Consider the following 288,358-nt stretch of genomic DNA (forward strand, 5'->3'; position numbering starts at 1 on the left):
TTGGTGTGTGTATTAAAGTTAATTTAAGTCTATTTAATGGTTATTTTGGCCTTTTTTTAGAGACAAAATTCCCAGTTTAAGCAGTTATTTTAACAATAAAATGACACTTGAATGATTTTTGTTCCTCCGTGAGTCTGAATGCATGCATACTATTTACAGCTCTCGTGCTGTCATGCATGAGCAGGGAGTGTGTGTGTACTGTGTGTAATGACATCCCGGATTTAATGGTTGGTGATTGTGTTTGAAGTGTGACATGTTTCCTCCTCGCCACTCCCTCGCTCGTGGGTTTATGTGACCGTGAAGCGCAATGATTGACGGTATCGCATCGCACTTCTTTGAAGACGACTTGACCCACATCTCCAAACACGGCAGAAGCAGCAGATGTGGGTCACACGAGGTTACACGTCACATTTGACGGTTGACGACAAAACTACATTGTGCTACAGTTAGCAGACGCCGCTCTCCCGCCGTCTGAACGCTGCTTCAGCTGCAGCCATGGCAACGTGCCATAAAAACATGGTCGTCACAAATGTGCTGGCTCTGTTTTGCTAATAAATTCGCAAGCCCTGCAGCACTCACACGCTCACACTCTTATTATGTGTAACTATAGTGTTTTGCAGCTATTGTTAGCAGTGTGTGAGATCCGTTAAGGCCACATCATCTGTGTATTAATCTCTTAACTCACACTATGCAGGTTGGGCTTGCTCTTCATTTGCAAAACGTGAGAAAAACAACAAGATAAAGCAATTTTAATTTTCTATATGTAGTAAATAGGGCTTCAAAATGTACCTTAAAGGGCGATTTGTCAAGTATTTAATACTCTTTTCAACATGGGAGTGAGTAAATATGCTGCTTTATGCAAATGTATGTATATATTTATTATTGGAAATCAATTAACAACACAAAACAATGACAAATATTGTCCAGAAACCCTCACAGGTACTGCATTTAGCATAAAAATATGCTAAAATCATAACTGCAGTCCAACAGGCCTGAGTGCAGCAGGTCGACCTCTCCGCAACGCTGCATGGGATCCAATAAAGCCGAGAATTTCCTATAAAAAAATCTGACGTTGTGTGTAAATCCAGGCCACGGTGTTGTGAGTTGTGAGCCTTTTAAAGTGATGTAGGATTACAAGGTCAAGTCGAGTTTTACGAGGACGTTTACAACTCTAATATGGACGCCTCTGAGCGCGCTTTGTTTTCAGATTCCTTGATCTTAAAAAGCGGGAGTTTATTCATATTCTGAAACAGCTCCTGTAAAATGAACTTGTTAGTTGTTGCTCAGTTTGCTTTAAAACATGAACTCAAACGTGTCTAAAAAGGCAGATTAGGGAGCGACCAAAGTCTGCAGCAAACGACAGTCGCAGCGTCTTCAGACTACTTCAAACGCAGACATGTCGAAGCCACTCTGACTTGCCTTATCCCTTTTTGCTTTAATGTTCCCTCGTGGAGCGTAAGCTCAGATCCCTGCAGCCGCGGAATTACAGCTATGATGTCAATACACATTGTTGGTGATTAGTGTGTGTGTCTGGAGTGCTCATCATCACTATTTTGTGCATATTTTAAGGGCTGTGATAGTACAAATGTCGACACTTGAGTCCACGGGGGTTGACTCAGTATGTTGGGGGTCTAAATGATGGGCCTGTGTTAGTCATAGTCTACCAATGAGAGTTATTTGTCAGGGATACACGCACTAATGTAATATATTCAATACGCAGCTCCAAAAGTCTCTATAAATGATATCATTTTGGAGGGCAGTACATCTAATAATTTGGTTACAAGACCTCTTTAGTGGTCCTCGGAGGCCTCAGATAGTTCCCTTCCTTTCCCTCTCGAGTTTTACTTCCCATCTGGAGGCTGAGGTAATTCGTAGCAGTTGCTGCAGCCTGGTCTGTCAGAGATATTAGCTGGCATCACGCCACAGAGCGAGAGAGAGAGAGAGGGAGGGAGGGAGACAATGTGGAGTCATACCTACAGTACCAGTTATTTGTGTACACTTGGATGTGTTTGTATTATGTGGACGTGTGCCTGGTGAAGAGCTGGAGCGGTGCCACGCTGGACACACAGCACCATACAAGGACAAGTCACGCCGTCCGCAGGGTGGTACCACCGCAGCAGCAGCAGCTGTGTGACGGGTCAACCCAGGTGGAGTATAGAAGGACGAATAAGACACTTTACTGTTGGTTACCGCCACCAGCTTGTGTGCCGCTTCTTAGAGACAATCATTAGCCGTGTTTCTATTCAATTGTCAAGAGAGTTTTATAAGCAAAAATGACGCATAAACAGTTTTAAACACGTGGTTAACGTTGTAATTTGAAACAAACAGCAAATAACGCAACATTACTTAGTTAGGTTTAGGCAACAAAACATCATGGTTTGGCTTTAAATGACTAACGTTACGTTTCACGCGGGACACGAACAGCGGTCTCCGTGAAGACGCCGATATCAGAAACAGCAGATCAGTCATGCGAGTTAAATGTTCGACAAGAGGCTGCATGTATCAAAGACTAACAAACAAAGAAGATGCTCCTGAAAAACTATTTTTCTAATCTGGAAAATACACATAAAAATGTTTCTTCTTGTGTGAAATCTGAAAGTTTGTCATTAGAATGAAACAAAGTTGAGGTGCTTTTCTGCAAACAACCAGAGCGGCAGCGATCCATTCGATCAATTCAGCTGCATCACATGCATCATTTCATAGGCGGACAACATCGACTGGGCCACATCTGATTTGTAATAAAAGCACAATCCCGACCCTTTTTCTTTTCCCCGCTATCCGACTGTGTCACTCTCTTAATGTGTCTTGTGTTTGAATGTTTTATAAATCAACTGAGAGAAAGTCTACGGAAGATGAAAGAGACTCTGAAAATGATCTAACTGCTCTGAAGTCCGTATCTCTGAGTGTGTGTGAGAGAGAGCGAAAGCACAAGAGAGAGATTTATTGAGAAGTGAGGTCAAATATCTTCTACCTAATAATAAATCACACACCCTCCCATCTCATATACTCACTCTCTCTCTCCATCCATCCCCCACCCATGTGTTGACATAGTTTCCATGGTGAGGGGAAGGTGTTGACGCGCCATCGCTGCATTCCTGTGACCACACACACATTAACATTTACTCTGAGGGGGGGGGTCAGTTAACAATCTCTCCAAGTCCAATATTTGACTGCTGCTGCCTCAATTAAAAAAAAAAATCCCAGAGGTTTGCAGTGTCCTGTAGATAAAATATGCTCTCAGGAAGAAGTACTCAGATCAGAAATAGCAATACCACGGTGTGCTCTGGTACAAGTAAAAGTCCTACATTCAAAGTTTTACTTAAGTACACGTTTTAGCATGAAAATAGACTCCCTAGGTAGCTGTACATTATCCCGCTACTTACTTAAGAAATCAATAATTTGACACAAAAACGGTCCGCCAGAATCCGACATCAGAGCTGCGCCCATAGCAACGGTCTGTTATACATAGCAACGGTCTGTTATAAAGAAATAACAGACTGCAGAACGCTGTGATTGACCAATCAGAATTTAGTATTCAACACAGGCGTGTAATAAATCACGATATAGCATGTTTTCTGGCAGTTCAATATATAAATACTCTATGCCCAGCACTATAGCCTTTTTTCCAGCTACTGTATACACTGACTTTGTTTACATGTATGCACACAGATACAGAGTAATCAGATTAAGACAGTAGTGTGATTTAACTAAATTTGATCAGATTTTCTGGTTACTATCAATTTAGTGTTGTTTAATCACGATATTTAGATTTATGATTTCATCATCATTCCACTGAAAGACGACAAATTATCATATTGAATTATCGCCCAGCCCTATTTCAGAATAATGCATATTCTATTATTGGATTATAATTATTAATGCATTAATGTGTGCATCACTTTGGTTGATTAATTTATGTGCTGCTGAGTAGCTTGTGAATTTCCCATATAATGGAAATACTCTAATAAATACAGTATTTGAGTAGGGTGTAAAGTAAGTGGACTGAGCAGTATTTGCTTTCTGGCCCCATGAAGGATTACTCTATGCTTTTCTTTCTAGAGCAATAACTGATGAAGTGTTGATGCAGCGAACTCAGGCCTGAAACATGATATACTGTATGTCTATCTACTGCACCTTCATTATTTGTGTTATTCTGGAAATTGCTTGATAAAAACCAGACTAGAGACACACCTCACACATTCACACACATATCCGGTTTACATTCTTTAACTAATCCGATGCAAAGCTAAAGGGCTGAGGGGGATTTAACTTGCATAAATACTTCAGTATATTAACACTTCACAGTAGCTCCACATGCCTCGGAGCCGCCGCGGAGCATTGTGGGTAAACTGTGGCTACCGAAGGTGCAGTAGCACCTGTGGGGGAATAGAAGAAATGAGCGTTGGTGTGAGAAAGCACAGCGCCTGTTTCACCTTTCCGTGCTGCAACGCTGGATGTTAATTGAAGTGAACCTCCCGCTGCTGGTGATGAGTGACTCGGCCACATGGACGACGCCGTCAGTGCGATCTCAAACCCTGGGCCGGCCGCCATGCTCCGTCAGCCTCATCACAGGGTGTTGAAAAGACACGCTTTGGGCGATTCGGGGTCTGGGTTTGAAGACGTCCGTCATCACACACCCAGGCGAGTCTGACCGCAGCAGCTCCGGCAGGGAAACAGCTGTTGAGCTTCATGTCAGAGCTGACCTGTGCGCTGGGAAATGGTGGGAAAAAGGGTCATGCTGTGAATTTATAACCAACCTGCTCCGTAGTGGTACTAAAGGTCACAAACACAGCATACTTTTAAACATTTCTTTTACCCTTAAAAGTTTGCCGTCTTTGAAAACGCTACCGATTATACAACATATTTAGATCATCTCAACATCATCAGTTTCAATACGTCCAACTGGTTTCCTAGAATTCCCGGGAAATACTGGGATTACAAGTCCTGGTCCATGATGATTATGTATTATTCAAACTAGCTAAACGAAAAGAAAAAGGAACATTTATCAGAAGGTTTTTGACTTCAATCTCACAGGACGCTAATCTTGATGCTCACTGGTGGGAAGCCGGTGAGGGATCATGTACTACTTGCTGCAATAGTAATCTGATATCTGCAGAATCTGTAGGCAACCGGACAAGATTTTGATATTGGAAGTGTTCTGGTTTCCGTTTGTAGTCCGAGTAGTATTGACCAATCGCGTTTGAGCAGGATTTAGTTGCATGCAGGTAAACAGTCCGTGCGGAGAGCAAAAGAGGCGGAACCAGTGGGCTACTCCGGGGTATGAGAAGTGAAGCAAATGCTGCAGTGACTTCTGGTTGCAAAAGACCAAGATGGTGACGGACAAAATGCCGATCTCGAGGCTTCAAAACGGCAGTCCACATACCAATGAATGACATCACGGTGACTACGTCCACTTCTTATACAGTCTATGTCTAATCTCACAACCCACCAACGTTTTATTAGCTAAACAAATAAACTGTTAACTGACTGTAAACTGGCAACTTGTGACACAATCTAGTTGTAAATGTCGTCTCTCAAACCCATCGGCTATTGGATACCAAAAGCCGATGGGTTTCGAGATCGCTGCAATAGTGACTCTCTCCTCCAGCTTTACGGAAGTGCAATACAACAGTATATCTCTGGAGTACCATTTATATTAAAACTGGGGGAAAATTGGATATAAAACATCTCTAGTGAATTTTTTGGCTGAAAATCTGATTTGCATTTTCTCTTCAATTTCTGATATGAGAAGATTTTTTGGAACATTGGCACATCAGGAAACAAACATAAACTGCTTCTATCCAATCCAAGTATTTTTTTTGAGAGAGAAAAACAGCAAAGAGACAAAATACACCAATGTTTAAACAGGCAAGAAACAGACAGCAGACTGGTGTGACGGAGCCGAGGCTGCTGGCTGTTTGGAGCTGCTGTAAACATCGGCGTTGATTACAATGAATACGAGAAAACGTGTCGCCTCTGGTAGACTCTGGGGAGAACAGGCTGCTTACTTCCCCTCCTTGCGCTGCTAAATTTTTCAGTCTGAAATTTTTGTTATGTGGAGCAACCCTCAAGCTGTGACAAGTCGGAGCCGGTGGGTAACACCACGAAATGCGCCACCTCCGAGTGTACGGTGGCGGCAAACAAGAAATATCCTGTGCTGTTTTTCGAGTCAATTAAGGAAGACAATGGTTAGACGAGGCCACATTACCAAATGATCCATGACAGGCATGAACACACACACACACACAGAGACGAGGAAACTGGGTCAAACGGACCCTGAGAGAGAAGGAGTGCAAGTTAGAAAAGCCACAGACCGAGCCAATCGACACTGGATCTTTCTCTTTCTCTCATCTCCATCTCATGTGGAGATGAGAGAAAGAGAAAGAGGGATGCTGGAAGAGAGAGAGAGTTGGATGGAGAAACTGTTGTTAAAGAGGTGTAAAAAAAAAAAAAATCAAAACCCAGGAGAGCGACTGAGGTTTCAACTCATCTGCATTTCTAATGAAGAGTGAAGCGAGATCGGTGTGGTGAGGAGAGAAATACAGAGGAGAAGTGGAGCAGAGAGATGTGGAGTGAAAGAGAGATTGGTGACAAACAGACAGAGAGAGAGAAAGACTATAAACAGGCAGAAAATAAATCCCATAAGACTAACAAGGGGATGGGTGACACGGTATTAAAGACATGGAAGGAAGAGGAAGAGATATAGCCGCGGTCCAACGTTGAATTATAAAACATTTATTCTGCTAGAAGTTTTTTGAAATTGTGTTTTTTTTTTCAGATGTTTGCAAGCATAGAAAAAGCTGATTGATGGCTTGCCCGGAGACGGAAAAGAAAAACCAAATTGGCCCATATTTGTCACAAGTCTCACAGTAGGAACTCTGATCACGACCGCATCACATCCTGTGGAAAAAAAAGAATTAGCAGCCACATTTCAACAGAAAGGGTAAATGTGGGCCAGGCAGGGCTGCCTCCACAATTAAATATCTATTGGTGTTATTCAGACAATAAATCAACTTTACCAGCAGAAACGTGTAAAACAAAACACATAAATGTTGCTCTGGGTGAAGCAGAGTGAACCCTCCTCATAGCCTAATATTTTAGTCTTTAATTGATGAATTAATAACTGACAAAGCAGCAGCAGGAGCTCTGATTAGCTCGGACCACTCCCATTAACAAATAGCAGCTGGCCAATCAGAGCTCCTGTTGCTGCTCTGTGGGTTGGACTTCATTTAAAGGGCCAGTGTGTAGGATTTTGGGGGATTGATTAGCAGAAATGGAATATAATATTCCTAAGTATGTTTTCATTAGTGTATAATCACCTGAAACTAAGAATCATTGTGTTTTTGTTAGCTTAGAATGAGCCCTTCATAGCTACATAGGGAGCAGGTCCTTGTCACGGAGTCCGCCATGTTGGTTGCAATCTGCAACCACACCACTAGATGCCACCTACACACTGTACCTTTAACTTTTTGGTGCTTACATGCCTGTAAAAGCTAAGAGATCACAAAATAAAAGCGCAACATTAAAGGAACAATTTAAAGTAGATCAGTAGTATATCCTTGGTGTTAGTTTTGACTTGTGTGCTTTAAGTTTTATTTATTTGTCTGCAGTGATAGCGCCCCCGACATTCAATTAGCATCTAATATGTGCTAAAGTTGGCAAGCTAGCTTGGGTCCTCCCAAATGTTGAATGTAAAAGGGAGAGACGGTTTAAATGGTTAATGTTTGGTAGCTAACGTTATGTGGGTTTATTGAAAACAATGAAGAAATGCTTCAGGCTGATGACATGCTCCAGTGACAAGTGAGAGTGCGTCTCTTAGCAACGGCAGCCCTCAAATGTCAATAAACTGCTGTCGTGGGAAACGCCCACTCATAGATATGTCCGTCTATGATTATAATTTATATTTCCTTATACAAAAAGTGAAGATAATTACATTTTCACTTTGACTTTAAACAATTTGGGAACAGCACTTATTTGCTTTCTCTACGAGAGAAAAAGCTCACTAATTACCAGTTATATCTCCTCTTTTTTCGCCGTACACAAACAGAAATGCAAAAAAAGAACAAGTTGTGGTTTTTAGTTAAAACTAAAACTCTTTCTTTGTCTATTCTTTTGTCAAACAAACTGTGATGACAGCACCTGAGCTGTTTGTCTACAGTCTCTAATCATTGCTGCAACTCTTGACAAGCACTTTCAACATTCAGCAGCACATACCGACATCAGTGGTTTTCACTGGTCGGTATGACATCAACAACTCGTCATCATCGGCATAAAAACACATTAAAAACAGAACATATAAAATAATGTACAAAATGAATACATCTTACAAATCTATTTATTAAAAAAAAGTCATCATGATTCATCATACTCGTTGCAATAAAATGACAAAATAAAAAGGACACTGGGGAAACCTTGCAGTGGCGTGTTCAGTGGCGTGCATCAATGCTACGTGTGTGTGTGTTTACTGTTAAGAGCATTTGGCACAGAGCCCTATTATTCACCTGTGTGCTCAAGTACTGTGAATGTGTGTTAATGACAGTGGGAAAACCCATTTTGCTCTATCACGCACACCTGTGGAGTGGGTTCATGGACACGTATTGGAAGTTTATGAAGTAACTGTCACCATCAATCAAACACATGTCGTACAGGTTTGTCTTGGTGTCTTCTGTAGCTGATGGTGTTGCGCATTTGTGCAACTATGAAATAAACTCTTTGAGTATCATCAGTCAGAGATATTTATGGATTTGGGCTTTGATTGGATAATATTTCTGGCTTGGCTGGCTTGCCAGGCCGCATTTGAGGCGGTTTTGTGCAGAGCTGAGTGGGCGACGGCTGCATTGTTTGGATATGTAATAACCAATCAGAAAACACCCGTTTTATGTCCAGAGTGCAGCTTCACACAAGCTGTGACCTGACTACAGCCTCATATTGCTCGTTAAGTTCGGATAGTTGCTTAAAATACCTTTTTAAAACCCTCAAACAAAGCCCTATCCAAGCCCAGTCAGTGAAGGAGGAAACACAGCCTGGCACAAGTTAATACAAACCTAACAGGTCTGTTTGGATCCCGCTGGGTTTGGACAGAAACGTCCTCACTTTGTGTTGTTGTTGTTGCTGGGACTGTGAGTGTGCGTTCACACAGCAGTCAACGTGACACAACTATTCATTCATTTGCTATAAAAAAAACACCACAAAGACTCAGATGGCACATGTTGGGAACAGCTTACTTCCATAATCAGCTGGTAAAGTTGATGATTTTCACTTTTTTTGGAAGTGCAAGGTTCAACTTTAGTGCTGGAGTTTACTGATTATCTTTCTAGCTAGCGACATTAAAGGAACACTCTGACATTATTTGAGTACAGCTTGTTTGCTAGTGATAGCCTAGCTAAACCAAAAATGACAACAAGAGGATATACCGTAATGTTTACTGCCCCTTAAACTCATTGAAGTCATGTGATGTTTAAAAGAATAGCTCAACATTTTGGGAATTATTTGCTTCCTTTTTTTGAGAGTTAGATAAGATGATTGCTTATTGTCAGGATGTGTGTTAGCATAGCTTAGCATAAAGACTTGAAGCAGAGAGAAACAGCTATCTAAAATTCATAAATTTTACTACTCTACTTAACACATTGTATCTTGTGTGATTAATCCGTACACAAAACGCATTGAAATATAGACAAATTGTGGTTTTAGGAGGCGTTACATGCTAGAACTATTTCTTAATGAACAGTTTATCCATCCGCATAGCCAAGAAATAGTTACAGCATGTAGCTTCCCATCAAACAAACATGTCTACGGATTAAACAAACAACCTACGACGTGTTAATGATGAGCTTTAGCGGTGCTAGTGGGCGTTTTTAGTCACTTTTTATAGAGCCAGGCTAGCAGTTTCCACCCGCTTCCAGTCATTATGCTAAGCTAGGCTAACCGCACCCTGACTCTAGCTCCGCACTCAATGCACAAATAAACATATTTCCCAAAATGTTCAACTGGTCCTTTAAAGAGCAAAAGTGAAACTGAGAATCATGCGTGATTTTTCCTGTTCAAAACATGACACAGTCATTTAGCTAGACTAGTGACCGCAAGGTTTAAAAAATCTGGATGTAGGAGGCTTTGACGTCATCAAAATGTGACCCAGGAAAAGGCTTGTGTTGACATCAGTCTGTCATTATAAAACAGTACATGCAACTCTTTGTCTCACATACTGTAGCACGGCACTCACACCAACACACACGAGACTCTGGTAAAATAACAGCAGGATACATTTCTGAATATCTAGAAAAGCAGAGTGCTTGCTGTCGCCACTTTTTTTAGCGGCTGTTTCAAGTGTTGACGTCTGGCGATATGAACCTCCGTCAGTTCAAAATATTGGCACCACGTACGGTATATCTCACACACAAACACACTGACTGCATATCTCCGTTGTAAAGCTTAAAAATGTCTTAAAATCTCGTAATTTTCAAAAAACTAGAGTTGAGAATAAAAGATATTGTCCTTTTTGTTAAGGTAGGAATACTCTGGGGTGGTAGTGCAATACCTCTCGTGTGGAAAGCACGTTGTTTTCTTGGACTTCTGCTGCCCGCATGAACATGACGTTTACTCCAAGTGAGGCTCAGGCTGCCTAACCGTAAGTCTCTGCAAATACAAAATAACATGTGACTTAACAGGTTGAGGCTCAGGTATGTGTCTCTCCAACACCAACCACCCCTTGAATTTTCTGTGCTTCCTCAAAAAAAGAAAATTCAAGGGGGTACGCTGGTGTGCCGTTACTCTGAGAGACAGGAACACAGCCTGGTTGTACTTTGCAGGGAGCCTTGGCATTGTAAGAAAAAAGAAAACACAGTAGTCCAGCCTGAGCGCTTCACGTGTTATCCCTAGTGGTTACAGAGGCAGCAGATCTGTTAAGTGGTCCTTTATTCCCAAGTGGCAGTGATGTCTCAGAAGCCTCCTGTTCTTGTAGTGCTATGGTCATAACGGGGAGCAAGGATACCGGTGTAAAAATCACTGGAAGCTCACAGATTTCAATGGATCTCCACAGAAACTGAAGTGTCATTGTAAAAAGTTCCCCCGCTCCTCCACTGCAGAGCTGAAGAAACCCCCGAGCACCTCAGAAAAGCCCTGCGATTTTGACAAGCCAGGCTTCCGAAGCGACGTGTCATTTTTTTTTTACTCCCAATGTCCGTCGCACGGAAACAACTGGGTGTCCCAGAAATCGTCTATGGGCGTGTGTCTGCTGTGTGTGTGGTGTTTCCGGTGGGCGCTGCAGTGTGTGGGTGCCGGGGAAAGTGTTTGTCAGTCCATCTCCAGGTCCATCAGTTTGTTGCGCGAGCGTGGGATGTGCGTGGTGTTGCGGCAGCAGCACTGGGCGCAGACCAGACCCAGAACCAGAGAGAAGAGGCCCACACCTGGAGACGCACGACATGGTTAAATACCAACCCTACCTACACCACTACTCCCTCTACTAACGCTACTACTAATCTGTTCTAATCTAAGAGCTTTCACTATGTTTACAACAGCCTCTCAATTGTGTTTTTACTACTTCTACTGGTATTACTATAAGCTTGTTCAACATTTAGGGATTTTTTAGGAGCACAGGAACCAAGTTGTTTCATGTGAAGACGGAACTTTATTTTGAAAAGACTGTATGCATGTAACGAGTGGAAATTCACACGTGCTGCTGGACATTCGTAGGAAAATGCACGAAAAATGAGGAATAATTTTTCAAAGATATCATATTAACCGTTCTATGAGGATACGTTGAACTATTGGAGTGAAGTTTGCAGGGCTGAACGTTGGTGATTGGACAAAAACAAAACCTTGCAGCCGCCATAATGTCTTTCACACAGTTATAAATCGATATTACAGGCTATTATAGCAACCAGTACTACTACTACATCAACTGCTGACACTACAGATGCCTCTAAGACTGTCCCTATGAATAGCAACTACGGATGTCCCCAGCCCTTTCACATGATCAGTGTCAGTGCCAGTTCAGGCATATTTTATTGATTGTTATTGGCTATATTAAGCCTAAACTAATTCAGATTCTTGTCTTGTTTAAATCCACTGTGCCCTGGCAATGCCAGCTGTCAGACATGTGTCCTAAATAAGCACGAGCACAGCACTGTCAGCTAGTCGAGCACAAAAAGAGCAACTCTTGTCTGTCAGTCAGCAGTTTCAGTTGAGATGTCCACACTGACAGCGAGCCAAGTGAACAAAAAATACCTCACTTTTGCACATTTTCTGTGACATTTTGCTGCTGATCTTGGCAGGAAACTGCATTAAAACTTTAATATTTTGGTCGTCTAACTCAACATTTCAGGAAGCTGAACAGCAACATACAACATTGAACAGTCCTTATTTAAGTTTTTCTAACCTTAAAGGGGACATATCGTGCTCATTTTTAGGTTCATACTTGTATTCTGGGTTTCAACTAGAACATGTTTACATGCTTTAGTGTTCAAAAAACACATTATTTTTCTTATACTGTCTGTCTGAATAAACCTGTAATCACCCTCTGTCTGAAACGCTCCGTTTTAGCGCCTGTCTCTTTAAGAACCCCTCCAGAAAAAGCCCAGTCTGCTCTGATCGGTCCGTGTTTCCGGTCTTCCGCATCTGTGCTGTCGCCGTCTTCACAGCGTCCGGGGACTCACCGTGTGAGTCAACTACATGGAGTTTAGCGCCACTTGTACACGTGACTGCGTAGTTGTGACATCACAACCTTACGGAAAGTTTTAAGGCACAGTTTCTGAATACGGGCTGTGTGCATGTGTCTCCATGGATTGAGCGTTTCGATAATTTCACAGTATTTACATAGCACCTAGACCTGTTTTATGACTTCTTATTAATAATAATCTTACTTTCTACAATATGGGACCTTTAAATTCCTAAATACCAATATCTAAATAATTAATGATTAAACAGAGGCTTCATCCAACACCCGAAACTACAACATAAACATGCATGATGGTTACGTTACCTATCGAGGCTGCTACTCCATATAAGAGAGGTAACTTTAGGGACTCCCACACTGCAGAAGGAGAAAAAGAGAGAAAGATTTGGTGTTTAATAGGAGAAAATAATTGTAAAAACTGATACTAGTTTTGTTGTAAATCTGTTATCTCACCAGCAAATTTGACTGTGAGGAAGATTCGAGACGACGTCAGCTCTCCGGCTTGAGTCCAGGATCCTGTTGAGGCCGACAGGTACCAGGGAGTGGCCACACAGTGGTACTCACCACTATCGCTGGGAACCACAGAGCACACACAAACACATGATGATTTAAATATACATTAGTTCACATTACAGAACAAAGCATGTCTGCTGATGCCCCACTATTGTGTACCCCATAACAACACTCACCTGTCCTGAGTGCCATGGATGTTCAGCATGTAGGTGTGTGTGTCCCTGCGCTCTATTGAAACGTCGCTGGACGAGTTACGAGCGTCTTTCCTCACGACGCCGAAGCGGTCGACGCTGGCCACCTGGGTCGTCGTCTCTCCGCCGCGCAGCCGGGTGAAAAGCCAACGCACCTCGTACGCCAGGTCATCTGAGAGAGACAGACAGAGAGATCATTTAAGTAAAGCTGTGACATGTTTTTAAAAAAAACTGCAGTGTTCGCTTGGTCGTTATTTGCCAAGAAAAAGCTCCTTTCAAACCACAGTCTTTTTACACTTCTATAGAAATACCTCGACTGTCTGTAAAGACTCTATAAGACTATTAAGATGTTTCAAACTACTTCCAGTTGGAAGATGCAGTGCAGAGTTGTCAATGTGCTCAGATGGAACCAATCCTAAGCACCGCCTCTTTCCCTCAGTGCATCACAGCTGGACGACCTTTGACATCTTTCCATATTTTCAGCTGCCTCGTGCCTACATTTACACCATATGTTACAAACTACGAAGGCAGCTTAAAGGTGGTTAAATGATGTGCGTGTGGGGATGTGCAACAGTGTTGTTTTCAATCATTTTCCAAAGCTTAAAGTGAAAATACACTTTTAGTTTTTTGCTTTAACTTATCATTATGAAGTAAATGTTGATTGCACATTGTAAAGGCACCATCTGCGTGTAAATTGGTTCCCCATAAGCCTCGTTTTCACTATGCAATTCTGTCTGTCACCGGGTACGATTTACCGGGAAAACAAAGGCTTGATTTACGGCCATGGAAAACAAAATGCAGTGTTTCCAGTGCAGTGTTGCTAACTCATTTCCAATTGAACCCTTTCTTTTCCAGACCATGTTAAATGGGCTTGCACTAGCTCCAGATGACGTCATATCATATTGGTGGTGTCATTGCGCATTCATTTGCATAAAACTTAGTGGTTGCGTTGGTTGCAGCGAGAGAAAGACCCCGCGCTGTTGACTGGGATTGCTCTGAGCAGCATTGGGAATAAATTACAATATAATATATTTAAATATAGTTCTTGCTTTTCCCCTGATGGTCTTCTTAAAGACCTTTGCACACCGGGGGGTGTGACGAGGAAAAACGCCACGCAAATGCTCGCCTGCGAATATTATATGTCTAGGGCTTTTATTGTGAAAGGTAACAATGGAAGGAGTGGATCTGGTCTGCGCTGCCTTTGTCGAGGTTGAAAGGAGTGATACAATTTGCCTTTCTGGTTCGGACTACCGCAAAAAAGTTTTACACCAGGGGGGAAAACTTTGTCTAACTAAGTTGTAAGTCGTCTATTGACAATTAAAACTACTCTAGTTCAAAGTTAGGAGAGGATTAAGACACTACAATCAGCTCAACATCAGTATCATCACTAAGGACACCCGCGTTAGTTAAAAAGGGACATTAAAAGACAACTTTGAAAGTCGCATGACATCACTTCATAAAAACACTGGGCTGATAGTTATACTTTTATTTGACAGAGCAGGTAGAAAGCCATGACTGCTGAAAGATTTGAGATATCAGTTGGACTTTTCAGTAGCTCCCACCAGTGCAGGATGACATCACCACTGTTTTCCCAGAAAGCTCAAGTGCCCATTTCAAGTCACTAGCTTAAGTTAACATTTACTTTAGCTAATAGCCTGCCTGCAATCAGTGATGTTAAACTGCAGTAAACAGTCGTAGCGCAAACAGAACACGTAATATTACATTATGACGTCTCCACCTGTGATGTGACTCTACCTCGAGTGCTTACAGAGAAGTGTTCCTGTGCTTATTATGTGGAAATTGAAGGAGAGAGAGCGTTATTTTTGGAGCCACAATTTCTCTATGATGACTACAGAGAGAACAGAAGATAACAACTCCATTATCGCCGCATTTAAAACACACACACACACACACACACACCGGCTGCTGTTCCTTCTCTTCCGTCAACGAGAAAAGATAAAGAAGACAGAGAGATGGACACGTGACAAGAGAAAGGAGGATAGTGATGACAAAAGAAAGAAAACAGGGACAAGAGAGAATTTGTGAAAATAGATGTAATCTTTGGAAAAGAGGGCGAGCGAGCTAATTATTTCCAAGACGTAGAGAGAGAGAGAGAGAGACAGGGAGCGGGAAAGACAGACAGAGAAGCACAAACTAGTCATTAGCCTGTCAGGGAGAGAGCGACTATTAGCACTGTACCTCCTACACACACACACACAATAAAAACCCCATGCAGCCTGACTCATCCTCTGACATTTAGGAGACAAATAGAGGATACAGATGAAAAAATAAAGAGAACATTTGCGTACGACAACATGAAAAAAAAGAAAAAAGACAAATGATGATGAAAAACAATTATGGCAAAAAAAAAAAGGAAAGAATGAGAGACGGAGAAATGAGGAGGAAGAAAGAGGAGAATATAATGAAGAGAGGAGAGGAGTGAACTCACCCACAGCAGAGTAATGAATCACATCTCAATTTCTCTCTCCCTCTCTTCCCTAATGGTTTTAATATTCAAGTGCTACATCATTAAAAATCAGTAGTAGTACGAGCAGCAGCAGTAATAACGCCGGCCTTGGTTTTAGTTTAGCGTCCCGTGGTCTTCGTATTGATCATCATCTGAAAACTTTGTCAAGTCCGTGTGACACTAAAGTAAGACATCTTCCTGCCTGCTCGCCAAGTTTGCAATAAGTTTCGCTGCAGATGATTTTTGGTGACCTCTGGCTCTTCCTCGAACAAAAACCTCCCCGCATATCTCAAACAATAATCTTTGGTTTTTAATGAAATCTGCTCTCCACACAACAAATCCAGATGTTTTTGGTAACCTTTTCTCTAGTGCAAACATTTACACTTGTACATGAAATGCACAAAATTGAATTGAAAAGTTAGTGAAGACATTCAAGCTCCCTAAAGGAAGTTTTAACCCCACGACTTTATGTGAAAATGTTCATTTTTAGTACATAATTTCATCGTTATAGCGCACTATTTCACTGGAACTGCTAAATATATCCATGTAGTAAATCAAATATTTATTTTTATTAATAAGTAATATTAGCTGCTGCATTGTTGCATAGATATGTACTTACATTTTGGATTGTATCATAGACTTTATATAAGAAGTGGACGTAGCCCATTAGTTTTTGGACTGCTGTTTTGAAGCCATTTAGGTCGACGCCATCTTGTTTTTTTGCAACCAGAAGTTACACAAATGCAACCGAACGCTGAATAAGACATTTTTAAGCGACCAAAATATTATAATTAACTTTCATGAAGTGAAAACACACTGTGAAAGGGTTAAAGTTGTAAGACGAAAACACGGACAATTCCCAGACTGGACAACGCCGTGGTAGCGACCTGTCAATCACAAGGTAGCCCCGCCCTAAAGCATCCCCTGCTTTATGGTCTATTTGACTCTAAATGGGACCATAATTTACTAAATGAACATCATGCTGCATTGAAGATGATTATTATGACTTAAGTAGACCTAATCGTGCATTATTTGTCAAACAGACTTCAAAATTGATTTTAGAAATAACCAGAAGTTATCAGATCTTTAAGCTAAAGGAAATAATTGAGTTCCCGCCACATGTCAGAAGACAAAAAAAAAGAGAACACGTTTAAGTACATCAGCTCCTCGTCTCCACTAGAAGTCATAAAAAGCCCTCCGCACTGTTAAATCTGACGGTGATGATGATGATGGTGGTGATGAAGATGCATTAGGACAGCGTAGAGAGAGGGCACCGGGGCTTTTTTTTTTTTTGCACAAAGAAAAGTGGCCCGAGCGGTCCATCCAACCAAAGAGGAGGAAACAGGATGTGACATCGAGTGGGGGGGGTGAATGGGTCGACTGACCACACACTAACACACACACACAATCACACACACACACACCCCTCCAGACTCGCTGACCAGAATCAACTGATGAGTGAAGTTCTGACACGGAGAGAGGGCTGATTTGATTCATTAACATCCTGAAGAAAAGCCCGCATGGTTCCTCACAGCAACGTGAACACTGTTACTGTGACACAACTAGCACTCTGCAGCACTACAGGGAACCCAGTTTGTCACGTACTAAAGTCTAGAGATGCAAACGTTTGATGGTTCTAGCTTGTCAAATAAAAGAAACAGCAACTTTTCCTTCTCTTATATTACAGTAAATGGACTATTGGCCAGACAAAAAGCAAACTGTGATGAACATTTTTCCTAAATTTTAAACTATTAATGGAGTAAATTATCTGCATTGACATAATTGTCCCACTATTTTGCCCTACCTATTAAAAAAGCAAGTATAGATGTCATTTCATTGTGTCTTTGTGGCAAATTAGAGTTCCCTGGTGCCATCCTCACTGCTAACGCTTGATTTTCACTCATCATTTTTAGCTTCGACACCACACCGAGGGTGATAAAAGAAGTATTTCAAGCTGTTTTCTTGAGGCTTGCCTCAACGTAAGCCTATACTCCATTGAGACGCTCCGCGTGGGCGGGGTGCAGGCTTTTCTGACAGTACGGACCGGTCCACCAAACCGGACCCGTCTATCAGTGAGGGCTCCCATCGGTGCACGCTTCAGTAAAAGAAAAACAAGATGATGGATGGGTGTGATGAGAATGATGATCTCTTGGGGTGTGGACTCAATGTGACCTGATGTGAGGACCGCATCCTGACCTCTCACCTGGTTCAAGTGACGGACGGGATGGATTACAACAGTACTGGGAACATAACTCTGAATTAACTGGAGTCAAGAATCATTCAAATCTACAGTTTCTACTTATAATACTTTGATAACAAACCAAGGCAATATGAAATATAATGGCAGAAACTAACAATTCTTTAATTAATTGTTCAACTTAACGTTCAAAACACAGCGATATTAAATCCACCATGAGTTATGCCAAAGAAAAGAAGCAATTCTTCCAATTTGAGAAGCTGCGACCAGCATATGTTTGGCATTTTATTGCTGGAAAAAATGACGAATGAAACAATTAATATTTTCATTTCATTTTTGTTGTGGATCAACTAACCCATTTGTGCCAGCAACTAATTTTTTTTAATTTCCTTTGGTGGAAAGTGTTCTCTGGGCTCGCTTTAAACACAAATGTGAAGAAATTTTCAAAATTAATCAAAAAGTTTGACTGAAAAGTGAGTTTTTGTAATCATACTGTTTTTGCAATAGACTCTATTATATTTCAGGAAAAAGCAGTAATCCCATGTGCCCAAGTACTGGATATAGTATGATATTAAAATGTCTGTATATCAGAAACTACAAGGAACACAATCAAGTATTTGGTATCTATGAACTCATAAAAAGTTGAATATCAAAGATATGCAAAAAAAAAAAAAAATTCATATTGAAAAAATGAAATAAACACAATGTTAGCATTTTTCCTAATTTTTAAGAAATCCTGACTTTGACTATTAATAACAGTGTGATTTTTCACATGATCTAAAAAATGTCAAAGTTCTACTGTTAAATACTTGCTCAAAGTATGTCCTTACCAAATTTCAAGACTTTCAACCAATCAGAACAAATGTTGTGGCATTTTTCCTCATCATACTAAATATAATCTTTGGGCACAAATGGGCCAATCAATTAGTTGACTTTTTTAGCATAATTCAAATGATCTTAATTCAAAACCCAAGTGTGGACCACAACAATGTGATTCCATGTTAATATAATTTGGGTCTTGATTGTTGTAGTTTTAGCAATAATTCCTATTATTAATAATCACATTTTTCACATGTATCAATGTATTCTGCAGGTTTTTTTCAGTGTGTTTCCAGTCAGAGACAGTTCCCTCTGATGTTACAGAGAGATGACACTTGACCTCTTCATTTACATGCAGCTATAAATAAAGGAGAGGAGGCCTGCAAGTGCATCCTGGGAAGGAAGCGAGGCGATGCTTCACTGATGGAGGATGAAAACTCAGTTTCATTTGCTCATTTGATCGGATTTTTTTAACGTCTTAAGTACTGCAAGCAACTAAAATCAGGCAAATTAACAAATTAAATTAAATTTAAATATACATATTCAACTAAGAATTATGTGATCCTGTGCGATGAGGATTATTAGCAACATATCAGGTACACTCACTTTCAGTTCCACCTCCAAATAAAGTGGATAAACTGCAGGCTTGTTAACAACCTGTTATCGTATCAGTGTCATGTTCCCAGATCTCACTAATTACTTTGGTGAGTATGATGTTATGATAACTGATGGAGCAAAAATAACAGTAATAAACTGTATAAAAGTAATATTTCCATTTGAATAATTGTCTACGAGCAGGTAAAAATAACTTGCATTAAAGTGACGGCAACCCATTTAAATATATTTACCTCTGATGACTCTATGACTATATTCTTATATAATCACATCATTTAAAAAGCTGCCTAGCTGACAGTCAAGAGATGTGTGTGTGTGTTTCTCTGATAACACCAGGTTAGTGTCTGACATCGCCACTAATGATCAAAGACGCGTTTTGCATAATTCTGCAGGACTGACGCATGAACTCCGGCTGCTTGTTTCAGAGAGACGACACCCATACTCCAGGAACGGTGCTATAATTAGACAGCCTCTGCTTTCTCACAGTTAGCCTCCTTCCTTTACTTTCTTTGTTCTTGACGGCGGCGAGGACGGAGAGAAGAGGGGGAAGGAGGATTTGAAAATACTTAGTGGCTGAGGAGATTATTTTGTTTATCACGTAGCCATAAATCAACAGCGAGAGGCCCCTCAGCAATGTGAACGCATCTCGAGCTGCGTCTTTGGAGAGCACGTCGTATCACCAGAGACACCCCCGCCCCCCTCCTCATGGGAGGTGCTGCTATAGGAGTATCTGATCCTCTCGCCCACAGCTGTTCCTCGGCTGAATGCAGACTCTCATCGTCCCCCCCACATACGGACCTTTCTATATGAACTCATGAACTCTCTGACTCCCCTCCGAACAGCCACTTGATAAGCTACAGCGTACGCTGCCTTACTGCACAGCTACCCTGTAAACACAGAGTGAGCAGAAACGTGTGTCTACATAAGCACATGCAAACAGAATATCAAAGATGCACTTAAGGTAGGGCTATTGGCAAAGAATCTGACGATACCATACATATGATACAGAGGTCACGATTCAATATATTGAGATACATGTGTGATTTCTAAAAACGAATTTTACCGCTAAATAACAAAAAACGCTAGTGATGGGAATAGAGAATCGGTTCCTAGCTGTTCGATTCCTTGGCATCTCATGCTTCAGTGACTACCGATTCCTCTTCGATGCTTTCTGACAGTTACGCATGCACAATGACGCATACGCACGCTGTATCATGTTTCAGTTCGTTAGGGATCGTAGCCATGGCGGAAAGAGAAAAAAAGCGCTCAAAAGCATTGCACTACTGCTAATAAACCTGAGGGGTGCACCCTATTTTTCCCTGATAATGCAACACTGAACAACAAATCCATGTTGAAATCAACAGAAGGAGAGGTAGTAACGTTACCTGTGGGCAGCACAGTCCTCCTTGGCGAAATAACGGAGCTACTAACGTTAACAGAGGTGCCATTGAGTTATTATTATGAGGCGTTCATGTTCTGCTCAGTAAAAGGACTATTGGGCGAAGGTAAATTACAACGTTATCATGATGTGTTTAAATGTAATCTCGTAAAATGAAACTTTTGCCGAGAAACTTGAATAAATCCAGTTGTTTGAAGGAGTTGTTTTTTTCGCAACCAGAAATAACATGAGAGGGTTGAGCTAAGTACAACTGAACACTGAAAAGGACATTATTAGGCGATCAAAATGTTACTTTCATGAACTGAAAGCACACTGTGAAAGGGTTAAAGTTCAAAAGACCAAAACAGGGACAACTCCCAGACCGGACAACGCCGTGGTAGCGACCTGTCAATCACAAGGTAGCCCCGCCCTAAAGCATCCCCTGCTTTATGGTCTATTTGAGTCTAAATTGGGACCATAATTTACTAAATGAACATCATGCTGTATTGAAGAAGACTTGAAACTAGCTGATTGAGACCATAAACTCATATTTACAATGTTTACTGAGGTAATAAATCAAGTGAGAAGTAGGCTCATTTTCTCATAGACTTCTTTTTTGCAACCAGAGGAGTCGCCCCCTGCTGGCTGTTAGAAAGAACGCAAGTTTAAGGCACTTCAGCATTGGCTTCACTTTTCAGACTCGGAGGTTGCCGCCTGGATTCAACAAACTATAATGGAGCTTTATGGCACAGAAGCTACATCAGGCTCCCAGGCAAGACCTTTCCTGGTGTTTTCATTGGATTTGTTGACAAGAAGTTTTTAACAATTTGGTCAAACCGCAGAGTTATAGTGAAAGTCTGTCAAAATTTTGGCGGGTGTAATAATGAGCCGAGCAGTCAGCTGACAGACTAGTTGAGGACAAACATGTTAGCTTCATTACTAGTCGCCCTGTTTTTGGGTGGTGAAGCAGCTCCAATAAGCAGGAGGAGATCCTGGTGATTGGACGGCTGAGGAGGAACTACAGTGCATCTCTAATAGAATATCTGGCTCCTGTCTGGGCTAATAAAACTAAAATGGCTGTCTGTGGAAATGAAGACAGTCTGATTGGATTTCTCTGGATTAATCCCTTGAGGAGAGTCCTCGGCGTACAACTGCCTGAAACACACACACACACACAAGACTGACAATTACCAGCAGTGCTTCTAATGAAACTGTGTGTGTTCTCTGCTCCATAAAGCAGGACAGCACTGGTAGAGTGGAATACTAAACACTATAAAAACACTATTTAGCCTCACAGAAACAAAGCCACTGGGAAGCAAAGTTCCCCTCTTACTCGCTGCATGCTTAATAAGACCTCCAGTAAACGAATGCTAATTTTATTTGATATTCGCCGTGTTTTACTTGCAGATGCCTTTCTGAATACATGACATGAATACACGAGTTACACTGACGCCGCTTTCATTAGACCAACACCTTTTTATGTCAGCGGCTAAAAATACTGGATTTGATATCTTTCAAAAAATGAATGTAATCATTAACAGAAGGGGGTAGAAACTAGCAGAGATTGCATTAGAGAGTTCAAATGTTGTCTTTTCCAGTGTGGAATTAATGCGCTTATCTTCTAAAAATCAAATACTACAATGTTTAAACTGTAAGCCCTATAAATGAACATTTACTTTCCCATTGTGGTTTTAGTTCTCGGTAGTATGAAACACTTCATTGACACTTCTTAATGTAATTATAATAAAGATGAATTATGTTTTTGGCTCACAAAACAGTCAAATACATTTCTAATCCAAGACGTTTCAAACTGCAGGTGAAATATACAGTTAGTATAGCAGGAATAATGTAAATTCCATCTCTTTTTGGGTTACGAAACCAGTTTCAGTCTCATCATAAACAGACTGTGTTATTAATTTAACATTTCTCATATATTTCTTTAATAACTGTTAATATATAGATCTTGTCCGATGTGTATTTGTGTGTACTGAAGGCCCACAGGAAGACTAGCAGCTGCATCAGTGGAAGCTAATAACAGATTGTGTCATATTGGTATTAGTATTGTACTAAAATAATATAAATGTTGACTTTTTTTAAAGTCTAATAAGCCTTAAACTCTATGGATGCATTACTTAAACCAGCCTTCCTGGATTGTTTTTCAATGCTGCAAAACCAAAGCAGTGTTTTTAGTGTTAACATCCGGTTCCCGGACCCGCTCCCTATGTAGATATTCCTTTAAACCTGAATTCTGTTTTGACTCAGCTTAAATACACAAAGACAAAACACGAGCATGTGACAAGAAATGCTAATTCAAACCAAGAAGTTTCAAACTGCAGGTGAAATATACATATTAGTTAACATGGAGTAATGTAAACATCTAACTTCCATCTCTCTTTGGGTTACGGACAAGTCTATTAATAGACATTTCTACCCACTGCAGCTTTAAGGTATTTATATAAAAAAAAGATAATACAGATGTTTTGGACAATACTGGGAGAATATGATAAATGAGACTGCCTTGTGGATTTCTATAAGCGATAACAGGTTATTCTACCTTGATATGAGTAGAAGTGTGAACAGAAGATGCTGAATTTTTGGAGAAAGATGGCATTGAATGGGTAAATTTGTAGGAAGTGAAAAGATACAAGTAATATCAGGCATCAGGCAGTTAAGGCTGGCAAGATATCAAATTTTCACTACACTATTATTGAGGCCCAAATAATTCACGATAACTTTATTATAGTGATATCTAGGCCTAGGGAAATTTTAAAAATAATAATATCAGTCAAATTATCTTTGTTTATTGTGCGTTTTGTCTCTGAATTACACTCAAATTACGAGTGTAGGAAAGATGAAAGAGAGTCTCTAACCATAACTGTATAAAAAAATCATTTAAGAGGCTCTGGATTATTTACACACTATTATATGTGTATTATTAACATGAAATCAATATTTAATTTTAATGTTATCATGGTTATTGTCAATACCGGTCTAAAGAGACACCCCATTGGGCAGTTTAAGTCAAATAAACACTGCTGTCTATATCTTAAAACATTTTGACACCTAAATCAATCAAAGCCTTGGGACACTCATCTGGTTTCTCCTGTTGAATGTCATTGACTTCCACTGTCAACCTAAACCGAAGAGACTGTTTAAAAACTTTAAAATCTGCAGTGTTCCCGGTCGGATCACACTGAAATCTGCCATTTCTAAAGCATTCCTTTAAAGCTGCGTTTCCGCTCCCATTCCTGTTTAACTGGGAGACCTAATGGAGTGAAAATGATGGCGCCGCTCTGCTGTTTAGGACTATCTGCTCAACAGTTTCAATTTGTGTTTTACTGTCCTCTCCTCTCTTCCGCTCCTGCTTTTATACTCTCTCTTTATGTTTGGTTAGCCACCATTTGCTCTAGTTTTTTTTTTTTTTACTACAGTATAAACGTCCAGAGTGAGACAGCGTTTGATGTTTCAGTCGAGACGCTGCTTTCGCTTCTGCTGAACACCTGAAGTGGATTTTTTTTTTTGCAGTCATCGAGAGGCCACCGAAAACAAGAAAGGACTTTTTTGACAACAGATGAATAGATAGTGAAAGAATGGAGCTGGAACATAAATAGCATGAAGGCTAATAGGAAGTTTGCACCAGCTCTGCATTCCTAACTGTTCATATAACGCTGTCACTAGCTTTATTAAAGCTGTGGTGGCTCCGACTGGAACCATTTAAAATGAACATCAATATTATCAGCTGTTGAAACAGTTAATGGAGTGAGAATCATTCATTCCCTCACCACTTCATATTAACTGTCCGTCCACTCTTCCCATTCTTTCTCTCCTCCTCAGGAAACTTTGCATGCTGTTCTCGAGCCACTCTTCCTCCATTTACTGCCTCCTCTATTCACTCCCTTCCACTCTTGCTCACTCTAACAATCTGCTTAGCTCCCTCCACTTCTCCCCTATTCACTCCCACCTTCTCTGCCTCTCTCTCCATCTCGCCGTCTATTCTTCCTCTACCTCGTTCTGTCTCCCCGGCCGGCTAACGGAGCGTGAGATTGGCTAATTAACGGCTGCCTGTCGGCCCTGCAAAGACAGCTGGGTAATTTGGTGAGAGTGGAGAGGGAGGGAGGGAGGAAATGAGGAGTAGAGGAGCCAAAAGGAGGAGAGAAGGATGTATCATTAAACTTACCACACAGAGTTATTTTAAAATATAGTTCACGTCGCCAGGTGTTTGGCAAATGTGCAAAGATCCAGCGTACATGTTGTACTCCTCATTAAAACGCATGGATGTTATTTGCAGTCATTAGTGAATGACATACTAAAGGTGGGAGAGCATGCAGGGATGTGTGATGCAGGCAAAACTGAACAAGGTCCATATAGAAATGTCAGCTGACAGACTTTTTAACATTAGCTTCATCCTGTTAAAGCTGCTGTAATTCATTTTTAGGCCAGCTGGGGGCAGCGAAACAAGCTGTAAACACAAGACTGACACATTACCACCTTACAGAGTTATAGCAATTATAGAAAATGTGTTAGCAAACAGCTTCCCATCCAGCAACGTTGACTCCTGAAGGAAATATCTGACTCTTTAGCTGCTTTATGCTCCACTATGTTCACCAGCTAGTCGCTATCTTTATCCTTCTGCTGTTTAATGCTGGGCAGGTAGCGAACAGTCGGTTTATAAGAGCCTTTTTGATGAAAACAGCTGGCTGCTGCAGCTGGAAACAATGTTCAAACTGAACCAAAAAAGTAAATGTTATGGGGACATTATTGTAGCAGAAGTATTTGCAAATGTGCATGAAGCGATGTGTAACTGTATCGCAATATGTGTGTGTGTAATTAGATTTTTAAATGTGTAAAATAATCTCTAAATGCGTGCTACGATTTGTGAATGTGTACAGGAATCTGCAAATGTGTGTTCAGAATCTGTGGAATCAGATTTGTAAATGTGAACATATAACTGACTGAAAAGTCAAAGTATTTTACTCCTAGAGTTGGAAATACAGACAGATCATCAGTTAGAACTCAGCAGGCCTCTCAATTGGGTGTCTTTTTACGCCTGGCATCTGCCGTGCCAGAGATCGTCAAATTCTGCTACAATAATGGCTCCGTAAAATGTGCCGTTACACCAAAACAATGAGCCACAAGAAGCTAAAGCTCTCCTCAGAGCTGAGGGGGACTGCAGAGTTTGATGGAGTGAGCCTTTTTAAATTACACAAAGCCATTTGATCCATGGCTAATATGAAACTATTGGTAAAACTGGTGCAGCTTTAAAGCGATACTTGTTTTGTTACTAAATTCAAAAGGCAGTAAGTTAAAGTACGGAGACCATGGGAGCCGTTCTTGTTGTGTTCTGCTCCACAAGAAATGTCAGTTACAAGTGAAGCCGATTGACTTGAGGAGAAGTCGCCAACTGAACTGCCAGTCGTTGGTTGAAAGTACAAGTACAAAAGTAATACTTGTATTGAGCTCATTTTTTTATAACATGTAATGGTTGTTTCTTCAAATTGCAAACCGATCAGGTTTTAATAATCAGCTTCCACTTCAAAATCTCCTTTTAGAAGCAAATTTAACATACATGAAATGGTAATTTATTGGGTTTTCATTAAATGCCTGATAACATTTGTTATAGTGAACTAAACATACAGTTTTAAAAAAGGACTAAATGAAATGACCACAATGTGATAATCTAAAATACTAGCACTACTGTACTCAGATCCAAAAACTGTTTTTCCAGCCGTCGCTCTCTGAAAAATGGAGAAACCAAAGAGATGTTTGGCAGACACATGGAGGGGTAATTGCTCCACTAACGACTAGCGTTTAAAAGAATGGTAATAAAAATGAGCGCCAAAACTGACTCCCCTTTTTCTGGGAGAAACACCTGCAGGTTTTTTAGCAGGTGCGTACTTGTCTGCATGTACTAAAGATTATACCCACCCACCTTTCAGTAAGTTATGCTTTCCAAGTTAATATGAAACAAAAAAAAGGCGAATTCCTAGATTACATCACAGTATTCAAGAGCATACTGATGCGAGCTATTTAAGAACAGGGTGTTAAAACAAAAAATATGTAAAATTTATACAAGTAATAGTATCATTTTCATTATTATTTTTTTTATTATAATTATTGTTTTTATAATTATTAATTTGTAATTTAACATGTTTGTTTATATGCATGTTTTGCTTGTAAAAATAATGCCTCATAATAATTAATATTGGGCGATACAAATAAAATTGACTTGACGAATAAAAACACTTGAAACAAGAATACAAAACGTCATTTTTGAACACATAATTTGCATTATTGTGATCTCTGGTTGAAAGTTTAGTTACTTGATTAGTCCCTTTAACACCATTTTTTTTACACTGAATCCAAATGAAATCATCTTGATCGACACTTATTTTCCTATTATTATTTTCCGAGCCTAAAAGCAGCGACTGGGTGTGAACAAACGAAGTACAAAGCTTTATTTTCTCCCAGGAGGATCAGAGGCAATATGCTGTTATTTTAACAACAGAACCTCAGAGCAGAAAAAAAAAAAAAAAAAAAAGCGATATGTAGAAACTGTCACCGTTTCAGAGCTTCAAAAAGGAAAGGAAAATATCTCTAACGGTGATGTCATCTCACTACCGCTGATTGCAAGTGCGCAGAGTCTCACAAACACACACTGCAACGACATGCCAGTCATTCCAGTGGTAATGGATGCTGTGTGTCCGCAAGCAGCAGCACGCGGAGATAACGAAGCAAAACAACACGGGGTCAAAAAGTTAGACACTTAAACACAAACATGCTGAAAACACAACTTAGACAGGATCCACGATTGCAAAAACTGATCAAGAAATCAGCCCAAACTTTAATTCTAATGACCGCAGTGACGTCCAGTCCTCTAAATCTAAATATTTGACTTATTTATACACATTCAATTCAATGTCGTCACTGGTGGGAACTCTCCAGACAGGAAGTGATGAAAGAAGCGACCACGACTGAAACCTGAAAGTGAATTAAAATCCACTGATCAAGTCTCTCTCAGGCACCCCACCGGATTACCTAGCAGCTGCTGTCTGTGGGTATCAACGAGTGAAACTGCAATTTAAACATTAACAAGATTAAAAATCTGAAGCCTAACAAGACGTCTCTCGAAGCTACGACGTTCGTTACAGCCAATAAGTGATGCAACAAACACTATACTGATGATTTAACTGTTTTCTAAGAGGCACAGCCCACCAGCGGGTTTCAAATGTTTTCTTTTTTTTTTTTAAATCACCAAAATTACACCATTTATCATAGCCACAAACTGAAATTACCGTCAGATTTTAAAATTTCCGACAGTCCTTAAACGAATCATGTGTGCGTCAGGAAACGTAACCAAACTGAAGCTTAAAAAAATCAAATCAAAGATCAAAATCAATTTATTCTACATGTCTCATTTAAAAATTAGCTAAAAATAAACCGTTTGCATTAATTAGATCCTGTCAAAAATATTAAATTCTGCGTTCCACAGCGCAACTTGTACTCCTTGATTGACTTGGCTGAGACCAACAGTTGTGTGACAAATAAATCTGTGAACTTCAACTGAACTGCAGGCTGTTTACACAGAGCACAGAGGAGAGTAAGTTGTAAAAATGTAAATAGTTCAACATGTATAGCATGTGGAGCCCAATTTCTTTCCCCCCAATATTGTTAACAATATATTATATAGTGTTCCAAAAATGGAAAATGTACATATACAACATTTTTTCCAGGTGCCAACACACAAAAATGTTGTATATGTAGATTCCAATTTTTGTAAAATAATCAAAGAAAGAAATCAAATCAAACAAATTCAACCTCTCTTTTTAATGATTTATGGCATTAGAACTGTGTTATACTGCACAAAAGACAGTTTTCAGTTCTCTCTACTTCTAGCCATGACTGTGCTGTTTCCATAGAGGTACAGGACGTACATATTTGGAGTGAAAAACAAGGCCACAGTGAGTCAAATGTGACCGGAGCAAAAAAAACGCCAGTATTCTGAGGGTTAACAAGACTACAGCCACGCTACTGCAGCAGCTCTGTGAGATTTAACCCAATGACCCCAAAGTCCAACCACTCTTTACCCATAAGCCTCGCTGCTAGTCAGGCCAAACCTGGTAAAACTGTAATTAGTGACACAATGAGAAACCTAGTGCGGCTCTGAAAGAGATAAATGATCATTTCATTCTAACAGACTTCCCCACAGCGTTACACAGGTTCCATATAGTCTCTCTAATCTGTAATCTCTGCAGAGGGTTCATGTAAGGTCACACACACACATACACAGAGTTAAGTATTTTCCTGGGGGTAGTCAATAGCTTCAATAATAAATGGACTGCATTTATATAGCGTCTTTCTAATTTACCGGACAAAGCGCTTTACAATTTCCCTCTCATTCACACACACATTCATGGCTGGCAGGCCCATCGGGAGCAACTTGGGGTTCGGTGTCTCGCTCAAGGACACTTCGATATGCGTAGAGGAGCAGCCGGGGATCAAATCGCCCCACCTTGTGATTAAAGGACGACCCGCTCTACCTCCTGAGCCACAGCCGCCCCGATAACAAACAGTAAATATGACGAGCATCTGACGGAGCAGTGAGAAATAATGAGGGATATTTTGTGTGTGAGTGTGTTTCACCGTGCCCATCATAAAAACAAGCTCTAACAGGAGAGCTGTTTCCAGCCATCCCTGAGGAATGTGTAACACACACACACACACACACACACACACACACACATGCTGTTGCTCAACCTTTTCAGTAATATCCTTCCCTTCTTATTGTGTCAGAACAATGAGCTGCGACGGTGAGCCGTTAACTAATCAGCAAATGATTTGCAAAACACACACGTCAATACATGTTTGAACTCCGTGTATGACACAGCAGATATGACTCAACTGTATTGACCTCCAGTCGGAACACCAGCGTGCCGTCACACCCTAGGAAATGTCCCTTTTAGTGTGTGTGTGCGTGCCGTTGTCCAAACTGAGCAAGCGCCACACCTTTGTTGATGCACTCGATACCAGTTTGCTAATTAGTCACATTTACCTAACGTTCTGCATGTGTGTCATTCACACTCGTGACACTCGTCAGTCACTTTCTGTTACCCGGGCCTGTGTGAGAAACTGAATCAGTCACTAAAGGGTTTAATAATTCAGTCTGTACTGGCAGCAAAAGTAACATTTTTAGTGTCAATTTAAAACCAGCACTGAGTTTATTCCACTCACACGTAGCCAAAGCTTGATATATCTCTATTCCTCTGTGCCATAGAGCTCCATTATTCACCAAAAACTATTAAAAACATTATTCCTTCAGTACCATTAACCCTATTTTGAGTCGGCCCCACACACACCATTCAGCTGCTGGAAAAACTCACTAGAGCACCACATGTGTATTAATCCACAACTGAAAATAGTACCCAACAAATGCACTTCCTTTTGGTCAGTTCCTGAACACCACTTCAGTTTATCTTGAAACCTGATAACACACACCATAAAACTATATGAGTCACAGTGACTGTAGAGGAAACGGCCTCAAATAATGGAACCACATACTGGACATTTCACCTAACCTGACCAGGCTAGATGGTTTGTTACACAGAACCTGTTTGAAAAAGGGCAGGCACTTTCGAAAAATACTTGGCAGGTGATTGGATGAACCATCCGTCAATCAAACGAAAGTGAAACTAACTGATGGCGGAAACATCAGCGCCGTTCTTTGTTCTTCTTTCAATGAAGAAAGGCTAACCTCTCCAGGAGCCGCTCTGTGTCGTCTCACCCTCTGATCTCACACACCTAAGCCACACCCGTAGCTCCTCACAGGATGCTGATTGGTCCGTGATCTGGCTTGCCGGACACAAAAGCGTTACTTGAAGCCCGACGAGATGGATTTTTCACGTGACATTTGATCCCGAGAATCCAGCTGCCATACAAGGTCACATTTCACCAAAACCACACAAAATCAACTTCCTGCATAGGTGTTTTTTATCCCTCTCAAACTTGTGCCGCCACCCCAAAAAAAAAAAACAATAGTTACATTTGAAAAAGTCAACAGGAGCGCGTCTTTCAGAACACAATGTGCCTGTTACTCTGGATAATCCACAGACCTCACTGGGGACACTTTAAAAGAGACTCTCTTCAAAGGTAGTCCCGATGACAACTGTTCACAGTGAGATCTACGCAGGAGGAACCAGGACACTGTTGTCTGTAAAGACGCATTTTTAATGATTTCTTTACCCGTGTCGACCGGAGCCGGAGACTAAATTTAGCAGGAGAATGGGTGACTAGGACGAGGGGTGATGTTTACTGTATTAAGTTATGTTGTTGGCCTCCAGACAGTTACACACTCAAAACACTGCACTGCCAATACTAATAATAATACAGTATATTTATGCGTACAGCATCAGTCCTTCCCATAGCGAACACGTCCATGCGTAACTTCCCTATCAGCTGTGATGCTGAGGGGGAATTTCTTCCCATGGTGCAGCTGTCTGCGAGATCACGCTCCACAACCGCCGACCCGCCAATCCCTGCAGCGCTCCACTGCTGCGAATAAACATTTATGTTGATGTATGGGCATACATTACACGCACACATACATCCCTGTGAGGACACACAGGTTGCAAAGGAACGTGTGTTCACATATGTTTCAAAACACTACAGGAAAATAATATTCCGCTCTGCTTGTGTTTGCAAAATTTCCAAACAACCAAACACACACATGAGGTCCGTCTTATCTGCTCGTCATAGAGGATGCGATATAGAAAACACATGTCGGAGCGTAAAGAACGAGGCACGGAGAGAGGAGGAGACGTGGGGGAGATGGTGACAGATGGGCAGAGGGAGGTGGCGAGCGATGGTGTGACGTCATGCGATAAGTTATAGAGTAGGGAGTGATGAGGAAGAGGAGGGAGGGCGGAAGATGGATGGATGTTTAGAGTGAGAGAGGAGAGGAGGGGGTGGGACAGAAGAAGGAATAGTGGAGGGTTACACTGCAGATGCCTAGTTTCAACCGCACAACCCACCCGAAGAAAGTGAAATAATTTAGAGGGCTGTGTTTGTGTGTGTGTTAACAAGAGCGAGCGAGCCTATTTCATCTTTACAACCATTTGAAATGCAGCAGCCACATCATTCTTATTAGCAGTGCTGTTGGCAGGTTTGGCAGGTGAGGAGCGCAGCACGAGTACAAAGTGTGCGTTTTCTTGATGCACGTGTGTGTGTAAAGACAATAGCAGAATACTCAAGAGGAAAAAACAGCAACAGTCGCTGATGGTGATTTATGAGTGTGGTACGTGTGGTCTACCTGTGTCTGCGCCGGTCTTTGGGGAGGATCCAGAGACGCTGAGCGAGCACTCCATCTTGGCCGTTTCCCACGGATAAACGCTGGTGGTGTCGGACTTGATGGAGACGGAGTAGGACGGGCCTGCAACACAGAAAACATCAGCTTAAATATGCTTTATTCAAATATAAAAAAACATTGGACGCAGATGGCAAACATCAGAGGAACTCAACGGAGATCAAAAGGATTCATTTAAACCTACACATACTATCAATTCTGCATTCAGGTCCCTGAGGAACAACACTAGATGTGTAGATGATTAAAATAGTGTTCAGATGGTAAACACGGCTTTAAAGATTCTCTGATATGCTGAAATCAACGAGGAGGAAACAGCAATTTGAGTTGTAAACATTTAAATACTGCTGCTGCAATATTGACCCCGTCCCATTTGATGATGTCATACCCAAAGAAATGCAGCGGAGAGAGGCCGAGGCTGCTGCTGCATTAGCCGTGCAAGAGGATACGGCCGACGGGGACCCTCCTGGCGCCAGAAGCTAGCATGCAATGCATCCTGGTACATGTAGGCAAGGCTTCGCTAGCAGGAGAGCTCAGCTTCCTCGGTCAATATAGCACGCACTAAGGAATTTATTGCTTCAATCGACTACATTTACCATCAACTCTGATTGGGCATCCCCATAAAAAGGTTGCGATTTTCTCCCTTTAAGAAATCATTTCTATCTTTGCATGTTAAGTGGAAACTCAATCCCAGTGGGAAGAGTGAAATACAGTGCTGCCAATCTGTTGCATTAGTCTGGCGAGCTAATGGTCAATAGTTGATGAAATACAGTGAATTTCAGGACGACTGCCTGTTAGATTATTATTTATTGTGCAAAGCTGACTTCATCACAACAGACATTTTGTCTTGTTACAGCAGGAAAAGCACAGGTGTTGCTAATGACATTAACAAAGTGTCCCCGTGAGTCATGACAGTGTGACAGTGAGCCAGCGCGCACACTACCAGGACCCATTAATTTCATCATTTACACCTGTTATCTTCCTGCTGGGACATGTCAACACACCCTCATTGAAAAAAAAAAAAACTCTACTCAGTGCATTACATTTTGTTATTTCTTGTCAAAATTTGATTGATGGTGCTTCTAGAAAAGATCTCACACAGGTCACCAAAAGAGAAACTCTGACTTGGGGGTCACCAAACATCCTGATCCAACCGATACATGCGTTATCTGGTTATTTGGTCTCTGTGAGGACACAACCGCTGGCTGAATGTTTGTGTTTAGCGGTCTGCAAAACATCAACTCTGACGTACAAATTCATTCAAGTGTGAAAGCTGCAGTCATGTTGTGGTTTTTCCAGCGTGTGGATACTTTCAAGTCGACTCCGATAACATTCAATATGTTCTGACAGTTTTCCCCGAGAATGCTGCAGTACTCATGCTGTCATGTGTAAACAATCTAGTGTATAATACATGCACTCTAGCTGCACAAACACCATGTGGATGGATATAAAACATCCTCCCTGGGTCTGGGCACTGGTGAGCTGCAAGTGAGTAAATCAGTCTTTTAAGTCCAAGAGGAGCATTAAAGAGACAGAAGGCCCCGTCCCAAAATGCTCTACATAACTGGTGTTTACATTAGAAAGCATGGCAATGAGACATCACAATTAATCCTTCTTTATCAGCAGCATATTTAGGAACTTATGTCTCGATTTGTTCATGTTCTGTTGCAGCACCACCTGCAAAAACAACAATCCCTTTTCTACCCTTCTTCAGCACAAAATACCGCCCTAAATGTTGATGTATTGTCTTCAATTTCACTGCTGTCACGACGGAAAGGCCTTTGAAACAGCTTTCAAACCACTCAACAACAATAACAGCCGTTTCATCAGCTTCCAAGACGAGCAATGCAGAATTCATTACTTTCACAATAACCGCATCGTGTCCAACCAACCTCATGATTTCAGAGGCTTTTTCCACTCTGAGGATACATGAAGAAGTTTCTTTTTACAACATGGGTTTGGTTGAAGCATATATGTATATAAGAAGTGGACGTAGTCACCGTGACGTCACGGTGAGACGCCTCGAGTTCGACATTTTGGCCGTCGCAAACAATGTTTACTGAGGTAATACTTACTCTAGTCACAAGATGACATGTTTTTCCTTCTGGCCACTCCATATTTATGTTGCTATCCATCTACAAAAATCACTTAAACACTGAATTATTGAACAGTAAATGTGCTGGTGAGACTTTAGATTTCCATATACGGCTTCTTAGGAGAAGATCCCCGTACAGGCAGGAACACCACAACACGTCTGAAACATTCAACATACAGCTGGAACCTTGGGAGGCTTGCCAGTTTGTGGATGAGCTCGTAACACATACACATATACACACACACACAAACACACGACTGAGTGCACACAACTTCCGTCCCCTAAGGCGAGTATAAGGGGTTCTTGAAAACTGCTCAGCTTGAAGCCTGAACGCCGTCAGTGTGTGTGTGTGTGTGCGTGTTGCTCTGTGTGGGGTCAACTCAAAATGTTCGACTTGGATACACACACTTGAACAATTGAAAGATCACACACACACGCATTCACACGCACTCACACGCACACGCAGGCAGGGAAAGAAAAGGAAAAAGCAGCGGTGCAGCTGGCTGATTGGCCAAAGGGCTTCACTTTGAAGATGTCCCAGAGAGAGAGGGAGGGAGGGGCGAGAGAGGTAGAGGGAGACAGTGGAAGGATGGCGGAGAGAACGGGGGAGGATACACGGCAAATGATAAGAGAGAGATAGAGGAAGTAATGCTCAAGGGCTGCTGCCCTCCCCAGAGAGAGATGGAAGAAAGAGAGAGAGATGGACTGAAGACTTTCTGCACCGTCTCTGCGTCTTTTTTTTCCCTCCTACAAACCTCATTCAGATGCTTCAAAATGTGTCTTCTATCAAAGACGTGTTACAAAGTAATGTGTGGGGAGGTTACAGCTCGACATATACTGGACATAAGTATGCAAATATAATTCAAAGCGGTAAGCACCCACCGCATACAGCCAGGTGTCCTTCCTGCGTTTGTCAGTTTAAACTGTGTTGCTTTTAGCCTGGATTATGACTTAAACTAATTCATATGTGTGTAATATTACCATACGATAACCACACAGAGCTCTGATTGGTCAGTAGGAGGTGCTTTCATACGAGCTGATCTCTTATCTGGAACATAACCTGCTCCGGAGCAGGTTAGCTGTTCAGCATAAGTTACCATGGCGATCTAACCCTGGGTTTACCCTGAAGTTAGTTATGACTTTCATTGTGAAGCACTCTAACCTTCCTCCCTCTCCTCTTTTTTTCCCTTCCTCACTTCTTCCCCTTTCCCTCTCTCCCCACATTGTTACCACTTCTCCCCTTTCCGCCTCACTCTCCGTCACCTTTCCCTTTCCTCCTCCTCGGCCCCACTTCACCACCTCCCTCTCTCTCTTTGTCTTCCTCGTTGTCGCCCAATCCCTCCTCTTCCTCCTCTCCTTTTCTGACGCTCCCGTTCCTCCTCCCGTCTCCCACTTCCCAGTCAGATCAAAGAAAGTTAAGTAGGCCAGTGGCTGTGGTGGGCGTCAAAGGGCTTAAGGTGTGTGTGTGTGTGTGTGTGTGTCTTTATTTTTGCACATTATTAGATAATTTATGTTGGTTATCATTAAGGCGGAGGGGAGGATGTGTGTGTCTAGAAATGTACGGAACAGAACTGCTAACACATTTCTATGTATATTTCTTCAGATTGTTATGAAAGTTCAATTAATGATGAATCTTACTACAGTGTTAGAAAGTATCCCAACGTTTAGTCTTCTATTATGCTCTTTGTACACAGCACAACATATTAATAATCTTAATATTTGGAAACAAGTAAGAGAAAACAAGAGGGTTACGTATGGGACACAATTAGAAACAGGAAGGAGTGGGACAGTGATGGCACGGTGGGAGTAAATAAGCCTCAACAGAGAAGCAAAGTGGGTCGGTTTAAGTGTTTTTTCCACTCTAAATTCCCCTCCTGGTGTCCCCCATGGGACCTTATTTCGGAAGAAATATCAACAGTAGTCAACGGAGAGAGACAAATAATTTTTTTTGGTCCTGTTTGAATTGCGCCATGAATCCCACATATGATGTTCGTCAATTTAAAACATCATTTTTCAAGTCAAGGCATGAGATCAGAGACCGACTACAAGCGCAGAAAACTAAATCCAAAGCACGCTGATACAGTGTTGCACCTGCAATGTTTTTCCCCCCACAAACAACAATTCTGTGGGAAATGTCAATTCCTGTTTTAAGCTTTGGCGAAGTTCTAAAATACTTTTTGAAACTCAATGAAAGTTGGACAAGTGAACACAAAACACATTGACGCACCATTTTCTTGAAAGTCGATCTTGACTTTGTTGGACTCTGCGCTGGCGGCTTTGGTCCACGCTTGCCCCGGCTGTTGTTTGGTCCACGCGGTGATGTCGCACCAGTAGTAGCCTCTGTCGGACAGCTGGACGCCGGCCAGGCGAAACTGAAACTCTGCCGGACCGGACTTCGTCAGAACCAGACTGTCTCTGAGTGGACACACAGAGAGAGAGAGATGAATGCATTTCAAAATAAAACGCCTGAATAAGACTCCCATGCATCACTGTGTGGGTGTACATACCTCCTGTTGGGGTCTGTGGCTCCTCCGTGCTGCAGGACGTGGTCAGGGCTGAGTGAAATGATTGTTTTCACCGGGTCCTCCAGGCTTTCCTGTGATTGGATGAGCACAGAGTAGCCCGCCTCGCCGAGGTTCTCAGTGGCCACGGTGCAGCTCATCTCAAAGGTAGCCCCGCCCACTGAGGCCTCACGGGTGCGTTGGGCCACGACGTTCAGAGTGGGACCTGAAATTAGTACAATCAACTTTAAGAGGGACATCATTCAGAGGGAGGGGGGAATCCCCAACAGTGGCCGACAGGAAGTGATTACACCATTCTTCGGATTCAAAGCGGGCAGTTACATCATGGCTCAATTAGCTAAATTGAGGTCACCGAGTGGGACTGTGTGTTGTGACTAAGAGCGGCTGAGACAAGAGGTCTGTTGTTATGTTGAAGGATTTCACTCTGAAGTCTGGAAATGATATGTAGACACGAGAGCGTATTCATAAAACTCAACAGCAGGGTTACTGTGACCGGCTGGCAGCGTATTGGAGTTTTCTTAATCATGAATGTGAGCTAATGGTGCAGCTTTTTCTGAATTTCTCCCAAAAGTACCTCATTAAAAATCTGAGAATACGACCTGGAGTACTTTTTGATTTCCCCAAGGCCAGATTCATTTTGCTGATCAAAAATTTGGTTAAAAAAAAATTACTAAATCATTTCAATAATATCATCCACCAAAAACAACAGATAATGGCAGATAAAGATCCTTACGTTTGGTGTCCCATCGTACAGCCAGCGGCGAGCTCTGGTACTCTGCATCCTTCATGTCACCCTGGCTGTTAACACTCCAAGCAGACACACTGCACACATACTGGCCCATGTCGACCTCCTACAGACAGTGAAGATGAGTCAGTGCTCAACATTACTACAGTCATTAAACACATCAGTCATTATATTCACCTGCGTGCGGAGGAATCGCAGTTTGAACGTGTCGGGCTGGACTCTGCTCAGAGACATCACGCCGCTCTTCAGACGGTCAGAATACATCGACCCCGGCAACAGGTTGCCGTCGCCGTCCAGGGAGCCGATGGGATGTGAGGTCTGAGGGTCGCCTCCGACACCTGCAGGTGATGGGACAGAAAACAATGAAATGGTAATTTCTAGTCTTTAAAAAAAGAAAGAAGAGATTTTGACAGGCTGAGGTGAAAGTACCAGGCAGTGTGGTGTGCTCCCAGGTGACACCCAGTCGGCCTCCCAGGGGTAGATGGGTAACGTTGGTCACGTGACACGCCAGCTCTGTGGGTTCAGCCGTCATCTGGGGGTTCAGGACGGCCGCAAGGGTCACCGTGAAGCTCGGTTCTGGGAGGGAAAACAGAAAATGAAACTCAATTTGTTATGTAGTTCAAACATCAGACACTTTCGACGACATAAGCAGTAACTCTTTTTTCATATAACTGTGTCCTCGGCTCTCTCTTTTTCAGCACAACATGGGCTATGAGAGTCAACACGTCTGCCGGAAATCTCATTCACCAAAACAGCAACGTTAAAGTCTTGTTTGTATAGTCGGCATTAGATAAATAAGTACGTAGAACATCTGATTATCGCTTTTATCCTTTTACAAAAGTGTCAAAAAACAACACAGTGTCTCCTTGATGGATCACCAAGCCTCTGCAAGCTGCAGCCACCATGTGACACCCTGAGACACTTCACGTCAGTAACAGCAAACACACCTAAAAACATACACAAAGCCTAAAGAAAGGCCTAAAGAATGGGACAAAAGCCAAACTCTAAAACCTTTGTGAGACCCAACAACTGCTGCTGAAAAGCAGGGTATTGTACTCGACAATAGCATGCAGCCAGTTCATTTAAGGTATGGTCAGTCTTACCATACTTACTAAACCCTCACGATTTCCCGGGAGACTCACGTTTTCATCGCCCTCTCGGGGTCACAGTTCTCCCGTATTTCTCCCGATTTATGGCAAATTTTCACACTTTTCCTTTTCGTTATCTCAACCTGTTTCTGGAACTGAACTGTGTATACAGTATAATCTTTACTGTTTCCACCCAGGCGACAGTAGAGCTACACCAACTGTCGTTTCCCGGCGGGACGGAGCAGATTACGCTCGCGACACGGCGCAGTTTGAGCTCATGTTTAATCTGCGCTCGCCACAGCGCGCAGCGCCCAGAGTTGGGCTTTGCTCGATGCAGCGAAAATCAGTCATGGCGCGGCGTGGTTTTGAAATCCTCTTTCCTTTTAAGGTCTTAAGGTTGACAAGTATGAGTCTCACAATCATTGGCACACCTTACAAATAAGACCCCGTCAGACATGCGTCAGTATCTAGACGTGCTGGAAATGTTACACGTGGATTCGAGGTTTCAAGTGATGAATCAGCCGGTGACAACTCAAACCTAATAATACCATATATGGAGTTACAGTACTGTGATGATCGCCACCCCAGCGGGGCGTTTTCTTTCATCAGTCATCGCCAGGTTTTGTCATTTAACAAAAGAATCTCCACACAAATGCCTGTTTTTTTTTTCTGTGGTTTGGTCCTAAGCTAAGTGACGGAGCCAGACAACAGAAATAGTCCTGAAATAACACTGTTTCCTGTGTGAGATGAGGTGTGTGTCACAGTGTTAATAGTGTGTGTGTGTGTGTGTGTGTGTGAGGGGCACGTCCTCTCAGTCAGACATCCAGATTGCACCTTTACGCCTCAATGAGCAGGAAACACACAGAAAGATTTCCACCTGCCTGACTGTGAGTTATCCAACACACACACACACACACACTGACACACTGTGTATGCATATACAAGCTGTTAGTGACACAAACCACACACACACACACACACACACAGACAGCGGAAACAATAAGCCCATACGTAAAAGTATGCCTGAGAGTGTGTTTGGCAAAGGAGGGGTTTTGCGTGACGTCAGACACACACACACTGACTCATGCACTGTCACCATCTGCTGTGAAACGCACACACACGCACACACACACACACACGCACTTTGATCGATGAGAGTGTGTGAAGCTTCTCTGCCAACTAGCCACGCGCCTCCTCTCTCTCTCTCTCTCTCACTGAAATGTTGCCTTATTTAGAAGGGGGAAACTTGTCACCAGTTCAGCAGCTCTGGTACTGTACAGCACCAGTATAGCACAGTATACTGGATCTGACCAATATAGGGTTTGAAAGTCAATACTTACACATGAATATATTTTAATAAATCCAACAATCACACTTATATATTTGTACAAATACCTCAATACAAAAAAAAGACAATTTAGCTTCTTTTTTTTACAGGATAACAATAAAAATGAGCCTGCAAGTTTCATCAAATTGGACTTTAACTCAATAAGAATAGACAATAAGTTAGGAAAATATGATGATATATTGTCAAAACAATATAAAAATGTCTATTTTATATATATTTTTTTATATCATTTCTATCGTGATATAGGTTAGGTCTTTATTTATTTATTTTTCCTCTATAATTTTCACTTAAAAATGTTAATTTTGTTCTTAAAATGAGAAAATACTTTTCATTTTGTGAAGTATTTATTTCACACAGGCGTATACAAAAATAGGCTTTACCATGTGGTTATTCCTTATAGGCTATTTATTTCTTGAACTACCAGAAAACATGCTATATCGTGATATATATCGTTATTACAGTACTCAACAGAAGTTATCCAAATCAGCAGCTCCTTCTGATCTAGCAGTTTTTTTATAATCATTTATAGAGTTAGTATGTTTTTTATTTAGGGCTCAAAATAACCAACAACACATCCCACTGGTTTCAGGCTTATTTTAAAAGGTTAATCCTTTATAGCTGTTGGCAGCTGGTATTTATTTACATGCAGTGTACTGTCCATGTAGAGCAGATGAAGCAGGCGCTAAATTTGAATACAAATCAGCTGTTTGATTGGTTATTCATATGTTAATGCATTATTTATGTCATACATGAAGTATAAATACCAAACACTTTCTCAATAAATCTTCTCAAATTGATAATCTGCACCTTTTCTCTAATTTAATACATTTGTGGTGCAACTTTATAGGTACGGTATAATGGATGAAATACTGGTTGCACAATGTTTTACTAGGATTATGATGGTTTTAATTAGATTTTTTAAAGGGAGTTTGGTGACTTTCTCCCTGTGTGATAAACAAGTATATTGGAATTGCTGTTAGATAAGATCTTCACAAACATAGCTGACATACTTCTGGTTGAACTGTCGGTATAAAAAGCAAACTTTCTCTCCCCTCCGACTCTCACTGTGATTAGTTATTTTGCTTTTTTCCGAATACGATGACACAACACGGAAGGTTCTCCTACAGACAGATCCATATCACGACATAAAGTGACACTACACAGACTGTGCAATAACAATCCAGCAGATATGGGAGTGCACTACAAGCCCTGTAGAACCAAAACAACCATCCAACTCCCTGCAGTGTCTGTAACTATGAAATATTAGAGTCAGCGACGCCGCCGACCTCGGGTCACGAGTCGGACTCTTCCGGCCGTTCCGCACAGAGTTTAGCAGAGCAGCAAATTGTGTAAAAACAAGCGTTAAAAAGAAGAAAAGGCTCGATTAGTGTAGTGTCTGGCTCGGGGAGGCAGAGGGAGGAAAAATAGGTCAATGTCAATAACACAACAAACCGCTTTCATCTGCATCGCACTGCATGTGTTCGTTTTTAAGAAGCTAGAGGCTCTCGGTTCATTTGCAGCGAATGTAATATGGTGACATTCATTCGACTGCTCTCTTATGAGATTTCATTTTTATATTAGCAAAACACGCTGACTGTTCAAGTTCAGAGAGGGAAAACTGTTTTATTTTCACTGGTGATTTAATCTACCAATTATTTTCTCAATTAATAAACGATTAAAATTTCAGCAAATTGTGTCCTCGGAAGCTCCCGGTGTCGTTTTCACTGTCTACCCAAAGAGATTATTGTCCTAAAGATGGGGGGTCAACAGGGTGCCACATGGCCGGGCTTTCACCGGAGCGTGTTTTCTGCTCCGGCTCATTTACAGGTGGGCCGCACGCCATCATGGTAATGTGTTCGCTAACAAGCAGAAGAGAGGGAAAGCGAAAGCGCCAACCTTGGCAGCGACGGTGCCGCTGAGCTCGGAGTTGAACTCCCAACCACGGCACCGTTTCCAGGAACAGAAGAAAACGCTGTATTCTGCCAAAACAGCCAAAGGCATGCGAGACTCTGGTTTCGCTGGAGTGTGCAGGCGTGTGTGTGTGTGATAGGAACACCAGATATGAATAAGCCACTCGAGCCGTTCCCCCCCCTTTCTGTCAACACTCGGCGCGTCTCTCAGGACGGAGGGGAAGAACTGGCTGACACACACACCGAACAGCTGTATGCTTTACATCACAGATTACAGCTCAAACATGTAATCAGATTACTGTGTGTGCAGGCAGATTACAGTCGTCTGTTATTACACGTCAGATAAATATCACTGCTAAATATTTCAATGAATTTTTAATCGCTATTTTTGTTTTACAAGCAAACACACATGCTATGCACGTGTTCAAAAATGTAGGCCAACTTGTCAAGCCATACTGTATGATATATACATGTCTGAAGCTAAATAATAAATACTCCTCAAATAATATATAAGGAACATGCTGCCAACATTTACTCCACACAGACAAACTGGTGAATGAAGGTGGAAGCTCTCCAGCAGGAACAGTATAGATGCCGAACATCATGAAAGCACAGCTTGTGCGCAGCCCGTGGCGACGCGCAGCCTCCTTAATTTAGCCGCTTTATATTTTTCCACCGAAGGACAGATTTCCACTGAGTTTAGGAAAACTGCCGGAGAGCCGCGGGAAGCGTCTTAAACTGTGTCCTAAGGGAAGGGAAAATGCTAAGTGGGTTTCATCAGTCAGTCCTGTGTGTGAATCAAAGTTAGCGTGACGGAAGACGTTACACGTTCGACGGATGCTTTTGTCGAAAAAAAAAAAAACTTACAGTTTTCTCTCATTCACTTCAATGAGAATTCAAATACGTGCAAGCGCAGATTTCCTTGTAGAATAACGTGAATTCTACCTTGCAATCATGATAACGTTTAAAGACTCGTGGATCTATTACTCAAACTGGAATTCCTGGATTGTATTTCATCGTCTCGCCTCCACAGCGACGGTCTGAACATCTGGTGAGGGTCCCATGTACTCCATAAACACACCGTAATCCCTGCACTCACTGCAGAATGAATGGAAAGCGGAGCTGCTTTAGGAAAAGCTTTGAATTGTGGCAGAGGACTGCAGCGTTTTGTAATATTTCGCTGTTGGTTCGTCACTACGATCAACCAGCAAACGACCAAATACATTTTTAGTCAACTGACACTGACAAAAAGCATGAAACATGACTAATCCAAGAAAGAAATCTGTCCAGAAAGACAGATTAGTTGACTAATCGACTAAAAACAGTGTCATCTGTTTAGAGAAAAATATCATTGAGAGCAGCTTTAACATGAAGCAGTGTTGGTTATACTCCTTCATATCCACCTGGCCCTCGCAGGTCAGCTGTGAGACACAGTCCCTACGGGGCGTCTGCTCCGAGGTCTCGGGGTCTCCCATCAGTCACGCTGGAGCACTACCAAAACGAGTGGGGGTGTGACCTCGCTCAGTGTGGGGGAGCAGCTGAACACAGAGAGACACTCATATTGCCGAATTCCTCATCGTGTCGTAGCGTGAGGCCAACCAGGCTGCTGCTGAGAAACCAGATTTTTTATTTTCTACTCGCTGTTCAGAGCAAGCGATCGCAGAAATATCGACTGGTTTAAGTGGCTCAGAAATGGAAAAGTTGATCCTCATCTGGATTTCTAGTATATATATATCTGAGATCACAGTGTGAAAGCTAAATATGGACGAAAAGAAGAAGAAGCTGAAGTTAAATTCAGGCTCAGAGGAGTGTTGGGACACACTGAGCCAGGTGGGACTGGGATCTATCGCCTCATATACCTGGTGGCTGAAGGCTGGTGACTAATTGAAAGCAAGACTCCACTAGAAACAGGCAGCCACCTGTCTCTGTTTGTATCCTTTATCCAGGAAAAAAAAACAGGTGTTTGCCACCATCTAAATGAGTCAACATTTGTTATCCATTTCCTGGTTCAATCCATTCAAAAAGAGTCAAACTGTATAAAAGGTGAACATTAATAACTATAGGAATCACTAAAGACGATCACAACCCTACAGCTACAGATGTGTTTACCAGAGATGTGCTCATAAGTTTCTTAGAAATAAGACATTCGGCATGAAAAAAGCATAAAAAAAGGACAAATCTTAGTCAACTAAGACCAAAACTAAGGTGATTCTCCTGGTTCAACTTTCACCTACTGTGCTTGCTGTTGTTACGAGGGAGCAACGAGGGATTGTGAGCAACAGGTGTGCTCACTTCTGGGTTAACTCCTATTCGGAAAGAATAAAGTAGTTTGGATAATGTCATCCGATCCGACAGCTCCTGATTCTTTTCTTTTCAGATTTCGTTGTCGTATTTCTAGATCTCTAGGAGCTACTCTTGGGAGTTACCATAACCGATTAGGGCTGTGCAAGAATCTGGCGATACGATATCATGATACAGGTGTTACGATTCAATAAGTTGTGAAATCATCCTTTAAATTCTGCTGTTGTAAATCATTTGATTGCATTCCCCATGGTTTAAATTACTTTTAAAACGGACCACACTGTTCAGGAAATATACAGTTTTTATATATTAGGTCTAACGGTTTAGCAGTTATGTGTATGAAAGTACAAAAAATGTACAAACGCAGCGTCACAGAAGGACAGAAGGGTGACCGGGACAAACACACAAAGGTAAACATGCGTTTCTGTGTGAATAGTGGTAGTAGTTTTCTTCTAGTTTAACATAAACACGGCAAAATTCATAGAGACGTAGTACTTGTAGAAAACAGAGTACAAAACTTGAACAGCTTGAGTACAAAATATACATTTATCTCTATTCAAGATCCCACATTGATAGTTGGTGTGAAAGAATCCGCTAGAAGAGAGAGTAAATATGAGCCATATCTATACAAACATACTCCTATATTCATAAATATTCTGATAGGCTATGAAAAATAAGAAATATGAGCTTTGTTTGAGTGAAGTGGCTCCATTGACAACAACTGCAGCTGACACAACAACACACACACACACACACCGCCAAGTGTAGCCGAGGGTGAGAGGAATTCCACCCTCTTCAACTCTCTGTGTGTGTGTGTGTGTGTGTGTGTGTGTGTGTGTGAGTGTTCCTGCCAGTGGGGAGCTCCCAAACAAGTTCTCCAACTCTTTCTGTGCTTCCTGCTAGGCTGCGCTCGCAGCAAAGCATCGTGGGAAGAGTGGGCAACCTCAAGGCCACACATCAATAGAATAGGAACCGACTGGTTGACGACAGACACACACACACACACACACACACACACACACACACGCAGACACTCAAAGACACACAAAGTTTAAGCTCGTACTCAAGAGGGATGAGGATGAAGTATATGAGCTGTAGTCAATTAGAAACTCTCCTGGTGTGTGTGTGTGTGTGTGTGTGTGTGTGTCGGCAGACGCAGTATGAAGGAATGTATACCCGCAGGCTAAAGTGTATGAGTTCCACCAGCCTCGTACCCTCAGTATGTGGGACACACACACACACACACACACACACACACACACACACACACACACACACACACACACACACACACACACACACACACACAGAGATAAAGCCGGTGTTTGAAGCGCGCATGTGTGTGCAGCTTTGACTCTCCGGAGAAAGCCTTCAACAATCCTAGTTTCACTCTCACACACACACACATGTGCAAAATGCCCGACAGACACACACATAAGTAAGCAGATAACATGTAAACACACACACACACACACACTGACAAAATGTTCTGGATCACGCTCATTGATATTTCCGTCGTGCCCTCACGCTAACTAACTAACTGCCTGGTTGATATTTCTAAATGTAACAGGGATCCTCGAGGCTTCAGGAATCTGCTGTTATTTTAACTAAAGGCTCCGGTTGACATAAAGTAGAGGATGGAAGATTCTTTACAGCCAGAAAACACACTCCGTACTGTCCTCTGAGAAGGACTGATTTTGGTTAAAAACTATAAATGTTGAGTACTTTAAATTATCGAAAACTCTCCATATGACGTCTCCCATGTTTCTCATTTCTCTATTCTTAATTTAAATGCATCAGTTCTGCTTTACTGTGGGTGCTGTAACACAAGAACGACACCTCACAAGAGTCCTACCTATGCTATAGTTGCTGAATATGAACAGTTTGTGATCGTAAATGTCAATGTTTTCTAATTATACTGTTAACTTTAAAGCCGCAGCAGCATGTTTTGAGTTTTTCATAAAGCTTGAGAGAGTAATGCATGGCTTGTTGAACAGGGCTGTCGCGGTGAAGGAATTTCCCCCGCGGTGATAATGATACGGTATTAACGGTATTTGTTTTTGCAAATGACTTAATTTATCCTGATTTTATTGCTATATAAATAAGCTTTATCGTGAGGCTATGATTAGGTATATTGTTGCTTTTTAAAATGACAAAAATGGCAGCTTTAAAACTAATTAGATGCTTGTTTATTGTTAAATGCAGAACACAGACGATTAGACTGTTGTCAGGCTATTAAACAGGCGTTATCAGTCGGTATAAGCCCCATAGATGTGGGTCAATAGGGGCCTACTACACCCACTAGTAGGTTTTATCATCTATTCACATGGTAGATCACCGAAAGAAGGAATAAAAGACGACGACAGCGACCTCGTATCGAGTAATTATGACAGGAGCAGAAGTGGAAGTCAGGCGCTGTAGTATAGACAACATGTTAAACTTGTTGCCTAAACCTAAAGAAGCCTTTTTGTTTGTCTTCAAAACGTAACGTTTCATTCAGTTTTACAACGTGTTAAATCGTGTTGCTTTGAAGTTTCACTTATACAACGTATAAGGCATAGTAGGCCCCCTAATGATCCACATCTATGGTGCTTTTAGCGACTGATAACGCCTATTTAATGGCCTGATAACAGTCAAATCATGTGTTTTTCGTTCTTGTCAGCAAGGTACGGTACTTCTCTGGATGAAGGGCTGAAGCCCGTAGAGAGAGAGAAAGGACGGACCCACCAATTCTATGTGAAATAACCCATTTGTGCCCGCAACTGAAATGTTTAGATTGTCCTATATGAACACTGCACATGCTCCTGCTGCACTGCACTGATGCTCTTAACATTCATATACATAAGGAACTTTCTATTTTGCACATTACCATACCACCACCCTCATAATACACTGACATGATTGCACAAACTGTACATACTTTGTGTGTGTATATGTACTGTATATATTGGAGTATTGTATGTGTATATATGTTTCTATGTGTGTGTAGCTGCCACTTGCGTTTCATTGTGCAGCCCTGTGTTGTAAAATAACAAATAGAGTTAACCTTGACTCTAAAGACAGATTCATGCTATTTCTGTGAGGAAGTTGTTGGCCACAGAACAGGGAAGTGAGAGAGGAAACATGAGAGAGAGGAAGTGACAGTGAAGCCACAAAAACACCTTAAAGAGATGTATGGAAGTGATAACAGTCAAGTGGTCCTGAGCGGATTTAAGTGGAATACAAGTACTTCCTAAATAGTTTCAGATCTAATTATTGCATTTATGGGTAAATGACATGTTAATAAATATTTAAATTAGTCAGATTCCCGTTGGACGTCAGTATCATGTGGCACCCGTCCATCCCAAACTCTTTAGAGGGAATAAACTGACAATATTAATGCCAAAAAAGCACCAAAGCAAACTGGACACTGGACTGGATTAAAAGTCTTTTATATTCTCTACTGTATAAACCACGGCTGGTTTACCCAAAAAAGAGTAATGTCTTCTTCCTTAAAATCAAATGACACACTGGTACTTGAGCCCACATTAAACTTTTAGCAAGTCATCTGCCAAAAACACTTGCTGGGAATTCCCAAAAGCATTAAACATAGTGCTGTAGCTGAGCTGAGAGTGATTATGTAACAAGTGTTTACTTATTCATTAAGGTCCATTTCATTCATCTCATTGAGAATTTGTGAGAAGTGCTTTGACATAACTGTGGCAGTCAGAGCTCCTTCAATCTGCCCGTCCCTCAGTGCTCCTCTCAGTCACAGCTTACATGGGCCTTTAATATTAATATTAGGTTGTTCCTCAAAACCATACCTTCAAGACCAAGTTCAACCATTCGAGTCAATGGCAAAGTTTCAGCTTTTCACATTCAGTTCAAATCTTTATGCCTATTAAGTCAAGTTCAACACAGTCAAGTAGCTCTCTGTAGCCCCGCAGCAGAGGCAGTTTGCACTATAGTACGGATGCACATTACAGTGCAGCTCAGGCCATGTAATAGAAGCATTTAGGTGATGCTGTCTACTCAAATGTTTCCGGAGACACGGCCACAGTTTCTGTCCAATCAACCACTCTTTGACCACTGTAACTTAAACCCATATCGCTATAGATCTTAATGACATTGGATGCTCCTCCGGCCTCAGGTTCTCATTCGTTATATGATCTATACATCCAGGGGATAAACTTGGGGTGGCCAAACTACGGCCAAAGCGAAAGTAACAGACACAATGCAAACGTATCAGATCAGCTGGTTATAAATCAAATTAGTTACTGATATTGTTCCTACAGGCCTGATTGGAACGTCCTTCTTAAGAAAAGAGAATATGAAGAACGAAGGTGTGAATGAGCATCCGAAATTAACAATATATTCATTTAGGAGGAAAGAAACTAATTCCGTATCGAACACACATCACCTCACAAGCCAACTTTATTCCCCAACATGATGTAAAACTTCAAGCAGGCAGTGAAAGAGGGAAGGGAACAGACACAGACCACCCACCACGCCAGTAATGGATTGCCGTGTAGACTGCGTTTGACACCGCTGCTCTTTAGAAGCAGGATCGGAGCATCACACACACACATATATATATATACACACACTAACAGCATAGCCAGAGGTAGCAGAGAGCAGGACAGGCATGACTAATCAATCGTCCTCGCAGCAGGAGTCGACAGCTGACTAGAGGATTAAAGAGTTTCCCCTTGAGACTCCAGATTCATACACAGCCACGAATCATGAAATCACAACATGCACTCGGTCCTTTACATCTACTTCTTTTCCCAATTCTCCACTGTGTCGGACATCAGAACTGGCCACAAAGAAGTAACCACGACAAGTGCTCATTGTCTGTCCAGAACTAGTGCCAATCAATGTGCTTCTTTATGCAACAGATGTGATTTCAGCAACTCACAAAGAGAAACAAAAAAGAAGATTTTGGACTCACTGATCTGCGCCACCGTCACCGTCACAGGGCTGGATGATTTCTCGGTCGCCATGTGCCACCTCCCTCCTCCTCCCGAGCTCCTCCCTCCCTTCTCGATGAAGGCCCGGATGCGGCAGGCGTACGTCCCTCCGTCGTCCCCGCTCACTCCCCTCACCCTCAGCCTGTACTCTCCAGCTCCCGTCCGCTCCAGACTCGCCTCCCCTCGCTTCCCCTGCGCGCCGCCCGAGGACGTGTTGGAGATCACCACCCCGCTGCGCTCCATGGTGATGATGTCGCGGCCGTCGGCCAGCCAGGCCACTTCCAGGGCGAGGCCGGGCAGGTTGTCGGCGGCGACGGAGCAGAGGAGGGTCAGCGTGTCGCCGGGGGAGAGGAGCAGAGGCGAGGAGGAGGATGAAGAAGCCGTCACTCTGAGGGATTGACCTTGAGAGGACGGAGACAGCGTCAGTCACTTACAGGCAAAATACTGCATAAACAAGATAAAGGTCCAACAAATAGTGTTTTAATAAGTCTTATAACAATCCTTCACAAATACTGAGGATAAAAGGTCATCCTATTCATCACAAGCAAAGTTTGAAATCAGTCAAGATGAGAGAATAGGATCTTAAAAGCCTAATCTATAGAAGGTGAACTTTAGTTCTCCCTCTCAGCAGTGATGTTAAAGAAGAACTTTCTATTAAAAAAAGACAGTAAATTGCATCTTCAACAGTCGGATCAGGGGTCGCCAGTAACAACCTAGACACCAGTATGTGGGGAAGAGTCTCTGTACGGTGTCTGGAGAAGGACAAAAGACACAAAGCCAACTCTGTTTGACTTTTCTCATCCTCTTTACTCAAGTCAGTAAGTCAATATGAACTGACTGGCACACAATGGACCTGAGAACTGTGTGTGTGCGATCCGCTCATCTCTGGTTTCATTACAAACCGCTGGGTGTTTTCCAGCACTTAAAGAGGATATGGCAGCCCAGAAAAGATATAAGATACGGTGACCACAGCAACCGCAGTGAATGAGCGAGAGAGAGTGTGAGTGCAGGGGGGGGCCTCTCTGAGGACAGAGTGAGACGAGAAGACAGACAGTGAGGGTCGCGAGCCTCCTGGGACCGAGCGAGGCCGAGAGGAGAGGATGCCATTAAAATAAAGACAGCCACACAACAGAGAGGGAACTCTCCCACGTCCCCCCCCCTTCTCTCCTCATCCTTCATTTGCTTCCAGTATCACACAGGAAGCTGTGAAACACACACACACTGCACGAACCTTTTTATTTATCAAGACTGAGATTTGAGGATTATCTATCGCTCCCTTTAGAGTAATTCCATCTTATTACCACAGCACTTCTACTACTTCAGGCGTAATTACTGTTGAGGATGTGCAGGGAACCCCTTAATGCCAAGTTTATGTTACACAGGATCACTTGGACGTAGCATCTGCGGCCCTAGAAAATTGGCACCAGTAGAAGTATGCGGGATTAGCTCATGTCTGTGTTCGCATTTGAGTTATGACTCCGATGATTTTGACACTAATTACGCCCCATGTCTCTCCCTCCACGCCCCTCACAATTTGAAACCCTCTGATGTAGACAACCCTGGGGTTTAAAGGGACGCTTCTGAAGCCTGGATTTACCACCTGCTACCATCTTTTTCAGTCACCGAATTTAATATTTTGTCACAGATAAGGACCAACCCTCCCGATTTTCCAGAGAGACTTCGGTTTCCTCCCGAGGTAATTTCTCCCGTCTGACACTGAGTGAGTGATGAAGTTACACGATTGGTCGGCCGAGTGTTTTAGTTCCTTCATTGGTCGTTGCTCTTACAAAATGAAAAGGCGGGGAACAGCCCGTCCAGCGCGACGCATCCAGCTCACGAAACCTGGACCAAGCTGTCAAACTAGGCGATCTAGTTCTAAAATGAAACCAGATTCAGCGGTGGCATCGCCTATTTCTTGCTTAAAATGTTTTCAGAAGTAGATTTTGGTGGATTGTTTAGACGGAATAACAGAAAGTTTACGAGCAGGCCACTATGTTGTTTTTCTGTTTGAAACGGCAAGCAGAAAACCAGGGACCAATCAGATGCATTCAACGATCGGGTACGTCACCGCTTGACCGGCCAGTTGAGTGGAGCAGCGCCTCTCGTAGAGTTCTTGACGGACCTGGTAGACATGTACCGCTGGATTTAACATTATAGGCATCTTGTTACAACTGCTGTAAAGAAGCTGCCTCCAGCAGCCACAATTACTTTTTTTTAAGGATGCCAAATGATGAAAAGCAATCCAATACGAGTACAGCACTTCGCCTCCATGTTAAATCTCCAGTGTAAACACTGCAGCGACCGGCTTTAATGAACTGCACGTCCACAGCTACAGCTACACTGATAGATAGTGATGCTTCTGTTCCTACTATAACACTGTAGCTACTACCGTTTGTTTTCTTACCTGTCGAAGTAACAGCAACAGTTCCCATCTCTCTTGTGCTCTCCACGATTTTTATCCATTTCCCTCCACTTTCATGCGTCCACTCGGTCCCGTTGCATTCATAAATCCCTCCATCGGACGTCGTCACTTTGGTGATCACCAACTCAAACAGTCCGTTCTTTCCGGGGACCAATCGGATGCCTCCGTCGGCGTAGCGCCGGGCGAACTTCGCCCCCGTCACCACGTCTCCCTGAGGGCCAAACGTCAGAATTTCCTCCGACGTCGCTCCCCTCTTCACGAACCAGGTGACGGACAGGTAGGTGGGGAGGGTGAGCACGCGGGTGACGTTGCAGGAGAGCGTGAGGTCACTTCCTTCTGTGATGTCTGCGGGCGGGGTCACCGGGGAGACCCTGAGGGTGTTGGGGATGACTGGTGGGGAAAGAGACAGAACAAACAAAATTAGGAATACATTAAAGACAATGCAACAGGGTTAATAAGAAACTGCAAACAGCAGTTGTGGCGAGGAGTTTAGCACAGGTTAATTTGATTTTTTCTGAGGTTACAAGTTGGTTTAATCTGCTTTTGGGATATTTTGGTCAAGCCTTTTGGAGTTTAGTGTATTCTTACCTCTTTCTCATTAAAAATGTGTGTTTATGTTTCTCTTTTTCATTACTTTTTTATTCTTCTTTGGTGTTACTCATTCAGAGCTTGGTGGATAATCAGCGGCGTATTTGCATTTTCTCCCCATTTCTCTTCATCGTCTATTACCGGAGGCATATTCTGAAATCTGAGCTGTGCGCAAGAAGATCTTGTTTACTGCAATAATCTGTTTAAACCAATTTAAAAAAGAACAGTTTATATTTTTTTTTGGGGGGGGTGAAAATCAGCCAAAAAACAAAAAGCAACGACATGACGACATAATCAAGGTAAGCGATGCCTTTCTCTGTGTTGCTCTCTTCACGGCCCATCCCCCCGGCGCTATGATGTTGAGCAGGGTAAACTGTGTATACATACAGGAAATGAGCCTAAGTGGGACGTCTGATTAAAAACAGACATGTTCAAATGGAAGTGCATGTATGTAAAAACTAAAATAACTTCACAGGGAGCTCAAATGTAGTGACATACATGACACCTGCCTTGGCGGAGGCCTGCGCTCTCCGAGTGCACTTCTAGTTTTAAATGGAGTCCGGTGGCTTTGAAGAGAGCATCGATAACGGCTTCAGTTCCCTGTCGGAAACAAAGTGTATAGCTGTCTGACAGCAAGGTAAACCGGTGAAAATATTCTAAATATAGCGTACACTTAAACTGATTTAGATTTTTTTAGGTGCGCCCCGTCCACAGCAGCACATTGCTTTGCTCCCGTGCTGCTACTCCTACCTTTTTCTCCAAACTGGGGGCGTGCCGACCGTCATTAACTGTGAGTAATACACCGACTATGGATAAGTACCTCATACAACCCCACTTCAAAACACCAGAACTACCCCTTTACAGTTGGGATATGGTTAAGGCTAGGGTAAACTCTTGTCAAGGTCACTGGCTGAATGACAGTTAATCAAACAAACAGCTCCTGATAAGGCAGTAAATTTGTGAGTGTGTGTGTGTATATGAACACACCCAGAGGAGTGTTCATAAAGGTTAATGACTAGCCTGCTCAGGTAACACAGTAACACTCTCTTTCACTCTGTTCTGGTAATGAAAAGTTCCTGGTTGCTTCTGAGCAGGTCTTAACAGAGCAGATTTCATACCATTGCTTTGTGTTTTTTCTTGTTGTGACACATAAAAGAAGGCTGATGAGTCACTGTGTGTGTGAGAGGAAATTAAAAAACAGGGGAACTCGTCGCTGCTGGATATCCTGCTGGGAGCACGACTCTGCTTTCAAATGCATCCGCAAAATGAGTTTTACCTCTGCTTTTCACAACAGGGGAAGTGAAGGAACACATGCATTAGATGCTTTGATGAATGGCATGTCTGCAGCGAAGACATGGGGGGTTAATAATAAAACTGAGTGGCAGGCTGGATGACTGCTAAACACAATTACAGGCTGTGTTTTATCATCACCATGACTTGTTCTGTTCATTTGCAAAGACAAAAAAGGGAAATTAAGAGCGAGAGTGTGTCCACCTATGTTAAAACTGACTTCAGGTGTGATGTTTAATTATTAATTTACTTATAAAACACAAAATCACAACATTTTAAACTCTTTCCAGCATGAAGTTTCATCCCCCAAATACTTTACATAACGTGAATAATGCTTTTTTGGAAGCTAATTTTAGTCACGTTACAAATGGATCCAAGAGGTGGCAGATGGCTGGGAGTGAGGAGCGCGAAGCAGTGCATTGTGGGAATTACATTCATGCCACATTCACGTCCTGTGGGAAAGATTTTTAAAGCGTTCAGAAAGACAAAAACTGTTCATCTCAACTATACAGTAAATGGTGAATAAAACTTAATACTGGATGAATTGAACTTTCTCTATAATATGCACAAGAATCTTTATTTATTAAGATGCCATTTCCCCACAAATTAGATTTTTGCTGTAAGTCAAAAAGAGAATAAGCAACTGTTGCAGCAGGTTTGACTGTCTGTCATGAGTATTTGCATGGTCAAGATGGGAGATACCACCAAACATGAGAACTTGTACTTTGTGTGATTAACGTTGACTGATGTGGTCTTATGGTACGTGTCCACAGGGACGTTTTTGGACGCGAGTGATCGCCTCGCTTCCCAGCATTGGACGCTTGATGGGCTGCCACAAGATACAAGGCACCTGATTGGACGAACACTTTCCCTCGTGGGCTGCTGCTCCCAGGTTTCAAACTGGAACTTGGAAACTTTTTTTCTCTTATATTATGAACGTTACGCCGCCACGTTACCAGAATGCATTGCACGGCTGCTTACATGGACAATGAATTGGGAAGCGAGGAAAGGACGAATCCTGTGGACACGTACCATTATATTAGGACTGGAATGTGTGAGCCATTAGGGTAAGGTTTGACAGGAAATCGTCGACCCTTCACTTCACTTCATCCATGTTCAGAAGCAGTTTGTCATTTAACCTTTTGAACTCGCAGTTTTCACTCTCTTCATTTATCAACTCAGGGTTGACCTAAAACAGCTGCTTTATCTCCCTTTGGGGTCAGAGGCCTAAAGCTGAAGAAGGCCTTGAGAGAGCTGACTGAGGAGGTGGAATAAAGGGAGGGACGACAAAAGAAAGGATCCAGATGTAAGGGGTGGTAGTAGTCACGTTTCCGTTCAGTTGTCAAGCGAATTTTAAGCAAACTTTTGGAATGTCGCAAAAAAAAGAAATGCATATTAGGCATGGTTCCATCAACTGGTTTGGAGCGAACAAACTCGGCTGCATAGTTTGGTCACAAGTTGGTGCTATAGGCTACGCTTTACGCATGGCTGTAATCCGCCAGTAGACAGAGTAGAAGAAGAAGTAGAGGTTGCGAACTGAAAACAAAACAAGTTGCGGTTGTGTCTAGAAGGTAAAGCACAAACTGCAAAACTCTTGCGAGATGGTTGAAGTGAGGCGTTGACCTTGAATAGTTAAGAGATCGAGAGAGGTCTCAATTGGGCAAGTTTTAATAGTACGTCAGCGAGTACTGGTCATGTTTCATGCTGTCCAGAAACGAGGACAATATAAATACATATCCAGGAAGACACCCGACAGCGGACGCAGCTGATCAGTCATGTGATTTAAATGTTTGTTATGTCAGAACTTAAGACCTTTGCACACCGGGGGCGTGACGAATACACAACACGGAAATGCAAAATACTCACCTGTGAATATTATATGTCTAGGGCATTTATTTATTTTATTATTTAATGCCCCGGTGTGTAAAGGCCTTTATTCGGCAACGGCGTTTCCATATCCCATTTAGCGCATCAACTCTTTTTCAACAAAGTCAAAAAAACACCTCAAGCGAGCGTTTTATTGAATTTCGTTGTTTCCACAGAGCTTTTCTAATGCGATACTTCAAAATGCACGTTGATAGAAACACTGCTACTGACACGTAACTGTCCCTGTGATGGATTTCTGCCAGTTTCAGAAACAGTTGACCGATCGGATATTTGTAGGCGGGATAAAGAAGAACAGGGACATCGTCTTCCTACACAGCTAAAGCCTTAAAGTGTGGACATAACAGGACAGGACTGGACACCACTATAGTGGAAGTCATAGAGCACTGCTGTGTGCTGCAGTGATGTGAGTGTCTATGGCAGATAACGAAGGCAGTACGAATAATCTGCGTTTTGCTCTATCAATTAAAATTAGCCTGAGAGGAGTTTTCAAACCCTCAGCGACCTGTACTGCACTTGTTTCTTACATAACCAAACAGCCTCAGCGGGGCAACGGGAGCAGTGTGTGTCTGCGCGTTGATGAACGTGGTGCACAAGTCTCGACTGGTAAAGACCCTCCGGCAACAAATCTGACTCGTCATCTCTGTTAACAAACACTCTACCCTTCATACACCACAAAACACACTAATACATATGCTCTACATACACACGACACGATCTCTGTCGCACACAAACAGCGCTGCTGCCTAGTTAATTCAGGTCTAAATTTAACAAGGTGTCTGGGGAGCCGTGCTGGGAAGCAGCTGAACATGATGGTGCATTATGGAGCTAACTAACCTGCTGTCTTGTGACTTCATCTCTCAAATTTGTGGGTGCACAGCAGAAAATGTCCTTTCATGTTTCATTTCTAAAAAAAAAAAAAAAAAAAAAAAAAGGGAATAGTCATTTTTTAAACACGGTGTGTGTTTGGGCTCGAGTTTAGCAGTCGGGTTTGAACCACAAAAATATGTGTGTAATTACTGGCTGGATAACTGTGAGCAGAGAACTCAATTAAAATCAAAGGGAAATGCTGAATATGGGGTTTTCTCTCCCCCCCGTTTCTGTGTCAGAAAATAGTCCAAATTAGAAAACTGTACACAGCGAGGTCTGTAGATGATGCTAAAGCAACTAGAACATTGTTTATATAGATAAAAAAACTCATTGGGATCTCATTGAGATGGCCATTTAGCAGCCGTATACAGGGTACAGTGGTGAATCAGATTTCCACAGCCATTAATGAAACGTAAAGCACAATGGTAACCAGTATCCAGCTTCTTTAGGCACTGGTCAGGTGCATTCATATAGAGCAGATCACCTTAATCCAATAAAGATAAAAAAAGTTGCTGAAATCAAATGTTTCCTCGCCTGGAGGAGGAAACAGGATTTGTTTTCTAAAAAAATAACCCCAATTTAATTTTCAGTTTGGATTTGAAAAACAATTTCTGATTGTTAATGATACCTAAATACTTATATGTTGGGACCATTTCAATATCAAAGCCTTGAGTAGATGAGACCTTAGGAATATTAGATGGTAATTTTTTGCCATTAGAAAAAAGCATGATTTTGGATTTGTCTGCATTGAACACCAACTTAAGTTGAGTTGAATGTGACTGAACCACATCGAAGGCCGACTGCAGAAATTCAAGGGTCTGTACTACTGAACGGGATGAGCAATAGATAACTGTATCGTCTGCATAAAGATTGTTTACATACAGTATATGAAGAACAGCAGTGGTCCTAGTATGGCAGTATGATATAGCATCAAATCAAGCAGTGTTTTGGCATCAAGTTCCGAGAAGTAAACAGGTTACGTGGTCCAAACGGACGGAGCGATCCTCCAGAATCGCCGAGAATGTAAGCCACTCTTGACTTCACACAAGTTAAAACCAGTGCTAAGTGGTGGTATTATCCGAACAACTCACGAAATGTATCGGTATTGATAGAAAAACAACGGATGTCACTCAGATAACACTAGAGCAGCCATGCAGACAAACAGACAGGTAGAGACGTGCTGCTGCCATCTTGGACGTGAAAACCGAGTTTCCACTGTACAGTATGTCTGAGAAGCACTTCTTATGTCAAACTGACCTTTTAACAGAGCTACTGCAGTGACTAATGAGTCCGAGGTCAAATACCTGGAGGAGTGAGATCCAACTATTACAGTGGAGCTCTGAGATTAACTCTAAAAATATAGGAAATTCAGTTTATATGTGATTTGAATACAAATAGCCCAAAGCTTTTATGACCTTATTCACTATGGGCGCTTTCACAAGCCAACATTTAGTTCATTTTAAAGGAACAGTGTGTAGCGTTAAGGGGGATCTATTGGCAGAAATGGAATAAAATATGAATACATAAGTTTTTATTAGTGCATAATCACCTGAGAATAAGAGTCTTTAGAATGAGCCGTTTATATCTACATACGGAGTCGACCACCTTGTTTCTACAGTAGCCCAGAACGGACAAACCAAACACTGGCTCTAGATAGGACCATTCACGTTTTTGCGTCGACCACCGTAGTTCTCCTACACGATTGGCGCACTGGAGTAGTTTCAGTTGGTTGCGATCTTGCCAGATCTTACACACCTTGCACCTTTAATTCAACTCTGGTGCGGACCAAAAGAAACCAGTTTGAGACCGCTTGCGAGAGGTGGTCTCGGAGCGTTTCCAAGCAAACCTGAGTGCGGTTCGACCAACCCAATTGCAGGAAGTGAACCAAAACGCAGGGCATAGTGGGCTGCCTGCATTTGTTGAGATGTCTGATCGCGGCACGTCTTCTTTGGATCAACATATTGTTGACAACCCGGAGCCTTAACTGGAGGCGTTTGTTCTGAACACTTTCCAAATGCGTTTGGTGGGAACATCAAAGAAGGAGTACTGCCAGTATCAACAAACATATCTGTTCTGCTCCATGTTGCTCGGTTAGTGTCTACATTTACCACCGCCAAATTTCTGACCGATGAGAAAGACTTCTGAGAGTACAGTTTCGTGCTCCTACACGCAATTTCACTCCGATTCGGACTGACCAAACAGACTATAGCTTGTGAAAGTGCCCTTTATAGCAGTTATTTCAGACAATAATTCTTTGTTTTCAAGACATTTTAAATTGTTCTGCAGTGATAATGACCGTAGTCAGTAGATTGTTGTTTCCTTTCCAACAGCAGTGTGGTTAGGCCGGGTGCTCTGTTACATTATCTCCTACTTCTCGTTTCACTCGAAAACGGATGTCTTGTCCACACAGTTAAATTATCGTAAAGCAGGATGTGTTTTTTTGATGTAATCTTATTATAGTTCATGTTTGGTAAGTAGAAGAATTAGTTATACTTCCTCCCTGCTGTGCTGCTCATCAGCAGCTGCTCCCGTTATGGTGCTGAATCAGTTTTCTACTCAAGCGAAGGTGTTCATAAGGTGTAATATATTGGTTATCATTTCACAGGTGATTTGATGGATGGTGGTGAAATTCTATGTATGTAAATGTCACGTTTGGTTGATGTCAACTACAGAATTTCCACTCACTGTTTAACACTAGAAACCGTGTAATTTAACATTTGTCCCCGTGGAGAGCTTCCATTAGATGCTTTATGATATTTATATTCTTCTTCTCTCCCTGGCCCTGATCTGACACAAGCCAAGTACTCCCACCTGACATCTGCTCCCCACCACGAGTGAGTAGAGGTGTGCACGGAAGCCAAATTATAAGCTAGTAATTGTCTCAAACCAGTGGGAGTGTGTGAGGGAGGATATATACATGGTCAGTAGAGCATTAGTAAGTCATGGGGATGGCTGTTAAATGAACCAGCATTGCCAGATAGCTTCACACATACACACACACACACATCTCTCCCATACCAGTGAGTTGGACCTCAGCCTCGTAGTTGCCGTCGATGACGGAGTCGGTGCTCGGCGTCATACACAAGTAGAAGCCGGCGTCCGACGCCTTCACCTCCGCTATCTTCAGCTCCACCTGGTCATCCTTGAGCCGCACCATCGAGATGTCGCCGGACGCGACGCGCTTGCTGAGCGAAACGTCGGAGTAGGTGGAGTCGAAGGTGGAGATGATCTTTATACTCGCCGCTTTCACCTCCCTGTACATCATCCACTCGAAATCCTGCAGGACAGAGTGGGATAATAATGATTGACATTAGAGGAGGGAGAGGATAGCGAATGATTTTGGTGACCTCGGTGGATGAATCTATATGTTTTATGGTGATCTCATCTGGTCAAAATATTTATAATATAAGTAGGTGTTGGGAATCTGGTGTGTGAATTCATTTTATTAATGAATTTATTTGTATTTCTTTTATTATTTTTACCATTATTTCATTTTTAATTTATATTTCAATCATTTTATTTTTTATATTGCTTATTTATTATATAGATTTCCATGACTAACCAACATCCCAATCCTTTTGATGCATGTTTAACACAACAGGTTTGAGTGTAGTCAATATAACTATTTCATGATCCAGTTGGGTTTATTTATTTATACATTTTATAATTTTTTTTAAATTTAATTTTCTGTATTAATTATTTTTCTTTTTATTTCCTTATTTTTTTCTTTTATTTATTTAGATTTATACAATTTAATTTTCTTTTCTTTTTTATTTTGTCTTTCGTTGTTATTGTATACTTTCTACTATTAAGTCTTTACAGTCAGTTGGGTTTATTTATCCATTTTGTATATATTTTTCATAATTTTTTTGTATTTATTTATTTTTCTTTTAAGTGACTTATTTTAAAGTATTTATTTATTATTTTATTTTATTTATTTATTTTTCTTTTTATTTACTTATTTGTATTTATTTATTTTAATGTATTTATTTACAATTTTATTTTATTTATTTTTCTTTTTATTTACTTATTTAAATTGATTTATTTTAAGGTATATATCTATAATTTCGTTTGATTTATTTAGATTTATATGTTTTAATTTGATCTTTTTTTCTTCTTTTATTGTTATTGTACACCTTTCCACTATTGATTGTTGTGCCCTCTTTGCACGCATCAATAAAAATGTTGAAACTGAAAGACGGGCTAATATATTGTTGGTTTTGTTTTTTTCGTGTACAAAATATAGCATAAAAAAATCATCAAGCTCATCCTTTAAACCTACGATCCGTCTGTCAGAGAGATCACATGCACCCAGGTGTGCTACGGAGGTGTAAAAGCGACTCACCTGCTCACGAGGTCCGCCGTATTCAGTGACATCACATCTGATGGAGACCGGCTGACCCTCCACCCGGATTAACGGACCAGGAGACACCTTCACAACCCGGGCTAGGCACCCACCTTCAGGAACGGAGAGAAATAATTAAAGTAGCTAAACAGAAACACAGACACTGAAATGGATCGCTAAAAGAATCCAGCCTAACTTCAGTGAGCAAAACCTCTCTGATCGTTATTCTGAAGGCTGAGACCAATCAATGCTCGACGCAGTGATTACAGGAGCATATCTTATGTGTATGCTCTATTAGAAGTGAGCCTGACAACTAGAAGGACTGTCTGTATTAAAGCAGTAACATAGCAGTGAGCTAAATGCTTCACTGGCCAAGTGTAATGTATTGGTTGAGAGGTAGCGTTGACAAATCTGACCACAACTCACATAGATTACCAATCTCAATCTACACTCTGTCTCAACACACACACACGGGGCTTGTTGCAGCTTGTGCAGAGTTGAACGGTATTGACGATGCTGAATTCTCCATGCACATGTATTTCTGCACTCTCATGCCCACATTGTTTTGTTTGGCAAGAACACCAACCGCTGGTTATGTCAGCACTCCAGCAGTTTTCCCGAAAGCATAAAAAAACAACAGCGAGAGATTGAAGTTTGTGTAGAATAAAAGTGTTTATCATATAATTAGTGCTTGTTTAGTTATATTGTGAGGTTCGGTTGGGTCAAACCACCTGGTTTACATTCCTCCTCCGTCAAAGTGCACAACTCTGACATTCCAGCTGAGTGAAGCGTGTAGCAACACAGCAGTGTCTGGTTGGTGGAATCTGGCTGCAGGCCTCCACACACACCCACCTACGACCCGGACGTCTGCAGTCAGATCAGCTAAAAGGTGAAGTGGAGATGTTACATGCTGCTGGGTTCGTTAATGAACTACAGCTGAACACACATTTGTTTTATGGCAGGTTGTCCAATACAGTGATCACTGAGCAGGGCCAGGTGTTGACTACGCGCACTTTTTTGATACCAAGAGAAAAGTTTGACATCTATCTATATGATTTTTCATGCAGAAATGGAAGTAAATGCTGTTTTCAGCCTCTCAGATTTCCTGCTTTTCTTTGTTTTATATCGTATTACTTTGAGTGTATGTGACTGATAGAGGAAACACTGACTTTTTATAAAGACATTGACCAAGAAACTGGACCGGTCACGTCATAAACCAGTATCAGATCACCTTAATAACGTCAGTATCAGCACTGATACCAAAGTAATTGCTGAGCACACCGCAGCATCTCTAAAAAATAGGTCCAACAGGCTAAAAAACACGAGCAGTCAGACGATCAGACAGGTTGTTAACAAACCCAAGAGTACTTTTCCTTTAAATGAAACTAAAAAGTTTATATTGTTTAGATTTAGGAATCAAAGAAAGCTTTATTTTGGTTTCATAATGGCACAAATATTGAACATTTTAATACGATCAAATCATGATACAGGAGTTACGATTCAATATATTGCGATATTGTAGAAGCAAGGCGATATATTGCGACTTTTTTAAATCTAATTTCAGGAAAACTGTCATAGTAGAAAGAAAGAAACACAAAATAAGCTACTGTCTGCCACAAATCTTTGCATGTAAACTAATTAGAAAATGATATTTTTGAGAATCGATACAGAATCACAAAACATAATATCGCGATACTCAAGTGTCTCTAAAGGCGTCTCTAAAAACTGTCTGCAACTGTCTGTTTTGGTAGAAAAACAAATGTCATCTTCCTTCTTCTTTTCCACAGAATCCTGGATAGAGCTTTGGTTTTCAAAAAAAGTGCTTCATAAACAAGTCCTGTGGTTGTATGGTCCATCAATACTTGAGTTTTTGGCAGTTGGCCTGGTGTTATGCGCGCGAGAGCCTGCTGACTGGGAGCTTTTCCTGTAACAAGTCACAGTGAAATACGCACCACATAAAACCTTCTGTATGCTGTGTACTATCTATGTCAATCTTTACCTTCATATCAGATAAACCACAAACTGATGGCTTCCTCGCACGCTGGTCTCTGAGGAGTCTGACAGCCACAATGTTACCGTCAAACAAGTGCGACACTTCAAATTCTAGCACAGGAGGAGGTTGTTGTTGTCGTCGTACCTCAAGCTAATATGACAAAGTGATTCAATCAACTCAAGAAGATCCAGCACGAAGAGCCGGTGAGGTGCAGCATCCCAAACGCACTCTCTGGATTTAGTCCTTTCAAAAAAAAAGGTGCAATAAGATTCCTGCCGTGCCATATCACAAAATGACCATCACATACAGCGAACCTGTATGAGAGGTGAGAGGGCCATTCATCACTAAGAATGAGAGTCTCACATTTTCTGCGGGTGCTGGGATTTATGGTTTTTAAACTCGATTTCCAGCCTCTCCCGGAAGGAATACTGCACCGCCAGTGGAGCCTGAAGACACCCCAGAAAGTTGAATAATCAAGTCAAGAATCAAAAGGAAAGAAAAATTGCACAGTGTGACATTTTTATGTCACACTGTGTGGCATGGGTGGGCATGTGTGGAGCGCAAGTTTTTCTTGGTGAGAAGTTTGACACCACTCTCGTGTCTATGCCGGTAATATGAACCAAGGGGAAACAGCTAGCCTGGCTCTGTCTAAAGCGAAACAAATCTGCCTTTCAGCATCTCTAAAGCTCACTAACTATGTCTTTCTTGTTTAATCTATACAAAAAAACGACTTGCCAGTGTGCAACGACAGCTAACGTTTGGTTAGAAATGGAGTCTGTCAACGCCAACAAACGACCAGCCTCACTGTTTTGACCGATGCTCGCTCGCGTCTACGTAGTGCGAGCACAAGCGCGATCAGCAGGATGCTGCCTGTCGTCGACTTAACGTCCACAGGAGTCACTGTTAACAAGACATTTCTGATTCTTACATCCCTTTAAAGAGGTGCGATTGGGCTGTGATCGCTTGACGGACAGATATCTTGACCTATCACAGTCTGCCATGGTGGTCGCGCCACTTGCTCGTCCAAATCTCTTATTATGTGTTAACAATAAGTAAAGAGGGAGATATTGGAGCCAGCGAAAACATTGGTTTCCAGACTCTGGTTCATACAATCAGGTCCACCAGACTCCATTCACAAAAGCAGCAATTTTACCTCACAACCCCACTTCAAAAAAATCACATTATTCATAACCTTATTGATTAGCTTTGATTATCTTATTTTGGTAACCTCCTTTTGCAACGATTGAGTGGGCGTTTCCATTTAAAAAAAACGTAACAGAACGCAGAAGGACACGCCCTTTAGGAATTATTTAACCTTGATATATTATCTACCTAGAATATTATTACAATCTAGCATTGGTGGATTGTAATGAAGGACAATTTTGAGATATTTGCACTTGAGTTTTTACATTTTATGCTACTTTATACTTCTAATCCACAACATTTTGGGGGCAAATATTGTACTTTTTACTCCACTAAACCACATTTATTTGATATCTTACTAGTTACAGATTTAAATCATTAATACAAAATATATATCAACTCATATTATTAAAGGTTAAGCTCTCCATCAATATATTGGGTAAGAAAAGCTACAACATTAAAGTGATGCTCACACATAAATGCATCAATAATTATAACACAGTAATATAATATATATTATTCTGAAATGGGCCATTCTGCATAATGAGTACTTTTATTTTGGTATATTTTGATGCTAGTACTTTTAAGTTAGATTTAGAATGCAGGACATTTACTTGTTACAAAGTGTTTTTACATTGTGGTATTGTTACTTTTACTGAAGTAAAATGTCTAAATACTACTGCTATCTAGAATATATTATCCATACTTATTTTTACTATGATTGATAGTCCCGATCCATTTCTGTTTCTTCCTCAAATTTCAGATTTTAAGTGCTGTCTTTCAGAAACTGCTTCACTTTGAACAGCACTTTGCTCTCTTGGCCTGACCCAGCGGTCATGAAATATTTCTCATACATAAATGGCAAAATCGGGGGAATGTAAGACTTGTGCATGATAGAAGCAGACGGCATAAAAAAAATGTCAAAATTGAAAGCTTAAGTGTGCCTTTTATGTCTCATCGTCTGTTCTGAACCCCGAAACTGTGAAAGTTAACAGTGGGTGTCAGCTGACAGTAGGATTTGTGTTAATATCTCCACATAAAAAAATGAGAGCAGGTCATATAGCAGGTCAGTAATGTCATGTTAAGGGAAGTAATTTGTACGCTATGGTCACTTCACATCAGCAGGGTCAGAATACACACACACACACACCTACAGAAACACACACCACAGGAGTGCTGGCGTCATTTGATCATATTACACTGCACTAATTTAAGCCTCTATGGTATTCACTGATATACCCACACACATATGGCAACTTCAGTATTTGTTAAGCCCTGTTTAACCTGGTTTGGCCCCTGAGGTGGGCCAATGAACAAGCCCTGGTTTGTCCCCAGTCTAATCACTGGCCCTTTGGTTCAACACCAGTTGGATGATTAGTCAGCCTGGTTTGACTCTGGTATGAATACAAGGCAAAAATAATAAGCCTAATCATGATGACCAGCACAGTTTGACTTCTGAGCTAATGGGACCTTGTCAAAGCTGGTCAATGTGTTGGACAATTAATGTCTTCTTGGACAATTGGACTTTAACTTGGATTTTCTCTCCTTATAAAGTGTTTTTCAGTCTTTTCAAGTATTATTTCACCAGTATAGTGCCTCACCCTACCACAGAACTGTCACACACTGCCAGTTTTTCATTTTAGTTCAATAAGGAATAAATATAATAAATAAATAAATAATAATAATAGAATAATAGAATTATAATAATAGAATAATTAGTCGTAAATTAATTCATTACATTAGCTAAACACAATTGTATGGCAGTTTCCACACAGTGAGACAGTCAGGAGGGTGTATATCCAGAACCTTCACAGGGAGTCTATCGTGCCAAACCCCGTTTAACAACATGCCATTTTGGCATGTTTTGCTTGTCGTCACATGCACACACCTCTGACAACACAACTTATGGATTTTTCTCAATGTCTCTACATCACTCTTCAATTCGGCATTATCAAAAACACCAAGCGACACTTCTTATTCACTTAAATTTCAACTTTTTTAAAAATCTGCTAGCTTGTTGCACCGCCGAACTTCTTCCATCCAAAATACACTGCACGGCAGCAGCTAGCAGCGTTTAAAAAAGGTTTAAAATGAATTGAAATGTACTGCTGCTTGATATATTTGCATGCCGAACTGTCTAACGGGTTTGGAAGATTGAGAAAATGCTTTCATTTATCTTTACGACGCGTGTACGTAAGCAGAGGAACACGTAAAGGTTAAATTGACAGATTTCCACACAGGGTTTGGCGTGAGAACGCCGACACGTATCTTGAGTTAATTAGCTATGAATAGAAGCAAATAGATGTCTCTTACCGAGCATTAAAACACCAAAAACGAGTGTGAGGACACAGCTATCCATTTTCATCATTCTGTCTTCCACTCTTGGCTTTTTTCCCCCTTAATTTCCCCCCGTTTTCTTTGTCCTGCGTGTGGGGTAACACCAGTCCTCTCTGTCTGTCTGTCGGTCAATCCAATACAACTCTGTAGATGAGCGCAGTCAGTCTGCAGCTCACACCGGGCGGAGCCGCACAGCAAAACGGACACACACGGTCCTTTAATCCAGTTAAAACGAGAGTCCAGATCTGTTCACACACTGACACCGAACCGGTTTAACGTGTGCATGGGAATGAGGGAGAGATTGATAGAGAGAGAGGCTGGTAGAGGAGAGAGAGGGTGGCCGGAAGTTAGGTGGCTGGAGGAGGAGTGGAGGGAAGCAGGGAGGTCCCAGGTGGAGAGATCCATGATCTGTGTCTATGGTGCACAGAAACTGGGGAAAAAAAGTTGGGAAATGTGTGTTTTGGTGCATTATTTCTTTGTTGTTACAATGCTAATTGGTATTGTATTTTACATTGTTGGAAAGCATGTTTATTCACCTTCACAATGATGTCCAACTTGTAAGGATCATGCATTTGTGGGATGAGCAGCACAGCTGATTATGTGGGTTACGCCCCAAGAGAAATTTGCCAATACACAATTGTGCTGCTCATCCCACAAATGCATGATCCTTACAAGTTGGACATCATTGTGAAGGTGAATAAACAGGCTTTCCAACCATGTAAAATACCAATTAGCATTGTAACAACAGAGAAATAATCCACCAAACACAAGTTTCTCAACCTGTTTATTTATATATCAATCTGTCACAATAAGGTCTATGGTGCACATATTAGTCTTAATTACATATCAGATATTTTCCAGTCAGTGTGAACTACCTCTGATATTATGGAGTTTAAATTACTATTAATCTATTACAGGTTTAGGATCAAATTGCCTTTCAACACCTGTGGCCGTTAAGTCAACGAAAGTCAGCGTCGGGTTTCCACTTGCTCACGCTTGTGCTCGCTCTACATAGACATGAACGAGCATCGCTCAACACAGTGAGGTGACACACGTCAGCTAAAACCACGATATCACTCTATATTTCAGCTGCTTGGCAGTAATGTTAGCTGACCAGACGAAGGTCTCTCCATGAATCACTGCTGATCCTAGTGTTGGCTTTTCCTGCTTCAGCCTCCCGACCAGGAACAGGGGAGACACCGGCACCCGGTCGGAGACGATGACGTTTCTCGCTGCGGAGCCCCGTCACTTCACAAGACACGGGAAACCTCTGTTGGCCTGGAGGAGCTGCAGCAGTTATTTCTGCACAAACGTCCCCTGTACATTCACTAGATATTCTCAGAACTACGAAGTCTTCTGCAGTGTGTAGCGTGCGCGCATCAACGTGAGGTGGAGCGATCTGAGTGAAGGCAGGCAGGCAGAGGAGCAGAGGAGCAGAGTACAGCAGAGACGCCCTGGAGACCAAAGCTACGTCTCCCCCGCGTCCTCCGACCGCGGCCAACACTGTTTTGCAAGACGGGCTTCACTAGATAGAACTTTGCGGTTTTAGTGCTTCAGTGTAGTTTGTGTTGGAGTCTTGTCTGAACAGCGTAGCCACACACGTGCGCACATATGCAAGCGCGCATAGGACACCGACCCAGGTGATTTATATGTGTAAGAAGTTAACAACAGTCCCTTTAACTCGTGCAACAACCACACATGCCTGCTGTCAGTTACAGTCCTGTGGTGTATTTACACGGAGCCACTGGGCAGGCCAAAGTTCACTGCCCAGTCAGAGGTTTGAGTGTGTGACCTCGGGGGTCAAAGGTTAAAGCGTCCTGGGTCATCTGCTGTGAAACATTTGAGTATCCTATTTTTAAAATGTGTGTGGCAGAGAGGAATCAAGTGCCTACTACGGTATGCGGTGTCGACGCGGTATAGCATCTGTTCACACCGGACACAGTGTTATCTTATACTCCCCTATCAGTCATTAACTAGGTCGTGGATTCTTGGCACTGGATCTGGTTTTAATGGACTACGAACAGACTTTTATTTCAAAACCAGTCACTGCCAGGCTGCCGCCTCAGATATGATGCATTTTAGATGATAACCCTGCTTTACTGTAAGAAAGCAGACAAAGCTGCAGGCAAACAGTAGTGTGATAAAGTACAGAGTCAGATAACTTATACCAGCAGGGCATCAAAACCTTTTTAATCCTCAATCTCAACTCTTGTATTAGTAGTAGTATTAGTAATGCTTGTACTTTTTGTAGTTGTAGTAGTAGTAGCAACAGTCGTAGTAGTAGAAATGTCTTTAAAATGAATTAGATCTGTATATATACACAGACTTTAGTCAGTTCTTCACAGAGAAGCAACAAAGTGCATTAAAGCAGCAACACAGCAGCCATGACGGGAAAATAAATTTAAGAAGTTGTTCAATGATATGGAGTTAAATATGACAACTATTCCCCTCTAATGTTTTTTAAAAATAATAATAATAAGACATTTATTTTATATAGCACTTTAAAAAGTACTCTAAGGCACTTTACATGGTAAAAACGGCAAAAGAAACAGTAAAATAAATTGACAATTAAAATAAATTAATTAAATTTTAAAAAATCTATAAAGTTGGATGAGAATGTTCATGCAACATGCACATGAAAACCGCTTTTTAAAAATGCTAATTTATCCAAAAATCAAGACAAAAGAAGGAAAAAAAATGAAACAAACAGATCACATTCACGCGATAAGTACAAAATCACAGAAAAGCATTGAAAACCTCACACTTTGTGAATAAAAAATCTTTCATACAAACTGAATTACACTTTAATTTGTGTTCATTCAAAGGTCAAGTGTCAAGATTGTGTGAGCTATGAGACAGTGTACCTCTAATGCCAACATACTGACCTATTGTAGAAAACATGGACCTATAGCGCCCTCTTCTGGCCTCAGAGAAATAACTTTGACAGTACAGATTTAGGAAATAGTACTATATATATATTTAATGTTTAAAGCTTGCTGAAATGAAGGGGTTGATGATGATCTATTGGATTTATTAGATGTGTTTTTACTGTGTAATGTGTTATCACATCATTAGGCTACTCATAGTTTCAGATAATCCATTGAGCTTTTAAAGGATGTTTGGGGATTGGAGGATTTTCTTAACCTGTAAAGGAACTATGGCTGTCAAAGTTAACACAGTAATAACGTGTTAAGGAGAATTTGTTTTAAAGGCACTAATTTCTTTAACGCTACTTGCGATTTTTAGGTTGTAGCGGGCTCAGTTTTAAAGTTAGGCTAAGGATTTGGGCTGCTAAATAACGCTCCAAATGTAGGCTAAATTTTGGCGAGGAAAAACTGGCATGTCCATTTTCAAAGGGGTCTCTTGACCTCTGACCTCAAGATATGTGACTGAAAATGTGTTCTATGGGTACCCACGAGTCTCCCCTTTACAGACATGCCCACTTTATGATAATCACATGCAGTTTGGGGCAAGTCATAGTCAAGTCAGCACACTGACACACTGACAGCTGATGAGTTTGCCATGTTATGATTTGAGCATATTTTTAATGCAAAATGCAGTACCTGTGAGGGTTTCTGGACAATATCTGTCATTGTTTTGTGTTGTTAACTAATTTCCAATAATAAATATATTCATACATTTGCATAAAGCAGCATATTTGTCCACTCCCATGTTGATAAGAGTATTAAATACTTCACAAAATCTCCCTTTTAAGGCATATTTTGAACAGAATGTGTGATTAACTTGCAATTAATTGTGATTAACGATGGACAATCATGCGATTTATCCCAATTAAATATTCTAATCGATTGACAACCCCTAAAAGGAACATAACTGAATAGACATAAAAATCATACATATAAATACAATAAATTAAAGCTAATCAGTTTGGCATGTTTGAGAACAGGTCTCACAGTTCAACTGATTGTCCCTCTGTACGTGAAGCTACAGCACCATCTAGTGGACAAAAGGAGTCAATGCAGACAACATCTTTTAAGTAAAAGTCAGAAAATGTGATGTTTTCTTTTCTCTATTTGTCCCCCATAATTGCATGTGCACACCTGGGCATACATGCTGTTTGGCTGATATTTCTAAAGTTTCTTCCCATGTACAATTTAATAGAATTAAAGAAATCTGTATGCAGTGTTAAATGCAACCAGTGGTGGAAGAAGTACTTGTAAAACAATACCACAGTTAGATGTTACAAGTTAAAGTCCTACATTCAAAATCTTACTGAAGTAATAGTACAAAATTATCAGCATCAAAATACACTAAAAGTATTAAAAGTAAAAGCACTCATCATGCAGTATGTCCCATGTCAGAATAATATATAATCGATCACTGGATTATAATTATTGATGCATTAATGTGTTCATCACTTTAATGATGCAGCTGATAATGTGGAGCTAATTTTAATTACTTTATATAATGCTGGGTAGCTTAATCTATAATCATATATCATAATTTATAAATTGATTTATATTTAGTTTTATTAATCTGACACTAAAGCTGTCAGATAAATGTAGCGCCGTAAAAAAGGACAATATTTGCAATTAAAAAAACATGCACAGTAACTATAGCAATAACATATTGTACACCAGTATTGCCAGTCAAAGTGATAATTCCATGCACTGTATGACAAGGTGTTAGATTGTGCTTTGCATATATTAACATAGAATACATTATCGGCTGATGTGTCAAGTGTTGAATTCCATAGCTGGGGAGGTCACGACCTCCGAAGAGGACGCAGGATAGATCTCAGAGGTCACCAGATAATTAATATTTCCTCATTTAATATCTCCTCCTGTCTTGTGAAAAACTGGTTTCATCGATGTGCACTCAACATTTAAAAACAAGCGTTCATATATTATTATAACGTGAGACTATGACAAGAGGACAATGTATAAAGAGAGAATGAAGGGTGTGAAAATAGGTTAACAGCAGCACAGCGTGGGTGTAAAGTAACAGCAGGAGAACACACTGATGCAGAGGAGAAGTAAAATTAAAACACATTTGAATTTAAGATCACTTTAAAGTAGCTGCAAATGTAAAAATGTAAAAAAAATGTTGCCATAAAGAAGCTGCACATGCAGGAAAACACACACCAGATACTAATCTAGCACTCGGAAGTAGCTGAGCATACACTCACAAAACCACAAACACATTTTCAGCAAAAAATACAGGATATGTGACTAACACACACACAGTCACACACACACGCATACACAGCGTCTGCCTGCATTATTCTGAGCATTCAGCCTGAAAACCAGCGAGCTGCAGAGGTGAAAGTGACGCAGTGTGAAACAGTCATTTCCCCTGTTTATATTTCACTGGAAATGTCACATCAGAATTTTTACACCATTTATTAAACAGATGAAAATTCACATTTTTACATCAAAAGCAGACACTTCGGTGGATAAATGCTTTGGCATGGTGGTTTTATAGATAAATAGAAAAAGTATGGCATGGTATGGTATGTTTTCTGCGTATATAAACACATGTATGACATTTATTCACTTTATTATCATGATCACAAGTCAATGCTGAAGTATGAGCAAGTTTCCAAATATAAAGCATAAATGATAGTTTGTCAGATAAAGTCTGTCACTGGGATTTATTACAGTCGTCAACATTTCTTTTATTCATTAATTCACACACAAATACAAAAAAAAATAGATTAAAAAGAGCTGCATACAAATATACATAACGGAACTTAAATGACAATCTTTATTAAAGTCTGTCTGGAAAGAAACTGTCATGTAGAAACCGAGACTGTATGTAAGAAATGGACGTAGTCACCGTGACGTCACCCGTTAGTTTGTGGTCTGCCGTTTTGAAGCTTTGAGTTCGTGACGTTCGAGACGTAAACACGGACAACTCCCAGACCGGACAACGCCGTGGTAGTGACCTGTCAATCATGGTCTATTTGACTCTATTTGGGAGTTTGTTGAGTTTTGCTCATTATTTTTAGGATGATGATTTATGTCATCTGACAGAAACATGTGATTAACTCAAGTATAAAGAAGAGTTATGTTAAAAAACAACCCCACTCTGAATAGCAGTTTGAGATTATGACCTTAATAACTCATTATGTTTGCAATAATGGCCTTTTACACCTCATAGTCTCTCCAGATCGGTGTCATTGTGGAGTCTTTCCTCTCATTCTTGAGAGAAACAATAACCCAAAAGAGAACAGAACAAAAGGAAAGAGGAAAAGAGGAGACAAGGAGGTAGCTCTTCACACAGAGTTACTTTTTTTTTTGTCTGAAAATGAATATTAAAGGAGGACTTTTCAACCTGGACTCTATTTTCCTATGTTTTTTGTGTCTAAGTGACTCATGGGGACAACACTTCTTGAAATTGGTCCAGTATTGAGGGAGAACGCTGCAGCTGCCAGCCGCTAAACGGGCTGTAATGTAATCATTTGGGGCAACCTGGCACCGTCAGTTTACGTCCACTGAAAGTGCTTGTTTTTGCCACTGACAGCTCTCAGATTGTTATATAAAATAACACAAACAAACTAACCGATCGAGGCGGCGGTAGACCAGCAACGCCTGTGTTCTGTGAGGTAAAATTACGGCAATATAAGGGTTTCAGTTCCAAGTTGGAAAGGGCTGTCTGACGGCGTGGTATAGCGGTGAAAACATTCTAAATATAGCGTACATGTAAACCGATATTGATTATTTTTAGATGGCTAAAATATGTTTTCCTGCTGCTCTACCGTCGTCAGACAGCCCTTTCCGACGGGGAACTGGAGCCTTTATATCGCCCTCTTCAAAGCCACCAGACTCCATTCACAAAAACAGTCATTTTACCTGGCAGAACGCAGGAGTATACATACAACCCACATCAAAAAAGTTCCAGTTCCAGTCATCATTTGTTATCACATATAATAAAGTAATTCAATTGTAATAGTGAGATAGTGGTTTGATAGTTTGAGAAAATGTAGTTAATCGTATAATCAAAATATTATGATGACTAAAAAATGACATACAATGTTGCAATGAAGATTCATAGTTTGACTTCAGCTTTAACAACTTTAACTTTGCTTTAGTTATAATAAACCACTTATTAAAAACATTAAGTTTGATCAAATTGATTTTCACCACATCCTGGTGAAATCATGATGTTTAACGCCGACTGAAGAGTCTTTCATGTGCACTTCCTGCCTGAGTTTGAATGAATTCATCTTCTTCAGTGAAACAGAAAACATCAATAGAGAAGTAAGGGAGGAGAGAAATGTAAATAAGAAGAGCAGGTGAAACCAGAAAAGAAGAGGAGTGATTACGTTTTCTAAACTCCAACACTCACATGGCGTCACACTCTCTGTGCTTTGGCAGCTTTCTTCCTGGGCTGAGGAAGAGGAGGAGGCTGCTCCTCGTCGACGTTGTCAACTGGTTTGGGCGCCTGAAGGGAAGTGAGAAGTGAGAAGTGAGAAGTGAGAGAGTGAGATCAGACGCCACAGTGATGCTTCCATCAGATAGACAAGTGTTCCACAGTAACCTCCTACCTGTGCAGGTCTTCTGGGGCTGGGCTGAGGGTGACCCTTGGGGTTGTCGGGGGCTCGGGGGCGCTGCTGGTCGCGGTTCTGTTTGGAGCGCGGCTGGCGAGGACCGGTGTGGCCGGCCGGCTGCTTCTCGTGGTGGTGACGGTGATGACGTTGATCTGGAGGATGGTTATGTTGATGATGATGAGGATGATCGGGAGGGTGACTATGTTGATGTTGCCGCTGTTCTTGCTCATTGGTCCACGCCAAACGAAGCTCCCCCTCTTCTGTTGAGTAAGAAAATGATCATTTACATTTATTTGTACTATTCTGGATAAAGAAAGCTCAAGTTAAATAAAGACACATATATTTTTATATACATACATATTATAAATAATACATATGTTATCACTGTAGCACCACAAATACCTCAAGTTAAGGTTATGGTAAGGGAAAAGGTTGAGCTCATTTTTAAACATGAATTAAGACAACCAGGTGGTAAACAAACAAACAAACAAAAAAAAACGTCACCCTTCATTTGCATTTTTTTCTTCCGTTTGGTGCGGATGCAGCAAACGATAACGACGATAATCAGCACCAGAACAATACCTGATGAGGACGGAGAAGAAGAAGAATTGAATTAATGCAGGTAAAACTCAACAATTGTGAGTGTAATTCCTTTAAAGCTACTACGAGGAACTTTTAACTGGTTATGAAACAGTCTCAAGATCAAGATAAAAGATACTGCCACGCTTTGTCCGAGGAGCTACATACCTCCTCCAGCGCCTACAAAAATCCAGGTGTTAATTCCGAATATGCTGTCAGGGAAAAGGGGCTCTTCAGAAGAAAAGAGAAGAAGAAACACATTGAATAGGTGCTGATTCTTGTTATTTCACTGGTTTATTTTTATTGATAGACGTGATTATCCCACTAAATTACTGTGCTTCCCCAATAAACAACGTGATTAATACTGAGCAATTGTTATAAATACTGTTCTGTATGCAATCAATTCTAATCAAACTGTGTGATTTCCATCCCATGTGAGGTAAAAGTCACAGAGACATGGCTGTAGCAAACCACTGGATAATACTCACTGCGCTTGAAGCACAATTGTGTAGCAGGTGCAGAGATCGTATAGCTGACCACGTTGGAAACGTTGCAGCTGAAGGAATCTTTTTCCACCTCTTTGGCTACTAGTGTCAGAATTTTATTTGTCTCCTTTGGCAGCACCTCGTTGTTCTTAAGCCATCCAAATTTGATATCCTCGGCCTGCATGTTATTAATGGAATGGAGGGTTATCATGGGAATTAGGGCTGTCAAAGTTAACGCGACAGTAACACGTTCATTTCTTTAATGCATCAACGCAATTTTAGATTGTGGCTGGCGAGTCTCCCCTTTAAAAACATGACCACTTTATGATAATCACATGCAGTTTGGGGCAAGTCATAGTCAAGTCAGCACACTGACACACTGACAGCTGTTGTTGCCTGTTGGGCTGCAGTTTGCCATGTTATGATTTGAGCATATTCTTTATGCTAAATGCAGTACCTGTGAGGGTTTCTGGACAATATTTGTCATTGTTTTGTGTTGTTAATTCATTTCCAATAATAAATATACACATACATTTACATAAAGCAGCATATTTGTCCACTCCAATGTTGATAAGAGTATTAAATACTTGACAAATCTCCCTTTAAGGTGCATTTTGAACAGAAAAAATGTGTGATTAATCACGATCAACTATGGAGAATCATGTGATTAATTGCGATTTAATATTTGAATGAATTAACAGCCCTAATGAGAATATGTAGACCTTGTAACAGAAAACACACAGAGATAAACTCTGTGCTGGAGCTGGATTTTTCTTGTGTTTCTTTCCTAACTTAAATAATAAAATGACAAATCAGAAATGCTGCTTTGAAAATTGTACTTTTGTTCTCACCGTATTAACTTTGCAGGTAAATTTGACAAATCCGTTCGGCTGACATTCAGTTGCCACTTTAGCCAGCGGGACACGAGCTGAGGAGAGTAGATCAAACAGGATGTAAAGTGGTGCTCATTTTGCATTGAACAAAACACTAATTATCATTTCCACGACGAGCAAAATATGAAAACAAATGTAGTGATCTGAACTAATGACATGATATTAAACCAAATGTTGTTTCTGATGTTTGTTGATTATATTGTACGCATATAGTAGCTTCTTCAAGACAACATAAATAATTAAAAATAGTTATTTCATGTTGATATCGTGTGAATATGTGAACATATTCAACAGATAAGGTGACATAGTGAAAACTGTTTAGGTGTCCTTTGTTTCTGAGATGCACAAGATTAATCAAGATATGCTTGACTGAATAAAGGAAATGCACAAACAATTTGTTGTTACTCACCCAACACACATAAATGTATGTTTTCCAGACCCTTTATGTATAGTCCTTCTGAACCAGCATTAACTTCAGGTTTGTATAGCCCTGATTCGTCTTTCATCAGATTTGTCAGCTTCAGGGATCCATTTTCATAAACATCTTTGCTCCCACCAATTTTGAGAGTTCCTCTTCGATTTAAGATTACAACATCGTTGTGCATCCATCTCAGTTTATCTGACTCGTCCAGTTTGTAGGACAGAGGCAGAGTAATGTTGTCGCCTATTGCAGCATAGCGGTCGCACGCCACCTGAGAATCTTTGGAACAGAAAGAAAAGGTGAAGAAACAGAGAATCAAAGACTGAGTGAATATTAAGTATGCCTCAAACATTCATTTAAAAAAACAATAGTTTCACAGTTTTTGCTATATTCAATACAAGATTACTTCTATTCAGATGAAACTTCATTAGTTGGGCATGAAGCAGAGTCAGTAAGACCACAGAGGAACCAACACAACGACAAACGCCAGCCAGTTACATCCTGAGTGTGTGCCAACCAACACCATCCCACCACCTCCTGCCTCTTTCTGTTGTTCAAGAACAAAAGAGGCAGGTCTTATATGTAGTGAGATATAATAGACACAACTCTGTGAATATATGTACCAAATTCCATGCCAATCCATCTGGTAGACGTTGAGATATTTCACTGGATAAATGAAAACTTTGATAAAAGCTTATGCACATAGACTGTATACAAGTGGACGGAGTCACCGTGACGTCACCCATTGGTTTGTGGACTGCTGTTTTGAAGCTTTTTGGCCGTCTCCATCTTGGCTTTATGGCCTATTTGAGTCTAAATGGGACCATAATTTACTAAATGAACATCATGCTGTATTGAAGAAGACTTGAAACTAGCGATTGAGACCATAAACTCATGTTTATAATGTTTACTGAGGTAATAAATCAAGTGAGAAGTAGGCTCATTTTCTCATAGACTTCTATACAATCACTTCTTTTTGCAACCAGAGGAGTCGCCCCCTGCTGGCTGTTAGGAAGAATGCAAGTTTAAGGCACTTCAGCATTGGCTTCACTTTTCAGGACTAGAGGTCGCCCACTGTGTGCAAATTTTTTTAACCTGCTCGTACTCTTTCACACTGTGTGTGTGTGTGTGTGTGTGTGTGTGTGCGTGCACCTTTCACGTTGTGCGAAACTCACAAATGTATATGAAATGAAACTCTGCAGCCGTCCTTCACACATCAATTCGTCTCATCACATAGCCTGAGTGCACCGAAGGTGGATGTGTATTATATCCTGTTGTCTCTGTTCAGATCACAGTCTGCTAAAAAGCCACACATTAAACACATTCCCGTATGCGTCTGTCTTTTAACGTCCAAATGCCATTTCTATATACGAAAGATGAAGATCAGACTCCAGTTTGTCTGGAATTCTGAAGCAAAACTGAATTTTTTGTAAATATATAGAAAATATGTATTAAATATTATTTGTTTATATCAAAATTTGAGCTGTCAATCAATTAAAATATTTAATGGCGATTAATCACATGATTGTCCGTTATTAATCGCAAATTAATCACATTTTTTATCTGTTTAAACTGTACCTTAAAGGGAGATTTGTCAAGTATTTAATACTCTTATCAACATGGGAGTGGACAAATACGCTGCTTTATACAATTGTATGTCTATATTTATTATTAGAAATAAATTAACAACACAAAACAATGACAGATATTGTCCAGAAACCCTCACAGGTACTGCATTTAGTGCGTAAGTTTGGAGCCTCCTTGGTACCAATGGATTCCTCAGGTTTTCTAGTTTCATATGATGCCAGTATCTTCACTCTAGCTTTAAAACTGAGCCCACTACAACGTAAAAATTGCAAGTTGCATTAATGCATTAAAGAAATTAGTGGCGTTAAAACAAATTTATTTTATCGCGTTAACTTTGACAGCCCCAATTATTATTTGTCTACATAAAAATGCCATCAATAAGACCTTTGAGACATTTCTCCCATTATGCCCCCTCTTGAAGATAACAGAAAGAAAGTCCCAGAACTATTAGGAGCAGTACGTATTATCTGGAGACAGAGATGATGAGAATTGTCGGGATCTCAGATCTCAGTTCTTGATGATTAAATGAAGCCGTTTTTATGGCCACAGAACAATTCCAGGAAGCAACAGAAGAATGCTCACACGCTGTATGTGACACCACATCTTCACGCCTCCGAGGACGCAACCTCGCAACTGGCCAAACATCAACTTTGACATTTAGAAACATGAGGCAATAAAATCCTCAAACTGTTAGTCTGCAACACCTAAAACTGCTTTTTGATAATTCTATTTAATAATGTGTTTAGTTGAGCAAATGCATTTTTATTAATATGCAATGATAAAAATAGTAATAGCTTGAGTTTACATTAAAATAGCTTTTGAAAACATAAAAAATATTTTACAGTTTCATTATTTTTATCAACTACAACCAGTTTTTACATTTGACAATTAAAAATAAAAATATATTATATTTAAAAAATGGTACTTGTGATAATTTTAGGTTTTCTACCTTTTTATGTATTTGAACACTATTAAGTTAAATAATTATCTATATTTTGTATCATTGTTTTTGTATCATAACTGTCTGAAACGTGGCTATTATTTGCTGCATTTTATTCATGTATCTAATTATCTATTGTATACTATATTTTTGCTTTTCTGCATTGTGTGCTTGCTGCGTCTGTAGGTCACCTGTACTGAAGCGCCTTTGCTTTGCTTCCTGTTCGTCCTGCGTAACCTCATTTCAGACCGATGTTACCACATCAGCAGCGCGATGCTGCTGCAGGTTAACGCCGCTTGATGATTTCTTTTGTCTAGCTCGGATATATCTCTGACAGAGGTTTCCACTCGCGTTCGCCCGCAATCACAAACTCTGCCTTTTCAACAAAGCGACAGCTATGTAACAGGGACGGAAAAACAAATATAGAAAAGACATTTATACTAACGAGTACAGTCACGCACACACATATATGGATGTAAACCAGTCTTTTCATATTATAGAACTTGTTTCATGTCAGCAGAAATTAAACCCTCAAGCCAGACCGTGTCTGCGACTTTAGCCCCATTTGTTGGTTCCCCTTTTGTGCCACAGCAATGACTCAACTTCATACTTTGATTTAGAAAACAGCCTTTAATTTGGATTTCATCTATTTAGTTTTTGAGGATTTCAGTCAATAAAATAGTCACATTTAAAGGATCAGTCCAGTGTTCTTGAATGTTTTAGCCCATTTACTGTATATCCATCATCAATGCCTTAAAAAGAACTTAACTTAAACTTTTAAAAAAGCTTAAAAACTTAACTTAAACTTTTAAAAAAACTTAAAAACTTACAGTTAAAAATGCCAATTATTTTATTATTATTATTTTGTATGTGTTTCCCAGAACAGATTTTAAAACTGCTTTAATCATGTGTTTAGATGAGCATATACCAAATTTTATTAATATGAATTGACAAAAACAAGCAATAGCTGGAGTTTATATTCTTTTGAAAATATAAAAATGAGCTTACAGTTTCATTATTTTGATAAACTACAGATCAACCAGCAACTCTTAATGTGAAATAAATACTGTGTTGAAATAAATGTAAGTGTTAAAACACTACAGCATGCGTTGGAAAATGCCGTTAATACTTGATCTGTAGTAACAGAACAGGCAGGGTTGGAAACATGTTAAAGGCCTGCATCCAACTAGTAATGTAGAAGTACAACATTTGAGAAGCACTTGGAGTATTCAGATGGCCAGAGAGTTCAAATATGATTTCTTTTCTTTTAAAAGGAGGTTTTGCTTTTAAAAACCTTGTGAAAATAAATGTAAAGAATCAGAAATGTTACTTACAGGAAGTACGTTTGAAGTCTGATATAATAGAGATCTATACTACTACTAACACTTTACATTATAACATCTTACTACTTGATGAGGAATGTAAGTGTGTAGTTGTACGGTACCTGTGGAGGAGATGGCAGAGAAGCAGAGCAGGAGCAGAGCGATGGTGGAGGCAGCAGCCATCTTCATCGCCATCCTCATCATATGAAAAAGAAAGAAGAACAGCCGCTTTCCATTATCAAGGTTATTTCCTGTCAGAGCAGTTAGATCACCTCCGTTATGTGTGTGTGTTTACGGTTTCTAAAGGAAGTGATCCAAGGGGCCCTATCTGCTTTCATTGTTGAAAGAACAAAGCGAGCAAAGCTAATGTCATATTTAGTGTGCTTGTTATTCTACTTTTACTGCTTCAGTAACTAAAATATATAACCGTGACGTCCAGTTAAAGATCATCAAAATACAAACTAATCCCAACAAACAATTACATTTGTAGGTTTTAGACTTTAAAGCATAAATTGACATCAGTTGGAAACCACTTCCTGTGGTATTGTGTAAATGTTTTAGGTCAGCCAATAAAAAACTCACCATTTACTCACCATTTTCCATTTCATCAAAATCTTTACAGCATTTATTGTAAAACACGCCCTTTCCAGGCACTGCCTTGCTGAAACCTCATTAACAAGAATTTGATTTATAAATAACAATTCTATCTATTTCATAAAATTAAAAACAGCACCATTTAAGTAGTGTCTAAATAAGGAGATGTGCACAGTTTTCTAGGCTGCAAAATTACACTTAAAGTGGCAGTAGGCAGTATATTTTTGGCATCACTGCACAACAACTCCATAATAACCTTTCAGCATATTGTAATTCAAGTGTTCTGAGAGATAACTAGACTTCTGCACCTCCTCACGGCTCTGTTTTCAGGCTTTAAAAAATATTCCTAAATAATATTTCTTTTAAATTTACTTTGATAAACGCTTTACACCTGCTGCTACAACGTCAAAAATTCTAATCTATGTTTCACTCTAACAGGCAGATATTGTGACAAAATGTGCATCATCTAAATACTTGTTATAAATAGGTGATGTTTTCTCTCTTGAGTACATGTTGCTTTTGTGCCACCACATGAATGCGGAGGAAATGTGTAGACTCATATGTAGCTTGTGGTTTCCCATCGCAAACTTGATCTTAGAGCCAACAATATCTGATATATTTCATTATCTGGTATTAGTCATTCTTTTAAAATGTAATCACAGCTTTTGGAGATATCACTATAAAGATCTCTAATACTGAAAAAGAAAGTTCAACAAGTAGCAACATTTCAGCTGTTCAGCAGGACCGACAATATCATCAAAAGCTAATTTTCTACACACAATTAAAGGTGCACTATAGTGATTTAATATTGCATCTCCACATGAAGATGTACATATTTAAAGGGACTGTTTGTAAGAATCAGAAATTGCTTGTTAACAGCGACACCTGTGGCCGTTAAGTCAACGAAAGTCAGCATTCTGGGCTTCTTTTAATGTGCCTCCTACTGTTTCAGCCCTTTCGGATTCATTAACAACAAATGATTGCACAAGCACATAAAAATAGAGCACGCCTCAATCTGTGTGACAAAAGGACCACTTCTCTCTTATTGTTTGAGTAGTTTAAGCTTAAGTAGTAGTTTATGTAGCTTCAGTTCCCATGAGAGGTTTCAATTCCTCCCGCAGCGTTATTCTTCTTTTGGTTTTGGATTTGGATCTTGAACTTGTTCTGTTTATGACCTGTGGGTGTGTGGCTTATCTCTCTCTATATATACAGTATATGTCTATACAAACAGTTCAAATCCAGGGTTTGACCAAATTATGGAGTACATTTGTAATCCTTTGAAATGTTCATTATATCAAATCTCATTTTTGGTTCTATTTTTGGCTGTCATTTTCCCCAATTATCATCATTCTGTAAATGCCTCTCTACTGTATATTGTAGTTTTCATTCATGTTACTGGTAGAGTCTGAGTCGAATGTCCTGCAGCACCTCTTTTCACCCTCTGTCTGAAACTCTTCGGACTCCGCTCCAGCTCCGCTCTAACTAGCTTTGTTTGAGAGCGTGCCAAACTAGCCGTTATGCAAATGTGTTACTTGGTGACATCACCACATTACAGAAGAAAAGGCGGGACTTCAAGCGAGGCGTTACAGGCAGTTCAGGAGCAGTGTTCTTCCCTTTGGCGTGGACTTTGTAACTTTGTAGACCTTTTACATGCACAAAAAACTGTTTAACACACTAAAGGAGAGGGAGAAAGCACAAAAGCTCCTCCAATACACGGCGTTTGATGCTCTTTATGCTTCCTGGTTTAAGATTTCATACGATTACATACAAATTGATTTCGTGGCACATACACGAATTACATTGCATTACTTTTTGTAAGTGTATGAGAATGTGAATGCTACGGTTTTGTATTGTTCTGGTGTGTTCGTAATGACTTGACCTTCTGCCAATTGGCTTCACGTGCGTTCAATCAAGCCCTAGATGATTGACTAGGTGCACCTGTAGAGCAAACCACATATACAGTAACTCATCATCATCATCATGCATGTCTCATCTTAAACTGACGAAAGTCCAACATGGCCTGAAACATTTGCACTTTTTTACACTGTCTGCACACTACAGCCCTTTTTTTTCTCTCTCTATGTGTGAGTCCTCCCTTACTGCACTACATGCTTCCGCTGACTACCGCACCAGAGAAGAAGACAAACAAAGGACAGTTTTTAAGACACAGCTCAACCCCTTGCAAACCATTTTGCAACAAAAAGAACCATGAGTCAGTTTGGTTAACAGTGTTAACTGCAGCTGCCCACAGGGTGGCACCATTATACTACACGTACAGTTGTTCAAAATGATACGACAAGCACCAACCTCTGTATTTTTTTTGTGTTATATAAATGACATATAATGGAATAGTTTGACAGCACTATAGTTGTTAATATACTACTGCGTTTACAGGCTTTACAGATGTAAACAGACCTTTCATAGCAGAAATCAATAACTAATGGTGAGCTGTTTTCAACTTTGAGTGTCTTTTAAAACTCATGTGAGTCATTATTTTATGTGTTTTTTCCGGTCCAGTGTTTGGAACCATGGGGATTTCCTTTCATCTATATTTAGGTCACAGTCACAGTTTAGGTTACTACGTAAGTCTTTATCCACATATGTAGACTATGAGAAACCAATACGTGAAGATGACCTTACCTCATTAAAATAAACTAGACTGATCACATCCAAATCTGTCCAAAATGTCATCACTACATCATTTTATCCTATTAGACATTTGTGTAAAATTGTCATTATTAGCATATGGACTCACAGGTCACATTGACCTGTGAGTCCAAGTGGATGTTTGTGCCAAATTGGAAGAAATTTGCTCAAAGCGTTCCTAAGGTATCCTGTTAAGGGAATGGGACTGACGGACGAACAACCCGAAATAACATAAAACATAAAAAAACATAGCACACTGTTTATCTTACGGTATACATCAGTAACTGTCAGAAATATACAGAACCCAATCAAATTTACTGCCATTTTCTATTATCTCTGACTTTTATAGACTATATCATTATGTTATTTTTGTTTTTTTAACTTCTTTTTTATTACCTTTTAACAGGTACAGTTGTACAGCACAATCACATGTTCTGATATGACACAACAGGGTCATAAGTGTTTATTTATACTTATATTAGGAGAGAAGAGAAGATAAGTATAGAAAAGGAATTGAAAAAAGAATAAATAAATAGGTAAATAAATAAAAATAAGTGATAAAGTTAGAAAATCGAAATAAAAGAATAATAATAAACAAAAATAAATAAAAATAGAGAAAAATGAATAGGGAAATAATAAATAATAATAATAAATAAATAAAATAAAAAGAAACAAAGTAAATACTGATAATAAATCTCAATGAAAATAAATAAATAAATACCAACAAAAATTAATAAAAGAATAAAAAACAAAAGTTGTTACATATTCACTTAGTTCACATCAATTAAGAAAAAATTATGTTATTGGGGACCACTTAGTTATCATTATATTATTATTTAACATAATTACAAATATTATCAAGATTTTTATGATATAAAAATATTTATAATACATATTTATTAAATGTGGAATTAATGATTCATTAAAAAAATATCTGCAATGTGCATCTGTAGAAACTGCATATTAAATGATGATGATCTTTATAAGAGGAATTTTAAAATGTGACCACACAATTCATGATTTTCAAATTGAATATTCTTTTCTTTTTTTTACTTCTACACGAGTTATCTGTTCATCTATGATCTTCTATATTTATAAAGTAGAAGCACAGGGGGTTTAGATGAAAGCAGCTTTTGGTTGGAGTTGGTCCCAGCTCAGTTTGTGAATACTGCTTCTATAAACTTCTATAAACCGGGATGTAAAACTTTTAAAATGTGATTTATGGCATCTGTGCTAACAGGTAGTTCTGAGTCCAGATCAGATGTTGTGATGGAGTGAGTTTGTGTCTGACTGTTTGTACTCCTGTGAGGGACACAGATGACCCTCTTCTGTTAAATGGGCTCTTTATAAATAGAGCAGTTATTTTTCCACTGCTCTGATCCAACTCTTCTGTACATCAGGCACAAACCCCTTTAGATACCTCAGCCTCCAATCACAATCCCCCATGTTGACCTCGACAGCCAATCATTCGGATGACTTCATCATCATCATATCAGAACCGCTCTAAATAACTGAAGCCAATCAGATATGTGAACCTCGACTGCTTCAAACAACCCAAATGTTTCTCACTCCTGAGAAGTGTTGTGATGAGCAGAGTGACCGAACATTCAAACTGCTGCTCAGAGGCCCATAGTAAAAGAAAGGCTAAGTGGGATGTTTAAAATGTTACTTGTCATGTTGCTCTCCATGTTAATTAATAATATCCGATTTAGTAGCTGTTGTCGGCATCTTAATTATACTGAAACGTTTTTACAGGACAGTTCAGCACAGCCGGTTGAAGTCTCGAAGCTGTCTTTGTGAATCTTTTTATAGACTCGATGTGATGACACAATATTGATGACACAATGGAAAGAATGCCCACTGCGCTCTAATGACGGCCAGCGATAAGAACATTTAGTTATGCCGTTAGTAGCCTGCATTATCTACAGCGTAGCTCCTGTAATCCTCTCCGGACGTCACCGCAAGAACACGCTTACTGTTCACTAACACTGTTCAGTAAAACTCTAATTTATTTGTTCTAGATTCTTTGGGTTCACCCGTTGTAATACAATTTGTTGGCGTCTTAAGATATTCATCTCTGTCGTGCATTTTCTTGTTTTTAGCACTGACTCTAACGGTTCCACGTGCTTAACGGAAAGTTAATAGGAGTTTTGAGACACATGGTGCCTTCAAATGGGGTCGTGTTTACCGCGTTCACGAGAAGAGTCCATATGAACGCCCCCCTCTTGACCTCGTAAGTGGAAAGTTTCAGAAAGCTCAGAGTTTACGAGCTGTGACGTGTTTGCTGACGTTGTCAGAAATGGCGGAGGACATGGAAGTTAATTTTTCGTCGCATAATAAGTTTATATATTGTAGTTTTAGTCGTATATTGTTTTTCTTGGTAATTTTATAATATGTCTGAGGAAAATGTTGATATTCCCAACAGCCTCATCTTTTTCCTTGCTTGCTAAAGTGTGAGCTTCTGTGGCTTCTAGACGCCGACAGTAACGTTAATATTCCCGTTGCTTAGCAGTGGTGTTCTCAAGACTTAACCACTTAAACGCCAAGCATGTCGTAAACACAAGCTTACGAGTGTCATTTGAAGGCAGCAACACTCTTCAGTGTTTGTTGAAGGATAAACAGAACAGACTGATTTTGTTTACATGCAATCAACATTTCTCATCCATCACTAGCGGACTTATGGATGTATGTTTCTGCTCGCAGCAAATGAAAACAAATTCACTTCTCCAGAGCTCACATAGGCGCAACAGAATCATGCCATAGTCAAAGTATTTTGTACAGAACTAAAAATTGATACACAGTAATTGTAGCTCTGATCTCACGGTAGATAGGCCCCAGTTGATTTCTATTTTAGGAGGAATGACAAGTGTGTCCAAAAATCCAGTGCACTGGATTTGTGTTATTTTTAGAGGCTGAGTGTCCCGAGGCATTCCGAATCTGAGTGATTGTTGCCGGGTATCTTTGGGGAATGCTGTCGTTTCGGAGGCGCTGGATTTGAGTGATTATTTTGGAGATGTGACAGGGGGGACGACGCCGATCAGGTGCTGCGGATTTGCGAGGTTTTATTTCGGGAGGCCCGGCTGCATTTGTTTTTATGTGGCTTTATTGCAGAAGTACGCCTGCCTGGATTATCTTTACAACAGTAGCCTGCTGCGGTTACGTCCGGCTATTGTGGTACATAAGCAGGCTGGATTAGAAGTCATCTGAGATTCAACATCAGGCGTGTTGGATTTCGAAATGACCCGAGGATGACAACTATTGTGGATTTGTGGTGTTTCATATTTCGTAGGTTGGGTGCGTTTGATTTATTGTAGTTGAGGCGTGCTGGCTTTGTGGATTATTTCAGGCGATGTGAAGACAGGGTGTGCTGCATTTATGATATTCGATCAGAATGACAGAGGATGGCTGCTCTGGATTTGAAGTATTTATTTTGCGTTATCGTATATTGGGAGCACTGGCAGCCGGGAGAGGGTTCAGTAACTGGGAGAGGTTTTCTGTGGGACTTTTGATCCCTGAGGAGGAAACTCTTTATCGTTTCAGAGCAGAGCAGAGCAGAGCAGAGCAGAGCAGAGCAGAGCAGCGTCTCCCAGCAGCTGGAAGGGATTCAGTGTCTTGCTCGAAGACACCTCAGCAGGCTGGATGCAAAGAGTCATGGGATTAAGTCTGAATACCTCCAGGATGTACATCACGACTTCTGCAACCAGCCTGCACTCTCTGACAAAGGCTTAGATAAAAGAAAATAACACATTTATACCGATTTTCATTCACATATCTTGAGGTCAGAGGTCAAGGGACACCTTTGAAAATGGCAATGCCAGTTTTTCTTCGCCAAAATTTAGCTTAACTTTGGAACGTTATTTAACCTCCTTCCCGACACGCTAGTATGACATGGTTGGTACCGATGGATTCCTTAGGTTTTAGCTCTAAAACAGCCTGCTACAGCCTCCGAAAGGCAGTAAAGTCAGTCGGGATTGCCGGGCCAAATCGAACCCTACAGGAGGCCAACTTTGGGCAGCCCTGCTCTACACTAACCAGAGACACTTGAAGAACCGTCCCTGCTCTGTGTGTGTGTGTCAGTTGATGCTCAGTCAAACTGATGTGCTCCCCTACGGGCTGTAAACACCGTCAGTTACTTCCTTCAAGTCACTCACTCAACCTCCTGGTCTCGACTGAAATTTAAATAATCAACTAGATGTAAAAAAAGTGTCTCTAAGTATGTGAAACTATGATGTATCCTCCACACACGCAAACCCGCAGCTCACACCTCCAGCTGATTGAATTCTCAGTAATCTGAGAACTAATATGAGATCATCAGATTAAGGTGTATGTGGTCTGTGTTTTGCAGTAGTCTTGTCATCACATTAAGTGCGTTAGTGATTTGTAACCCGGCTCAATGACGGATTAATTATCCATTTTAACAAGGTATGTAGGTATATACTGTACATCATACAGCACTACTCACAAGAGCACCATTTTTCCTATTCACCCCCGCTACTGTTCGGCTCTACATTAGTCTGTAATGTTTAATAAAACCAGTCCTACGCTGCCTGAAGGAACCTTTAACCCACCTGAGTTTCTAAATTAGATCTCTCTGAATTTAATCTTTGTGAAATTCTATTCGCAAACACTTTAATGTCATTAGAGTGCGTTTCAGTTGTGTCTCGGGTTGGTGCTGTGCTTCAAAAGCCCATATCAGATCGACCCTGAATGCTCTTAGACGGAGGCCTCTGGGGAAAAGCTAGTTGTAGGCTTCTCCACATAGCTGGCTATATCTGGAGAACAGAGAGAGGGAGAAAGGGGAACGAGAGAATGTGTGTGAAGCTGCCAACAGCAGCAGTAAGTCCTCCAGAGTAAACACAGCTGATGGGGTAAACCCTCCCCAACATGCCCTTTCTCTCTCTCTCTCTCTCTCATCATCTATCTCTTTGCTTCTACCACTTTCTCACATGTTAGCAGTATACGACAATTACATCAACAAAATGACACGGAGGGCTTTAAACGCATAATGAATGCCGGCGTTATCAGCTAGAATGCAATCAATTCAAATGTAATACTAGTTTCATTTACAGCTCTGTGCAGGATGAAAGAGAAGGCCTTTGTAAGTGAATATATCCTCAACACTTCCTTCTGTAAAGTCACAGCTGACGTGTGGAGCCAAACATTTACAATATACTGTAGAGTTATGTGTAGCCAAGTGTCTGTGACACGAGTAGGCACTGTTTACTCCCTAGGCTGCGTGCTTTGTGTGTACTTGGTGGGAATAAGACCACGTTCAGACACACAACAGCGCTGCATGAAAAATCACATTAATTTTAAACGGGGAAAATGCAAACGCCTGCGAGCGCAAATTCCTGGTAGCCTACTTTGTTGTAAAATTCAGCGTCATGGTATTTTAAAATGCTCTGCATGTAATTTGGCCTCTGACAAGCTTTTGAACTCATAGATGTGTTACTCAAGTTGGTTTTGGGACTACATCTCTGTACACGCCATATTCTTTAGTACTGTGAACCTTTGTACATTCCTTAGACCACAAAGCTCTTTGATTTTTAATTCAGATATATTTCAATATATATTTTTATCAAATTTATTACATTTTAATACATTTTTTTAATATTTTTATTGTATTTCTCTTCTATTCTATATTCATGTCTCTTGTACATTTTTATAGTATTTTTTCACATTTGTATTGTATTTTTCTATTATTCTATATTCATGTTTTGTACAGATTTTTATGGTATTGTTTCATATTTTTATTGTATTTCTTTTATACTATATTAATGTTTCTTGTACACATTTTTTTTGACTATTCTCTTTAATTTGTATTTTACTTCCATTTTATATTTATGTTTCTTGTACATATTTCTTTATAATATTCTTCATATTTTTATTGCATTTTTTCTTCTATTCTATATTTATGGTTCTTGTACATATTTTTATAGTATTTTTCATATATTAATTGTATTTTTCTTCTAGTCTCTATTTTTATTTCTTGTACATATTTTCTACAGTATTTTTAATTTTTTTATTGTATTTTTCTTCTATTCTATATTTAAGTTTCTTGTGCATATTTTAATCCTATTTTTTCATATTTCTATAGTATTTTTCTTCTATTCTATATTGTGTTTCTTGTAAATATTTGTACAGTATTGTTTCACATTTTTATTGTATTTTTCTTCTATTCTATATTATGTTCCTTGTTCATATCTTTTATTGTATTTTTTATATTTTATTGCATTTTTTCTTCTATTCTATATTTATGTTTCTTCTTTGTTTCATTTTAATTTCTCTAACTATGTTTATGTTATGCACCAATACACCAAAGCAAATTCCTTGTATGTGAAAACCTATTAAGCAATAAATCTGATTCTGATATCCTGAATCATATTTGATTGTCTAACACGCTCCCACAGATTCTTACATATTTTAACGCAGAGGCTGTTTTCGGTCTGAATGCCCAAATAGAAAGTACATCCACTACAGGGCAGATCAGGGCCAAATCACCCCCTGTAAGTACCTGAATATCTTCCTTTGAGTACACTTGACTTTGCACACTGTAAACATACCTAAACATGGCGACACTAAAGGCGGTGACTCCATTGTTATTAATATTGCGATTAGAGCAGAAACAGCAGCGGTGGCGACAAGCTCTGTGGTTTCTCTTCAAAACTATTTATACTTTATTAGATTTAAATTTATCTTGTGTATGAGTTGAAATCTGGCCTGTGAGTGCTGCTGGAGGAAAGGTCCCCGGCGTAATCAAGAACAGTCCTGTGAACATCCTTTACAAGATTCATGAGAATGTGGCCAGCGGAGTCAAAAATGTCACATGTGAAAAGCCAGTCGGTAAGTTTGGTTTTCATGCATGTGTTGTGTACTTACCTCTTTGGTCTGGACTGGCAGCAGAGGCATTGTCTGTTTTCTCTGGCCTGCTGTGGCTTTCTGTATCAGTCAAGTTGTTTCTCTCACTCTGCATCTTCCTCTCTTTTCTAGTCTTAGGTCAGAGCCTGCTGGCATTTCACCATGTAAGGCTGCAGAGCTGAACCGCTCCTGGGACAATAAAAAAAAGAAAACTGTTTTCTTGTGGAACATTTTTTATGATTATTTTTCAGCTGGAAACAAAAAAGCAGTGCGTTTGTGTGAAGCTAGAGAAAAAGAAGATGATGAGATAGTCCATCAGATATACATACTCTATACCTTCTCACAGAACAGATGTTGCCAGTGCCGTTCACACTCCCACAGCTCCACCCGTTCATAGCTGGAGGCTGCCCTGTACAGCCACAGTCTGATTGCTGAAGGGCACCCCAGGCCTGCACTGCTGCATTAGTTCATACATGTTTTCTTTGAATTGACCTCTTATTGGCATCAAAACCTTATTTCTACCTTATATTACACTAGTTTAACTAGGATCATATATGTGAACATCAGCATGCTAACATGCTCACAAAGATTACAATCCACAGAGTGAAGCAGCTAAACAAAGAAACCTAAAATCTTCATCCCTTTGGAGACAGATGACCTTTCAAATTGTCTTTTTTTAACTCAAACATTTCTTGACACTGTCCTGCATGTCTTATGTCATTACATCAAAGCTTGGTTTTCAAAGAACACCTTTAACCCTCTGGGACTATACTTACTTTTCTGTATTATAAATGCCAAAGGTAGGTCTGTGTACTAATACAAAGACCTGGAAAACACTGTAATCACACTAAGACTTTAAAAAGACGTCTTCAGCTCGCTGCCTTCCCTATAAATAATAGAAAACGTAACCACAGGATAAATTTACGAGGGAATAGCTAAGAAAGAAGTACTTTATAAAGGCACCGATACAGAAACTTGACCTCCAGAGGGATGAATCTCTAAAACTAAAAAGTCATAAATAGAGTATATATATTTGTTTTATGGCATTTGATTCAGTTTTGAAGCTTCTAAATTTGATATTCAGAGTATTAATATAGCATCAAACAACTATTATCTATGTAAAATATAGAGGAGTAATGGCCTCCTATGCAGGAAAAGTCACTCTCCCTCTGTGTGTGTTGTAATCCGAGTTTCTCCGTGCTTTGTTGACATCGCCGGGCTGGCCGCGCATGCTTTTAGTGCATGTGAGCACCCACCCTCCGGTTCCCCCTCAGGTTAACACTGTTATCTCTGTCAGCATTTGTTTGCACTGTTAGCACCATTGGCTGCGAGCCGCCAGCTCGCCGTCTGCCATGTTGAAGAGCAGTTGAGAAGCAATAGAAATGCGCTAATCTCATATTGAGCTCCTTTAACAAATCTTCTTTCTCTCACATGACGAAAAAGAAGAAAACATATGTCATGTTATATACTTTTTCTTCGTCTCAGTAGATTTAACTGCTTATCTTATTCTCCTTCTAATAACACATTTTACATATTACCACTTCATATGTTTATGAAACAGTGGTCTGTTTTCATTAATACGTTTGTATCTTCTTTCCCAGCCGTCCCAAAGGGAGGATCACTGTTTTATCTTATCTTACACAAAAAACAAATACAGTAAGGTATGTCATATCTGTTACTGAGCCTGTCTGAAGTTACTATCCAGCAGTGGAGCAGCGAGTAGCAGTAACAACAATGCTGGCTGCCCAGTACATGACAGCCTGTTTACATGCAGATTCTCCTTTTAAGGCAGATGCAATGCTTTCTGGGCCGCGGCAGCAGGGGGTTATTTTTACTTTTTCCGGACTTTTTCAAAGCGTCTGTCTCTTTTGATTCCTCCCAAGTGGAGGATGCTGTCCAGGACTTCACACTTTGCCAGAATTAATTGTTCTAACCCCAAATATGTTTTAACCTATATTCATAATGATATCAGTTGGTATGCAGCTATGGAGTATGTCACAAAACATATTTCAGATATGATTCTTGGCATGATTTAGGACTGTACTAACATCCATTTGAATCTTTGAATCATGCTTTTTATTGTTTCCTTTAAAAAAATGACTACAATAACCTGAACCATAACAAATAACATAATATGTACATATAATAACAGATAGTAACTGTAAATTGAAAAACAAAATATTCAAAAACAAGGGAGGAGAAAAATATTGGAATAATAATAAAATAATAATACTACTAATAATGATGATCTAATTTAGTAACATTTAAAAATATATTTATATATAATACATATAAATAAATAATACAACTACTGCTACTAATATTAATAATAATAATAATAATAATATTAATAAAATGAATAAAAGTCCATTTGAATCTTTGATAATTATTGTTATTAGTCATAATAAAAAATAATAAAACAACAACAATAATAATAATCAAATTAAGTAAAATTATATATATAATAAATTAAAATAAATAAATAAAAACAACAAATACATAATAATAATAATAACAATAACAATAACAATAATAATAATAATAATAATAATAAAGAAATATAAATTAATAAAAATCTATTTGAATCTTTGATCTTAAAAATGAGAGGATGGGATAAGCAGACTAGTTTTATGAAGTTTACTGTGACACAATAAATTCTCTGTTGTTCTAGCTAACAAGCAAAACAAATCTATTATTTATTCCCCAACAGCAGCAAATATTAAAGATTTTTGGATGTTGTTACAAATGCTACAAGACAAATTTAGATACCAAAGCTAGTTGGGAAATTATTTTGTCATTGCTGCTTCAACAATATCAGGATCCCAAAGGATCAATGGCCAGACTCTTTGCTGGTGTGGTCACGGTCAAACTGTATATTTAGAGGCACCATCAGCTGTTCAGTGCGTCTATGAGGCTGCCAGGATGATGGAAACAATAGAGTGGTCCAGCAGTGATGTTTGACTGTGGGCCAAACTGCAGGCTAGCTCTGGGAATCCAAACATGGTGACCCGTCCATCACATGGAGGATGCTCAGCAACAGCACCAGGAAGAAAATAAAAGCCCTGATTACTTCCGGGTTGGTCGTGACGGATCAGCATCAGCATCTTCCTCTGGATGGATAAATTAGTATCTGCTGCAGCACTTAGTGATAGAATTAGATGCCTTCATGATTTCAAATCTCTGCTGTCTAAAAGATGCTACATTCAAGGGTTTTGGGACATTTTAAATAAACAATAATATTAAATCTTTATTTAAAAATGGCCATCTATATCTAAACATATAGCAATGTTGTGTTTTAATGTGTTTAATGCAAACATACACTGCTGGAAAGTACATTTACTCAAGTACTGAACTGTACTACATTTAATCTACTTGTACTTTACTAGAGTATTTCCATTTTGTTACTTCATACTTCTAATCGACTACATCTCAGAGAGAAAATTGTACTTTTTACTGCACATGTATTTAATCACTTTAGTTACTTTACAGATTAAATGATGATGTATTTTTTTACATATTTAACTACCCAGCAGTATATAAAGTAATTAAAAATGAGCTTCACCATTGCCAGCTGATTAATGCATCAATAATTAAGATATATATATATATATTATTCTGCATAATGAGTACTTTTACTTTTGGTACTAAGTATATTTTGATGATACATACTTTTACCTAAGTAAAGTTTTGAATGCAGGACTTTTACTTGTAACAGAGCATTTCTACACTTTGGTATTGTTACTTTTGCTTAAGTAAAAGATCTGATTACTTCTTCCACCACTGCAAACATATAATATTGAATAGTATTTGTGATTCAAATTGTCTTCAGCTTGTCATAATGTAGCTTGTGAACATGATTTCTAGTTTTTATCAGTCATGGCAACCTGGTTTAACAGATTTCAGATTTAAGGACTCAAACCCAAATACCCAAATACTTGAACACAGCTGCAGTGAGCTGGTAGATGCCGGCTGCTGCATGTATAATTCACCAGACACGACCTTAGTATTACCACTCTCCTAAAATCCTCCCTAGGATGCCCTGCCTCTCTCTCTCTCTCTCTCTCCCTCTCCCTCCCTCTCATTGTGTTTACAGCCTTGGAGAGCGCTGCATATCTGACATTTCTCTCTCAAACTCCAACCAGCTCTGTTCTCATCTGAAAGGTAAGAACCAGCATCCTCCACCGACACAGCTGCTCTTTACTTCATTATATATCAGTAGATGGGGAGATAACGGTGATAACTCGGGATGTTTACGAGATATTAATGCTAGAACGGTCATTTAAATAAGTATTGTATTGTTATTTCTAGTGGAAGAAACAGTTTCGTTATGGAACCCTAAAGGCGTTGTTTATTAATTGGTTGGGTAGTTAGCTGAGCACATTATTCATCTCACTGTGAGGGTAACAGTAGGTTGTTTTTGTGTTAAGATGCAGAAGGAAACTGTCTGCTTCCTATAAAAAGTCCTTGTTCACATCCGCAGCTCTGAGCAGAGGGGCAGGAGGAGGAGGGGAATGGAAACTGGACTGAACCTCCCAGAGGGATAAACACTTATCTTCCACTTCTTCCATTCCCATCCAAAGCACATGATTTCATTGTAGAGCGCTGAGGAGATTTCATAGTTTAAGGTTACAGCAGCGTATGATAACAAATCATATTAGCCTCACAGAATCAATCTGCTGTGATATGACAGCCTGCTTCGCGGATATTAACGGTCAAATTCATGAAATTGGATGAACTGGAAGCTGAACTTGGGGAAATGGTTTTATTAGAGAGTCCTGTGGTGATCTTGATGCGTTTTTTTTCCGTCCTGGTAACTGATTTACTTTGAGACTTTTTTTTCCTCCATGATGACCTCTCAAGGAGGCACAAGGACCTAGTTACACATTAAAAAGCAAAAGACACAACAATAAAGCGAGTGAACGGTGACACTTGTTGCTCAGTAATCGGCAAAGACAATACAATAAATAGGAAATCAACAAACAAATATACAAATGAGCAAACAATATTAAATATTCAATAGTTACTCAAAAGTCTAATCTCAATAACGATATATATCATGATATAGCATGTTTTCTGGTAATCAATATATAGTCTATATGAAATAACCACATGTTAAAGCCTATTTTTTGTACCCGTGTGAATTAAATACTTGACAAATGAAAAGTGTTGAATATTTTCTCATTTAATTCTAGTGCAAAATGAACATAACAGTTTCAGATGAAATTATAAACAAAAAAATGATAAATATTTCCATTTACGCACATTTGTTAATCGCATTGAAGTGAGTGGTAATGCAAAGTGATATTCCCGAAATATAGTTCACATCAGAGAAATTTAAGTTAGTATGTGCTTGTTATTATCAATTTATCTCGATATATCACTTCATCACGATACAATTCCATTGAAAGATGATAAATGATCATATTGAATTATCGCCCAACCCTACCTATAGTATCAATTAACTGATGTGTTTGTATCATCGTCAAAGCCAGCAGAAGTTATATAAACTCTAATCTCCTGTCAATCATAAAGTAGGAACAGAAATGTAACTTATTTAAACTTATCTAAATTTAGACATTTAAAGGTGTTTAATTCATCAGCAGGTGGGTGACACTGACCATGCCCCACATAAGATAATAAGTCAGCACCAGCATGTATCTGTCTAACCCACATTTTACTCCTCGACAGCTGTCACACTTTTTTTTACTGTTGGATAATTTTCTAAAATGATGCAGAAGTTGCAAAAGATACTGATGTTGTTAACAAAATATATTGATTTTGGTTGAATCATAACTGCATGAGGAATGAGAGGAAAATATCCCTAGTGTCTCATGTCTCCGTATGGCAATATGTGTGTGTGTGTACCTGTACAACAGCTACTGGTGCTGACACACACTGATAAAACTCACACCCGTGGAATGACTGGCACTAAAAGACTTCACTCGCACTCTTCTCAGAATGTAGCACACTATTTCAGTCTTGTACTTTTCATATCTAACTACACGTCGACACGTCACGTCCCCTCTGCTGGTCACACTGGAGAGGTATTCAGCTCTTGGCAAACGACGGCTAACAACAGCGGATTGTGTTTATAGAAGAACAACATGGTTCTTGCAAAGGAACAATGGAGTCATCTGTGCTTTAACAATCTAAATATAAAGATCACAAGAAAAAAAGAAAAAATATGAGAAGGGTATAGAAGAGATTGTTTTCTACTTCTGGCACCTCAGCGAGAGGGTGACCATTGCAAGCACAATGGCTACGTAAGCTCGGCTTTAACCTTCATAAAGTTTTTTTTGCGTTGATAGCTAACGCCAAACAGAAAGGAGACGGCGCTCTGAGAGTCACTTTCCTGTATCTGTGTCAAACTGTTAGCTTTGTAAATATCTAATGTTAGAAAATATACATCATGCAAATTGAACACAATCTGCTTTCATCCATCCACACGACGTTCACAATACTTCCAAACGAGGAGGGGGGGATGTAGGGGGAAAGGCGTACACGCCATGACCGCGCCCTCTTAGGAAACAGGAAGTGTATAATAGTTCAAACCATTGGCGGAGCTTGTGATGCGTCATCTTGTTATTGAGCATCTTTGTTAATGCGTCATGCAAGGCCTATTGAAGGAGGCTGGGTCACGGGCGGACACGGGTCTTTGTGTATGGGGTTTAACACATGCGCAGTGTAACTGAAGCTGCGGCCGTGCGTTGTGATTGGCTCAATTTTGACCAGATTTGACTGCGCATGTGTTGTACCCCAAAGATATGACGCGTTGATGAAGCAGCCTCCTTCAATAGGCCTCGACATCAACAAGGAAATTAGATTCAGGGCTGCCACCAGTCTGCCCAACTCCTCTAGTTGCTGTGTCTTGTCCAGCTGTGTCTGTGAGGTCCTGTGAGACGTACAGACAGACAGGAGAGGAAACTAGCAAGTGATGACAAACAAATGGCTTTTTGAAAAATAAGGGCAGGAGGAGTTAAATGTGGCGGTGCCTCACAGACCCCAAATGTCATCAGACAGAGGAAAGCCTCGCTGTCAACATTTAACTTCATTTCTCTTTTGTGGAAATGAGGATTACTCGCACACAGACGAGAACGACAGCCCGTCTTCTAGCATGACATGATGTGACAGTCGCCACTCAGCACATAATGATGTGTACAGACGGGGGGGGAAGGATAACGTGGAGCGCCAGTCACTCACATGTTGTCAGTCACACGGCGATGATGATGAGCTGTAGAGGCCCACACACACACACGAGACGATCCCAATTTAACGCCACGGTGTCAGAGGTCAAAGTACTGGCGGGACAAAAAGGATCATTTCTCTCAGAGATCAATGAAAGCTCCATTTATGACCCGCTGTGTTGACTGATTCAGGGGCCTCGCAGTGTGCCAGGGATTATGGGTATTTATTGTTTTAGGTTCAGTATCAGCTGTTGTTACAGGGCGGCTCAGAATGACACAAGGGTATTGAAGATTTTTGTCATTTGTTTAAGCCAGCACAGCTGAGTGGGGAAGCAACTGCTGAAGTCCCTCTAATGGCCACTAGATGGTGGTAACAAGAAGTGACACATTTCACATCACACATAGTCATTTAATCTGAAAATATTGATTAGACCAGCTTTAAGAAAGTATTTTTTGGGTACGTTTTCTTGACTGATAAGAGTTTTAGCCTATCGTAGCACTTGCACAACACTTTTGTTTTTGCTTTGCAAGCTACTTTCCTATTATAGAGGAGTAAAGAAACCTGAAAATATTCACATTTAAGAAGCTGGAATCAGAAAATTTTACTTTAATTTCTTAAAAAAATGCTCAAACTGATTAATCGATTATCAAAATAGTTGGCGATAAACTTAATAGTTGACAACTAATCGATTTATCGTTACAGCTCTAAAAACTACAGCACATTTTACCGTACATGCACAGAGGTTGTGTAAGTCTTCAAGGCTTAGAAAGCAGACCTGCCGTCAGAGCAGACACTTCAGTCGGGTCAGAAGGTCTCAGAGCAGCCTGACGCTCTTATGGAGTTATCCCAACGGGTATGAGGAAGTGTGTTAAGGTGCTAACATGTCAAGTGATAATGGGTGACTGAGAAACAGATTAAAGGGTGGAAGAAACGAAAGTGAAATGGTAAAAATAGATGTGTTGAAAAGTCTGTAGAAGGCATCAAACGGCACAACTGACCCACACTGGGAAGTACCAGGAAGTGAATGATTGAATGTGCATTTGATATTACAAGCACAGAGAAGGAATAAATAGATACACTTTCCTTTGGTGCCACCCTCAGGACAAACTTCTGCACATGGGATATCTAATGCACAGATTAGCACCCTAACATCAGACATCTCTAGTAGCAAGGCTCCAGGAATCCAGAGCTGTCTGCATGTTGTTCTCCCCTGTTGTATTATAATAAACAATGCACTCAAAGGGGCCGCCAGCAGGACCCTTAATCTCGTTAAAAATAGCTAAAAACTTGGCAGAGCCGGTGTTGAAGCGGTGAGATGTTCACCGTTTGTGGGAGCCGCTAATGCAAAAGCACGGTCACCTTGTCTCGGTGACTTTGCTCTCAGGAAAGTACCGGATCAGATGACAAAAGGGAGAGAAGACGGTACTGCAGCTGCATTGTGAGGCTCATGTATTATTTCTGCTCACATGCTTTCTCATCCGCTACTCGCTACTTGTGCTCATTCGACATGTAGGAGGGCATGTGATACTGTTATGAGAGGGGAAATTGTTGAAGCGTGAGAGTGGAACTTTTTAGAAACAAGAAATCTTCCTCTTTCAAGTTAAAAGTTTAATTCATAAGGAATAAAACACACTCTTGTTCAGTTCAACATCCTCAGGGGTTTCAGCTACAACCCGCTACAACCTAAAAATCACAAGTTAGGTTGCTGCGTTAAAGAAAGTGGCGTTAAAACAAATTTGTTTTAACTTAAATATCTTTAATCAAAATGTCTTATATCAAGTGTTTCAGTTCATGTCTTTTCATTGCACACCTTGTCGGTCACATTGTGTGGCTTAGCACATCATCAGACCTCAGCTGGCGCCTATAAGCAGCCCTCTTATCACACCATGTGCTGCGATACAGAAAGGCTACACAAAGATCTCAACAAGGAGACGTCACATAGAGGAGGGAGCTCAAGTGCTTTTAAAAGTGAGACTCAACAGTGAGCTATATCTTTAACAACCTTTTCTGTGTTCATGTTTTTTTTTGCAGCAGAGAGGAGACAGAGAAGAAAGACTCTGTTTCTGTTGTGTAACCAAGACTGAACAACTTCAGGCCAGGCTGCCTGAAAACACCTGACCTGAGCTCATCTCCAGACAACCGTTCCCTGATTTCACCTCCTCAGACCAGCCTAGTCCAGCTCCGCCCGGTCCAAACAGGCCCAGCAGCCCGACCCCAAATTCTCTCCTCTCACAATCCAGCTGATCAAAATCTAACCAGCCCGCCGTCTCCATGGAGCGCGTTCAGCACATGACCAAGTCGGCCATCCGCCGAGCGTCTATGATCGAGGTGAACCCGCAAGTCAAGAGGAACCTGCAGGAGCTGTTCGTCAACTTCACCCTCATCCTCATCTGCCTGCTGCTCATCTACATCATCGTCCTGCTGAGCAGCTGAGAGTCGTACGCGGAGAGGGTTTCGGCATGGCTGCGCTGTGGACGAGGGTTTGGCTGAGATACGGGCTTTTTGATACAGGCCAGATTACTAATTAAGCAATAATAGCACCCCCATATATCAGCCCAACCCTGTTTGACCATGAAAGATCATGGAGGTCAAATGAATCCATGTGAAAACAATAACGCTCTCTCAAATTGTTTCTACCAGAGCTGATCAGGGATCAGCTTCCCGGCTTCTCTCTCTCAAGGGAATGATCAAAAGTGACCCGACTTCTACAGTTTAAACTTCACTGATATACTGTATGTATACATCTGCAAGTTATACTAGGTGCAATGTGTATAAACATCAATACATCATTGCTGTTTAATTTCCCATCTTGCTTCCTGCAGCCCAGGAGAGAGATAAACATGCTGGAAAAAATTTTTTCCATTAGTATTTTCATTATCTCCTCCGTCTGCCACCGCCAGAGACATGGCAGAAGTGTGTGTCACATCACATCTCTGTATTTTGAAACATCAATGCTGCCATCTTGGTGGTTACCAGAGCCTAAAAATCCACATTTGGTAGAGAGAAACTGGGACAGGAAAGCAGCAAACACTGTGGCTGAGAGAGCGATAGGCTGAGACACCTGTCAAATCATCGCTACGACAGACTGGGTTAGAAAATATCTGTCATGTCTGACTACACTGAGTGTAAACTATTCTTGCCTAACATATATATAAATATAACGCTTGATATAATACTTAGAGATCATTCTAAGCATATAAAGTATGTGAAGTACAGGCTGAGGGCATCTTCAACCTTTAGGCAGCTTACCTGCAGCTGCTTCTGATGGGCTACATGAACATATAATTCAGCACAGATTACTTTGTTTGGGCTTCAGACATCAATGTGCATCTGTTTGGAAGTGTGCAAATAGAGAGTTTTAAACACACCACACACAACCTCTGATATAGGCCTGACATATACAGTACATGCAGTTTATCCGTTGTGGAGAACACTTCACTTTGCATGGTGTGATTTCACTAAATGATGTTTTCTGTTTATTCTGTTTAGTTATTACAGCTATTGTCGACTAATGCTGACATTTAGGGATGTGTCAACAACGGTGTATAAAAATAAGTCAAACTCGTAAATCTGAGGTGCATCATAGTCCACAAGAATTTAATATATAACTACAAAAATCACAATTTTCATCACAACTTACCAGCCACATTTACAGATAATTTATCTTCATTATAGTTGGAAATTATTGAGAAGAAATTGCAGTTTTGTTCTTCTATGTGTGTTTGGAAGATTGTACCACCTGACTTTTAAACTATGGAACACCAAAGAAATTGCATGTCAATAAAATTAAAGTGGTTTCTCCTGTGTGGACAAATTGTTTTATTAGTTGCATTTAGATGTAAAAAATACAGGTCAAGTCACTGAAGACATTTTCAAGTGATAATTTTACCCATTGATGGATGTTTGAAGGTTGTACAATAGGCCCTATTACAAGCAACCACTTTGACATGACATTGCAGGGTTAACACAGGTGTAATTAATAACAATTAATTAATAAGGTGGGCCAGAGCCCTGGTATTGTGCATGCTGGCTCATTGGAATGGCTGTGGCTGTGTAAATAAAATGTATTTTATCAATTTCACCTGTGTTTACTCTGCCTTGACATGTCAGAATGGCTGCTGTGAAAAGGGCCTATTAATACAAGGATTAAGATATCTCAAAAAGACAAAAACAAGAGTCTGAAAATGTGACAAAACATTTTTCCTTGTGTTTAGAGAGAGTAGGTTTAGTTCAAATACTCATACATCCTGGACATCCTTAAAGCTGCCTATATTCAATATTTCTATACTAACAATAGTATTTTTAGGTTTAGAGCTTGTCTCTACTGCCCCTAAGTGGCCAGAAAATAATTTAATGTTGATTTAACAAAGTATCAGATAAAAAGTGTTGGAAAAAGTTCATGATCATTTTCAAGAATACAATTTAAAAGGCACATTTTGCATCTAACATTTATGTCAAGTCTAATCTAATTCAAGGTCAACAACCAGTGGTGGATTAAGTAGCTGGTACAGTAGTATTAGTGTTGCATCACTGCCATCTTCTGGAGCTTTTTTCTACTGTATACCTATTCAGATTATTTGCAAACTGATACAGTACATACTGAGTAACTAGCTACATACAGATTAGGGCTCAGTAAAGACTATACAGCCTATAATTGTGATTTTATAGGCTAAATATGTGAGCTCTCCAGCTGGGCTACGTAATCTATTTGTCCAATACAAGGTATTGTGCCTTTTAAGAATGGTCATGTATTTAGCCTATAAATTCACAGTTATGTGAATGAGCACACATTTCTTCCAAAAGTCTACAATACTCAAAATGAAAACTCTGAAAAAATAAAACTAGACTGTAATGAAATTTGCCTTTTGCTTCGATAAAACATTCTACAAATAAAATTTGCTTAAAGGTCCCATATTGTAAAAAGTGAGATTTTCATGTCTTTCATATTATAAAGCAGGTTTAAGTGATGTATAAATACTGTTAAACTATCAAAACGCTCACTATACAGAGAAATACACACAGCCCGTATTCAGAAAATTGTGCGTTTGAAACAAACCATTAGGATTTCTGTCCATTTGTGATGTCACAAATATACAATATTTAGATCATTACACGGTTTTAAACGTAAACATTCTAAATGGGTCCCAGTTTATTTCCTGTTGCAGTGTATGTGAATGACATCACCTGACAGGAAGTAAACATGGACCCAAGCTGTTGCCTACCAACGCAATTCCGTTGAAATGCACTAAAACGGAGCGTTTCAGACAGAGAGTGAATACAGGTATATTCAGACAGACAGGATGAGGAAAATAAAGTTTTTTTTTAACATTACATTATGTAAACATGTTCTAGTAGAAACACAAAATACAAGTATGAACCTGAAAATTAGCATAATATGGGACCTTTAAAAAGTTAGTTTTGAGCCTTATCGCTCTCCATAGTACCTCAGGGTACGCGCACAGCATCTCGGACGCGCGCCTCCGTCACCGTTTGTAACGGAAACCGTACTGGACACAACACCGGTATTAAAAAGTGAACAATTACCCAGCATATAACTATAAAATACAAATCACCATAACATATTTTACTTAAGACATTACTGAAAAACACCAAAACAGCCATTATCTACTGGCTTCACACAATAAAAAACATTAGCAGCTGCTTAATAAATTAAAATTTACTCACCAGTTAGCCTTAATGAGAGAAGAGATGGCAAAAAGTCCAAAAAAGTTATGAAAACCGTGTTAACAAAAAGCTACTGCCATGTTCCTTGGTTGCTTCCTCTCACTTATAGTTAGCATTAGCAGAAAGCTACACTATTCTTTTAGAGGTGAAATGTGATTGGTTGATTTCGATAAAGGGAGAACCAATCACAGAGCTCTCTGATAAGTTTTTTTTTTACCTAGCAACTAGCCATGGTAAGCTCCTGATAGGCTGAGACACAGCTGTATGTATTTTCTTTTCTGTGCTTGATTTTTCCAATATAGACAAGTTGAAAAGGTGCTGAGAGGATAAATGTTGACATTTTACATTTTGTGGTTAATTATTTTTTATAAAATAAATATAAAATGAGAGATTATAATGCACTATACTCATTTTTAACAGTCTCTTCTGCACTATATTCACTTTTTTTAATAGTCGTGTATCACAGCTGTTACCCTACATTACATTCAGTTTTAACAGTTTTCTTTATCTCCTTGTATTTTTATATCTGATATATTTTTTTGTACTTTGCACTACTAACTTTTTTACTGCCTTTTTACTAACATGTTTTGCACTATGGAACTGTGATGCTGGGAACTTGAATTTCCCTCGGGATCAATAAAGTTACTATCTATCTATCTAATGCAATTAGATTTTGATTTAGCGAGAGGGCCCTTTATCTATGAGAGTATACAAACATATAACAGCATCCTTAGTAACAACAGCAGACAGAAGCACAAATATATATCTCATATGGCTGTCTGAATACACAAATATCAAAACTGCAAGTTAAATTGTTTAACTAGTTGATAATAATATAAAAAGCTTTATATATTTCTTAATCAAAAATTGTAACTTGCACACTTTGCTATTATATATAGTATGTTATTGTTATTTTATGTTCATATTTTATATTTTCAAAGCTAGTTGTATTAATCTGGTATATTTATAGTGTATTCTTATATACACTATAGTCTATCTATCTATCTATCTATCTTCTTACCTTCTTTACCGTCAATCTTGTAATCAAACATTTTTCAGACTTGATTTTTAACCAGTTCTAAAACCTTAATACCAGGACTATTTGCATAAATGCACATGCATAAATTATATATTGTAACAATAACAGCTGCATACAGGAGGTTGAGGATGTTCCTCACACACACACATACTGTATATATACACACACACTAAAAGGAGCACAAAAGAAGGCTTTATCTCACAATCATAATTTTACTGTTCCATAACATACAACAGAAATGATATAAATATAAATAAATATTGTTGCTATAATCGTTATATATTTTTTACTTCAAAAAAGACAAGACAGACATCATTAAATGATAAGTCACAAGGGTGACGTCAAATCACTTTCAACTCAAATACAAACTGCGACACTTTTACGATGTCACGATCTATATCTTATCCAGCAATTTTGGAAAAAGCGGAGTTGAAAGTGAAATGAACTAAGCCCTGATCAGTATATCGTCACATAAAAAACCCTTAACAGACAATTCATGTTTTAATAAGTTGCAATTTCTATGGTTCGTTGATGGTCAGCTGATGCCAGTGTTAAAAATAAAAACAAATTCCAGAAGTTTCCTCTACCAGGTTCATTTTGAAAGGTTACAACATTTCAAAAAGACTTTTCATGAACCTCGGGGTAACAATGAACTAAGGTCATGTGATGGCAATGCCTGCAGTTCTGCTAATGACCACAAGAGGCTGCAAGAAACATCTTTAACTGAGTGGTATTAAAAAAAAAAAAACAGTCCAATCAGGTCTGAGACAGATAAACAAATTAATAAATACGTAATTACAAACAAAAATGTGCATGGGAACAGATAAATAAAGAAATATTCTTAATTTTTTGCTATTTCATAACAGTGTTTTTACACACATAATAAACAATCTCACCAAAAGATCCATTTAGCAACTGTTCCAGAGCTTTCTAATCACATGATCTTCATCTGATATGTTGATGAGAGCTCCAGAGAAGTCCTTAAAGTGCTAAGAAGAAACTCCATCTGCTGATGAAGATCATGTGATAGAAGTGAAAGCCCCAGAAGAGCCACTAAATGGACGTTGTGGTGCGATTGTTTTCTCAACTGCTGTTTGCAAAGTCAAGAATGAATGTCTTTATCACTGTAAGACAGGGCCGTCCCCCAGAATGTGCTTCTTGGTTTTAAGAAGACAAGAATGTGAAATGACCAGCAGGGAAATAAAAGGAGTGGAAGTAAAATTGGATGTGATTGTGAGAAAATGTATTAATAAGAAAGAACTAAGAAGAGACTCCTGCATTGTTTGATGCAGATGTCGAAGCGTAAATGTCAATATATTAACATAGTTATCTGAATAAATATAATCTTCACAGTGTGCATGGAGGAATGAACCAACTGTGGTTCAGCGTCGGATACCGTCGCCTGTATTTATTACAGGTCAATATTTACAACGAAAACCATTTAATATGCTGTTATCAGCTTTGATGACATTCAGCGTAACTAAAGCGTAAATGTCATTATGCTGCATTCATGTCATGAGGGGACAGCTGGGATGCAATGATAGAAGTTTGCTGTCTACTTTCCCAGATGACACAAATACAGACAGGTCCTGTCTCAACCTGGTTTCAGGAAGTGTTTCATTGTTTTACTTTGACAAAACTGTTGAGTTCATTTGGAGAAATATGCTGAAATGTCATCTGACCCGCAGTTAGATGAGGAGATTGAGATATAAATTTCTCATCTTCTCATGTGGCTCTGGGTAAGAGGGCACTTTTTTTTCTTCCAAAATGTGGCACTGTTCCTTTGAAAACATAAAAATGTATGGATTTTGGTTTCAAAATAAGTCAATAAATGGACCTAAATGTAAATAAATTAAATAAAAAATATATACATACATATATAATTTATTTACATTTAGGTCCATTTACATATACTGTATATATATATATACAATCTATTTAAATTTAGGTCCATTTACATTTATATATATATATACTGTATATATATATAAATGGACCTAAATGTAAATTATATATACATATATAATTTACATTTAATACATGTATATATATATGTATATATATATACATATATATATATATATACATGTAAATGGAACTAAATGTAAATAAATTACACATATATCTATATATATATATGGACCTAAATGTAAATATATTATACACATATATACAGTATATATGTATAATTGTATATATGTAAATTGACTTAAATATAAATAAATAAATATATATATGTACATATATATATGTAAATGGTCTTAAATGTAAATAAATTATATATGTATATATATATATATATATGTGAACAAAATACTAATATACAGTATATGGTATTTCATAGGTATTTGAAGTACCACTTAAAAGGTGCTTTTGTGAAATATCTACAGGGGCTGAGTGAAAAAACATGAAAACATAATAATCTGATCCAAAAGGGTTATCAGAGATTCAATTCTTTGTTGTGGGATTGTATTATTAAGGTGCGTCTAACATATTGCGTGCAAACAATGAAAGCACAAACACTTCCTGAACCATTGAGGCCTCAGTTGATTCTGTTATGGAAGACGAGCACATCGATCGATGCTGTAATGTAATTGTGTTGTCGTTGAATGGACCCCGGTGGTGTCAGCGTGGGAGGAAGTAACACCTCTCTATCCTGCTATTCAAGAAGTAAGAAACACAGCCTCTTCCAGGCTGATGACGACCATGCAGTTTGGAAACTGTACAGCTTACTGAATGGACTTCATGGAACCTTCAAGGTCGTGAAAATTACGCAGCACAAGAACTATGTAAACTTTTCTCAAGTCAAGTTAAAAAACAGACAGTACACCCAAAAGAAACAGAGATGTGAGGATTTCAAGTGAGTGACAGCAGCATTATGATAGTGGTTCTGTTTTCACATGCTCTATGGCCTGCCCCACAGGCAGAGACATGAAGCTGAAGACTTCAGCCACCGACGTGAGCTCCTAGCTTGTAATGAAAATAAAGCGTTTGATTAAACACTCCTTGGCATTAAAAAGGTTGCTAGAAGTCAATCGCTGACAGAACTCTCTCTCTGCATGTCTCTGGTCCACTGGCATCACAAACAGACCGTAGAAAAACAGTAGCTTGTTACATTATAAATACTGGAATAATAAAAACACACAGGGGTGCTTGATTTCACTTCCTCTCGGTGTTTCCCCTCCTGAGGTGTCTGGAACGGTAAATCAAGCGCCCCTCAGCTCGCTCAGAGATTCGAAAATGACTTCCAAACATATACTGTATGTACACAGACAAAGCACTGGGACAGCAAGCTAAAGTTAGTCTGTGTTTGCTGGTGTTGTTATTGTGGTTTACTGTAGTTCATCGTACTGTAGAGGCCAAAAAGCAACCAGAATCAACAGCTAGGTCCGTCCTTTTCCCTCTAATACATGTTTGAATGTGTGTTATTTACACATGGAGACACAGCATGATGGACTAAAGGCGAGTATCAAGGCAAAAAATCACTTTGTCCTGGCTGAACTTACAGCTTGTAAGACACATGTTGATGTATAAAAAAAAAAAAAGAGATCTTATATGGAGAACATTTCCTCTCAATCTACAGTTGCTAGTGTCACACTTTATACTCACTGCGACGCTGTTTGTGACACTTTTGTATGAGCTTAAGAATCCAGCTGTGGTTCGGGCAACAGAGAGGAAAGGTGGAATTATTTCATGGAGGTTTGAGAATGTTTCAGAAAGTCTTACTTGATAATGGCTACTTAAAGGATAACTCAGATTTACTACAGATGCAGCCACCTAGAATCCCCCCTCCCAGCCGACTGCCAGCTGATTGCCAGCCAGTTCCCAGCTGGTTCCCACTTGGGTCTTATTTTGGGAGTTTTGGCCATCATTTCTTTCAGTTGAGACAAAACAGATTGTGTTTCTTTCCCGGTTAAGCTTCTTTTTCGTGTTCCCGTATAACAGCGATTACTTACAGTAGGTGAGTAAAATGCTATTTATACTGATAGGATAGATGGTCGAAACTACAAAGATTCCACCCAAGTTGTAATATACTGTATCAGAATTAGACTTTAATCTATTAAGCTATCTCTTGTTAAGACTATTAATACTACGATGGCGTATTAGGACCATTGTAGATAATAAAAAATAATCATTACGGAGTTGGGGCAGGGGGGTAATATTCTGAGATTGAAGTCGTACATTTACAAGAAAATATATGGATATTCTTTAAAATAATGTGGTAAATATACGAGTAGAAACTCACAAATTTACGAGAAAAAAACTTTTAAATTCTCTGAGATGCTAAATTATTAAATTTGCCAGAAAAAAAACCCAAATTGTGCAAAACCGTGGTAATACTTCTTATGGTAAGGAGGGTCTCTGAGCATTGCAAAGGTCCTGAGACATATACGCATTTTCTGTCATGTTCTTTATGTGTTAATGAACATAAATAAATACTAATATTATTAATTTATTTTGCACTCCGCAGCTCACGTTACCGCAGAGTTTAACGGCGGCGTCTGTGGTGTGATGAGGTTGATTTCTCATCAATTTGTAAGTTTATAATCTCAGAGAATATTCAAGTTTTTCTTGTAAATTTGTGAGTTTTTTTCTCGTAAATTTACAACTTAAATAGAATATTCAAGTTTTTTCTCGAAAAATTCAGATTTGTTTCTCAAAATATTCTGTCTCCGTAGTTTTTCATTTTATTTTATTACCTACAACTGCCTTAATACACCGTCGTATAATACAGCCCTCATCTTGGTTTGATTACTTTAGAAGTAACAGAATAAAGTTACATTTTATCAGTGGACAACAATGTGATTAGTTGTGACCATCAGAAAGTTAACATTTCCTCTCTATGCTTATTTTACATTTGGAGTATCGGTTCTTAGTTTATCAAAATTAAAATTCATGGATAAATAAGTCTTTTAAAATGGCAAGATATATGTATCTCTCACTACTTTAGAGCTCATACAGATGTCATGTTTTGCACAGTTGCAGATGGTATAAAAGTGTTTATATCGCCTCACTTTCCTGATGATGCAGTGACAAGCCACACCACTCATCATGCTCACCATGCATGGAAGCCGTAAGGTTGCAATCACACTGGAATATCAGCACAGCACATGATTGATGATTAGCAGTGGACGTTTGATATTGATGTCGCCCCGAATGACTTTCAAAACCTACAGTTAGATTGCTGTCCAACTTTAGCTTTCTGTCCCGTTACCTCATGTTTTTTTTGACAGAATGGGGATTGTTTGTTTTTTTTGCCGGTCAGAAAGAGAAGTACTGGCTGTACAGCTCCTCTTCTTTTACAACGGATTCTTTGCTTTTTCCTGCCTCCACCCCCCTCGGGTCTGATGGCGTCGTGGCGTTGGCCTCAGGAAGGCTGGGGGAGGGAAGAGAGACAGGTGTGTTAAGATGATGAGAAACTCAAACTGAACATACAGTTATGTACAATCACACGTTTAGTGGGCAAGCTTACAAACATGTCAGTGAGATTCCCTTGTGTGTAGTGATTGTGGCCAGTACCAGTGCGTAATCAGACTGTAATCGGGGAGATCCCTGAGAGGCTGGTGTGATGTCCACAATCACAATACTTAGATTGTTCTTCCCCCCACATACAATACAAGGACACTTCAACACATGCACAGCAGGAGCTACAGTAGGGATCAAACCATAACCAGCAACTAGAGAACTTTCATCCCTCCGTTTACTAAACCCAGCTTACATTCGGCTCTGCTTTCGAGATTGAAACCAAACACTGTATATGAGAAGTGGACGTAGTCACCGTGACATTGGTTTGAGGTCTGCCGTTCTGAAGCCTTGAGTTTGGCAATTTGGCCGTTTTTTTTACAACCACAAGTGACACTAGAGTGTGGAGCTAAATACAACCGAACGCTGAATAAGACATTTTTAGGCGACCAAAATGTTACAATTAACTTTCATGAACTGAAAACACACTGTGTAAGACGAGAACACGGAAAACTCTAAAGCATCCCCTGCTTTATGGTCTATTTGACTCTAAATGGGACCATAATTTACTAAATAAACATCATGCTGCATTGAAGAAGACTTGAAACTAGCGATTGAGATCATAAACTCATGCTTACAATGTTTACTGAGCAGTCGGGCACACACCGGTTACATTACGTACCCACCACCCCCACCGTTGTTTTGCTTTTTTTACAGAAATAAAAACCATTTAGTTCATTTTCGCGTATGAGCGCTGTGTTATCAACACATACTCGGACGACGGACGCTACAAATTGACAGTGAATGCATCTGCTTCATATGGAGTTTCAGGTCAGAGTAGCAGAAGTCAGATTTCACACACGGGACGAGAGAGAGTTGACAGACAAGACGATGGCGGAGGATTTGGTGTCAAAGCGAAAAGCAAAAGTGCCTATTTGGCAATATTTCAGATTTAAACCCACAGCTGAAAGAGAACCACAACGTTAATGAGGTAATCGCCGTGAGGAGGACGGAACGGTCACAGGCGGTGTGCCAGACACACAGCCACACGACGTTCAAGATCGAAGTAAGCGTGCTACACATATTGGCCGTCATCTTTTCTTGTAAAATGTCCGGTGTAATCGGTAACACCGGTTTTGTCACAAGTTTATTAACCGGTGGGAAAATGTCCTCACCGTCACATCCCTACTACTGAGGTAATAAATCAAGTGAGAAGTAGTATAAAAATGTAAAACAAAAAACAGTACTAGCAAAGTGACTAACAAAGTGTTTTCTTCTCTTGAAATCTGAACAAACAAATTTCAAACTAACAGCTGGTTTACTTTCTCCGTCTCTCAGCAGCAGACCTCCCAGTGTTTTCTAATCAGCGTCTGCAGCTAGCAGCCCTCCTTCATCTCCTCTCACACTGTGTGTCCACTGCCTTTCCGCTGGGAGAACAAAAAACCACCGAAGCGTAATCTTAATGGTCTCACATTTGCAACTTGCACTTCTGAGTTACTGCGGTGCTTTTAAATCACTCACTCTTTCTTTGCGTCACTCAAGAGTGTGAGGTCCCAAAGAGACTGATTTGTAAGTGCAATGTTTCAGGGTTGGCTCCTTTTTATAAGCCATTGAGGATTGAGAGTATATTTCAAAGCAGATTCTGTCTAAGATGTGTGTGTGTGTGTGTGTGTGTGTGTGTGCGATAGTTCAATGATACGAAAAGGGGAAATGAGATGTTAAAGCATAATGGATGAAAAAGAGATTATATCTTCATTATATTTCTCTGTTGACCCTGAACTAATGGAGTGAAGACTGCAGCGCTCTGTGAAATGAATAGATTCTAATGCAACCCCACGCGCACAACAGCTACAGCATCAAGTCCAGACGTGATCCACCATGTTTAGTGGGTCGTTGGGTACACAAAACTCTAGAGTAATTCACATCAATTTGAGGAGACACAACAAAGTCGATGCACAAGGTGTCTGGTGAGAAAAAGAAGTGTCTAATTAAACTGTTATGTTTATGTAACTGTTGTCTACTAATGTCTATCTATGTAATGAATAGCTGGCCTGGTAAGTGGCTGCAACACTGCAGCTATTTTTACAACCCTGTCTCCCACAAAATGATGTTCCCATACAACTGAAATGCATTCTCAATTACGTTTTGAGGGAAACGTTTTTTCTCTCCTGGATTACGGTCGACAGTTTTAAACAGTTTTTTAACAGTTTTCTAACAGTTTTAAACATGTGGTTAAAGCCCTCCTCTAATCTATTTTGCCATTTCTATGACGTTTCATATTTATTTGAGTCATTTCCTGACTAAGTTGATTCGTTTTTTTGACGAATAACTTGGCATTTGTGTGTGCCGAGAACGGGTGCAATCAACGCAGATTACACGAAATTGCACCGGCAGAATTAGCACAACATACTGACTGTCTCTCTCTCTCTCGCTCTCTTCTTTACCGTCTCCTCCTGCTGGAGATAAATTACCAGAAAGCAGCCAATGCCGTTTTGGAGGTTTGTCGGCCTCTAACAGGCGGGGGAAGCGCACAACTTTCAGCTCAAGAGAAAACAAAAGAAAAGTCCCGTTAGAGAGTGGACGATGCTGTTGGACAGTGCACCTCCAAAACGTCCCGAAATTACATTTCAAACAGCGGACCTCTACAACATGTCTATCCGTCCTCAGTTGAGCTGTGGCTGGCGTGCGGCGGTGAGGCTCCTCGGTGCAGCAGCAGCCTGATGGCCGCCTCGCCAGGAGGAGACGTTGAAGAAGAGAGCGAGTGAGAGAGAGTCGGCGCGTTGCGCTAATTCTTGTCTCATTTGTGGTCTGATAACCAGTAAATTCATCTAAACTGGGTTGCAAAAATGCAGTCTGGTTGCCATGGTAATGAATTACGTCTGACTATCAACCCCACCCTCATTCTCTGTTTGAGAAAGAACAAAAAACAGGAAGTAAAACTGGCTAGAGGGGGCGGCTTTAGCGATGTAAATTGAAACAAAACAAAAAATGCAACAAAACTACTACTACATTGCACACAGGATAAGAACAGTTGTCTCCTGGGGGAAAGTCACCACCCCTCCCACTCGCCCGTAGTGGACTTTCTCGCTTGTTATACTCGTTATCATACCATGCAACTTTCAATAATGGTTGCTTGATATACTACGTTACCTGCTCGATGTGTCACATCAGATAATAAACATCTGGCTTTTGACAGGAGGCCAATATCTGTCTTTAAAGAAAATGCGCCCTTGTTCAGGTTTGGGGGAGAGGGGTGAGGATAGAGGTGAGGTCAGAGGAACAGACAGTGGGGGGCAGCAGACATCACGTGATTCACTCCCTGCTTTAGGTGAAGTGAAACTGAAGGGCAGCAGTGGCAGGAAGACAGATTAGTTCTCACCTCCTACAGCTCTGTAGGCCCTGATGCTGCACCAGGGCTTCCTGAGGATGAGGAGCATGAGGAAGAGCAAGGCTTGGCATGGGATGATGTGGAGGATGAGGAGAAGAAGGAGGAGGAAGAGGAGGAAGATGCTGAGGAAGAGGAGAAAGAGGAAGAGGGCTGAACAGTGGCAGGGCTGTCCTAAGTCTCGGGAGGGACCTCTGGAGTGGGGGGGGCACAAGGAGACCACCTGGTCCTCCACCTCCTGTCCCTCCTCTTCCTCTCCTTCATGGTGCGAGGGCTGACCAATCAGAGAGCTGAATAGCTAGGGAAGGGAGGTACTACCACTAGGAGTCGCCAAAGTCAGATATTTCCTAATCCTGCACATGGGAGCTTAGAAGTGTAAGTGAGGGATGTTATCTAATACGAACAACCCACAGTGAGCATGAGGACGAAGAGGAGGAGGAGGAAAGGGAGGAAGGAGAGAACTGATGTTACGATGCTGAAATCAAGCGTCATTGTTTCTGAACGACTCCTGGGATGAAACAGCTGTGTGCACATAAGAAGGATGATGGGCGGCTTTGTGCGCAGAGATCAGTCGGTGATGTGAGGCAGCGGGCGGTGTGTGTGTGATGTTCAAACACGCAGCAGGTTTTCAGGAAGAATGGGATGATTTTGTGCTCCGGCGACTGAAAAAATAGGCTGATTTCAAGGTAAGTTTAGAAAAATAAAAGATTCAATTGAATGAAAATAATTAAACAGACCAGAAAACACAATGATGCTCTCTTCTTACAGACTGTTTGAGTTGAATAAAGTGCAACACAGGAGCTGTCCTTGTTCTTCACTGCTGCAGATTAATATCAATATAAGACAGATTGTAGATAAATTATTATGACAGCGACCTTTATAATCTTAAATAATGATCAATAACTTTATTTGGCAGCTGTATACAAGAGGTGGATAACTGCCAAACTGTGTGCAGTAGCTGCCTTGGAGCTTGTGTGGATGTTTGTTTGTGAATGGTCGGCACCGATCTGAAAAATCCAACGCATGCATGGTGAACTAGAAGTGAGTGTTTAGGGTCGAGCAGAATAAACCAGTGGTCACACAGTCCTCATACATCTGTGGTGGTGTGGGAATTTTGTGATTTCCGCTCAGCTCAAAGGGACACCCACACAACCCTCGACATCCACGCCGCTCACACTGACAGAAGTGGCTTCTGGGTATGAGACCACTCACCTTGATAAGAGGGTTGATTACACCGACATTGGCACTGGAATTGAAGACCTTGCTGAACCCCGTCTCTCTGTTGACCAACTCCAGCTGGTAGAACTTCTTGTCGTCCTATAAAACAAAGTATCAAAAAACGTGTAGTCAGATGGAGACTTAAATCCCTCTACACACAGTGGAGTGTCTTTCTATCTAACTGAATACCAAAAAAACACAGAAAGGTGAGTGTTTCTCTGGGAAACTGTCTCTGATGACACTGATACTGCAGGGCACATTTACTGGAATTACTTTGTTGGCTCCGGGTGATCAAATCAGCCAGCAACCGTTGTGATGTCGATAACTGTCACTGCAGGTTAAAAATAAGAAATCTGACTTTTTGAGTGTTTGGAAAATACTGAGCTGCCAGATGGAGTTGGGTTTCTGTGGATGTTTCTTTGTTTCAGCTGTATCCTATGATCTCATCCCCATCCCACACGCACACTGGATGCCAACCTGTCCACTCACCACCAGCTTCTTCACCAGGGCTTCTCTCTCGGTGACCATCTCTCTGAGCTCTGCTATCACATGCAGGTCTTCGGGTCGGCTTTCTCTGTTTCTTAACTTCTCCTCTGTCCCCTCCAACCTGGACACAAACATAAGCGGGTAGACAAAGTTAGCATTGATTGTTGCCAGCAGAGACAGAAAAAACGACTGTATTAAATAGGCTGAAAGAGATTTTAGACTTACAGTATTTGTAGCGCAGTGATCTTGTCTCTGAGGACCTCCTGGGCCTTGTTGAAGTCAGCCAGCATGTTTTGTGTCTCTCTGTGATGGACTATACTTATCTCCCCCAGATCCCTCTCATGTCTCTTTGAAAGGTCTTGTTCGTGGGCCCTGCAGCAGAGACAGACATATCTAATAAATAAACCAACGTTAGGTCAATGTGTGCTGGATAATATCACAAGCTTACATTTTAATAGTCATCACTTATGTTTTGCATATTGCTCACAAACACACTTCGTTTCCTGATAGAGAACGCTGAGATTGACGCCGCGTTTTTACTAAATTATAGAGGAAGAGGACAGGATGTGCAAACTAAGCTCAGCTGGGACCCGAAGAGCAGAGCTGGGACAGAGAGTGTGTGATGCTAAAAAGAAATGGTATCCATGGCTACTGTGGAAGGAAGTAATGAAGAGAGTGCTGCATTCACATATCGGTTTAGCTTTATGGAAGTACAATAATATATCGCTGGAGTACTCCCGTAATAGCATGAATTCTAACTACACAACTTAAGGTGCATGTTGCCATAAGATGGATCTTGTGATTGATTTAAATGGTCACTACCAAACTCTCTGTGTTAAAAGTCACTAAGTATAAACTCATCATGACATCAGAAACACGTTGTGACATAGATGCATGATGCTTTTAATCATAAGCTGTTCTGTTGACTCTTTTAAGATTGTATGGAAGCTCATTTTCACCAAGAAAAGAAATAAAAAGACATGAAAAGTTAGTCATTCTCATAGTAAGTCAAGATTTTGACTTAATAAGTAAAAGTTATGAGATATTAAGTCAATTGTTTTTATTTATTAAGTCAAAATTATGAGGAAATAAATCTAAATTAACAGAAAATTTGCTGAAATTAATGGGAAAATTAGTCAAAATTATGAGATATTAAAAACATTTAGTCAAAATTATGAGATTTAAAATAAAAGTTTAGAAAAATTAGAAAATAAAAAAATATTATGAGTAAATTAGTCAAAATTATGGGAAAATAAATAAAAAATTTGTCAAAATTATGAGATATTAAATAAAATTGAGAAAATTAGTAAGAAATTATTATATTAAAGAAAAATTGAGAAAACAAGTCAAGATGATGGAATATTAAATAAAACATGAGAAAAATACATCTAAATCATGAGATATTAAATAAAAAATGTAGAACATTTGTCAAAATTATGAGATATTAAATAACAATTATGAGAAAATTAGCCAAAATTATGAGAAATTAAATAAAAATTGGATGGTTATTCCCATATGATGAGTCTGCACTCTGCAAACTGGTTCTGTTACTGTTACCCACTTCGATAATAACAATATTAATATAATATATAACAGATATATACCTTATCTGATGGTTAGCTTCACTGCGGACCCGCAGCACCTCTTTGCCCTTTATCTCCAGCTCTCTGGTCAGAGTGTCGATGGTCTCGTTCAGAGAGTGGATCTCGTGGTCCAGATCGGTGATGCGGTTGCTACGGGAACACAGCTCCACCTGCAGGTCTGAGATACGAACTAGGAGCTCTTGTTCCTTAAAGAAATACATGAACTGTGTAAAAAATTAACAGAAAAAAAGCAAAGCAGGTCAGTAGAAAGTTTGGAAGATATGAACCAGGTCACAGTTACCTGCTGGCGGCTGTGCTCCATGGCGTTCTCTAGATCTCGTTTGGCGGAATGGTTTTCTTTAAGGTGGATCTGCTTTAGATGCTCTATGGATGCAGCGTGGAGGTGGTTCAGCTCAGCACGAAGAGACGCTGCCAGACAGAGACACAGACGGGGAACATTTAAACACATGGGGTAGAAACCAAATGACTGTGTTCTAAATGTTATCACTGAAGGCAGATCATAAATGATGTACTGTACTGCATATCCTCTTTGTTCTTTGTGAATCCTTTCCCTGCTTTTCATCATCCTCCAGTTCCTTTTAAACCCTTTTGAGAGATTTGATCTCAAAGGCAATTATTTTCTCTTTATGTCAGATATTTCAACATAAAGTTCAGATTTGACTTCTTGTACCTGTTCACAGATCACAGACAGTTTATCTGTCGCTTCTTTGATTATCAGTGCAATTAAATCCAGGGAATCCAGGCATCAACACAGCAGGTCGAAACATAATCACCACGGGTAGAAACGTCTTCGCTGAGGGTGGAAAAGTCATTGCGGTGGTTTAAAAAGCATGCTGTGTGTTATTTAAAGTAGAGCAATTAAGTTTATGAGTATCATCATTTACCCAGCTTTGCTTTCCCCTCGTCCTCCAGCTCAAACCGCAGCGTCTGCAGCTCCTGGTCCGACTGCTGTCTCAGGATGTCAAAGGTCCTCCTGTGGGCCTCCTTCAGTGCGTGGACCTCCTCCCTCTGCTCCTGCTTCAGACGCTCCTCCAGGGCCTGGCATGGGAGAGGAGAAAGGAGGAGGAGGAGGAGGAGGGAGGAAAAGCATCGAGATGACACAAGTTACATCAAAAATATTTTTTTCCATGTGGCGACACAGTTGTGAGAACCCGGAGGATGCTTTGGCATTTAATATTTGAGATTTATGTTGTTGGAAAATGAAACCCAGAAGAATGAACACTGGAGCGGTGTCCTACTTCTGTACCAACTCTCATCAGGTTTTGAGTGGTAATTAATCGTACTCAAAACAGTCAGCGTTAGTGAGACTTAATCCGCTTCATTATTGAGTGTACTGCTGGGACACCATTTATCCCACAATGCACTGCATAAAAGAAACAGAGGAGCTGCTCACAGCTACAAAAAACATTAGAACAAATAGTAGATTTTGGTGAGACAGCTCCACCAAGATACTCAGAAAACTAAGAAATAAGTATCAGATAATTCAAATATATTTTTTTTATTATTTCTATTAATTCTGTCATTTTTATTATTCTTAATGGTCTGTTTTTTTTAAATATATTTTAGCATCTACTGTCCTTTTATTGTCTAATTTTATTGCCCATCTGGCTTTGTTTGAATGCTTTTGTAAGGCACTTTGAGCTACATCTCTTGTATGAAAAGTGCTCTATAAATAAAGTTATTATGATTAACATTTTGCTCTCTCTTTATGAAGTTTAATTGTGTCATTCCAAAGTTTACTGCGACTCACATCGGAAATTGATTGCTTGCAGGAAAAGCAGTATGAAAATTGTTACGAGACAATGTTGGAGACAAACAGCGTGAGCTCTGATCTCCAGTGAGATTAAAAAGGCAGAAACAAAAGTACTTTTAATGCTGTGAGATTCACCTGGTTGACAACTTATTTTGTTTTGTTTATCACGTCTACTGAAGAATCTGATTTCCATAAAGGTGTGTTATGTGATCCATAAAAAGGTACCTGACACATCCCCTCATAGACACAGTACTATAATCAGTTTGTTCAATGGACCAGTGAAAAAAATCATCCAATGTTTCCTCCTGCTATGTAATTATGAGAGCTTCAACCATAAAGTCAACAATAAGCTATTACCACCCCGATATCATTTAACGAGGAAATGGGTGAAATTAAAGTAGATGAAGTTAATGAATTGTTTCACAAAGATGGAGCTTTTCTCCGCTGATTTAATTACCTTATGAATCTTTTACCTCCAGTTTACTCTGCAGCCGGACTAGAAGGATCATTAAATTAAAACTAATGATATTAGAGCAACTAAAACACTCAGACTGTTTAGTCTGTTTGCGTTTTGTGTTGGTAGTGTTGGTGACCATCACTCAGTAGTCTCACACTCCACACAGAGAAATAATGAGTGTGCTGCAGACTAAACTGAAAAAAAGACAAATTGCAACTCTGAAAACTGTTCTAAACTGTATGACTTCAGGATAAAGTTGTGAATCCCACGATCACAAATCAAGTTACATGTCACATTTTACTTGCTCCCAACACACGCTTGTCTGAGGGGGGGGTAGACACCAGTTGGCCATGGTCGGCGAGATGTTACCGCAACCCACTTGGAGGGCGCACTTTGGCCTGACTCCTGAGATGATCCATCTCGGATGTGGTGCAGTGCGGCACGGCACAACTCGGCGCGCTAAAACCGGTAATGCAAATGCAAATCAGTGCAGCATGGTTTGACTTGGCATGGCCCAAAAGTGCCAATGGAAAAGCCCTAGTGAGGTGCCAGAACTAAAGTCAGAGTCTGGGTAGCTCAGGGCGAAACAGTCACATGTGGACCACTACAAAGATGCCAGTTTAATCCCCAGCAACAGTGCTTCCACGATGCTCAATCGAGCGCATACATGATGTTGTTACTGCAGTAACAACACAAATCCCAGGCCAAAGAATGCACACATACAGTACATGCTTGATGAGTGTGTGTGTGCGTGAATCGTACCCTTATCTGGTGTTGTCTGGCCTCCTCCATGGTGCTCAGGGCACAGCAGTGAGCCTCCTGTAGTCGATGCTCTCTCCTCTGATGTTCCCTCTGCAGCTCTGCGAACACAGAAAGAGACGTAAACACATACTGTACACCATGATACCTCACGTTTTCTTCAAAACAAGACAGACATTACAATCTGTTGGTGAGCAGAACGTGTTAAGATATCGTGCACTTGATGGCTAGAACGTCTTGTAAAAATACCAAAATACAGATGAAGTTATGACTGTTTTTAAACCATTTGTCTCTTGCAAATGACCGATATCTTGTTATATGAAATTCTTAAGGAATGTAACTTTATGGTGAGATTGACTGTAGCTGCAGTCCCTCCTTGTATGTACATAGTCCAGCTCACCTTTCAGCTGTTGGCTCAGCAGCTCCCTCTCCTGGTTGAACTGAGACTGCAGCTGCTGGAGAGCTGACTGGGACTGAGACAACTGCAGCTCCAGGGACTGTTTCAATAGAGAGATCTATGGAGAAAACAAAAAGAGGAGCAGATGTAGCTACTGATGTTCATACTAAAGGGCAATCTAAGCAGAAACACTAAAAACAGTAATTACTGGCTTTGTTTCTGTGCAGCAACGACGCATTTAATTTCTTCTTTAGAGCAAAGACACATGCATCTCTTACTGCACACATTTAATTAGGTCAAAACATCTTTCTTTGTGTTTCCTCCTGTCTTTAATCCTCATATTTTGACTGTCTGACAGCTACTCCCTGGTGCTGGTATCGACGCATGCATACGAGCCAAACACTGTGAGCTGTAGCTGGAGATTTCGCCCAGACAGCTCGTCAGACAACAAGCGACGGCGCACACAACCAAATAACATAAAAGCCGACCAGCGTAAGCCCCATCGCGGCACACGAAACCGTTTTGTTTTGGAGGAGATATTGGAACTATTAGGGGGGCCGGAGTGACGGCTCTGGCCCTCCACACGCCACTCTTCCTCAAGCTCCGGCAGCTAAATCCCCCGGCAGGATTTAGTGCTGTAGGAGTACTACATTAGTGAGTGCAAGGTAAGATGGATTTAAAATGAGAGGATGAGGAGCAGGGCCGGGATGACGTTTTATGGGGTTCTACACTGGATATGGATTTAAAAAAGACAGACATATGACCTGTGCAGTGTATCCTCCCTTCCTGTGTCCACTGTTGAAATGAATACTGAAAAATACCTGGACATATAGGATGTGTCGAACCCCTTGATGTCTCCTGCACACATACCGACACACACAAACAGCAGCCTGGGGCTAGCCCTTGTAATGAAAATATCTTAATGGAAAAGAAGTCATTATAGATAAGGATGCCACACACACACACACACACACACAAAACACTCAGTTAGGGGATTTAATATATCCAGTAAATAATGTAATCCTCCACTTAAATTGCACATGAGGTTGCCATATTGTGTCAATCATTGATTGATTTGTGTAGTCAATGCTGACCCTTAATCCTCTGAGACCCACAATAGACCAGTTTTTGTCTTTTTTTAGTGGGTCTTTATGGGGAGATAGCAGGTCAACAGTAGATGTCACATAGAAGTGGTGTACATCATCTGAAAGCTGGGAACCTGAAGATTAATTTGAGATGCAGCTCAGCACTGTGTGTCAAGTTGATCTAGTCATAAATCAGAAACAAACATGAATTAATTAATTTAAATAAATTGTAAAAGCGTATAACTGCTTAGAACATTACGATAGAAGTATATGATGTTTATTCCCATGCTCTATTATGTCTCATAAGTTGTTGCAGCAATTTTTGAGTTGATACCATTTGTTACACAGGTTTGGTGCTAAATTTTACCATTTTTTACTACTCAAGAACTGATAAAAATGATCAATAATCCCTCCAAAATACAACATTAAGACACCAAGACCTTGAGGAACACCATAGAAAAAAGCCGTGCTGTGATTTGGCATCAAAAACTTTTGACATTTGGAGATTTTTCAGCAACAATTGCATTTTTCGCCGATTGGATGGCGAGCATTTCTGTTGTGTAAACTGCTCAGAAACCCCCTTATTGTCAATCTAGCTAGAAAAGCCATCCATCCTCTGAATGCTCTAGGTCTCTAGTTTGTGGTTGTAAAGTTTCATGAGGCTGTGATTATCCTAGAGGTCACCGCAGGTCATTTTATACAGTGAAACGGCTCCTATGGGGACTAACATCATCACACATGAATACAGTTGGGCTCATTGAGAGGGAGATGTTTCACTGAAGTGTGATCAAATTTACAAAATACATGGAAAATTAGGAATAAAAGTGTCTCTATTATAAGCCTGTTTCAAAATAAAACGTCTCTGTATGGTTGAAGCTATTTGAGAAGACATAACAACGTCTCTATGAATCATTTTAATATAGTTGAGAACTCATCCATCACACAAGAGGCGTTCTGTTGTCACTTTGACAGCTGTTAGTTCCAATCATGGCTCTACTGTGAACAGTAACAGTAGTGTGATATCTGAGGGGAGTGAGAGTCTCTCCCTGCGTGGTCCCGTCTCTGAGCCTCCAGTGGAGCTGAAAGTAGGTCAATACAGAGCAGATCACTACATCACGGCTGCTGTCTTGCCTCATCTATATGAATATTTATATTGTGTACATTAATGCATACTAGTACAGAATGTGTGTATGCAGGAGGTATATGGATAAGGTGTTAATATGCATGGAGCTGCAGCTGAGGATTATTTTTATTATTACGATCTTGATTAATCAAATATCGTTTGATCCATAAATGTCAGAAAATAATGAAAAAGTCTTTTATTCATTTTGTCTAACCAGCAGTCCAAAGATATTAAATTTAACGTAAAAATCCAGAGAATTTGTGGCATTGAAAAATGGTAAAAGATTATTTGATTATTATATAATTGTTACTAATTAATTTTCTTATTTATGATTAGTGACTTCTTTATATTTTTTTGCTATATTTACTCAAATACTGGGTGACACTTCATAATAACAATCAATTATAAATGGCAAATTGATTAATTAAACTTAGTTAATAGTTATTTTACTGTTAACAAACAATGAAATGCTAATTAATTATGTTTACTTATTATTAGTAATGCTATAATTTATGTTTTTTTAACAGTTTATTGTTGCTCACATTATAACATTTTATATTGTTTACGTAATTAAGTATTTGTTAATGATTATGACATTATTTGTAAACCTTTAAGACATTTTAAAACATCTATAAACATCACATAGATAGATATTTGTAACACTTAATGGTTAATAATAGATTTGTCAACACATTATTTGGATGACTACTATAAAGTTGCAACTGATGATTATAATACATAGTTTAATGGTGAATAAATACTTTGTAAAGCATCTATAAACATTATTTAGATAGTTAATACTTTGTTAATGGTTAATAATTGGTTTCGGGTCCATCTATCTATGTTATGTTTATAGATGTTTAACACACTTTTTCTTAAAGGTTTACAAACCATTTCATAACCATTAACAAATACTTAATATAGTATATAAAATGTTATAATGTGTGCAACAATAAACTGATAATAAACACTTTACTACTGTAATCATGTTGAATTTAACAAATACAATAAACAGCAACCACAATGTAATCCTTTAGAGATTTGATCATTTGCCCCCAGAGTCCCTTAAAAAGCACACCGTTTAGTGAGTTGTTGAGTTAGGGGGAAACTTTATAAACTTTGTGAAACGCTCTCTGCGACAAACTTGTAATTAATCGCACTTTGTTGTAAATTCAGCAAACGTAAAAACATAGTCAGTTTGTCCCGGCGTGTGACGCTACCACTGAAGATAAATCAGCTGCTCAGATGAGCGCCGCACACGCAGTTACTTCTCACTGTACATTATATTATTCATTTCCCACCCGTATTACTTTCATTTTCATGCAGATCTGTTGAATAACGCATCGCTTAGAGCTTTCATGGACAAAAGTTGTGCTCTGAGTGGGAAGCACACTCCCTCCTACACGTCAAATATGACTCCCCATCAGGGAGAGAGGGGACATTATAGGTGGCTGCACCTGTATATATATAGATATAGAATATGTTGATAATACTAATGATGTATTCTCTTACTACTTACTGTTCCTTGAGTTTGACGTGAGTAAAGTGTATTATAAAAATGTTTATTCCAGCTATTGTCTATGTTGCCTTTAAAGGAATAGTTTGACATTTTTGGAAACACATTTATGCTTTTTGTTGTTAAATGAAAATGACATGCGTCGTATAAAACCAAGCATACGCTCAAAATAATTGATTTAATGATTCTCTCTATAGCACACACACACACACACACACTCAGAGAGGCTGTGCCATGTAGCTACAACAAAAGAATAAAAAAGAACAATTCACCAAAGCCCTTTGATGAGACAAAGCACGCAGACATCACAGACACACATATGCACATAAGCTCCTTAGGTATTCAGTCTGTGACATTGTTTGATGCTTATTTGAAGCTACTCTGCATGAAGGCAGCATTTTTGTACCGTGATTCACATTTGCACAGTTACCAAAACTAATGTAGCAGATTGACATGTAACCTCACTTCAGACGCCGTTAGGAAATCATTTTTCAAGTTTAATTATTAGAGCAATATAATGGACTCTTCTCCTCCTCCATGTCTAGTCTTCAAAATGTTAAATGTTCATAAATGTTATTTATTTTCTCTGTTTTATGTGATAGTAAATCCATGATTTTTGAGGATTTTTAACTGTTGTCATTGGTAATTATTTTTCTATTTTATGATATTTTGTAGACCAAATGATTAATCAATTCATTAAGACAATAATCTGCAGACTTATTGCAATCCAACACCATAGCCAGATCAGTGGTGCATCACAGAGCTAACATAGAAACATGGACTTTGCCTCAAAAACAAGCAAACAGCTACATTTTTTAATTTGACAGACCAAAGTCAGACTGTTCCTTTAACTCGGTTTCGCCGTGAGCTCCTCTCTGTGACGTATCGGGGGCGTTGAGGGCGTCTGAAATGTTGCCAAGCCTGTCAGAGAATGTTTATCGGAGGCCACCGGCGTCTTGGCAAAATCAGGACGAGCCTCTTCCTGGTTGCAGTTGTGACTCAGCTGAGCTCTGAATTACCCAGAGGCAGTACGCTCAGCACGGAAGGGGGCACATGAGTATAAGTAGACAAGCTTTAAACGCAGACTCAAATGATGCTCCGTTGCTGCAGAGCTTTAATTCTGACCTGAGCAGCCTCTAATAACTTCCTACTTTCACTCCACATTCTCCAGCAATTGAGCAATAAGGAGAGGACTTGACTATTCATTTTTCAAACAGATCTTCTTCTTCTTCAGCATGTATAAAGTGGCTATGATGTTCAGCATACATATGTGTATGAGGAGAGATATGGGCTTTGGGGAAAAACTAATTAAAAAACAGAAGCTGTTTCGTTTCATTCTGCATCGCTCTTGGTGGAGACAAAAAATAGCACAGCATCAGAAGTTAAATCCTTTAGTCTTTTCGATGTATTGCTGTTGTGGGAATTATGTGAATTGTAAAGCAGGTGAAGTGGTTGTTTATGGCATCCCTGTTAATCACATTCACAGACACAGTCAGAGGCAGCAAAGCCTGTGAGAGCGTATGAGAGATGGAGTCCTATCTCTCCTCGGACTGACACATTTTTTTGCTCCTGGCATCAACATCGAGTGGAGCTGTCAATCAGGGATTCCCAGAGTGGGTGGGGGGGTAAAGGTCAGGGTTCTGGGTGTCCCAATTTCTATCAAATTCAGCGAGGATCTGGGTCTGTCTGTGGCGTGCTGGTCACTGCCAGAGGCCCCGCTGGAGTCTGAGCCGAAGGACTTTCTGGCGAACCTTCATGATTTCGTCAGATTTCGCATGACAAGCATTAAGGATAACTATATAGAAATAGCCAATCTTCTAGCTGATGGTCTTGTTTACTTATTGAGGCTTCAGTATTAAATTGAAACTGTTTCATAACCAGTTAAAAGTTCCTCATAGTAACTTTAAATGAACTGTTTTATGGTTCAAAATATCGTTTTTTTCCTCAATAAAAGACAGAATAAATTCCGAAGTCAACACTAAATCATGATCACTACTGTCACATCCTCTAAAATTACATACTGTGTGCACGTAACAGACTGTGCACCTGCCCAGCGCCAGGTGCGAAATAATCTAGCACGCACAGCAAGCCAAGCTGTAGTGGTCGCAGCATGACGTGCATGTGGTGCGTACCTCGTGCTGTGGCTTTTTTGCAATATGCAATATGTGCGTTACCTGCTCCAGCAGGTCTTCCACCTTCCTCTGCCAGCCCTCTCTCGCCGCCATCATCTCCAGTTCTTTCTGCTGGGAGATCTGGGTCAGCGCCGACTGTTTGTCTGCTTCATACTCCTCGGTCAACTCCTCCTTCAGCAGACGCACCTCCTCCCTAAAGAAGAGGGGTATAATTATATTTTATTGCCCACTCTGCTTCATTTTGTCCTGCTCTGGGATGATATCTTGTTAATATCCATGAGTGTTTTTGGCAAAACAAGTCTACTTGTGATGCTAACAACAAGTGTGATTGTGAAGCAGTGGGGGCGAGACGTGACAGAGATGGATGAGAAAACAAATGAGCAGAGCAAAACCGGAGGAAGTGACACTGACAGGCTGACAGAGAGCGAAACACATATGAGGACCGTTTTTTTTTTTGTTTTTTTTACCGCAGTGCATCTCTCCATTTCTGGTCCAAGTCGTCCGCCATCTTATCCATCTTTTGTTTCTCTTCTGTTCTGATAGACATCACTCGGGCGTCGTGCTGCTGTCTCTGGGTCTCGATCTCCTCCTACGAACACAAACAGGTGCACAGATTTGAGCCACTCGATACTAGATGGTGTATTGTGTCATCCAAGCCGGCGTGTTCCAGTCTGCGCTGAATCATTAACAATAACAATGTGAAACTACTCAAAAGTAAGAAAATTGCTATCTCTGACCAGATGCAGCATTTCAACAGCTGAGCGCTGGATGACTCATAATGCCCACCTCCACGTCTATTTATAATGCCGCCGCCGCGACTGCAGGGCATTCATAATGTGCTGGTTCCGAGGCACAAACTAACTTCGGCAGGTCAGCCGTTTCCTGCTGCCGCTGCTGCTGCTGAAGAGGCTCCGGGGTTTATCTGCTCATGAGTTCATTAAAAGACCTAAAAGCTCGTCTGTTGAGCTTCGAGGTAAAAGTGCTCGAGTGGTTAAATCCGGACTCACATGTTTAGGATGCCGGAAATTATGTTCAAGAGGACATTTTACATTTCAATGAACCTGAATATGTTCTCTGCGATGTTGGTCATCACTGGGGGAAACGGTCTCCGGTAGGGATGGAGCCATTCGTCGTTGTTTTTAACGCTGTTTTAGGGCTGCTGCACAGGTTATCTGGGGATTTGGATATCTATAGCGATGGAGATGCTTCAGTAAAATAAGAATCTCTCAGATAAAATGACTTACGGTCTCATCAGCATCTCACTAAAATGGAAGGAGTATCTCTCCGTCTGTCCTTTGAGTGTCTCAACAACCGATCGACGTCGCTTTTGGCGGGTGTCTTGCTGAAGACCAAAGGAAGCGCAGTGATCGAATGCGAACTCTTGAAATCTATGGGACATGTTTATGAGTAGTGTGTTATGTCTAGTGTATTGAGAGGGTACCCCTATTAACTGTTCCACCGCCGAACGGCATGCTGGGTACAGCTCGCTCTCCGTCGCTCTCTACAATATTAATAGATAAATAAGGAGTGACCAGAGATCTACAGGACGTTTTTATTAGTAATTTTCTCAACAAGCGTTCATCCGATTGACTTCATTCTTGGCGGGTGTATTGCTGAGGACTGAACGAAGCACAGTGTCAAATGTGAAGTTGTTTGGATGAGCGGTTCGTGAGAAAACTGCAACACCGGAGACCAAGCAATCGGCCCGCTCATAAACAGGCATGTTTTGAACGGACACTGCTCTGGTTAGAGACAAAACTACTAACTAACTAAACTACTAACACTCTGTGGACTCTGCAGTTTGGTCAGAATAATTCATTGTACTGTGATATGTATTATGATTGTTGTTTATGATGATGTAAACAACAAATTGAAGGCAGTAAAACCTGCATGGCAGTCACACAATATGACATATCATAAAACAGCCTGTGAGTGATAGATCATTAAATATGACATTATTAGATTGTAAGTAGTAGTATGTGTAAATAGCATTTTACTGTTGGGTTAAGGCTTTTACACACCAGAGGCGTGACGAATAAATTACTTGAAAATGCGAAATAGTGAAAGGTAAGAACAGAAGGAGTGGATTTGGTCTGCGCTGCCTTTGTCAAGGTTGAAAGGAGTAATAAAGTTTGCCGTCTCGGTTCGGACTACGGATCCTCTGTGTTGTTGTACGCTACAGTGTACGTATTGAATATGTCCGTTCCGCACAACGTGATTGGATGATGCCTTTATTCATGATGCAAAAGCTCCGAAAAATTACATTTATTGTAGTGCAATAATTAACTGTTATTATAGTGAAAAATGACATTGTATTTATTTATTTTACGTACTATTTTAGAACCTTTTTGTTTTTCTGAAGTTGTTTTGTTTTTGTGGTGTTTTTTTCCTGTTTTTCAACTGCACTGATCAGGAGCTCCTAATTTCATTGTATTCTGTACAATGACAATAAAGGATTTCTATTCTAATATTTCAACACAACATATACTGTATATTGTATAATTTATTGTATTTATTACATTTAACAACAAATCAGTGCAGGATTATCTATTACCACAAAATAGACACCACAATATTGCTTTGTGTAAAATAATCTGTTTTTATGATTTCATTCTATAAATTGACAAAAGTTTCGCTGTGGTTTTTGGGGTTGTTTTTTTCTATCCTTTTATAAAAGTAATAAGCCACTCAGGGGTTCATACCCCGCTAAACAATAGCTGGTCTACATTCTCTGTGAAGCAGCAGCAGCAGAGCTTGGCTGGCTCAGTGCTGCTGGTGTCTCTCCTGCTACGAGCTCAGTGTGAACACAAGATACAATCCTGTGTTCCTTTTTTAACCGACCAAATCCTGTCTTTTTATAGGAAGCCGGGCTCTGGTGGGATCTAATTATCCCTCCTCATTCACTCTCTTTTGTTACCCCTCTTTCTGTCTTTCACTGGGCATTTTGTATTGACTGATTTCATGTGCGAGTTTTCCACCAGCTGTGACGTTTTCACTCGTTCATATTCATCTGTGCGCATGGTGGTGATGTTGTTACAATCAATTTCAATTTTCCCAGCAACTGCCAACATTATCTTTAATTAATAATCTTGCTAATAATAATATTAATAAAAAACACTTTCTCTCTCTAACACACACTCTTCCTGTCTCTCTCCTACCAGCAGGGCTCTTTTCAAACACAGGACCACTCAGATCAAAATAGCCTCATCATCATTATCTCACAGCTGGCCTTCAGTGCTGCACTTATTTCTCTGTTAAATCCCATTTCCTGCTTACAAAATGTTCTTCCTCTCTCCCGTCTCTCCATCCGGCCTTTCTTTCTCTCTCACTCCCTCTTTGTTTCCCTGCGGGGGGAACTAGTTACACTTTGTTTTTCTGCAAAACCACCCGCAAACTCCATGAATTTCGGTTTGTTTGATTGGCTGACCATCAAAGTTTAATTAGTATGCTTCCAGTAATTAATTCTAATTAATTGTTAGCGCTAACCTAGATAGTTTTTCAGCTGAACATGCAAAAAAAAGCATAAAATACAACCTATATGGAGAGTAGAGTTTCTTATAATAAATAAATAATAGATGAATCTTTCCTTGAGGTAAAAGGATATTCATATTTTCCCTATAATTAATGATAAATTATGTAGTTATTTCCAGAAAACGTGCCAGGACTTTATGAACGTGTATTGAGGTTTTATCCTCTTGGTATTCCCCCTCACCTGTAGGTCCGTTAGCAGGTTGCTGGTCTCTCGGACCCGGGCTCTAGTAGCGTCGAGTTCTATCTTGAGTTTCTCCTGAGTTTCCCTCAGACAGTTGATCTGTGTCTGAGCTGAACCCATGTTCTGCTCGCCCTCCCTCACCAGCTCCTGGAGGTGGGACACCTGAAGAGACCGACAGAGGGGTTATTACATCATCATCCTCATCATCATCATCATCATCATCATCATCATCATCATCATCATCATCATCATCATCATCATCATCATCATCATCATCATCAGCGGATTGGTTACGTTTTAGGACTCAACAGCACGTAGAGTTGACTTTGACTTTCTTGAACTGAGGTTGTATGAAGTACTAAATCAAAAATAAAAAAATAAATAAATGGATTGATAGATAAATAGATAGATAAATTAATTAATTAATTAATTAATTAATTAATTAATTAATTAATTAATTAATTAATTAATTAATAAATAAATAAATAAATAAATAAATAAATAAATAATGTACCAAAATAAATATAGGCATTAATATAAGTGATAAAATGGGACATAAATCAATATTTCTGTTTGCTTCTTTTTTATTTACCTTTGTGCATTTATTTTTTATTTATTTTAAATGTATTTATTTATTATTAAATTGCATGTATTAATTAATTAATTAATTAATTTATTATTGTGAACTTTTAAATGTATTTATTCATTTTAAATGTATTTAAAATGTATTTATTCATTATTAAATTGTATGTATTCATTTATGTATTTATTCATTTATTTCTGCATGATTTTCCCTTTGCATTTTGTCCCTTATTTATTTCCCTAAATGTATTTATTTCTGTATTCTTTACCATTGGCTATATTTTGCTGCTGCCACAACAGTACATTGCTTTGCTCCCATGCTGATACTCTGTTTTCTGTCTGTTTCTCCAAACTGGGGGCATGCAGACCGCCATCTACTGCAGGTAACACACTGACTTTGAATAAGTACCTCATACAACCCCACTTCAAAACACCAGAACCATCTCTTTAACAATTTATACCTCCTGATTGGCCATATTGAGCTTGGCCGAGAGCTCCTCTTTCAAGTTGTCAAGTTGCTGCTGAAGGCGGTCTCGCTGCTCCTCCAACGACAGACGCTTGATCTCAAACTCCTGACTCATTTTCTGGAGAGGAGAAGGAAGAGGAAGGAAGAAAAATAAAAGATGGGTGGGAACAAGAGGAAAGACAATTCATGAGTGTTGAAACTGGAGATTTATTCTAAAAACTTTATATTTTAAATACAAAAAAACAACAATCTAAATACTTGAAAAGACAATTTATCGGTGCATATGTTTACTGTGAAGGCCGAGCAGCTCTTTCTTTTCGTTTCTGCAGTATTCCTACCCTGAAAGTATAATCTCTAGAAAAAGGAGGGGAGCTCAGAAGCCACTGTAAATCCCATTTGTGCCGTAATATGGAGTCGTGGCAGTTGTTGAGAATGAAGCGTGGCTACTGAATGAAGGAGGGACACGTGAGCTGTCATTTTAAACTTAAAAGGCCATCTCATCCAAGCAACCAACCGGTTTCTATAATCCTTCAAACCACAGCGCCAAATCCTTTCTGGGCCACTCGGAATTTCTCTTATGAAATGCTCTTTTTTTTCTCTTCTTGGTTTTTGCCTTAGCTAATAATAGCACTGATATCTATAGTGGATATGTTTTATAAAATACAAAGCATTATACAAATACAAGCACCATTGTGTTTTGTTGTTTAGAAGCAACACTATACAGCTAGATAAACAGCACTATGGTATCCTTAGAGACAGATTCCTGGTGAGTTCAAACGCTATTAATTTCACCGTGATTTCTTTGTATGCCAAACATCTGCTGGATTATTGCTAATTTAGTAAATGCACCACATTTCTTACAACCACATGACCAACTGTGATTACTATTAGAGCTGCTAAATGTGGCGATATAGGGTGAGGACGTGGAAATGTGTTACTTATTATAGATTTTGCCATACTGTTCATACTGCAGCAGCTGTCCCCCTTTAATGCATCTGGTTGGATTTGCAGGCAACGATGCAAATGAATGAGAAAGACTGATTATGGCAATACTGCATTTACAAGATTTTGGCATCAATGTACTTTGGTTTAATCCATATTGCCACTAGCTAAGCATTGGTTCAGTGTGTGAATTACAATCGTTATTCACCACCTTGAGTTGTCCGATCGTGTGAAACATGCAAGTCGTAACCATGAGAATCTTCCTCAGCTCTACCTTCCTTCCCATACCATACCATACGACGTGAGGGAACTATAAAGCAAGCTCGTCTGATCCTATCCACATGGGAGCCAACCAGTAATCCGCATCCTCTTTCTTTAACTCAATTACAGTAGATGTGCCTGTATCATGGTGCCTCCAGCCTTTCACAAGGTTAAAGGTTCAATTCATTCATCCAGAAAAACATAGAGAATACACACCCATAACAAAAACGAGGGGTGTACAAAACTAGGATTGTCATCGCATCGCCTGTGGGATAACTGAGAAAATACCATTAAAGGTCCCATTTCATGCTCATTTTCAGGATCATAATTGTATTTTAGGTTTCTACTAGAACATGTTTACATGCTGTAATGTTAAAAAAAACACTTTATTTTCCTCATACTATCTGCCTGAATATACCTGTATTTACCCTCTGTCTGAAACACTCCGTTTTAGCACATTTTGATGTTATTGCGATGCTAGGCAACAGTTTGGGTTCTTGTTTACTTCCTGTCAGCTGATGTCATTCACATACACCGCACCCGGATATAAACTGGGACACATTTAAAATGTTGATGTTTACAACTGTGAAATGGTCTGAATATTGTAGATTTGTGACATCACAAAGTTACAGAAATCCTGACGGCTCGTTTAAAGGCACAGTTTCTGAATGCGGGCTGTGTGTAGTTCTCCCCGGATTGAGCGTTTTGATACTTTCACAGTATCTATATAGCACTTAAACCTGCTTTATAATAAAAAAGACATGAAAAACTTTTTACAATATGGGACCTTTAAGTGTGTGACAGGTGGTCTTCTTAACTAGAGCTGCAATGATTAGTCAATAGACAGAAAATATAGAGTATCAGTAGCTATTTTGATAATCAATTAATCCATTATACATTATTAATATATATATACAGTATATATATTAATACATTATAGTACACTGAATATCTTTGGGTTTTATACTGTTGGTCAAACAAATCAAGACATTTGATGACGTCAACTTGGGTTCTAGGAAATTGTGATTCACTACTTTCTGATATGGTTTTATAATCCAAACGATAAACTGGGGAAATAATCAGATTAAGCCGATTAAACGATAATGAAAATAATCATCTTAACCTGCTGCTGCGTTCAATAAGAAAATCTGACACTGATGTCAACATGCAACCACTGGTCCAGACAACAGCTAAAGACAAGACGGTTCACGGTGTCACAGTTACCTCCATCTGGAGGATGAATTAATTAATGAATTAACATCCACAGAAGAGCAGAAGGGAGATTAGAGATACGACTGCAAAGCCTCTATTCTACTGCCGTCTCATCTGGCCTTAAGTAGACTGTGGTGGTGAATTATGAATTAATACAGCAAAAGCAATTTGTAGAATTAGAAATGTTATTGCCTCGCTTTAAAACTCGTTAATATCTCGCTGACAGATGTAAAAGTTTAAACTGAAATAAGATGAAGAAGATAAAATCAACAATGACCAGTTTTGTCTTCTCTTAACATCTCTGCGTCTCTTTGTCTCACCCTCTCTGTCTTCCTTTTATATAAAAACAGACGTTAATCTAAAGATGACGAGGCGCAGCGCCGCTCTGGCTTACATAATATTTCCCTTTTCATCATAGCCCCTCTCTCCGTCGCTCTCTCTCTCTCTTTCAGGGAATCTATAAACACACACCCACATGCTCACACACACTGCTCTCACTTGGCTCGGAGGCAGGATTTAATGTCAATGAAAATCAACCAATTAGCAGTCTGCTTCAAACAGCATTGGAAGCTTGAGCTCAAGAGGGGCGAGAAGGGGAGAAAGAAGTGTTATGAAAGAGGAGAGATATGGGAAGAGACGGAGCGAGAGCACCGAGTTCAAAGTTATTTAGAACTCAAAAAGTGTGTAATCATTTCAGAGGCAGAAAATAAGCTGTAATGTTAAAGGAATAGTCTTTTTGTTGGGAGTTACTCGGTGGTAGAGCTATATCATGCTGACTTCATGCCTCTGAGCTAATTCACTTTCACTGGATGTCAACAGTATGAATGGGATCCTTAATGTCCGCTGAATGCAGGTGGAGCCGTGCGAGCGTGAATGAATTGGGTGTAATGTGCTGTAAGGGCTGCGAGCGGGAGGAAAACGAGCGCTCCTCCTCTTCTACCATTCCAGGAGAATATAATAACACTGCTGACCAACCAGATAACCCACGTGATTGGACGATTCTGGTGATGTCATCCTGCATCATCAGCCCGAAATCATGGACCCACGTGGGGAAATCTTAATTTTGCTGCACTTAACTGCTCCTTTATGTGTTTATTTAAGTATTTACGGTGTCACAAATTATTAGTCCACAACGCAATTGGACCTCGTGTGTCTTAAATGATGAATAACACATAGAAACAGGATGTACGGCATTTGTAAATACACAACACAGTACACTTTTGTTTTAGTGTAACCATAGTTACCAAATAATCTAGCATAAATACAATATATATATAGAACATATGCCTCATTTCTACTGCATCGTTCAGCTCGACTCAACTCACTTTTGGTACCTGGTCCTTTTTCTCTATTTCGTTTCCCACTGCAGATAGTAGACACTCAGTGTAGCCAAGATTCTCAGCTGATCGCCATAGCAGCACCTCGTGAAACTGCTGTGACATCATCTTAAACGCAACAACTTGCTGAATCCTCTCATCGGCAACCAAATAAAGGAACATCTGCACTTCATCAATTGTACGCCGTAGTGTACGTGGCGTAGGCTGGAGCGTACGTAGCGTAGGCTGGAGTGTACGTAACGTAGGCTGGAGTGTACGTAACGTAGGCTGGAGTGTACGTAACGTAGGCTGGAGTGTACGTAGCGTAGGCTGGAGTGTACGTAGCGTAGGCTGGAGTGTACGTAACGTAGGCTGGAGTGTACGTGGCGTAGGCTGGAGTATACGTAGCGTAGGCTGGAGTGTACGTAGGGCAGGCCGAAGAATACGTAGCGTAGGCCGTAGTGTATGTAGGGCAGGCCGAAGAATACGTAGCGTAGGCTGTAGTGTATGTAGGGCAGGCCGAAGAATACGTAGCGTAGGCCGTAGTGTACGTAGCGCAGGCCGTATTGTATGTAGGGCAGGCCGAAGAATACGTAGCGTAGGCCGTAGTGTACGTAGCGCAGGCCGTATTGTATGTAGGGCAGGCCGAAGAATACGTAGCGTAGGCAGTAGTGTACATAGCGTAGGCTGTGGGGTACATAGCGTAGGCCGTATTGTACATAGCGTAGACTGTAGTGTACGTAGCGTGAATGTAGTGTACATAGCGTAGGCCGTATTGTACATAGCGTAGATTGTAGTGTACGTAGCGTAGGCCATAGAGTACGTAGCGTAGGTCGCAGTGTTCGTAGCGCAGGCCGTAGTGTATGTAACGTAGGCCGTAGTGTACATACTGTAGGCCGTAGTGTACTTAGCGTAAGCCGTAGTGTACGTAGCCCAGGCCGTAGTGTACATACTGCAGCGTAGGCCTAGTGTAGGCCATAGTGTACGTAGCCTAGACCACATTGTACGTAGCGTAGCGATTTGTACAGGATGTCCCGTGTCACGTCAGTGACGGTTCTCTCTGACCAATCAGTGGTCTCCAGTGTTTGAACTCCACCTTCTAGTGTCGGCTCAGCTCACTTGGAACCTTCCCTCCTGAGAATGAACCGTGCTTAGTTCTTAGTAGTTTTTGTAGTCTGTAACTGAATCTCTTTCAGGTTTAGTTTCTCTCCTACATTCCTGCTGCTACTGTGCTGACTGGCTTTCATACAGCACAGCTTGAATGGTCACAGCTTGATGCGAGTAAGCCCATGGCAGTATAGAGGCTTCAAAATAAATAGCAGACTAGTAAGAAGAAACAGTGCAGTCCTCGTGAGCTGCATACAAGCATTTGTTGTTGGTAATGTAATGCTGTTGCGGTTAATGAATCAGGGTAAATTAATTGAACCAGTGTCATTTGATCTGTCGTTGTTGGCGAGAAGGTCATTTGTACCGAGAGCGTAGAGAGGATGAGGAGTGGAAAAAAGACGTGACAGATTGAAAGCCGCAGAGGGAAACACGCAGAGAGAGTGATGTTGTTTTCACGTCTTAGTCTTAATGTTGACCTAATTAAGTGTGTGCAGTCAGTGGAGGGAGCTGCTCATTTCTCAGGGATACATATTTCTTAAACGACTGAGGCCGTTTGCTCCGAGGAGGGAATTTAATTGCTGACGGTGCTGCACTGAAACGAGAGAGATACAAAACCCTGAGAGCAACGCTCAAGGATGTAATTACTGTTTTTATATGAATATGGAGGCCTTTTTTTCATGTTTTACCACCGTGGGGTTTCTATATAAGGTTGATAAAGATGTCTACTTTCATAACAGGGGTAAACAAAGAATATGTTTTCCTTGGTCCACATATCTTAGACCACAAGAGAGCAACTCGAGCTGAGCTTGGGATTTTTTTGCAGTGATTGACGGCGGGTTTGACAGCAGTGTGTAAATATAAGAGAAACACAGCCGTCAGTGTTTCTTTTTATAACAATAAATTACTATATATGTTAAATGTATATATGTATGCGCACTATCATGGTAGCTTATTTACTTTTTGTTTTGTTTTATTTATGATCTTTTGGATTCAAGTTTAGTTCATACGTAAATCCTAACATAGGACTTACCGCCATGAGGATTTGCGTCTCCTCGTCTTTCTCCTGCTGGGCCTCCTCCCTCATGGCCTCGTGTTTCCCCTCCAGCTCCTCCAGCGCTCTGACCTGCGCCTCCTTGAAGCGATGCATCTCCTCCTCGTAGTGCGCTCTCAGCCTGCACAGCTCCTTCTCGTAACCCTGGTGCTCCTCGCGCAGAGACTGAGGAGAAGCAGAGGACGCTTTATATGATTAATGACCTGTTTTCCAGACTGGACTGGGATTAAGGAAGGGTTAACAGTACCTGTTCTAGTTTCAGCACTTGTTGTTTGTGCTGTTCATTGGAGGCCTGGCTCTGGTTGAGCACAGCCTCCCTCTCCTCCTCCAGACGGCTGATCTTCTCCTTCAGCCGGCTCTGCTCTTGGTCCAGGTTCCTGATGGTCGCCTCGTGGGACATCTGGGTGGCCTGCAAGGACCCGATCTGACCTGGGAACAGTCAAATCAAAAGTGTGTCAAAGAGGCACCACACTTAGTAATCAGAACAGTTCAACACACTGAATCAAATCTCCACCACAAGCAATCGAACAAAAGTATCAGCTATTCAAAAGTCCCCGTGAGAAATACAAGCTGCTGGTAGAGAACTGGTAAATGGGAAGGGAAAGTAGTGTGGTGCGTTTTTTGACTGAAATTGAGTAGGCAGAAAGAGAGATTGTGCACATCTCACACACACTTCAGACTAGCATACACAAGGATTTCTAGAGTGATCCGGGTGTGATGTGATGAAGTGGAGATGTTACGATATCAGCTTTTCACTACACGATTATTGTGGCCAAAAGAATTCATCTTTAAATTGTTTATTGTGCTTTTTGTCTCCTTTTTTGGCAGATTAATTACACTCGAAATACGAGTGTGGGGAGTTGGAGAGAGAGTCTGTAACCAGAACAGTACAAAGAAAGACAAAGGAAAGACACAAATGATTTAAGAGGCGCTGGATTATTAACACGATATTATCACAAGTGTATTATTAACGTGATATCAATATTTCATTTTAAGTATCACGGTTATATAATTAGTTGTCTGGCCCTTGCCATTGTGACACAATCCATGAAACTGCGCTTCTTCTAAAGACTGGCAGAGCAGACAGCAGTACTGATATGCAGTTAGGTTAATTAAGTGTGTGTCTCCATTTATTTATGAGTAACTACTGGAGTGGAAATTAGGCTCTTGAACGGTTTCTCAGTTTCACAATAGCCCCGTTTCCACCACAGGAACATTCCCCCGATACTAAGAACCTTTTGGGGAACTCATTGCGTTTCCACTGCAGGGACCAGGGTCTAAATTAAGTTCCAGGGACATTTTCTGGGGTCTTTTAACCCCCAATGAAGGCCCTGCTCGGGGGTTAGTACTTTCTGAAAGTACAGGAACTTTCAGGGTGGAGTTTGCAGCGAGTTGTGTAAAACATCTGTGCACAGCTCACTGTGAAAGGCAATAGGAAGAGGAGCATCTCACTGGCTTTATGGAGGATTTCAGTTGCTTGCTGTTGAACTCGTTCCCTGCTGCCCTCTAGTTCATACTCGGTGTCCTTCAGCTGCATCACCCAGATCTCTCCGTCCTGGATGGCCTCTTCCAGCTGCTTGTGCAGGTTCTGCAGTGCACACACACACAGAGAGATGCATTCACAATTACACCACAGCAATTCCATTTTAAAAACCCAGTCATCTCTCTCCCACCACAGCCTGGAGTCGCATAAAGCTACCCAGCTATTCAGACTCTGCACATTTGCCTGCAGGATCATCAGTGCACACCACATTGGATTTCCCACCACACTGAGATTCTTGAAAACCGTCGTCGCCCTGAGGCTTTCGCTTTTGTCTTTGTTTTCTGCAACTGTTTTTCATCCAATTTAGCCCACTTTCCTACCCACAGTCAACCAAAAGAAGACTCTCATACTGTTTGTGCTTCGGTTGGAACACTGTTAATGCAACGGGAAATGTCCGTATGAGCAGCGGTAGTCACAGGGCTTAGCGCTATTTCCATGCGTTTATGAACAAATCAGTGTGCCTAAAGAGAAATGCATCATGTTCATTCATTCATTGAGTCTGCAGGGCTCCAGAGTGCGACAGAAGATCTGTCAAGTGCGACAAAACATTTTCATTGGTCGCACCGGTGCGCCTGACGTTTAACAGGTCTGTCTTGATTTGTGCGTTTATGTGTGAAACGGCGCCCTGTACTCCTCCTCGAGTGACATCACAACCTTAAAAACGTACCGGTAATTCAAAATGAAGAGAACTATTGACTGTTTTTTGGTCAAGAAAAATGCTGCAGTGCCCGTTACACCTGTCCTAGGTCTATTACTACACAAACCTTGATAGTTCCCTCTGCGTTGGCCAGCGATGTCTGCAGTCTGTTGGTCCTGTCTCGGTTCTCTCTGGCCTCCTCCTGTGCTTTCTGCAGCTCACTCCTCAGCTTGGACAGCGAGCGTTGCAGCGCCGCTTCCTGCGCCTGGAACTCCTTACGAAGCTCAACCTGCACATGAGGCAAGAAATACGTCAGTCACTCTGAGACATGATGACATTCCCGGCACGCAGCGGACAGTCAGGTGGAGAATTTAGCAGCTAAAGATATATATACGGCAACCGATGTTGTTGTTTTACCTCGGTCCTTTTCCAGGCCAGCAGGTTCTCAGTGGTGAGCTGGTGTGTTCTCCTCATGGCCTCCAGCTCCCTCTCATAATACTCCTGAGCCTTGCCCAGCTTGGCCTCGTACTCCTCCAGCAGACGCACCTTATCCTTCGTTATCTCCTCCACTCTCTCCATCAACGCCTCCACCTACACAGAGATAAATGAAGACAAAGTCTTTGTTTTTTTTACTCAAAGCTGCCAAAATACATTAAAAAAAATCTTTGGAATGAAAACGCCAACTGCAAAATTTTGCACATCTCAACCGTTTTTTTTTTTTAAAGGATTATCTTTTATATTGGATATTAAACAGCTGAGAGGAAAAAGGAAAAATGGGAATAAAACAAGGGGATGACATGCAACAAAGGTCCATGGCCAGATTATAACCACTGCAGGTTTATTTTACACTCATAAGCCAACTACACCGACAAAACAACACTATTTTTTTCGATTTTTAATGCCAACCAAAACAGCAATTACCCCATCAAGTAACTTGCTGTGTAAACTCTCCACAAAAGCCAAAGATAACACATCTATCTTCCTTCCTCTCTCGATCTTAGCCCACCTCTTGTCTATGGAGCTCGGCAAGTTTCTCCTGGTCTTCCGTCGAGGTGGCGCTCTGGTTCTGCTGGTTGTTGAGGAGTTCCTCCACCTCCTGGCGGTGGGTGGCCCTCAGCTCCTCCAGCGCTCGCCGCTTATCCGCCTCAAACACGGCCTGAGTCTGGCTGAACGCCCGCAGCTTCTCCTCAAAATCCCGACGCATCTCTTCCACCTATTGAAACCACGAGACATAGTCTAGTCTGTTTGAATCGTTTGTGTGTTATTGCCTACTCCGTCTCGACCTGTGCCAAGCTAAACGCTCACAGCACCTCTTGAAAATCCCTCTGAAACGACTGTAACATCGAAAGATCTGACAGACATGAGGTGGAATAAAATATACAAAAATGGGATGTGATGTCATGTGATGTGATGGCAGCAGACAGCAGGTTGGTAAAGCTGGAGGTGGGACAGTGTGAAGGCAGTGGCAGAGAGGAGGACAACACCAACGCTAACATACACCGAATCCCATCATAGATGAACTGATGATGAGCGGAGCTCAGTCAGCCACCAGCTCATCACATCTAAATACACGTCAGGAGTTCATTTATGCCCACTGCCATCAGACTCTACAGAAGCAGGCAGAGATGATATTGTGACATATGATGGCATGATATGATACATGACATGATATATATGTATTTATATTGGATTGATATTGAGTTACTTTTTACATTCTATATGGTTTTGTTGAAATGCTTATTGGATTATTGTATACAAATCTAGTCTTGCATAGCCAGACTTATCTCCAAAGAAAGAAAGAAAGGTCTGGCTCCACACATTATGATTCTGGTGTAGGAGAAAAACCCTCTGGCTTGTTTGTGTTTCTTTAAACCAATCACAATCATCTTGGGCGACACTAAGCCCAGGATGCAGCGACGGTGCCCTTGCAAAATAGATAGCGCAGATAGCAGAAGGGGAGGAGAATGAGACTAAGCTATATCTAACTATAAAGCAAGGAATCTGTATGTATGTGTATGTGTGTGTGTATGTGTGTTGGCGGGTGTTATTGCTAGGGACCCCATGGAGTGCTTTGTCGAATTTGGGGCAATGTGGTCACGCAAAATGTTCAATATTCATAAACTTTGAATAAAGAAGTGGACAGGCTGTGTGCAGCAGCGGGGGCGGGGCTTCAGGGCTCTGTGGAGTCGAGCATGTTGTCTGTAGCGGGTCTTTACAGGCTGCAGCTCATTGAGTGCAGATCACTTCTGCTGCCGTATATATTAACGTTAGAACCGAACTCTTTTATTGACTCCCTGGAGGCAATGAGCGATGAGCTGCTCCGGCCAAGCAATCCGCCACCTTAGTTACATCTAAAAAAAATGCTGATGCTTTACGGAGGTGATTAGATCTCGCAACACCCCTAAGGTCAAACTTTTGACCACTAATACGAGCTATATGCCAATATGAGAATTATTTCAAAATATCTATAATTTGTTTTTGTTTGTAAAAAGTGGCACACATATATTAGACACACCGTTACCATTTCAATGGCATATAACAGTTCAGAATTGTGATAAAGCCGGTGGAAACAAGTTTCTGCTTTGTGTTATGACTAGGGCTGTCAATCGATTAAATATTTAATCGAGATTAATCACAAATTAATCGCACATTTTTTTATCTGTTCAAAATGTACCTTAAAGGGAGATTTGTCAAGTATTTAATACTCTGATTATCATAAAGTGGGCATGTCTGTAAAGGGGAGACTCGTGGGTACCCATAGAACCCATTTTCATTCACATATCTTGAGGTCAAAGGTCAAGGGACCCCTTTGAAAATGGCCATGCCAGTTTTTCTTCGTCAAAATTTAACCCAAGTTCGGAGCGTTATTTAGCCTCCTTTTCGACGAGCTAGTATGTGTGTGTAGGTGTGATTAAAGCCTTACCTCTCTGCTCATAGAAACCACTCTCTGTGTGTGCTGGGCCTCGGTGCAGAGCTGCGAATCCTCCATTCTCTGTCTGTACATCTCAAACTCTGCTAACGCCTGACAAGCGACAAAAACATCACAACAGCTGCGTTACATTATTTCAATTCAAATGAAAAAATGAAAGCAACTGCAATAGATGCAATTTCATGCAATCACTGCTATATTTTAATCACAAGATTATCAGATGCCATGCAGATTTGAAATTAATTGAATTCATTAAAAGTCGGCTGCAGAACTATGACACAACATGGCAAATAAATTGTCTATAACTTATGCATCTGTGAAGCTCTACAAACAAACAAAGCCTCACTAAACACAACCAAACGCGGCGGCCGGCAGCAGTGAACGACCTGTCTCTTCATGTGTTCGTGGAGCTCGACGGATTCTTCCAGACTGGCCAGCCGCCGCCTCAGGTCCGCCTCGTCCACCATCTTGCTCTTGTACTGCATGATCTTGTCTCTGGTTTCGGTCACAATGTGTTGCACCTGAGCAAGCGGAAAACAAAAAACAGTCAACACCTTGAAAACTGCGGAAAGAAATTCAAGTCACAGATTGGTCTCATAAACGACTGAATGTATGCAACCGGTTGGACAATATAGTGTGATGACACTGAGCTATTTTGTTCCATTACAACATGAAGAGGATTTCCAAAACCCACGTACAGAGTGGGTGGGAAAAATGTAGAAATAAGGCAGCACAACTGTTGTCTCCAAAAGTCCCACTTTGAAAATGTAACACTTGAAAGCAACACAAATTAAAGACCACTTCTCTGTGAAAGCAATAGGAATGAAATTAAAAACCATATCGGCTTAGTCCTTAAACAAACTGTCATTGGAGATCATGGTTGCAGCAGCCTGGTGGTAGTTGAACAAGATGTATTCAAGGCAGCGAGCAGCAATATGACATGGGTAATCACACTTTGGTTAATGCGCATCACACAAATTACAGACTTGCAGATGGAGCACATACGTACCCCGTGACAAATGAAAGGAAATCGCTGTATGAATGAGTGGCGGAGCGTAATGAATGCAGATGCTTTTCTAAATAGGGCGCCAAGGAGTATGGAAATGATGTGAATCATATTGCCTTCAGTCACCCGATCTCAACCCATCTGATCACCTAAAGGAGATTATGGAGCAATGTGTTATGAGGGAATGTCTTTTGGATGATGGTGTTCATTCCTCCAGTGAAGCATCCGAGATGTCCTGAAGGCTTGTGGAGGAAAAACACCTCGCTAATTAACACCCCTATATGTTGGTTTATCCCTTTCATTTGGCAGTCATATGTACTCGCCACTTTCACATAGCTGTAACGTGAGTAAATCAGCTGAAAGGGCAGGACATTAATCTAATCATTAAGACATCAATCTTTACTCTACCTTCATGGCATCACTTGAATGACTGATTCTAAGTCCCGGTTCCAAGCTTGCTCAACTGTTATTGGAGCACAGATGGAAAAGAGGCGGGACTTAGGAAGGCTCAAGTCAAAAGACACTGTATTGTTTCTGTGTAATTAACCTCTTAAGCCCTAGGGTGCTGGAAGATGTGGTTCTCCTAGACAGACATACCCAAAATAAATAAAGAATAGCTCCACAACTACCACGTCTATATGCATGATCTTGGTCTCTATGGATAGGTAAGACCTCAGAGAATTCACCCCCAGTGTGAGTAACATTGTGACTGTTACTATGCCTGAGGAAATTGTGATGAACCAAGGGAGAAATTTACATTTTTATCCTAAAATGATTTCTAGATTAGACAGTGGATAACACCATTATAGCAATGATGCCATGCACAGAGATGCCACTGAATTCATTCAGCAACTCCTTGACTACAACCAGGAGGACTCTCCATTTGGCCACTTGGCTACCCAAAGTGTGCCAAAATGGGTTTTCTACCTCTTGAAAGGGAATCTGACTCTATAATACTACTGATATCCACTACAGGAGGCTATGTGCACACAATGGAGGCTTTGGCTATGACATTTACCCTGTGCATCATCACATTCTACCATTGTGCACAGTAGAAAATCAATAAAAAACAACTAGATTGTATAATTTTGACTCCAAAGGGAGTAGTTTTATTATAATAATGAAATATGATCAAGTAGATAATAACAAATAAGATCACTAACAATGTAAATAAGAGAACAAAAAAAGAATCCAAAGTCAATTCATTATAAAAAACGGTCAAAAATATTATAAAGGAAAAATACAATTTCTCGTGCGTTGATTTTGTAATTAAAAAGACCATCACAGCATTTTTATAAAGGTTTTAAAGGCAGTGTTTTAACACGCAGCTCAGACGAACTCGGTACCGGGTTCCTCGGGTAAAAGAGGTTAATCTTTAATGAAGGTGAAACAGACAAGCATGCGTGAATAAACTGGGTTTGTGCGATTTTGGAGAGGCCTAGAGAGAGCAGCTTCCCCCCTATAATATGACAAAAACAAGGGTGCACCATGCCCAGTGCAGCATCGACCTGCTCCCTGCAGACAGCTAAAATACGGTCAGTCTTGACACCAAAATTGCAGTGTGACAGGATCGCCTACTGCCCCTCTACTCCCACTGCAGCACGCTGCCACTCACTGAAATAAAAACCCTCACTCAGGATGTCACTTCACCGAATTCCTCCAATGAAACTAATGACATTACAGTGTGTGTTAACTACTAAGATGATGGATAGTGACCTTGTGCTCTTTATAATCAGAGTTGCTCTGCTGTGTTCGTACCTCGTCCTCGTGGGCATCCTTCAGAGACTCGATTTCCTCCTCGTGCTCGTCGTTCTTGGTGTTGAGGGCGTAAATCACCTGGAGACGGGGAGAGAATGAGACGACGGAATGAGGATGCCATGTGAAGCTCTTATTAACTGTTTCGATATCAGATCGATAGTTACAGTGAAGAAGTGAAGCTCGGCTCTGCATACAGAGAGCAACAAAATCGATACTAATAACATCAGGAAAGGAGAGAAATAGGGTTTCGCACACTGAGTAAAGACGGCATTATTCACAGACACGGTTGAGCACCTCACCTCCTTGTGTTTTGTCTAAACTTTTTACAGATATGAACTCCCACATGCTTCTCAGTATGGTCACCTGAAAAGTCTGCTCTCCACAAACAAGCCTAAGTGAATAACATCTTGTCAGTCATGCTTCTCCCAGACGTATAAGTAGGTTTTACATGTGCTGCAGGTAAATGATATGCGGGAGCTTTAAAAAAGCTTAAGCTTCAGCAAATTGAAGCCCCCCCCCGGTGAGCAGCTAATATTCAGTCATGGTCAGCTGAATTACAGCCCTGCAGGACTAGAAGCTGCACATTTTGTTCCACTTAAAGACGAGGTGAAGAGTTACACACAGGATGTAGATGCTAATTATCCTCCATAAGGCATAGTGTCACAGGCATGTAATCATCACTTTCTGACATTTAAACACCACTTTGGATCCAAGTGATAATCACAGCTGGGGATTTTTCTATTTTATTGAAAGTACTGGACTTGGCAGGAAATGCTAAAACCACCGCTGTAATGCATCTGTACCTTGACGCCAGATAACAAGTATTTAGTGAGCAAATTACACTAGTAGGAACACTGGAAATGGCATTTTAGGTGACATGGCTCGATGTGAAACCTCGTTTAAGGATCCTCAAAACGTCTGTTTGGCCAACATGGGATCATTAACATGCGTCCTGGGTGATCCGATCACAAGTGGACGACTCTAACCGACTAAATGCGTTGTTGTTTTTATCTGGCGGCAGTAATATCCTACATATTAGTGTATTTTATAAACAAAAACATAGGGTTATTGTATACCGCTCAGGACAACATGTGGATACCTGACTGTTTAACAGACCGTTGATATGGATGCAGTTCTGATGTCGGACGATGCAAGACCCCTCCGCGTTGGGTTGCGCGCTGTACATTACCCCTTATATGTAACCCTCGGCTACACAAGCTGTTCAGGACACATTTGCATACACACTGCTAAAAGAATGTGGCCAATATGCGGCCCAGACCGCCTCCGAATGTGATCCGAGCGATCGGATCTCAATGCATCTTGGGAGCATTCACTCCTGAGCTGTCCACTTGTGATCGGCTCACCCAAGACGCACGTTAATGCCAGGAGTGAACAGGGCATTAAAGTCCCAGTATGCTTCATACAATGCCCAATAGAAACAACAGAAAACTAAAGACTAAAGTCTTTAAAAGTGTCAGTCTCTCCTCCAAAGACATCCACGGTGCTGCACTCAGTTGTTGACCTAAAAAGTGACAGAAGAAAGAGATTAAACTCCGTCTCCACACACCTGACCGAGTAGGAGTGACTGTCACATTCGGAAAAGTTACAAACATTGTCACCGCCACCCCGATGCTGTTGTCAGAAAGAGAGCACCAGCTGCTGTTAGATGACAAACACTTTGTTTGAAGCGTACGCCCTGAAGACGCCGTAATGATCACAAATGAGACCTGGTTACTGAAATCACACTATATCTGTTTCACGCAGCCAACTGTTGCATGACTGGAATAAAGCTCTGCAGCACAAAAACAACTTAGGATATGTTTTTGTGGATGAAATACCATCATCGTCAACCTGTGATACCTGTCATTTGAAGATACTGTCATGAAAGTGGAACAATAACTGTATTTTGCTTGTTTTGGTGGTTTATTTGCCTCCTGACAATCACTACCTGGGTGTTTTTATGTGTCGGTACATCACCGGCGATGTTACCTCGACACCAGTTTCAAGAAGTCAGAGTAAGGTAGCTGTTCGCCCTTCTGTTCTCGAGTGTGAGCCTTTGATTCCCAGCAGCAAGTCAGCCATGGAAACGTTCCTTCAATTATACATGATTATTTTAATGACGCTGCTGTGCCTGCTGCTTTCATCTCCCTCTCCTCTCTCCCTTCGCTCTCATCCTTTTATCTCTCCCCCCTTTTTTGTTCTGTATCTTCCTCCTCTCCTCTCTCTCTCAACTCCCTCCATCTCCCAGGAATAGGGATACATTACTATTTGTGTCTCAAGTCTAACACTAAAGCTTGCTTTCCATAAATAAATGCAATTTCCCCCCTCAGTGTCTTAAAGTGATTCTGCTGTTGTGATGAAAAACACATTTGTTGATGAAATAATGTTGCCTTGGACTGATAAATTGCATAAACAGTAACATTTCAACAGTTTTGGAAATTAATAAACAATGAAAATAATACTTGGTTGCAGTCCAAGCTATGATACCTGTACTCAGTGCATTATAATGTCATATATCCGGTGTAGGCCGAGGTTGAAAGGAGCAAAAAGAAGACAGAATGTATATTTTTCTACGGGTAAAAACCTGGAATGACACTCAAAAAAGGCGTTAAGCTATAAAGTCCACCTAAGATGTCAAGTCCAAGCATTTAGTTAGTGTTGCATACATCTAATATGACGGATATGACACTATTTGATTGATTATATTACATATTTATTATGCAATCGATTAACTTGAAAGCCCTGAAGCTCAGTTCATTCTGATTTTAATCCTGGGAGTTGATGGGAAGCTTTGATGTCCTGTGGTTTAACACTTATCCACCCTGACAGCAATGACAATCTGGAAGACGTCCTCAAAAAACTAACAATTATTTGGATTTGCTCAGCTTTAAAACTCTATAATATCTATAACTTTATGCACATTGTTGTCCTTTGCAGAAGCGAAAAGGTTCAAGTTCCTGTTACTACTGCTACTACCAACATGTTAAAATGCAAACGTGCTGTGAAATGCGTTGCTTCCACTGCGCTGGAGCCTTCATCTGTTTTAAACAGACGTAATTGGCATCTGTCAACCAGACTGGTTGCGACCTGACAAGCCATAACAAGCTGATTAACATTCTCAGGGAGCAGAGAAGCATTCCAGTCATCATAAATATGAGATGAGAACAATATACAGTTGATTTTTTACCATGCTCAGTGAGCAAACAGAAGTGAAGCAGAGCATGCATATGCACATCCTACAGTAGATATGACAACTTTTACAATATCAGAAAGTAAAGAGAGTGACAGCTTCTTCCTCTCGTCTCTGCTGGTGGTTTTCACAGGAAACTTTTCTGGCCCGAGGCGCCAATCAAAACCGAGCCAGGAGGCAACACAACAGCCTGCAGCTAGTACAACTACACTCGGTGAATCCTTCCTGCTGCTGACCTCTCTATTGGCTCGAGGAGGGTGAAGACTACAGTGTGCCTCCTCTGAATTATATGATTTCCCCCGAGCTCACCGGTAGAGCTGCACAACTTACTTTTTCTGTTACTATTAAGATGGATTATATATATTTTCTCTGTAATGTTGTCAACTATTTTAACTTTTTTCATCCCTTATTTAGAATAGATCTTCTGCTTTTGTGTTTGTGTGAGTAGATGAATGTGTTGTAGGGCAAAACTAAACCTTTTCACTGTACAGTTAGTGTTTAATTTATTATTGATAAGCAATAAAAAGACCTTTGAAAGAAAAAATTGGGATTATTTTGACTTATATTGCAATTGTGGTGTGATTTTTGTGGGGATCTGCACCAAACAAAGATGTAGAATAGGATGTGAAGGCCAGGACATCACTGCAGCACAACAAAATGTAATCTAAAATGATATTTCGACACACATTTTGCCTTTAACAAATAGTCTGCCTCTTGTGATTTGAATATTTCAGTAGGCCATATTGCGTTTTCAATAATATTCCGATTAATTGTGCAGCCCTATTCACCGGGAGAACGTGAGCCGAACTGAACGGATGCAAGGCTTTGCATGCAGCTCTACAAATGTGCCACTATTGGGTCGGGGTGTCATTATTCAAAGTCTTTAAAATAAAGATGATTCTCCTGCCTAGAATATTAAAAAAGATAAAGATAAGGGTTTTCTTACTGCATCGTTTTATTGCTGTCAGAAAAGGAGATTTAAACCATTATGGCACACTAAAACGTCTCATTAAAATGTATCATTCAGATTGAATTCATGTTTAATCTATGGCCAATTGCACATTTTCATCAAAAAGGCCGACTATCAACAGTGAGGCAGAATGAATGAGGAGGCTAAAGGACATTTTGTACAGTCGATCACTACTGATTGAACTACAGAAATAAAGGTCATTGATGTCTCAAGAAGAACTACAGCTAACAAAACTCTTCATTTTCAGAGGATTACCATCATATTCACTAATCAAAGGATTAACGAAAGTCTTATTCTCAGAGGTGCCGCAGTCTTAACGGGATCCCCCCGACATTTGAGCTTTTAGTCCGCTGTTTTTTCATCCACCAATGAAGTGGCAACGCATCCTCTGATACCAATTAGCCGAAGCACACACAGTGAATTGACTTTGTCCTCCCAGTCGTGGTGTTAAAAAGCGCTTTGCATCTGTTCCTTCTTTTTTGGTTGTCGTGCCGCTCCGACGCTCCCGGGACACTCTGCGCCGCGCACGCTTTCCCCTCCCCGAGCATCACTACACACCGCCACATCACAACCTCGTTCGCAAACACAGCAGGCGAGAACAAGGACACACTGAGTCTCTGTGATAGAGAAACAAATAGTGCTTTTCTGTGATGTACAGAAAAAGAGCAGGGTAAGACATGGTGAGGCAAACATCATCTGATCCAGATAACACTGTCAAAACAATATATAACGGACTGCATTAGATTAAATCATCTTTACTCCTTTAATGTAAACAACAAAGCCTAAAGATACGAGCATTAAGGAAACCGGAAAAATACCAAAACAGCATCGACTGCAGGCCTCAATCTGGGTTCTTATTTCGGGAGCTGAAGTTGGGGAACTCTCGAGAGACTGTGTGACCTCCCAGCAAGTATCCCAGCATACATTTCACTAGTGGCAACCTTGGCAACGGTGTACAGTTGGACCAATCTCCTCTCTACCCACCTGCCGTAAGCAGTCTCTCGCTTTTTATTCAACATCACCAGCTCTGAGCGTAGCATATATACGCAGATGCGTCTACACTGCAGTCAGTACAGACTAAATGGCGTACACATGACACGCCAAAAGCAAGAAAGGCGTTCTTATTGCACGCTAAATGTCTAATATCGTGGCATTCATATGCCTTTTCATGCGAACAGGCTGGAAAAAGAGACAGCAATATGCTCTTTAAGTGACCTTTGGCCCTCTAATATGTGAGCTCAATAGACTGTGGCTGCAGCACAGCAAGAAAACAACTCGATTCTACAGCCTCATTCAGCTGAATCTCCTCCTTAAATGCTGAGAAGTTCAGTCCAGCTGTGCAGCCGCTATAATAACTCATCACTGCGTTCTGTATTTGAGCCGTAACCATGCTTTTAAGCTAATGCATTACAAGCCGCAAATCAAAGTGAAGGAGAGTTTGGATTTCAGCCCTTTTTTTTATCTTCCATCTGATTTGCTTCAACAAACAATAGTTCCACCTGGTAAATGTAGAAAACAGCTGATTAAAGCTATGCAACGCCACCCGCAGGTGCAGTAAAGGTGTCTGAAATACCGAAAATGAGGTGATGGGAGCTCTGACGTCAGGAGTTTTCATATTTTAACTCTTCAAAATGATGTAATGGTATGAAAGGTAAAATCCAGGATGTCTACAGACACAGATTGCATGTAATCAGAGTCTCAATCAGAGCAGAGCAGATCATCTACTGTACCACCGTGACAATAACGCTCCAAATTTACACGAGGACAAACTGGCATGGCCATTTTCAAAGGGGTCCCTTGACCTCTGACCTCAAGATATGTGAATGAAAATGGGTTCTATGGGTACCAACGAGTCTCCCCTTTACAGACATGCCCACTTTATGATAATCACATGCAGTTTGGGGCAAGTCATAGTCAAGTCAGCACACTGACACACTGACAGCTGTTGTTGCCTGTTGGGCTGCAGTTTGCCATGTTATGATTTGATCATGTTTTTATGCTAAATGCAGTACCTGTGAGGGTTTCTGGACAATAGTTGTCATTGTTTTGTGTTGTTAATTGATTTCCAATAATAAATATATACATACATTTGCATAAAGCAGCATATTTGCCCACTCCCATGTTGATGAGAGTATTAAATTCTTGATAAATCTCCCTTTAAGATTGCGATTGATCTCGATTAACTATGGACAATCATGCGATTAATCACAATTAAATATTTTAATCGATTGACAGCCCTAAATTTAAGTAATTTTCAGGTAAACATGTCAATTCTTCTCTGCTTTAATTGCTTGTATTGTCATACGTGGGGCAAACTTTGTGGTTTGGACTGTTCTGACAAAACAAACAATCGCTTATTAATTATTTATTCATGGACCAAATGATTAATTCAGAGAATAATCTGAGGATTAATCGATGATGAAAGTAATGGGAGTAGCGTGACCTACGGTAATGCTGGCTGGCTTTGTGTCCTACTGTGTGTTTGCAATGAAAAATGAAGCCATGTGACAGAAAATGTCTCTCCACAAATCAAAGTCAGTCTTGAATAATTAAGCGCCCCTGCAGTAGTCAAAATGTTAGATGTGTTGATTCATTCAAATTTAGGCTTAAGCTTTTAGTTTAATTCCTCTCTTTGCTGATGTTACAAGGTAATGTGGGACGTCCTTCTGTGTGCTTTCTTTGAAAATGTCCAAAACAAGCAAGTTGCTCATGCGTTCCACAACAAGAAAATGTCCTACTTTCCACCTGCTCTACCTCGAAGCACTGCTGCGTGACGATTATTGAGGGGAAACAATGCGGTATACCTGCAGTCACACACTTCAAACACATTTAAAGCTATCAACAAAGCGGAATGAAAGAAAAAGCTTCACAGAGAACGTGGATTTAGTTCATGCAAGATTTTCCACCACTAAGTGGAATCACACAAACACATGAGAAATGCATCTGAAAACGTTCCCACAGAAGAGTAACACATGCGCCACACTGAGCAGGACTAGAGTCTGCAGATAGATAACCCCACACGAGCAAAACATGGAAGGCATAAATCTGTCATAACACCTTCAATTTTTAAAAAGCAAAGACATCTGGACACAGATAAAAAAAGCTCTCAGCTTTTCAGGAGGGTCGAGAAGACGACTATATTTTTAAACAGATTTTCTAGGCCAGGGATTTCATTGACTTCTTTGACCGCCACCGCACATATCGGCTACATCCCATCCTTCAAACATTGATTTTCCTTATCGATTGATCTGCACCTTATTTACACATAACAATTAAAAACCGAAATATATCCAGTTTGCAATGATATAACAGAGAAACGCAGCACATTAGAGAAGCTTACACCATTTTTTTCACTATTATTGCTTAAAAATTACTAAAAAGTTGACTCAAAATAGTTGGATTATCTCTGTTGATTCACTAATCAAGTAATTGTATTCAGCTCGTGAACCTACTGCGTGAAACAAACTGTGATATCCGACTGAGAATAACTAATAATAATTAATTTTCTTGAATAATGAATAATGTTGTGGGATTATTCCTTATTTCATAGGCTATTTTGGGGATTTATACTTTACTATTACACAAAAAGAAACAAAAAGGAAGCATTTTAATACTGATTTGGAGGTCGATTACCATGGCAACGGTCGAAGCTTCGAAGCTCCGAAGCATTTGAGTCAGCCCTACTGTGAAGAAAACTAAAAGTTTGGATTATTATTTAAGATATAAACTTAAAAAATACAAAAGTATGCAGTTAAAACTAACAAAGAGCCAACAGGATAAAGTGTCAGGGAGAAGAAAACACTGAATTTGTCCTAAAAAAGAGCCTATTAAGTAAGTATGATTGTTAAAAAATGAATATATAATAGACATTTGCATTAAAGGTTCCTAAAAATAACAGGAAAACTATATTATATTAAATATTATATAATATTCACAGGAAATAATCTGCTCAAAATTCATCCAAACTTCCTGCAGTTACTGTGTAACAATACACAACAACGATACAGTGTATCAGTTGTTCTGTACTGTTATTGTTATGCATTGAATATAATATGAAATATCATAAAAAGTCACTTAGTCAGGGGTCGTCAGTTTACTCAATGAAAGAAAATGGGGTGCCTTAAGGTAAAAAGGTTGGGAACCAGTGCGCTACAGTAGTAATATGACAATTAATGAAGCGAGTTCAGCAGAAAAATGTCCTTTTACATCCTCGCCTCTGCCTCTGACCTCGGGGGCCATGTATACATTGATTATTATAACTGAAAGTAGACTGAGCTGGTAAAAGGTTGGTCAATTCGTGGTTGATAGCAGGCTCCAATACCCTGGACAGGTTGTCAGGTCTATCACAGTCATCCTGCAGATCACCTAACCTGCAATTTAAACATGATTAAAGTCCCACTGAGGGTCAAAAACACATTCCTGGACTGCCTTCAAAGTGTTAAATCTGTCGTTTGTGGACCTTAATTCCACTTGCCAATCTCTCCACCACTACAAACAATTTGAATCAAGCGCTGCATTATAATCCTCAGTCCTGGATATCCACCGTTTCAATCTATTTGCAGTATTGTGTGTATTTGTACAGCTTATCCTACTGTACACACAGTGTCTAATTCTGCAACCGGGATAGCATCACCATGCCTGTTATGTAAAAATCTTCTGTCCTCTACTCTCTGCTTTTGTCTCTCTCTCGCTGTACAGCATGATCACATAAACGGCTTCATTTGCACCCTATAGATGCTGTAAACTGCAGCTGGCCCCTTAAATCCTCTACTCTACTACAGCGAGACACAGTGTCCCCTGTATCCTACACTGGTTTCAGGTGGAGTACAGAGAAGCAGCTCTGCCAAACCTCTGCATCCCTCCAAGATTACATAACTTCCCTCGGCCCTTGAGAGGCAATGGAAGCCCTGTGATGGCAGAAAAAAAACATGCACGGGTTAAACAGTGGTGTGGTAGAAGGTACATTTACATGTGGAAAACTCTCAGCTATCAGTGTAATACAGTGTGGTCACAGTTGTGTAGTAGTTACAGTTTGTAGTACAGTCTGCGCACAGTAGTAAGATCACAGGAAAACTCTTTCTAGGTAAGAATTCACTTCCTAAAAGCTATTCATAAATAACTGCCACTACCTATTAGCATCAAAAACAAACCTGAGTATTTAATGGTGACCTATGAACCCTGCAAGGACGCAAATATCATCAATCCTGCTCCAAAATACCACCACATCTAACATTAGCACCACACCTCCTGACCTGCATCAAACTCCATGTTAAAAACACCATAAAATACCACCACATCTAACTTAGCACCACACAGCCTGACCTGCACCACAGTCCATGTTAAAAACACCATAAAATACCACATCTAACATTAGCACCACACCTCCTGACCTGCACCAAACTACATGTTAAAAACACCATAGAATACCACCTGACCTGCACCAAACTCCATGTTAAAAACACCATAAAATACCACATCTAACATTGGCACCACACCTCCTGACCTGCACCAAACTCCATGTTAAAAACACCATAAAATACCACCTGACCTGCACCAAACTACATGTTAAAAACACCATAAAATACCACCTGACCTGCACCAAACTACATGTTAAAAACACCATAAAATACCACCTGACCTGCACCAAACTACATGTTATAAACACCATAAAATACCACATCTAACATTGGCACCACACCTCCTGACCTGCACCAAACTACATGTTAAAAACACCATAAAATACCACCTGACCTGCATCAAACTCCATGTTATAAACACCATAAAATACCACCTAACCTGCACCAAACTCCATGTTAAAAACACCATAAAATACCACATCTAACATTAGCACCACACCTCCTGACCTGCACCAAACTACATGTTAAAAACACCATAGAATACCACCTGACCTGCACCAAACTCCATGTTAAAAACACCATAAAATACCACATCTAACATTAGCACCACACCTCCTGACCTGCACCAAACTCCATGTTAAAAACACCATAAAATACCTCCTGACCTGCACCAAACTCCATGTTAAAAACACCATAAAATACCTCCTGACCTGCACCAAACTACATGTTAAAAACACCATAAAATACCACCTGACCTGCACCAAACTCCATGTTAAAAACACCATAAAATACCACATCTAACATTGGCACCACACCTCCTGACCTGCACCAAACTACATGTTAAAAACACCATAAAATACCACCTGACCTGCACCAAACTACATGTTAAAAACACCATAAAATACCACCTGACCTGCATCAAACTCCATGTTATAAACACCATAAAATACCACCTGACCTGCATCAAACTCCATGTTAAAAACACCATAAAATACCACCTAACCTGCACCAAACTACATGTTAAAAACACCATAAAATACCACCTGACCTGCATCAAACTCCATGTTATAAACACCATAAAATACCACCTGACCTGCACCAAACTCCATGTTAAAAACACCATAAAATACCACCTAACCTGCACCAAACTACATGTTAAAAACACCATAAAATACCACATCTAACATTAGCACCACACCTCCTGACCTGCACCAAACTGCATGTTAAAAACACCATAAAATACCACCTGACCTGCACCAAACTACATGTTAAAAACAACATAAAATACCACATCTAACATTAGCACCACACCTCCTGACCTGCACCAAAGTCCATGTTAAAAACACCATAAATAAAATGCCACCACATCCTTCCTCATCAGCATGTTTACAAATGCCATCCCACACCAGCAGCACCATGCACCAGCAGCAGCACACCTCCTCTACACTACTATCTCCATCCTCCTCACCTGCTCCTCTGACTGACTGGACCACTGCTGTGCATCCTGCATCACTCATTAAACACCTCTACAGACCTTGGTGAGTTGTGCTATCTTCTTGCTCATCTTCAGATGCAGGTCTTGTGTGTACTCCAGCGTCAGACTCCCGTCGTAGAACATGCTGGAGGACGGAGAGGGGGTGTATTTGGTGGAGCTCGTGGAGGTGTTGGTGTTGTACGGAGGCTGCCAGCCTGCAGCTCCCGTCGCCATTTTCACTGGAAACAAACCCAAAAACACGACGCTGTAGATGTAGATAAAGATGGAGCAGCGGCTGCTACGCGGTAAATCCTCCCATGGCGGTGTGTTTGTAGTTAATCTTCCGTTACAGAGACAGAGAGAGAGACAGGACGAGGCAGAGGGATGTTGCATCCGCAGCGGGAGCGAGCGCTCGGAGTGATGAGAGAGAGGCGGGGACGCGCACCACATGCTCAGCCAATGGCAGCTTCAATTGGCTGTAATGCAGTTTTCTCACTTCTTCTGCTGTAGCCTATAAAATCACAAATAGTAGTCAGTGTTGTGAGCTACTGTGGCAAGAATTTGCTAGCATACTATTTTATTTCAGTCATGTTTTATTAATTTATTAATTTATTAATTTATTAATTTATTAATTTATTAATATCTGTTTTTATCTAATATTATTGTTGGGTATTGTTGGGTACAGTCAATGTTGTGAGCTACTGTGGCAATAATTTGCTAGCACACTATTTTATTTCTATCATGTTCTATTTATTTATTTATTTATTTTTTATTTATTTTTTTTATTAATATTTATTTTATTTATTTTATTTATTTTATTTATTTTTATTATTTTATTTTATTATTGTCTGCTGTAGCCTATAAATTGACAAATAGTACAGTCAATGTTGTAAGCTACTGTGACAAGAATTTGCTGGCACACTATCTTATTTCCATCATGTTTTATTTTTTTTATTTTTTTATATATTTATATTTATGTTTTTATCTAACATTATTGTTGGGTATTTTATTACATTTTACTTATTTTTTATTTTTTATTATTGTCTGATTTTATTTGCCTATCCGTTTGTTTTTATCTGATATTATTGTTGGGTATTTCATTTTTTATTTGCTTCATTGCAGTCGTTGAATTCTGCTTCTGTAAATTTTAAAACTCCTGTATAAATAAGGCTTCTTATTATTATTAATATTATTATTATTATTATAAGAAGAACAAGAAGAAGAACAAGAAGAACACTTCATCTTTATCAATAAAAACTGCACTGTTTCTGAGTGTCTGTAATCAATTAATTGTTTTCCGGATTCTGTTCTTTTCTCTGTTGTATTCGGTTCTGGTTATTCAACCAAGCAATGAAATTGAAATCATTGTTCAGTCAGTCAGAAACTTACAGAGAAACAGGCTGCAATATAAAAGGAAGAATGTAGCTCTTGTACTGACAACTGCATACTAATGAGGGGATTGCTGCTGGTCTTCATTCAGACTTCATTGTATTGCATCACTGTAGAGATGCTGAAGCTGTGACTAATCCTGCACTGACATCTGCTGGTGATATGCATGGACTGCAATAATAATTATTAAAGTATTAGTTCACCCAATCAGCAGAAAAACATCAAAAATGAAGTAAGGGTCAATCAATAAAATCAATCAATAAATTAATAAATGACTCGATCAATAAATAAATATGTCATTAAATGTAGCAATAATAATAAAATAAATGTAGCTATTAATTAATTAATGAAATGTGACATCAATTGATATTTCTGTTTTAATTTGCTTCATTTATTTTTGTGTTTTTGTTACATTTAATGACATATTTATCAATTTATTTATCGAGTCATTTATTTATTTATTTGTTATTTCGGCATGTTCCATCCTCCATAAGATGCTGAAACACTAAAGTTCTTTACAGGGTTAAAAAATATGAAAATCCAGCAACCAAATACTATTTATTACATGAGGAGTGTTTCTTTGACTGGAAGTGTCTTTGCAGGACGAAGCAAGCATTTCACGCAACCCAAGACCTGATGGCCTCTCCTGACCTCTCCTATTCTCAGACTAGATGGACTCTGGAGCTGAGGGTGCAAACAAAGTCAACAAATGTGTCAGTCAAGCGCAAATGTCTCTCCACTTGAGCTTCATGTCCTGTAGAGGGCACTATTTCCTTACTAATACTACTCATGGCCTCTACTTCAGACCTTAATAACCTGTAAAGTATGAACCACAGCTGTAATACATCATGTAGTGGAGGACGAAGTATGTTTCCCTTGGAGGTATACTTACTTCCCACCACTGGAAATAACAAGCCTGTTGGGAATCCTGAGGCAGCCATAGTGCAACTGAGTGTGAAAATGTCTCTTAGAAAAAGTAGCTCAAGATTTGGGTTTTGAGACAGATTTTTCTATCCGACTTTTGTGCTTGAATGACTCTGAATGCTTGAAGCGACAGAGGTCTGCCTGTGTGAGATTAGTGTTTCCTCCAGTTTACTTAACGGTAAACCCACAAGTCCATGTAGCTGCAGACAGCCTCGGTCTGTTGAGGCCAGAACTGGGAAAAGTTGCTTTATACTGTGGGTAATGACCAGTGGTGGACTCCGGCTGTCTGAGCAGCAGGGGCAAAAAAATAAAAAAGGCACATGCTGCATACAGTGGGGCACTAGCACGCAGAAAGTTTTCTAGTATGTAGGCCGGCCTTAATGGCACTGCATCATGTTTTCTCCATTTAAAGACCACCCTAGAGGGCACTTCATCTTATTTTCTCTACTGGAAAAGCACTCTAGAGGGCACTTTATCACGTTTTCTCCACTGGAAGGGCACCCAAGACATCACTTTATCATGTTTTCTCCACTGGAAGGGCTCCCAAGAGGGCACTTTATCACGTTTTCTCCACTGGAAGGGCACCCAAGAAGGCACTTTATCACGTTTTCTCCATTTAAGGGCACCCAAGAGATCACTTTATCATGTTTTCTCCACTGGAAGGGCACCCAAGAGGGCACGTCATGACGTTCTCCAAGTGGGCACTTTTGCTGCGGTGGTTTTTTAAAAATATAAGGGTAGAAAGGGGGGCAACACCAAGGTGTTGTTGATAGCTAAGAGTTAACTAACAGATCCAATTGCCAAATGCACATAAAGCTTTTATAGGCAATGAAAGGATAAAACAGCTGGAGTTAAATGTAATGACAGTGGGAAACATGCATGGGCAGAATTGAGCCGCAAAACAGATTACCCTACAATAAACACAACTGCTGGGATGCTTTGAGATGAGATAAAATGAGATATACTTAATTGTCCTCTAAGGACAATGTATGTGCTCAGCATCACAGAGCATTCACATGCAGTAGCATCCTTCCATCCATCCATCATCTATACCTGCTTTCACCCTATAGATAGTCCTCCTGTCTCAGTATCAGAAGGCTGTTACAAATAAAAGCACAATTCCTCCCATGTGTTTTTTGGATATCTCACATATGGAGTATTATATGAATAAAATACTGATTCATCATCATTAGAATAATTCTACAAAGAGAGATGTGTTGAATCTTTTGTCCATCCTGACTAAATTATTCATTTGGGGGTGACACATTTTTGCAGCTTCAAGTGTGAAACATGCCAGACAATGAATAAAGACAATATAACACTTCCATAGAAAATAGGCATTCATCACAACATCAAAGGATGAGAGGTGAAGAGAGACTGATGGAATTTATCAAAGAGATAGAGAGAGAGGAGGTGCACTGGTAGAGGAAATAGAAAAAGAGAGAGTTTGTGTACGCTGTAAACAATTGCTGTTAATTTACATCAGGATTTCAACAGTATTAACCTGTTATTGCTAAAAACAGTGCTTTACTGTTAATACAAAAGAAAACCTGTTAAATTACGCTCATAGGCCGTTTTGTAACTGAACTATAATGCATTCTTAAAAAACAGCACTTTACTGCTGATCAACTGTCTAAAGTATCATCAGTAACAGTTTCACAGTTTCAGTATTGTTTTAATTCTGGGACCTGATCTGCTCATGTGAGGCTTGTACGTTGTACATGATTGTAAAATCAGTGAATTAGCTCTGTTCTTCACTCACATGTTGTTCTGGTTTGCATTCTGTGCTTGTAGCCAGCTAGAGACAGACATTTTGGGAAAAGTGTCAACAAGTCCTTGGACACTTTGTCATGTTTTCCCCACTGGTAGGTCACCCAAGAGAGCACTTTATCATGTTTTCCCCATTTAATGGCATCCAAGAGGACACTTTGTCACGTTTTCTCCACTGGAAGGTCACCCAAGAGGGCACTTGATCATGTTTTCCCCATTTAATGGCACCCTAGAGGGCCCTTTATCATGTTTTCCCCATTTAATGGCATCCAAGAGGACACTTTGTCACGTTTTCTCCACTGGAAGGTCACCCAAGAGGGCACTTTATCACGTTTTCCCCATTTAATGGCACCCAAGAGGACACTTTGTCACGTTTTCTCCACTGGAAGGTCACCCAAGAGGGCACTTGATCATGTTTTCCCCATTTAATGGCACCCAAGAGGACACTTTGTCACGTTTTCTCCACTGGAAGGTCACCCAAGAGGGCACTTGATCATGTTTTCCCCATTTAATGGCACCCAAGAGGGCACTTTATCATGTTTTCCCCATTTAATGGCACCCTAGAGGGCCCTTTATCATGTTTTCCCCATTTAATGGCATCCAAGAGGACACTTTGTCACGTTTTCTCCACTGGAAGGTCACCCAAGAGGGCTCTTTATCACGTTTTCCCCATTTAATGGCATCCAAGAGGGCCCTTTATCATGTTTTCCCCATTTAATGGCATCCAAGAGGACACTTTGTCACGTTTTCTCCACTGGAAGGTCACCCAAGAGGGCTCTTTATCACGTTTTCCCCATTTAATGGCATCCAAGAGGGCCCTTTATCATGTTTTCCCCATTTAATGGCACCCAAGAGGACACTTTGTCACGTTTTCTCCACTGGAAGGTCACCCAAGAGGGCACTTTATCACGTTTTCCCCATTTAATGGCACCCTAGAGGGCCCTTTATCATGTTTTCCCCATTTAATGGCATCCAAGAGGACACTTTGTCACGTTTTCTCCACTGGAAGGTCACCCAAGAGGGCACTTAATCATGTTTTCCCCATTTAATGGCACCCAAGAGGGCACTTTATCACGTTTTCCCCATTTAATGGCACCCTAGAGGGCCCTTTATCATGTTTTCCCCATTTAATGGCATCCAAGAGGACACTTTGTCACGTTTTCTCCACTGGAAGGTCACCCAAGAGGGCACTTAATCATGTTTTCCCCATTTAATCGCACCCAAGAGGGCCCTTTATCATGTTTTCCCCACTGGAAGGGCACCCAAATAGTAGGCATTCATCACAACATCAAAGGATGAGAGGTGAAGACAGACTGATGAATTTTTCAAAGAGATAGAGAGAGAGGAGGTGCACTGGTAGAGGGAATAGAAAAAAGAGAGAGTTTGTGTAGAGGAAGAGAGAGGGAGGAGGAGGAGGAGGAGGAGGTGGAAGAGGGGGATTGCATTGCAGCACACCCGTGCGTAAATGTGACCATCCTCTCCGTGGTCCCTCCATCCCTCCATCCTCTCCTCCTCCAGCCTCCAGCCTCCAGCTCTCCTCCTCTCGGATCACCAGCTCGGTGGTCGCTGGTCATCTTTGGACCGTGGAGTCCCGGGTGTCTCGCCTCGGCGCCCTCCTCCAGGGGTTAGGAGGAGCGCCGGGGACGTCGTCCAGGTTCCTGCCGGGCTTCGTGACCGGAGATGCGGCCGGAGAGAGCCAGGGCTCCTCGGAGAGACGCCCCGAGAGACGCGGCTCGACCCGCTCTCGGATGCCCGTGATGAGAGGTCTGATCGCGCCTCAGAACACCTTCCTGGATACCATCGCTACTCGCTTCGATGGAACCCGTGAGTACATTTAATCCCTTCATTTCAAGGTGCGCAATGGATGGTTCAAATGTAATCTGAAGTGTTCACTAATACAAAAATACAAAGTCCTCAAAAGACCTGCAAAGTAAAGAGGATTTAGGACACTTGGAGACATGCTGATATAGTCTGCCTGATGAAGGAATTAGGATGAATGAAAGCAGCACAGACTGTTTAACATATTAAGAATTCATGAAGCACCATACCTGAGCTCCCAGTGTACAGATGAATTACTATAAATACTGGTCCTTCATACTTTTGTGCACAAAAATGCAGATGGTGTAAAGTCAGATTATTTATGCTAATTTATCCTCAATATATCTGATCCTATACCTCAATGCCAATACACTGTGCAATGGCAAGGCAAGGCAAGTTTATTTATATAGCACATTTCATACACAAAGGCAATTCTTTACATATATAAAAGCAAGATAAAAGAGCACAAAGTGCATAAGATAAAAACGAAAAAAAAATAAAATAAAAGCATAAGTTAAAAGAAAAAAATTAAAAGGATAATAAAAACAATCAAAAGACAGTAAAGTGCAGCATTTGAGCAATAGCAATGTAGCAAAGACTACTTTGTGTTAATGAGTCAGTGTATCAATCACCATTCAAATGCATTTATTTGAGTTTGCAACTGTCAATAAATACAAAAAGGTTGCATTCAATGTGGACTTGCCATAGCTGGATTAACTAGGGGCCTAAATTAGTAGCCTGACCCATATTGACCCCGCACAAATTTAGTAATGAAGGTCCTGAAATTAGGCCCTCATCATGTCAGATGACCCCGCGCTTCAGTGGTTCCCAAAACATAAATTAAATTAAACCAATTGAAACACCACTGAAAATCCAGCCAGTACTGAAAGTCATTTTTTTCTATTTAAAACTGGCTCTATATGAATGAAACATTTCAAACTGTTACATCAGCTACCAAAGACAACGTCGATCCATTCCTGAACTATTTTAAAAATCTCTGACATGATTGTCTGTGACGGCACTGTGACAGTTGACCAGACAACCTATACTGTAATTAGTATTCACACACAGTTCATTGCAAACCCCCCTACATATCAGTCTTTGCATTCAGCCCATGTAAACCTACAGAGAAATCAACTGTCAATCAATATGCAAACTGCAGTCATCATAGCTTAACACGGTTGCGTAACACAGTCCCGAAGGTGCAAACTAACAGGCAGAATATGTGGATGAAGAATATACTGTATGAGGAATCAGAGCGGGATCTGTCTGCAGTCTTTTGTGTGTAGATTTCAGAAGCATTAGGTATGTATTTGACGTGTCCTGTGTGTCCTCTGAATGTTTCACGAGATAGCATTAATTCAATTTCATTTGGTGTCAACAGTGATCAGCTCTGCTCTAATCTGAGAGCGGAACAGATTGCAGTTCCCCGTATCTGATCACTTCCTGCAGTAGCTTCAGTGATCCATCAGGACTGTTTTGGTTGAGCAGGGGTTCAACCAAAAGATTTTTTCTCCTTTTGCTACACAAAATAATAGAAATACTCTATATTCCTGGAGCATCCCCTTCAAGATCCCCCAAGGGACACGGTCCACAAAGCACACTGGATTGGCAAACTCCCACAAGCTCTCCAGTGTGTATCAAGTGCATTGCAAGTGTAAAGAGCTGGTTCACTGTTCCACAACCAGGATTGAAAACACATTACCCCTCTTGAATCTGAGGTTCAATTGGACACAGATCACAGCAGTTAAAGAAGGATATTAAGGTAGCCCTATTGCACTCATTTTCAGGTGCATAAATGTATTTTTGGTTTCTACTAGAACATGTTTACATGCTTTATTGTTGAAAAAAACGCTTTATTTTTCTCTTACCGGTTGTGGTGCAGCACCTCCTTTCACCCTCTGTCTGAAACGCTTTGTTTGAGCTCCTCCCCTTGAAAAGCCCAGTCTGCTCTGATTGGTCAGCTGGCCCACTCTGTTGTGATTGGTCAACCAAATCATACTCTTCGGACTCCGCTCCAGCTCCGCTCTAACTAGCTTTGTTTGAGGGTGCGCCAAACTATATACAATTCAAAGGCATTATGAAAATGTGACTTGGTGACATCATCACGTTACAGAACAAAAAGACGGGATTCAAACGAGGCATTTCAGGTAGTTCAGGAGCAGTGTTTCTCCCTTTGGCGTGGACTTTGGGCTTTGTAACTTTGCAGACCTTTTACATGCACAAAAAACTATATAACACACTAAAGGAAAGAGAAAAAGCATAATAGGTCCTCTTTAATATTATTGGCCTCATTTTAATTTGGATTATTACATATTTAAGATTTTTTTTGAATGAAAATTGAAACATTTTGCTCCAAAAATGGCAATTAGCTGCTTTAAAACTATCAATACCAGCTATCAAAAACATACAGTGGTTTCTTAAAATGATCAAGATATATATTTAAGTTTATGCTGATATATTGCCTTATATATTAACATTAAAAATGCACATATTGGATAATTAAAACAAAAGAACATGTAATGCAATACATACCAAACACAACCCATATCACATAGCCGACACCACTGAGGTTCAGCACCACGGACAGCACCCATTCCTATAATAAAGGAAAGGGAAAAAGCACAAAAGCATAATCGGTCCTCTTTAATGAATTAAAGATTAAACATTACCACATAAATCGCTCATGCTTGTTTGTCTGTAACTCACAATCCATCTACAGTGAATGAATGAATCACTTGCTGCGTATAAAGAGATGAACGACCAGCACTTCCTTGTGTTTAGTGTGAGAAAATGAAGATGCTCTTGTTGTAATTCATGATCACATCCTTGCTCCTAACCTCTGGCAGGCACGTGGTTAAAAAAACACAGTGGGTGAATTTTAATGAGGAGCTTCTCCAAACCAAATAACTATATAGCTGTCAATGGGGCGCTGAAAAGAAAGTGTGTGCACGTCATGGGGTTTTAGTTTGTTGTAGTTTAGATAAAAAAGAGTAAAACACAGCAAGCGAAATGGACTGGTGATGCCATAATAAATCATCACACTAATGACTCAAAGCAATAGCAGGAAAAACAGTGCAGGCTGAGAAATGCCAAGTCTGAAGCATCGAGTGCGGCACTTCGAGTCTCACTGTGACCGAACCTTTGTTTTATTTGTCACTCTGCACACTTAATAAGAGAATACCAAACACGCCCGTTGTGACTGAGTTCTCAAGTGCTGAAAACCAGCTGAGCAGAAAAAGTATTTTCAGGTCTGAAGCTGGGATCTTCCATCTTTGCCATACAACATTAATGCAGCATGATAACCGGGGAGACTCCAGGGAAATCTCTCCGGTGTTTTTTTATTTATTTTTTTGACATTGCAGTAGAAAGCTTCAGTTGGAAGCCCTTTTTTAAACCCAGAGATATTCTCAATACATACATATTTATAAGAACAAAGCTTACAGATTTTAATTAATCACGTTGGGATGGTAATGTTGGTCGGTCAACATTGTCCAGACTGAAATACTGTTGGAGGGATTGCTATGAAATGTTGTCCAGAATCATTTATTAACAATTAATTAGCCCGCAAAATGCAAAAAAACAACCAAATACCTATTAAAAATGTATATTATTTGTTGGTCATGCTAGTTTTAATTTGTGCTTGGACACGTCTTCATTCTCCAGTAAGAGATAGTTTCTAAAAATGAGTGAATGAGACAGAGGACTGACTTCAGAGTGACAGATTTATGTGTTTCTGTCGGGGGACTTCTGGCACAAAGCTGTGGGCTGTAAAGTTTTGAAGCTAATGCGGACTGAAAATGTGTTTTCAGTTCAGGTTTAAGAAACACACCAGAGAGCATGGTTTAACAAATAACCCTGCACGCAGGAACCATCTAGCCGTCAGTGTTCATCTCCTTATTGTTCGGCAGATTTCTTTTCTTTGGCACGGACTCTTACTTTGAAAATTTGTCATATGTTTTTTCCTTATTATGTAATAGTAATACAAAATAATAATAAAATGAATTTAATTGCAAAGTGATGTATCAAAATGTTAGAGAGCAGACAAATTCTGGTGCACCCCCTGTGATATTTTGGACCCCAGGTTGGGAACCACTGCTCTAAACAACCCTGTGTGGTATGTGTGTGTTTGGCTTATTTTGTCCACGATGGTGAATGTATTGTGGCGGGCTGTCGCTGTCCGTGTTATCAGCAATCAGGGTTTATCGGGGTTCCCTAAGTTGCTCAGGAGCTGAGACTGAGTAGTTTTGTAGTTTCAGCTCGCATGTTATTACACCTGGACTGTAGTGTGGATGTGACAGGCCTGTATAGTGCCTGGGGGAATGTGCAGAAAATGAGCACAACAAAAGGAAAATAAGAACAAGCCAGTGCAGAAGGAAAATGACGGAGCACAGGGTCTGTTTCTCTGAAACCAGATCACGTCCTTGGGGGACAATATTCATGTATAAGTGTGGGGCTGACCACTATTTATGCTGAACACTGTAACCTTGCAAACAGTGCAGACATCCAGGTGCAAAGAATCTTGGTGTTGCATCCGCTCAATGATGATGTAATCCTTCACATCAGTTTTGTACATTGTAATTAATAATATTCATTATTCTCCACAACAACAACTAAAATGGCAACAAAGAGTGACAGATGCGTGGATGAGATTGTCACACCTGTACAGTTTGACTTGAATAAATAAATCAGCATATTACTCAGCTTCTGTGTCGACTGAAAATGACAAACAGATGAGTCACTGGCTGCTGACTTGTTAGGGCAATAGCAAACAAAAGAAGCCCCCCTCCTACAGAGAAATCAGCGAACATGGATCACAATGAAGTGAAACAAGCTAGTTGTTTTCCTGCATCAACATGACAAGGCCAAGTGCACAAAGCCAGGTCCATAAAGAAATGGTTTTGGTGCGGAAGAAGTTGACTGGCCTGCTCAGAGACCTGACCTCAATCCCATCCAACACAATCTTGTGTTGCTGAATGGGAGAAAATACTTGCAGCCAGGCTCCGAAATGCTTTGGAAAGCATTCATAGAAGAGTGATGGATGGCAGCGTGATTTTTTTGGAATAGCATCTTCAACAACATGAGCTTTGTTCCTTTATTTAAACATTCCTCTGAAAGCTTCAATGTAAGAGGGCCAGTAAAAGCTTGCCTCATATTAAAGCACTACCCCTTGTTTTTATGCAAAATGTGCTCACTGCTCTTAAATATTTATATATTCCTCTATTCCACCAGTTAATCATCTCAAAAGTACAGGCCTATTTTTTATTTTTTTTTACTGGGAGCCATGATTCAAAAAAATCCTATTATACTCTGTCACACTCTTCAAAATCTCCGGCTGCATCACTCTTATGTTGAGAACTGCAGACAGCCGCCCTCCACTACTGCCTCACACCGCTGCTGCTGTTGTCACTACAAATCCATCTGGGTGTATATATATGAGTAACAGCCTCACACTTGTTGCATCTCAAGTCCCACTGTGGTCCGTTGTTCTCATGCTGGCACATTTGGCGCTGAGCATCAAAAAGCAGCTGCACAAAACGTGATTATGGCATTTTTTTTTACCTTAATAATTTATTGGGAGTAAAGTCAGATGTACAGAAACATACAAATAGAGCATAAATGTAAATCCATATTTTGGTATTTTTCCCCCAACGCTCCCTCCCACCCAACCCTCACCCATTGCCGATGCAAAAAGGATAAAGAATAAAAGTTGAATTAGATAAAAAAAAAAAAGAAAAGAATAAAAAAAATATATAAAAGATTCAAATAAGATAAAAAAAAAAGTACACATTGACAGTAATAATAATTATAGGATAAATCCCAAACTACAGATACAATTTTGATAAACTTTACCATGTACAAAATGGACAATGTAACTGTTAGTGGTCATTTCTGTTGATTCTGACATATTGACCTACAGACATGAGAGTGGTATCGATATTATCGTCTAATTCTCAGCAAGAAAATGAATAAGCATGCATGTATTTCCCAAAATGTATTTTTTTAATACTATTACTGTCATTTGCAAGCAGTGTTGTCAACTCTTTTCCAATGAAAGTAACTCCAAAATTTGCTAAAGTGAACTGTAATTAGGATACTCTGAGCGACATGCATGGGAATTAATTACAATTTACATTTCTTGCTTTTTCCCCTTATGTGGATAACTTGCTAAATTTGTCGGTGGTCACTTTTTAGAAATAAATTTACTAAGAGGGTCCGAAAAGTCGCTAAATTTAGCAACAAAATCGCCGAGCTGGCAACACTGTTTGCAAGTTAGCTCAAAGAACGTATATTGCCAAGAAGAGAAAGTCAATTGTTTGCTCTATTGCAACATCAGTGCCCAGAAGCAAAGCTACGAGTCCGACATTTTGGACTGACGCCAGTAAAACATCCGCCTAAAAAGTGCAAAATTATTTCTATTCTGTTGTCATATTCTACCAGAATTGCTGTGTTGAACAATGAAATATTATAAATATAATAAGTGTTTTCAGTCCAAAATGGCGGCAGCGGCTGTTGCCAAAAAAGCCCAAGAGTTTCGTCTCTTTGCTTCTATACTCTTTGGTGGCTGGTAAGCTCCACCCACTGAGGTTTACCTTGACCAATGAGATTACTTCAGCCTCAGAGGTATAAATGCAATCTGCAATGTGTGAATGTGTATAAATCTGAAGCTCCTCCCCTTCTTTATTGCACAATGTATCACTTTAAACCCAACAGATGTTGCAGGAAAGTAATTTTGTCCGTTGTATTATTGTGACTCATAACTTGTTGTGTGCTGCTTCATAGGGGATGTGTGACTTCCCATGAGCCTTGTGCACTATTTGTCCTGTCTGAGTGGCGCTCCGATGATGTTCGGCAAGAGCATTTACGCTGGACATGCTTTATTAATGCATGAATTATTAAATTTCATTGTCCCCGGTTCATTTTCGTGCCATCTCTTTCGGTTAATTCATCTTTCCCTCTATAGTCTATCCCTCCCATTCAATCATTCGCCCGCCTGCTCTCTCGCCCCATATATTGCTCACATTCTTCAAAGTGAGCACTCTAGTCTTCCAGATTCATTTATGTATGGACTTTAATGATCTCAGTAGAATGAATGCCTCGGCTGTGTGAGTCACCTATCATACCTAATTCAGTTTCATAATGAATTATTCAAGTTTGTCCCCATAAATCAGGCTGTCGAACCATTTGTCAGAGCTCTTGCTTATATCACATTCTGGCAATCTACTAACAGGCAGTGTGCTTACATGCATGCTTTTACGCCTGCTGCATCATAGATATGTATGTGAGTGGTTTCTGCTCTGCAAAATAAGCCTTTTCCTTATTTAATTGCCCGAGGTTGTGAACACGCAGGAATTACTTTTTAATTTAAATCTGGCATGTTTTGAGCCCTACAGAAAAGACAAGTTTATTTGCGTAGCCCATAATCGGAAATGTTGAAGAGGGCAGAGAGGCGGAGAGAGAGGTGGGGAAGACGCATGGGGACGAACAAAGAAAAAGAAAAAGATTATTTGAAGAGAACAATAGCGGGAGATGAAGACGAGAAGATGAAGTGAATATCATTGAAAAAAGCAGCAAGCATGTTAGAGGAGAAGCTCTTCAAAGTGAGCAGAATTACACCGAAGCCTTTTCAGAGTGCAGAAGCGAACATAAAGCGAGAATGAACGAGAGCCGTGCATGAAATTTTAATTATGTTTTCTTTGAATTAGGATGACATCTTAGTGAAATTGTAGGGAATGACCCCGTGGCTGAGTAAAGCATGTAACCTGAACGTGATTTAACAAAACTGTTCGCTGTCTTGAAAGTTCCAGCTCACAACTCTGTAACATGATCATCCTGCTGGCTTAATAATCATAATAATAGTTATTGTTTTGTTTGCATTTAACAACTACACCTCCCATGAGGCTTTGAGGGAGCGTTTGTTTAAGTCTCATGAGAGTTGTAGTTGTAACAAAACAAAAGGCAACTGGCAGCACTGCACATCTGTATTCACATTAGATCACAACTTTGATGCTCTTCTCTGCTTTTATAGACCGTTTCGACGGAATAGCGTTGCTAGGCAACAGCTTGGGTCCATGTTTACTTCCTGTCAGCTTATGTCACTCACATACACTGCAACAGGAAATAAATTGGGGCACATTTGGAATGTTTACCTAGACCATTTCACAGTTATAAATGTATGCGTATAAATACTGTTAAACTATCAAAACGCTCAATATACGGAGAAATACACATAACACGAATTCAGAAATTGTGCGTTTGAAACAAGCTTTTAGGATTTCTGTCTCTTTGTGATGTCACAAATATACAATATTTAGACCATTACATTGTTTTAAACATAAACATTCTAAATGTTTCCCAGTTTATTTCCTGGTTGCAGTGTATGTAAATAACATCAGCTGACAGGAAGTAAACATGGACACAAGCTGTTGCCTAGCAACGCAATTCCATTGCAATTCCGTTGAAATGCACTAAAACGGAGCGTTTCAGACAAAAGGATATATTCAGGCAGACAGTATGAGGAAAATAAAGTTGTTTTTTTTAACATTACAGCATGTAAACATGTTCTAGTAGAAACATAAAATACAAGTATGAACCTGAAAATGAGCATGATATGGGACCTTTAAAGTGGACCACGTTACGCAGAAGAAGCGGTCCCTCTTTACCTGCTCTTTACTGGTCGTGTTTAGAAGTTAGAAAATCGGTCTAGAAGAAGGTAACCCCCAAGTTGCGAAACTCTCGCGTGAGTTTCCCCCATCTCGAGAGTCTCGCGAGAGTTTTCGCAACGACCACTTTTCATCCAACGCCACCATCAGGTCAACATTAAACCTGGTTCATGGCCAAAACTACTTTAATACCTGTCATTCTGAATTGTACCAGAGTGAAGAAGCAAAATGAACACAGAAGAGAGAGAGAGGTAAATATTATACCTGCTAAATACCAATAAATATCATCATTGTGCTTAAAGTGCAGTAGCTAACAAGCATGCTAGCATAGCTGTAGTAGGAAGCTGTTGATACAAGTGATGGATGCTTGTGGTCAAAGGTCAAAGGTCAAAGGTCAACTTTATTATCTCACAAGGGGAAATTCATGTGGTCATATACACCTCTCATAAAAACAACATATAAAAACATCACACACTTTTTTTTTTTTTAGAATAAGGTCCCTATAGAGCTGTGCTGCAGTCACCTGATCAATCCCAATGATCCTACTTCCTGTCTTGATCATGCGCTTGACATGATCTCGAGCATGCATATTACCAAAGGTGGTCCTCACCTATCTCTATTCTGTTTCTCTGTTTCCCTTTTCCTGCCTCTTGTCTCTATTACCTTCCTGTTTCCTCCCACCAGACAGTAACTTCGTCCTGGGGAACGCCCAGGTCCAGTCCCTCTATCCCATCGTCTACTGCTCCGATGGCTTCTGCGAACTGACCGGCTTCGCCCGTGGCGAGCTGATGCAGAAGAGCTGCATGTGTCACTTCCTGTACGGCAGCGAGACCAGCGACCGCCTCACCTCGCAGATGCAGAAAGCTCTGGACGAACGACGGGAGTTCAAGACTGAGATCGTTCTGTACAAGAAGAGCGGTGAGGCCCCGGATGGCTGGAGGATATTGTCGAGTTTAATCATGTTTAATGCTGGCAGTGTCAGAAATATCTCTCTTTTTCTTTGAACAGGCTTCAAGTTCTGGTGTCTGCTGGACATTGTGCCCATAAAGAACGAGAAGAGCGAAGTGGTTCTGTTCCTGGTGTCACATAAGGACATCACGGAAAATAAGGACCAGGACCATGGCAATGAATCTGACACTGGTGAGAGAAAGCATGAAAAGGAAAGTGAGGCATTTTCCAATTCCACTATAATTCACATGAAATGATCTAATAGAGGCTTTGCAGCTAGGGCACAAATCTATCAGCAGTGATATTATGGAGGGGGGTTGAGAGCACTCGCCAAATAAATAACGCATTCTACTTCTTCAGCAAAACAATGTACATCTGTTCTGTTGTCCAAATTAAAAGTTTAATAAATTACTTTTTCTAGAAGTTTGGGAGCCACGGATTTGTCAGTTTCTTCCACCGTGTCTCTCTAGTTTTGTTTGTTTTTGTTTTCAGATGAGGAAACCGGCCTGGAGATCCACCAGATCAGCCGCCCTCCAGGCCTCAACATGGAGCGCCGCCGCAGCCGGGCCGTCCTCTACCAGCTGTCTGGACACCTGCAGAAACAGGACAAAACCAAGAGCAAGCTGAAGATCAACAATGTGAGACACGTTTTCCTATATACCTTCTGTCCTAGTTAGGTTTTTACCTGCTATATGAATTATTACTGGATGAATCTTTTGATTACAATGATGCCATGGTTAATACGGATTATACGGCGTCATCAGATTTGCATTTGCTGAAAGAAGCAATTTGCTTGTCCAGGCTTCATTTGCAACACAACTTACATTAATTTGTAAGTCAATTACATGAAAACTTGTAAATTTAAGCAACTAAGATGAGACATAATGTGTCCTTGCTGTGCGATCTTAATGACCCAGGACCTCAGAGGGAAAGAATTAGCATTAAAAGCTCTCATTAGTCATTTGAACTCATTGTGGGGCCGGCTGATCAGCTATCACGGTTAACAGGTTTCATCCTCTTGCATCAGCTAATGTTAACTTGATGCTCAGTTAAACCACCAGAGACACATTGTGTTTGGTCATTACTGGAATTCTAACCTGTTTATTTAAATTAATACTACACTACGAGTAGTAGCAGTGCTGCAATTTATAGACAAAACAACCCTAATATTATTAATATATCATTCATATTTGTGTGTGTTCAAGAGTGTTCTTGGAGCCAATGCGAACCCGGTCCCAGAGTACAAGGTGGCGGACATCCAGAGGTCCCGTTTAATCCTCCTCCACTACGGCGCGTTCAAGGCCGGCTGGGATTGGCTCATCTTGTTGGCCACCTTCTACGTCGCCGTCACCGTCCCCTATAACGTGTGCTTCACCGCGGCGGAGGTACGAGAGGACGGCGCCTCGGCGGCACGCAACCCTCCGAGTGTCAGCGACATCTTGGTGGAGATACTTTTTATCATCGGTAAGGCTACTTTCACGTGATTTGTATACATTTCTTACATGTCTAGCTACTTGTTTCCATGGAATTCATCGACTATAAGAATCACCTCTTCGTCCTTTCAGTCATGCCTCCTGGCTCCTTTCCACTTATATATTTTTCCACTTTCTTCTAATACCAGTTTAATGGGCAACTCCTTCCTAATTTACATAATCCAGCTCTAAATCCACCACTCCTTCTCCTCTAATTGGCCCAGTTAGCTGCACCACCGTCTGCCTTGCCTCCAACTGCTCCTGACCCAGTAGAGCTGTATGCTAATGGACCCTCCTTAACAATCTCCACTTCCTCTCTAGTGGATCTCAACCTGCCGCCTCCCCATCTGACAACCAAGTCCACTAACAGGAAGGCTTGTTAAAGTTAAATACTGTCACCACCTGCATCTTATTGTAAATATGAAGTTGCAACCAGCAGCCAATTTGTTCGGACTAAACAAACGAGACGTAACGTGTTCATTTTGTGTGCCAGATATCGTGCTGAACTTCCGCACCACCTTCGTGAGCACGTCGGGTCAGGTCGTGTACGACGCCCGCTGCATCTGCATCCACTACGTCACATCCTGGCTGTTTGTGGATCTGATCGCCGCCTTGCCCTTTGACCTGCTCTACGCCTTCAACATCAGCGTGGTGGGTCTCACACATTGTCCACACATACAGCTATACAGTTTTGTTATATAATGTGTGCACATTTCTGTTCAGCAACATCAGATCAATCATGCTGTTATCCAAACCTATGTTTTTCACTAATGGTTTGTATATTGTAGGGCTGTACCGAATGTGAGCCCATGTTTTGGGTTTCAAAGCTTCAGTGAGACACATTTGAAGGTATTCGAAGCGTCGAGGCGCAGCAGGCTTGTTAAGACCAGTGAAGCGGACCCAGATGCAGACACAGGAGGCAGATGAAAAAATTAACAAAAGGCTTCATTGCCAAAAATGTGCAGAGGAATTGATCAAAGCAAAAAATGGGGCTGGGGTTAAAGCCACGTAGGCAGGCAGGCAGATATTGCAACAGGCAGGCAGACAGGGCACCTAGGCACATAGAACAAAAACACACGTTAGTAACAGGATCAAAAATACGAGCAGAACTAGTAGGCCGAAGTAGTCTACCACTTGGGTTGAATCAACAAACTGGCGACAAGTGTCTGACATGTCGGGGTATAAGTAGTACGTTGATCATCTGAGTACTGCCGGCTGCGTGATTGGAGTCAGGTGGAAGGTTAATTTGTCTCTGTTTATAATAAGGTCAACAGGAAGTGTAACCAGGCGCATCAGACCCTTGGAAGAGAGCGCGTCTTTAGTAGGCGTGCTGCCTTACATGGTATCATTGGGGCATTAATTATGCTAATAGGGTCATTTACACGGTTATCTGAAGTTAGGAGCGTTTCCTGAATCTGACGTGGCACACTCGTACGAGCCTGCAGTACAGGGAAAAAAGTAAGATAAAGTTAAAGACAAGAATACGAAAATGTTCTTTCATGAGGCCCATTGTTTATATCTTTAACTTTTTGTTCTATATTTTCTTGACATCCGGCTCACACTATTTGCCGTAGTGGCTTCGAGGGAAGAGAGTCCAAGCTCCAACAAGAAACTCATTATTGAGTAACCCGTAATTAAGCAGATAAATGAGTTTGCTGATGACAAATTACAGGTGGAGGCAAGTAGATTGGCCAGATGATGTTGAGTGCAGAGCCTGCTAGCTGTTTAATAGATACTGGATCACTGAATCTGAAGGGTGAAGATGATTAGATTGTAATAAGACCAAGGAAAATGTTTCTCGGGAACAAAATGATGTTCTTTTTTTTCTTTACGTTTTCGCTTGACAACAGGTCATGTGATGAGCTTGCAGCTTTATGTTGCTGTATGGGCTTCAGGTAGCTGGATGTTGGTGTAATGGGTTTATCTGGACTGCTGAATGTGCTTCCCTTAGTGTCTGTGATTAAAACTGGAGTAAAGCAGATACTTTATACTCCTGTGTATTCTGTGCAGAATTAAATTCCCTGAATGGATCCATATCCAGGTATCTAGAGAATTAAATCCTCTCTGAGTGGGGATCACTTCATCCAGCTGCTTCAATTAAGTGAAAAAAGCAGGGAATTGCATCCTCAGTTAACACAGAAGTGAGGGAGGAAAATCAATAAAGGGACGATGTTTGATGAGGTCATTTTTACTTCAGGAGAACCACGGGGATTTTCCCAGTCGAGGACGATAATGGCAGTGATTTCCTCTGAACAGCTTCTCTGGCAAAAGCTGCAAACGAATCTTGAGTTGGATCTGGCGTTCTGAAGTATTTTTTTAATCCCATCAGATCTGTGGAGCAACTTTTGGATGTTTTTCCTGAATGCGATCGTTCACGGGGACGGTCCCCCACAGACACGGCTCACTTACAAGATTAACATGTGCATGAGTGATTTCAAATTGGCTCCAGATGGGAAACTTATAAGATTAAACACATATCTTCAAACCCATGCCTCCTCTCTCTCTCTCTCTCCCAGAACTTCGGGGTCCACCTGCTGAAGACGGTGCGCCTCCTCCGCCTCTTACGCCTCCTACAGAAGCTGGATCGCTACTCCCAGTACAGCGCTGTGGTCCTCACCCTGCTCATGTCGACCTTCGCCCTGCTGGGCCACTGGATGGCCTGCGTCTGGTACTTCATCGGACGCAGCGAGATCGAAAGTAATAGCATCGCCTCCTGGGACGTAGGTTTGTGTCTGTGTGTTGTGTGTGTTTTGCAACTTTCATGGAGGGATTTTAATGGTTGGAAAGATGCAAGATCATCTGTATCACTTTAGTATGCTTGTGTACACTCAGCATGCGGCGCGTGTGCCCTTTTTGCTGAGAAAACACTTCTAATTATGGTGATCTGTCTCCCCTCCTACTGCGCTCAGCGGTGCCAAACAACATAAGACTGTGAGGTGCATGAGGTGATGCTGGCGATCCTGTTTCAATCAGCAGCGTGGGATGAGACAGGAGGAGATTAAAGGGGGGGGGAAATATGCAGGAAAGGCCTCCACTGATGTACATGTGAACGCTTGTACACTTGGGGGCAGCTATGGCTCAGGTGGAAGAGCGGATCGCCCCATTAATTGTGGGGTTGGTAATTGAGCGAAACACTGAACCCTAAATTGCTTCCGACGAGCAGGGCAGCGCTCCATTATTCTTGGTTAATGAGCGTGTGTTCATGCGTGAGTGAGAGGCTCTTAAAAGCGTTTTGTCGGCTTGAAAGGCACTATATAAACGCTATCCATTCGCCATTACACACTACAAGTCAACCGCAGTGTTTATATTCCTCGTGACAGCAGCGCTCACATTAGAAAAACGGTGATTCCTAGAGGGTGCAATGTTCAGTACAAACAAAAATGTTATTTTATATAAATTATTGTTTAAAAAATGGAACATTTTCCTGTTTTGCTTCCTGGCTGCCATGCTGGTCTTGTCATGCCCTACTCTGTCATCTGGCAAATTTAATGTCGGTGTGGGTGCTGGGTCTGAAGGATCAAACAATTTAACTGACAAACTCTTGTGTCCTGCCCCTCCTCCCACCAGGCTGGCTCCATGAACTGGCCAAACGCTTGGGAACGCCGTACTTCCTGTCCCCGCTGACCTCCCTGTTGGGAGTCTCCGATTCGTCTCAAGGCACCATGACATCAACACTGACCAATTACAGCCAGTGGAACGGCTCGGGGATTATGGCGGGTTTGCTGGGTTCGGGCCAATGGAACGGCAGCAGGACCAGAGCGAGGACGCCCAACGGCTCGGGGACGACGCTGAGCGGCGGCCCGTCCGTCAGGAGCTCCTACGTGACGTCGCTGTACTTCGCTCTGAGCAGTCTGACCAGCGTGGGCTTCGGCAACGTTTCAGCCAACACGGACTCTGAGAAGATCTTCTCCATCTGCACCATGCTGATTGGAGGTGGGATGAAAACAACACTAAACTAAATATTATGGCATTATTAGGATTCACTTGTGTAAAATTTCAATCTGGACCAAAGTTACCACATAACTGACCTACAGCAGAAGTCTGTTATTGAGATGAGCGTCTCTGGTGCTTCTGTCTCTTTCATCTGCAGCATTAATGCATGCCGTGGTGTTTGGTAATGTGACCGCCATCATCCAGAGGATGTACTCGCGCCGCTCCCTCTACCACACCCGCACCAAGGACCTGAAAGACTTCATCCGGGTACACCGGCTTCCCAAGGCCCTTGAGCAACGCATGATGGAGTGTTTCCAGACGACGTGGTCCGTCAATAACGGTATTGACGTCAGCGAGGTAGGAGGGACTCACTGCTTCAAAACTGACTGATTAAGGTCCATAAAGGGATAGTTCTGGTGTTTTGAAGTGGGGTTTCCCGTCGGTAATGGCTGTCTGACGGCAAGGTGAAGCGTCTCCAAACAGAGGGCGTGCCGACCGCCATCTACTGTAGATAATACACTGACTTCAAAACACCCGAACTATCCCTTTAAGTGATTAAATGTCTTTACCACAGGAGAATGTGAACACATGATGGCATCATGTCACTCTTAATGGCAAACAAGCTTCTTTCGGAAAATGTCCCACTGTTCCTTTAACTTTCAGAGATGTGTACATGACCTCTGTGGCTTGGGTTGACCTTGTCAGTTACAATGGGATCAACTGCTTCTAAAATTGAAAGTGCAAATCCGGCGACGTGTCCTCCGAGCAGACTAAAGAAACGGCTCAAAGCGACTGAGAGGATTTTGGTTTTGTTTCGGGTTCTATCACGAGGGGGGCAGCTCATCTTAATTTCATGGATTAATGACCTCATAGACACTGAACTCACTCTTGGTGTGTTTTACCATGGCTTTAAATCTAGATAATCCTTTTTTAAAGAGATAACATGACTGGGGACAGACGCTAATACTTCAAGGTAATAACCCACAACTTTCCCTTGCAAAGATTACTCTCTATAGTATAGTATAGTGTTGTATTTGCTTTAATGAAGTAAATGAAAATAAACATCAACCAGAAACTGTCATGGTTGTATCAGTTGGTTGTGACTATGTGGGAAAGCGAGAGGTTTTATTTTGCCTCCACCTTCCCACACAGTCACATTCAAATGATGACACAGAAAGGAAAGAAGCCACTACAGCTAAGAGAGAGATAGGGATTCATGCACAGTTTGCAGTCGTAGAGAAACGTGTCTTTCTCATTCCGTCCGCAGCTGCTGAAGGACTTCCCAGACGAGCTGAGGGCCGACATCGCCATGCATCTGAACAACGAGCTGCTGCAGCTGTCGCTCTTTGAGTCGGCCAGCAGGGGGTGTCTGCGCTCCCTCTCCCTCATCATCAAGACCTCCTTTTGCGCCCCCGGGGAGTTCCTCATACGCCAGGGCGACGCCCTCCAGGCTATCTATTTCGTGTGCTCCGGCTCCATGGAAGTACTGAAGGACAACACTGTGCTGGCCATTCTGGGTAAAGAACAAAATACAACTGACATTTTGTGTTAATGTATGTTTTAAAGAGGACCTATTATGCTCATTTTCAGGTGCATACTTATAGTTTAGGTTTCTACTAGAACACTTTTACATGCTTTTAATGTTCAAAAAACGCTGCTACAGCACCTCTTTTCACCCTCTGTCTGAAACGCTCTGTTTGACCCCCCTGAAAAGCCCAGTCTGCTCTGATTGGTCAGCTGGCCCACTCTGTTGTAATTGGCCAACTGAATCAAACTCTTCAGACTCCACTCCAGCTCCGCTCTAACTAGCTTTGTTTTAAGGCGTACCAAACTAGCCACTAGACGGCTATTATGCAAATGTGTTACTTGGTGACATCACCACGTTACAGAAGAAAAGGTGGGACTTCAAACAAGGCGTTTCAGGCAGTTCAGGAGCAGTGTTTCTCTCTTTGGCGTGGACTTTGGGCTTTATAACTTTGTAGACATTTTGCATGCACAAAAAACTATATAACACACTAAAGGAAAGAGAAAAGGCATAATAGGTCCTCTTTAATATTATTGTCCTCATTTTAATTTAGATTATATTACAACAGATTTGGGATTTTATTGAATGAAAATATATTTTTGTGCTCCAAAAATGGCAATTAGCTGCTTTAGTATAAACAAAACTATCAATACAAGCCATCAAATACACAGAGTGGTTTCTTAAAATTATCAGGTTATGTATGTTTATTTTATGCTGATACATTGACTGATATATTGACATTAAAAATGCACATATTAGATAGTAAGAAACATCAGAATATATAATGCAATACCAACCAAACACACCCCATATCGCATAGCCAACACCACTGAGGTTCAGCACCACGGACAGCACCCATTCCTACAATGAGATATGATGGCAGGGCTGGCTCCATTCATCCATTTACCACACTAACTCTTTTGACAAAGCTGCTCAGAAGCAGGTTAAAGAAGCAGGTAAGTACATCAATGGCCAAAATATAGGTTTGGGTCAAGCCTCCTGTTTGGCCTGCAGTGTGAGCGAGTCATTTTGCTACCTGAATCTTGAAGGGCTTCTCTGTCTTGGACTCCAAACTGCAGAAGCCCTCCTAGATTCCGGCAGTAAAGTGACTCAGAAACCGGCGTCTACTTCCAAGTGCAGCAAGAAGAAGCTTCCCAAAGTAAGTAATGGAAATCAGCAAGCTTCAGAGTCCCCCATACAAGTTATCCTGCTGATTTCCAAAGTGGGAATGAAATGCATATATTACTGGGAAAGGTTCATGTTTCATATCTAGGATGATAAAAGAGATGTCAGAGACTCCGGTGATGGATCGGGTGAGAGATTGTTCTTAATAAAAAACTGATTTTAAGATTGAGTTTGTGAAGAGGGGGCATAAAATTCACAATATGTGCTGGAGCAAGAGCTTTTTAAGTAATGCGTTAGAAGAAAGTGTTACAAAACGTCTCCTCTTTGGTCTATTTTGGAGTCTGGTTGCAGCATTATGAGCAGAAGATGAGAAAAAAGGCTTATAGGAAGTTATTAGACACCCGGCATTTAATAACCAGACAGCTTTTATGAAGAGGAACATGAGGAAAGAGAGCAGCCTAGTGCCACAAAACTGCAATTATCCCTGTATTAATCTACCCCTGTGGGCAAACAAGTCACACCCCATCAAGTGAAAGATGGAGTGTGACCCAGGGACTGATGGGACAGTTTAGGGAACAGCCAGAAGCCCAGCAGGAAATCCATAAACAACATTATCTGATTTCTTTTGCCACATAGGGGAACAAACTTTGAAGATAACATTGACAAATAATCACCTTATAAAGTTGTCATGGCTAACATGTTTGCAAACATTTATCCAGCAGACACGGAGCAACATTATAATTCATTTGGAGCCATATTTTTGGCCTCCTGATGACTACAAGTCCAATATTTACTCTACTTTTAGCTCTGGCTTTGGTCTCCACCAACTCCTGAGGGAAATATCTGGCTCTTTAACTGCTTAATACTCCTCTATGTTCATCAGATAGTCTCTCACTTTGTCCGTCTTGGAACAGTAGAAGGAGCTGTGTGTAACAATTAGGGGGATCTATTTGCAGAAATTGAATATTATATAATAATAAGTATGTTTTCTTTAGTGTATAATCACCTGAAAATAAGAATCGTTTTTTTTTTTCCGTTAGCTTAGAATGAGCCGTTTGACTTTTCGAGCCGCGATTAACTATTGACAATCATGCAGTTAATCGCGATTAAATATTTGAATCGATTGACAGCCCTATTAATAATCTAATAATACTCAAGTTACCTACAAAAATACCAGCAAACCCTCATAAATAGGTGGACACACAGCCAAAACAACAGAAAAAAGCAATGCAACGTTAACAAAATCTAGTACACGCCTCCAGTAGGTGAGCCAAATGAGCAGCTGGAACCAGAAAACCTGCCTCAGGAAGAAGAGCCTCTCTAGAGCCTTGTCCTACAACACGTACACCGACACTCCTCCCATTCCGCATAACATGGATGAAACAGAATAGAGAAACTCAAACAGACTCACAAACAGCTCTGGAATCAGTTCAGGTCCGTGTTATAACGCACTGGGAGCAAATAGGCAACACTGCTTTTTTATATTGATGACCTAACTGGTGTGAATAATGAAGTTGAACTGCTGCCTATAGAAGACATTAGCATAGGAGACCTGCTGTGTATCCACATGCACATATATGAATACACACACAATTATTTATCTAACAGACATCCAGACTCTGGCTTTCTCTCTTGTGCATATAGAAACACTCGGTGCACACATATTTAATTTTTTATTTTCTTCCTGCCTGCTCCCTGTTTCTCCTTTTCACACACACACACACACACAAATTGTCTTGGCGTTGCCACTTTGGATTTACAGCTGTGGAGAAGACAGTGAAGTAGAGAGAGGAAGCTGAAAACACAATAATACAGACCTTCTGTTGTAGTCTACAACAGTCCATCTGTATCCCATGATGAATACTGCTGCACAACACAGATATGAAATAGTCTAACCACACATTCAACCTCTCTGCTCTAGTGTGGGTTATTCTTAATAACTGTATTGGGTTGAGTGGGTTATCTCGTTTATACGATGACCACTTGCCAGCGATCAATTTACAGTAAAAGTAATGCAGATTAATATTTTGGAGGATTGCAACCAGTGGTGGAAGAAGTATAAAGATCATTTACTATAATAAAAGTTCTAATACAGCAATGTAAATATACCCTAATTCAAGTAAAAGTCCATTTAAAATCCTTATTAGGTAAAAGAGCAGAAGCATTATGAGCAAAATAAAAGGTATCAAGTAAAATAGATAGACAAACAATGATTCCTTTCAGTAGTTTCCATTGTATAATCATGATAATGCACTCTGTGCTGTACCAATATAGAAACTATTGGAGTCAGTTAAGGAAACACCATGATGGGTCACCTAAAACGCATCGGTTACAATGCATTATGGCTCATATTTCAGCTTCCAGGTTAAGGACGTAACACAGAGTATGTATCCCTGCTTTCCAGGTCGGGGCGACCTGATTGGCTCCGACTGTCTGACCCAGGAGGAAGTGATTAAGACCAACGCCTGCGTGAAGGCCCTGACCTACTGTGACCTGCAGTACATCAGCCTCAAAGGCCTCCGCGAGGTGCTCTGTCTCTACCCCGACTACGCCCAGAAGTTCGTCACCGAGATCCAGCACGATCTCACGTACAACCTCCGGGAGGGACACAACACTGAGGTACGAGAATGGACGATTGCTTTTCTGATCGCTCTAAGCACGCGCTTAGAACGTGCCTGAACCTAAAGAAGTCGTAGTGTGGTTGCCTAAACCTAAAGAAGCTGTTTTTGTTTGTGTTCAAAACGTAACGTTTCATTCAGTTTTACAGCGTGTTGGAACGTGTTGCTTTTAAGTTTCGCTTTCACTTTTACAATGTAGTAGGCATATGATGCTTATAGCGAGCGATAACGCACATTTAATGGCCTGATAACAGTCGAATCGGGCGTGTAAGTCAACAAGTCAGGGACAAACATATAAGGTGTCAAAAAAGTTTTTGCGTTGTCCATCAGTCCATCCATTTCTCGTCACTTATCTGGGTCTGGATCGAAGTGACAGCAGGCTTCGCAAAGTAGCCCAGACATCCTTCTCCCTGGGGGATGTGATGTATAGATAGATGTTCCCAGATGGCCAGATGGGATACGGAGTCCCTCCAGCATGTTCTGGAGGATCTCTTCCTGATCAGATGTCCCGAACATCTTCTAATCCTAACTCTACATCACCCTCAGTTGTGAACCAAGACCCTGAGATACTTGAACTCCATCTGCTTGGGGCAAAGATTCACTTCCAATCCAGATCTGTATGGAAATGCACCCCCTCTCCCATCATCAAGTAGCACACAAATACCAAGAAAAAAGTAGCAACAAAAACAAACTTACTGGATTGGGTGGAGAGAACACTGATGTTTTGTTCACGTACACGCGTACAATCATCTCATGTTCTAAATGCCTTAAAGAAAACTGTTTGAGATCCGCAAGAAGACTCCTTCTGTTTTTTAGATTAGACTCAGCTGTGCAGTGACCTCCTCCACCCATTTTTACGCAATGCCGGGAGTGAACGCTTTGCACTTGAAAAGGATTAGCCATCTGGACTGGGAGTGAGGAAAGAAGCCGCGGCTTCTGCTTGAGATGCAGCCAGCAGATAAAGACGGGAGCTAAACACGGCCGATTCAGATGCCAGGGCTTTACAGATGGATCTCAGCTGTAGCGTACACATGAATAACCAGCATGTACTGGAATAACTAAGTTTTCACTGTGAGTAAGCTTGGCTAATTAGAGGTCCAAGAGAAATACCAGGGGACGAGACAGTATAGCAGCATGAAACATATTTTAATGATAATTGACTTCTTGGCTTGAGTATATGGTCCTCTGGGATACATGAGCTTTAGAAATCCTCCAAGCTTTGCTGAAGGAGTTCAATTCCTATAAATTAAATTCATATATATAGTCCGTCTGGGAACATGTAGATTCCTGCTCCCATTTGATTGGCTGTAAATCCACTTAGTCTTCCTCCACTCAATTTCTGATCTCATCTCTATAAAAACGAGTGAAGAAACTGGGAGCTGATGCAAGTGAATGAAAGGATGCGGATCATTTTTATGGGTAGAGGAATAAAGCAAGACGTGCGCAGCTCTTATTTGAGCGCGGCTGTCAAGCCTCACTGGCCGTTTTTAAACGTTTCCAATCCCATTTTCAAGAAGGTTTTAGCGAAACTGTTTAAATGCCACAACAATACAGTGTAATTTGGGTTTGATTATAGCTGGGATTTGCCGGAGAGAAGCATCAAAATAAGCTTCCTGAACGTAGAGTGGCGTCGGAAAAACATGGCCCATATATTCTGTGAACAAAGAAAACTAAAGCTGGATGTTGTCATCAGGAGTCTCTGTCAGTCCGTCCTTTGATTTTCACGACAACCGTTTGTCCTATAGACTTCACACTTGGCGGGTGTATTACTGAGGATATATATATATATATATATATATATATATATAGTGTATATAGTATAGGGGATGCAACTATGTCATGGCAGGTGTATTGCTCAGGACGGAAGGAAGCGCAGTGTGAAGTTTTTTGGATGAGCGGTTCTCGAGAAAAGCTGCAAGCACTACACTAGTTTCTATTGATTTCCCACGAGGGATCAATGATGGATAACAGACAGTAGCATCAGAGTGATCCAAGCTAGAGAAAGCTAAATACGTTCATAAAAAACAAGATTTCTTTTTTTCTTTTGTAACAAAAAGAGGTAATAATTCAGGGTGACATGTCCACATCAAAAGTACAGGGATGGAGGGTCAAACTGAGTGAGTAAAATGAATTGCTAACTGCACAAGGGCTGGCAGAGATGCACTTTGTGGGAATGAGATCAGAATGGTAACAGTAGGTAGCATGTTTATGTGTACGCAAGTCAATTATTATAGTATATTTTAGCGGAATAATGCTCTTTTCACCATCAACAAGATGCATTTAATGATTCATTAAGGAAAAACATGATTGATGTACGAGGCTTGAACTGCTTGTAGCTCGTCCGCTTTGTTCATTTCAGTTAATGATGAGTCCCCTTGATAAAAAGGGAAATAGTAATATTATATATGGCCGGGTGAATTCTAATCAAATTCTCAGAGGTAGAAATTGATCACATAGATATCAGAAAGTACAACAATTGTCATATTATCCCCTCCCTGGGAGCATGTTGGGAATAATACCACATTCAGTGCAACAAATCCTTGTCAGACTGTCCAGTGTGGATATTATTTCTGTAACATCACCACTCTGCTCCACTTTCTGCTCGAATCCTCTCTCATCCTCACCGCTCCTCCCCCTTTTTTCCCCCATCGCTTTTCTCCTTTTCCCCCTTCCAACCGTTTCTCTATCACATATCGATCCCGTATGTACAGTAGGAGTGATTTTAGTCTGTTATAAATCTATGGGGTCTTCTGGCATACATGAATTTATCCTCCTCCATCTCCTCCAGTCAGTCCTCCGAGGTAGTGTGAAGAGCTTGTTAAAAAAAAAAAAAAAATGCAGTGCTAGTATCATAAAAATACGATCCCATCGACTCAAAATTACAAAAGAAAATCTATTAAAATGATGGGGGGGGAAGTGAAAGTGGTTGTTCTGTTGCCCGCTGTAAAACTTAAAGGGATTATTTGACATTTTAGATGCTTATTTACTTTCTTGCCAAGAGTTAGATGAGATGACCTATCGGGTTTGTGTGTTATATATGATGCTGGAGCCAAATTGAACAAAGGAAATAAAGAGCAGGAGGGAAAATAAATCAATTGAAGGCACAGAAAAAAAGTGGATAAAGTTGCATTTAAGATCATTAAGAAGTTAGTTCCATCTGTGTGCAGCATCGTAACTAAACAAAGCTTCAGTACACACACATATATAGGCTATGTATATGCAGCGACAGTATTAGTGCATCCTCCACTGAGCCCGGCGTGGGACTAAAAATAGCTCTGCCAGAGGGGTGGGGGAAGGGGCAGGTCATCCCTGACTGGATAAATATAGCACAACAACCAGATGGAGATGAGAAAACATCAGGAGGAGAAGGAAGCTGCGGGGGGAAGAACCTCTGTCGACATTTGCATTCACGTGCCGCCACGCATACGTTCACACATGCGGCTCTCAACACACAACATACCAGCATGTTTGTCCTTGCACACGTGCTCCTCACACATGCTGCGTTGTTGATATGCTGGCCCATCACATATGCATAACACATTTCTTTACACCCGCACACACACACACACACACACAGTTGGCTGATGCCCTTATAGTGGCATGCTGCATACCAAGGGTGGCACGTGTGCTGCACACACACTGAAACTCCAAACAGTCGCTTCTCCGCTTTGGTTCCCTTCAGGCAAAAACCACTGCTAAAATTAAACCTCGGTGATCTAAAAATACCAGCAGGGGCACGTGAGCCAAAGATAGGCTGGAGGAGACAACAAACAGAGGGGAGAGAAAGGGGAGAGAAGGGGATGGGAGGAGGTGACAGAGTGGAAAAGAGAAAATAGGATTTGTTTGCACGTGTTTTAATCAGCTTTAAATTACAGTGTATGTAAGAATGCATGAAATATAACTCCAATAACCTTCCACCAGCCTACAGTAACAACATGCAGGGGATTTCACTTTGAAAGGATAAAATCTGTTTGCACATCATAAACAAAGGTCACCTGTAATCTTTCATCTGAGATTATAGAAAAAAAGCTTCAGAAGAGCTGAATGTCTTTGGGAGTGAATGGTGTTTGCTTTGTTTTGAATGAGATCTCCGTTGCAGCGCTGCAACGACAAAACTGAATGGATTTCAGCGGCTTTGCAGCTGTTGTGAATGGCAACTGTTCACTCCTCGGTGATGCGTTCAATGGCTCAGCAGCTCCACCATCTGGTCAAAGAAAGCTGATTTTGAAGTATGTAGTGTTTTCACACTGATAAACTTAAACTGTTCTCTGTTTCACTCCTCAGGCTGAATGCGAGAGCAACGGCGGGATCATGAAGAAGCTTCCATCCATCAAGGAGGACGAGGAGGGATCAGGGTCCGAGGGCGAGCACTCGCCTCTCCCCAAGCTGCCTCCTCTGGGCCGGCTGGGCCGAGGCCTGCGCTCCCCCCTGCGCTCCCCTCTGCGCTCCCCGCTGCTGCCGCCGAGGGCCTTCAGAGCGGCGAGCGATCACATCCGGCCCACCAGCCTGCAGATCCCCGTGGTGAGCTTCAGCTGCCTGCAGCCGGACCTCAGCCCTCGGTGAGGAGCCATTTCATTGATTTTATTGACTGTGTGTTCAGCTTGTTCATTCAGCTGCAGTGTGGGGATTTGACTTGTGACATTATTCATAAACACAAACAGGCTCGTTTGCATTCGGAGTCCCCGGAGAGGTGGCAGCAGACGCTTCGGCTGGACGAGTCTGTTTATTTTGGTACGGCTGTGTGAGAGTGCACACAAGCATGAATGGTGTCACTGTGCCGGATTTCAAAAAAGGAAATTGAGCTGCATTAGAGTGGTTTAGAAATCTTGATTACTTAAATCTGCCCATGTGAAGCATCCATCAGAGTATTACGTATATCACTTCTTTTTTGGCGATTAAACCATGTCGAGTTTGTGTTTATGAATAATGTAAAAGTCACAAGAGATGTGTGGGATCTTGTCTTTAACAAGGAAAAGCCATTTGGATATTAAAGTCTTCTCTTTATTCCCATACTGTCCCTTCTCATTGTCTTGTGTGCAACTCCTCAGGTTTGTGGACGGGATCGAGGCAGACAACCAGAGCGGTTCAGCCCAGAAGTTTGATTTTTCTCCCAGCGCAACCCAGAGTTTCCTACCCAGCCCTGACTCAGCTGCCTCAGGTTAACACAGACACATACATATATCACACTGGACGGTCTGTAGAGAGTCTGTAATCTATTCTTAACTATCAATCAGCTGTTTAAGTCCTTACTTACATGTATATGTGTATATTTACGCATGTGTGTATTTCTGTTCACAGGGGCGCGTGACGAGGATGACACCATGCAGACTATCGCTAAGCTAAAGCATGAGGTAATACTCATCCATAGAAATAGATTTCATTTTTTTATTATTAATATATATATTTTAAATTATTTTTTATTATTATTTGTATATTTGTTATATTTTATTATTTAATTTAATTTAATTTTAATTTAATTTAATTTAATTTGTTTTATTTTTTCTATGGAAAAAAACTGTAATATTGTTGATTAGAAATGACAAAAAAAGTTTATTAAATGCCATTACATATTTATTTGTCAGTTAACTCGCAAGTTATTGAACTGTTGTTTAGGTTTAGTGTAATGCCAGTGATCCCTCCACTGTTTAAATGAGGCTTACTCATGAATTGAATGATGTACTTTGCTGTCAGTGTAGATATCAACAGACCTCGCTCTCAGAAGCAAATCACGTTAGGCTGTAACCCCTCCACGTGTGTTGTTATGGAAAACCAAGCAACATGGACCCCATTTACACCTGTCATTAAAATGTGTTTTAGGAGATCTGATTGCAATCAGATAGCGCCTGACCACATGAAAGTACAGGTGTAAATGCACCCAAAACGCATTGAGGACGGATTGTAATCCAATCGGCCAAACAACCTCAAAGGTGGTCAGGGATGCATTGTGACCACATTCAACACAAGTGTAGCTGTGCAGAGAGATCACTGTGACCGCCACTGCTCTGTTTGTGCTCAGCGTCTCCTCTCCTCATCCCTCTGTGTGTGTGTGAGTCACATTCGCTGGCCCTCTCCCTCTAAACAGCGGCATTTTGAGGCTGATGTGTCCGCACATTACGCACCGCCTCTTCTCCGGCAGTGCCTGGCTGCAAGCCTGTGCGTAATGCAGCCTTCCTCTCAGCCCTTCCAGGCAAAGGGCTGAAATCGGACACATATTAATACCAGGTCGTAAATGTAATCAGGTTAAATCATATGTTTAAGGATTAATTTAGCTCCATCTAAACTGTTGTATCTAAGTATCACCTATTATCACGCTAACCTTCTCTCTTCCCTCTGACTCCCGTCCCTCCAGATGAGCGTCCTTTCCCGCCAGGTGACCGCCGTCAGTCAGGAGCTGCAGGACTTGACGCGTCTTCTCAAGCCCCTCTTCCATAACCCCTCCTCGCTGCTGGTACCCAGCGCCATGACTCCGCCTCCCAGCGTGTCATCACACAGCTGCTCTCCAGCTCTGACCCAACATGCACCTGTGGACTATCCGGGCGAACGGAGCCCTCCATCCATCCTGGTGCCTGAACCGTCCTCTCCTCAGCCGAGCGTGGCCGAGGCGTTACAAGGAGATCCCTTTCAGTGTGCACCCATCACCTCCCGTTATCCCCCAGTGTGTCACTGCTCAGCTCCTCCGTCACTCAACAGCTCTCCCCACGAGCACACAGTGGTGCCACATCCCTCCTCCTCCTCCTCCATCCTCTCCGTTTCTTCATCAAGCCACCCGTCATCCATCACCCCCCTTTTGGTAGACTTATCAGGACCTGACGGCGAGCAGCCTCAGTCCCGTCTCCCGCTCTTATCCCACTTCATACCCCGGTCTCATCCCCACTCCGTCTCCCAGCCTCAGCTCCGGCCCCTCTTCCAGCCCTCCGGCATGACCTCACGACCCCGAGAAGCCCTCCTGAACCAGGTGGAATGGGGGGAGCACACCGCCCAGCTCAGCTTCATCAACGAAGGACAGCCGTCGGTGTGAACGGAGGAGGAGGAGGACACACGGGGACTGACAGACAAAGCATGCCGCACAACTTACTGCATGACAAACGTTTGTCCAAAGTTTGGCATGTGAGTTAAAAATGTACATACTATCATAAAGTACGATCATGAGCACTAGCTGTATGCAGATCTGATAATAAAATAGTTTGTTTTACAGTTTCATTCGGATTTGATTGACCGGATAACAAACTCTTTATTCAGTATTGGATGTATTTTTTTACAGTTTCAGGCTTTTGGTTTCCATTAGAGGAACTTAACACGCCCTTAAATCAGCAGACGAGAGGTCACTTGAGGCTAAAGCTCCCTTACGTACACTCAGACACAGTGATGACACAGTATTTTCTCGCCATTCAGTTTTATTGTAACCGTGGCTGCTGCTGCGTCAATGAAAGGACAGTAGCTACTCGGTCAGCCTCCTGAAAGACTGCACAGTGGGGCAGACGGCGCCCCAGTCCGCCGCCTTGCGGTACTCGCCCTTCTCCAGCAGGTACTGGCGGCCCTTGTAGTTGGGGTGCTCGTAGAACACCCACCAGCCTCCCAGGACCCTGCAGGAGTGCACCTCCCTCCAGTGGAAGTTCTCCAGCACGGAGGGACAGTCCTCGGTCGCCTCGAACACCCTGCCGGCGAAGTCGCCTTTAACGTAGAGCTGGATCATGTAAGGATCTCCGCTGGCCTGGAGGAGGATGGAAACAGAGAGAGGAAGAAGGGTTTGGAGAGATGTGGTGGAGGAGGTTGAGAGATGGATGCAGATTTTGTCTGTGATGAAGAGGGTGTGTGGTGGAAGAGTGAAAACATGGCTGAGAGAGAGCAGGTAAGGGTAAGTTTGAACTAATATCAAAAGTTCCATGATGACAAAATGAAGACATGATGTATGTTTTTTCTGTTGCAACATAATTCAGCATCTTCAAAAAGACTCAAAGACTCACGAAGTGAACCATCTTGCAGGAGCGGACTCTGTCGTTGAGGCCGATCCAGCTCTGGTAGTCCGGGTACTCGCCTCTGGTCAGGACGTACTGGTAGCCCAAGTAGTTGGGCCTCTCGTAGATCACCCAGGTGCCGCTCTCCACCCGGGCCGAGTTGCAGCGACTCAGGTAGGAGTGGAAGTCGGTGGAGTCGCTGTCGCACTCATACCTGCGACCCTGGTAGTTCTTGTCCTCGTAGAAGATGATCTGGGGAGAAGAAACATGAGTGAGTCTGATATCAGGGAATATTAAATCATTTAAAAATGGAGTTTGTGCCTGTAAAATTAGTTTTGTAAGCTTGTGAATTGATTGTTTCTGTCTGTAAAGAGGTCTGAACACAAGCTTTTGTAAAGGAAACAAGAGAAAAGAGATCAGGACATCTCACTCTGACTACTTTTCTACCCACTAAATGCTGCAAGCCAAGAACCTGAATGTACAAACAGAGTTTACAGGTACACATTTACTGAATTACAGGCACAAATCTCTATTTTTCCATGCCAACTTTCTGCATTATTTCATACTCCATGGCTGTTTAAACATCCTACATCAAGACAGGAACTGTCTACTGCAGTCTGCTGCATGTGTCAGTCACAACTGGAAACAGGTTAGCCCCGGCTTACATCCAATTTAAACAGCGACGGCATCCAATTTCCTGAAAAAACAAATAACTGGCTGTTCTGAAAGCGTTCCCAGAATCCTCAAATTCTGGATGAAAACATATTCCATCTGTTGTTAGATAAAAAATATATTTTTTTTTACCTGTTTATTAAGTTGCGCCTTTTTTTCTATTTGCCTATTTGTTTTGAAAATCGGTTGCATAGTGTCGTGACTGTGATGGTAATATATGAGAGGCACAAACTGAGGATAGAAACAGGTATCATGACTGACTGATCATCACACTAAACATCTTTATCTTCTACTCACCCTGCCCATCCTGAGACCAGCTGTGCTCCACCGTGTGGTCTCTCTTCAATATGTGTGTGTTAAGTAAAATACTATGTGTGTTTGAGTGTGTGTGTGTGTATGCTCGTGTGTGCCCCACGTTCTCTTTTATACCTGCAGAGAGAGCGCTCTGTAATTGAGACAACTGCTTTGTCATGAGAATGAGATCCAAAATTTGAGTCAGTGGTTCCACTGCCTGCTGCTCCTGCTTTCCAGAAAGAGGCTGTGGGATTAAACCGCATAAAGACCGCAGCCACCGAAACAACAATAACACAGAGACGTGCACAAAAACACACTCTGACAGAAATACAAATATTATAAACCTGTATTTTAATGATTGTATAAATGTTAAACTGTCCTTCTCAGGCACTGAGGGAACTGAACAATCATCTCATGCTGCAGTTCATCAAATAACCACTAGATGTCAGTGTTGTTTCATATTTTATTCTCCAATAATCCCCTTATTTTAACCTGTTAAACCCTATCCCTCTGAAAAAACACCCAAGATAACCAACCAAAATTAAGCAGGACTAGCTCCTCAACCATAATTCTGTGATGCATACAGTATATCTGGTCTCATTTGAAAGGTAAGAAGCTGGAGAATATGAATCCATTGTAAGTAAACTATATTACCATAGAGGTTACAATGGAGATGCATAAAGAGAAAATAAGTTTTTTTTTTACTTCGCCTAGTATAAAATCTTAATTTCAAAGGCAATATCACCATTATAACATAGATCCCATAGATAATGATGACTCTTTACTACAACTGGGACTTTAAATTTGATGAAAATACACAAAAATACAAAGTTTATGATACAAATTATAAAGATATACTCAGTTATGTCTACTGTATACATATGGACTGTTTACTGGGAGTTTTACTTCAAAACACTATTTCGATATAGCCATGTTACAAATAGCATAAACCCTGTAATAGTAATAAACGCAATGAATACTGATCAATATTCCTATATGAGTGAAGAGCTCTATGCTATACAGCAGATAAATGGAGAAAGGAAATAAACTTCTATAAACTTTATAAAACATAATATGTCATTATGCGTGAGATTTTCAGCTTGTTGTGTAAAAAAAAAAAAAAACATACAAAAAATAAATGAATGCAGCTATAAAAACTGGTAAATTATTTTTTTATTTAATTAAATGTTCTGGCTTCTTCCCCACAAAATCAACTACATTATGGGCAGTAATGAGGAATAATTGCAGAACTAAGTGTGTAATAGTTGCGTATGAACAGGGCCTACTTTTAGATAATAAAATAAACTAATTAATGAATAAAAATGATTAATAAAGTGTCTATACTTGAGGTCAGATGTGAGGCTTTACTAGTGTGAGGTCTTCACCTACATGTCATTACAATAGGCACCACACGGCGGCAGCATTTGCTCAGTGAAAAGACGACAGCGAGCTCTCCTCAGAGGTTCTCTACTGTTTGCTGTGATATGTTAAAGCTAATAGAATAAAACAGAATATCTTTGGAACAATCTCATTGATGATTAATTGAGTTATCTGGGAATTAATCATCAGACAATGATGCCAAAAATAATCTATAGATTGCATCTTAATTAAATCCGATTGGAGTGACGTAGTTCATGCACAAAGAATGTGTTTAACTTAGAGAAAAACCCTTTTATGACAGTAAAATTACACATAAAGCACAAGAAGAAGAAAACATTTTACCCTTAAAAAGTCCAGATTCTGTATAAAATAATAATTTCCTCTGCTTATATATAGCTTCTGGTCACCAGCGTCCACCACCAGACACTGTATACGCTATATAAGTAAATCAGAACATGTAAAGCTCCAAAACACACAAAGAACATCAATATCTGCTGTTACAGGTAATAAGAGCTGGCTTGAGCCTTGTGAAAGCTACGCATACCATCACACACACACACACACACACACACACTCGTTCTACTCATGGTGAGCGACTTGCGGTGAGCTGTCAGAGATACTTAAGATGATGTAGGACAGACAAGTGTTGGCAGTTTGCACACACACACAGAGAGAGAGAGAGAGAGAGAGAGAGAGAGAGAGAGAGAGAGAGAGAGAAACCACAGAGGAGGAGCGACAGGGAGGCAGACAGGCTGAGTAGTAATGATAGGTGACTATTCTTCCATCTAGAATAAATCAAGGAGAGCTGACCAGCAGCCTGCTATTTGGTCAGACACACTAACAAACATATAAGTGATGGATGGGCGGAATAGATGGAAGCATTTTCTCAAGACTCGCTCTGTTCTCTTTCATTTAATTTGTCTGCTCATGAAAAGTCTATAATGCAGCATTACAATGTGCAGTGACATTAATAATAATATATCTTTATTTATATAGCACAAAACAAAGTGCTTCATGTAAAAACACAAAAGCAGCAATTACCACAATAATAAAAGTACTAAAATACAAATTAATAAAGTGAAACCCATGACACAGAATAAAAACTAGAATCAGGTGAAATCAGGGAAGTTTTGAGTTTAGATTTTAAATCAGCTTTAAGTCTTTATAGTTTGAATCCCACCCATTTGAGGAATAAAGTTTTTAAGTTCAGCCAGAGAATTATTTTGAGGTAAAAGTCCGAAATATAACATTTAAATCACAATTAGGAGAGAAATACTCACATTTCTGAGATTAAATTCTGAACAAAAACAATAAAAATATATAAAATATAGGCTTCACATGGATATTCTAACACATAAGGGACTCAAGACAAAAGAAAATCTCAACTTTACGGACCTTTATTATTTAGTATTTACATAAAAATGACTCATCTTCCATGTCCTAAGAAGTATTGTGATATACAGTTCCTATAAGTCTACTGAACATTTATGAAAAATTAAGTTTTCTCTGCAACTAAAACAGCTTCAATTCTCATCAAAATAATCTGGTTTTGTTGATTCATTCAAGTTGAAGTAGATTAATTATGCACATCATGTAGCGTCAAAGGTAACTACATTTGGATCCTGCTTGGATCTCACTTTGACCTGACGAAGATCCAAGCAGGATCGAAACTTAGCCATTGTGGCATGGAGTAGTGTGCAGGCACTACCTCATTGATTCAACCTGTATTTATAAAGTGTGCTTCAATGCTTCTCTTTTTCATTTTTATAATACATTTTATTGAAGATTTAATCAAGACACGTCACTTAACAGGAGATCTATTCGATTAAACATCCATTTACAAAATAAGAGGTAAACACTGGCATCTTCTCCAAGCAGAAATTGGACTTTTGAAGCAGTGTATACCTCTAAAACCTACCCATCATATATGGTACAATGCTAGAGTCAGGGCCAAAGTCACAAACATAAAATAAATGTTTATATCCAACTCAGGTGAAATGATTTCCCACAGAATATTTTGTCCTTTTCAATCCTTTAATTTAATTTTTTTCTCCACCAGTAGGTGGCAAACCAACCAGCTTCTCCGTTACATTCTCATCATTTATAACTTTTTAAATGATGTGTGCATCTCGTCAAAGATTTGTGATGAACTCCTGACATAAATCTCCTTTTTTTTCCCTCCCCTCCTCCTCCTCCTGTACTCCGCTATCACGACATCTGGGAAATTAATTATCCTTTTCTAAATCGGTGATCACATTATTCATTTAGTGGAAGCGGCTTCCTAGAATAAAGAGCTCTTTCTTTTACCCACAACTTCTTGCTCTACTTTATCGATTTGAGATTTTTATGTTAGTAATGTTACAGATTATTATTTGAAGATATTTTTTTGTTCACGTGTGTCAATCTGTCTGTTGGGTTTCCCTCCCTAACCTCGTCTCCTCCCTCCATCCCTCCCTCCCTCTCCATGTGTCACTTTACTGCTCTTTACTCAGCAGGCAGCAGCAGTCCGTCCTCATCACTCCTTGTCTTTAGATCTCCCTGCTCCTTCTGCCGCCGTGCTGCCTTTTTTTGACACAAAAGGGGGGAAACGTTGGAAAACTCATATTCTCTCAGGCTGGATTCACTCGTTTTCACCAATGGATGGAGTTTATTCCCCGGCAAGCACGGTGACTTCTTAAAAAGTGAGTGAGCTTTTACATGACAACTTGGAAAAGTTCTTCACCTAACAACTGAAAAACTACAGATAAAATAGTTCAAATGTAAAAACAACATGATAGATAATGATGCAAACATGCCTGACAATGAAGTAATATAAGTTTTATGACAGTTTAGACTGATACATTGTACAGTTTATGGCAATGTTGGACTCATTTCATGTCAAAATGCATACATTTTGGTATAAACTATCTGTTTTTACTACAGTAAAGTAAGTGGAACTCAGTCCAGAACCTTAAATGTAACATACACTTTTCTCATTATTTGACAAAAATAGATAATTATAGTATTACCAGAAAACAGAGTTGTCACTTTTTATGACATATGATTGAAATGAAATGTGTTTTCTTTTAGAAAATGCAGTTAATGATCGTGAAAGTACATAAGTTATTGCATTATCTAATATTTGGTTCACGTACAGTTGATGTAGAGTATTTGATTAAGTGGTAATTTTATGTTACAGAGGTGCTTTGAATTAGTTTTTGATTCTATTTTACATTTGATAACATTTAATTCTAAGATAAATATTAGAAATTTATGATATTCCTTACATTTGGTATCTTTAATCTTTAAAGGAGTGACTTTCTCTTCCTTGCACAGCCCTGACACAGCAGCTCTTAGTGTTTTGCTTTAATAAAAATATTTTTTATTTTTTATATAACTTGACAACCACTTTGGAAAACATGTTTTCCTTTGCGTGGTGGAAGCTTAATTTGAACTCTTGAGCAATCTGTCACATGCTTCTTTTTTTTCTGGCACTAGGGATCACCAGTAATTTGAAAATTAATCCAATTTTCTAATTAGCTTTTAAATTTTGCAATGGAAAATTCATGTTGTGAGGAAAAATGGAAAATGTTGAGATTGAAAGCTGGTAGAGAAATTACTCAATATGTTACTTTATATAGCCTAAGATGTATAAAAAAATATTTAAAAAAAAACATTGAAGTGCTGATATAATGTTAAAGGGAGATTAAAATATAATAAAATAAAATAAAATATTTTTATAACCACTTTAAATGACTTGCTTTTGCTAATATTGATATATTCAATTAAAAAACACCTTTTAAATGTATAAAACAGCTATAAAAAAGACATAAAGACACTTCCTAATGCTAATGCAAAGACTGTGGAAGGATAATATAGTGTCACTGCTCATAATTTAATTGTTAAAAAAATGACATAATTCATTGTTCAGTTTGGCAAGCAACCAAGTATCAATCATTTTAATATCCTTTAGTTGAACTGACCCTTTTCACAGAGGTGTTGTGGGTTAAACACAGCTGCAGCTAATCAAATTAATAATGAGGAGACTGTTTTGTCAGTGCTGCTCACTGGCATATAAATGAGTTTAACCCTATCAATAGCGGTTCATTTGACACACCTGAATCAAACTGAGCCATTATTATATTAATATTATTAACTGCAGCTGTGTTTGTCCTGCTGTGACACCCAACGTCAGGTGAACAGCCTCCGTTTACCTGCTTAATATCCGTGACGTTAATGTTGCCTTAGGGGATAAAAGACAGCTCTAAAAGTTGAGCCTTAACAACAATAAAGTCAATAATCACTTGTATATGTGTGCCGAATTTACCAGAATGTTCTACAGATTTAAGGCAGTATTTACAATAGGTGTATATTTGATGATAATGAGTAATAAATAATGATCTAATTATTATTTGAGTGGTATTTGAATTGAGTTCGTCACACGAGACCAAGGAGGGGCTATACATCTCTGTTGAAATAAGTCATTAACTAGCTATTTAATAATGAAATATAGCAATATGAACATTTCAGGAACAAAATCTGACTTAGTAATGTTATGTGATAGCCTAATATGATATAGTAGCATATTATAATGGAAAGTTAAAGCTATTATAGCCTACTGTTGCCTACAAGTTGTTAATGAATAGTATTATTCCCACTGTCTCATATGAAGGTGGCTTACTTCTTTTAATGTATACAAGCAGAAAAAAGCAAAGTCTGAAAATAAAAACTTATTTAGATAGTTCCCTCATTATAATGTACAATGTGGATTTATATTACACTGATTATAACCTAAATTAAAGCTCAATATTTTAACCCTAAACTTAATGATTTTGTTATCATTTGACCCAAATAGAAATGTGTGGTAGTTGTTTTACATGATGAACAAGGTTTATTATGGCAACAAGAATACATTGATATTTAATGTTCCTGAATGATCTGAGAGAGTATGACTCCCAAAATAGAGTATCTCATGCCTGGTATTATTGTAAGCAAAGTTTGCCTCTGTTTCTGGTATTATATCGTTCATCGGGGCTACTAATTGAAGCAATTCAGTACCTGTGTGTGGGGGTTTAAGAGCTCACCGTGAGGCTGGCTGAGTTTCCTCGTAAACAAAAAGTTATGTTTACATCCAGAACACATTGTGTAACAAATGTGATGAATGATTTCTCCTCGTCATAAAACGCTTGTTGTTTTGCACATGAGACACGTAATGTCCTTGAGTCCACTCAAGGACCCCTTTGAGCCTCCTTAAAATCAACTTGAAACCTCTCAAGGGCTCCCGGGATCCTCTCAGGGTCATTTGGACCCGACTCACAAACTTTAAGGTGTCACCAGACACCAATAATTTCTACTCAACTATAGTCCCATTTAGCCTGCGCTACTGTAACTGTAACTGTAATCTAGGACCCTTATGAACCCTCTGAAGGGCTCTTGGGTGTCATCAGACTCCACTTTAGTGTCCCTACTTAGAGAATTCAGTTAATTTAATTACAGTGAACACCTAAAATCCCATTAAAGGCCCTTGAAGACACTCCAAAGACCCCCCTAAATTAGACGGCGCCTAAATGAATCCCCTCCAGTATTTTGCAGGTTTTCTATGTGTTTCTATGTGTTTCTATGTGTTTCTATGTGTTTCTATGTGTTTCTATGTGATTCGCTACCGAGTGTGACTCTACTGTACATTTGGCCTCCATGTGTGCTAGTAAAGTCTGTGTTGGGAGTGTGTGGTCTCTTGGCGAATGTGTCGCTTGAAGTGGTTTCATGTGTGTGAACGAGTGAGTGAAAGACACTTTTCAAGCGTAACAAGGTCTTACCTCTTTTTTCACCTTTTTTTTTTTTTTTACTGTATTAATGATATGAATATATTAGCCTAATAAATAACTATTTTCTGTTTGGCATGAAAATAGATTTTTAAATTTTGATTCTTAAAGCTCAAATAAAAGTCTGGCGTCATAAAGAAAAAATACGTTGTTCTGAAACAGAATGAGGAATAAAAGCCAGAGAATTAATTAGAAAATAGTAAATTCAATTCAGAAATGAAAAGAAAAGGATGACATTTATTATATATATATAAACTTGCCTTGATTAAATATATATAATATTATCTCAGCCATACAGATATTAAGGTTAAAATTAAAAAATATATTTTTATTGTAAAGTTGTAGACATTATACTGAAATGAAACTTTCTGTGTGTTCCAATACCCATACTATTTAGTGTGCCAGAAAAAGATTAAGTATGTCCTAACACATAGTATGTCAAATGCAGTAAAATAAAATAGCAGGATGTCCTACTACATCCGGTCCGGCTATTCTGACCCACAATCCTCTGCACAGTGAATATATGAGCAATAGGGTCAAAGTTCAAGACGCAAAGTAGTATGTCTCAATACTGCATGCAACCGTACGTACTTTGTAAGGGCAGCTGCAGTACGTACTAAAAGAAAAAGAAAAAGTATGCGATATTGAACCTTTAATTTCAGAATAAGAGAATACTGAATTAACTGGTTAACTTTAAGTAAAACCTGCAGCCTCTTCAGGTATATTGCAGTCTGTATGTACAGTATTAGTTAATTTCTCTGTACTTCAGCACGTTGGATTTGAAATAAAACAATATTTATTGTATTATACCTTTTTGCACATTGATGGGATTTTGTAGGAGTCATCATATCGGATATGTGGCTGTACAGGACTTTCTAACAGAAGATATTTTTTAACATGTAACGGTAGGAAAAGCACAGGTGTAAATAATTACATGAATTCACCGTCACACTGTCTTCCTGGGACACTTAATTAGAACCATCGTTAACGTTATTAGTAACACCTGTCCTGTTGCTTTCCCTCCTGTGAGTTCTATATGATGAAGTCTTCGACAAGCGGTAACTTTTGGTCATGTGACGGACTTGACAAGTAGAGGAACGACCCAGTGTTTGATCCTAAAGACTTTTGGGTTTCTTTGTCTATATATTTAGGATCATTGTCCTGCTGTATTGTGTTCTGAAATTGAGAAACTAAAAGTCTCATAAAGCTGAAAGCGAGCAAGCTCAAATCCAATGTGGCAGACTGTCCAAATACAGAAGACACACAAAACTGAAGAGCTCTGTGAGTTTCTTTCAAACACCACAACCATCCTTCTTTTTTTATATGTCTCATTAATGACTTAAACTGGTTAGGGGGAGAAATTATGAAGGAGGGAAGGGGGCTGATTATAATCAATTGACCCAAATATTCCAAAAATGTGTTTATTAAAAGTGGACCAAACTGAAAGAAAGAGAGAGAAGCTTATGTTTCATGCAATTTAATATTTATAGTCTTTGATTTTTACGCCTTGCATTCATGTTTTATTTGCTTGCTTACTAAAAATGAATATGAAAAGAGTTTAATTGGCATTGCGTCCTGTGTTGATTTGAGAAAAACGACTTAGACGGACATAAAGCATTTAGTTATTTTCCTCCCCGGAGTGAAAATAATCCTCACCAGTGGAAAACAGATTTTCTTTTTTTGGGTGGGGGGGATCTCAGACATTTTTGTTGGTTTTAGTGGCCTGGAAAATACTCAGCAATCATTAAATCTGTTTTATGATATAAGGAATTAATGGGTGAATTAGAAAAAGGCAGCATGGGGAGGGAGATAGAGCAGCAGCAGGGTCAACACGGTGGTCTTTTTAGGAATAAAACGGCTTTTTAATCGGATATTGTGGAAAAACATTGTCAGTAAAGTCGCCCCGTTTGGGAAGGGATGTTTTCAATTTGATTGTTGTCAGTCAGTCGGTTGAATTTCTCGCCATAACGGTACTGCTGTAGTGCAAGTGAACCGTGATGAATTGTGGAAAATGCTTCGCTTTCAACTCCAGCATTGGTATTGTGATTGGGTCGCACGAGCCAATCACCAGCAAGGAGCAGATGCCGCTAGCACTTTCCCCCTGCTCCCAGTGTTTGTGCTAAGCTAGGCTAATCACATCCCGAGCGCCTCAGCGAAATGCAGTAAAGAGACAGATTGCAGTGGGTGGGGAGAGGGGCGTCGTCGAGCTCCGTACTGTGTGATTCTAATTTATTTTTTTCTGTCTTGTTTGTGTTGGACTGGCTTTTTTTAACAACGGCAATTAATTTTGCAATGTGCGTTTTATTATAATCATGTGTCGCTTTTTGGGTTCGGATTTTGTGTGCCGCTGCCGACTTTACGGTCATACCAGCGGAAACCGCACGGTGTGACGAGGACGAAACACAAAGCAGAGAGAGAGAGCAGCTTTCCCTCACTGTGCCAAGTTTATTTAGCCGTGCGTGATGCTGCAGGTCTTGGGGGTATACAGTACTGTTCGTATATGCTTTTTGAGGCTTTGCTGATTTATAAATGTTATTGAACCAGTGTAAAGAAACCACATGGAGACATGAGATGTAAACATTTAAGTCTTCACTTTAATGCCTAAACTTTGGGCATATAGGAGCCTCAGCAGATTACAGTTTATGAGCGCTGAGTACAGTTTAAGCACCTATAAATTCATATCATCTTGATGCCACGTGTCTTTTCTTCATTCTTGCGTTGTAATGTTGCGATTTCATGTGACCTGTCAAGTGATCTCATCTCGGGAAATACACCGTACTTGTTTCTTTGCAAAGAGTTAGATGAGAAGATCGATACCACTCTCTAGTGTCCAATGACTTCCTATCGTCTCTGCTGACAGACTCCAGTCCTGTCCTGCTGCGTCGTGTCGTGTCATGTAGCGTTATGAAATGCCATCTAATATTGTGAGCTGTTGTCATGCATTATCTGTCCTTTCCTGATTGTGTTCAGTCGTGTTGTTCAATGTTAGGTTGCACTATAATGTCAATAGTTGATGTTAATACCACCTATATTGGAAAAGACGGAAAAATATAGAATATTAAGCTGATATTTTAAACATTTTTAGTTTAAATCTATGTTTTCTGGTTGTATTCTTACCCGCGGTATACAGAATGCATTGTCATAGTGTTCCTTACACGCCCTCACGTCTGTCATTATAACGTATCATTTACTCCAGGGTGTCCAAACAGAGAATAATATACTTGTCTGTATTTAGTCTGAGTGAACGCCACTTGTTGACCTGTGATTCGTCCCAGATGCCTCCGACTCCGTCTGTTGTGGTCGTCGCCGCCTCGCTTGTGTATGAAGAACAAAGAAGTGCGTTTGCCGAACAAAGCGACCAGTTGTTGATGAGAAATGGCTCTTCACTGTCAACACTGGCATGAGTATGAAAGATGATCTGCTTGATATACGGTGTTTAGGTGCAGGAGGACCATTTCAGCTGGCTGGTTTTGGTTTTATCAGCGCAAACTCATCCTTACCCCCTCTCTAACTCAAACGTATGTCGGCTTAGTCACCATATTCATGCTCCAATTAGGAGCTGACATCAAAAACGGATACTAAGCTCTGTGGATTGAAGCTTTTTGAATATGTACTGTCTTTTATTAGTTTATTTTTTATTGTCTTCACGTCCTTAGCTCGACCTGACTGTATCTCTTTTTTTAAACTCCCAGCTTCACACTCTGCGCTGGGTGCTCCTGGGGTTTTCAGGGTGATGGAGCAGCGCGGCGGAGGTGGTGCAGGCGGGGGAACGGAGAGCCCCGGCCTTCGGGCGAGCAGCGCCAGCCCAGAGGAGAGAGGGGAGAGCCCCGCCTCCAGCGGCCCCCCGCCGTGCAAGTCGAGCCGCCCGGAGGTCAACGGCAGCCCGGCAGCTCCGCGGATCCGACAGAACGGCACGCCGCTGAGACCACTAGGAGGTGGGGTGTCAACACGGATACACACACATGTTGCTTAAATACAAGTCATTTGTAGTGTCTGACACATAGAACGGTACACAAGCAGAGATACAGGCAGACGTTAGGTACCACCAGCGGGTGAGAGGAACCTGAATGCTTCCAAGATCTGGATTAAGTTAGATGTTGGAAAACGTCAGATGTCCGTCCATGCTGACACAACAATACTCTTACTCTATTCTTCCTGTGTTGTTTTCCTTTCACACTTTATCCCACATGCCTCTTTTGGGTATTTCAATCTGCTATTCATTTATTTTTTTTCTGTCCTTGTTTTGAAAACGTACCCATCACACTTTCCCAGACCCCCAAAGCGAGTCTTCACATTTTCTGGTTTTGTCTTTTACAAAATCCAAAGATACTGTAATCAATTTGCGCTAAGAGAACCCTTCATTTTACCAAGCCAGTTTGCATTTTGGCTCAATTAGGGACTTATACAGTGACTTAAGTATTTTTTTAAGAAGAAAAAAAAGTCAAAATTCTCTGATTGCAGCTTCTTAAATGTGAATATTTTCTGGTTTCTTTACTCCTCTATGACAGTAAACTGAATATCTTTGAGTAGTGGACAAAACAAGATATTTGAGGACGTCATCTTGGCCTTTGGGGATCACTGATCACCATTTTCTGACATTTTATAGACCAAAAAACGAATCGATTAATCGACAAATTAATCAAAAATGTAAATAATCGTAAGCTGCAGCACGATTTTTGAGATGAGTCAGAATGACTGCAAACGAGTGCAACACTTTGAATGCCTCAAAAGGACTGATCGTTTAGCGTTCGCCCCATTTGAACAATTCTTTTGCTCGGCCATGGCGTGCTAAAACGTTAGCGTAAAGATGTGTGTGTGAGCAGAGGGCACCAAGATAAAGTCCATGTGGATGATGTCGGTGTCTGCTGTTGGTGGGTCTACGTTGGTTGCATCTAAAATACCCAACACACTCACGCACAAATGCCCATTATTCTCTCATGCAGTTGAGAGCATCATCATGCATCATCACACAAACATTGTAACACTATCCACACACCCACACAGAGATGTTGGCCTGGGTTGCGTCCCTCCACCCTTCCACTGGGTGCTTGTCTTATTGGCCGATAGCGTGCCTGATGCTGCTGTGGTTTTGGCTCCGGCTGATCCGTCGCTGCTGCCTCGTCAGGAGGACGATTGATAGCTTGTTAATTAGCCGGTCCTGTGGGACCCGAGCAGTGGACTGGATGGGTGTGAATGGTTCCAAGGAGGAGCTCTCGGGAGTCGCCCAATAACGAGTCTAGACCAACGCACTGGAATGGGTTCCACCGCCGGAGTCATGGCATCGCTCCTGAGTGCTAAATGATATAGATATCATGTCCAGCAAAGCGCTTTAAGAGCGGTTCTGGAAACAAGCCTTATTCATTGTGGGTTTTAATGTGTGGTGCAAAACGCAAATACAGTTGTACAATCTTACACTGACTTACATTCACACTGGCAGCTGCCCAGTTTAACCAGAGTCTTCCACTGAGACCACCAAGCAGCTATACTTGCAGCAACACTACGTCACCGAACACACGGAAATTAGTTGCTGTCAGCTCTGGTTTCTGTAGGAATCCCCTTCACACACATCCCGTTCACACACATCCCGTTCACAACGCTTAAGGAAGCTTAAAAAAGAACAGATTTTAGTACATTTTCACAGAGGAAAAATATAGAGACGGACATATCTCTCCATTGAAAAACTAAGTGCCTTGCTGAGGAGCACCTTAACATTCATAATCATAACGAGTAGAAAGGATCCCACAGAAAACACCAACAGAGAAACTTATGTAGAATATGGATCTGTGAAACATTAAGCAACATCCACCTCCTGGAAAGAGGACAGACTACGTGTCCACACGAGATCTGCTGGTCCCAGTGGGGTTCTTCTCCTGTAACTCTCTTTCGTGTCTGTCTGCCAGGTCTGATGATCCCAGTCTACTGCGTGGTGGAGCACGCAGACGTGGGCGTATCCGGCGACTGCGATGGGCACGGCGAACGTCACGCCGAGTTTGTGTTGGTCCATAAAGATGTCCTCTTCACGCAGCTGGTGGAGACGGCACTGGCCGCTCTGGGATACTCCCACAGCTCAGCTGTACAGGCAAGTGGTAAGTAGAGTGTGTGTGTTCAAATCAATCCATTCATGTTGAGGTTCTCTCTATGGAACCACTTCTGATAACTTTACAAGTAGTTAAAAGTGGACAAATTATTTATCTGATTTTGACCTTTTGTAACCCAGTGGACTGTCTCCAAAAAAAGTTTAATTCCCTCAATCACATAAATTAGACGGCTAATGAATGGATCTGTGTGCAAAAATCACAACCCACATGACAGAAGGGCTGATCTGATCTGCAGGAAGCGGGTTTAACTCTTCTTTAGTCCTGAAATGGTGCATCTTTTATCGTGTCTTTCCGGTTATTCCTTCTTCTGGATTCAGACGTTTAAATGCAGATTATCCCTGCATGGTGGTGTCTTTATGCTGTGACAGTTTTCCTAAAATTAGATTTTAAAAATTGCAATATATCGCCTTTCTTACAGCATGGCAGTATATTTGATTGTTACCCCTGTATCATGATATGCATCGATCATATCCCCAGATTCTTGCCAATAAACAGCCCTAGTTTTAGCCATACTAGTAAGAGAATGCACTATACTATGATATCCTGTTTGGAAATGGTCCTGTGACAATGAATATCAGTCAACCTGCAACCCTGTCTGACAATTCAAATATGACAATGATGTATTTTTGACCAGTGATTTATTAGCTGCTTCCTTTAGTCAGCTGCAGTTTCTCTTAAAGGACTTAAATTCGAGAAAACTGTGACCGTATTGAAGTGAAAGGAACAATTCTCAGCGTTTGACTTGAAATCCAAGATCTTGTAAATGCACAACTTTGAGGAAAAATCATTGCTCCATTAAGACGATTTTGTGGCGCATTTGCTTGATTGACAGCCGGGGTGGTTTCCACTTCCTGCTCAGCTCCACCCAGGCCCTCCTCCAGTTTGACGCAAGTTGGATTTACGCGGTTTAATTACGCAGTGACGTCACATCCCTAGTTTTTCTACATCATAATAATTGACAACTACATTTAAATTAAAAAAAAAAAAAAAAACGTCCCCTCGTTTGTTGACACAAAGTCGTCAGCCTCTGCGTCTTTACATCACATCTGGGAAATCCAAAACGTTTCCATTATTACATGCTAATGGGAAACATCTCATGTTTCACTCTTTCATTGGTAATTGATGAGAAATTAATTACTTCCAGCAGCAGTTTAATGCTGCTGGTTTCCAGATGGGTGGGGTTTTTGCCACACATGGCATACAATGAGCACTGAAATGTTTAGACGATCACAGAGTAAGGTATTTACCAAGAAGGTATTTTAAAAGATAAATCTCTAACACTTTATCTCCTGATGGGGATTCACTTCACCGCGAAGATTCAACCGAACACTCTCAGTCTGTGTGTGTCTGCGTCTCAGACCAGCACCAAAACTTTCTCATCGTTTTGAGATCAAAACAAGAGGGCAGACAACATCCAGTCGACCATGAAACAACAGCCTTCACACACACACACAGAGCGAGAGCAGCAGGGCAGTTTGACATTCCTGGTGTGTCCCGTAAACACAGGGCGCTCTAACCAAGCGGCCGACGCCCTGCGACCCCCCTCGCCTCTCCCAAATAGCTAGGTTTTGTTCTGAGAAATAAGCCTTTTCTTTTCAAATAAATAATTTTTGGCTGGAGTCATGCATTTTTCCCCCAGTGTGGTCACAACCAAAATTATACAGAGTCTCTTCTATTTTCTTCTGCCATTGAATTGCATCTTGCATAACTCTGGCTGGACGGGTATTTTTAAACTCTTAACTGGCACAGGGGGTTTTTCTTTAATTAACTTGCACATTATGGCTAATTAAAAAGCAGCTATTTCTTATTTAGGGGTATATGGTTACTGCTCTGGATTTAACATGGGCTTAGGTGAATTGCTGAGCAAAAAGAACTAACTAAATTTAATTTAAGGGCATGTTTTGGGAAGCATTCACTGATATTACTCACTTAGAAATAACCATTTACCGTATTTTAAGGCCTTGCAAACCACCAGAGGTTCCCAGAAACCTTATTTTAAGAAACATACCGCACTTAGGACAATATCGCTCGACCAGATTATATTTAACATGTTTAAAATACACTCAGCATGTGAAGTTAATCAATAGTTTCAGTCATTACTTGCCTGGATTTTCATGTTGAAAGCTGTTTTATTCATGCTCAGGGACAATGTTCTTACATTTTTTTTTGTTTTAGGTTGCAATCTATTTTTATTTTTTTCTTATACACAACATAACATTGTGACATATGATACAATATCAATACATATGCATCCTCACATAATATAGGAATATCTGCAAGTCATAGCAGAGTCATTAAGCCCAAAGACAAAAAAAGAGATACATATTTTAAAAAGAATAATAATATATAAAATGATTAACTACTTACAAAAGCCAAAACAAAATTTAGAAAACAAGGATACAAATAATAAAAACATTTTTGCATCATTTCTATATTTGAGTAGTATTATTTGGCATTTTTGTACTGCAAAATCTTATTTATTGACCAACATAAGCAGATACTATTAAATCTGTGATGAGCTAAAATTAGCAGATAATATACATATGCATGGCATAATACATATGCATCCTTATAAAATATAGGGATATCAGCAAGCCATAGCAGAATCATGAAGCCCAAAGACAAAAAAGAGACAGAAATTAAAAAATAAAATAATGAAAAAGAATAATAACTAACTAAAATAACTACTTGCAAAAGTCGAAACAAAATTAAGAAAACGAGGATAAAAGTAAATAAATAAAAATGAAAATAGAGACAAAAAAATATCTGGAATTTTATATTTTCATTTAATTTAATTTAATTTAATTTAATACATTTCTAGTTTAATATTATTAGTAATATTATTTGGCATTTTTGTACTGCCAAATCTTATTTATTGACCAACATAAGCAGATACTGATACATCTGTGATGAGCTAAATTCAGGCGAAAATATCGTCTGTTTCGGTGTATCATTTGGGCTCCAGAGATAAGTGTGAGTAATATTCATCTACACTTAAAATTAAAATTTTGAGTTCTGTCATCTAACATATTTTGGCGAAGGAAGAGTTTTAAAATGTTAAAGTAGGTCTGTAAATCGGTAACCGGCTGATGACGTGTTAAAGTATTAACAATCATCTTTAATGCAAAGTCTGCTGGAGGACTCATATATGCCAGTTATGAGAGGAATATTGTGCTTTCAGACAGGAGAACAATGACCTCACAGTGTTTATTCAGCACATCAACATCTCATTCAGTCTTTAATGTTGAGCTGATTTTACATTTCTCTTCTGATTAATCAACTGTGGAGTCCCGAGAGAGCAGCCTTTGTTCTTTTGCCCCTATCACCACCATCCTCATGCGAAGACGACACACACACACACACGAGTGAGGCTGGCAGGCCAAGGCCAGGCAGGGTCTGTGTTTGATTTAGCAGATCCTAACGCGATTAGGCCTGTTTAGATTTGCACTTCCAGTCACGGTTGTTGGAAGGCCGGGGGAATGTTCAACCCAGGATGATGCTCCAAGACTGGGAGGCTCGCCTGTTAAACGCTGCTCCACAAAACACACAATACAAGCAGGTTCTAACTACATTTCCAATAGGATATGCGTATTCTAAATCTTTAAACAAACAAATGAACACATGCTTTAATCGTGTATTTGTCATCCTCTGTTTGCTTGTGTTTCTCCCCAGGCATCATTAAAGTGGGCCGGTGGAAGCCGATGCCCATCCACTACCTGACGGACGCTCCGGAGGCGACGGTGGCCGACATGCTGCTGGACGTTTACCACATGGTCACACTGAGGATCATACTGCACAGGTCAGCATGGGTTTGACCGTTGCTATGTATAACAGACCGTTGCTATGGGCGCAGCTCTGATGTCGGACCGTTTTTGTGTCAGAATATTGATTTCTTCAGTAAATGGCAGTGTAATAAGCGGGATAATGTACAGATAGTGAGTCATTGTTGTGAAAGAATCCCCTTCAGGACGATGAGAGACATGCAGCATCGCCCTGTTGCGGATTCTTTCACAACAATGACCCGCTTGCTGTACATTATCCCTTACTTTATAACCTTTAACTGGGGGGGGAATCACTTACTGCTTCTTGGAATTATAGCAGATTGTTGGTTGATTTTGACCAATGTCACAGCCTCTGCTTTAAGACAGATTGAATCTGTGTATAACAAGTTGTTTCACGCGTGCAGCTATGCGCGGCTGGAGGAGCTGCCGTCGGAGCAGTGGACCCACGCCACGGTGAGGAACGCCCTCAAAGAGCTGCTCAGAGAGAACAACCAGAGCGCGCTGGCCAAGGAGTGTCCTCTCTCCCAGGTGTGTTCCCAGCTGCTACAGGAAGTCAAGTCATACTTTCAGACAGTAGATCACCTCTTTTCCATTATATATAAATGTTTATCTGGGTTTGATTCTGTTTCTGTCACACACACACACACACACACACAGATAGCCGAGATGCTGCTAAGTATTTTCTCCAAACACATGTGGTTTCATCATCAGTTCACCGCACACTTAGAGCACTGTGTAATCTCTCTTTAACGCACACACACACACTCTAGTATTGATACCGTCCCATGGGAAAGGATGCAAACACGCACACCTCAATTATCCTGCTCACACACACCCTGCAGTCATTAGACTTGAGAGTGTGTCATTTGGACTCGTGTGATTTATACTCGGGACTTAGTCATGATGTAATTAGTGATTAGGGGAAGTGTGTGGGTGGTGTGTGTTTGCAGCCTGACTCATGTGACTTTTAATCCTCAGTGTTTCCCATGTCGAGCTTCCACTACTTGCGTACACTCGTGTGCATCTCCCTGCTCTGTGGAAGAGGCCGCGGTGCATGCTGGGAAAAGGGAGGGCAGGGTGAAGAGTTTTAATAATTCAGCTGCTGAGATTTTTCATTTTCTGTAGCAAAAAAAAACTCTCAAAGCGCTGCCACTCCCAAGACTACGCAAGCTTTTCATGAACGGACTCTTGAATCGTCTGAAAGAGGAGTTTATTTTGTAGTCCTAATCCATCTAGAGAGCAATAATCAATAATAACATGATGAGGAGTGTCACAGATTTGCTGCTGTTGACTTTTGTCTGAGTAATTGTATTTGTGTCCTCTTCTCTCTGCCCATCAGAGTATGATCTCAGCGATAGTGAACAGCTCCTACTACATCAACGTCTCCACCTCTAAGTGCCAGGAGTTTGGACGCTGGTACAAGAGGTACAAACGCATCAAAGGTAACTCTCACGCCTCGCACGCGCTCATCCATTTCCAAAGTCCTGAAGCAGCTGAGTGCACATGAAGAGTTCAGTTATATTTCCTCAATTCGAAACAGACTCTGTGGCACAAAGTGAATCAGTAATGCTTTCCCCTTTGTGCCAAAAAACTGCCCTTGAGCAAGGCACTGTGGTGCTTATGTGACAGCTGACAAATATATGAAACGCTTAGTCTGCATGGTCATGGTGTAATTTGTGCAATCCAACCCTTTTAAAGGGCGGGTCCATCTGCGTTCTGTTACAACGCCCACTCAGATGATGCAAAAAACAGTGACGTAGGTTACCAAAGTGAGCTAATTGAAGACAATCAATAAGGTTATGAGTAATGTGAACGCTAGCACTAGCTGAGTCAAAGTTAGGTTTGATAAATTTGGAAATAACTGAGAGGGTTAGTTTGGATTTTTTTGACGTGGGGTTGTACGTATACTCCCGTGTTCTGCGAGGTAAAATGACTGTTTTTGTGAATGGAGTCTGGTGGCATTGAAGAGCGCCATCTAAGTTACTGTATGTAACGTTAATACACCGACTATAAGGATGTGTATATATTGTATATTGTATATGTAGCAGCGTTATAATGCAGAAACCTACGTCAGAAATCTGTATTGTAAAATTCAAACACATGGATGAAAAACTCAAAATCACCGTGGCGCACGTAAACACAATTATTCACAGTAATGTGGTTGTTTGTGTGCATGTAATCGCAGTCTGTCGCAGGTGTTGCAGCTCCGCATTGTTCAGTAACTCCCCTGTTAAGTGTCTGTGAGCTGATGCAGTTTATTGGCACGTGTTTCCCTGTTAAATTCTCCCACCTTGTTAAAAAAAAGTTTTAAGTGACCAACTCTCCTCAAACCATCAGCCCTGTTCAGCTGTTTACACTTTATGCGCCTCATGTTGCTTTTGAAAAGTCCTGAACCGTGGAGCCGCTGTCAGAGCTCTTTTTTAAAGCTGACACTCACCGCTAATCACAACTCCACTCGATATAACTCACCTGCCTCGCCGCCTTTTGTTTTAGCGATTTAGTCGCTTTTAAGTGTGATGCTTTTTAATGAAGTTTCTCCATTCTTCTGTCCACCCCCCGCGCGTATGTGTCTAATCTGCCGCATGAGACGTCTGTCACTGACAGCTCTCAGTAGGAAGGAACTGTCACACATGGTCTGCATTAATGTCACCCTTAATACACATGACAAAACTAAATGCTCTTAACTCCTAATGGAAAACAGCAGCAACCCCCCCGACACACACACACGCCACCAAAAACCCAGAATAAGAGCTCTTCTTACACTTATTACACACACACACACACACTGGGAAGGTAAAAACCTGAAGCCCTGCCAAACCTCACTCCAACTTTTATTCCCCTAATAACCTAAAATGTGACTCTCAACCAAACCCAGCAGAAGCATAATAGGAAGCAGATTTATGTGGAGAGGAGCAGAGAGAGGCCCGTTTAAAATGCAGCAGAATAGAAAAAGTGCAATGCAGTGATGAAGAGGAAACACTCTTCACTTATTTGATCTTATCTGGAGAGACAGTAAGTGAAAATAGAGACTTGAGTTTTCCTGGTTATGAGATCATCCTCTGAACAAATCGGCCAAATTGTGCTGTAAAAAAAAAAGTTTTTTTACAGCGCAGTTGTAATTTTTCTGTAAACTCCACGGCCTTATCTCGGTTTTTACATCATAAATGACCGACGTTCATCTGCTATCCCTTCACAATTAGCCTTTGGATACACTTCTTGTAAACAACTTGGAATTTAAATGTGAAAACAATAAACGCAATGTTGCATTTAACATCTTTTTTTTATTCAGTTTGACTCTCCTAAAGTGCTTAACATAACATAACTAATGAATGTTCTAATTATCCTGCTGATAAAATGATGATCTTCTAATAATCTAACAACGTAAACACCCATAAACTTAGAATGTTAGCAGGTTATTTAAATAAAAACACATTGATATTGCTTTTAACAGACTGTATCAGCGTTAATCACGTGAGTGGGGATGTTGATGAACAGGAATAAATTAGTCTTATTGGAAGAAATTATTATTAAATAGGCCCGGACTAGAGACTGTAGAGATAATATGAAAACGTGACATTTTTAATTAAAAATAGTGTCGTTTATAGCAAGCACACAGAAATATTATTATGCCAGTGGTGTGAGCACAGATTGATGTTTGTTGTTTCACTTTAAAATACATGTGTGGGTGTTTTATTTTAGATTTCATTTAAGTTTAGTTTTAGTGAGTTTTCGGAGTGTGTTTGTTAGTTTTAGTTTAGTTTCTGTTTTTAGAAAAGTTCAGTTTTAGTTTTTATAAATGTAGTTTTAGTTTGTTTTTGTGAGGGTCAGGTATAATGTCTCCGAAGTATGTAGCTACTTATACATACAAAACACAAGGGTGGAGAACTGTGTAACAGCAATAATGTACAATGTTTCATCTTCGCACTGCTGGAACGTCAAGTCTGTTCAGTTTCTGTGGTTCAACGTCTTGAGAGTTGTCGGAAAAATTCATGCTGTCTCCTTATTTCAGTTGTGATATATTATAACTAAAAAACTGAAACTGAAATTAATTTACGCTCATTTTTATTTTTAATTTTTTTTTAATTTATTTTCAGACAATATAGTCTCTGTTTAGTTTTAGTTTTTCTAAAAGGATGTTGTTATTTAGTTTCAGTTTTATTTTCCTATGATAACCCTGGTGTGTAACCAAACATACTTACTGCTCTGATTTCCCCCCTCAGGTGAATACATAGAGAAGATGTGGTCAGCACAGGACAAATCAGATATTAAAGGTATGTTCATCTTTTCTGATGAGTTTCTAGTGACATAAATTGGTGGACTTTAGCAGGGTTAAAAGGTTAAAGGTCAATCTGCATGAGCATGCACCATCATGGCATCAAATGACAGAGTGATGCTTTAGTATTAAAGGTTAGATTCAGCATGTTGATGTTTAGGTAACAAATGATCTTCTGAAGTATATTAACACAAACTTGTGTGCGTGTGTTGACACAGTGGAGAGGGACTTGGACCTGAGCGTCCTCAGCCAGCGTCCCCCCTCTCACTTACCGTCCCCGAACCATCTGGGCACCCTGGGCAGCCCCGGAGCTCTGTCCATCAAGAGCGGCCTCGGAGACAACCAGCCCCACTGTCTGCCTCACCCCGGCACCCAGCACCACCCGGGTGCACCGCTGCGTCCCCAGGGTCCCCCTCTCCTGAGCCACGGCGGGCTCCTGTCCCCGCAGCTCTCCCCTCAGCTCGTCCGTCAGCAGCTCGCCATGGCCCACCTCATCAACCAGCAGCTCTGCGTGAGCCGCCTGCTCGCGCACCAGCACCCGCAGGGAGTCAACCAGCAGTTCCTCCACCACCCGCCCATCTCGCGGCTCTGCAAGGGCTCCGGGGCGGCGGGCGAGCCGGGCCTCAACTGCTCCGGGGCCGACGTCTCCGCCGGCATTTACCAGCAAGTCAGGAACGAGCTGAAGAGGGCGAGCATCTCTCAGGCCGTGTTCGCCCGCGTGGCTTTTAACCGCACACAGGTGAGCTGAAATAAAACACTCTTACTGTTCAGCAGAGATGATGCCAGAACTTTCACGTTAACGTTTCACTTTCTGTGGCTGCAGGGGCTGCTGTCAGAGATCCTGCGTAAGGAGGAGGACCCTCGCTCGGCCTCCCAGTCGCTGCTGGTCAACCTGAAGGCCATGCAGAACTTCCTCATCCTGCCGGAGGGCGAGCGAGACCGCATCTACCAGGAGGAAAGAGAGAGGAGCACCAACTCCAACCACAACCTCGCCACCAACCACATCTCCAACAGCAACACACACAGACCCCCACAGGTACACACACACACACACACACACAGACACAGAATATATGACTGTATGTGATGTAACTGTGTTGACTGTTTAGGACCTCAAATGTAAAGTTCAGTGATAATGTCAGTCTTTTTCTTAATTTGGCTGCAGATCACAAACATCCACTCGTTACCAGCAACTGAACCAGCTTTAAATTATGTAAGTGTTATGTAATGTATGTAAATTATGTAAGAACAAAGCTGGCAAAGAGCAGTTTGAGGCAAAACAAGACCCATACTGGACCATAAATCACTGCACATTCTGTATTCTTCACTTATATCTGAATTACTGTGTGGACGTTTGGGGAAACACTTATAAAAGCAACTTACAACCATTATGCATACTACAAAAGAGAGCAATCAGGATAGTAAATAATGTGGGATATATAGGGAACACACTGTTTTTAAAGTCACATGCATTGAAATTCATGGATTTGGTCAAATTTAAAACCGCAATAATTATGTTCAAAGCAAGACATAATTCTCTTCCGGGCAATATTTAAAAAATGTTTTATGGGTTATAATTTAAGGGGAAAATTGAATTTTAAAAAGCATTGTGTTCGTACAACAAAGAAGAGAATGTGTATTTCAGTCTGTGGGGTGAGTTTATATATTATATTATATTATCATTCTATGATATATGAGTTATTAGAGGAGAAGTGAGAAAGGGGTAGAGAAATATAAGTTTTACTTCTACCTACTCCTTTTCAGACACTATTACTCTTTTGTTTGTTATTATATTGTATATTGTATATATATTGTATTTCTTGACTGTGAATAAACAGTGAACAAGTGGCTACTTATGCAAATGGGAAAAGTAAATGATCCTCTTTTTTTAAAAACGTTCATCCGAGCATCTGTGTGCTGCTCTGTGCAGACAAAGTGCAGCATGTCCGCCGCAGAGCTGCCGCTGAAGTTGGAGTCGCTGGTGAACATCTCGTCGGGCATCTACGACGAGATCCAACAGGAGATGAAGAGGGCGAAGGTCTCCCAGGCTCTGTTCGCCAAGGTGGCTGCCAATAAAAGTCAGGTCAGTCCCAAAGAAACATTTTTTTTGTTGTGCTTAAAGATGCAATCCTTGATTTTTATCACATCACCATAACTACATAAATGAGCTGCAAGAAAAACACCACAAACTTGCATTCAGAAAGGAGGTAAAATGTTTCTCTCTCGTTGATAAGAATGAGTTTACACACATGAACGTCCTGTAACACATCCACGTACACAGATCCGAGTTGATGATGAGGGTGTAACACGTAGGTGTGTGACTGTGTGTGTGTGTGTGTGGGATCTGATTACCCGCGGTGGCGTACCATCATGTCTCCATCCTCAGATAAACAATGCGGGTGATGGAGGGGCCAGATCAAAAGCAGAGTCTGGCGAGGAAGAGGATGGCTTTCAAAACCAGTTTAAAACGCCTTTACTTTTTTACAAACTTCATGTGACTCATTTATATTACCAAACACAGTCAGAGAGGTGTTTGAGAGCGAGTGTGTGTAGAGACGCTGAGAGATGCTTAAACAGTCTGAAAGCAGTAAATGGGCTGAAATTGAGCGAGGAGAAACCCAGCAGAGAAGGAAGGAACAGAAGGATGCAAGACGGAGGAAAAGATAGACAAGATGACGGAGGGATGATCGCATTATTACCATTAATTTCCAGGCTGAAGGCTGCGCATAAACAACAGCTGGTGGCAGATCCTGGGTCAGCCTAGCAGAGATAATCTAATCTTCACACACACACACACACACACACACACTTGCAGACTCTCTCTGCTCCCCTCAGACGTTTTCCTTCTGCTTTTTTTGCTTTCTCCTCTCAGATAACAACTCCTATAACACAATAAATAGTATGTTTATTTTAGAATTCGAATATACGTCAAAAAAGTCAACTATTGTGACTCCAATCAGTTTAAAGATTAGCTTTAAAACTTGGCAAACAAGAAGGATTTTCAAACCAAAAAGGAGCGAGACTGTATCCACAAAGCCAAACAAATGTGCTGAATTAGATATGTGAGCGTTCAGTCCAACAAGTTTGCTGATTTTAGAAGAACATATTGTCAGCAGCGAACGCAGCAGAGTGACGGAAAGCCACAGCCACACACACAGAGCCTGGCAGTCTGCTCCAAACATACACAGAACAAACAAACAATCACATGCGTCAAGTCAAGCCTGAGCTTTTTCAAACACCCACTCGCTTACAGGACAAAGAAACAAACAAGAATCTGCCACAAGGACTTTTACTAAAAGAGTTCAGTCATTTAAATCATCATATATTGAACACCTAAATCTCCTCCAGGGCTGGCTGTGCGAGCTGCTCAGGTGGAAAGAGAGCCCGAGCCCCGAGAACCGCACGCTGTGGGAGAACCTGTGCACCATCAGGAGGTTCCTGGCGTTAACGCAGGCCGATAGGGATCAGGTCTACGAGGAGGAGTCGAGGCAGCAGCACAGCGAGAGGCTCCACACCGTCCTGCACATCCCAGACCAGCAGGTACAGACATGTACAGTAGCCGGGGGCTGCTTTAATCTTAACAGGAAGTTTGCTTTTTGTCCCACATTATTCACATCATTTGTGGTTATTTTGAAGATTAAAAAAGAGAAAATTTTTGTAAATTTTAAAAATACACGACCACATGTGCGAGCAAACAACACAAATCAAAGTGGTTTACGAGTGAGAAAATGTGACTCCTTGAAAAGTTCCCTCTGTCTCCCTCCGTCTGTCTGCTCCCCACCACCTGCTCCTCTCTCTGCAGCGCCTCCTCTTTGTCATAGCCGTGTCCCATAAGTCATTTTGAAAATAGAAGTGGTAAATGACCGGCCCACACATTTCCTGCTAAACACTCCTCCATCCCACCCTCTCGCCCCCGAAAACCAAAAAGCTCTGCAGTCTGGCCCTCAACCTCAATATTATTCAGAACATTCCCTGTAATTATTGAAGCAGAGAAAAAGGAATTGCCATTATCTTTATTTAGGTCCTTTAATTTTGATGGACCACAGATTTATGGCGCTGGATTCCTGTGTTTGGGTGTGCTGGCCACCCCACCCTGTTAATAAGCTCTAGTAGCGGGGTTGTTTGTGTGATGAATTTGGGAAGTTTAACGTGCATGTTGCCGGTCACTGACACTTCCGCTTGTACTACGCTTCTCTTAATGACTCTGCAGACGGGGCACTGAAAGAGGAGCGCAGCGGTTCACTTGTTACTGTGGTAGTGGAGAGTGTCTATATTATAATTACACATCAAGATAAAACTGCAATACATCCACTTGTTGTCTTGAACCCTTAAAGTTACTACAAGGAACTTTTAACTGGTTATGAAACAGTCTCAATTTAATACTGATGCCTCTATGTGCAGATGTTCAGAAGAGAGAAAATCACATAACATGGTTGAAACTTTCAACATGTGTTTTCTACATTTTCTACTTCTTTAATTAGTACAACAAGTACACACATATAATGACTTTTTTTCTACTCATTTGAGGTCCCCGCGGTGGCCCCGAGTGATCGTTTAGTTTGTTATGCATCGAGTCGGCCGTTGCCACATGCGTTTTTTGAAACATCACTACAAATCTGACAAACAAGACCGTCACCAAAGAGACTGTTAGTTTCCCCCAGCCTCCTGCAGTGTGTTTTACAAAGTAAGACAAAAAAAAGAAAGCAAAAGACAGCAAGGGAGGAGGCGAAGAGACGGGAAGCAACAGTTTATCAGGACTGTGGTATACGACTGAGAAACGCAGCACTTAAATACCACCAGTACTTCACACAGTCTGGTAATGATGGATGACAATTCAAAGTTCACTTACCAGCTTCAGATTCACAAGATTCAGTTGAAAGCTCAAGAAAAAGTTCAGATTTTGATCGGATTTTTTTTGTAAATCAAGGTCAACGCTCATTGATCATCTTTAATATGCTTTCAGTAACATCTTTACACATACAAAAATTTAAAATTTCATTTTCCTTTCTTGCCAGGTCCTCCACAGACAGCCTCTGCCACCTCTGACCACTCCGTCTCCGATCCACGAGGACCCTCAGCCCCTCCCGTTGCTGGTCCTGCACGGCTCAGAAGACGGACCCCAGCGCGGGATGAGCCCCGGCCTCGGAGGCGGAGGACCGAAGAAGGCCCGCTCACGGACGCGGATTTCCCTCGAGGCTCTGGGGACCTTGCAGAGCTTCATCGGCGACGTAGGGCTCTACCCGGACCAGGAGGCCATCCACACCCTGTCGGCCCAGCTGGACCTACCCAAGCACACCATCGTCAAGTTCTTCCAGAACCAGCGCTACAACGTCAAGCACCACAACCAGGTCAGGGAGCCCATCCCAGGGGAGGACGACCGGGAGAGCTCGAGTCCCAGCGAGGGGGGCGTCTGCACGGCGGCGGAGAGTCGAGGGGAGGAGGGCTTGTCTGTGTCGGAGGAGTCGAGCGAGGACGGGAGAGGATCGGTGGAGGCGTTCAGAACGGAGGGAGGAGAAGATGTGGAGATGGAGAAGGAAGAAGGGGATGACGGGAAAGCCTCGGGACCGGCGACGTCCTCGCTGTCCCCCTACAGCAGCCTGGACAGCCCCCACTCTGCAGAGCAGCAGAGATAACAGCAGACAAAACATTGGATAGAAGCAAAAAGGAAACTGTGAAGCCCACACACAGACAACCTGTGAATAAACACATCCCCCTTTACTAGAGCTGACGATCAGAGCTCGTTAATATCTGAAGAACTGTGGACAAATACTTAAGTAAGTTTGACTGAAAAGGGATCCGACGGTACTACCGCTACGTTCAGTATTTTTCGGTTGATGCTGCCTGTAAAAAAACAAAAACATATTTCCTCCTAAATATTCAGTTTCACCCAGTTGGTGAGGATGGGAACGCATTTCAAACTGCTTTAGATCATCACCTTGTCAGTTGGGTTACCCGTTCTTTAAAGTGAACTCTGTCGGCTTGAAAGGTGACTATAGGCCTTAAACTACTCCTGCAGCACAATCCACTTCTTTGCAACAAGGAAGCAGCTGTGTATTTGGCTATAAAGTAAAGGTTTTCGAAGTGTGAAGTGGAGTTCCAAACAGTTTGAGGCTCAGTGAATGGAAGTGAAACAGTATTATATAGTTACTACATTATTTATTAAAAGAAGATCACATAAAATAGCTTAAATGTGAGTGATTTGGTTAAAGGGATACAGTAGTTTGGGGGGAATTTTAGTGTTTTTCCCACTTTTTTAGAGTCAGAAACTAATAAATGCCTCAGGAAAAAACTTTTTTATGTACTTGGTGTAGTTTGAAATCATGTCAAACAGCAATATTTAGACGAATGGATACTGATTATCTGCATGGAGAGAGGAGAAGTGGATACTGTTGCAGGAGTGGTTTGAGAAGATTTGAATCTTCAGCCACCTTTTAAGCCAACAATGGGTTGCTTATTTATGTCAGGGCTGCAACTAATGATTATTTCATTGTTCGATTAATCTGTCGGTTATTTTCCCGATTAATCAATTAGTTGTTCGGTCTATAAAATGTTGAAAAATGTCAATCAGTGTTTCCCAAATCCCAAGATGACGTCCTCAAATGTCTTGTTTTGTCCACAACTCAAAGATATTCAGTTTACTGTCACAGAGGAGTAAAGAAACCAGAAAATATTCACATTTAAGAAGCTGGAAATCAGAGAATTTAGACTTAAAAAACTACTCAAACAGATGAATTGAAAAGATGAATTTAATAGCTGACAACTTATCGATGCAGCTCTAATTTATGTACGTTTTTGTTAAGTATATTTTGAAGTGTTCGATACTCAAAAGAGTTTTGCTCTTAATGTAGGGTGAGGCAGGTTTTACTGTAGGTGTTGATGCCATAAAATAAACAGGAATTGCCCAGAAATCTACTGCCAACCTTACAAACTCATCCCACTAAAGCTGTTTAGTAAAAGTGATTTTTCTGGTCAGATGAGCATCGGCTCGTCTTCTTGTTGGGTGAGATGTAATCTTATTTGGTCCGAGAATAAACCGTACTGACGTTTGGGCAGTGGTACCTCATAAGACGGGCGTTCAGCAGGGCAATAACACTAGAACCTCCACCCAAGCCATTTTACATTCTGTGTGATTCCTTTTTTTTTTTAAATCTATAAATATGCTTTCGGAGGTCCCTTCATCAGCTGAGCTCCATGTGAAACTCCAGCCTTTACTGACAGTAATCAGCTCCACACTACCCTCCCATTCATATTTATTACTAACTTTATATTTACTAAAAAACCTGAGTATTACTGTTGTAATTATAGTTTTTGCTATCATTTCCTTTGATATGACTATAAGTCTTTTGTAAATGTGACAAAAAGAGGACGAATAAGTTTATTTCTAAACAGACCAACACGGAGCCGTTTTTCTAGTGGACGTTTTATGTACATTATGATGTAAATGTTTGACAATCCACCTGCTAAACTGACTCATATGGTCATCATATTTGTGGGATGCAACCACTGTCACTGCCACTGCTTGGTGTCATTTGTGCCACAAAAGGAACAGGGTATGAAAAATTTTCAGTTTGACAATCATCTCTGTCCCGGATGGAGCGTTTTTTCCTGATTCGTTCCACGTTCGATGTTTTTAAAGTTGTTCTTTCATTCTGTTTGTGGACAGGATGTGAAAATCTGATAAAACTTTTCCAAAGTATCCTCTGTGTGGGAAGTTTTGCCTTTTGAAAACCTCTGACACGGACCATGCAAATGCATCCCATAAGTACAAACCCACATGTAATGCAGTCATACTAAGGATTTAAGATGTGCAGATATAAAAAAAGGCTTATCATGTAAAAGTAGGCGAGAAAAAGCCGTCATTCCACTCACATACCTCAACTCTACCCACAAACTTTATAAAAAGAACAGCTGTCAAAATGCACCAGACGTATGAACGTAAAAGCAGCGGCTGTAAAAATGCAAAATACAAAGTGTACAATGCAATTAGAAGGGTGGGTGTGTTTAATTCTCCTATACAGCAGCATTGAATGAGACAAAAAGACACAGACGATGAATGACACTGTGTGAGTGGACGTGGTCCTCAGGGGTCGGTGCAGGTTGGCGGTTGCCATGGGGATAAAGGTGAAGCTGGATGTGGTCGACACGTCCTGGACTCTCATGACGGAGGACAAATGCAACCTCCTGTTGCTCTCTATATACCTATTCATGATGCTAGTACGATCTATTTAATCCAGTACCTCATCATATACAGTATGAGTGTGCAGATTTCTCGTCTTGGCTCTGGGACTCATTAGAAAACTAAATTAATTTACGAGTCGTAGCTAACTCCGAGCAGCTTCATGCAGCTACTTTACTTGCCAGGACACCTGATAACAATTTGAAACAATTTAGCAACTGTCACGCTAACAAATGTCTCCATCTGTCATCCTCTACTCCGTTACTTTAAGTGAATACTTAGAGAATGAATTAACTGTGGTATCAGGCTTTTCAAGGACTTTCCAGGCCCAATTCCTTCAAATTCAAGGGGACCGACACAGCAAAGTTTGAGACACGCATCCCAAGGCGTGAACTTTATTGATTTTCTGCAGGCTCTGCATCATCATCATCATCTTTAACATCTTTGTAAATGTCTTTGGTGAGCCACGTGTCCTGGAATTTACATTTTACAGCTGAAAATTTGCAGGTAGTAACACTTTTCATACTTGAGTTTGAGAGCCCAGAGGACTTTTATGGATTTTCCTCCCAATAACAACAGCAGAGAACTTAATTGTTTTGTATTTCACATTACATTAGATGATTTTCAGCCCAACTGGAGTGGAAACCAGGATGAGAAACAGTTGCTCTTTGTTATGGAAAGTCATGGAAAAGTAACTGAATTTTACATGAGGATACCGGTGGGGGACCAGGACACGGACTATCCATCTTAGGAAGATAAATGTATGAGCCGTGTGTCACTAAAAACTAGTTTAGTTTAAGAAAATCAGCACAAAATGTCCTTTTTTTTTTTTAGTGTGTTCATCACAGTTAACTCACATCTAATATTACAACTGCATCAGTGAGTGTTGGTAACGCTCCACTGGACTTCTGCTCACACAGCTGGCTATTAGAGCCGTATGGCAGGCTGATACAGGGCCATTAGAGGTGTGTGTGTGTATGTGTGTGTGTTGTGGGATAGGGACGCAGGTGCTTGGTGCGCTGATATTACCCAGGATGCTCAGGGTGGAGGGGTGTAGGGGTTATGGGGGGGGCTCTCTGTGGAGCTCGCAAACACACCTGTGATCCCCTGCTAGCACGCTCACACACACACACACACACACACACACACACTCTGCCCCTCCAGCCCCTGCGCTGCAGCACGTTAATACACACTCTGATAAACAGGCTAATACTCGCAGCGGCAGCACTTTACACGCCATTGAACACAACACACGGTAGTCAGTGAAGCCAACACGTGGCTCTGTGTGTGATGTTTTGTGTGTGTGTGTGTGTGTGTGTGTGTGTGTGTGTGTGTGCGCATTGCAATGCCATGTATGCAACAAGAAGGGTACATTGAGGCATTGCAACCTCATTAGAGGAAGTTGTGGGTGTGCGTGTAGCAGAAAGGGCAACCTAAGCATTTTTAGTATCAAAAAGAAAGAAAATTCTGGGTTTTATTTTGTAGTTTTAGACATTATAGTCTCCAGCTTTATTGCTAATACCTGGGGATGCGACTGTTCTGTTACACAACTTAATAACAGGGTGCAAAGGACCTTCCATACTGGTTCTATAATGCAATGCAAGATTAGAATACCTCTAATACATACTATGAAGTGGTTTAGGCTGAACTCAAGTGCTTACAGAACTCGTCTGTTTTTTCTGATTGCTTGACTTATCTGTTGTAAAACTCAGCGATGCCACTATAACATCATTCCCGTGACTCAGAAATGAAAGTAGAGAGTGAAATGTAAGCGGCTGAGTGAAGATTAAACCTATGAAATACTAGACATTTAGCTGTTATTAACCAAAAAACACTCAACACGCAACTCTTGGTCCATGACACACACACAGATGGCGAAAACACCCCTCAAACACCCAAAGATGAAACGAGTCGGAAAACGACCACATCACATCTCCTTTAAAAAACAAACATTTAATTATGGCGGCTCTGGCGCATTAGTGGCCGCCCAGCAGGTTTTGATGTGCCCCTCTTAATCGCGTTACATTGAGCCTGTAACATTTTTACGCCCACAAAAAGACATTTCAAAGCAAATCCCTTTAAGAGGAAAATGAAAAACAATTAAAAACTAATACGGCTTGTAGAAGTCTGGAATCTGATAATTTAGTGTTCCATTTATTTCAAGTCGTAAAAAGTTATATTTGTTGTTAATATATAAAAAAAACTTGGCAGCTTGTAAATTTAAAGCTAAATTAGAGAGTTCAGTCTGTTTTTTGAAGAATGGGCAAATTATTTTTGGGTTGCTCATTGATGCATGTGGTTTGTTTCTCTATAGCTGATGGATGTTTTATTAAGTCTGAAATCATGAGAGAAACTTTTCATTTTATTCTCAACTTCTCTTTGAAATCGTCAGGGGGAGTCCCACAGGGCAGCGTCCTGGGCCCCATGTTGACGTCCTGTAGAACCTTAATTCAGCTGCTTGTGACCGTAGACGAGGCTAATAATGTCAGCCGTCTCTTTATGAAAAACTACTAAGATTTACATCCAAAGCCAACATTTAGTACCAATGCAGGGATCAGTGTAATATTCTTACAGAGCAGAAAAAGGAGGTCAACATTGGTTTTCTTTTTTTAAATTATGCTTTTTATTATTTTCATAAGAAAAATGACTACAACAACGTAAACCATAAAAAACAAAGTATCATAAGTAAGTATTCAAAAACAAGGGAGGAGAAATATTATGGTAATAAAATAAATAAACAGAAACATAAAACATTAAAATAATAAATATATATATAATTTTAAAAAGATATATAATAATAGTAATAATAATAATAATAATAAAGAAATATAATTTAATTTAATTTAATTTAAATTAATTAAATTATTGAAAAATTACTACAACCTAAACCATAACAAATAAAAAAACATTTACATATAATAAGAGATAATAACGCTAAATTGAAAAACAAAGTATTCAAAAACAAGAGAGGAGGGAAAAAATAATAAAATAAATAGATACCTAATATGAAAATTTAAAAATAAAAAGGATTATGGTAAAGAAGAAAAAAATCATAATAATAATAAAGAAATATATTAAAATAAATAAAGAAAGAAAGAAAATAAATTCACACACAAGATTAACATTGGTCATCTTAATATTTAATTATGGCAGAATGCCATAACCAAGTAAAAACTGAAATCTCATGTATGAAATAGTGTTAAAACTAAAGTGATTAGTATGTACGACTCCCTGAGCTTTGACCACAGCAGCAGCCTATACTGACGAGCTTAAAGTGAGAGTCAATGAGCTATTAATTGTGTGATTATGTAAGGCAGCAGTGGCTTAATTCACGCTTTGTAAATAATTGTGTCATTGCACAGTGAGTTCGCTTCACCTCCCTGGATTTCACACCATATCCACCAATGGTGACTTTCAAAAGAAACCCAACACAGAATCAATTCACTGGCAGTGATTTATGGAAAAAGTCCAGTTAGGTAACAACATTTTTAGACTCAACACCACCACTGAAATTTCTGTTATTTCTCATTTTAATTTGAGTTCATTTGTTTTGAAATGTTCTGCAAATACTTAGTTGAGTCATCAACAGAGTCAGAGATCAAACCAAATGCATCATATCCATAACATAGAAGGTGGATAAGTGACTGGACCACAGGTGAACTCTTTAACTCTGGAAGCAGGCCTCAGTGTAACCTCAGCGCGAGCCAGTAGAGCCGTCGAGGAAGCGCAGCTGGCCGGGTGGCTGTGGGCTCTCGACACCAGCTGCAGACTTCTTGTGCAGAAAGAGCCACCAGGTGTCGGGGATTTCACGCTCCTTCCCTCCTCCACTGGTTCCCACTGCAGCCTGCTGAACCGTCACCGGGTTGGATTAACACCGGCTGTTCCTCCACGGTGCCGCCATGGGCCCCGTCGGCACGGCAGCAGCGCTCTGTACCGCTTGTCGACTGGCGCCCCGTCTCCCTCGCACAAGACGGAACAGAAGTATGTTTGGATTCGTTTTCAAGTTTACTTTGAGTCACCATTGCTGAAGGGTGCAGGCTTGCACACCAGTCGATCACAGTTGTTTCCACTCTGTCAATGACACTGTTGTCAAGTCATGGACATTCTTCCTAGACCATCTAATTACACATAAGAAACTGAGGGTATGAAATGATAATGATGAGAAAGGGGTTAGTTCACATAAATTACAAAGACTAATTTTCAAATTTTCCATGCAGACAATTAGATAGATCATCAACTTGGGACCTGGGACACTTATGTGCCGATCTATTTCTTGGCCAAGATCAGTGACTTCCTGGAGTCTGTTGGTTTCCTGGCTACCTCATGGTGACGACAAGACCGTAGAGGTGCTGTTAGGCAGATTTTGTTACCTTTGACGACCTTTGACGACCCAAAGCACGGAAAAACTCAGATTACAACACACAAAGGGAGAGTGACTTCATTCTCTGCTCAGGTAGACATTACTCCTCTATATCTTTACATAGACGATAGCTGTTTGCTGCTATATTAATGTTCTGGATATCGTATAGAGCACCTTTAACGTAACGACGGAGTGGTATCAGTCTTCTCCTCATCTAACTCTGCAAGAAAGCAAATGTTCTCTTCTCACTCTCTTCTTTCCTCCTCCTTCTTTCATTATTTCTTTCTCCCTTCCTCCCTCTCCTATGTCTATCCGATATCTAACCATGAGTGTTTGAAGCTTAACCGGGATGTAAACAGAGAGAGGAGGTCTTCAGAGTAGTAATCACACACACGGACCATGTACACAAATCAATACGTATACACACACACACACGCATGCATGCACACACAGCGGAGGTGTATATTATATTCAATGAAGCCACACACACACTCATGAGCAACATCATATATGCAAACACACACACAATGTTCAGAGCAGGCAGCCCATACTTGCAGCCTGCTAACAATTACAACAATTAGTGGTTCGGCATTGCCAGCCAGCCACACTGCCGGTTTATAATGTGATCGAACACAAATGTCATAACAGTGGAGTTTTGAGACAAACAAGCTGCATTATCAACATGATGCCTGAAAGTCAGGTCAGGAAAACAGAGGAAGTCCGCACATTTACTGAATCTTCTGCATGTCAGCAAGCCCCACGTTTGCTCACTTTTGAAATATTTATCAGCGACAGATTGGTTTGCAAGTTTGGTGGAGATTTGCAGAGGTGGAATTTGAAGAGCTGGCAAACCAAAAAGGTGAGACCAACCAAAAATAATGATCTGTGGAGAGCTGTCCTCATATGAGCATCTGAAATGCTGCACTATAAGTCTTCGTGCGAAAATGTCAGCGGGTAAAGACAAAGTTTATGAGTTGTGTCTAGAATGTAACCCACAAATTGCGAAAAATTTGCCCGACAACCTATCCTAACCTTAACTATTCAAGGTCAATGCCTACCCTTAAACATCTCGTGAGAGTTTCGCAATTTGCGTGTTACCTTCTAGCCACAACCAAGTATATGAGCTGAAGTGTAAGCGAGCATTTCAATTATCATGGAAACAGGGATTAGTTGGGTGGCATTAGAGGATGTGGGTGATTTAGTTTAGGCTACTTAAATAAAGATTAAACACGACAATTAACTTTGGTCTTTGTTATATTTCGATAACAAATAAAACAATAGGGGCAAGTAAAAATTTACTTTGGGCAAGTAGATTTCTGACAAAAAACATTCAGATTCATCCACGAAGAGTATCCACAGCAAGCTTCATGGAGACTTAACTTTGTAGAACAAAAACATCACGGTAAAGGTCAAACGAGTGTGTGATGCTGTCTGGTGTGGCCGCAGTATCGTGTCACATTCAGGTGGATTGGAGGTTTCGGCTGCTTCGGGGCACAGCAGGAGAGCATTAACGGCTGCTGCTGGATTGAGCAGCTCTAACTGGATTAACTCCGGGAGGAGAACTCGCAAGTGACTAAAATAAGGTTAGTGGGCATGAATATGTGTGTGTGTGTGTGTCATGACCATTAACGCACCACCATCCACATGGATCAAAACTGGACTTGCATTATTCTTTCAGAAGCTCACACACACCTCTGTAACTTTATTTGTGGAGTACAAACACAAAGGGCCTTTTTCACAGTAGACATTTTGACATGTCACAGTAGGTGTAAATAATGAAATGAGCGAGTTCCATTAAGCTGCTTCAGTTTCAGGCTCCTGGTATTGTGCACGCTGGCTCACTGTCACGCTCTCATGTCTTACTGGGACACTTGAATAGAACAAAACCATCGTTAATGTTATTAGCGACACCTGTGCTTTCCCTCCTGTGACAAGTCAACATGTCTGTTGTGAAGAAGGCCTGTGGCTGAGCTGTGACTGCACTCTTTTATTCTCACATCCTCTCTGCTCAGGTTGGACATTATTTTTTACAGCGGGGTCGGGCCGATGAATGTAAGTAATTGGCACAAAAACAATGTTAAATATTTAATTCAAAACTTACCAAATTATTAATTCAAGTATCAATATTTGATATGCATCTATATTTGCATAGCATAACAATTTTATCTTATATAGTACTCCATTGGGGACTCGTGTGTTGTTATGCTGCTACTTATTTAGTACTAAAGGTTTGCATATGACTGGATTAAAGGAGGTGTTTGCATTAAAAAAATACACATTTTTTTCAAGCACAGGTGGAACATTTTATACTTTGCATGTGGTTAAGCAACATCTTGAAGTTTGAAAATGAGTTCCTCTCCCGTGCCCAGCGGTTATTTCTCCATGTCGGGGTCAGGGTTAAAGGGGGTCTCCTATCTGCGGAGGCATGTATAGCATTGAAGTGGCATTAACTGGTTGCGAGTGCTCATCTTGATTATTTCCACTGTATGTTTGTCTGGGACGAGACTTTTTGTCGACTTTTCCATCTCTTATAACCAACTTTGGACTCTCTGGCGCTTCGTTCCCTCAAAGGTCAGCACTGTCGGAACAGAATCCACTGGAACCAATTGATTTAAAAGTTGTTGAAATTTGTGGTTGCTATTGGGTGCTAAAAGTAAACTAGGGAGTATATATTTAAGTATTAAAGGGACAGTTCACCCCAAAATCAAAAACACATATTTTCCCTCTTAACCTGTAGTCTATCAATCTAGATTGTTTTGGTGTGAGTTGCAGAGTGTTAGAGATATCGACCGTAGAGATGTCTAATGTTACTAGATGGCGTCCGGCTTGTGGTGCTCAAAGCGCCAAAAAGCCACATTTCAAAAACTCAACAGCAATGTCTCTTTCCAGAAATCATGACCCCATTACTCAAGATAATACACAGATGTTGTGTTAGCGTGTTAACGTTAGGATATTGCCGGACGAGTCGTCGTGATGACGTTTAGTAGTCTCATTTAGCCACAAGCTGAGTGCCATCTAGTTCCATTATACTGGAGAGAAGGCAGACATCTCTACAGCCGATATCTCCAACACTCTGCAACTCACACCAAAACAATCTAGCTTTATAAATAGCACTGCATGTAAGAGGACAAATGTGTATTTTTGATTTTGAGGTGAACTGTCCCTTTAAAGCAGCCAGCGCCGCCGACTGAAGCAGATCCCACTTTAAAAAGAAGACAAACTGATGAAGGAGATGAAGATCCTGAACGTGTAGAGTAAAAACCATCACGGCCTCACAGTGGATCGACAACGATCCACCTACATCTGTCTCTCTGTGTCTGTCCTCTTCGATCTCTCCAGTCGTCTGTCTTCCTGGCAGGCAGCAGTCTATCCTACGCTGGGACCGAAGCCTCCTCGGCAGACAGCGGCCCTAATTTCATTAATTATAAACCAATATGCTGCTGGCAGCCCCTCTGGAGAGGACTTTACCCAGCGCTGGCATCTGTTCAGCGCAAACACAGCGAGGGATGGAGGGATGGAGGGATGGAGGGAGGAGAAAACAAGGACATCTCTGACTCCCGCCATGGGTGAAGCATGGTGCTGTGCAGGGGAACGGATAAGGGGGGGGTGAACGTGGTGGTTGGTGGGTTTTGAAAAGTTCATGTTTCCAACAAGGATGCTTAAAGTAGCAATCCAAGATGGATCGCATGGTAGCAAGTTTTAGAAGAAGAAAAGATGTCTCCTTTAATTTGAAATTCACGTATTTACTTTTATATGCAGCCCTTTATCACACGGATCAGGGAGGACCTTTACTGAGAATGAAAATGATAGATTTCCATTTCTGGAAGTTAACAACCCCTGACCTGTATACTCATGGGACAGTTTTTCTTTTGGATTTCCATTGTCTTCAGAAAAACAAGCTACTCACTGCCCCAAAATTACATCCAGGGCCTCGCACCAATTTGTTGCTTTGTGGTTTGCTCTGCTGCAAGATTTTTGGTCCTTGTACATCTCCAATTCTCCAAAGCAATATCCTCTGCTACACCTTTCTGTTTTCCACTGCTCATTCCACCTCCTTCTGAATGAAATCTCCCCCCTAAATGCTTATCAGGGGCTCGCTGTATGCCTGCGGGTCGCCACAGGCACTTTCCATTGTTTCCCTTTGTTAAAATAGCTGTTGTTGATGTTGCAGATGAGTAGTAAAACGGCGGTTATTGTTTTGTGTTTGCTGTAATGGTTCTTGCGGGCGATGTGACGACACATCTATATCAGTGGGCGAAAATTGAAGCCAAAGAGGAAGTGCCTTAAACTTGCATTCTTTCTAACAGCCAGCAGGGGGCGACTCCTCTGGTTGCAAACAGAAGTCTGATTGTCTATGAGAAAATGAGCCTACTTGTCACTTGATTTATTACCTCAGTAAACATTGTAAACATGAGTTTATGGTCTCAATCGGTAGTTTCAAGTCTTCTTCAATACATCATGATGTTCATTTAGTAAATGATGGTCCCATTTAGAGTCAAATAGACCATAAAGCAGGGGATGCTTTAAGACGTGGCTACCTTGTGATTGACAGGTCGCGTTTTCCGGTCTGGGAGTTATCTTTGTTTTTCACCCTTTCACTGTGTGTTTTCAGTTAATGAAAGTTAATCGTAACATTTTGGGCGCCTAAAATGTCTTATTCAGTGTTCGGTTGTCACTTCCGGTTGCAAAAATACATGATGGCGACGGTCAAATTGCCGCACTTGAGGCTTCAAAACAGCAGTCCACAAACTACAATCTATGATCTATGTACTGTAGGTATCTTTGGGGCTCCATACTCTTGATGGCGGTGCATAAAATGTCCAAACTCAACACATTATAATGTTGATGACCCTTGACCTTTCCTCTAATACCGCCCACAGACAAACAAAAGAAAAGGAAACAAAGAAACAGAATACATATAAACAGGCTGTTAATTCGTCCACACCAGAACTGCACACGCGCATGTATTCAAAGTGCAAAAGCGTGTTACTAAAGTGGAAGCTGTTTACTCCCTCATCATTCATAAATTATACACATAAACACACACATAGAAACACAAAGGATGCACAGGATTACCGGCAAAATGTGCTATGGTTTCGTTTTATTTCTGTGTCGCGTCAGTGTCAAATAATAAGACAAAAGTACCATCAAATGAGTTAAAATTAAGATTTGAATGGTTATAAATCTTCATAAAAATAAGGTGATATCTTAATTTGGTTTGCCCAATACCTTTAACTTCCTCTGTGCTACTTGTTCTTTTTAATTTGTAATTAATTTTCAGTTATAGTTGCGTGTTTAATACTGTATTTATATCCGCATGCGTTTCAAAAAGAACCCCAAACCAGCGATGGGGGAAAAAGGTGAGCTACTTCCTGTATCACCGAGCAGCTTTAATGTGATTTTCAGCTCTAATTAGAGTTAAGTCACTTAGTGTGTTGTAATGATGTTTGGCTCACGGAGCAGCAGACGCCGTCCATCAGCCAAATGAAATATTAAACTGACCTACCGCTGGATTACGTGCGTGTGTGTGTGTGTGTGGGGATTCGTATTTGTAGTCGTGTCAGGAGACCTCCGTAGCACACTGGGCGTCCGTTTTTCTGCCACATACAGTAAACACACACACACATTTCTGACCTACATTCACAAACAACAGGGTGTCAGGAGGGCAACAAATGTGTGTGTGTGTGTGTTGGAAATCTGCAGGTGCACTGGGCCGTGAATCTAATGCAAAATTAGTGTTATCTCGCTGCCAAATAATTCATGATCCCGCATCCGAAATGATAGCAGAATGACTCGACTTGTCATCCCCTCGGTCTCTGTCACTCTCCCCCGTGAACCATGTTTTATTCACAATGTCACATGGAGCAGAAACCAGTAAATAAGTGCAGCTACAATTGGCAAATCCCCTGCTTTTGATCCCAAATGACTTTTAGGCCTGATTCGAGGCCATAGACAGTAGATAAAGGGAAGACTTATAACCTTTTCTATAGTTTTACAGCACATCATGTAATGCCACACCCCTGAAAATAACCATTACAGTCAGGCTCCAACATGAAATATTCCAATGAGTATTGTAGTGGGAGCTCACAGATACTATAAAATGAGCTCCAGCTGGGTGACTGCATGGGTGGGTTTCCTCTCCCAGAATTATAATAATCACAATTTTGTACCTGCTACATCCAATAAAGGAATTAAAGGAGGTAAAAAGAAACAGCAAAGAGACTTGGCTTCACTTTTAGTGCGCTGGCGAGAGCCCAGTTGAGTGTGTTTACTTTATTGTAGGTCAGTGTGTGCACACCCACTAACTATAGCCAGGGCCCCAGCATATAAAACCCTAAATAATATGTCTACATTTAGAGAAATCATCGGGTGTCGCTGTGGAATGCGACACCATTGTGGTGAGGCATTTTCACAAAAGAGCAAACAACCGCTGGAGAAAGCCGGAGTAGGGACAATATGTAGCTGTAGTTATGTTGATATGATACAATGCGTTTCTTTCATGGCGTCAATCAATACGTGTGTTTTAGTCTCAGCTTTATTTTATTAGTAAAACGTGCTTTTCCTTCTATGACGAGTCAAAATGTCTGCTGTGAAAAGACCTATTATATATCACCTCTTCACTCTCTTAAACCTGTGAAGTGAAACCACATTCTGGCCCGTAGTGCAGCTTTTTTACCTTGTTCCATACAGACATAAACCCTCAAAAGGCATCATATCTCAGCCATACTACACTGCCATCTATCAGGCGCTGAGAACATAGCAGATTGCCATATGTACCATACATAAAGATAGAGAGCAATGTGTCACTAAAGGAAAGAAAAAACATATGGAACTGGACAGAAATGCACCGACTCAACTAGACTCTTATTATGAAGGGTTGCATGAGAAGCTGTAATAAACATATACAGAATCCATAACAGCTGTCTTGTTTTCTTCACTGGAAGGGCACCTTAGAGGGAACTTTATCATGTTTTATCTAACATAAGGGCATCCAAGGAGGCACTTTATCTTGTTTTCTCTACTGGAAGGGCACCATAAAGGGCACTTTATCTTGTTTTCTCCACTAGAAGGGCACCATAAAGGGCACTTTATCTTGTTTTCTCCACTGGAAGGGCATCATAAAGGGCACTTTATCTTGTTTTCTCCACTGGAAGGGCATACTAGAGGACACTTTATCATGTTTTATCTATCAGGGGTATCCAAAAGGGCACTTTTGCTAGAACGCGAATAAACTTTTTTCCCAAAATGTTGAACTATTACTGTATGAAAAAGAAAGAGTAAGAAACTGAACTGAATTAGTGGTAAACAACAGTTTAATTTTATTCTTACCTCCTGAAACATTAGAGTATTGCAGTCAGTTTTGATCCATAAATAAAACCAAAATACAGGATAATTGAAAACAATATTTCCAAAATGACATCTGGACAGACATAACTTATCAGAGTATTCCATATCTGTAGGCTATTTCTTAAAAAAAACTTAACATAACTGGCGTTAGGTGGGTCATCTGGTCCATAGTGCAAGTTAAAATGTACTTTCCCCTGTGCAGCATGGTATGAATACTGGTGGGAATAAGTTGGATATGAAGCCTGGATGCTACGCAGGCGACATATGATCTTTGTTTTGTCTTGATAAACAAAAGTTGACAAGAAACACAGTCTCTAGGAAAAGTCTCCCTCCTCTGATAACCTAAACACACTCACATGCAAAAAGACACACACACACATGATTGCATATACACACATTCACACTCAAAGCCACATGTCGAAGTTGATCATATTTGCCAGGGAAGTCCTATGATTGTAACATAAACAAAACGGAGCACAAAGAGGGAGGTCTGAGCCCCGTAGTCACCTGAGTATTCGCAGACATGAAGGTGTGTGTTTATGAGCGTGTGTTTTCTTTTGCCCGGCTGCCTCTAATGTAAGAAAACGGCCGACTTTGCCGTGCTCCGCCAGACTACAAAGTGATTTTATCTCAGTTCATACGAGCTCTTTTGTTGAACCATCACATCTTACCCCGCCACCTCCCCCAGCAAACCCAAGGCCATTTAGAATAACAGATGAATAAATGGACGAGGGGGAAAAACAGTGGAGTGAAACCACAGTGGAACTCAGTAATGGTCAGCCAGGCCCACCACGCCTCAGCAAATGTTTGTCCAAACCTGTTATTTCTGGCATTGTACTGTCTCAAAGAGATCATTTTATTCTCCGAGTGGAATGCAGCAGCTATAAATAGTCTGGAGATGAAGGAGGGGAAATCAGAGATTTGTAGAGTAATTACAGAGCCAGAGTCGAACCCTTCTGTTATGGCTCATTTTTCATCAACCTCTGTCTCCACGACTGTCTGACTGACTGACCGACTGAGGTAAAATGGACGTTTTCTCGGTGGGAAATGCATGTCTGACCTGATATTTGACCTCTTCTAGATCTGCTTTTATGTACTCGCGAGTCTCAAGATTTAAAGGAACAGTTCACATTTTGGAGAAATACGTTTTTTATATGAGTTGAATGAGAAGACGATGCAGTTTCATCTGTGAAGTGAGACAAGAGAAACCACACATTTGACATTTTGTGTTTCGTCATTAGTAATGGTTTTGATGACGTCCTGCCTATAGGGGCATCAGATCAGAATACACACGTGTCACTTTGGAGGGTGACAAACATATTTTTTCATTTTACACATTTCAAATTGCAAAAGAACGGCGGGAGATGGATGTTTCAAATGCAATTTGAATGGTACAAATCTGTTCAGCCACTGTAGAGATGTAAAAATCAAAAGTCGAGATAAACTGTCTTGCCCGCAAATTTGAGGGCGTATTGAGGAGTATAGCATGAGTAGAGGTGGAGAGGGGGTCGTGTTGCTTTGGCTCTACCTGTTTGGTGTGGAGAGGAGGTTGTGTTGCTCTGGCTCTATCTGTTTGGCGTGGAGAGGAGCTTGTGTTGCTCTGGCTCTACCTGTTTGGCGTGGAGAGGAGGTTGTGTTGCTCTGGCTCTACCTGTTTGGCATGGAGAGGAGGTTGTGTTGCTCCAACTCTACCTGTTTGGTGTGGAGAGGAGGTTGTGTTGCTCTGGCTCTACCTGTTTGGTGTGGAAAGGAGGTCGTGTTGCTCCAACTCTACCTGTTTGGTGTGGAGAGGAGGTTGTGTTGCTCCAACTCTACCTGTTTGGTGTGGAGAGGAGGTTGTGTTGCTCCAACTCTACCTGTTTGGTGTGGAGAGGAGGTTGTGTTGCTCCAACTCTACCTGTTTGGCGTGGAGAGGAGGTTGTGTTGCTCTGGCTCTACCTGTTTGGCATGGAGAGGAGGTTGTGTTGCTCCAACTCTACCTGTTTGGTGTGGAGAGGAGGTTGTGTTGCTCTGGCTCTACCTGTTTGGCGTGGAAAGGAGGTTGTGTTGCTCTGGCTCTACCTGTTTGGTGTGGAGAGGAGGTTGTGAACATGGACCCTGGTAGCACAGGACCCTGCGAACATAGATACGCTGCCCTGAGAGTAACTACTATGTTCTATCAGGAAAATACACCTTTTCTTCACATCCAAAATCTTAAACGCCAGCAGTCCGGACATTAACCATTGCTTGCCTCTCGAGATGCTGGAGCGCTGATTGGGATTTACCTGAATCCTAGTTCTGTTGCTCTGTTGTTTGGCATGGCTGGCTGGGTCCTTTTTCCTCCAGCACACAGCTCACTTCAGAGCCACATTACTCACATGCTGACATCTCAGGTAAACAGGGCGAACGACAGGAAACAAAATGTAGTATGGAAACATGAAGTAAAGCAGGAGTTTGTGTCCAATGGGAAGGAAATAGATGGGAGGAAAATGTGCCGTGCCGTGCCCGTCTGTGGTCAAGTAAATTACATTTTGAAATACAGTAATAAAAGGCTTTTAACACGTACGCTATTAGCAAAAATGGTCCCGCTGCCACAACAGAACCTTGTGATCACACAAGAAAGACTTAATAAGAACACAATATTACTGGAAATCATGCTAGAAACTCGTCAATACAAAGAGCAGAACTAAAACAGCCAATAAAAAAGAAACCCTAACGCTCAGCTCTTTTGTTTTCAGCGCAAACTCAAGCAGCCAGGCAAGTTGTCCTGACAGCACTTGTTTCTTAAATGATCTTTGTGGAGTATAAAAGGACTTTTAGCTGGTAAATTGCTGTAATTATCAAACATGCCCTTCTCATTTTGCACAGTCAGACACTCGTTGGCAAATTCACCCGACAATTAAGAAAAGCTGGAAATGAATGACAAGTAATGGTGTGGCCCACATTACTCGGATGAGGACAAACAATCTGGAGAAAGGAGGCTGTAATGACGGGAAATGTGCAAAACAGGCAGAGAGGCATGAGCTTTTTTGAAGAGAGGAAGGGGATTCAAAACAATGTTTGCAAAGTTTATCTGCAGTAGTATAGAAAATGTGCGAATATTTAAAATCCTGCTGCTCCTATGTGTTGTTTATTCAGCACTGGTGGCTTTTCTCTCTGTTGGAGACACTTTGTAGGCTTTGTACTGTCGCTTTGTTGTGGTCTGAGGGAGGAGGAGGAAGAGGTGGAGGGCACAAGATGCAAATGACAGTGTTTCAGAGCACTTTGTCGCCAATCATAGAGAAATTATAGCTCCATGAGGCTTGTACGCAACATATAAAGTGGCTTCTCGAAGGATCGGGAGTGGAAAAGTAGACTACTTGTCGTAGCTCGGACTGTTTTACACGGATCTACAGGATTTTCCAGAGGATCGTCCTGCTTGTGAAATCTCTCTGTCCATTCATTTATTTAAATCCCTGTTCATTACTGTTATCAGGCTATTGAATAGGCATTATCAACATACATCTGTCGTAAATGTATAGGCTAGTAGGGCCCTACCAACCTGATAATAGGTTCAAGAGACAACTATTTATTTTAGTGAGCAGTCAGGTCACGTGACGCCCACTGAGAGGGCACTTTAACATTTCCAAAGACTGTTGTGGTAAAAATCACAGGAGGTCAAAGACACTGAGATCGCACCCACACACTGAAATCCAATGTGTGGGTGTGGGTCATATCTAATAACTATATAGGGAGGCTCCAACATCTGTGTCCTTGATGTTCTCCAAGGCTAATTTTTAAGTATTAATTACAAAATGTGCCTGCAAAATGGTATTCAGATTATTTTGCACTCACACCCACGCTCTCTCACACACACATAACAGTTAAAGCTGCAGTAGGCAGTATATTTTTGGCATCATTGGGCAAAAATCCCATAATAATCTTTCAGCATGTTGTAATTCAAGTGTTCTGAGAGATAACTAGACTTCTGCTCCTCATCATGGCTCTGTTTTCTGTGACGGTCATGTGACAGATGTCAAAAAGACCCTTTAAAGCTAGACTGAAGATATCATGGCATCATATGAAACTACAAAACCTGATGAATCCATTGGTACCAACCGTGTCATACTAGCTTGTTATGAAGGAGGTTAAATAACGCTCCAAACTTGTGCTAAATTTTGGCGAGGAAAAACTGTTATGTCCATTTTCAAAGGGGTCCCTTGACCTCTGACCTCAAGATATGTGAATGAAAATGGGTTCTATGGGTACCCACAAGTCTCCCCTTTACAGACATGCCAACTTTATGATAATCACATGCAGTTTGGGGCAAGTCATAGTCAAGTCAGCACACTGACACACTGACAGCTGTTGTTGCCTGTTGGGCTTGAGTTTGCCATATTAATATATACATATACATCTCCCTTTATGGTACATTTTGAACAGATACAAATTGTGTGATTGATGCGATAAATCGCGATTAAATACTCTAATCAATTGACAGCCCTAATCTAAATCAAATGTTGAAAATAGTCTTGTAAATTTACCCAAAGTTAAAACATTTTTAACATGTGTGGTTTGTAGGTCAATTATTCAAAAAAATGAAAATGGTAAAACGCTATCACAAGTTTGTCATTTCTAATTAAATGGGGAAGAAAATTACTCCATATTCTGAGTTTAGTCAGAAGAAAACAGTTTGTAGTTGTACGTACACCCTCAGACATTAATACTACCAAAGTCTTACTTATCATTATCAATAGGAAGACATTTTATTCATAGAGAAATGTCGCCCCTGTGTGGGAAGTATATTGTACTGCAATAATCTGGTTCAGAATACAATTCACAAGACAGTTTCAGATTTGAATTTTTTGCTCTATATTATATTTTTAAATTTGTGTGTAAATGTTAACTACAATTTAAGTTGAAAAGTAAACCATTTCCACCCACTTAAGTATATTTCTAGAATTCATATCTTCTTATATAGTGTGCATAAAAAGTATTCACCCCTCTTGAAGGTTTTCATTCTTAATTGTCTTATAATTAACACACAAGTGATCTACATTTAGCTAATTATGTTACACTACAGTGTAGTGACTACACTCAATTCAATTTCAATTCAATTCAATTTGCTTTATTGGCATGACTGTCAGGTGAACAATATTGCCAAAGCGTCAATTCAATAATAAATAAAAAAAAAGAACAAAATAAAAACAAAAACATATATATACATATATACAATTCATTAAGCAAATTACAATATATAGATCATTAAAAAGAACATGCATGGAAGAAAACAATAAAGAAGTAATTAATGTTTGTTGTGTCAATAAAACAAACAAACAAATAAAAAAAACAATTAATAACAATATATTGCAATATCAAAGGATAAATGGTAAAAAGTAGAGGAGTAAATAAAAGGCAGAGTGTGAGTTACATCTATTAGGTTTGCGCACTGACGTCACGTTTACGTACCGACGTAATGTGTTTACGTAACCAGCGAAGAAGCTCAGGGGCAGAATGGAGCGGCACAGTGTGTGGAAATGTTGGATTTAAACGTTGTTTTCACCCCCGGTTAAACATTTAATTACTCCTGATAGAAAGCAGACATCCGTGGGAAGTTAACCATATGAATGTGTTAACAAGTATGGAAGTGGAGAACCAAAACGAGGTGAGTAAACTCCCAAAGCCTGCACCTTAACGTCACCACATGGCTGGCTAATCGTGTAGCTAGCATAACAATGTCTAAGTAGCAAACTAACTAAAGAGGGATACTTGTTGGTTAAACAGTGGAGCTTTATGGCTGTAAAATACTATAAAAATAACTATGTTTATGTCAGAACTAGCTTGCTAATAAGCTACAAAAGTGAGTTTTCTCAGGGTAGCCTGCTAGCCAATGGGAACAAAGATAGATTTATGAATGAATGGATGAATGGATGAATGAATGAATGAATGGATGAATGGACATCTCAAGTGAAAAAAGTGTACTGAAATGAACATTTGGCAGTAATGACACCACAGTGGCTTATTCCTAGTCCAGAGGTCAGCAACCTTTACTATCAAAAGAGACATTTAGGCAAAAAATAATAATAATAATCTGTCTGGAGCTGCAAAACATGTGATCATTGTGATGAAGGTAACACAGTTTATAGTCTAAGTATGTAGTATATAAGTCTAATGCAGCGAGGGGCAAAGAGATAATGTACTACGGAGTATTAGGGTCACATTGAGGGAAAAACATCTGAGATTTACAGAATAAAGTCGTAATATTACGAGAAAAAAAGTCAGAATATTATGAGAATAAAGTCAGAACTTTATGAGAAAAAAAGTTGTAATATTACGAGAATAAAGTCATAACTTTACGAGAAAAAGTCATAATATTACGAGAATAAAGTCATAATATTACGAGAATAAAGTCATAACTTTACGAGAAAAAGTCATAATATTACGAGAAATAAAGTCATAACTTTACGACAAAAAAGTTGTAATATTACGAGAATGAAGTCATAACTTTACGACAAAAAAGTTGTAATATTACGAGAATGAAGTCATAACTTTAAGAGAAAAAAAGTTATAATATTACGAGAATAAAGTCATAACTTTACAAGAAAAAAAGTCTTAATATTACGAGAAGAAAGTCTCAACTTTACGAGAAAAAAAGTTGTAATATTACGAGAATAACGTCATAAGTTTACGAGAAAAAGTCATAATATTACGAGAATAATGTCATAACTTTACGAGAAAAAAAGTCGTAATATTACGAGAATAAAGTCATAACTTTACGAGAAAAAAAAGTCTTAATATTACGAGAATAAAGTTATAACTTTACGAGAAAAAAAGTCTTAATATTACGAGAATAAAGTCATAACTTTACGAGAAAAAAAGTCATAATATTACGAGAATAAAGTCATAACTTTACGAGAAAAAAAGTCTTAATATTACGAGAATAAAGTCATAACTTTACGAGAAAAAAAAGTCATATTACGAGAATAAAGTCATAACTTTACCAGAAAAAAGTCTTAATATTACGAGAAGAAAGTCTCAACTTTACGAAAAAAAAGTCGTAATATAAGGAGAATAAAATCATAACTTTATGAGAAAAAAAGTCTTAATATTACGAGAATAAAGTCATAATATTACAAGAAAAAAGTCGTAATATTACGAGAATAAAATCATGACTTTATGAGAAAAAAAGAAAATACGTGAAATTACTACTTTATAATATTATGACTTTATTCTCTAAATCTCAGATTTCTTTTCTTTTCTTCTTTTTCTTCAATCTAATACTCCGTCGTACCATAGACCTACAACAATGATAAATACAAATGAAAAGGTAAACAAAAAACAGTTATTAATTTCCATTTTTATAAATCCACAGGGAGCCACTGGAGAGGGGCTAAAGAGCCGCATGTGGCTCCGGAGCCGCAGGTTGCTGACCCCTGACCTAGTCTGACTACAAAGACTCAAGGATTTACTGTTTATTAGTTTTGTATGTTGGACTTCAATGAGTGATTAAGTGTTGTCTGGTAGGAATGGATGATGCTGGCGATTTTGTATTGAGTAATAAGTAGTAAAAACTCTTCTTGTGTACATCAAATGGGATTTAGTACTCCTCACATATTAAAATCCTAGTACTGGGCTACGTCCTGGTGGGAAAGAACTTCATCACACAGTACAGTCCCTACATGCTGTCCTAGAAGGTGATACCTATGTTGTTTCTTACTGACTCTGTCATTTTCTTTTCTCATTTCAAGTTCACATCCCACTGTCCTTCCCAGACGGGCAGCAGCTCCTCCACCCCTGATGTGTTACGTCCAGAAAACCACGATGACAGCCCGACCCACCACACACACCGCCCCGGCACTGTTATCCCCAATCGGATTTTTGTTGGGGGAATTGACTGCAAGGTGAGAGCTGCAAATTTACAGAGTGACTGGCATGTTTGGTCTTGTGTAAGGGTGTAACTAATGAATATTTTCATTGTCGATTGTTTTCTCGATTAATCGATTAGTTGTTTGGTTTATAAAATGTCAGAAAATGGTGAAAAAATGTCAATCAGTGTTTCCCAAAGCCCGAGATGACGTCCTCAAATGTCTCGTTTTGTCCACAACTCAAAGATATTCAGTTTACTGTCATAGAGGAGTAAAGAAACCAGAAAATATTCACAGTTAAGAAGCTGGAATTGGAGAATTTAGACTTTTTCTTCTTAAAAAAAGGGTTAGGAGATTAATTAATTAATTATTGATTAATCATTACAGCTGTAGTCTTGTGTGTCTTATTATAGATGGGTAGACACTAGAGAGCAGCAAAGCATGTTAATAAGCAAAGGTCAGGATGAGATTGTGAGATGAGAATGAACATAAGTTATAGGAGGCCTACTGTTACTCAGTAACTCCAGATTTCTCCAGTTAGAGCTTTTGGACCAATCATACAACTCTCCATTCTGCAGATACATCTGAATCATAGTTGATGCCCAAGATTTACATTTTAGTAATCCAAAAGAATATCTACCAATATGCTGTGTAATTCCCCATCTCTCTCTTTCTCCTCTCCTTTATGTTAGCTGTCTACCGGCTAATAAAGGCATAAAATGCAAAAAAATAACAGTCGAAAATGTGTGTGTGTTTACGAAGGTTAACGAGAGCGACCTGCGGCATATCTTCTCTCAACATGGTGCAGTAAAGGAGGTGAAGATTGTGATAGATTGCTCAGGAATGTCCAAGGGGTGAGTTAATGTCATCATATACGGTTGGCGACTGAATAGTAACGCAGGCAGATATTCACAGATTTACTATCTGTCGGTTACAACATTGTTTGTCTTGATTCTGTCTCTTTGAACAGATATGGCTTTGTTACATTTGAGACTAAAGATGATGCACTGAAAGTCCTTCATGATGTGAGTAAAACAGGCCTTTAAAGTATCTTGGAACAAAACTTAAGGTACATTTAATGATGTAGTTTATCTAGCGAAATGTATTGTCTAATGTGGCGTCTTTTCCCCCCAACTATTATATAAAAGACAAATGGAATCTGTTTCAAAGACAAGAGGCTCAGCATTGGTCAGGCTGTCCGCAAGCAGCACGCTTCAGGACATAGTAAGTCAACTGTTTTAATTCCCTCGTGATACTACAGTAGACATTCTCCTGATCACACAGTGGCACTGCCAAGCTTCACTGTATCACTTTCCACTCAGCATTGCAGCTGTAGTTCACCAGTTTGATAACAAAATTCACTAATTTGTGATGGTTTAAAAGAGATTTTTTTGCCACAATTTCAAATGTGCTGGCTCCTTTAAACTTATTACTTGCCCACAAAGTGACTAATTGGTTTTTGATGGTTTTGAAATGTCCAGTAAGTTCACTGTTTCCTTCTTTTTCCCAGCTAAAAGTGGCCCTATGACCTTCCCTGACTCTGCCATGCCTCTGCCAATGTCCTGTGGGACCCTGCACCTGACCACGTCGGCAGGCAATCCGTACACCTACCACAACGGAGTGGCCTACTTCCACCGCTCCAACATGAGCCCTCCTGCCCACCACTGGCCTGTCAGTTCTCATTGATATCACACTTAACCTGACCTAACACTTGACTGAAATAGCAATCACTCATTCAAATTAAAGTCTTGGGTATTTGAAAATATGCTGATTTATGATTTATGTGTTTATTCTCTTGCAGCCTGCTCCTCCAGTGATGCATCCTCGGTCCCATCAGCCTATCTACCAGCAGCCAGCCTATCACCACCACCAGGTCAGCTCAGCCTTTTAGTGATCCACTGACTTCTCACCGTGTCACCATTTAACAACTACAGCAGGGGTTTGAACTCTATTTACAGTCTTTCTTCTTCCCCCTCTCCCCAGTGTGCCCCAAACCAGTATCAGTGGAATGTCGTCCAGGTAGGCAAAATAACGCCTTTCCTTTGTTTTTTAGTTCAGGAGAATTTGACCAATTGTTCCAACTGTTGGGAATGTTTTGTTGTCCAGACGCCGATGCCCTCCAGTCCAGTCGTGTACTCTCAGCAGTCAGAATATCTGTACCAGCCCGCTGATGGAGGCCCTGTCCAGCCTCCTCTGCCTGTCATGGAGGACACCACACCAGAGGTACAGATTCACCTGTTTGAAGGGATAGTTTAGGTGTTTTGAAGTGAGGTTATATGAGGTACTTTACCATAGTCAGTGTATTACCTACAGTAGATGACGGTCGGAGCTCACTTTGGTGTGTTTTCATACGTTTGCAGTTTGCAGATCCTATGCTGCAGCAGGTTTACCCGCTGTATCCTCCAAGAACTGAAGGAATGGCACCCATTTTTCTGCAACATGACGCTGGGAAGGTAAAAGACCTTTTTTTATATAACCATAATTCTGTGTGTTTTGGACTGGACCACTGTTTCTCTTCTAACTGTCATGTTCATGTCCTTCACTGAGTCTTAATGTCATCTCTCTCTCTCTACTGAATCAGATGTTTCCACACTCGCGGGCCCATCTGAAGCCAAAGCACCGCCGATACATCCACCACAAGGACTACCACTACCTGCCAGAAGCAGCAGAGCCTCCAGACGCCTCCGTGCTCCACACTCACCAACCTCTCATGTAGGCTAAACCCACTGACTCCTTGTCAGGGGAAAAAAAACCCACACACAGCACCACAACCTCTCGTGCCAGTTTAGTTCCTCCTTTCCTTCTCAACACATATAATCCATCAACTCTTTAACCTGTGCCTTACAACATAATGCAGTATGTTTCATGACATGTGATTTCATCGCCTCTTTGCTGAGATTGTGTCTGTTCTCACCAACTCAAGGTAAGCTCTCACCTTGTAGACTTGCAGATCTGTTTCTGTGTTGATGGTTTCATACAGTTGGATGATTGCAGTTCACTCTACATTACAGTGGCTCACATTGCATACTGTACATAACAGTGTTTACACTTAATTTCTCCTGAATTAACACATAAACTTAGCAATGATACATGAGTTTTTCCAGTAAATCACTTATCTAATCTTGAAATCTGAACATTCAGATTTACAGGTTTCATATTATTTGATCACAACAAATGTCTAAGTTCTTCCGATGTATTTCTGTGATGTAGTTAAACGCATTTTGCCACCAAAATTTCAAACTAGAATTCTTTTGTTTATCAGATTGTATTTTATAAAACTCAATTTAGTTTTAAAACCTTTTTAAAATCTTACAAAAAACCTTTAAAACCGGATTATTTCTTTTAATAAATCACAAACTAAAAATATGTGAACAGTCGGTTCAAGCTCAGCTCTACCATCTTTCTTTGCTGTACATCCGCTGTGGATCAGTGATCACATTTATCTGGAGAGATATCAAGAAGGCTACACTGTTGATTTAATATCCGTATAGCTGTTTGAGGCTCACTGAGATGATGAGTCAATCCAAACAGTATTTAGATGCTCTGATTGAGCTGCTGCATCTTATCACCTCTGCTCAGCTTTATCAGTGTTAGGTTAGCGTTCAAGATCCTCTGATCCACACAAACAGTATTTTCTACCGTTTTTCTGTCTGATGATGGGAAGAAATGTGTCTGCAGTATTGTTACTGGACTGAGGCCTTTATCAGTTTGAACCAGCAATAGTCAGCTGTTATGTTGAAACAGTACAGCAATAAAACAGACTGATTGGTAGGAGCATGTCAAAGTGCATATTTAGTTTTTGACAGCACAATTCATCCATGAAAGTGTACCGGTTACGAAGCAATTTTGTATATCTGGAATCCTAATTTTATATTTGGAAATATACATGAAGTTTGCTTAAAACTAAACTATTTAATGAGCAATAAACAAATTAGAGCAATAATACATCTGCAAGTTTGGATTTTGAAGCAGGCCGGGACAGATTTGTAATCACAGAACATGTATAAAGTAAGTGTGCCTCAAGTACAGTTGCGTCTCTATGTTTGAGCGACCAGTTGGGCTTCGTTTGCACCCTGGTTTCAAATCTGCTCACCCAGATTTTGCAGTATTTTTGACTTGTAAAATCCACTGGATTTGACCTGGAAGTGATCTGTCATCGTGTTAAACTGCGCCTTCTCAAAGGTTGTGTGTTCCACATCATTTAGTTGTAGTGGTTACTTTTCTAGTGTTATAAAAGTTCATATAGTTTAAATGTTTGCAAACATTTAACAAGCCTGCCTTGAAATTAAATATAGATTATATTACATTGATGATACATATCCATTTTATTATAAAATTTTTTCCCTAGATATTTTATTGGAAAACTACTCAATCCTAATGCTTTAATTCCCCTGTCATATTTGTTCAGTTTGAAGTATTTGTGCTTATAATTTGGGTAAAATGTAGACTTTCAGTGTGCTTTTTATGACATTGCTATTTGTTTTATTATTATTTTCAACTCTTCAACTATTTTGTCTTGGGATCAAACTCAGGTTTTGTCTGCTATTGAAAGCTGATGGCGAATTGTACCAAAGAATAACCTAATCTAAAACATATTTGTTTACATTTTCTTAAAGAGATATGTGCACTACTTATTTAAATCTGTAATACTGAATATAACTTGACCACCAATCAGTTGTTTTGTTTGAACATTATTTTAGTTCAGTGTGTTTCCAGTTCTTGAATGGAAATAAAACTACGACATGTTTTGAACAATGGTTACTATGTGATTTTAAATAAAATGGGTTAAATGTGCAAAACCAGTGATATGAGGGGTACAATATCTAATTAAGTAATTAGATATTTTTTAAAGGAGATACTCAAATAATGTATTGAATTTCCATAAAGACGGGAGATTTTAAAAATGAAAGGTCCAAATCAAACCAGCAGAGGTTGAAATGCTTAATACTACATTTCCCATAATGCAACTTGATAGCATCTCTTCAGGAAACACCCCAAGCCAAATATTGACTGCAGTATTGTTACGTCACCATGTTCTGCCATGGTTTACCATCTTGGGATGCAAATATATTAGCATATAGGCTTAAGTGTAACCCTTTGAGACACTCAACATTACCAAATGTATTTATGCGGGCATCCTATGGTATAACAAGAGCGGGGGGGTCAATAATATGCCATACTAGACCGTGGGCATTGATGAATCAGGTTTTTTTTATCTGTATGAATGGGATCAAGACCTTGGCAGGTTGGCAAAAGCAGCGAATGCATGCTCATTAGAATAACAAGAGATTGAATCTCGTGACCTCAGATTGAGGTTTATAAAACAGCGGTGTGTCTCTGTGTCAGCTGTCTATATGCATGAGCTTTATACTGTTTAGAGTTACTTCTCATATTTTAATAGGAGTTTGAGTTGCACCACTTCAGTCTCTCAGCTTGCTAGTAAATAAAAAAAAATGAGGTGCAGGGTCCATCTAAAGTACATTTTTCCTGCTACTATATGTTGTATCACACAATCAAGAAAAATGTTAATTTGAAATATATATACCCAACAAAATAAGTGCACAATTTAAGATGTGATTTGGTCTCAATCCAAGAAAGAGCAGACATACAAGCAAGTAAACTATGATATATGTAACATTCTGATTGCACACTTATACACACTGATTGTATGGTATATTGATCTACAGATTCTTATGCTTCTGTCCTGTAAAAATGTCACAGGACCAAGCAGAAAGTACCGGCAATACTGTGTTAACTCTTTCAAATTGAATGTTTGTGTACATGTCTCCATAAAAATACACAATATATATTGCTAAAGGACAAATCATTTCAAAGACAAATTAGCCTATGATGACTCCGACACATGCTAATAACACTAAAAGTCTGTGTTAGCAGCTCTAAATGCTTACATGCTGATGTTAATCATGCTCTATATAATATTCAGAGCATTAATACAGCAGCAAACTATTTGCTATGTAAAGATATAGAGGAGTAATGTCTACCTGAGCAGAGAATGAAGTCCCTCTCCCTCTGTGTGTGTTGTAATCCGTGCTTTCAGTGCATGTTTGTGCATGTGAGCGTGCCCCACTGGCTAGCTCACGGCCGCTCTGCACTGCTCTCATACAGCGGTTACAGCTGATTGGTTGTTTTCACTGTTAGTGCTGATAGCACCGTTAGCTAGGTGCCGCCGGCTCAGCTGCTGCCATGTTGAGAGCCGTGCAGAGGCAATTGAAAAATTTTGATCTGATGGTGGCGTTAGGTGAAGATTCAGGGGCTCCGATAGATTTCATTGTCATGTACAACACAATATTTTCATCAGTTCATTGTAGAAAACATTGATAAAACTACACTAAAGCATAACCAGCCACCAGATGTGTCCCCAGATGAGGAGATTTCATGCAAAATTGTCATTATTTGATTAATTTAATGTTTTTTGGGGGGGTTTTCTCCGAAATAATATGGCAGTAATTTGAAGCTACTTAAGTTTTTGTGTGTAGTTGATATACTCATACATGGTGGTAATGGTAGAGTGGAGGGGGGGTTGTGGTTAGGAATCGAAAAAGGCTGGTTCCATCTCTGTCATTTAACATTAGGAACCTTTTTGAATGAAAAGGACACAAATAACGCTTGTTGTTTTGCTGATACTGTGAGCGGTGACCCCTGGGTCACTAGCGCACTGTGTTGTTTTGATGAACATGTGAGAACCGGACAACAATAACTCATCATCACACTGCGGTGCGTCGCTATACATAACCAGATTTGTGTTATAAAACCTATTTGGATGACAATACTTTATGCTGTGCCATCACACAGCTACTTTATATAAAAGGACAGCGGCACGGAGAGCGTCTATTGAGCGCCAGTCTGGCCCCCCACCAATGTAACAATGGGAAAGGTAAGCTTATTATGTGTTGTTCCTGAAAATACAGATTGAAAACATGTTATAACCTTTAGGTGTTTTTAACAGTGATAATTAATCAGAGCTTCGACGAACGTTTGCAGATCATATTCTACGAGGACAGAAATTTCCAGGGTCGGCACCATGAGTGCATGAGCGACAGTGCTGACCTGCACCCCTACTTCAACCGCTGCAACTCCATCCGGGTGGAGAGCGGCTGCTTCATGGTGTATGAGAGACCCCAATACCTGGGCCACCAGTACTTCCTCCGCCGGGGGGAGTACTCCGACAACCAGCGCATGATTGGCATCAATGACTGCATCCGCTCCTGCCGCATGATTCCCGTGGTAAGACTAAGACGGCATGAAAGAGGTGTCAAGGCAATTGATTAGGATGAAGATATTGATTCATGTGTACACACTGATTTATTGTGTTCAAGGAAAGAAAAGTATTATAGGTTTTCTTTTCTTGAACACAATAACTGAATTAAGTAAAATCAAAGGGTGAAACAGAAGAAACAACACTTGATCTTACTACTATCTGTATTTTAGCTTGAGAAAGAATATGCAAAAACAATGTACAACTAAAGGAATTCAATGTAAATAGATATGTATGTATGTTCAAATACTGAATGTTTACACACTACAGGTATTAATTGTACCAATATGTATCAGTTCACACATAAAATCTGTATTTAATGAAACTGAAAAGGAGCTAATAATGTGCTTTTCTTGAAGATTGTACAGACCAAGTCCCTCATATCTGAAATACAATAAACGAAGTTGAAAACAGCATTGCCTAAGATAGACAAAATCGTCCTCTTATACAAGTTCGAAGGACTTTTTGGCAACATATATCCTCAACAACTCAAGTTGGAAAGAAATTCCTGAAAGCAAAAACTTCTGAGCTGTGGTAGAAGATATCTTCGGTTAAGCACATCAGGATATCTGTTGGTTAAACTCCACCCATCTGGTACTCCCTGCATCTTAAAAAGAACCCATTCTTGGTGTCTTAATCTGCAAATAGTATTAGATTGGAGGGGATTAACACTTCAGAACTGTTCATAGATTGTTCTTTTATGCTCACAAACACCATAAAAAGTACTATTTTATAGCACATTAATAAGGCGAGACATCAAACTGTATGACTCATGAATGTTGTTCTTCCTGCAGCACCGTGGTTCCTCCAAAATAAGATTGTATGAGCGTCCAGACATGGGCGGCCAAATGCATGAGGTGAGCGACGATTGCCCCAACGTCCAGGACCGCCTGCGTATGTCTGACATTAACTCGTGCAATGTGGTTGACGGCCAATGGCTGATGTACGACCAGCCCAACTACAGGGGAAGACCCTACTACCTGAGACCCGGCGAGTACCGCAGATATAGCGAGTGGGGCGGCGCCAGTCCAAGGATCGGCTCGCTCAGGCGAATCACTGACTTCAACTAGAAGTCTTTTTCGAACCTTCTTCCTCTCTCTGTTCTCAATAAACATGCCCGGCTTAAACTGTATGCGTGTGTCTCTGTCATTTCCATCTATTTTTTAGCATTTATTCGTGTCCCTTTCTTCTAATATTTGATCCACTCAGGAAATAATAGTATGGCTTATGAACATTTAGTTTGGTCTGAACCCTTGCGGTCTACTTTCTCCACTTCAAAACACAAGCAATAAGACTTAATATCCCACCGAAGCACACCTTTCAACCCCTCCACTCAAGAAGCCCAAAGAAAACAAAAGCAGCAGTTGACAGAATAGTGGTTATTGGATCGATTTATTGACGGTACTTCACATAAACAGTGTCTGGAGTCAGCTTTCCTCACATGCTGACACGTCTGATGGATCCCACCCTGGAAGTGGAGCTTCCCCACTCGTTAAACCTCCTGTATTCACCGGGGCTCATCAGATACTGGCGCCCCCTGTAGTTGGGATGCTCGTAGAAGATCCAGTGACCGTCCCTCACGTTGCAGGAGTTGATGTCGTTGAAGTGGAAGCGTTCGTTCAGGGAGGGACAGTCGTCGGTCAGCTCCATCACCTGGCCTCCGAACTCTGGGCGCTGGTAGATCATCATTCTGTGAGAGCTTTGGTGCTGCAGAAGACACAATAACATCAGTAAAGGGTTCTCAAAAGAAACGTTAAGGTGAAACCGCCCGACTGAAGCGTACCATAGGGATCATACGGCAGGATCGCACACAGTCGTTGAATCCCATCCAGCGCTGGTAGTCTGAATAGTCGCCTTTCTTCAGGAAGTACTGGTAGCCCATGTAGCTGGGTCGCTCATAGACCATCCAGTCACCGCTGTCCACTTTGATGGAGTTGCAGCGGCTGAAGTGGGAATGCAGCTCGGAGCATTCGCTGCTGCACTCGTATGAGTGCCCCTGGAAGTTCCTGTCCTCGTAGAAGATGATCTGGAACGATCAAGTGACGGTTTTTCAAAAATGTAGATATTGCCGTAAATTAAGAGAGGTGTGCATACTATACCGCACGACAGAACGCTTCCAGTTCACCGGTTTCGGCTGAGTAATCCGCGCAGGTACGCAGACGCACAAAAGGCACAGAGCAAGACAAGAAGACTTACCTTACCCATTGTGGCGGTTAACCTTCGTAACACTGTAGCAGCAGCCTTGAGCTCCACTCTGCCTTTATAACCCACGGATGACCTGGGTCATTGTGATTGACAACAATGAGCGGGCTCGTCAGCTCTTTCTCACCGAACAATATTGTCTTTTGTTTTGTGTGGTCAATGAAGCAAATCAGCTGTTTTGAGCAGAGGCGTCCTTTGGATTTGCTCTGGTAGATGATGAAAACACATAGAATCCTCAAATAAACCAAAATGAAATCTCCAAACACCTCTTGATTGGACTTTTATTATATGAAATTATGAAAAAGTCATGGGAAAGCTTATATTTGTTTGGCCAAAGTTTATTTTTCCATCCTCAATTTCCATATATATTTATCTTTATACATTAGATACATCCATTTTATCCGTGTTAATGCAGAGGATTGTAGTAGTGTACATACTGTATGGAAGCTATAGTCATTATGTCCATTTTAAAGATCAACATTTGACATGACAAATACAACATGTTGAATTTAACACCATAAATGCTGGATTGAATATTCATCATCCTGTGATGTGAACACAACCACTGCCTTGCCTCTGTACACAGCAGCAGCTTTTATATGATTTACAATTCAGAGACCGTTATTCTCTTGATGTCAGCATAACAAATTGTTTTATATAGTCACTCGTTCTTTCAGTTTTGCTTTTATTTGCCTTTAATCCCCCCCCCCATATTGTTATATCCTCTATAGACTAAGCTCTAGAAGGCCGTTTCAGTATAGTCCGCACATGACCGATTTTATACAGCAGAGCTGCTCAACTAAGAGCAGTGACAGAATCAACACTTGTTGAATGCACATGTATCAAGATATTTAAGTCAAAGTGCATATTATATATATATTTATATATATATATATATATATATAGTTAAAGTGTGCAAGAATTTTAGTTTAAAGGTCCCATATTTTCATGTTTTTTTTATTATAAGGCAGGCTTAAGTCCTATATAAATACTGTGAAAGTATCGAAACACTCAATCCACAGGGAAAAACACACAGCCCGTATTCAGAAACTCTGCATTTGAAACAAGCTGTCAGGATTTCTGCCCATTTGTGATGTCACGAATATACAATATTTAGAAATTTTAAACGTAAACATTCTAAATATGTCCCAGTTTATTCCTGGTTGCAGTGTTTCTGAATGTCCTCAGCTGACTGGAAGTACACACGGACCCAAGCTGTTGCCTAGCAACGCAATTCCGTTGCAGTTCCATTGCAATTCCGTCAAAATGCTCTAAAACGGAGCGTTTCAGAGAGAGGGTAAATACAGGCATATTCAGGCTGACAGTATGAGGAAAATAAAGTTTTTTTTTAACATTACAGCATGTAAACATGTTCTGGTAGAAACACAAAATACAAGATTGAACCTGAAAATGAGCATGATATGGGACCTTTAAAACATTCAAAAAAATGAGTGTGAATATGAAGAGGTTACAGTGTTGACGTTATGTCAAAGACGTTTATGTATTGTGTTGCACAGGTATCTAATGAAAAGAGCATGCTAAACTAGCTTTTTGTAGCATGACCTGCCAAACTCTGCCTCTGATTGGCTTACCATGATATTATTACCTTAACGAATCTCATTCCTCATGCCTAAACCTAACCAACCCAACCAACGAGGATTTGTAGTTTAGTGCCCCGGCCCATCCTGTTTTGTAATACCACTTGTACGTCGAGAGGCGATATTGAGTCACTGTAGCGTCCAGTTTACCATCAGTCCAACGTGAGAGAACGAGGAAGAACTTGTCAATAATACACCCATGGTCTGTATTAGGGATGTCACGGTACCAGAAATCTAGTAATTGATACCAATACCAGTGAATTTACACGATTCTCGATACCAATTCGATACCACGGTAAAAAAAACAATAAATCCCATGTAATTCAACACGCACTCCTTTATTAAAACATTTGAACATTACAAAAAACAGAGGCATGTAGCCTTTAAGTAATAAATAAAAAGAAACGTCTATTAACATTGCAAAACAGAACAGTGGCATGTAGCCTTCAAGTATTTAAAACAAACAATATTGTCTGGATGTCTGTCTTTGAGGTGCTTTGCTAAATTGGAAGTATTTCGTCCTTTGGAAAGAAAAGTACGACGGCACCGTTACCGTTAAAGGTGCGGCTCGTTTTTTCGTTTCTGCAAAACATTAAGCCAATAAACAAAGTATCAAAATGTACACGGAAAAACACAAAATATTTTGACCGGCTCTCAGAGTTTCATCAGTTTGGTCGAATTTGCCGTTGACTGTAAATTTAGATTGTATGGACCCAGTATAGAAGTGAAATGCTGCCCCCCTATTCCTTTGTCACATGTGGCCCGATTTTACACAGTGCTCCTTTAAACCGTCTATAAATATGTTAGATTGTACATTAGAAAACCCATATCTCTCAAAGATGTAATATACAAAAATAAATGATATATTAGGTGATTCCTGTCGTCCCTCTACTCTCTAACAAAGCCATAAAATTCTCCATAAATACTAATTATTTTAATATTTAATCCATATATATCGGTTAAACAATCTCAATCACAATCAAATTGTGACACCAGACTGAACGTCATGTACATTTTTAATGCTGATATGTAGTACAGTGGAAACAGTAAGGGAGATGAAGGTGTTGTTGGGTATAGATCATCATTATATTATTATTTCTCATGGTAAATACAACATTCGGTCATGGAAATATGACCAAATGAATGCAGCATTTTAATCGCTTTAACAAAAATATAGAAAATACAATTTGTTTTTCACAAGTTGCTGTGTTTGTAGCCCTGCACAAATCCTCAACTATAACTTATCACATCATTCATTAATATACTGCATATAGAACCACCAAAATATGTTAATCTAATATAAAGTCTGCTGCTGTGCTGTATACTCATATTTGAGATGTTATGCTGAAAATGCAGTCACTTATTCGAAATTGTATTCAGAAAAAATTCACAGAAAATATGCGGCAAATCATTTTATTGTGCGCGTCACACAGTTATAGAGGTAAATTCATCGTGGCTGGATTGCACAGTACAACTGGAACTACATGCAAACAATGCACAAATCACAGTTTCAGGATAAAAACAAGGCTCCTTCTTTCTGCCTCTCACTTCGACATCTGGTTAATAAAAACAAAGCATCTGCAAAACCTAATTAGCTAAATATAAGTTGATGAGACAGTTAAGATTCTGTGATGCGTCTGATTGAATTGAACCTCATGTCGTCGCTGCTCATCTCTCTGAGGTTCCTGTACTTTCCTGGTTTCAGGTAAAACATCCTGCCCTCGTAGTTCGGCTGCTCGAACATCAACCAGTAGCCTTCCATCACGTTGCAGGACTGCATGTCGGACATGTGGTACTGATCCTGGATGGAGTCGCAGTCCTCGGTCAGCTCCTGCATCTGCCCTTCGTAGTTCGCTCTCTCGTAGATCCTCATCTTATAGGGTCCCTTGTGCTGTTGAAGTACGAAACGCCGAATGAAATCAAACGTATGCATGAATCTAACAAGAGCCATGGTGCTGTTTAAAGCTTCACCTGGCTGCTGTGATGTTAATATGTAAAGAAATAGCTAGGAAATAGCTAGAAACTGTACACTATTGAGGAATGTGCCAAGCTAAATATCAGTTTAATCCTCTTAAAAGTTAGCCTGTTTAGAACTGATGAATACAAATTTGCTCCAGTTTTCACAAAACTCTTAGAAGTAATGGTAGCTCGCCTGCAAGACATAAAATAAATTGACCTTTGACATTGCTAGAAACAGAACTCTAAACCAAATGTCCACTTTTTTTTCAGAGCTTTCAAACACATCCCATTTTCCTGATCAGCGGATGGAGTTTGCACGGTTGTCATGGCGATATCAAGATACAATAAAGACATTTTGAGTCCTGGAAATATCACTACTGGAGGCGTAGAGGTGAAATTGATCTTGATCCTCTCATCTGATTCTAGGTAAGACAGCAACCCATCATATTTCTCATGTCCCTTTACATTACTGTCTCCTCGATTAGCAACATTGCAACTCATATTTACCACAGGGACGACGCGGCAGGACTGAATGCAGTCATTGAAGCCGATGGTGTTCTGATACTCGGGGTACTCTCCCCTGGTCAGGAGGTACTGCTGGCCCGTGTAGTTGGGCTGGTCGTAGACCATGAACGCACCGCTCTCCACCCTGCAGGAGCTGCATCGGCTCAGGTGAGAGGCGATCTCAGAGCAGTCGTTGATGCACTCATACGAGCGGCCCTGGAAGTTTCTCCCCTCGAAGAAGACGATCTAGAGAGAAAGACACAGATTGTGTTATTCAGAGTGAGTTCTATGATTATCATAAACACAAATCACACCATTACTATACAGTATTTTGGTACATATACAGTATAACAGTTAGATGACTGGTGCAGTGATCTGCTCCCTCCATTACCTTTCCACTCATGGTCGCGCTATTTGATTTCTGTTGTTCTTCCCACTGGCGCTCTGCCTTTTATGCATCATGTGACATCAAAAGAATCTGGCCCCTCAATTGTACCAAATGACTGAGTCAGCTCATCAGCATGGAAGTCCCTACTGTATTATACATCACAGCTGTGAACGGATTAAACAGTAGTGGTGCAGATTTCACAGTGACAAAGCAAACTCTAGTTATTGCATTTACTTTTGTATTTTTGTGCCATCATTTTCATTATTGGAAAATGTTTAGGGACAACAGGTTGACATGTATTGATTAAATTAAATGCATTGATTTAAAGCTGCAATATGTAGCTCTAGAAAGCAGAAATAATACAATTCAGGAAATAAAACACACCACTGCTCAGTCCAGTACACTCAGGATTTTTGCTGACACAGCCGTTCTTGGTCTGGTGTGACCAGTAGTTTATGGAGGCCAATGTGAGGAAGCGTTTTGATAGATGTAGCTGTGTAACTGACATTACTGAGTCAATTCAGTTAAGTAAAGCGGTCAAGTCAAACAAGAAGTAAACACAGCGTTCCTCACTAAGAGACGTGTTTGTTCCATTATCCTGTAGTTACCAGCAGATTTACATAATTGCTCTGTGCAAAACAATATGTCATTAGCGCCCAAAAGATGAATCCAAATATGTCCTGATTATCTTTCCTCCTGTGTCACCATGAGGCCAAAATGTCCACTTGTGCAAAATATAATTGGCAGATTACTATAATATTTTCTGAACAGATTCATGCTCCTCAGAGGATTAAACCTTCCTAGTTAGGACACTCCAATATCATCCCTCTAGCACCACCCTCAGGACAAAATGTCCATTTTGTACACACGATATCTCCAAATGTAACATGCAGATAACCGTGAAATTTAACGAGTACATTCATGTCCTCTAGGGGATAAAACCTTTTGAATGTAATAAACACACGGCCTTTCCTTTAGCGCCACCCTCAGGACAGACTTTACATGGCAAGACACCAAAAGTTGAAAATTCATCCCTTTGTTGTTGTGGCTGCAAGTGCTGCATTATGTATCAATACTAGAGATTGAAACAAAACCACAACATTGCTTATTATTATATTTACTCAATGCCATCCAAATGTAATAACAATGACTCTTAAAGAAAGAAAAACTGCATTGCAAACATTTCAGTTTTAGTTTTGGCAAAGGTGAAATCCAGCCTGTTCTCATTCCCAGAGCGTAAATTAACAACACTTTATCTCGCAACAACAACACAAGGCTTTCATCCAGGAGACCGCTGTTCGTGTCTCGTGCGTTAAGTTTCATTTTCACATTACAATCGGCTGTTCGTTCGTGTCCCATATACACAACGTCAAGTCACATTTTCACTTTACAAACGTAGTAATTTTAAGCCCAACCGTATTATTTTTTCCTAAACCTAACTAAGTGGTTTTGTTGCCTAAACCTAAGCAGGTGTTTTTGTTTAATTCACAACGTTAAGCACGTGTTTACTGCGAGCGAAAAGTGATGCCAAGGGGTCAGACAAAGCGTCAGTATGTATACGAGTTGGGATGAGAACGTGTTGGAAATAAATGCAAAATATCAGTATTATTATTATACTAGAATGTTATTATATATTATATATTATGATGTGTTTTTCCACTTTAAATATATTCGCACAAAATGACCTAAGCGCTGTAGTCAAAGTTGAACCAGGAAGTTGTTCTGCAATGCTGTAATGTACTGCAAGAAATGCCTTCGTATTATGTACGAAATAAGGAGCAATTGCAAGAATGGTGGGGGGGAAAAGTGAACCACCAAAATAGAATGGAGGTGTAATGAGTTGACTGTTGAGGAACTTGAGGCATACATGATATATATACATAGTACTACATAGTAATATTAATTTTTAAAAAAGAATGACTGATGTTCTCCAAGAAGTTCTCACAAAATGTTAACATATATATACTAAATATACTAAATACTAAATAACTATACTAAATCAAAATGTCAATGTTTCCCTCTAACTTCTAGGGGGACAAATTGCACCCCTTGCACCACTGCTACATTGCAAAAGAAAACTACCAATCAGAAGAGAGATATTTCAAAATCGGATTTTTATTTTTCAACCACAGTCTTCTTTAATTGAACGTCAATCAGCACGAATCGGTGATGCGCCTGATGGAGCTGATTCTCATGTTGCTCCCTCCCATGTCTCGGAAGTTCCTGTACTCTCCCGGCCTCAAGTACATCATCCGTCCTCTGTAGCTGGGCTGCTCGAACATCTGCCAGTGGCCGTCCATCACGTTGCACGACTGGCTGTCAGACATTGAGTAACGGTCCTGGAGAGACTCGCAGTCGTCCATCAGCTCGTGCATCTGGCCTTGGTAGTTCTCCTTTTCGTAGATCTTCATCCTGAACTGCCCCCTGTGCTGTTGGAGGAAGACAAGACATGATATCAGTCCATTGGTTTTCTAGACCGCCTTTCTTGTTCTGGAGGTCTTTGGACTGCGAGTGGAAACCACAACTACCAAAATGTCTTACCATGGGGATCATGCGACAGGAGCGGACGGTATCCATCATCGTCGTGCCCGCCCCCATGCGCTGAAAATCGGAGTACTCCCCTCTCTTCAAGAAGGCCTGATTACCCATAAAGTTGGGGTTGTCGTACGCCACGAAGCACCCGTTGTCCACTCTGCAGGAGTTGCAGCGGTTCAGGTGCATGTGGATGTCGGCGCAGTCGCTGCTGCAATCATATGAGCGACCCTGGAAGTTCCTCTCCTCGTAGAAAATAATCTACAGAAGAAAACATGCAGATGAAAATACTCCAGAATAGAACAGTTTGAATCAAACACTATTAATGTATTACTACTTCTACAGCACCAGATTTTCCAACATCATACAAACATATGAGAAATATTACCCTGCCCATGGTGACACTTTTAGTTTTTGGAAATGATGCCAACCCGACGCCACTTTTATATTGACTATCAGCTTGCACACTTTTGTGTGAAACATCATGACTCATCACGAGGTGCACGTGGGCCTGCATTCATTTTTTTTACAGCACACCTCAATAGTTATGTTGAATGTAGTTTTGGGAGGTCACTTCAGGTCATAACAGAAGCAAAATGTTCTTCAAATGAGAATTTTTTTATTTATTTTTTATAGCACTTTCAAATGCTGCAAGGTCAACGCTTTGTTTTGCGCATTTGAATGCCTTTAGTGTAATCATAAAGTTCAGACCTCTTTTCAGATCGCATACACCACATAGATTTGTACAGAAGAGATATGAATTAAATAGTAGAAGCTTCTGGAAGCACGTATAAAACCCAATATCCACAATAACTATTGCAAATTCTGACGTACAGTGAAGTCTGCCAGCCTATAGGGCTGCCCGGTGCCACAATATAGAGTGATGAGTCAAAGGTTTCAGCACAAGCCATGTGGAAATAGTACGGCTGTGCAATGTATAAAAAGGCAAAAGGGTCGATGTTGATGCAGTACATCTGAGATTAGCCCACAAATATCATGGCCATGGGGAGGGTAAGTGAAACTTTCAAAATATACGAGACACAATAACTTTATAGTTAAAAAGATTTACGACAAAATGTTAATCGAGTCACATCTTTGCAGATCATATTCTATGAGGACCGCAACTTCCAGGGTCGCTCCTACGAGACCAGCAATGACTGTCCCGAGCTCACCTCCTACCTGAGCAGGTGTAACTCCTGCAGGGTGGAGAGCGGCCTCTTCATGGTCTACGAGAAGCCCAACTTCTTGGGCCACCAGATGCTGGTGAGGAGGGGCGAGTATCCAGACAACCAGCGCCTGATGGGAATGACTATGAGCGACTGCATCAGGTCCAGTCGCATGATCCCCATGGTAGGTTTATCACCAACTGCATCGGTCACACCACAAAGTACAGGAGTGCTGCGACTTAAAGGACTTACAAACCAGGCTGCAAATAATCAACCAAAGAGTCCAACGACGTTAAATGCAGCTTTTCTATTAGTCGACAGCACAAATTTGTAAGTTGAGGACATGCAAAAGGCTTGCAGGATTCGCTACTAACACATCTGTCGTAAAATATTCTAAACTCAAGGTCTACTAGGTTACTAGCGTTCGACCGTATCTCACAGCCTCCTTCAACAAATGGAACCTGCACAGGTGTAATCACGTAGTGCGTAATAACTCCTGAGCAGGTTAAGGAAGGCTGTGAGATGCAACTGAAAGCTCCTGGAAAAAGCTAGTAACTTGAGTGTCGAATATTTTTTCAGGAATCAGATCCCAATGATACGGTGATCGTGCCCAGAATTTGGTGGTCATAAATTGTATTTGCAAACCCACTTTGTGATTAAAAGATAGATGGGAACATCTATGTTCCTGGGACGGTTTTAAACTTCGTCCAGTTTTAAAAAATGAATATTGTAACAGCTTTTAAGATTGGTATGGAGGCCCAGAACTGCAGTGGTTGCAATCATTTTTTTGATAACCGTTATCTCAAGATCACAAGTTAATTATCATGTTATCATTACAGTTGTTTTCTCGAGATAATGAGATCATTAACTTGGTATCTCACCAGTCTAATCACACAAGTGTAAAACCACTAATTTGTAGATCTAAAGGTTGGGTTCATTGTCAGTTCAGAGATCCACAATCATTTCCCTTTTCCCTGTTTCTTCATCTACAGCACAGGGGACCCTTCAGAATGAGGATCTACGAAAAGGAGAACTTCGGAGGCCAGATGCACGAGCTGATGGACGACTGTGACAACATGATGGATCGTTTCCGCATGTCCGACTGCCAGTCGTGCAACGTGATGGACGGCCACTGGCTGATGTTCGAGCAGCCCAACTACAGGGGAAAGATGATGTACCTGAGGCCAGGAGAGTACAGGAACCTCAGAGAGATGGGGATGAGCAACATGACGAAGTTCAGCTCCATCAGGCGCATCATGGACTCCTGTTAACTCTAAATGTACTGGGTGGAAAAAAATAAAGCAAACTGAAAATTCAATGTTTCTGATTCATGCCTGTCATTCTGGTGCAAAATAAAAAGTGAATAGCAACTCTTATGAGTCAGTCCTGTGCAGTCGTTTACTTTCACTTCATGTCGGCATGAAATTCTTCCTCTCTGGTGCGTTTATGGAAGCTCTGACATTCAGTATTTGAGAGTGAGGTATGAAAATCAAGCCCACGGGGGAAACAATAAGCAAACAGGAAGGTTGTGAAAAGGATCATTAGATTATTTCCTCAAGTTTTAAAAAACTCTAATCAGTAATTTCAGCTCCAAGCTGAACTGAAACTACTGGCCTGGATGGTACGTAAAACCTCTGTAAAGTGAAAAAACAAAGAAGAAGAAAAAGGATACAAAGTTGTAGTTTGGTTTATTACTTTTAAAGATGTGAATTTAAAATCTTTACGCACACATTTATTTAGTCCAAACACTTTTTGGTGGAGAAAGCTTTGACCTTGATGTCTGCAGCATTTTGACCACTCAGCTTCTGGATAGTTTAGGAAAAGAAAATCCTTCAAAATAATTTAATTTGATACCAGACGCTCAAGCTGTGGTGCTCAAACAACTGAAGCATTTATAGTAGATGGAAACTGGCAAAGATGTGATACAGTCCACAGATCAATATGTTGGTGATTCATCATTTGCCGAGCCATCGTTGTTGAAAACAATAAATGAATGTAAAAAGATAACAAAAACGTACAACTATAAGAAACCGATATCTCAGAGTACATGCTTTAATAGAAAACTTCGTCATATACACTGTACTACAGGATCCTAGGGGCCCGTGCATCAACAGAATTTGCAGAAACATTTTTGTATCTTTTTTTGTCATGACCAAATGGTTTGGATTATATGTAGCACCTAATGACCCCAAAACATTTCATACTTTTTCTTTAAAGGTACAGTGTGTAGCATTTAGTTATGGAGGACTAAAGCTGCAATTGTAATAAATAAATAAATGACTCAATAAATAAATAAAATAATAAAGGAAGAAATGTAGAAATAAAAGCCTCAATTATCAAATAAATGTGTGGGTTAATTTCTAAATAAATAGATATGCACAGGAATAGGAAAATAAATAAATAGAATGTATTTATTTATTATAATCGCAGCTTTAGTCCTCCATATTTAGGGGGATCTATTGGCAGAAATTTGATATAATATTGATAAGTATGTTTTCTTTAGTGCACAATCACCTGAAACTAAGAATTGTGTTTTCGTTAGCTTAGAATGAGCCCTTCATATCTACATAGGGAGCAGGTCCTCTTCACGGAGTCCGCCATGTTTCTACAGTAGCCCAGAACTGACAAACCAAACACTGGCTCTAGAGAGAGCCTTTCACATTTTTACGGTACCCGAAGGCCACCGTGGTTCTCCGACACGCTTGTGAAACTGCGGTAAGGCGAGCCGCAGAGTGCAAAATCGTGGTACCACTACCGCTGTCTGATTTCCATTCCTAAAGTAGGCGAGGCAAAGGTCCTGAAGGATACCACGGCGTTACCACGGTTTTGCACTCAGCGGCTCACGTTACCTCAGTCTAGGAAAAGAGGGGTGAGCGGAGGGGTACACCACTAGATGCCGCCAAATCCTACAAACTGCACCTTTAAATGGAACTCTACAACATATAAAAACACCAAAGCACATTTGGTGCAAAACAAAAATGACCTGCATAGGCAAAATTCAAAGTGTTGTCCATGTCTGACCATCATACATGGTCTTTTGGGAGTTGAAAATAAACTAATAAATGTGCTTTTGTTCAATACACTTGGCTATTAATTTAAATTTCTCATGTGAAAATAATGCAGTGGGTGTCCTGTCTTTATGGACAGTAAATTCAGGAAGAAAATCTCCTTTAACTGCAAGGAGTGGTTGCAGATTCCAGTCGAACTGAACATTTAAAACTGCTTGATTTTTTTTGCCAACTCCCCTTTAAACTCACCCTCACAGCCTTTATAATAGGAGGGTTATGTTGTGGTTACAACGACCAAAATTGTAGATATTTAACTTATTACAAAGTTGCTTGCAACACATGATCAAAATTATACATTACACACATTAAATTATAGGTGTTTACATCTGTGTTAGAATTTATCTAAAGCAGAATCAACTCTCTGAAGCTCAGCAAGTTTCAAACACATCACATTTAGGATGGGCATTAACTGGTTAAAAGTTATTGTAATGTTAACATTTGCAGCTGTCGTAAAAATACAAGAGAAAATTGAACATTGCCGAATCATTGACTCCGACTCTGACCCTCTGCCTTCACTGTTCCAGCATGTGTTTGATACAGAGTCATCATCAGACTGGAACAAAGGCAAATCAAACAGCACCAAGCCATTTTGCTGATATGTAAATCTACCTCATTTGGGTATCAAAGACTTGCCACACTCTGCACATTTTGTTTATCGATAAATACTTTGATGGGGCCGCAGCAAAGAAGGAGGTTTACAGTGCATCCAAATGGGGAAGGTAAGATAAAACCTACTCCAGCTAGTACACTTTTCAAAGTTCTTTATTAAGATATTAATGTTCAGAAAATACTCACACTCTTTTTCCTCTTTTGACCACAGATCACATTTTTTGAGGAGAAGAAATTCCAGGGTCGCTGCTACAACTGCAGCAGCGACTGTGCCGACCTGCACACATACTTCAGCCGCTGCAACTCCATCCGGGTGGAGAGCGGCGTGTGGGTGATCTATGAGAGGCCCAACTACAAGGGCTTCCAGTACATCCTCAGCCCCGGGGAGTACGCCGACAGCCAGCAGTGGATGGCCTTCAGCGAAAATGTGAAATCCTGCCGTGCCATAAAGAATGTAAGAGTCCTCATTCAGGTCAAATACAAACAGAGGTTTGACATAATGTTGTTGGGTAGTTATAGAAATGTATGTTTGGGCAGTGAAATGTTGTTTAAAGGGGAATATACAAGCTCAAAAGTGACAAACCCACAGAGAGTTATTACCAAACGCTGCAAGAGACCTGAGAGTTTTAGCGTCTTTCAGCTCATTGTTTTGATTTTACAGACTGTACCTTTTAGTGTTTTGGTTCTCTCAGCATCCAGATAAACTGCTGCTAAACATTGCAGAGCATTTAACAGCTATAAGAAGCCAGATTATTTTTTCTCGGGAGCTGGTGGAGACCAAAAAAAAGTTAAAAGGAGAGTGAACATTGGACTTAAATTCACCAAATGGCCAGAAACGAAACAAAAAGTAATGATGATAATAATTAATACAGCTTTAAAGAGCCTTATTATAACTATAATATGTTATGTTTATGATTCTAAAGAAAATCAGGCTTGTATATGGATAAAAAATGTTAGCTTAACAATAGAGCTGGGTATTGAACATCAATACCTCAAATTTTTGGGTACCAACCTGTGTCCTTGTGTTTTTAGGCTTACGGCAGTGCGTGGAAGCTGAGGCTGTACGAGAGGCCAGACTTCGGAGGGCAGATGGTGGAGTGCGCCGATGACTGTCCTTCAGTGTACGACACCTACAAGCTGCGCGAGGCTTACTCCTGCGTGGTGAGCGACGGCGCCTGGGTGTTCTACGACCTCCCCAACTACAGGGGCCACCAGTACCTCCTGGAGAGAGGCGAGTACCGGCAGCACGGCGACTGGGGGGCGGCCTCGCCCGGTGTCGGCTCCTTCCGCAGGATCACAGAGTTTTAGCTGAAAGTTATTCAAGACCTTTCCAGATGCCCACTCTCACACAGCAACATCAATAAATGAGAAGCAAACTCTGACTGGTCTTATGGATTTTCTTGATCACATCATTTGACACTAATTTGAGATGGTACACACTGAAACATGGTTTTCTCATAATCACAACTTAAAGGGGTACTACAGTGATTTTGGGGTGACTTGCAAGAGACTGATTTAGGGATTCAAAATAGTTTTTAGTTTTAGTCCTCCCATAATGCAACTCAGCGGCCTCTTTCGTTAAGACGCTCCCTAGTAAATGCCCACACCTTTAAACTCCATGTCCCCTACTTTGTAACGCACGCTTCCTGTTATACATTTGCAGTCTCCAAACTCAAACTTGACGTTGACAAGTAAAATTGGTGGAGTGACCCTTTAAATATCTCCTATGAATATTGTTAGTCAGTTTCATCATAAAGGCGTTTCTGTTAATCTCGATAAAAAGAGAAGGACAGAGCAAAAATGAGGAGAAAGAAAAAAGTAAAAGTAGGCCTAATAAAGATGATTAAATCGTGACGATGATAACTTGAGATAATGCAATAATAAGTCATCTAATGATATCTGGCTAAATATGACCAAAGGGTTTTATTCCAAACAAACACTACTGCACCTCATTTCAATGATTTGTACAACTTCAACATGAGAGGAATAGAGGCGCGATAGCAGTAATTAAAGGACCAGTGTGTCGCATTTAGGGTTCATCTATTAGCAGAAATGGAATATAATATTAATAAGTATGTTTTCTTTAATCTATAATGACCTGAAAATAAGAGTTGTTGTGTTTTTGTTACCTTAGAATGAGCCGTATATATCTACATATGGAGCGGGTCCTCTTTATGGAGCCGTCCGCTATGTTTCTACCCTACAAACCAAACACGGCCTCTTAATAGGGCCATTCATGTTTTACGCTTAGAAGTTTCGGTTGGTTGCAATCTGCAACCTCACCGCTAGATGCCGCCAAAATCCTACACACTGCACCTTTAAAATATGTCCTGTGGCTTCTCTAAACGTATAAAGATGCACATTTCCCCTGCAGCCAAGAACACATATATACAGTATACGTTATCTGCTGTCCTTCATTAAAACGTAATATCTAAATCCCTGCTAGCAGACACTCTAGCAGTAAAGTTTTACCTGAGGGTGGTGCCAAATGAAAGGACATAAAGTGTCTAAACTGTAAAGGGTTCATCCTCTGAGGAGCATGAATGTGCTCCGTAAACATCACGGCATTCCGCCTATTCGATTTTCATGTTTCTCGTATACCACCCCTGACAGTGGCACTAGAGGAAAGGTCAGGGGTCACCAAATACCAAATTTAGGATTCATCCTCTGGGAACCATGAATATCTGCAGCATGTGTCTGTATAATAATCAATTTATTGTTTGATTTACTGTTTCTCCTCAATAACAATATTTCAATTAATCAGCTTTTTCTGAGTCTGTTTTCATGGAGAATAACATCATCTCCATAACTATTATCAAACTAAAACTATTAAACCACAATTTCCGAGGTCAAGAGTGCACCTTGTTTAATATGATTCAGGTATGCAGTGTCTAAAACTCAGGACCTGTAAAGTCTCTGGAGCCTTCCCGCGCTGCCACTGACTCAGCTCAAAGCGTTTCATATCAAACCAGATGTCCGCCAGTGCCCCTTGTTATTGTCCGCACGCTTTGCTGCATCCAGTGGCTTTGGGATGCTTTGAGTTTGCATTGTTGAGGGAAACAGTATTCGCTGCTTCAGAACAATGTGATAAGCCTGGATAAATATTTGAATCGCTCATTGAATAATCCAGTTCACACAAAGCCAACCATGTGCTTTAGTTTTATTGTTCTTGTTCGGTATAAAGAGAATATTGGAGGTGGCTGCTTAAATGTTTTATATAACACACCAAACCTATTGATATTAACTATGGAGAAGGTACATTTCACATATTGAATGGAGCAGTTTAAACAGTATTTTTAATGTGTGCAAACATTGTATATAAAAATGTGCTCATATCTATCTTTTCCAAGATCATCTTCCACGAGGACAGAAACTTCCAGGGTCGATTCCACGAGTGCGACAATGACTCCGGCGACTTGCACACGTACTTCAGCCGCTGCAACTCCGTCAGAGTGGAGGGAGGATTCTGGGTAATCTACGAGAGGCCGAACTTCATGGGCTACCAGTATGTGCTGAGCCCGGGAGAGTACCCAGACTACCAGCGCTGGCTCGGCGTCAACGACACCATCAGGTCCTGTCGCGTTGTTAGGAACGTAAGTCAAGAGAGAGAAATGGTGCCTTTCAAAGCATGACACAGCAAAAAACATCTTGACTCAGCGTCCTTCATGTCTTTCCTCCAGGTGGGGAACTCGTGGAGGCTGAAGGTTTGGGAGAAGCCAAACTTCGAAGGCCAGACGATGGAGGTGGGAGACAACATGCCCGTCCTCCACGAGCGCTGGCACAGCCGCGATTTGCACTCCTGCAAGGTGTTCGAAGGCGCCTGGATCTTCTACGAGCATCCCAACTACAGGGGGCGCCAGTACCTGATGGAGCGCGGCGAGTACAGGCGGCACTCCGAGTGGGGCGGCGTGCAGCCCGCCGTCGGATCCATCCGCCGGGTTAAGGAGCACTAGCCGTGTCATTAAAAAGTGTAAAAGCACACATCTTGAAAAATACAATCATGTTTCAAAACGATACACCGTTTCTTATTATTTATTTCCCATCTTCATCTTTTTTACTAAAAATCTGCATTATTAAAAATAATTCAGACATGTCTCATTCGTTAAAAACACAAAATCAGTTATTTATTTTGGCACTTAAATATGGGCACATTTACATAATGCTAACTTGGATGTTTAATTTATTATACCATATAACTTATATATCTTTATTCTCCTTACTGCTCATGTGTACATACTGCATGTTTTGTAGACTGGTGATAGGAAATGGTAATTGCCAGTGAGTAAAAGTATATGCAATATAAACTGAGTACATAAACCACAATAGTAAAAGCACAGTCACAATTTCGGCATCACCACAGTGAGCAATCAAACAGCGGACATGAACTTTAAAACAATTGCAGCATCAGCTAATGTGGCAAAGTTAATGGAGAGCTCATTTGAATGACAATAATTCTCCTGTCAGTGCATTTCATCAGCCTTTATATGAAAGTGGAGCATCAGTAATGCAACGTGAATGAGGGGCTTTGATTTGAGAGGGTGAGGAGGAAACACAAGGTGACTATGGAGCGCACGGGGAAGGTGAGTAAAAATATAAAATATTGGGATTTTTTACTTTAATATTTTTTCTTGTCACATAACGTTATAATTGTATTTGGGATTATTATGCTTTTGTGCTTTTTCCACTTCCCTTTAGTGTGTTATATAGTTTTTTTGTGCATGTAAAAGGTCCGCCTTTTCTTCCGTAATGTGGTGATGTCACCAAGTAACACACTTTGCCTATAGTGGCTAGTTTAGCTATAGTTAGAGCGGAGCTGGAGCAGAGTCCGAAGAGTTTGGTTGAGCGTTTTAGACAGAGGGTGCTGCGGCACATTCAATATGAGAAAAGTAAAGCGTTGTTTTGAACATTTAAGCTTGTAAACATGTTCTAGTGGAAACCCCAAATACAAGTATGAACCTGAAAATAAGCACAATAGGTCCTCTTTAATAATATGGTATTAGTAGACATAGTATCTTAGCTTTTAGTGTTATTTCTACTAGTAGATGGTCTAACACAGAGTCCTGCTTGCAGATCTTCTTCTACGAGGACAAGAACTTCAAAGGCCATCACTATGAATGCAGCAGTGACTGTCCCGAGCTCAGCTCTCACTTCCAGCGCTGTAACTCCATCCGGGTGGAGAGCGGGCCCTGGGTGGTCTATGAGAGACCCCAGTACATGGGATACCAGTACGTCCTCATGAGAGGGGAGTTCCCCAGCTTCCAGAGCTGGAACGGCTTCAACGAAACCATCCGCTCCTGTCGGCTCATCAGACATGTGAGTCAAAACCAGAAATCTAACTCCAGCCAAGTTTATAGTATGTGTTTTTTTTTATTTTATTTAATTCAATTCAATTCAATTTAATTTAATTTAATTTAATTTAATTTAATTTAATTTAATTTAATTTAATTTAATTTAATTTAAATGTGTAGGTGTTTATATCACTTATGAACATTATTTCAGACCAACTATGAAGCTGGTTATCAGTTTCTTTATATCCAATATTCTGGAGTCATGTCCTTGTTCAAATGATCTTCTTGTTTCACCAAACCAGTAACAATGCAACTGTGGATAATACCATTCTACTTACTAACATGTTGTTTTATCCCACTGTCACAAAACATCCAAGTTTTTTTCGTCTAGTAGTATTAGTTTAGTACAACTTGGGTTTTTTCAATTAGGATTTGCTGCTTCATGATACAAGAATAATTCAAAATGTACAATTTACTACTTAAGGTGATCTGTGTGAATGCAAAATACATGCATACATACTTGCACATGTATAACTAAAATCACAATCACACACTTTCTGGATAATTTATACAAAAGTCTGTATAAAAAAAAAAATGTAAAAGGATATTTGTTTTGCTACTTACTCGGCCACATTCTGTTTAAACCCAGTATTTCTGAAGATCAAGCTACACTAATAGTATTTGTATTATACTATTAGATTCCAGTGATGGCTGCATAGAATTGTTTCCAAAAATGTTTTTATCTAATGAATTATTCTGCTTCAGTCCATATTTGTTGGCATTTAGCCTTTCAAAAACAACAGCTTTTCTCACATACAAGTAGGAAGGGGGCTCCAAGGAAACCACTAAGATAAGATCACTAATCAACACGTTATCTTTCGCTTGTTTCATGTTCAAGCCTCCTAGCACGCACAAGATCCGCATCTACGAGCGGCCAGACTTCAGCGGCCAGATGATTGAGTTCAGCGAGGACATGCCCACCCTGGTGGACCGCTGGCGCCACCGCGACATTCAGTCGGCTCACGTCCAGGACGGCATCTGGATCTTCTACGAGCATCCGAACTACAGGGGACGCCAGTACCTGCTGGAGAAGGGCGAGTACAGGCGGCACGCAGAGTGGGGGGCCATGCAGTCGTCTGTGGGCTCCATCAGACGTGTTGTGGACCAGCCTTAAAACCATATGACTTCCTGTTTACCCACCTTCTTCCACTCATTACCCTGAACTTAACTCAAATAAAAGCACACAAACTGCAGCAGAATGATTTTATTTCTTGTGATTACAAAACAAATCATAACAAGATTGAACAAAGACAGTTGCATTTTATGATACATTTTGTACCAGAGACGTTACAGTGTGACCTTATAGGGTCCAGCCTCTGGGGAGCAGGAGCATTACATTTCATGACAATCTATCCATTAAATGTTTATATTCCTTGTTTACGAGTAGAAACCTTATGTAACCAAAAACATTACGATTCATCCTCTGGGGGACATAAATATCTACGGCATATTTCATGGTAATTAGACACATTTTAGAAGACGTTTGCATTTCATTTGCATGTGGCTGGCTGTGAGTTGGATGCTGGTAGGTCTATTAGCTGAGCAGTGGGTGCTAACATCTGGTGGCTGATGAGCACTGATGATTCAAGAGGATTCACCAACAGAGACCCACGGTTTGTCAGCAACCATTGTTGTTTAGATGGCAGCCTGTGCCAGAGAAAAATACAGCAGAGCAGTCCAACGAAATCCAGCACCCAGCTGGTGCACAGACACAACAAAGTCAAAAGATACAGCGCGTTGGACATGAGCCACTTTCAGACCGATAATGTCACCTGCTGCACTTGCTTTGTCTTTTTAGCTCTAGTTGGATTGTTTGACCTTTGACCTTCTGTAAAAGTGCTGCAGAACATCTGGACTAAACTCCATTTCACAACTTATTTACATTTATAGTGAAAGACTTGTTGGATTGTTGTAGATTTTATTACTTTATTAATGTACTAACATGTTGTAATTACAGATGACCTACTAACTGTTGCTGTTGGCTTATCAGAAAGGGAGAAACTTGTGACCCTAATTATTAATTACTTATTAACGATCATAAAAGCAGACTTGATGGCTTAGTGCACTGGTTCCCAACCTGGGGGTCTCCACCCCCACTAGAGGTCGCCAAAGCTTCACAGGGGGTCACGAGGCCTTGTAGTGTAACACAACTTTTAAAAAAGTATATACAGCTTGTCTATTTATCAGCATTTAATTAATTTCTGTGAAGAAAAATAATAGTTTAGATTATTATTTATGATATAAACTTACAAATTAGACAAGTATGCTGATAAATCAACCAAAGAGCTAATAGAACAATGGCCAAGCATCAGGGAGGAGAAAACACTGAATGTGTAAAAAAAAATAGAAGCATATTAAATATGAATGATTGTTAGAAATTAATATATATACGTATATATATATATATATATACGTATATATATATAATACAGAGAATTGTATTAAACGTTCAGGTTCATAACAGGAAAACTCATCTGTGATGCTGCAATATTCACAGGAAATCATCTCAAAATTCATCCAAATCACTCATTTTGCACAAACTTGCGTTCATTATTTGGGTTAATTGTACAGTTGATCAGTTGTTCTGTACTGTTATTGTTATGCATTGAATAGAATATGAAATATCCTTAATGTCACTTAGTTAGGGGTCAGTTTGCTCAATGATAGAAAAGGGTTCCCTTAAGGAAAAAGGTTGTGAACCACTGGCTTAGTAGACAGTGACGGTGGTGGAAGACGTATTCAGATTCTTTACTTCAGTAAAAGTAGAAATACAGCAGTATGAAAGTCCTACATTGAAAATAGCAAACTGTACAGTACAGGATGCAAAGGATGCAGGATGTAGACTTAAGAGCCACCTAGTGGTGCGAGAGCTTCATTACCCGGGACAAGAGCTTTCTCTGTATGGAAGCTCATAAGGGAAACATATAAATAGATATAAAGTTGCGGATGAAACCAAAAAAAATCTCACATGCATTTTGTTAAATTGACTTAGTAAGTCAACTTTATGATACCTTATTTTATAATCTTACAGTTAAGTCCAAATCTGCCCTTAGTTTTTAAGAGTCTTAGAGTCATTTTGAGGATTAGGAGAAACTAGTAATTAGCTACATCATATATCAATTTTCCTATTTCCCCCCTTTTTTATGCATTTGGTTTCGCTTTTTCTTCTTCTCTCTTTCCACTTGTTTGCACCATGTATTGGTAACTTTGCATTACCGCTGTGTAAAACATTTATGAAATGCAATAAACACCAGAAAACAAAGAGATAATTCAACATATTTAACAATTTTGAAAAGTCAGCAAGTAAAGTAAAACCACAAAAAAGATACGGAGAATAACCTCAAAGACCTTCAGTAAGGAACGGAAGAAAAGAACCATCATAAACCTGCAGACACATTTGATAAGAAAGTGTACAACTGCAGTGTGTAATTTCCTGACTCAGGATGTGTTAGATCATATCAGGCTTGTTGATCTGCCAGAACGGATGAATAAAAAATCTGTGATGTGATGTGTGCACAGTAGTACGCGTGTGATGGCCGAGTAAACAGGAGACGCTGCAAATCAGTAACAGAGCTGCTGAGCTCAGCTGATTTTTGAACTGGAACTTTTTATCACACGCGCAGATGGTTTCTGGCATCCCCTGATGCTGATCGAGCAGTTTCTGAGAACACAAACAATCACTGCACCCTGCAAAAGAAAAAAAAAAATAACATCCACCTGAACAGGTCATTCAGTCAAGTCATAAAACGGGACTTTTACTTTGAAAAGTGAGAACTACCAATGGGGTTGCCAGTGCAAACAATCATGCAACAATGTTTTAAATCATTGTTTAAGATGTAGAAATAAGAGTTTTACTCTACTCTTTACTCTAAATTTAAAGATCATGCTTCCTTTTTTTGTCTACTGTGCACAAAAGGTTCTTTAACTTGGACGAGTGTCTTTGCAAAAGTCAAAAGTTAATCAAAGTTTGCATCATTTTAGGTGCATAAACAAAAAAAAGAGCATAAAGGAGACTTAAATGCTGATTGAATCTGTATTTATTGTTGCAGTCTGCAGAACTTTCATCATGCTTTTCAATTACAACGTTAAATAAGGAGCATTGCATTGCATCTGGGCTGCTGCTGACCTTTGAACTTTTTGTCTTTTGTGTCCATTTTTGGATAGAATTCCTCATAACTGCAGTATTTTATACTGTTCTTTTGTCACATGTTCAAGAACCATCAGTTCTCAAAGAGGCACTGCATGAAAACCTCAATGCTGGCCTATGAAAACACTAAATACCAGACTTAATACATAATCAGGTGGCACGCTTGGTGATCTGCAGCGAATGGTATTGAAGTGGAAAGAGATCAAAGTGGAATTAAAAGTGGAGAAACTGCTCCGCCACCCACTGATATGAATGGACTTTGAAGCAGTCATGTGTGTGATGCTGGATTAAATCTATCAAACATGCAGCGGCTACACTGCACTGTGTGTGTCTGGTGGCTTGTGATGGCTTGGGAGAAGGAGAGGAATTCAGTATTTCTACAACTCAACAAAAGCCACTTTACGTGAAGCACAATAAGTTAGTCTTATTTAGGGCTGCCACCAATTGATTAATTGTTAAATATATTAAATGCCAGAAAGAAGAATTTATTGTGAGTTTAAATAATAATAGTGAATGATATTATCCACAATAGTAGTAGTGGTGGTGGTGCTAATAATAGTATTTGTTTAATTATAATAGCACAATATTATTGTTTAGGAATCTGGACTTTATATGTAGATGAAAATTAATATTGCATTGCAAGTGTCACCCCCATAGTTCAGGTTCAAGTTCAAGACCTTTATTTGTCCCCGAGGGGCAATTTTTTTTTTTGCCGCAGTAGCAAACAACAAAAACAACATCTCATCACAATAAGACACACATACTGTACATTCCCACATACTAAAACACTGAAAAAAGGTGACCCTTGAAGTACCAAAAATATTAAAAAGAGTCAGTCATAGTCAGTTATTAATGCCACAGTCTTCATTATTATATCGCTATGCTAAATCATATTTACAAGTACATGTTTGGTTAACTACGACCAATAAGATAAATAAGTTTTCCTAAATATATTATTAGTATTAATAAATATATAAACTGTATTATTGGATATATGAGTTTAATAATAATAGTATTAATTATTACATATAATAATATATTAGCTAAACCATTCAACTAATTAATATTTTTATGATTATTTTATGTATTTGTATACATTTAGAACTAAGAAGTTAATTCATATTTATTTATTTATTTACTTACTTACTTACTTACTTACTTACTTACTTACTGACTTTTAATTGGCTTCTTTAATGGAATGGCAGCTCTGGCCCTTTAAGAGAGCTGTGGAGTCATGAATGAAACGCAGCCATTCATAAAAAACACAAGGGACTGACGTCAGAGGAGTCTCGAAGCCGATTGGCTCAGCCTCTGACTGACTTTGCGTTCCAGCCAATCAGAGGGCCGCACAGCGCTCTGCTCTAGATCCAGCAGATCAGAGCTCTTCATTGAGAAAAATCCACAGCCGAGTGTTTTAATCGAAGGAGCTGCAGGGGATGTAGGCGAGGAAATCTGACATTTTCACCCTGACAAGAAACTTCACTCATCAAGTGAGTCCTGCATTAGTATTATTATTATATCACGTTATAAAAAAACGAGTGTACATGCTTGTTTTTGCTTTGTTTTGCTGGCTGTGAGCTGTGAGGTTGAGCAGATGTGGGTTAAAGAGGCGAACGCCATTTTCTGGAAAATCAAAGGCAACATTGCGTCCATTTGCAGCAGCTGTCTCTTTACGGCCTGTTTGCATGGTGAATCTTTTCTCTGTGGTACATTTCTCAATGGTGAGCTGCTGTGCCCCCCCTCACCACCTCCACCTCCCTCTCCCTGCAGGGATCAAGTTTCACTTCATTGAGAAAAACAAGGAGGTCCCACTATGCGTGCATAGCTCTCCTCTGTGCGTCACCGCCAAACTCCATTCACAAATCTGTTGTTTTTGTTTTTATTCTGTTTATGATCAACTAAAAAGGGTAAAAACACCACTATTAAAAGTCACATCGTTTTTATTTTGTGTTTAAAGCAAATCGGCCCAACTTTTACAACTTTTCCACGTGTTATTAATATTAATCTTCAGAACAAAAGCCAGCCAGAGGTGTTGTTTACCCACTGCATACATCAGAGTGACTTCCAGTATGATGTAATCCATCATCTAATGATGTAATCATCATGTCACAATTATGATCTTAAGGTGTGATAGCTTTTTATCTTATGATATAGTTTGAATTGTGCTGGATTTAGCTTCATTTTCACAGGCTGTGATAGGTTAGAGTCAGATGAGGCACTTTAAAAACACAAAATATGAACCACTTAAATAGAAGGAAGTATAAAAATAGGAGCAGTATATACAGTATTGACAATAAACAGACTATTAACAAAATTGCACAAGTGGAAAATGATATTGCACAGTGAGAATGAAATGAAATCCCACCTGAAAATATCAGGTTATTGTCAGTTTTTGACAGTTTACAGAAAGTTACTAACAAAAAGTATAAAAATACAGAAAAAAAGTTTTGACGTAATGTTAAGTTATGTTAGTTAAGTTAAGTAATTTAAGTTATGTTAGTTAAGTTAAGTAATTTAAGTTATGTTAATGTAAAGTATAAATTGGGGCTGGGTGATATGAAAAGTTTTTGATAAATAATCGTCACTAATGTGGATATAATGACTAAGTGGGTAAAAGTAAATTGCATTTGAGTGTCATGTTTGGTTTATTATAAAAAGCCTGTAGAATAATTAGTATTTGTGACATTAAAAACAATGAGTTACTCCATTACACACACTATTAATGATTATCGGATACCCCTGTGATGTAATACGCATTGAGGTCATTATAGAGCAGCCAGACAGACGTCACGTTTTTGTTAGATTACACAGCTGCTTTCTGTTCATCTCCTCAAAACTAGCATCACCTATTCAACCATGTTTGGAGAATAATTCCTCCTGCAGCTCGTGTTCATGTGAGATCTAACTTACAGGAGGTTGCATAATGCTGTCGTTGACGACAAGGCTTTTATAGCTGCTGTAAAACCACTGCTGTGGGGTCATGGAGGTTAGGAAAACACACTGGTGCATCCAATATATTATGTATTTCCCTGAAAGTTTCCTGTCCTCCCACCTCTGCTTCTTCCAGGTGAAGACTCCTGCAACATGGATGGCTTTTATGACCAGCAGGTCCCTTTTGTGGTCCCTGAGAGTGTGAGTTCATCATCCCGTGCAACGACCCCCCCCGATTTCATTCACAATTCATGTTCACTAAACGTTTCTTTTTTTAAACCTCTAGAAATGTCACGTAGAGGGAGCAGAGAGATGTCTCAGCGACCGGAAAAGGAAGTTCATGGACACAGAGCTGGCTCAGGACACAGAAGGTAGGCTCATTACGTTCCACATGTGAAAGTGTTTACTGTGTCAGTGTTTAGTGGTGAGTGACCCAAAAGGAGGAAAGTATCGTGGGAGTTCTGGAAAAGTTATTTCACTATGGAAAGTAATATTGATATGTAACATGTTGTTTATAACTGTCTTGCAGAGCTCTTTCAAGACTTGATCCAGCTCCAGGAAATATGGATCGCAGAAGGTGAGTCCCTTCCACGGGGATTATTAAAGGGAAATATAGGAAATAACTAACTGACGGGGAGAAATATGAAGCACTAAATCACAATATGAAATTTTGATGAGAAGAGTCCTTTTAATATTCTGTCTTTTTCCCGTCTGACAGCTCAGGTTCCTGACGACGAGCAGTTTGTCCCAGACTTCCAGTCCAATAAGTGTAAGTAGCTGCTTCTTCTCTAACATCTATAGACCGCGCTCAGTGTTGTCCCCAACAAATGCTCTATTCACACCTGTTTGAGTGACCTTTTATAAAAACTACAGTCCCCAGCTGTTTATGGAAATAACTGAGCATTTGTTTTTCATGAAACTATACATTTGTGACATGTTTTATGTTTTTTAAGAATTAAGTCTGCAGTTGAAACCAGTGGGCTTGGGACCGAGAGCAACAGATGGCGTTGACAGTAAATAATATACAATAATGCCTGCTTTATCTTAAGTAAAGTACTACGAAAATACTCCAAACTTAAAGGTGCAGTATGTAGTACAATATTCCCCTTCTATTGTAGTATTCAGTTGCATAAGTACCTCATAATTGTACATTATTGAGGCTTAGTACAGTTGTCCCTACAATCTATGTGGATGAATACAATCCAGGTACTCTCCAGGGTCAACAGTGTAAACGCAGTATATGACCGTCACACCGGCCAGCAGTGGATCTGTGCCAATGAAACAATGGAGGTCATGTGGTGCAGGAAATAATGATGTCACAGATAAGACCTGAGTGTGGGGAAATGGTACATTTAGTGCTGCTGCCAAACACGTACTGCATGTATTTATTGCTGCTTGATAGCTGAACGACTCCCGGTCCGTACAATAAATGTGACGGCGATTGCGTCGCGGATGGAAACGTGGTGTAGATTGCAGGAAGGCTGAGATCAGATAGGAGGCTCGAACACAAAACTCAAATGTGAGCTGCAATGCTGGGAACTTAAAAGTGTTTTACTGTCACATCTCTGAATATAAGACAAGGTAGACATTGCTCTGTAGCGTAAAGTGTTAAAGAAACTGTCAGAGGCGGGTTATCTTTTTCAATTTACGTCTTTAACTTGTTCAGGTGGTAGATCCTCTTGATTTGTTAGGTATTCTGTCAGAACCAGGCTTATTCCAACTGCTCACAACTCTTGTTTGTACTATTTTTGTACCTTTTAATTAAAAAAATGTTAAAACTGTTGACAGTATTTTTGTCAGATAACCAGGACAACAACAAACATTTTCAATTCTATTCAAACAGAAATATCAATATGTCACATTTTATCAATTAATGAATGGCTACATTTATTTCTTATATTATTTTCGCTACATTTAATGACATATTTATTTATTTATTTATTTATCAAGTCATTTATTTTTGAATTTATTCATTTATTTTTGATTTTGGCTTTAACTTTAATGCATTGCAGTGATGGCAGAAGTCTCAATAAATATCTCAAAACCTCATAACGTAAAAAAATAAATATAATATATTATAAATAAATATATAAATAAATAATATAAAATAACATAATATCTAAATGTATAAAATTTAATCCAGAAAAATAAAATTGTATCTAAATATATATAATACTTATAGGATGAAGTCTTCTCTATTGATGTTACTATTTGTGTGTTTGCAGTGATGTGTCATGGACCGCCTGTCAGCAAAGTGAAGCGAGAGCCCAGTCCGTCTACAGACCTGTCTCCCTGCAGAACGCCTCACGCTGACATGTGCCTTTATAGTTACAGGTATGAAATCAATGTGTTGTAGAATAATATATATATATCATATATTACCCAGGTACCTGACATCTCGTTCCTCTCCTCAGTGCCTGTGACAACAAGCCAGCTGGACTCAAAGCTCTGACTCCGGCCTCCACACCGGTACAGAGTGGCTCCATCCATCCTGCTGGACCTCCACCCGTACAGAGGCAGCTACAACCCTCCGCCCCCCCGCTGACCAGCAGCTGCCCACCGAGCCACGGTTCCACCCTGAGCCCCTCCCACCACCGCCGCCTCCCGCAGGCCAACCAAAGCCAGCAGTTTACTCTGCCGCGTCCGCCCGTCGGCTGCCCCGGTGCCTCTTTCAGCACAGAACAAAGGTAGAATCCAAGTTTAAGGCACTTGAACCAGAGGTTGCCAAAGTCAAACCCTCAAACTTCCTCTCGTGTTCTTCCACTCTTCAGGTTTCAGCGGCAGCTGTCGGAGCCTTGCTTGTCTTTCCTCCCGCCGGAGAAAACGGTGAACGCGCCGTACCAACCCTCGAGCCGTGACGGGCGACCGCTGTACCAGCGCCACCTCTCAGAGCCCCTGGTTCCACACGGCACCAGAGCTTTCAAACAGGAGCTGGTGGATCCACGGTACCCAGAGCCAGGACTACCTGCTTCAGGTCTGGCCCGTTCCCAGACTGCTTTCAACCACGTCACCATCAAACAAGAGCCGAGAGACTTTGGCTTTGACTCAGGTGGGTGTGTCATCTGCTATTTACAGTTTTACATGAGTCAAGTGAATGTGGGTGTGATGTTGTGGATTTAAATGGTATATCATTTTAGAGGTGAGCATTCAGAGACTGAAAAAACTTGTGATTGCTTTGTGTCTTCCAGAGGTTCAAACCTGCCAGTCGTCATTTGGGAAGTCTTCAGTCTTGTACCAGAATAACAGTGTTGGTGAGTTTGTGTGTCATTAAGATTGTTTTTTCAGTAGCACAAATTTTAACATTTCTGATAATATTTCATTTTTCTCCCCACAGGGCTTGGCCATGACAGGGAACAACATTTGTATTATGACGACACCTGCGTTGTGCCAGAAAGACTGGAAGGTAAGACGGTGAAACTGTCCAGTGCTGAGCTTTAAAGCTGCTGATAATCTAAGAGGAATACATCTACTTCTCACTATTTCGCTCACTGTGTCTTATTTGACTCTGTGAGCAGGTAAAGTGAAGCAGGAGGGTTTGCCGTACCAGCGCCGCGGCTCCCTGCAGCTCTGGCAGTTCCTGCTCACGCTGCTGGACAACCCGGCCAACGGACATCTGATCGTCTGGACGGGACGCAACATGGAGTTTAAACTAATCGACCCCGAGGAGGTCAGTCATCACCAAACACCCAGACAGGGCCCGCTTTAAAAGGCTTCTTTAAGTTTAAGGAGAAATATTTACACCGACTTAAACTTTTCCTCCGGCCTCATGTTCAGGTGGCTCGGCTCTGGGGGCTCCAGAAGAACCGACCGGCCATGAACTACGACAAGCTGAGCCGCTCCCTGAGGTACTACTACGAGAAGGGCATCATGCAGAAGGTAAAGGCAGGTTTCACGTCTCTCCTCCAGTGCTCTTTCTTTCAGAGGTCTTTTTATTGATTGTCTATAATGAATAAAACAGTAAATGTACAGAGAAACACTCGCCTGTGTCACAACACATCCATCTGCTCACACAAAAATCACACACACAAGCGACCACAGAAGATATATTCTAAATTAGGAATAAAAAAAAGTTTAAATTATAGACAATAATACAGAGAAAATATCTACAATTAATAGTAAACCAGAAAAAGTAAGTCAGGAAATAAAGGAATAGGATAGGAAAATAAATAAATAAAAAGATACAAAATAAATAAATAAAATAATAATAATAATAATTTTAAAAAAAAATAGCTACACAAAAAATGTAAAATTTACTGACTGTTCCCAGGTAGTCTCCTCCAACACTCTTATGTGTTTAAACATATATTTTAAAGTAAAAGTCACATTTTATCTTTCCTTTTTAAGGGTTTTCCATATTAGAACATTGTCATATTACAGGGTAAAATCTGAGTATTGTAGGTCATGTCAACAAAATCACTGAATAATTGAAATTTGCATTAAAAATGATCACCTTTAATCATGAATTTCTCTCCCCTCTGATTGGCTCGTCCTGAAGGTGGCTGGGGAAAGGTACGTCTACAAGTTTGTATGCAACCCCGAGGCGCTTTTCTCCATGGCTTTCCCAGACAACCAGAGGCCGAGTCTGAAGGCTGACCCGGACGCCGTCCTGCCTCCCAGCGAGGAGGACGGCCTCCCCACTCCCAGCTACGAGGAGGAGGGTCCGTACCTGGCTGAAGGAGGCGAGCAGTGCGTCCAGGGGCTGGCTTTCCCCGACAGCTACCCGTACTAGACTCCACAGCCTGGCAGCTGCACGAGACAGGAGATGTTTTACAGGAGGGACCTGAGCAGTGTTTGAGATTTTCAATATGTATACCCACGTTATGTATATCAACAGCAAAGATGGATTTATCAGAGAATTTTTTTATTGAAAGTCTCTTTTAGCCAAAAGTAGTGGTTGCAAAAATGAGGATTCAGCCTGAAAATCTCTGAGACGGTTAATCTGAACTCATTCCCTCAGCAAACATGCTATTGTTTGTCTAAAACTCTTGTAGTTCTGATTTGGTTTTATTTGTTATGATGGCTTAGGGCCACTGTTTACAAAAAAGTTGTAATATTTTGAGATAAAGTAATAATATAACGAAAAAAAAGACACTTTTCTTTAAGATAAGGTTAAAAATTTACGAGAAAACGTCATATTGTAATGGGATAAGTCAATATTTGGAGGAGAAAAGGTCAAAATTGTATGTGTAAGTGTCATAATATGACACTTTCATGATATTATAACTCACTAATTCAAGAATAAAGAGTAATTTTACGAGAACAATAATTTGACACACAAACTAACAGACTTTTTTGTAAATTTGCATTTTGTTTAAATTACTATTATTAAAATAATTATTTTAATATTTATTTAAAAAATAATTATTAAAATTACTATAAGAATTCAAATAATATTTTCTTTCTCGTAAAAATCACAGCTTAATTCTCAAAATATTACATCTTTTTACGGTTTTACTCTCATAACATTACAACCTTTTTGACACACAAACTAACAGACTTTTTTTGTAAATTTACAATTTGTCTCAATTGTTTTAATAATTATTACAAAATAATTATCATAAAAAATGTATAATTATATTTTTTCCTCGTAAAAACTGCAATTTAATTTTCGAAATATTACAGCTTTTTACGGTTTTACCCTCGTAACATTACATATTTTTCCCTCAATATTTAAATGTTATGCTCAAACTCATAATCACAAAGTCACGGTGACCCTACAACCTGCTCGGTTGTAGTTTTGTAGCATGGCCGTCGCTGTACGTTAACTCTGGGATCTGTATTTCAACCAAAAAGTATCTCAAAACCATGGGCACTCCTTTAATTAAATTACTTAATTGTTTTTTTTGGGCTGGTAAACCTTATACTGCTTGAAAGGGACACACTTGTATTTTCCAGATGTTATAGTCCTCCTATAAACATGTATATTGAACTATCTTTTATGTACTTTTTCTTGTTTTCAAAGCTAATATTTTTGGCATTATATGGTAATTTTTTCCTAAACTGTTTTATGACAAAGGTACTGCTACTATTTTTCTGCAATACTGCCACTACGATGCTAATAATAAGCATGGACTTTCTTACAAACAGGCTTGCCCCAGTAACTGTACTGAGATAGTTTTCTGCATTTTGTATAGTTGATTTGCTTCAATGTGTAGAAAAAAAGGTGTATAATTATATATATGGATATATTTTTGCAAAAGGCTGCGTTTGCTTGACGTTGTACTATGAGCTGCAAAGTTTAGCCTGCTAATGTATTGCATCAATTCCAGCCTCTGTGAGATGGATGCAGAGAGAAAGTGGCTGTTTTACTGTATGATCACATGGTGGTGTGAGAGGAGGAGGTGGTGGTGTGTGATGGAGGCTGGAGAAAGATGCTGACACTGGTGTGACGTCTACCCTCAGATACTGTATGTGTGCCTTCTGTTGATCTTTACTGATACAATAAACTATTTTACTCTTTTCCTGTTGTATATAATATACACTGTATGGTCAGACTGCAGCTGCTATTAGCTTTTTCACTTCTCTTTACAAACAGCAGAAGGTGCTGCTGCTTCTTCACTAGAGAAAAAGGCTGGAAGACCATTTATTCATCAGCAAATAGATAAATAGCAATTAAATATTTTAGTAACAAGTCTTAGGTAATATAAAATTTTATTTTTTTTATTAACTTATAATAATAATAACAACAATTAGAGAGGTGAGCAACAAAACGTGAATATTTGAAGTCATTTTGGTGTGTTAAATTATTTTTTTTTTCTACCTGCTGTGACCCAACAGTTCTTTACCTGGACATGTCACCTCACCTGTTCACCTGGAGGCTGTATGAGAAGATGCTGGTGTTAGTGGTGGAATGCAACTACCAGTAAGTACATACTCAAATACTGTTTTTTAGGTATGTGTATTTTACTAAAGTATTCCCATTTTATGCTACTGTATACTTCTACTCCACTACATTTCAGAGGGAAATATTGTATTTTGTGCTCCACCTAGGAACTATTTTTTTACACACCACATATATGATGCATTGTTACTTGCAATAAAGTATATTTACATGTCTACTTTTACTTAAATAAATGATCTGAATACTTTTCTATTGCTCCTAAATGATGATGGGGCCCTAATGTGATAATGACGCTCCACAATGGAAGAAAGTAGACCCCCTCTTTGTGCTGCTCATCCCGCCGAGGCACAACTTCGCTGAGTCCGCCGAACTGAGCCGAAGATTCATCCGCGACGACTGACAACAAACAAACTTGAGCGCACATGTCGCTCTCATCATCTCGGCTCTTAATAAAGCTGCTTTCTAAAGACGTATGGAGGACGAGAGGTGAGATATGAGGTCAGTCTGCAGCTTAACAATATATTGATTTTGTTATAGTTGTCCTGTTATAATCAGGAAATCAACGCCACGTGGATGAGCTCACGAGCTGACATGAACGATTTGTGTATATATTGATTGATCATATGCCACAACAACAAGCCATGATGGTGGTAGACATTATTTCTTTTTGCAGTCTTGTGTTTGCCTTTATTATTATTATTTTTTTGCAGTCTTGTGTTTGCCTTTATTTTATTTTTTATTTTATTTTTTAGCAGTCTTGTGTTTACCTTTATTTTATTTTTTATTTTATTTTTTTGCAGTATTGTGTTTACCTTTATTTTATTTTTTATTTTATTTTTTTGCAGTATTGTGTTTGCCTTTATTTTATTTTTTATTTTATTTTTTAGCAGTCTTGTGTTTACCTTTATTTTATTTTTTATTTTATTTTTTTGCAGTCTTGTGTTTACCTTTATTTTATTTTTTATTTTATTTTTTAGCAGTCTTGTGTTTACCTTTATTTTATTTTTTGTTTTATTTTTTAGCAGTCTTGTGTTTACCTTTATTTTATTTTTTATTTTATTTTTTAGCAGTCTTGTGTTTACCTTTTATTTTATTTTTTATTTTATTTTTTAGCAGTCTTGTGTTTACCTTTATTTTGTTTTTATTTTTTTTACAGTCTTGTTTGCCTTTATTTTATTTTTATTTTTTGCAGTCTTGTTTGCCTCTATTTTATTTTTATTTTTTTGCCGTCTTGTGTTTGCCTTTATTTTATTTTATTTTATTTTATTTATTTTTTTACAGTCTTGTGTTTGCCTTTATTTTATTTTTATTTTTTTGCAGTTTTGTGTTTGCCTTTTATTTTATTATTTTTTTCATTTTGTTTTTCCTTTATTTGGTTTTACTCAGACATTTACATAAACATACTTAATTAGATACAAATATGAAGTGAACCAACTTTTCCACTTTTTACAATTAAATTATAGAACACACAGATAAAACATGGGTTGCTTTTCATGTGAAATAAGATAAATTATACAATTCTCCACTTTCCAGTGTTAATGCTAACTATAAATATAACTATAAAGTCTATAAAAGTTTATTATAGTTGTGTGTTTACTTTAACTGTCAGTAGTGTTGCATGTTAAGATAGGTGCTTTTATTTGTCACACACTTGTAGGTATGCTGTCTCGGTGGACAACATCTGGGAAGAAGAGTAACGTTATACAGACCAACTGAGAGAACATCTTCTCTGTGCTGAAGCTCTGAGGTAGGATATGTTTTCTCATTACCAGCTGTGGTGTTTAATGTTGTTGAATATTGAAAGCATACAAAATATTTTAAATTCAGTGGCCTCTTTATGAACATCTTGAAAATTCATGAAATTATAGGCTATGGTCTTTAACAGACATCAGTCAGTGTGATATCATTATCTCTGATGTCCAGAACTTCAGAGAACCTGAAGCTGACATTACAGTCTATTAAAGGAGCTCAATTGTCTTCTTTGTTGGTTCTCAGAATAAAGAAACGAGGCGTTGGGGGATGAGCAGCAGACTGGATGGAGACGAGGACGTCAAGGTGATGAGAGGTGGACCTGAAAAACACTCAAACAGTCAAATCATTTTTATATTTGAATGATTGTGTGTCTGTAATGTGTTTTTTATGCGTCTCCGTCCTCCAGAAAACGCTGGAGGAGCTGCTGGAGAACCACAGATAGGCTCATCAGAAGCTGCTCAGCCGCCTTCGAGACAAGGTGGAAGACAAGCAGAGGATGCTGGATGAACTCACAGAGTAAGGAAACATTCGTAAAGCAAAATATTCTCTTGATACTGATTATTAGTTGTTTTATTTTTATTTATTTTTTTAAATGTTTATCCAGTTATTTCAGCCTTTTTTTATTGATAGATGGTGTAGAATGGAACCAGGGGAATTCATAGTACGTGTTGAAACCACTTGACTACCTGGTGATGCATGTTTTATTTATTTTTGATTTGTATTTTAGTGTTCATTACCGTTGTCACCAAATTAATGGCCTGGCCATGAAGTTCTCCATTTAATCCTTGTGTCATTTTGTGATTTAAAGGGCCTTAAATATAATTAAATGTAATTCACTTTTAACTCGATGTCAAAGTTGTCTGTGTCTCAATGTCTCAATGTTTTTAAATGTTGGTTTAAATGTCTCTGTTTTCTGTCCAGACTACTGAAAAAGGAGCAAAGACGCATGGAATGCCGGGAGGAGACGAGAACTGGAGCGCATGGATGAAACATTTGGTAAGTAATCAAATCAACTAGTAGTAGAAGTTGCAGTAGTAATTGTAGTAGTTGTAGAAATTGTAGTTCTTGTTGTGGGAGTTGTTGCAGTAGTGATTGTTGTAGTAGTAGTAGTCATAAAATAGATGATATTATGTCATAAAAATGTCATAGTATAGTGTACCATAAAAAATCAGAATTTAATATCATAAAAATATCATTAAAAAGTCATAATATAGTATGCCATGAAAAAAATAATATAGTTTGTCACAAAAAATGCCATGATTTAAAAAAATTAATAATAGTATACCATGGCAAATATGTCAGAAAAAGTCAGAAAAAATGTCATGATATAGTATGCCATAAAGAATGTTATGAAAATATCATAAAAGTCATAGTATAGTGTGCCATAAAAAACAAGAATAAAGTCATAATATAGTATGTAAAAAAAATCATTAAAAAGTCATAGTATAGTGTATCGTAAAAAATCATAGTATACTATGTCGAAGAAAATTATAAAAAATCATAGTATAGTATGTCAAAAGAAACCATAGTATAGTATGTAAAAAAATAATAATTATAGTACAGTTTGTCAAAAAGAAGTCATAGTATGTTGAAATAATTCATAAAAAAAAGTCAGTGTAGTGTGTCGAAAAAAAGTCATAGTATATAAAAAAAAAATCATAAAAAAAGTCGAATAGTATTTTTTTTTAAATAGTCCTACTACAGTGCGTCAAAAAAAGTAAAAAAAAAAAGTCATGGTTTAGTATGTCAAAAAAATTATAAAAAAAACATAGTATAGTATGTCACAGAAGAAACATTAAAAGTAATAGTATAGTATGTCAAAAAAAATAGCCATAATATAGTATGTAAAAACAGTCATTAAAAATTCATAGTATAGTTTGTCGAATAAAAGTCATAGTACAGTATGCCAAAAAAGTCATAGTATAGTATGTCAAAAAAATAGTCATAATATAGTATGTAAAGAGATCATTAAAAAGTCATAGTATAGAATGTCAAAAAATATAGTCATATAGTATGTCAAAAAAATTCATAAGAAAGTCAAAGTATAGTATGTCAAAAGAAACCATAGTATAGTATGTCAAAAAATAATCATAGTACAGTATGTAAAAAATAGTAATAGTATGTTGAAATAATTCATAAAAAAGTCATAGTATAGTATTTAAAAAAAATAGTCCTACTACAGTATGTAAAAAAAAAAGTCATGGTATAGTATGTAAAAACAATATATAAAAAAAAATGTATAGTATGTCGCAAAAAAAACATAAAAAGTAATAGAATAGTATGTAAAAATAGTCATATAGTATGTCAAAAAAATCATTAAAAAGTCATAGTATAGTTTGCCAAAATATATAGTCTTATAGAATGTAAAAACACATCATAAAAAGTCATAGTATAGTATGTTGAAAAAAAATTAATAGTATAGTATGTCAAATAAAAAGTCATAGTGTAGTGTGTCGAAAAAAAGTCATAGTATAGTATGTCAAAAAAAGGAATAGTATAATATGTCTTAAAAATGAAAAACAGTCATAGTATAGTATGTTGAAATAATTCATAAAAAAGTCATAGAATAGTATTTAAAAAAATAGTCCTACAACAGTATGTCAAAAATAATTATAAAAAAAACATAGTATAGTATGTCGCAAAAAAAGTAAAAGAATAGTATGTAATTAAAAATAGTCATAATATAGTATGTAAAAACAATCATTAAAAAGTCATAGTATAGCACGTAAAAAAAAAAGACATGCTGTCAAAACAAATTATGAAAAAAACATAGAATAGCATGTTGCAAAAAAAAAGTAAAAGAATAGTAAGTAAAAACAAATAGCCATAATATAGTATGTAAAAAAGTCATAGTATAGTATGTTGAATAAAAGCCATGGTATACTATGTCAAAAAAGAAATTAATAGTATAGTATGTCAAATAAAAAGTCATAGTGTAGTGTCGAAAAAAAGTCATAGAATAGTATGTCAAAAACAGGAATAGTATAATATGTCTTAAAAATGAAAAACAGTCATAGTATAGTATGTTGAAATAATTCATAAAAAAGTCATAGTATAGTATGTCAAAAAAATCATAAAAAGTCATAGAATAGTATTTAAAAAAATAGTCCTACAACAGTATGTCAAAAATAATTATAAAAAAAACATAGTATAGTATGTCGCAAAAAAAGTAAAAGAATAGTATGTAATTAAAAATAGTCATAATATAGTATGTAAAAACAATCATTAAAAAGTCATAGTATAGCATGTAAAAAAAAAAGACATGCTGTCAAAACAAATTATGAAAAAAACATAGAATAGCATGTTGCAAAAAAAAATAAAAGAATAGTAAGTAAAAACAAATAGCCATAATATAGTATGTAAAAAAGTCATAGTATAGTATGTCGAAAAAAAGCCATAGTATGTTGAAATAATTCATTAAAAAAAGTCATAGTGTAGTCTGTCAAAAAATAGTCATAATATAGTATGTAAAGAAATCATTAAAAAGTCGTAGTATATTATGTCAAAAAAATAATCATAGTACAGTATGTCAAGAAAAAGTCATAGTATAGTATTTTGAAATAATTATAAAGTCATAGTATTAATAAAAAAAATAGTCCTACTACAGTATGTCAAAAAAAAGTCAAGGTATATTATGTCAAAAAAATTATAAAAAAAACATAGTATAGTATGTCACAGAAGAAACATTAAAAGTAATAGTATAGTATGTCAAAAAAAATAGCCATAATATAGTATGTAAAAACAGTCATTAAAAATTCATAGTATAGTTTGTCGAATAAAAGTCATAGTACAGTATGCCAAAAAAGTCATAGTATAGTATGTCAAAAAAATAGTCATAATATAGTATGTAAAGAGATCATTAAAAAGTCATAGTATAGAATGTCAAAAAATATAGTCATATAGTATGTCAAAAAAATTCATAAGAAAGTCAAAGTATAGTATGTCAAAAGAAACCATAGTATAGTATGTCAAAAAATAATCATAGTACAGTATGTAAAAAAATAGTAATAGTATGTTGAAATAATTCATAAAAAAGTCATAGTATAGTATTTAAAAAAAATAGTCCTACTACAGTATGTAAAAAAAAAAGTCATGGTATAGTATGTAAAAACAATATATAAAAAAACAATGTATAGTATGTCGCAAAAAAAACATAAAAAGTAATAGAATAGTATGTAAAAATAGTCATATAGTATGTCAAAAAAATCATTAAAAAGTCATAGTATAGTTTGCCAAAATATATAGTCATATAGAATGTAAAAACACATCATAAAAAGTCATAGTATAGTATGTTGAAAAAAAATTAATAGTATAGTATGTCAAATAAAAAGTCATAGTGTAGTGTGTCGAAAAAAAGTCATAGTATAGTATGTCAAAAAAAGGAATAGTATAATATGTCTTAAAAATGAAAAACAGTCATAGTATAGTATGTTGAAATAATTCATAAAAAGGTCATAGAATAGTATTTAAAAAAATAGTCCTACAACAGTATGTCAAAAATAATTATAAAAAAAACATAGTATAGTATGTCGCAAAAAAAGTAAAAGAATAGTATGTAATTAAAAATAGTCATAATATAGTATGTAAAAACAATCATTAAAAAGTCATAGTATAGTATGTTGAATAAAAGCCATGGTATACTATGTCAAAAAAGAAATTAATAGTATAGTATGTAAAAACAAAAGTGAAAAAAACTAAAAGTTATGGTATAGTATGTCAAAAAAAATTATTAAAAAAAAGTATAGTATGTCGCAAAAAAAACATGTAAAGTAATAAATATTATGTAAAAAAAAATAGCCATAATATAGTATGTCAAAAAAGACGTAAAAGTAGTTAAAAAGTCACAGTATATTATGTCAAAAAATATAGTCATAATATAGTATGTAAAAACAATCATTAAAAAGTCATAGTATAGTATCTAAACAGTCATTAAAGTCAGAGTATAGTACACGTTTCCTGTGTGAGTATTTGTAGAAGTTATTCTGTAACTGTAATCATAGTTGTTGTTGTAGTAGTATTTGTAGAAGTTATTCTGTAACTGTAATCATAGTTGTTGTTGTAGAAGTTACTCTATGACTGTTATCATAGTTGTTTTAGGCTCTGATGTTTGTGAATGTCATGCAAATCTCATGTCTTCCTTCTCTTCTTTTCTCCCCAGATGAGTGCAGTCTTCTGACCACGACTGAGGATGACGGACTTTCTTCGCTGACTTCATCCACGTCTTCTTCTGCTGAATGCAGACGGTGTACCCAGAAGGGTCGGAGGGGGTCATGCAGGAGAAATTCAGGGGTTTTTCACTAAATAAACACACACACCCCCCAAAAAAAAAAAAAAACAAACGCATTTTTGTGTTTCATAACCTCTCCGTTCTATGTCTCCGAAAGCCCAGGAGGAGACGCACGTCTCATACTCCCTTCGGTACCTGACACTTACGCAACCCCACTACCCCGGGGATTCGAACTCTAGTTCTTGTGTAACCACACAACCATCCAAACCGAATGTTCCGCCACCAACCCACCAATGCCAAGCACACTTGGACTGTTCTCCTGGTAACTTTGTCTTCGTCATTGTGGAAGTTAGACCTCAAAACTCACCACATAAGGATCGAACTCACAACCTCCAGTCTTCTAACCCAGCTTCTATCACTCTGAGCTATCGGTCTTAACACTCTTATCTAATGTTTTTGGTCGTATTTGACTTCTTCATTTAGGATGTTGGTCCTTAAAACTCACCAGTGCACCACATAAGGATCGAACCCACAACCTCCAGTCTTCTAACCCAGCTTCTATCACTCTGAGCTATTGGTCTTAACACTCTTATCTAATGTTTTTGGTCGTATTTGACTTCTTCATTTAGGATGTTGGTCCTTAAAACTCACCAGTGCACCACATAAGGATTGAACCCACAACCTTCAGTATTCCAACCTGTATCCATCACTCTGAGCTATATGACCTCACTGATCTCACTGGAGTAGTGTTTCTTTGTATATTTGACTTCTTTTTTGTGGAATTTAGACCTCAAAAGTCACTGCTCCTCATAAGAATCGAACCCATAACCTCCAGTATTCCAACTCATCTTCTATCACCCTGAGCTATCTGTCATAACACAAGTGATGTGTTTCTTGGTGTGTTTGACTTCTTCATTTAGGATGTTGGACCTTAAAACTTGCTGCACTTCATAAGGATTGAACCTACAACCTCCTGTTTACAAACCAGTCCTCTATCACACTGAGCTATATGACCTCACTGATCTCACTGGAGTAGTGTTTCTTTGTATATTTGACTTCTTTTTTGTGGAATTTAGACCTCAAAAGTCACTGCTCCTCATAAGAATCGAACCCATAACCTCCAGTATTCCAACTCATCTTCTATCACCCTGAGCTATCTGTCATAACACAAGTGACGTGTTTCTTGGTGTGTTTGACTTCTTCATTTAGGATGTTGGACCTTAAAACTTGCTGCACTTCATAAGGATTGAACCTACAATCTCCTGTTTACAAACCAGTCCTCTATCACACTGAGCTATATGACCTCACTGATCTCACTGGAGTAGTGTTTCTTTGTATATTTGACTTATTTTTTGTGGAAGTTAAACCTCAAAAGTCACTGCTCCTCATAAGAATCGAACCCATAACCTCCAGTATTCCAACTCATCTTCTATCACCCTGAGCTATCTGTCATAACACAAGTGATGTGTTTCTTGGTGTGTTTGACTTCTTCATTTAGGATGTTGGACCTTAAAACTTGCTGCACTTCATAAGGATTGAACCTACAACCTCCTGTTTACAAACCAGTCCTTTATCACACTGAGCTATATGACCTCACTGATCTCACTGGAATAGTGTTTCTTTGTATATTTGACTTATTTTTTGTGGAAGTTAAACCTCAAAAGTCACTGCTCCTCATAAGAATCGAACCCATAACCTCCAGTATTCCAACTCATCTTCTATCACCCTGAGCTATCTGTCATAACACAAGTGATGTGTTTCTTGGTGTGTTTGACGTCTTCATTTAGGATGTTGGACCTTAAAACTTGCTGCACTTCATAAGGATTGAACCTACAACCTCCTGTTTACAAACCAGTCTTCTATCACACTGCGCTATCTGCTCAGATACATTTCTACATTGTTTTGTCGGATGTTTGACTTCATTTTGGATGTTAGACCTCAAAATTCACTGCACCACATAAGGATCGAACCTATAACCTCAGACCAGCTCACC

General features: G+C 40.1%; 17 protein-coding genes and 3 long non-coding RNA genes across 33 annotated transcripts; 11 read left to right on the plus strand and 9 right to left on the minus strand.

Moving 5' to 3' along the window:
- Nucleotides 1–8,317: 8,317 nt before the first annotated feature.
- On the minus strand, nucleotides 8,318–66,407 carry si:ch211-132g1.7 (prostaglandin F2 receptor negative regulator). The gene is made up of 15 exons (XM_037761954.1): nucleotides 66,010–66,407; nucleotides 60,561–60,673; nucleotides 59,234–59,492; nucleotides 51,566–51,973; nucleotides 49,143–49,562; nucleotides 37,995–38,141; nucleotides 37,743–37,903; nucleotides 37,554–37,671; nucleotides 36,806–37,025; nucleotides 36,526–36,713; nucleotides 32,153–32,272; nucleotides 13,360–13,546; nucleotides 13,124–13,242; nucleotides 12,977–13,027; nucleotides 8,318–11,402 (listed from the first exon to the last, which is right to left on the minus strand). Exons 1-15 carry the CDS (start codon nucleotides 66,062–66,064, stop codon nucleotides 11,290–11,292), a joined length of 2,679 nt encoding a protein of 892 aa, XP_037617882.1. The 5' UTR covers nucleotides 66,065–66,407; the 3' UTR covers nucleotides 8,318–11,289.
- Nucleotides 66,408–72,484: 6,077 nt separating this feature from the next.
- LOC119484012 (T-cell surface antigen CD2-like) lies at nucleotides 72,485–90,043 on the minus strand. Of its 3 annotated transcripts, XM_037762569.1 has the most exons (9): nucleotides 89,893–90,043; nucleotides 79,896–79,969; nucleotides 75,913–76,203; nucleotides 75,462–75,538; nucleotides 74,614–74,797; nucleotides 74,294–74,356; nucleotides 74,051–74,128; nucleotides 73,544–73,806; nucleotides 72,485–73,440 (listed from the first exon to the last, which is right to left on the minus strand). In XM_037762569.1, the coding sequence occupies exons 2-9, from the start codon at nucleotides 79,966–79,968 to the stop codon at nucleotides 73,351–73,353; spliced, it is 1,119 nt and encodes a 372-aa protein (XP_037618497.1). In that variant the 5' UTR covers nucleotide 79,969; nucleotides 89,893–90,043; the 3' UTR covers nucleotides 72,485–73,350. The 3 variants fall into 3 exon arrangements, with proteins under 3 accessions (XP_037618497.1, XP_037618498.1, XP_037618495.1); XM_037762570.1 differs by lacking the exon at nucleotides 89,893–90,043 and having other exon boundaries at nucleotides 74,614–74,788; nucleotides 79,896–79,974; XM_037762567.1 differs by lacking the exon at nucleotides 89,893–90,043 and having other exon boundaries at nucleotides 79,896–79,974.
- Nucleotides 90,044–93,916: 3,873 nt separating this feature from the next.
- pln (phospholamban) lies at nucleotides 93,917–100,864 on the plus strand. 2 transcript variants are annotated; one of them, XM_037762545.1, is made up of 2 exons: nucleotides 93,917–94,032; nucleotides 99,088–100,864. In XM_037762545.1, exon 2 carries the CDS (start codon nucleotides 99,328–99,330, stop codon nucleotides 99,487–99,489), a length of 162 nt encoding a protein of 53 aa, XP_037618473.1. In that variant the 5' UTR covers nucleotides 93,917–94,032; nucleotides 99,088–99,327; the 3' UTR covers nucleotides 99,490–100,864. The 2 variants fall into 2 exon arrangements, with proteins under 2 accessions (XP_037618473.1, XP_037618474.1); XM_037762546.1 differs by having other exon boundaries at nucleotides 93,937–94,032; nucleotides 99,091–100,864.
- Nucleotides 100,865–106,048: 5,184 nt separating this feature from the next.
- On the minus strand, nucleotides 106,049–155,108 carry LOC119483977 (protein FAM184A-like). Of its 5 annotated transcripts, none has more exons than XM_037762509.1 (23): nucleotides 154,732–155,108; nucleotides 143,681–143,758; nucleotides 141,303–141,437; nucleotides 140,911–141,009; nucleotides 138,994–139,200; nucleotides 138,405–138,578; nucleotides 138,115–138,276; nucleotides 137,260–137,395; nucleotides 136,055–136,236; nucleotides 135,787–135,972; nucleotides 129,914–130,036; nucleotides 128,871–129,032; nucleotides 125,626–125,747; nucleotides 125,201–125,351; nucleotides 119,306–119,420; nucleotides 118,909–119,006; nucleotides 116,821–116,974; nucleotides 116,217–116,344; nucleotides 115,937–116,121; nucleotides 114,558–114,725; nucleotides 114,324–114,453; nucleotides 113,841–113,945; nucleotides 106,049–109,157 (listed from the first exon to the last, which is right to left on the minus strand). In XM_037762509.1, exons 1-23 carry the CDS (start codon nucleotides 155,062–155,064, stop codon nucleotides 109,149–109,151), a joined length of 3,342 nt encoding a protein of 1,113 aa, XP_037618437.1. In that variant the 5' UTR covers nucleotides 155,065–155,108; the 3' UTR covers nucleotides 106,049–109,148. The 5 variants fall into 5 exon arrangements, with proteins under 5 accessions (XP_037618437.1, XP_037618440.1, XP_037618439.1 ...); XM_037762512.1 differs by having other exon boundaries at nucleotides 114,336–114,453; nucleotides 114,558–114,704; nucleotides 154,732–155,107; XM_037762511.1 differs by having other exon boundaries at nucleotides 114,558–114,704; nucleotides 154,732–155,107.
- LOC119483979 lies at nucleotides 153,206–153,617 on the minus strand. The gene is made up of 2 exons (XR_005205884.1): nucleotides 153,547–153,617; nucleotides 153,206–153,478 (listed from the first exon to the last, which is right to left on the minus strand). It is a non-coding gene; the product is annotated as an uncharacterized LOC119483979 (long non-coding RNA).
- Nucleotides 153,680–154,725, minus strand: LOC119483978. Its single transcript, XR_005205883.1, has 3 exons — nucleotides 154,504–154,725; nucleotides 154,021–154,443; nucleotides 153,680–153,952 (listed from the first exon to the last, which is right to left on the minus strand). It is a non-coding gene; the product is annotated as an uncharacterized LOC119483978 (long non-coding RNA).
- Nucleotides 155,109–160,178: 5,070 nt separating the features above from the next.
- LOC119483885 (potassium voltage-gated channel subfamily H member 8-like) lies at nucleotides 160,179–188,056 on the plus strand. 2 transcript variants are annotated; one of them, XM_037762357.1, is made up of 15 exons: nucleotides 160,179–160,578; nucleotides 169,920–170,153; nucleotides 170,244–170,375; nucleotides 170,676–170,821; nucleotides 171,389–171,647; nucleotides 172,149–172,306; nucleotides 174,172–174,379; nucleotides 175,223–175,588; nucleotides 175,746–175,945; nucleotides 176,856–177,105; nucleotides 180,643–180,857; nucleotides 185,141–185,415; nucleotides 185,905–186,014; nucleotides 186,155–186,207; nucleotides 187,206–188,056. In XM_037762357.1, exons 1-15 carry the CDS (start codon nucleotides 160,503–160,505, stop codon nucleotides 187,872–187,874), a joined length of 3,351 nt encoding a protein of 1,116 aa, XP_037618285.1. In that variant the 5' UTR covers nucleotides 160,179–160,502; the 3' UTR covers nucleotides 187,875–188,056. The 2 variants fall into 2 exon arrangements, with proteins under 2 accessions (XP_037618285.1, XP_037618286.1); XM_037762358.1 differs by lacking the exon at nucleotides 160,179–160,578 and adding an exon at nucleotides 169,330–169,486.
- A 176-nt stretch (nucleotides 188,057–188,232) lies between these two features.
- Nucleotides 188,233–189,888, minus strand: LOC119483888 (gamma-crystallin S-like). The gene is made up of 3 exons (XM_037762363.1): nucleotides 189,781–189,888; nucleotides 188,821–189,063; nucleotides 188,233–188,567 (listed from the first exon to the last, which is right to left on the minus strand). Exons 1-3 carry the CDS (start codon nucleotides 189,787–189,789, stop codon nucleotides 188,295–188,297), a joined length of 525 nt encoding a protein of 174 aa, XP_037618291.1. The 5' UTR covers nucleotides 189,790–189,888; the 3' UTR covers nucleotides 188,233–188,294.
- Nucleotides 189,072–218,807, plus strand: LOC119483886 (DNA-binding protein SATB2-like). 4 transcript variants are annotated; one of them, XM_037762359.1, is made up of 14 exons: nucleotides 189,072–189,308; nucleotides 193,650–193,838; nucleotides 200,651–200,893; nucleotides 202,859–203,044; nucleotides 206,729–206,855; nucleotides 207,243–207,366; nucleotides 208,178–208,280; nucleotides 211,059–211,109; nucleotides 211,330–211,850; nucleotides 211,935–212,147; nucleotides 212,277–212,324; nucleotides 213,042–213,194; nucleotides 214,460–214,651; nucleotides 216,127–218,807. In XM_037762359.1, the coding sequence occupies exons 3-14, from the start codon at nucleotides 200,692–200,694 to the stop codon at nucleotides 216,742–216,744; spliced, it is 2,538 nt and encodes an 845-aa protein (XP_037618287.1). In that variant the 5' UTR covers nucleotides 189,072–189,308; nucleotides 193,650–193,838; nucleotides 200,651–200,691; the 3' UTR covers nucleotides 216,745–218,807. The 4 variants fall into 4 exon arrangements, with proteins under 4 accessions (XP_037618287.1, XP_037618288.1, XP_037618290.1 ...); XM_037762360.1 differs by having other exon boundaries at nucleotides 193,653–193,838; XM_037762362.1 differs by lacking the exon at nucleotides 214,460–214,651.
- A 17,622-nt stretch (nucleotides 218,808–236,429) lies between these two features.
- Nucleotides 236,430–241,926, plus strand: LOC119483359 (protein boule-like). 2 transcript variants are annotated; one of them, XM_037761378.1, is made up of 11 exons: nucleotides 236,430–236,617; nucleotides 238,701–238,853; nucleotides 239,580–239,671; nucleotides 239,788–239,842; nucleotides 239,966–240,041; nucleotides 240,328–240,488; nucleotides 240,619–240,690; nucleotides 240,801–240,836; nucleotides 240,924–241,040; nucleotides 241,178–241,270; nucleotides 241,399–241,926. In XM_037761378.1, exons 1-11 carry the CDS (start codon nucleotides 236,576–236,578, stop codon nucleotides 241,531–241,533), a joined length of 1,032 nt encoding a protein of 343 aa, XP_037617306.1. In that variant the 5' UTR covers nucleotides 236,430–236,575; the 3' UTR covers nucleotides 241,534–241,926. The 2 variants fall into 2 exon arrangements, with proteins under 2 accessions (XP_037617306.1, XP_037617307.1); XM_037761379.1 differs by having other exon boundaries at nucleotides 238,725–238,853.
- Nucleotides 241,927–245,585: 3,659 nt separating this feature from the next.
- Nucleotides 245,586–247,225, plus strand: LOC119483745 (gamma-crystallin M2-like). Its single transcript, XM_037762147.1, has 3 exons — nucleotides 245,586–245,712; nucleotides 245,820–246,062; nucleotides 246,888–247,225. Exons 1-3 carry the CDS (start codon nucleotides 245,704–245,706, stop codon nucleotides 247,161–247,163), a joined length of 528 nt encoding a protein of 175 aa, XP_037618075.1. The 5' UTR covers nucleotides 245,586–245,703; the 3' UTR covers nucleotides 247,164–247,225.
- A 241-nt stretch (nucleotides 247,226–247,466) lies between these two features.
- LOC119483753 (gamma-crystallin S-1-like) lies at nucleotides 247,467–248,370 on the minus strand. The gene is made up of 3 exons (XM_037762161.1): nucleotides 248,290–248,370; nucleotides 247,877–248,119; nucleotides 247,467–247,800 (listed from the first exon to the last, which is right to left on the minus strand). Exons 1-3 carry the CDS (start codon nucleotides 248,296–248,298, stop codon nucleotides 247,531–247,533), a joined length of 522 nt encoding a protein of 173 aa, XP_037618089.1. The 5' UTR covers nucleotides 248,299–248,370; the 3' UTR covers nucleotides 247,467–247,530.
- A 2,920-nt stretch (nucleotides 248,371–251,290) lies between these two features.
- Nucleotides 251,291–252,885, minus strand: LOC119483418 (gamma-crystallin M3-like). The gene is made up of 3 exons (XM_037761509.1): nucleotides 252,748–252,885; nucleotides 252,360–252,602; nucleotides 251,291–251,784 (listed from the first exon to the last, which is right to left on the minus strand). The coding sequence occupies exons 1-3, from the start codon at nucleotides 252,757–252,759 to the stop codon at nucleotides 251,512–251,514; spliced, it is 528 nt and encodes a 175-aa protein (XP_037617437.1). The 5' UTR covers nucleotides 252,760–252,885; the 3' UTR covers nucleotides 251,291–251,511.
- Nucleotides 252,886–254,839: 1,954 nt separating this feature from the next.
- Nucleotides 254,840–255,786, minus strand: LOC119483343 (gamma-crystallin M3-like). The gene is made up of 3 exons (XM_037761369.1): nucleotides 255,665–255,786; nucleotides 255,286–255,537; nucleotides 254,840–255,173 (listed from the first exon to the last, which is right to left on the minus strand). The coding sequence occupies exons 1-3, from the start codon at nucleotides 255,767–255,769 to the stop codon at nucleotides 254,898–254,900; spliced, it is 633 nt and encodes a 210-aa protein (XP_037617297.1). The 5' UTR covers nucleotides 255,770–255,786; the 3' UTR covers nucleotides 254,840–254,897.
- A 374-nt stretch (nucleotides 255,787–256,160) lies between these two features.
- On the plus strand, nucleotides 256,161–257,818 carry LOC119483344 (gamma-crystallin M3-like). Its single transcript, XM_037761370.1, has 3 exons — nucleotides 256,161–256,287; nucleotides 256,378–256,626; nucleotides 257,435–257,818. The coding sequence occupies exons 1-3, from the start codon at nucleotides 256,273–256,275 to the stop codon at nucleotides 257,711–257,713; spliced, it is 543 nt and encodes a 180-aa protein (XP_037617298.1). The 5' UTR covers nucleotides 256,161–256,272; the 3' UTR covers nucleotides 257,714–257,818.
- A 2,382-nt stretch (nucleotides 257,819–260,200) lies between these two features.
- Nucleotides 260,201–261,501, plus strand: LOC119483751 (gamma-crystallin M2-like). Its single transcript, XM_037762159.1, has 3 exons — nucleotides 260,201–260,229; nucleotides 260,331–260,573; nucleotides 261,152–261,501. The coding sequence occupies exons 1-3, from the start codon at nucleotides 260,221–260,223 to the stop codon at nucleotides 261,425–261,427; spliced, it is 528 nt and encodes a 175-aa protein (XP_037618087.1). The 5' UTR covers nucleotides 260,201–260,220; the 3' UTR covers nucleotides 261,428–261,501.
- Nucleotides 261,502–263,224: 1,723 nt separating this feature from the next.
- On the plus strand, nucleotides 263,225–264,115 carry LOC119483429 (gamma-crystallin S-1-like). Its single transcript, XM_037761517.1, has 3 exons — nucleotides 263,225–263,374; nucleotides 263,470–263,712; nucleotides 263,800–264,115. Exons 1-3 carry the CDS (start codon nucleotides 263,267–263,269, stop codon nucleotides 264,070–264,072), a joined length of 624 nt encoding a protein of 207 aa, XP_037617445.1. The 5' UTR covers nucleotides 263,225–263,266; the 3' UTR covers nucleotides 264,073–264,115.
- Nucleotides 264,116–264,546: 431 nt separating this feature from the next.
- On the plus strand, nucleotides 264,547–266,660 carry LOC119483428 (gamma-crystallin M2-like). Its single transcript, XM_037761516.1, has 3 exons — nucleotides 264,547–264,699; nucleotides 265,190–265,432; nucleotides 266,306–266,660. Exons 1-3 carry the CDS (start codon nucleotides 264,682–264,684, stop codon nucleotides 266,579–266,581), a joined length of 537 nt encoding a protein of 178 aa, XP_037617444.1. The 5' UTR covers nucleotides 264,547–264,681; the 3' UTR covers nucleotides 266,582–266,660.
- A 4,297-nt stretch (nucleotides 266,661–270,957) lies between these two features.
- On the plus strand, nucleotides 270,958–279,005 carry LOC119483462 (ETS translocation variant 5-like). 2 transcript variants are annotated; one of them, XM_037761569.1, is made up of 13 exons: nucleotides 270,958–271,104; nucleotides 272,682–272,746; nucleotides 272,832–272,916; nucleotides 273,075–273,122; nucleotides 273,264–273,314; nucleotides 274,771–274,879; nucleotides 274,960–275,232; nucleotides 275,317–275,594; nucleotides 275,734–275,796; nucleotides 275,880–275,948; nucleotides 276,061–276,212; nucleotides 276,320–276,427; nucleotides 277,041–279,005. In XM_037761569.1, the coding sequence occupies exons 2-13, from the start codon at nucleotides 272,699–272,701 to the stop codon at nucleotides 277,272–277,274; spliced, it is 1,518 nt and encodes a 505-aa protein (XP_037617497.1). In that variant the 5' UTR covers nucleotides 270,958–271,104; nucleotides 272,682–272,698; the 3' UTR covers nucleotides 277,275–279,005. The 2 variants fall into 2 exon arrangements, with proteins under 2 accessions (XP_037617497.1, XP_037617498.1); XM_037761570.1 differs by having other exon boundaries at nucleotides 276,320–276,421.
- Nucleotides 279,006–279,762: 757 nt separating this feature from the next.
- On the plus strand, nucleotides 279,763–286,477 carry LOC119483475. The gene is made up of 6 exons (XR_005205693.1): nucleotides 279,763–279,884; nucleotides 281,044–281,133; nucleotides 281,382–281,451; nucleotides 281,545–281,654; nucleotides 282,060–282,134; nucleotides 286,297–286,477. It is a non-coding gene; the product is annotated as an uncharacterized LOC119483475 (long non-coding RNA).
- The last annotated feature ends 1,881 nt before the right edge of the window (nucleotides 286,478–288,358 follow it).

This window comes from Sebastes umbrosus, chromosome 24 (assembly GCF_015220745.1).
Source record: "Sebastes umbrosus isolate fSebUmb1 chromosome 24, fSebUmb1.pri, whole genome shotgun sequence".
In the NCBI taxonomy this organism is placed as follows: domain Eukaryota; kingdom Metazoa; phylum Chordata; class Actinopteri; order Perciformes; family Sebastidae; genus Sebastes; species Sebastes umbrosus.

Coding starts and splice junctions, on each gene's coding strand:
- si:ch211-132g1.7 (XM_037761954.1), bottom strand. CDS start 66,064: ATGATGAAAATGGATAGCTGTGTCCTCACACTCGTTTTTGGTGTTTTA. Junction 49,563..51,565: donor TGTTGCTGTTACTTCGACAG/GTAAGAAAACAA, acceptor CGTCCTCTCAAG/GTCAATCCCTCAGAGTGACG. Junction 11,403..12,976: donor TGGAGTAGCAGCCTCGATAG/GTAACGTAACCA, acceptor GTGCGTCTCCAG/GTGTGGGCCTCTTCTCTCTG.
- LOC119484012 (XM_037762567.1), bottom strand. CDS start 79,974: ATGAGGATGGCGATGAAGATGGCTGCTGCCTCCACCATCGCTCTGCTC. Junction 76,204..79,895: donor CTCTGCCATCTCCTCCACAG/GTACCGTACAAC, acceptor TCTGTTCCAAAG/ATTCTCAGGTGGCGTGCGAC. Junction 74,129..74,293: donor TTTTGTAGGCGCTGGAGGAG/GTATGTAGCTCC, acceptor CGTCCTCATCAG/GTATTGTTCTGGTGCTGATT.
- pln (XM_037762545.1), top strand. CDS start 99,328: ATGGAGCGCGTTCAGCACATGACCAAGTCGGCCATCCGCCGAGCGTCT.
- LOC119483977 (XM_037762509.1), bottom strand. CDS start 155,064: ATGCAACATCCCTCTGCCTCGTCCTGTCTCTCTCTCTGTCTCTGTAAC. Junction 125,748..128,870: donor ACCTGCTAACGGACCTACAG/GTGAGGGGGAAT, acceptor TTGTGTTCGTAG/GAGGAGATCGAGACCCAGAG. Junction 114,726..115,936: donor GAAGCTAACCATCAGATAAG/GTATATATCTGT, acceptor TTTATTTATTAG/ATATGTCTGTCTCTGCTGCA.
- LOC119483885 (XM_037762357.1), top strand. CDS start 160,503: ATGCCCGTGATGAGAGGTCTGATCGCGCCTCAGAACACCTTCCTGGAT. Junction 174,380..175,222: donor CATCGCCTCCTGGGACGTAG/GTTTGTGTCTGT, acceptor TCCTCCCACCAG/GCTGGCTCCATGAACTGGCC. Junction 186,208..187,205: donor TCGCTAAGCTAAAGCATGAG/GTAATACTCATC, acceptor CCGTCCCTCCAG/ATGAGCGTCCTTTCCCGCCA.
- LOC119483888 (XM_037762363.1), bottom strand. Junction 188,568..188,820: donor CCTGCAAGATGGTTCACTTC/GTGAGTCTTTGA, acceptor ATCCTCCTCCAG/GCCAGCGGAGATCCTTACAT.
- LOC119483886 (XM_037762359.1), top strand. CDS start 200,692: ATGGAGCAGCGCGGCGGAGGTGGTGCAGGCGGGGGAACGGAGAGCCCC. Junction 200,894..202,858: donor GCCGCTGAGACCACTAGGAG/GTGGGGTGTCAA, acceptor TCTGTCTGCCAG/GTCTGATGATCCCAGTCTAC. Junction 206,856..207,242: donor CTGAGGATCATACTGCACAG/GTCAGCATGGGT, acceptor TCACGCGTGCAG/CTATGCGCGGCTGGAGGAGC.
- LOC119483359 (XM_037761378.1), top strand. CDS start 236,576: ATGAATGTGTTAACAAGTATGGAAGTGGAGAACCAAAACGAG. Junction 238,854..239,579: donor TTGGGGGAATTGACTGCAAG/GTGAGAGCTGCA, acceptor GTGTTTACGAAG/GTTAACGAGAGCGACCTGCG. Junction 241,271..241,398: donor TGCAACATGACGCTGGGAAG/GTAAAAGACCTT, acceptor CTACTGAATCAG/ATGTTTCCACACTCGCGGGC.
- LOC119483745 (XM_037762147.1), top strand. Junction 246,063..246,887: donor CCTGCCGCATGATTCCCGTG/GTAAGACTAAGA, acceptor TTCTTCCTGCAG/CACCGTGGTTCCTCCAAAAT.
- LOC119483753 (XM_037762161.1), bottom strand. Junction 247,801..247,876: donor CCTGCCGTATGATCCCTATG/GTACGCTTCAGT, acceptor TGTCTTCTGCAG/CACCAAAGCTCTCACAGAAT.
- LOC119483418 (XM_037761509.1), bottom strand. Junction 251,785..252,359: donor CCTGCCGCGTCGTCCCTGTG/GTAAATATGAGT, acceptor GTACTTCAACAG/CACAAGGGACCCTATAAGAT.
- LOC119483343 (XM_037761369.1), bottom strand. CDS start 255,769: ATGAGTCATGATGTTTCACACAAAAGTGTGCAAGCTGATAGTCAATAT. Junction 255,538..255,664: donor AAAGTGTCACCATGGGCAGG/GTAATATTTCTC, acceptor TTTCTTCTGTAG/ATTATTTTCTACGAGGAGAG. Junction 255,174..255,285: donor CCTGTCGCATGATCCCCATG/GTAAGACATTTT, acceptor TTCCTCCAACAG/CACAGGGGGCAGTTCAGGAT.
- LOC119483344 (XM_037761370.1), top strand. Junction 256,627..257,434: donor CCAGTCGCATGATCCCCATG/GTAGGTTTATCA, acceptor CTTCATCTACAG/CACAGGGGACCCTTCAGAAT.
- LOC119483751 (XM_037762159.1), top strand. Junction 260,574..261,151: donor CCTGCCGTGCCATAAAGAAT/GTAAGAGTCCTC, acceptor TTGTGTTTTTAG/GCTTACGGCAGTGCGTGGAA.
- LOC119483429 (XM_037761517.1), top strand. CDS start 263,267: ATGTGCTTTAGTTTTATTGTTCTTGTTCGGTATAAAGAGAATATTGGA. Junction 263,375..263,469: donor TGATATTAACTATGGAGAAG/GTACATTTCACA, acceptor ATCTTTTCCAAG/ATCATCTTCCACGAGGACAG. Junction 263,713..263,799: donor CCTGTCGCGTTGTTAGGAAC/GTAAGTCAAGAG, acceptor TCTTTCCTCCAG/GTGGGGAACTCGTGGAGGCT.
- LOC119483428 (XM_037761516.1), top strand. Junction 265,433..266,305: donor CCTGTCGGCTCATCAGACAT/GTGAGTCAAAAC, acceptor TTCATGTTCAAG/CCTCCTAGCACGCACAAGAT.
- LOC119483462 (XM_037761569.1), top strand. CDS start 272,699: ATGGATGGCTTTTATGACCAGCAGGTCCCTTTTGTGGTCCCTGAGAGT. Junction 273,123..273,263: donor GGAAATATGGATCGCAGAAG/GTGAGTCCCTTC, acceptor CCCGTCTGACAG/CTCAGGTTCCTGACGACGAG. Junction 274,880..274,959: donor ATGTGCCTTTATAGTTACAG/GTATGAAATCAA, acceptor TCCTCTCCTCAG/TGCCTGTGACAACAAGCCAG.